Source organism: Pogona vitticeps, chromosome 3 (assembly GCF_051106095.1).
Source record: "Pogona vitticeps strain Pit_001003342236 chromosome 3, PviZW2.1, whole genome shotgun sequence".
Taxonomy (NCBI): domain Eukaryota; kingdom Metazoa; phylum Chordata; class Lepidosauria; order Squamata; family Agamidae; genus Pogona; species Pogona vitticeps.
Window position 1 is genome coordinate 66,607,199 of NC_135785.1, and position 288,358 is coordinate 66,895,556.

General features: G+C 40.0%; 2 protein-coding genes and 1 non-coding gene across 8 annotated transcripts in view; all 3 read right to left on the reverse strand.

The window, feature by feature from the left end:
- The window catches only part of LOC144588115 (uncharacterized), a 23,568-nt gene extending 19,330 nt beyond the window's left edge, over positions 1-4,238 (reverse strand). Inside the window, exons 1-3 of the mRNA XM_078390251.1 lie at positions 4,228-4,238; positions 2,935-3,041; positions 1-2,136 (exon numbers count right to left, since the gene is read on the reverse strand). The exon at positions 1-2,136 is cut by the window's left edge and continues 17,315 nt beyond it. Of these exons, the coding sequence (XP_078246377.1) occupies positions 650-2,136; positions 2,935-3,041; positions 4,228-4,238 (1,605 nt within the window). The 3' untranslated portion in view covers positions 1-649. The remainder of the gene's footprint in view (positions 2,137-2,934; positions 3,042-4,227) is intronic.
- An 11,076-nt stretch (positions 4,239-15,314) lies between these two features.
- Positions 15,315-130,134, reverse strand: RAB11FIP2 (RAB11 family interacting protein 2). 6 transcript variants are annotated; one of them, XR_013543182.1, is made up of 7 exons: positions 128,836-130,123; positions 128,255-128,359; positions 115,609-116,051; positions 112,874-113,327; positions 104,552-104,597; positions 43,585-43,703; positions 15,315-15,345 (listed from the first exon to the last, which is right to left on the reverse strand). XR_013543182.1 is itself a non-coding variant. In XM_078389606.1 (6 exons), exons 1-6 carry the CDS (start codon positions 129,183-129,185, stop codon positions 68,469-68,471), a joined length of 1,440 nt encoding a protein of 479 aa, XP_078245732.1. In that variant the 5' UTR covers positions 129,186-130,124; the 3' UTR covers positions 65,599-68,468. The 6 variants fall into 6 exon arrangements, 5 of the variants coding, with proteins under 5 accessions (XP_078245732.1, XP_020642116.3, XP_020642111.3 ...); XM_078389606.1 differs by lacking the exons at positions 15,315-15,345; positions 43,585-43,703 and adding an exon at positions 65,599-68,510 and having other exon boundaries at positions 128,836-130,124; XM_020786457.3 differs by lacking the exons at positions 15,315-15,345; positions 43,585-43,703 and adding an exon at positions 90,350-94,762 and having other exon boundaries at positions 115,957-116,051; positions 128,836-130,134.
- LOC140706194 (U1 spliceosomal RNA) lies at positions 120,349-120,504 on the reverse strand. The gene has a single exon (XR_013544135.1). It is a non-coding gene; the product is annotated as a U1 spliceosomal RNA (small nuclear RNA).
- Positions 130,135-288,358: the final 158,224 nt, after the last annotated feature.

The window sequence follows — 288,358 nt, forward strand, 5'->3', positions numbered from 1 at the left end:
TCTTCGGCGGTCTGCTTTCTTTATGGTCCAGCTCTCACTTCCATACATCACGACAGGAAAAACCATAGCTTTGACTATTCGGACTTTTGTTGGCAAGGTAATGTCTTTGCTTTTTAAGATGCTGTCAAGATTTGTCATCGCTTTCCTCCCAAGAAGCAGTCGTCTTTTAATTTCGTGGCTGCTGTCTCCATCTGCAGTGATCATGGAGCCCAGGAAAATAAAATCTGTCACTGCCTCCATATCTTCCCCTTCTATTTCCCAGGAGGTGATGGGACCAGTGGCCATGATCTTAGTTTTTTTGATGTTGAGTTTCAGACCGTTTTTTGCACTCTCCTCTTTCACCCTCATTACAAGGTTCTTTAATTCCTCCTCACTTTCTGCCATCAGAGTGGTGTCATCTGCATATCGGAGGTTGTTGATATTTCTTCCAGCAATCTTAATTCCGGCTTGGGATTCCTCCAGTCCAGCCTTCCGCATGATGTATTCTGCATATAAGTTGAATAAGCTGGGGGACAATATACATCCTTGTTGTACTCCTTCCCCAATTTTGAACCAATCAGTTGTTCCATATCCAGTTCTAACTGTTGCTTCCTGTCCTACATATAGGTTCCTCAGCAGATAGATAAGGTGGTCAGGCACTCCCATTTCTTTAAGAACTTGCATAGTTTGTTGTGGTCCACACAGTCAACGAAGCAGAAGTAGATATTTTTCTGGAACTCTCTGGCTTTCTCCATAATCCAGCGCAAGTTAGCAATTTGGTCTCGAGTGCCTCTGCCTCTTCGGAATCCAGCTTGTACTTCTGGGCGTTCTCGGTCCACATACTGCTGAAGCCTACCTTGGAGGATTTTGAGCATAACCTTGCTAGCGTGTGAAATGAGTGCAATTGTGCGGTAGATGGAGCATTCTTTGGCACTGCCTTTCTTTGGGATTGGGATGTAGACTGATCTTTTCCAATCCTCTGGCCACTGTTGGGTTTTCCAAACTTGCTGGCATATTGAATGTAGCACCTTAACAGTATCATCGTGCCATCACCTCCACTGGCCTTGTTGTTAGCCAGGCTTTCTAAGGCCCACTTGACTTCACTCTCCAGGATGTCTGGCTCAAGGTCAGCAACTACATTGTCTGGGTTGTCCGGGATATCCACATCTTTCTGATATAATTCCTCTGTGTATTCTTGCCACCTCTTCTTGATGTCTTCTGCTTCTGATAGGTCCCTCCCATTTTTGTCCTTTATCATGTCCATCTTTGCACAAAATGTTCCTCTGATATCTCCAATTTTCCTGAACAGATCTCTGGTTTTTCCTTTTCTGTTATTTTCCTCTATTTCTTTGCATTGTTCATTTAAGAAGGCCCTCTTGTCTCTCCTTGCTATTCTTTGGAAGTCTGCATTCAACTTTCTGTAACTTTCCCTATCTCCCTTGTATTTTGCTTCCCTTCTCCTCTCTGCTATTTCTAAGGCTTCGTTGGACAGCCATTTTGCTTTCTTGCATTTCCTTTTCTTTGGGATGGTTTTTGTTGCTGCCTCCTGGACAATGTTACGAGCCTCTATCCAAAGTTCTTCAGGCACTCTGTCCACCAAATCTAGTTCCTTAAATCTGTTCTTTACTTCCACTGTGTACTCATAGGGGATTTGGTTTAGATTATACCTGAGTGGCCCAGTGGTTTTTCCTACTCTCTTCAGTCTAAGCTTGAATTTTGCTATGAGAGGCTGATGATCAGAGCCGCATTCAGCTCCAGGTCTTTTTTTTGCTGACTGTATAGAGCTTCTCCATCTTTGGCTGCAGAGAATATAATCAATCTGATTTCGATATTGCCCATCTGGTGATTTCCATGTATAGAGTCGCCTCTTGTGTTGTTGGAAAAGAGTGTTTGTGATGACCAGCTTATTATCTTGACAAAACTCTATTAGCCTTTGTCCTGCTTCGTTCTGAACTCCAAGGCCAAACTTCCCTGTTGTTCCTTTTATCTCTTGGCTCCCTACTTTAGCATTCCAGTCCCCTAGAATTAGAAGAACATCTTTCTTTGGTGTCAGTTCTAGAAGGTGTTGTAAATCTTCATAAAACTGTTCAATTTCAGTCTCCTCAGCAGTGGTGGTTGGTGCATAGACTTGGATTATTGTGATGTTGAAAGGTCTGCCTTGGATTCATATTGACATCATTCTATCATTTTTGAGATTGTATCCCATTACAGCTTTCCCCACTCTTTTATTGACTATGAGGGCCACTCCATTCCTTGCCCACAATAGTAGATATGATAATCATCTGAGCTGAATTCGCCCATTCCTGTCCATTTTAGTTCACTGATGCCCAGGATGTCAATGTTTATTCTTGCCATCTCCTGTTTGACCACCTCCAGCTTCCCAACGTTCATAGATCTTACATTCCAGGTTCCTATGCAGTATTTTTCTTTGCAGCATTGGATTTTCCTTTCACTTCCAGGCACGTCCACAACTGAACGTCCTTTCGTCTTTGGCCCAACCACTTCATTAGCTCTGGAGCTACTTGTACTTGTCTTCCACTCTTCCTCAGTAGCATGTTGGACGTCTTCCAACCTGAGGGTCCCATCTTCCAGCGTCATATCTTTTAACCTTTTGTTTCTGATCATGGGGCATTCTTGGCAAAGATACTGGAGTGGCATTGCCAGTTCCTACTCCAGGTGGATTGCGTTTAGTCGGAACTCTCCACTATGTCCTGTCCGTCTTGGGTGTCCCTGCACGGCATAGCCCATAGCTTTTCTGAGTTACCCAAGCCCCTTCGCCACGACAAGGCAGCAATCCATGAAGGGGAAAAAAACAACTCCTTAAATTATCTTAAAACCCCTAATAGGGTCACTACAAGTTAGCTCTGACTTGATGATACATAACACATAACTTTATAGCAGTGCAATGTTTCATTTTTCAAAATGTTAAATGCAATGTTGGCATATCAAAATTACCAAACCATTTTTCTTTAGAGCTGCCAGAAGGTTCATCTTCAATATCTGATATATTTATCACTAGGCTTTCTGAAAAAGTCTGTATCAGTGAGTAAACCAGTGAATAACTGCAGAGGCAAGAAAGGATAGGCTTTAACACTTTTAAAACCTGCAGTATATTTGATAACTAGCTAATGTTCACATCTACACTTCAGAATATTATAATGGTCATTTTTTGCTGTTTTGTAACCAGCACCTTCACATTTGAAATGTAAAAGTACTAATATATATGACATTTGTAATGCTTTCTCCTTGAAACTGTTTTTTTAAATTATTATTATTCCAAGCATAAGGGGATAAATTAGCATTAACAAGAAGAATGAGAAGGTCTTCTCATTAGCTCGGGTACAATGGAAACTATAGTCCAGTGCATAGACAGCATGCCTACACCAGCTTGGAGAAGGCTGCTTTAGGCTACTGCAAGATTTTCAGAAAGAAATATGAATCCCACGAAATTGAATTACACTTGAACTACAGGTTGAATTACACTTGAACTACAGTGTGGAAAAAATCATCTTCAAAAATCATCATGTTTATTCTGATGCATGGCCAGTGTTGTATGTACACTTTTAGAACAAAAAACACAAATAAACAATAAGTAAATAAAAAACCCTAAACTCCAAAAAACTAACTCCAGTGAAAATGTATAGCTGTGCAAGAGCCATGCCAAGACACTCTGCCCAAGTACAACAGCAAATTATAGCTCTTATTTACCGATCAAGGTAATTGTAAACAAAGCCAGAAAAGCTATTTTGATATATAAGGAAGAATATCCAATAAACAACCTCTTTTCATTCCTGGTAGCAAAAATAAAGTTACCACCAGTTAAGTAATTTCTGCCCTTTCATGACACTGTGCCTGAAGGTGTGACTACATTGGCAAGCGGAATCACTTCAAGTTAGTTAGTTTTAGTTTGTTTTTGTATCTAAGAGTATAAATACGGCCTTGCATCAGCATGATTCACAGTCTGTTTTGCAACTGCATTTGGTTTAGGTGATCAACCAAAGACTCTGGATTGTTTCAGTGCCAGTGTCGACACTGGCCACTCAAACCAATGCAGTTTGATTCACCGCCATGACCACAATCCAATTTCCTTTGATATTGCCCTCCTGCCAATATTCGTCTCTTTGTTTAGAGTCTATTGTCCCTAAATGGAGGCTGTTTAAAGAGTTACATGTCAGCGGGAGGGGGGGGAGGAGGGACGGTTTTCCAAAGTTTTCCATACATGTACAGACATGCACACATCACACATACCATTGATTCATGGTAGTCTGCCGGAGTTCATCAGAGTTATTTCAATTTTATATTGATGTTTGTTTATTAAAAATTAAATACAAGATTGTGGAGAGTGGGTGTTTTGGTTCAGGGTGTCATTTTATAGCACGGAGTACAAAGCTAGTGTGTTTTCTGTGCCTATTCCAAAAACAGCATGGGAGGGGGATTACACTTCTGCCCTACACATCCAAGAATCCGCAGCCCACATAGGCAGTTATCATGGTGATGTTAATATCCTGGGTCTTGTACTGTAGTTCCAAAAGTTCCCTTGATCCAAATATAAAATAAATCAAAGTGGAAAAATGGATCTCGACATAGTTTTAAACTGGGCAGTGCCCTTTAAGTGCACTGTCCAGAACTCGCCATATTTTTTGAATGGCGTTATAGTAGTGTATATTCAAATTGTTTGACAGCATTCTAAGATGAATGTTGTGAAAGGAAAAACACCTCCGACAGGCTGCAAGGGAGCTGAGGTTGCTGCATACTACCTTTTCTTGCATATTGCCCATTATACTCTTTAGTTACAAAGAGGTAATGCTGAGGGAGAGAAAGATCAGATCAGACATTTTGAATTTCACAATTTCTAAGAGTTGACACATTATCTGACGGTTGCTACATAGATGTCTCTATGTGCCAGTTACCACAGCAATCTCCTTTTATTATGGTATAAATTGGATGGAGATTTGGAGAGAAGCCAGTGGGCGTTAGGTGCCTAAACCCTTTAAGGTCCTTTGAAATTCCCATCCACGAATGTTAAGTAGTCCCCATACGTTCCAACTTCAAAACACTATGATAGGTAACTCGAACTGCTCAGGGTGGGTGGGGGGTTCTGATGCTGATAATACACTACTTAGAGGAAATGGCTCATGCTATCCAGCATATGATAATACCTGAATTCACAAGAAAGAGCTGTGAGCCTCTAGCACTTACCAGCTGTAATGCTGAACAGATTACACAGAGGAATCAGGGGGTGAAAAAGTAATATGCTTTCACCTCACAGCAAGAGACGCCGAGGTTCAGGAAGAGGAAATATGTATTAAGAGAGCAGGTTAAAAACTGACATTATCCCCGACTTTCATGAAATCAAAATTATAGGCAGGATGCTAAGTTATTATAATGTATTTATTACTGGGATTGCTTTCATATTTAACTGATTTGGCCCATCTTGAGACCTGTTTTAAAATGCAGCACCTTGTCCACCTTTTCCATTTTCATATGAAAAACAGGAAAGCAAAAACTAATTTACTCAGGGAGACACACCGACTGTTTGCCCGTTTATCTCTTACAGACCACCCCTCAGTCCAATGTTGACAGTACATGATATTCCATTAATCTGCCTAATGAAAATTTAACCAGTGTTATAAACAAATAATTGGCTATTATCCTCTCAAAGATCCCGAATAAATTACTTCTGCTTATTCCCCTCCACCCTGCCTCTATCTCTTTTTCCCTATGCTCAAATGGCAGCCGTCTCCCTATTGATGTCATAGGAAATACTCGTTAAGTGTTGCTGTTGCTGCTGCTGCTGCTAGTGGGGAAATCTGGGAAAGGCAGGGTTTGGTGACTGACTGAAATGCTTCCCCACCTGCCAGTCAGTTGTAGCTTCGAAATTTCTTTTTGAAGGATGGACAAGCTTTGCAGAGGCCCTTATACTTAGGACTCCCTGTTAAGTCACTTCTGACATGGCAATCCTCATAGTGTATTTGAAGTATGTGAAATGTTCAAGGAGGGTTTAACCACTGCCACACCTCTATGATTTTCTGTGGTGAGTGGGGATTCCCTGCCCACTGGGTGAAACCAATAATTTCATAGTGGCTGCACTAGCATTCCTTTCTGTTCCTTCAGCATCTCAGAATAACAACATATCTCATTATCCAATGCAATTAAAGTTAAAACGAACTCTGGAATATGATGTGTACTGTATTTGCACTGACTTAAAAGCTGTCTTCCTCAGTTCTACTCCATACAAAGCACTGTTGCCTGTGCCTGAAGAATTTAAAAGACTCATTACCCACATCTGCCAAAAAAAGGGAAACAAACACTGATGTTACCTCTGAGAAAAGATTATAGCTTAGAGGCAACCCCCCCCCCCCGCGCACACACACACATATAGCGTACAGAAGGTCCCATGCTCAATCCTCAGAATTTCCCATTCGAGCTACCAAGTGTCAGAAAAGGACACAGGTTTCAGGCTTGTTGTGGGGCAGTTAGGTGAGAGAAGTCAGTCACATTTACTTTTACAAGAAGCCGCATGAGAGATGATTTTAGAAGTGGTCTGCACCCAATCCTGAAGAGCTATTGCCAGTACTAGATGGACAAAAAAACTTCACCTAATATGAAGACGTTTCTTAAGTCATTGGCATGGGTTTCGTTCTTAAGCACTGGTTGATTCTCGAGCACTATTTCCAGAATGGGAGAAGGATCTACTACAGATTTTTATTAGTGTTACTGTGGTGGAAATAGGCAGAACTTACAAATGACACCCAAATAGTATTAAATGTATTAAGAATGAGTCATTTATCACATGAATCAACTTGCCACATTTAGAAGGAACTGCCTAGCAATTATTCTGTCTCTCACTTCATATAGAAAATAGCTCATCTATAGAAGTGATGTTCCTGCTCACATGCAGGCTTTAAAGTTGTCTGTCTAAAAAGCAGGCTCTGAACAGTCCAGGACTACAGATCTGGGCTCTGAATGGCCCTATTATATTTAAGAAAGACTTCACTCCAGTACATAGCTACTTGATAGCATAGGTAGAATTGAGCTATAGACAATTGACTAACTAGTGCTTTTTTATCATGTTTCAAAAAAAAATTTGTTGTGCCATTTAAAGATTAAGAGGCTTTTGTTATTATGGGCCAGACCCAATACATGTACAGTGGTACCTCGCAAGACGATTACCCCGCAAAACGGTTTTTTCGCTAGACATTGACTTTTTGCGATCGCTATAGAGATTCGCAAAACGGTTCTTCCTATGGGGGATTTTGCTGGACGATGATTTGGTCTGTGCTTCGCAGACCGTTTTTTCACAAGACAATTTTTACAGCTGATTGGTGGCTTCGCAAAATGGCTTCCCTATGGGTGATCTTCGCAAAACAAGTGTTTTTGGGACCGATGCTTCACAAGACAGCAATTTAAACAGCTGATCGGCGCTTCACAAAATGGCTTCCCTATGGGTGATTTTCACTGGACGACAACTATTTCCCCCATTGGAACGCATTAAACGGGTTTCAATGCATTCCAGTGGGAAAACGCTTTTCGCTATACTGTACGATGTTTTCACAAGACAACCATTTCTATGGAATGGATTATCATCGTCTAGTGAGGCACCGCTGCACGTTTCAGACACAAGTGCAGGCATATGGTGTAAAAATGGTGGGACAGACCATTACTATTATTTGCAAAGTGAGTCATGGCAGTATATGTTGTAAAAGATATTTTGTTGGATTATAACAGCCATACTCTGGGGGTTGCAGTTGAACAAAATAATCTTTTACAAGATCTGAATACTGCAACAAAACTGAATCATTTGGATTACAATGCCACAATAGGCAAGTCCGAAGAAGTGGACTTGTCCACAAAAGCTCACATTAAAATATATCAGTTATTCTTTAAGGTATCACAATGTTTTTATCTTCTTTATTATTTTATTTTAAAGAAACCTGCACATTTTTGACAAAAGGATCACTCTCTGCAAATCCATGGCTGAAATACAGTGGTAACCTCGACTTATGAACCTCCCTACTTACGACCATTTCGAGTTACGACCAGCTCCAGCCGCAAAATTTTGCTTCTACTTGCGACCGGAGCTTCCACTTACGAACAGAAAAAGGCAGGGGGGAAAGGCGGGAAATTCAAATTTCTAACTGTAGGTGGACACAACGCTGCTTCTTTCTAGCTCTTTCACCCCAGCAGTTAGAGAGTGTGCTTGGACTTCCTCGCTTCTGCTTCTGAGTTAGCATGTGTGTGTGTTTGCAGGGAGGCTTCAAGCAGCCTGATAAGGTAAGGTGCTGTTTTCTGCTTTAGAAAAACTATTCTGGGTGTTTTTGCAGCATGGTTTTGAGCTGGGGGGTTATGTTTCTGTACTGTGATGGGTCTTGGGGGGTTTGTTTTTCGGTGTTTTTTCCCCATTTCTGATGGGTCTTGGGGGTTTGGTTGCTTTTTGGGGGTTTTCCCCCATTTCCGATTGGACCTGTATGCTTCCCTTGCTTTTTCCTTTGTTTTCTTTGTATTTCTGACCTGCCTCCTTTGTTCTCTGTGCATTTCCGATCTGCTCCATTTGTTTTCTGTGCATTTCCAATGGGTCTTGCACACTTGATTGTTCCCCCCCCCCCTTTGGCCGGAAGGGATTAATCGCGTTTCCAATGAGTCTTTCAGTGATTGTTTTTGGTAATTTTTTTTTCTTTGGCTGGAATGGATTAATTTCATTTCAATGCATTCCTATGGGAAATGTTGCTTCGACTTACAACCATTTTGAGTTACGTCCATCTCCTGGAATGGATTATGGTCGTAAATTAAGGCACCACTGTACAGTTCAACAGTTCTGTGATTGCAAGGCTGATGACATTATCAGCCACAATAGGCAAGTCTGAAGAAGTGGACTTGTCCACAAAAGCTCACATTAAAATATATCAGTTATTCTTTAAGGTCTCACAATGTTTTTATCTTCTTTATTATTTTATTTTTGTTTTGTTTTTGCCTGACATGTTAGCACAGACTAACATGACTACCTCTTCTATGACCTTAATTTAAAATTTCCTATTCCACACTCACCCCTGTTCTGAGTCCCTCTAGAAATCCATTTTGAACTGGGGAAATTTTTGAGAGCCTTGAGAGGGAGAACATGAATATCTGGAAATTGCCACTGCCAGTCCCACCACTAGATCAGGACTACTAGTTGTGATTTCTGGATATCAAAGACTCTCTCCAATCCCGAGCCTCCCAAAGGTTTCCCTAGGTCAAAAAATATCCTGTACAGCCTCAGAACATGGGGGAGGGGGCCAGGAAGGGATAAGAAACTTTAAATTAAAAGTTAACATACATGGCTAGTGATATCATCACCATTTATGACTGTGCCTCTCTGCCAGGAGGATTTCAGCCAATGACTATGGATTGCTTTATATACTAGCTATCAAATACCTTCTAACTATATATAACCATACTCATTATAGCTAATAACTATAACCAAATTTTCCACTTATGTTGATTCAGATGTCAGCTAAATATGTGGAGTGACTTAGAGAGTGCCCAGGTGTTGGTAGATATGGTTCAGTTCCCTCCTCTAGAGAAATAATGGCTGAAATCCTGTACTAAGTTATGACTAGAGTAGATCTATTAAATGAATTGAACTTATGGAGGAGTTGACTCACCAAATCACTACTAATTAAGTGGGCCTATTCTAGTTATGTCTTACTTACTGGATTTTTTGAAGTATCATGAGTGAATAGTGCTTATTCTGTCCTTTACCAATGTAATGTTTTAAACTCTGATTATTTAAGTACTTTGTGGAGTGCATCGGTATCCATAAACAGCAGAAGAGCATAATTAGCTGTTTAAGCTAACAACAACAGCAGCAGCAGCAGCAGCAACAGCAACAACAACAACAACAACAACAACAACAACAACAACAACAACATGACCTGAAAAGGACTGAGTTTTTTTTAGAAATACAATGGAAGCACCCTCTCTAGGCTCCTACGATGGCTTCCAAAATATTTTGTCATAATTACATAGAAGCTCCATGAATTGCCATTGCATTATGTATTGTATTTTTTCATTTATTTTAAATACATTAGCCATAGAATGTCCTGCAAAAAATATTCACCTGCATTTTCTTTTGGTGGGAGGTACGGGAGATGGAAGAAATCCAGGAATTATGAATTATGGATTTTTCTCCCATTACAGACAAAACTAAGAATGATCTTTAGCGATAAAATCCTAGATGTTTACTTCCACATCGTAGTATATGTTTTCAGCCTCCAGTCGTGATGGCTGCGTTCACATCCAGAGACTGTGTCCAATTTTTCATATAAATCTTTATGTCCACTTACTGAGTGAATAGTATGAGTTTATAGTCAGAGGTATAAAGCTACAAATGCGAGCAGGTAGTACGTATGCGGCACCCTTCTTCTGAACAGGATATAGGAAGAAGAGGCAACTCATAGTTCATGTACAGGCCTGTAACATTAGAATACTGCTCTTGCCCATTGCAAATATATCACAGCTTGATTTAGCATTTATGGATTGATTCATAAATGTTAAAGAACCTGTGCTTTACATATCTGGACAATTTCAAATTAAATTTATAAATAAGATTTCTAGCATAATGACAAATTAATTCATCTCTCTATAATTTTATTAAAATAAGCATGTCCTATCTTTTAACGAGACCTGACATATGCTTACACAGATACTACACACCCTGTAACCTAATCTGCTAGCCATCTTGAAGCAATTAACTCCTTCTAATCTTTAGCTAACAAAGCCCACCATGCAAAATACCCCTGGAGACCACCAGTCTAAAGGCCTGAGTGAGCTCTCTCCCAACTGGTTCACTATTATTGACGACGTAGGAGCTCACCAGAGTGTTTAGAGAGCAGGGATTCATTTGAAACAACAAAGATGAATCATCTCAGATCATAAGATCTTCATTAACTCCTTATTTCTCTACTAATTAACACAAAAGGAATGACTTGTCTGCTTGACAGGCAGTGAATGACCCACAGCTCTGTGGTTAATGGGATGCAAATGACACCTAATGAGAGTCTCTAGCTGCTGTCTGGGCAGCTGGCCGGCAAAGGTTTTCCTTTGAATTCAGTCAAGGTGCATTTTTGAAAATGCTTTCTCCAATAACTTATTCTCCAGAAGAGTAAATTCAGTGGCTCAGTTTTCATATTCTAAAGGACAGGCAAATATATATTAGTAGAGAAATAAGGAGTTCATGATATATTAATTTTTCTGTATTAATATCTGTCCTTTAGAATACATATATCAAACTGCAAGATCCCATACTGTGCACATGGTGTACACCGTGGATATGCTTTAAAAATCCTAATTTGAATAAAACTTGCCAATTCTGTTGATCACGGTAATCAGAACACATTTTTGAAAGGCAGTTCTAAATCTTTGTTTTATTCAAAGGAAGCTGGTTACAAACAATATCTTACTTGCATGCTCGTGCTTTTGAAATGTTTTCCCTATGCTTTAAAACAACGATGCCACAGTACTGCATCGCGATAAGAATCCATTCCTCAGTAATTCTGTAGGAAGCCAACAAAAATGCACAGAGTGGAGCCAAGTACTTGTGGTATGTGAAAGCAAATAGCCATTTCCAATGATAAAAGATGGCATTAACAGTGAACTGGTGGCTATTGTGCAGAAAAAGACTTATGGTGAGACATATGTACATGTTTCTAGCACAGCATTTCTTGCTCAGAAATAACGTATAACTTGGGAACACACCAAGCTGGGCAAGTTGTCCCTTCTGCCATGTTATTGGACAGTAATGTCCATCCCCACTGGTTATGCTGGCTAGGGGCTGATGGGAATTATCATCCAACAGCATCTAGATAGCTGTAAATTGCCCATTCCAGTGCATTATTCTTACAATTGTTATTGACATTCAGTCACTGATGTATTTCAAGGAACACTAAATTCCTAAAATAGCTTCATCACAGTACTGTATTACTAATAAAGTTTGTAAATAAATATGCACTGTACATAGTGCATATTATAAACTGCATGGGGATGGTGTGGGGAACCATGTGCCCACTCACAATCCTAAATGGTCCATAATTTACCTTTTACCCCCAATTGGTAAATTACAATGTTTATAAGAAGCAGTTGGGAAATGTTCAGAGCTGTGATAAAATTGATCTTCTTCCATATGTTATTATTTTATTTAATGTCATCATCCCTTATGCCTTTGCATTAAAAAAACAAAACAGAAAACTTGCATTTTCAGAGTTTGTGGAGCATTTTCTCATCTCAGTGAAAATTTAGATTATTATGGGTCTAAAAAAAAATCTTATGTCCATAACAAGATGTGTTTCAGCAAAGCACCCTGAACCAGAAAACACAAAATGGACTACAAAGAAAATAAGTGCATAAAGAGTAGTGTATTTATATATATGTATTTCCTTCTGCGTTATCTTATAAAATCTAAGACAGCTAATAATGTACAATTAAAGCACAAAACGGGGGGGGGGGGGGGGAACCAATCAGAAATCTACTTTTTACCGCAGCCAATATTTTTCCACCACGCACAGTACTATCCAGCTTGACTGACAGTGGATATCTAAAGAAAATAGCATTTCAAATATCATTTAAGTGACATGCTGGTGTGCCAAATACTCTGGAGCCAGGTGGCATCTCACCTGAACTCTGTGCTTCTTCCTGCAAGTAGAAAGCTGTAATTCTGCACCACTCACCTGGGTACAGAACCCAGAAACAACCACAGCTAAAGCTACTATGTTAATGTCAATTTGAAAATGAATTCACTAACTTTGATTTGTTTGGGTGGTTATTACAAAATTAATTCAGTAGATTAATTGATATAATCAGATATTTTCACCCTGCCTATCCTGGGAGCATCTGGAAGGCTGATTCCATCATCAAGATATATAAGAAAAAATTGATTAATACTGAGTAAAATCTGTGTGTATGCTTTTTTGGGGTGTGTGTGAGGGATATGAGTTATTTTGAAATTACACTCTTAATTTTAAAAGCCCTTTTTTTGTTCTAGTTCCGAAAAAAAATCTGTTGTTGATTTGCCTTAAAAGGTATAAATGAAGATGTTACAAAAAAATGAGCAGAAGTAGTAATGCAATGGTTGCATTTGGATGTAATGCTGACCCTATGGGTTTTCAGTGCTTAATGATAGCAGGAGGAATAAATAGTCATTCAGCTTCTAGCCCAACAACATTGAACGACTGAGTGGTTCTCTCAACTGGGAAAGAGAGAAGCAGAAAAGGAACAATGTAGAGCAGTGGTCCCCAACCTTGGGCCTCCAGATGTTCTTGGACTTCAACTCCCAGAAGCCTTCACCACCAACTCTTCTGGCCAGGATTTCTGGGAATTGAAGTCCAAGAACATCTGGAGGCCCAAGGTTGGAGACCACTGATGTAGAGGACATGAAGCAGCCTTGTGTTAAGCAGGGTTGGAGCTGGCAGCAATACAACCGGACAGCTCCAGATGAGGCCCTTGCTCCAGCAAGGTCTGGAGTGCAACTGAGCCTCATATTTTCAATGAACAAGATTGTCACTCCTAGACTCTACCCTTTCGCACAATGTGGAACTTCTTAAAGTAATTGTAGTTAATCACTAGGGTCCACCTAGACCCACCCCTGGATTTTGTAGGGCCAAACCCAATCCCATTACTCCTAACCCCACAACTTTTACCTTACAGAAATTGTTTTAGGAACTCCAAAAGTGCTGGAGACTCTAAAAACATAACAAAATTGCCCCCATGCTCCCTAGAGGACACAAGAGGTCTACACGAAGGGTGTTCCATAGTCCTGGAGAAGTGACAGAGAAGGCCCAAATTGTCACCACCAAGCATGCCTGTGAGGGTGGTGGAACCAGGAGAAAGGCCTCACCTGATAATCTTAATACTCTGGTAGGCTCATAAAGGGAGATATGGTCATTTAGATAGCTTGGATCCAAGCCATTTAGGGCTTTATAGGTTAAAACCACACTGAGTTTTGCCCAGAAATGGATTGGCAGCCAGTGAAGCTGCTATAACAGGGGAGTTATGTGATCCTTGTAACCAGCCCAGTTAACCTTCCCAAACAACTCCCAAACATAAGCTGCATTAGTGTAATCACAATGTGATGTAAATAAGGCATGTATCACCATGGCCAGGTCAGACACCTCCAGGAATGGGCACAATTGGCACACTAGTTTTGTGCAAATGCCCACTACTGAAACCCAAGGATACAGGCTCAGGGACAAATCCAGGAGCACATCCAAGCTGCACGCTTGTGTTTTCAGAGGGAGTATAAACCCATTCAGCACAGGCTGTATCCCTATTCCCTGATCTGCCTTACAACCACTCTTTTTCTTAGTGCATACTGTCTAAATGTCATTGGCATTTTCTTAAGACTGAGTAGATTTTTTTATAAGATGCATGGCATGAAGTTTTTAATTATCTTAACTGTAGGATTGGAAATCAGCACCCAAACCATCAAGTGCAACCTCTGTATCAGAGGTTGTCAACCCCCGGTCTGCGGCCCAGTGCCGATCTGTGGCCGGAGCCAGACCGGGCCACGGAGACAGACCTCCCCCCCGCACACACTCCCCTTCCCACAGCTGCTTTGAGCACACACACATGTGCCAGCATCAGCATGAGTGCTCCCCCACCCCTACATGCGTGCGTGTGGGCGTACGTGCAGGCACTCCTGCACATGCATGAAGAGGTGGGGAGAGCTCATGCCGGCACTGGTGGGTGGGCACGCTCCCCCACTGCTTCATGCATGCACCTGAGAATACGCAAGAGCACAGGGGGTGCCCCACCTTCCTCAGAGGCTCAGCTGGTCCATGGTCCCAAAAAGATTGGGGACCACTGCTCTATATAACCTACTCACTCACATATAGTCTACCTACTATATAGGCTTCCCTAGAGTATCTTGTTGAATTCAATGGGACTTACTCCTGGGCAGACACAAATTAAATTAGATTACATTGTCAATCATATCTGTCTAAATGTAGATTGCCTCCTGCTATTGAACAAAAACACTTAATGCCATTGGTTGGTCAAAAAGAAGAGGAGGAGAAAGAGAAAGAGGAGAAGGCAAGAAATACCAAGATTCACTGTAGTGGAAATTAAGTGTTTGGTTACTTGGGTGACTTCAATCAGCCGTGAACAGGATCACATTTTTCAGAGGAAAATGAAAATCCCTAAGTCACCAGGCAGCATCATGGGCAGAAGAGTGTTTTCTTTATTGCTAAAAATCAGGATTTTCTCTCTTCCTTTTAAAAACCAGACTCTATGAATTCTAAAGTAATTGACATGTCACTGGTAAGTCTTTGGAGAAGCAGAGTAAAAATAAATGGGATCTTATCTTGTATTTATATATGCATTTGGTGCCATTTTCACCTGGAAAAAAAGCAGTTAGCAATGTTAAAACTCCATATTTCTTTCCCTTGTAGAACATATTTGAAATGTACGTCTTTTCAGTTGCCTAGAGCTAACACTATAAAACACTTTGATTTCCTTATATTGTCAGCTTACATATACAGAGTGTCACTGCACCTTCGTCTAGCCATATATCACTCCTGTTCAATTTCCGGGTTGAGCATCAGGGCTGAAAAGCACGGCAAACAAAGGGTTAGCTTTGCTGCATTAGATGTAGAATATTTTTAAATAAGGGTGACATGTGTGCAAAAGAGTGCACAACTCTACTTTTTCTGGACATGGACAGTTTCTCCTGAGGCACTCAAGGGATTAATGAAATGAAATTGTTTTCTGGACTTGCAGCACTTTCTCTTATCTTTTAAATCCATAATGTCCCACAGAAGCCAATAGTGAAGCCATTTCATTCAGCAATCTCTCATTAATTGCTGGCCTTTGGGAAAATGTACACTGATACAAGGATGGGACTACATTGTGCTCAACGTCTGCACGGAAAAATTAGGGGAATTTACTCACCACTGAGAATATTATGAATCCATTATGAAGAGCAAATTTTATGTTATGAACTTAAGGACGTATGTGGTTCATGTTATGTTATTTATATATATACAGATGAACATACAGAGAACAAACTCAGAGAGTCATCAGTTTTCCAGATAATCTTTTAGGTTAAGTATGTTCCCACATTAAACTGATAATTATCCCTCCCTTAGCTTCTTCTGTCCCTAGATACCAAGCAAGCTGGATTTGGCTTCATGTATTATTTATGGAGCAGAATTAATATGCAGATTCACAAAAACTAAAAAACTCATAATTATTCATAAAGGGCTTTAAGGTTACTTAGTACATATTTATGAAACTTTTCGTTTGGCTAGGAAGTGCATTTAAAAGTGCGACGGCAGAGTATTGGCTGAGGTTAATTACTGGTATGAAGAGTAATCTAGAAATGATCAAACTGTTTGAATGAAAATATTTGTCAGTATTTCTGATCTATATTTAAGTGAAGCAAGGAACATCAATAGCCTTGCAAATGTATTCGGGAAAGGCTTGGTAAGAAAGGAGATTTGCATATCTAATGCAAACAACCAATGAAGGGGGAAAATGTCTAGTTAGTTACCTTTGATCATCAGGCACATATATTTTATAGATTTATCCCATTTGTTGTCCATTTGTGCTTTGGCTTAAATTGAAGCAAAGAAACATAGAGAGGTTTCATGTATGGTGACAGCCCACATTTATGACTTGTATGTCAACTGGAAAGCCCTTGCATGGTCCACATTGGCAGGGTGTCTCAGAATGAATTAATCTCATAGCAGCCTACAGGATACCTAGGCACTGCACCACCAAACTGTACAGCCTTTATGGATGTTTTCCTTCCTCCAAAGACCATACACTTTCTGTTTGCTGACTCCGAAAAGAGCACAGCAGAGTAATAAAACTGAGACAGACCCCAGGGAGCAAGTGAGGAGCTTGACTGGGGAGGGGTATTAAGGAAAGATAATAAGGAAAGAGTCTACTGGAAGAAGAGACAAAAGAAAAAGGGAAACTAAGGAGACAAAGGCAGAAAGGTGAGTGATTTAGACATTTTCTTCTCATCCAGATGTTAACAAATGACACCGCCAAGAGGAACTACCAAGAGATTACATCAGACTTTGAAGCTCTGGAAAAGAACCTCAAGGACTTTGGGGCCCAGCTAGCCTTCTTGTCCAATCTACTTGTACTCAGAAGAGGGACAGAAAGGAAAAGGAAACTATTCTAGGCGAATAACAAACGTAGTACTGTATCAACATAAAGGATTTAGATTTTGGGACCATGGGCTGCACTTCCTAGAAGATTAGCTGCTGGCAAGTGATGGGTTGCACCTCACAAGGCCTAGGAAGAATGTGTTTCGCTACAGCATGAAGGGGGAGGGAGATGAGGAAAAGCTCAGAGGAAAAGACAGATGAAGGCTGGTGCATAATAAGAGGAACAAAATGAGAAGTAATAGTCTTCATAAAAATATATGAAGGAAAGCAAGTTATAAATTGCACGATGTCTGGCGTCTATATACAAATGCCAGGAGTATGGGAAAAAAACAAGAAAAACTGGAAATCTTAATCCAGGGGGGTAAATGTGATTTGGTAGGGATAACTGGAACTTGATGGAAAAACTTATATGACTGAAATACAGCAATTGAAGGGTATAAATTCTTTGTAAATATTAGAAAGGGAGGTGGAATCACATTATATGTCAAAAATATATATTCCTGCAGAGAAATACAAGAGGATGTGTTTAGTTGTCCCATTACGAGTATTTGGATTAATATGAGTAGTAAGCCGCCCAGAGATCTTTGGGTAGTGTGGGGGGGAATTAATTAATTAATTGATTGATTGATTGATTGATTGATTGATTGATTGATTGATTGATTGATTGATTGATTGATTGATCATCAAAAGGAACATGGTAGCTGGAGTCTACTACCAACAGACAAATCAAGGAGGAGATACAAATGAAACCTTTGAAAAATCAACTGCAAGAATTTCAGACAGACATGTAGTATTAATGGGAGATTTCAGTTACTTGATATCTGTTGGGAGGCAAATTCTGCCAATTATGGCCCTTCAAAGAGATTTCCTGGCTTATGTTGCTGATAATTTTCTTCTATAAAAAGCAAAGGAAGAAGTTGAGGACTGTTAGAGCAGTACAACAATGGAACCAATTACCTCAGGAGGTGGTGAGTGTTCCAACACTGCAGGCATTAAAGAGAGAAATAGACAACTATTTATCTGATCTCTTTGATTTGGATTCCTGCATTGAGCAGGGGGTTGAACTCGATGACCTTATAGGCTCCTTCCAACTGCATTATTATATGATTCTGTGAAACAGCACCAGTCTTTTCCAGAACCATGCAAGCTGCTTGTTTAATTGTGTAACAGAAGCTCAAGCTGGGAGAGTGAGAGGCAGTGTTATGCAGGTGAAAATTGTAGACTATATCAGCAGAAACATATAATGGAGGATCAGCACATCTCAAAATATAGGCAAACACTTTCCTTGTGACAACTGTGGGGGAATATTTTCATCGCTCATACTGTCAAGGAAATTGCCCTACAAATCTACCAAGACCACTGTCTTGGTAGATTTGTAACCTTTTCTGATGAGCAAATTAAATACTGTATATTTTTTTAAACTGAAGAAGAGGGCAGAATGGAGCAGGTAGTGATTTCTGGGTGGCAGTTAAGTGAGCTGAAGAGTTCCCCACTGGAAACAGTGGGACTGATGCTTGTGCAAGTGGGTAGTGAATGCCTCCTTGCACAATGATATACTATAGCCACCACTATCACGCATGTGGGAAAGAGTAATAGGATTCCAGATATCATTACCAAAATGAGTGTATGCCTGTACACAGAGGGAATATGCAAGAGGGCAGAATAATTCAAGAGCACAGATGTGAAGAATGCAGGAATGAGTTATATTTTCAGAAGCAAACTTTTTTTTTTTATTAGGAAGATTTTTGGCACAAAGACCAAACTAGAATTAACTCAAAGTTGTGGATGGTTCCATTTCCTTTTTTTCTAACACTCATTAGTAAATTCCTCTCCAGAATCTGGAGAGATGGAAATCGAACACACCCCTCCATCTTCTGAGGACAGAATTTGAAAGCAGTCCTCTAAAAGTAATGTCATTGTCCATAGAATGCTAATTTGGGGGTGGGGGGAGGAGAGGCAATACTTAATTTTTAATGTGAACAATATAAATGTTAGAATTTCTGTACTGATGCTTTGGGCATGTTGATTATACCTGACCAATTTTAGAAGAAGCAATGTTGTTGGTAACACACAGCACAACTGGCAAGTAACAAGGGAACATCTTGGTCATAAAATTTAACAATGCTTTTTTAAAAAAGTATCTGCTCCAGGTAGAGACCAGGTGCCTTTGACTCTTGCTCAACTCTCACCTAGCAGTAGGCTGAGCTGGAGATGAAAAGCATGGGTTATTCCATCAGCATTATTGAGAAACCACATCCATTTGATTTCTCCTCTCCTGAACTGTTTCAATTCCACATAGATATTAACTAAGAATCATTTCATACTGAAGAATTCATGTATAGGCCGTGCCTTGTGGTTAAAATATGACTGTTAAAACAGTTTAGTGCACTGGTTCTTAACCTTGGGTTACTCAGGAGTTTTGGACTGCAACTCCCAGAAGCCTTCACCACCAGCTGTCCTGACTGGGGTTTCTGGGAGTTGCAGTTCAAAAGCATCCAAGTAACAAAGGTTAAGAACCACTGGTTTAGTGTTTGGGTTACTGAGAAGAACTTTTAAAAAAAAAATTCTAAAGAAAAGATAATCTTATCATGTTACAAGTAATAAATACAAAGCTTAACATAGTAAATTGTCATCTTACTTGTTATATAATTTATCTGTTCACCAATTGCTATTCCCCACATTTCTCAAAATCACATTTACACAATTCCCCGTCTCATCTTAAAGAAATGTCGCTCCAAATTGTTTTCCAAACCCCATGTCTCAAGATTTTTTTTATTGGCATATTTTAATAAAAGCTTCCAGTTTTCAGTGAATTGACTGTGCCTTATTTCTCCTCTATATAGTCTAATTTTATTAGTCATTTTTTCCATCAACATTGTATGCCATATCTTATTCGTAAATGCTTGTAATGAGAGATCTTGAGCGTCTTTCCAGTTTCTAGCGATCTCAGATCTTGCAGTGCCTATAAGATTTGCAACTAAATTCTTTATTTTCAAGTTTCTCATTTCCCCCTGTGAATAATGAAAATAACAATAATGTTTCATTCATATCTGGCTTTTGATTGGTCAGCGTCTCTATCCATCTAATTACCTCGTCCCAGAATGCTTCTATTTTGGGGCAAGAAATACACATATGTTCCAAAGTTCCTTTTTGTCCACAGTTCCTCCAGCATTTATCCAATATATCTGTATTAATTCTATGTAACTTTGTAGGATATAAATGCCACCAATGCACTACCTTCAGAACCATTTCTTTCACATTTGCTGATATAGATTTATATGGGTATTTATTCCATATTCCTGTCCAGATTTCCTCAGGTATATTAATATCTAAATTTGTTTCCCACCCTGTTTTAGGTCCTCTGCCTTTTGCATATTCTCTCTCAATAAAACTTTTATATATTAGTGAGGTTAGTCCTCTCTTTTTATTTTTATCTTTTTGGATACAATATTGTTCAAATTCAGTTAATGTTCTTAGACAGCCAGTTTTTTGTTGTAAGTGAATAGCAAAACTTCTTATTTGTTTTATTTGTAGCCAATTGGTTTTTATTTGCTTTGTTTTCTCTTCTATTTGCCTAATAGTGACTGGTTCCCTTGAATTGAATGTGTCAGTAATTCTATATATTCTAATATAAAATAGATAGTAACCCACTCCTTAAATTGTGCATATTTCTCTTGAGACTTAAAATCTGGGTGATCCAAAAAGGGGCATAAAGGGATATTGGCAGGGCCAAAGTTTTACTATGTTTTCGCCATATCCTTAATATTTTGGAAATGAATGGGTTCTGTATTTGTTCTTTTCTAATTATTTTAGTATACTGATTTACTATGTCCATTTTCATTTCACCTTCCATTTCCACCCAATCAGAATTCTTGTGAGTCTCATCGATTTGTATAAATTTAATAATTTGGTTTATTTGTAGAGGTTCATAATATTTTTGGAGCTTTAGTATCCCTAATTCCCCCCTTTTGACCCTGTCTATATTTAACACTATTTATGAATCTTATCTTCTTTCCCTTTCCTGCAATGAATTCTTCTAGCTTTCCTTGCCATAGCTTCACTTTTTTTGTATCTAGCTGTAGTGGAATATTTTGGAATAGAAATTGAAATTTTGATAATATATATGATTTAATTAGAGCTATTCTCCCCAACATTGATAGCTTCAAATTAACCCACTTTGTCATTTTTTTCTTTTGCTAATTTTAATAGATTTTTATAGTTTCTGTAAATTAATTGATTAAGGCTTTTTGTTACCCATATTCCTAAATATTTAAAACTTAAATAGCATAACTCCAAATGAGATGCTTTTTAAATTTCATTTTGTTCGATAATAGGGATATTTAGACATAATAACTTAGATTTTAGAAAATTAATTCTTAAACCTGTATACTGACTACCGGTATATTCCTGTAATATTTCTTTTGTGTTCTGCTCTTCGTAATGGGTCCTCCAAAAAAAGGAGCATATTGTCTGCGTATAAATTTATTTTGTGTACTGAGAAGAACTTGTAAAAATAAAATCCAAAGAGATGAACTGTCTGATCAGCAATAGAGTTCCTTTCACAGGGCCATAGAAGGTGTTCTAATAAACAATTGCAAACAAGCATGTACACTGTGCCTCCAGGAAAAAGAGCCATTCTGTGTGGCCTTAGGCAAGCTGCATAGTCATAGGGCACCATTAGAAGAAAAGAATGGTAAACCACTTCTGAGTACTCTCTGCCTAGAAAACCATGAAAAAAGTTGTCATAAGTCAGCATATGACTTGACAGCATGTAGATATTATTAAAGTGTTGTTGTCCTCTATCAAGTGTTTTTGTGTAAAGGAAATTAAACAAGTCTCGGCTGCAAATTGCAGCTAATTCACAAGGTGCTGGTTGTATTCCTGTAGATGTACCTTATCAGATGAATAGGCACACATCTAGGAAAACAACCAGCACCTCATTAATTAATGACCAGCAATTTCTTGCCAAGATTTACAATTTTTTCCTCTCTGTTGGGGACAGAATAACAAATTAGATAGGTGTTTAACCTGATTTAGCATGAAAGAGCGGTATATTCTAACTAGAGATTACGATAGGAATTTCTGTGAATTTTTGACACTGTTAAAACCCAAAACTGTTTGAATAAAAATGACCTATACATAATTTAAAATAAATGATGTGAGCTAAGTGGCATTATTATACTGTTAAAATATGCATGAATCAGTTGACTTTGAAGGTTTTGCAAAACATTACATTTACTTTCATTACTAGGTCTTACATTTCCTGGGGCATGTGGAAGGGCAGGGAGAATTTGCAAACATGAGGATCGTGGTTGCTTTAGCCTTACTTCACAAAACCATATTTTGTGAAAGGAAAAAAGGGAGGAGTCCCACATCAGCAAAGGAAAATGAAGCATTTTGATGTAACAGTTGGTAAAACACACACTTCACTCTCCCCCTTGAAACTGGTGGGATTTGGAAGTATTCAGCTTTGCCAGTTTCCTGTCCAAGCAAGAGAAGGTCACACCACACATGGTAATAAATGCATGTTTACATTTCTCATTCCAACTTTTAAAAATGCAAACTGCAGCAGCTGAGCAGAGCAGGGCTATTAATAACAGGATAATAATTGCAACAGGATAGGTATGTTAAAGGGAATTATTCTATGTTTTCCTTCCCTGCTACATTTTTGAAGAAAATCACTGTTCTGAAATCCTACACTGGCATTGCGTCTGCTCAGATCCTGGCAATTATCAGCATTTTCCCTGCATGATGCAATTTGTAGTTATATCAAGGGGGGGCAATTACCATATTGGCCAAGTTTTCTAAAGAAAGAAACAAACACAAAATGACAATTCAGGTGACTGGGCCCCCAAAGTGTAGCAGCATGGATTCTCATGACCCTAGGCAGCATAAGAGGACTTAGTGTGCTAACTGAAAAACAAATAAATAAATTTGGGGGGCTAGGAACTGCCATGTGACCCACGGACCACAGTTTCCAATCTCAATTTAAAGCATCTGCAAGTTAAATGGGAATGCCCATGTAATGCCATGCTTAGTTATTCTCTGTATTTGTACAGTGGTACCTCGACTTAAGAACTTGATCCGTATTGGGACTGCGTTCTTAAGTTGAAACGTCGAAGCACCATTTCCCATAGGAATGCATTGAAAACCATTTAATCCATATCTGCTGCTTTTTGTTCTTAAGTTCTTAAGGAACTAATGCAAAGCCACTAGGGGGTGAATTTTTTTTTTAATTTTTTCTTCCTTTGACCTAAGGTGAACTTAGGTCAAAAAAAAGGGCAGGAAAAGGGTTTTTTTCTTTTCTTTTCTTTTTGGTTCTTAAGTCAAGGCTCTGTTCTCAAGTCGAAGCAACTTTTTGCGAGTGGAGCCATTCTTAACTCGAATCGTTCTTATGTAGGGACGTTCTCAAGTTGAAGTACCACTGTAACTGAAGTGGGGGGCAGGACTGACAGATTTCTGTCAGTGGCTGAATCAAACCCTCTGTAGTTTCAACCTATATAATGCATTTATTCCAACTAGACATGAGGGCTTCGTTTTTATTTACAAATACGAAGCCTGCTGGCACAGGTGACTGCCCAAATTACCACCAACCCCCAGAACCCACTAGACCACTTGTTTCATGGTGCGAGGTGGGTGTGGCCGGTGTCATCTCCTGCGTCCCAATCACGGCAGTAGCCCAGCTGCCACAGCCCTGCCTCCCTACTCACTCAGCCACTCTGGCAAGGGGACAGGCAGATGAGTCTCCCTGCTCAGTCATGGAGTGGCTGGGCAAGCAGGGAGGTGGGGCTGCATCAGCCAGGCTACTGCTGCAATTGGGGTGCAGGAGATGATGCTGGTCATGTGCACCTCGTGCCACATAGTAAGTGATCTGGTGGGTTTTGGGGGTAGGTGGGGGTAGCACAGGCCACCTGTGCTGGCCTGAATACCACCTGCCCCAAGAACCCATATTTGTAGGGTCCCATGTCTACTTCCAACTGTTGACAGAGAGATGTGACTGTTAAGAAGGCAATTCTCCTTCCCTCTGTTAGCATATAGTGATAAGCCCTTGCTCATTGTGAAAAAGTGGGATCAATACCTCTGATTAATGATGGGGGTATTCGTATTTGTATACAAACATCCCCGCACAGATGGCGTTAGCGAGGCTCCAGCCCCATGGGGCCAGACGGTCCACTCACTGATCTTCCACTGTTGCGGATGCTACAATTCTTCCAATGGCTCAGGAGCTCGCGATTGGCTAGCCACGACAAGCCTTGCTGCAAGGTTGAAAAGTGGTGAGCAGATTGCATTCTGGTGAGCCATTAATAAAATCGTGCTGTCTGCGTCAGCGGTGGATCAGTGAGTGGACCCTCGTTAACACCACCTGTGTGAGGATATTCATATACGAATACCCCCATCTCTAATCAGAGGTATTGAATTCACATTCTACACCAAGGAAAGCTGGGTTATGCATAACTCATATATTTGCTCATATTTTAACCGCTATGCCATGGTGAGAGACAAAGAATTATTGAGTGAACTCTCCCTGACCTTGATGTTCCTGTTTATCTAGTTTCCTTTCCCTATGGTTTCTACTAGGCATTGCCCATACATTTTCAAGGTGATATCCATCACTAGGGAAGGGCACGAAACAAATCATGAACCAAAAAACCTGACAAACGGGGCTGATTCATGGTTTGTTCTGTGGCCCAGTTTGGGCATCCTGTTCACTGAAACAAAACAAAATGTCAAAGTTTTCTCCCTCTGGTGTCCTGCTTGCTTCAACAAAAGGGGATGCTCACCTGCCCCCTTCCCACTGCCCCCGTTGCCCTACCACAGGTGCCATCCTCAGAGGAGGCAGGCCTGGCTTCCCTGCCAGGAGCCAGCTGCTGCTTCTGCACATGTACCCATAGTGGAGGTAGAGGTGGAAGGAGCAGATAGCCCTCCACCCCAGGCATGAACTGGAAAAACAAACTGCAAATTGTTCCCATTTGGGGGGGGGGGGTTCATGGTGGTTTGTGGTTTGTGCTTAGCCACAAACCACTCTGAACCTCTGGTTTTCTGGTTTGTTCCCATTTCTATCCATAACCTTTAATAGACAGATAATTACTTTTCACAATAATGAAAACAACAACATTCACATAAAAATGGGTTGTGTAGCCAGTAAAACAAGTGCCGTCTGTTTAGCAATGTTTGATTTCAGGTTCATGGGACGTTGCTGGCAGAGAGGCCAAAATCTGATTGCCAGCAAAGTGGTGTAAACAGCAGTGGCAAATTTCTGCTGGTTAGAAAGTCACCTTTTGTTTCCTCCAGAGCATGACAGTTGTGCGAACTGGTGTATAACAAGTGATACAAACGACAACTCTATAAGTAGGAGTGCTTTGCCACTGAATTTACACCACTGCACTTATGCCAATACAACTGACTACATTATAGAATCAAAGCTGTCCACATTTTTAAGAAGAAAGTATATGAACACAGAGTGAATCACTATGTCATTCTGAATAGGCTGGCCTCATTTGGTCTGTGCTGTGCAATTGCATCTGATTTTACACAACTGTAGATGTTTTCAAAGGATCATGGGAACTGTAGGCTGGTAAAATGTAAAGGACCCTCTGTCATGGATCTCCCCTACCTATAGAGCAGCAATACTTGCAGTTTCCCAGGATAACATAATAACAGTTAAACCGGTTTTATTCCTATAGAATCATGAAGTTAGGTATTAGGTCAGACACATCTGTCACATTTCCTTAAGATCCCCCCCCCCGAGATCAGAGTACCAATTCAGTCTATAGGTATCCCCACCTTCAGGCCCAGCTGCTGTTTCTGATGAAAAAATGGAGAAAAAAGAGACAATAAAGTAAAAAATTGATTCATTTTGTTTATCACTTACTTGTTTCTGGTCCTCATGTGAAGTCTAAGATTATATAAAGTTAGCCAGTAAGTGAATTGATGTCACATAACAACAACAAAAGCAGCAACAAAGACATATTCAAGAAAAAGAATGACTGTTCTCTATCTGCCAGTAAGATACCTAGCAGTTTTACAAACTGCTCTTATTATCAACTTTAAAAGTCTAGCGTAATGTAGTCTGAAGATATTCATAAACATTATTTCCAAGTTCACAATCACACCTTTGACTGTTGACTCAAAGCATCTAGTTTGGTTCATGCTAGTGGTTATGTTTACATTTTGGAATCTATTATGCATAGGAAAAAAATTAAGGATTAGCTGTGACCTAGGTGCCACATATTTTCATGCAAAACTAAACAATAGGGTTATTTATTCATTTAATCAATTCCATATATTTGCCTTCATCAGTGGATTGAGCAGGGCCAATTTCCCCCTCTAAGGTCAAAATCAACATCATATTTCTCTCGGAGGATCCTCGCTTTCATTCTTAACATGGCTAGTCTGGTTGGCATTCCAATAGCGTTAAGTTCACATACCATGTTCCATGCAACCAGCATTATCTTTTCAGATGGGTCATCTATTATACAACAGCTGAATCAAGATGAAAGGCACAAACATTAGCCTGAGAAGACATGCACATCAAAGGGTGGGTCTTTCTATGGAGAAGGCTTGGTTGATTTATGAATTGCTAGGGCAGGGGGAGGGGGCTGGACTCACAGGTGTTCACTGTAAACCCTTGGAAATCTTCAGACTCAAATTTGTCTCTAAAGGCTTTCCTAGGTGCAAAGTTGGGCACTCAACTAATGTATCCCCATATTTTCTCTCACAAAACTCAGATACTTTTTTTTAAGTATTGGAAGGCTGTGGGGATTTGTGTGAATCATGCTAAATAAGAGTCCCCACATCTCTGTCCCTCTGTCTTCCCTTCCTACTCAGCATGACTTTACACTAATTACTTCCACACAATTTTTCTCCATGACCTTACTTTCTTCTCTTTGAGAATGTTGTTGACTTTATCACCATTGCTTCTTCATCTCCAATTCGCAGCTGAAAAAGGACAATTTAGCACCATCCTCTCTCCAAATTGTATTACCCAAAGTGTGCAGTAGGTCCCAATAGCCAGGTATTCCATCCTAGAGATGAAATTTATCCCCAGTTTAATATACTGTATGTGACAAAAATTCATCATTCAGACTCTAAGCTCTTAGCCTCTTAATAATTGAAGGAACATGCTTCTATTGGACATGACCAAATCCTTGCTTCAGTGTGTGAAACAGGCCAAAGAAACAAAGGTGGAGTTGACCTTGGGAAAGAGGCTGGGCAGAGTAAGGAGATTTCAAAGGCTCACAGCTGTGTAGTGACTGGTGGATTTAAAGTAGACCTAGATCCCCCTGACCCTCCCAGACCTGTTGTTTATGGTCTACCACACTGGTTCTTAACCTTGGGTTACTCAGGAGTTTTGGACTGCAACTCCCAGAAGCCTTTACCACCGGCTGTGCTGACTGGGGTTTCTGGGAGTTGCAGTTCAAAAGCATCTGAGTAACAAAGGTTAAGAACCACTGGTCTACCACAGCAAAAAAGAACTGAGTGGTCCTCCAGAGCTGGAAGCTTCCATAAAGCCTCATTGTTGACCATGATGTTTCGACTTGCTAGGATCAATGCTAGATTTACACATAAGGTAAACTATAGGAGCTTAGATGATGAAGGACCACAAAAGACAGACACACAGACACGCACGTGCACGTGCCTACACACACAAATAAGATACTTATTTTGAATTGCACTGGAGCTTCTTAAACTTGACACATCTTATGAACTCAGCATGTCTTAATCCAGCCCTGATGGAAACTGTAGAATAATAACATCTGAAAGCCCACATGTTTTGTTGAAGCTCTTGCTGTTACAAGAACCTTCTATGCACGCACATAGCATTTTTTAAAAAAAAATCTTCAAGAGGAATAAGACTAGAGAGTGGTATGGATAAATTAATCAATGAATGTTTATATTAAAACCTAATTTATTAATAAGTTAATAAAGGAAAACCTCCAAACTCAAAATTATTTCAGAAGAACACCATTAAGAACATGTATGTGAAAAACTGTAAGATGACACATGGCTTTGTTGGAAGTGGATTGGGCATTTACTCAGTTCATTCAGAACTTTCCCAAATCCCTGGATTTCTTTCTAAATTTGCAAGGAAAAGACAAGATGAATCTCTGTTTATTCAACCATATTTATGTGGCTGAACTAGGGCTGCCACCTTTTTTTCTCTCCCTCACAGGCTCCTCGCCTTCCATAACTGCCAGATGGTTGAGAATTTTGTTTGGTTCATTTTTTATAAGATCTTGTCAGCATCAATAAATTTCTTCATAAATTTGATGGGGAAAAAAGATCTTGAGATTTAAAACTGTGAATATGGGAAAAAATAAAACTGGGAAAATCACCCATCCCTGATCTTTGCACATTGATAACAATGCTGTAAAATGCATGGCTGAATTGCCTTCTAATTCCTATGCCATTTCTGAGAGGTGATATGGCCAGCCCGAATAAACTCTGTTCCTCAATTCCACTCACCAGGAGTCAAAAGGGACCCCAAACTTCGCCTTATCAAATTTTTCACCTCATAACACCCAGCTCTGATGACACTCGTGAATGCCCTCATGCCTCCTCCAGCCACATGGCTATAAAGAGAAGCTTTTACAACTGGGAGTTGTTAACCACACTTTTATTAAAAGAAATAAAAAAAGAAATATTCTGAATTCAACATATGCTTGCCATATTAAATGAATGACCATGAATGAACAGAATACGCATCTCTTTTCCCATAAGAGATTTCCATAATCTGTAAGTATATTTCTCTAGCCCTAGATGCCTGGATCAAGCTTTTAATTTTCCACAAAGATGGGGAACATGGGACTAAATTCAACCGTTAGTGCCAGCTAGAGTAGATCCAATAAATCAGTGTAACTTAAATAACTATTGACTTAATTCAGTATTTACTTTATTCAGTGGGTCTGCTAAGATTAACTGTTGGATAGCTCAGTGGTTCAGGTATCTAGCTGTGGAGCCAGAGGTTGGGAGTTTGATTCCCAATTGTGCCTTCTTGATGAGGTGCTGAATTTGATGATCCATAGAGTCCCTTCCAGCTCTGCAGTTTTTATTATTATTATTATTATTATTATTATTATTATTATTATTATTATTATTATTATTATTATTATTATTATTATTATTATTATTATTATTATTATTATTATTATTATTATTATTATTATTATTTGCTGAACATTGCTGGGTCTAGACATTATGTGGCTGAACAGACCGAGCTACACAGTGTCTAGAGCCAGTCATGCAATGTTGCATGGCCTGCCAAAATAAATATTTTTTTAAAAAAATCGGGGGGGGGGAACAGGGCAGGCGGCAGCCATGGTTCAAGGATGCTTGCCACTGGTTCCGGCACTGTTTGTAATTATCATATTGGTAGCTTTGTCTGATGGCATGTTGTGATAACCATAAAAAGTCACTTCTGCCTCAGGACATTGCTGCAGCTAACTCTGTGTCCATTCTGAGTGACTGAGAAAAGATCATTTGAGGAAAGACTAAGAACAAACCTTCCAGAATCAAGTTCATAAGTTACTTTATTTTTCCTGGCTTTCACATTATTGGTTCTGTCTCATTTGAGGTTGCTCCACAGTGTTTATTATTAATTCAAATTCCCAATATTAAAGGAGAGAGATTGCCCATATGGCAGGCATGCTGTTCAGTGTGTTCATAAATTTGCCAACGTTTTGATTAATACTGACAGAAACTCTTTTGAAAACATATGGGCTTTATATACATCCTGTCATTTCAAATAATGGGGTACATTCTTCAGCACATTTGCCTATGATGATGGGTTCAGTCGTATTTTAGAAACATGCTTAATACTTTGATAATTAGTCTTTTGAGGTTGGTGAGAGAAGGAGAAAGGGAGGGAAAGGAAAGACGGAACAAAAATAAACTTTTGCTTTAGAACTCTGAATATTGAACACAATTGGTGGGAGAGAAATGAAAAAAAATATTATCTGTGAGCAATAATCTTCATTTACTGCCAGGTCTCTTAGGCTAATTAGCATTTTGGCTTATTATTGAAAAGATTCGTTCTTCAGTTGATATGTCAGGATCTTAGAGGTTTAACACGAAGTCCCTTTTTGGTATGGATGTCATTGATTAAGCCAGTAGTTTGGTTTTGGCTCCTTTTCAATCAATTGTTTTTATCCAATTGTTGATTCCGTCCTTTTATTTCTGGCTCCTCCAACCTATATTTAGGCCTTCAACAAATTGCCCTTGCTTACTGTGAACTATGGATTTACATATGGAAACAGACAGAGTAGCTCTTCTCCAGTTGATTGATTTCTTAATTGGACTTTGTGGCAACCCCAGACCTACTGGAGTATCCCACCCTATAATTATGCTGCCACCAACCATTCCCTATAAGGAGTCACACAGACCAGGAATGGATTTTAATAAATAAAAGAACAAGGTTTATTGAAACAACAAACAGAGTAAACAAAAGGATCAGGTAACTAGAAAACTGGAACGTGGCATAACCCCAATCACACACATACAACAGCTTGGTTCCCACGGAACACTTTAAGGTAACGCACAGACCCTGAACCTATCAGTTCTGGCTACCTAAATAGAAACCTGAACCTATCAGGTATGTTCTAACTGACAAACAGTTGTACCCAGTCTGACACACAGACTCCAACTCTCCTTCTCCACACAAGTTCCAAATATATATACAGTACAGCTCCTCCCCCCTGATGTCCCGCCTTCCACTCCCCATAGGATGGAACTTTCCCTCCAAACCCATGACAGACAGGTACCATCAGTGCTGTATGTGACACCTCCCCTCTTTATAAGTTGTTTTGCGGGGGAAAAGCTAAAGTGCTTTTCTCCAAAAAACAACCAGGATTAAAACACAAAACAGTTATACATTATAACACAATACCATACTTACTCACTCTAGGTCAAACATATCACTTATGCATTTAAACATTAATATTTGCAATACATTAAGTTACCTTTATTAATACAAACCAAGCCTGTTCAATAAACAGGTACATTTAACTTTTGGTCACCAAAATATACACAGTCCATGGTTTTTTCGCCGTCTTCACTCGTCGGGTCTTCTTGACAAGGCATCAGCAACACAGTTCATTGACCCTCTGACCACCTTCACTTCGAAGTCAAAATCTTGCAGGTTTAAAGCCCACCTCATAAGTTTACTATTATGGGTTTTCATTGTCTTTAACCACTGCAGTGGTGAGTGGTCAGTGCACAGAACAAAATGTCTTCCCCAGATGTAAGGTTTGGCCTTCTGAATCGCGTATACTATGGCCAGGCACTCCTTTTCCACGGTTGCCAAATGTCTCTCACCTTTCTGGAGTTTCCTACTCAGGTAGGACACTGGATGCTGGTCACCATTTTCATCCTCCTGGCAAAGAACTGCTCCTACCCCGCTGTTAGACGCATCGGTGTAGATGATGAACTCCCGGTCGAAGTCGGGAGCACGCAGCACTGGATAATGGATGAGCGCCTGCTTCAACCTCTGGAACGCCTCCTCACAGTCGCTGGTCCACGGTATGCGGTCATCAGTCTTCTTCCGCGTCAGATCGGTCAGCGGAGTCGCCATCTCGCTAAACCTCGGGATGAACTTTCTGTAGTAGCCCACCAACCCAAGAAATGATTTGACTTTTTTCTTGGTGTTGGGTCTGGGCCAATCACGAACGGCTTCTATCTTGGCCTCTAGGGGTTTGATCACTCCTCCCCCTACTATGTGACCCAAGTATTTTATTTCTGGGCTACCCAGCTGACACTTGCTTGCCTTTACTGTTAGCCCTGCTGCACTTAACCTCTGCAGCACTATCTCCAGGTGTTTCAGGTGATCTTCCCAGGTTTTCTGAAGATCCCTATATCGTCAATGTAGGCCACAGTAAAGTCACTGAGCCCTGCTAAGGTCTGGTCCATCAGCCTTTGGAATGTGGCTGGTGCATTTCTGAGACCAAAACTAAGGACTCTAAACTCATATAGACCGAAAGGGCTGCAAAATGCGGTCTTTTCCTGATCCCTGGGATCAATCCTTAATTGCCAGTAACCCTTTACTAGGTCCAACGATGAAATGAACCGACAACCCCCTATGGTTTCAATCAGGTTGTCTAGCCTGGGCATTGGGTAGGCATCAGGAGTGGTTACGCAGTTTAATTTCCTGTAATCTACACAAAATCTAATGCTCCCATCAGGCTTGTCCACCAGGACTATCGGAGAGGACCAAGGACTAGAAGAGGGGACGATTATGTTCTCCCTAAGCATCTCGTCCAGCTCCTTCCGCACCTTGTCCCTATAGGGTCCCGTCACTCGGTATGGGGATACTGCTTGCGGGGTTGCATCCCCTGTGTGGATCCGATGCATCACTCCCTTCACTATCCCCGGCTTATTCGAAAAAACCTTATGATATTTCGTGAGCAGCACTTTTAGTTCTTGCTGCTGGTCTTGGGTGAGTGCAGGACTGATCTTCACCTCATCTGGGTTGTATTTCACTTCCCCTCTACCCTCCCAGAAAGGTAATTCAGCTTCCTCACTCTCAGCTGCTTTTATGGCAAATAAAACCCTCTGTTCCCCTCTGTAGTAGGGTTTCAGGGCATTGACATGTACCACCCTCCGTGCTTGGTGTTCCTCCTGTTCTATAAGGTAGTTCAGATCTGACATCTTGGAAATGACCCTGTATGGTCCTGCCCATTTGAGCTGCAGTTTGTTCTCTTTGCAGGGCCTAAGCCAAAGCACTTCCTCCCCTGGGTTAAAGTGCCTCTCCCTGGCTTTCTGGTCATACCAGGTTTTCTGTCTGACCTTCTGAGCTTGCAGGTTTTCTGCTGCTAGCTCTAGGTTTCTCTTCAGGTCATTCATTAAAGTGTCTATATACGTCACAACATCTTGTGGGTCACCCTGGGTAATCTGCTCCCAATTCTGTTTGATTAAATCAAGTGGACCTTTTACTTTTCTCCCAAACAAAAGTTCAAACGGACTGAACCCGGTACTGGCTTGGGGCACTGATCGGTAAGCAAACAAAAGGGATTGCAGCTTCTGGTCCCAATTGTTTGGATTCTCTGCCAAGTAAGCCCTAATCATGCGCATCAGAGTCCCATTGAACTTCTCCGTTAACCCATTACTTTCAGGGTGATAGGCAGTGGTTTCCTTGTGTTTAATTCCACAGATTTGCCATAACCGTTTCATGAGCTTTGATGTAAACGATGTGCCCAAATCTGTGATTATTTCTGAGGCAAATCCCATCCTGGACATATACCCCACCAAGGCATCTGCCACTGTGTTAGTTTCGATGTTAGTCAAGGGAATGGCTTCGGGGTACCTCGTGGCATGGTCCACAATGGTGAGAATGAACCGGTTCCCCCTCTTTGTGGCCTTGGGCAAAGGTCCCACAATATCCACTCCTATACATTTGAACGGGGTGTCAATCACAGGCAAAGGGCACAACTTCGCTTTGGTCCTGTCACGGTTATTCCCCTGCCTCTGACACACATCACATTGTTTACAGAACTCCTTGATCTGCTTCCCTATTTCAGGCCAGTAAAAATTTTGTGTGATTCTCTGCTGTGTTTTGTTCACCCCTAAGTGCGCAGCAAACATGTCAGAGTGCCCCCTTTGTAAGATCATGGGGCGATACTTTTCAGGTACCACTAGCTGACTTCTGATCCCATCTCCCCCTTTTGAGATATTCGTCAGGGTCTCTCTATATAAAATTCCCTTGTCCTCGCGAAATCTCGCTGGGGTTTCAGGTGTTAGCTGGGTGTCTGTCACCTTTTCAAAACACTTTCGGAGAGTGGCGTCTGCCTTTTGCTCTTGGCCAAATTTGCTGTCCGTGGCTAAGGTTTCTGCCACGGCTTCGGGACTACCCTCATCTGCTTCAACCTCGGGCTCTTCAGTACCCCCCTGAACTGTCCCCGTGGTAGCTTGTGAGCGTGTAATCACTAGCACCCGTTTCACATGTCCAGCCAGGTCATTTCCCACGAGCACGGCTGCTGGCAGAGTCGATGAAATCGCTAGCCGCCAAACTCCCCTCCAGCCTTGAAAGCTCACAGGTACCTCAGCTACTGGCAGTGAGATCACCTGCCCCTCAATCCCTGCCACCTTCAGGCTCTCATTTGGGATTATATACTTCCTAGGAATAATGTCTGGATGGCACAGGGTCACCTGGGAACAAGTATCCCTTAGCCCCCTATACTGATGGTCAAGTATTCCTACGTCCACCCCTGCGGTCTCAAACAATTGTGAATCTGTCCTAACTAGTAAGCAGCGCTTGACCTCCACAAGAGGACCATTTTCCCCAGCCTGATCAGCAGATGTAACTGGTCCAGATTGAGTAGCCATGGCAACCGGCTCCCTCAGTGGCAAGGAGCTTTGCTCTGTCTGGACACAGAACACAGCTTTTGGCTTGGTTCCACTCAAATCATGAGGCAAATTTCCCTTTAGCTGCTTTAACTTCTCACACTCTGAGATTAGATGGCCCTTTCCTTGACAGAAATAACATTTTCTGCTGTACTTGGAGTCTTTCTCATCTGGTTTTGGTTTTCCCTCCAAAATCTGAGGTCTGGGTGGTTTCATGTCTGAGGGCTTCCCTTCAACATGGGCCCCTCCCCCTTGCTGGTTTTTCCCTGGTCCCTGAGAGTACCTGCTGTAGGTTTCTTTGGGCTTACCCACAGTTTTCCCCTCAGCACCTAAGGGCTTCCTTATTTGGGAAATAAAATCTGCGATCTCTGCCGCTTCTGTCACCGATTTAGGTTTCCTCTCCCTCACATGGAACTTTAGTTCCCCATGCAGGACTGAATAAAATTGTTCCAGTGCTATCAGGTCTTTGAGCTGCTGGAAGGTCTCTGTCCCCTCCTGAGACAGCCATTTCTCTAGCAACCTCACCAGTTGGGCCCCCACTTGGGTAAAAGTCTGCTCTGGTTTTTTTGTGAGTGACCTGAATCTTTGCCTCAGCTGTTCAGCATTTATCCCATGCCGGGCAAACACCAGTTTTTTAAACTCAGCGAAGTCCTTCAGCAGTTCCACTGGCATCTCTGCATAGACTTCTGCCAGGCTGCCACTGATTAAAGATCGCATAATGGTCATCTTCTCAGTTTCCCTTACTGAGAAGTCCACAAACGCTCTTTCCACGAGGGAAAAGAACACCTCAGGGCAATCTCCCTTGTGGTACACAGGGAATTTCTTCAGGTCAGTTTTAGACAGGCTGCCTTCCCCATTCCCTGGGTTCCCCTCATTGTTATTGTTATTCCTATTTCCACTCATCATCTCCAGCTTCTTCAGCTCAAACGCCATTTTTTCTAACTCCAACTGTCTCTGTTTCTCTTCCTTTTCAAACGCCATTCTTTCTCTCTCCAATCTTTCTTCTCTTTCCATTCTCTCTCTCTCTAATTCGAATTGTCTTTGTTTCTCCCTTTCCCTTTCCTCCATCTCCCTCACCCTCAGTTCATGCTGTTGGGCTAGGAGCATTTTTCTGAGTTCTGAGGTCAGTTCTCCTGTGCTCTCATCCTGCACTGAGCCAAATTCCTCCTCAGAACCTTGGTCTCCCTGTGGTTCTCTCACTTCCCCCATTTCTGCCATTTGGCTTCCAGTCAAGGGCATAATCCCCCCAGAACAGGCCGCCTTCAAAAGTCACGCCTCAAAATAAAACAACGACTTTTTTCCTTTTGCCTCAGAAACAGCCTTCTATAGACTGCTGCTGTTCCTTCAGCACCAACTTGCAACTGTTGCCAGGTAGAATCCACCCCCTCTGCTAGGCCTCTCAGCAGACAGGCTAGATCACTGTCACTTCACGCAGCTTTGCCTCAGCCCTTTCCCGCCAAAACGGGTTGCCTCAGAGCTCCCTAATCTAGTCCCCCAATCTGAGTTTGCACGTTCTTCCACTAGCCTACCTCCCCGTGAGGTAAGCCTAGAAGATTACCTACGCGCCCTCAGATTTTCCCTGACTAGACCCCCCTTGCTCTGGGCACACTTGCCAAGGCTTTGCTGGACCACTGGACAACTGGACTAGTCGTATCCCACACGCTGGACACCAACCAATGTGGCAACCCCAGACCTACTGGAGTATCCCACCCTATAATTATGCTGCCACCAACCATTCCCTATAAGGAGTCACACAGACCAGGAATGGATTTTAATAAATAAAAGAACAAGGTTTATTGAAACAACAAACAGAGTAAACAAAAGGATCAGGTAACTAGAAAACTGGAACGTGGCATAACCCCAATCACACACATACAACAGCTTGGTTCCCACGGAACACTTTAAGGTAACGCACAGACCCTGAACCTATCAGTTCTGGCTACCTAAATAGAAACCTGAACCTATCAGGTATGTTCTAACTGACAAACAGTTGTACCCAGTCTGACACACAGACTCCAACTCTCCTTCTCCACACAAGTTCCAAATATATATACAGTACAGCTCCTCCCCCCTGATGTCCCGCCTTCCACTCCCCATAGGATGGAACTTTCCCTCCAAACCCATGACAGACAGGTACCATCAGTGCTGTATGTGACAGACTTTAACTGGTAGTCTTATACTGTCTCTTTACATCTTTTAATTATTTCACTTCTTCATAACTGGGTCGCTGTAATTTTATTTTGCGGATGACTAGCTCCACACATAGTAAAGGAAACACATGGGGTCTTTTTAAAAAAGTCCTAATAACAATGCAGCATGGCCACAAGTCAACATAGAACATAGTAAACAATTGCCATGGGGAAAGTGGTCTTAATTATTCACATTGAGTTACTATCTACAGGTCTTCCTGTGGAAAGCTCAACAATGCAAGACTATTCTATAGAAGTAAGAGATCAGATGAGTGGATACAGGATTGCAACTGAAATCAGTTCCCAAAATTGGTTGGCTAGTTTTACAAGGATTTTACCTTTAATGTTGTACAATCTGGTTTGTATTGGTTCTCTTTTTTGCTGACAGAAAAGTTGTACCAGACTGACATTTCTTACTAGAAATTAAGTGATGCCCCTAGGAACAATATTCAATATTCACTATCAATTTTTAAGGGTCCTTTGATATATTTTCTAATTTTTGTATGTTGAAATGTTACCTTTTTTTCCATTACAGAGGAAACCATAATGGAAACACATGTGCTCCATGACTATTGCATAGGGTTGGGATGGTGGAACAAGTTTTCTCAGACATGATCTCCATTGGCTTTAGACACAAAGATCAGTGAAAACTAGGCCTTACTGAACCAACACAAACAGTAACAACGGTATCCCTCCAGCCCTCCTCTGGTCCACCATCTGGCTCAGGTTCATACACTAGCTTTGAGTCCTTTTTGTGACCCTAAGATTCCCAAGTTATCCCCACAGTTTAGATAGAGTACAAATGTTCAGCTCAACTGATTCGTGCCCCACAGAGAAGACTTGTACTGTTTGGTGGTCAGCATATAGATGATCTCCCTGACACCTCTTGGAAGTGCTGCTGCCACTCCTTCTGGCACTTGCACCCCCCAGTCCCTTCTTTGATTTGGAGTAGTGGTCAAGTGGTATAATGGTTGCCTCTGTATCTAGTGGTGAGAGATGTTAGACCATGGTGGGCACAGTGCAAGCTCAAACTCCCTACCACAACCTCTTCCTTGGGTTAGATGAATCTGGACAGCATGCCAGTTCAGGGGTCTTCAACATAGGTGTAGTCACAGATCTGATTAACATAGAGGACTGACTATGGCTACTCTATGCCATCACCCTATGCCTCTTCACCTTCTCACTCTGTGTTGTTGGCCTCCATCTCCTTTCCTCTGGCTGCTACCAACTCCTTCTCCATTTCCTTGGTCACTTCTGTCTGCTTTCCCTCCCCCACCTTCTTTTCTGCCTTTGCCTCCACACTCTGGTAGCTCTCATAGGCAGGCTTCTTCTCACCACTATGGACAGGCCGACTGGCTGCCCCAGCACTCACCTGAGGCCTGGCAGAAGCTGTCTGCAATAGGCCCTCTGGGGGGCACAGGGAAAAGCAGATGGCCTTCAAGGGGCTCCAGGGATGACCCTCTCACAAAACACTATTCTTTACCACTCAATTTGTGATGAGCCATTCATTGGGACCATTCAATATTTAAGTGGCAGAGGCTTTTGATAGATCCATCTCTCTCTTTCTCTCTACTATTCATACTGATGATAAGCACAACCACACATCTCCCAAATTCAATGCTTAGTTTCCTTAAACAACTTGCAAGCAAAAGGATGGTTCTCCTAAATTATGTTCCTGTTCTGCTTTTAAATGGACACAAGGAGGATGCTAAATGCTATTATGCAAATAAAACTGCAGTCCTATACACACTTCCCTGAGAGTAAGTTTCACTGGCCTTCTAGTAGATATGCTTGAAATCACTCTGAAAACTACAGTATTAGTACTGGATTCTTCAGCCTCATGGAATCATAAACTGTGTTTCCTATTCTTTGCCCACATTAATAAAATAGAAACAAAAGGCTGGTCAATACATGCTTCTTCAGGGCCCACATTTTTATCCCTGGGTCCTGCATATCAGATGCTAGCCGATTCCACAGAACTGTGTAGTGTTTGAGGTGGCATGAATTAAGCAAATGAAGACTTAATATCCATGTGGCTAGGATCTTTGAATATTCTTTGTGGTGTGCATCAAACAGCAGAAGCATGCCAGCAAATCTCTGACAATTAAGCATTAGAGGTACTAATACTATATGCCCAATGTAGTAGACTTCACAATTTTTCTTCATCTTTATTCTACAGCACACTTTTGCTCCCTATGGGAGCTGACTGATCTTATTACATCTTGTACTTTCATAGGAAGGTACTCCAAGCAGTAAGTAAGTTGAAATCACAACTTCTAGGTCTGGGTGCTGCAAAAGCACACAAGTTATACATCCTCTCAATCACTGACAAGCAAACAGATTTTTCTTTTGCCTGTGGTCCAAATAGATTCAGACAATCTGATTACTGAGTCAGCCAAAATCCAGCTAACCTTTGTTAAATATAAGAGCAATTGACCTTTCCCTTACGAAATACAATGAGAGATACTCCTCTTTTCTACTGTTTCCAATAGTTTCCCCCTCAACTGTCATTTAAACTGAAGAACTTTAGCTGTTTCCTAATTTTAAATAATCAAAATAAAATGTAAAAGGTTTATTATTACTAGAGACATTCTTGTCCTCGGTTGTCTGTCTTGAATTTTGGCACACTTTAAAAAAATCAATTTTCTGTTTTAAAAAGCAGATGTAATTGTCAGATATTTTGCCTCCTGTAAGAAAACATGTGGCCACTGTAGCATGACAGATTTAGAATTTAGTATTGCATGTTCCATCATGACAGCACTATCATAATAAACAATGGAGCTATAGTTTAGAAGGAGTTAGGACGCCAGTATATTTAGGCCAGCTGGGGGAACCTGTAGTGTTACTATGTTCATTTCCCTTTTTCTAAGCCCAATACCTTTTTCTCAAGGAGCAGAGCCTCAAAATACTAGTGAGGTCACTGGAAGCAGTTGAAAGGGGCTGATGTTTGGCTTGGGGCAACAAGGCTGGGATGGGAATGTAGGTGAAAAACTCATTTGGATGCGGTTTGGTCTCCACTTTTTCCATGTAGCGATCTCACCAGCCCATCCTGCACTGACATGTAGGGTGGGATGGTGACTAAAAGCTAACCAGAGTTGGACATGACTGGTTCTTGGATGAGAGGCCACTGGGGAACACAAGGAATTTCCAGGTAGGATGAAGAGAGGATCCTGCTTGAAACCCTGGAGACCCACAGCTTGCCATTCACAGTTGACTATACTGGGATTCTCAGACCAAGGACCTGGCTCAGTAGAAGGCTGCTTCTTAGGTTCCTATGAACAGAGAACTGCTTGAGTTGCAGCCTGAAAGTGGGAGCAAGGAGCAATGTCTGTGAAAACTCACTAGCTATAGCTACCATGTTCTGAGGCAGAAGTTGTTTAAAGATGCAGTAAAGGTTTTGTGGAAAATGAAATGTGTGCCTCTACCCTCTCTGAGGAGTGTTAGGTAGAAGATGTTCTTTTTGTAAGGAAGCGTTGGAGCCAAGCAAAAGCTGTAAAACGTTTCTTTGATACCCAGTTTGAAAAGTCTCTATCCTGACTGGATAGCTCAGTGTGTTAGGTATCTGGCTGAAGAGCCAGAGGTTGGGAGTTCAAGTTGCACTGTGCATCCCAGATGAGCCGTGTGGCCATGCAGCCCCACAGTATACCCAGAAGAAGGGAGAGGTAAACCACTTCTGAGTACTTTCTACCTAAACAATCCTGGAAAAGGTCACCATAAGTTAGAATCGACTTTATAGCACACAATTATTATTTTTAGTTTGAAAAGTAATAATGTTCTGGTGGTCGATGTATGATATTGGCTTCTAGTTTGATTTTAAAATAATTCAAATTGACAGTTTAGGAACTTTTCTAGCATTTGGAAATCCATAAATATATCATGAATACAGTTCATGAAATTTTGTATAGTTTGGATTCTCTTAATAGGAATTCAGTTCTTTCACTATGTACTTTCCTAGTCATTAAGATTAAACAGACTGTACTTACTAAGAACTCCCAAGCTATTTAGAGACTCAATAACATTTACTCTGCTTCCTTCTACCAGGAAGTTCACAGCAGCATTTACGGGAATATCACATTTTTTTGGCTTTCCCATAACTCCGCGAAGTAGCTCATCCTGGCTGTAAACCTTCAGTGAGATTTGTACAAAACCAATGGGGGCCGTGGGCTGGGTGCTCTTATGCTCTATTTTAAAGCCCCTCTATTTCAAACCACACTCTGTTTCAGAATGGAGAAACTAGCCTTTCAGACGTTAATAACTATCCCATCATCCCTTACAATTAACCCAGCTTTTCCGGGCTGTTTACAATTAGATTCCCACAACCTCTGCAGGAGAACAGGTTCCCCAGTCCTGCCTTATCCAATCCACATTTTAAAAAAAAGATGAAGTCTATAAAGATAAAGTATTGCCCATCCATAGTTAGTATATGGAAAGCTGACTGAGCACGCAAGTCTCTGGATCACAGTTTTTCTAGGTAATATGAGATATATTTTATTTCTCCTTGCACTGTAGTAATTCTAAATGCGCAACTAAACTGACAGGCTAGCCGAAGTTAATTTCGTATGAGATGTTCTGTTGACCTCTTCTCTAGCTGTGCTTAAGGGTTTGGTTAAAACAAGCTCTTCTCATCTCCCACAATAGACTAGTGGGAATGCACTTCCGGGTGCCCTGTTTAGTCCCATGCACGAACATACACAAAAATCCTGGTAAAAGGATTGCAGTTCTTCAGGTGGCAAACCTAGACACTGGACTGAACAATTCTTCCGTGAGAAACTAAAAGGATACTTCATTTGGTTTATGTTGATGAATTGATTCGCATAGTTTTAGCTGAGTCGCATTCAAGATTTGCACCTCAATTATGTATGGGTTTTCAGAAAACATATCTTTATACACTTTATGTGCATACCACCCATGCAGGCACATGAGTGTAGCACATGCACTTGGTAAAGGTAAATGTTCCCCATGACATTTAGTCTAGTCGTGTCCAACTCTAGGGCGCGGTGCTCATCCCCGTCTCCAAGCCGTTTCTCTATAGACAGTTTCCATAGTCACGTGACTGACTAGACACGGAATGCCGTTACCTTTCCACCGTGGTGGTACCTATTTATCTACTCGGATTTTTACATGCTTTCGAACTGCTAGTTGGCAGGAGCTGGGACAAGTGACGGGAGCTCACTCCGTTGCGTGGATTCTATTTTATGACTGCTGGTCTTCTGACCTTGCAGCACAGAGGCTTCTGCAGTTTAACCCGCAGCACCACCATGTCCCACATGCACACACACACACACAAATTACAGAAAGATAGTAATGGAAGAGAGAGAAATTCTGAAATTACCCATACAGGTTTAGTAAGTGATACTGTACGTTTCTGCAGACTTTGGATGGATGGTTCTGGGGATACAAAGTGGCCATTTTTGGTGTTTTAAAAATTACCAGTGAGATATTGGCAAAGCAAACCTGTGAATGTTTACTCCAGAGAATGTTCCACTCTATTTAATGAGGTCTACTTCCTGGTCAGTGTATATTGAGATGTCAGTGTATACTTCATATCTAACCAAACATCAAGTTTCTGCACTTTAAACAAGAGCAGTCACAAATGCCTACACACTGTAATATTGCACAAGCTTGTATGATGGAAGAAAGATTTGGTTTGCTTTCTTTGAAGCCCATGATAGTGTTAATCTCACAGAAATAGAAAACAGAATATTCTTTCGTTCAGTTGTATACATTGCTTCTTTTGTCAACTTTTGATTTATTGGAACTTATTATGGAGCTAAACTTTATTGTCTTTGCTTATGATACCATGGTAATCTTTTCCTAGGCTTTCACTTCATTTTGTTACATTTATCTAGCAAGCCAGATTCACACTCCCACAGTAACCATATGGAGAAAAAGCCGCAAAAGCTGTTAAGTACATTTAATTGCTGTTTTGATGAGCTCATATTTTAATTATGTTTATTGATTCTGCATGTGTTGAAATGGTCTTAGCATTTCAAGGAAAAAATGGAATCAATATGTAGTAATTACTGGACAGTTTTATGATTTTTTCCCCGTGTAATTAAAACTTTCATATAATATTTTAAAATACTTTTAAACTAATCCTTTGGTTTGGGTTGCCTACATTACCTACTGTGCTTAGGTGAAATTTAATTTTCATTCAATCAGACCATAAAATTAGGCTTGGAGCTAAGGATGTTTGAAATCACATATTCACCCTCCCTCTCACCATTACACCCCCACCCCCACCCCTTTAGAAGACAGGAGACACCAAACGTACAATATTTACTCACACAATACTAATTGTGGTGTAAAGATAATAGTAGTTTAAAGTGTACTGCACATGCTCAGCTGCCAACACCGGCTAGCAGTCTGAATCAGACATCAATCTGTTGAAGTGTAACACAAATCTTCCTGGAAGATCTGTCACCATCTTATTTCACTCACTCACATGCATCTGGCCTAGTGCAACAAGAGAGCATTCTTAGCCACAAGGAAACACACACACAAAGTGGCAATGCTCCTTTGTCAAGTGTACATGTTTAAAGACATGTCTCAGTCTGCAAAACATTTTAACTGCTTCCAAGGAGTGAAATCTTGATAAATTGTTCTGATACAAGCCCCGTTCAAATGAATGCAGGAGACAGCAAAAGAACCTTACTAAAACTAGCCTGTTCTTTTGAATGAGCTGAAAGAATGAATCCTAAATGGGAACTGACATCACCAAAGCCGCACACCAACAAGGTGCCAAGTAACTGCTGAGGTACCACAAGTTTGCTAAAGTGATATGGTAAGCAGTGTTAAAGCCAATGTTATCAACACAGGGTTCCTAACACCTGAATCAGTTACTGAGTTCCGAACCTCAGGGCTGTTCTTTAGCCAGCTTTAATAAAAAGTGCCAAGTGACCTTTGCACCGTTTATGTGTCTCTCACATACTTACCTCTTCTCCCCGCCAACCAACTTTGGCTGCAGTGGTGAGGAAGATAGGAAAACTCTTTCCTTCATCACTTCATTTAACTTCCAATCCAAACTGTGGTCCTACAAAGCCGGTCCTGTCAACTGCAAATAAGAAAAGAAGGAGAGCAGGATAAAATGGGAGGCACTGCAAAATTTTTGGTTCCAAACATTTTGGGGATGTAAAAGAATTAATTTTCAGTGACTCCAAAAAAATCTGAAAAGGTAGAAATTTTAATGCATTTTTCCTAGAACTTTGAAGCAACTGTTTACAAGTGACATCTTCCTAAGCTTTTGAGATAACAAGGATGAAATAAGTTACATTCAAAAAATAATAATTCTTTTCATTACTTTTTAAATTGGTGCATAATTTCTAGTTGCTTCCTAAAGAGAGCATTTTGACAAGATATTGGTTTTGCTTTATCTTTTATATTTTTGCATGTTAAAGCTACAATATTAGAATTAGAAAACTGAGTGGTATGTGGGTAACCAGTTAGTGCAATTTGCTAATAATATACAATGTAACATGTTACTTTTCTAGATAGCATAAAGCAAAGTGTGCTGCTTATGTACTGCTCCCATAGTGCTTAAAGCACTATCCGGTAGTTTACAATTTAATTATGTAAGCTACACATTGCCCCCACCCCAGCAAGCTGGGTACTGAATTTAATGATCTCGGAAGAATGGAAGGTTGAGTCAACCTTGAGCCAGCTACCTGAGCCCATCAGGATTGAACTCAAGAGTCCTGGATGTGGTTCTGCAGTTTAGCCATAGTACCACAATGATCAAAATATTGGTAGCAGTCTCGCTCTGTAGGGAAAAAAGGTCCAGGTTGTGATTTCCCTCTCCTCTCATACCTGTTTGCAGCCATTTCCTGACTGATTCAATGTTATTTGTTTAAAACATTACAGACCTGTCTTGTGCTCCTTCATACTATAGTTTCACCTGACAGAACTGATGACATCAGCAACAGCAAATGAAGCTGGTTACTGTGCCATCATTATGAAAGGGGATTTGAGAAAGAACAATTCCCCTCGCTAACTAGCTGAAGCATATATGGCAAATCAGAGAAAATGCTATGGATTGTTGGCTCCAGATTCTGTTCAATATATATTGGGGTTAATCAGAAACCTAACACCTGACTCATTTTTTTGAGTGAGACCCACAAATTAGTTAAAGGTAGAACAATTATGTTAAAGTAGAATAGGACAACAATCCTATGCCCAATTGATCAGGAGTAATTTCCACCTGACTCAAATCTCTGCATAAATGTGCATATTGTTAAGCTGCATGCTCCACTCTTTTTAATGGGTCTTAATGTCCTTCCATTCAAATAGAACCATGAGAGATGAACTAGTTAAACCTTTCTGTCTTCAGCTAACTTACTGTCAGTAGACACAACTCTGCTAATATTACCAGGTGGTCACTCTTCTCTTCCCCCTACCTCCCTGCCTCCCTCCTTCGAAACACAGAAAAATGCTTAGACCGGGTCATTTTGGGGAAGGGGAAATAAGAGTGTTCATGATGATAGGAGGAAATCAGAGAGGTTACAGAGTTTCACTTAGCTGTAGATTAGTCTAAATTAAATAGAGTGGCCTGGCGAGGGGTCTCAGTCTTCAGGGCAACCTGATAGCAAGTCTAGAATCGCAGTCTATCTGTGTACTAAATTGATGGCAATGAAAATAATACTCCCCAGACACAAAAGTACACTTGTTTTCAGATTAATGCATCCTGAATGTGAGCTTTTCAGACCCTTCTTTGAATGAGTCAATGTGTGCATGCTCACCTGGACAGGGAGCTGATTTTGAGACTCATTAATTGAATTTTCCCCCCTATGAAACTGGCTCTTTGGAAGGCTTTGAGCTCCCATTTGTTACCTCTCTCTTCCACTTGCCTCCCTACCCCATTTTAGGACCAGTCTGAAATGGACAAACATACATGATAGCTGATCTGACTGTTGTCAGAAGCTTGACTTCACAGCGAGGCCCCATAAACATGATGACAAAGCATCTCCCAAGTACACAAAAATCAAGGGGAACATTTTTGTTTGCCTGGACTGTGTGTCCACTGTACAAAGATGTGAACTGCTACACACACACACACACACACACACACAAACAAACAAACAAACACACACACACACACACACACACACACACACACAAAATTGTCAAAAATTAAATGTGAAGAAAAAATACCATCTTGCCTACTTTTGCTTCAATCATTGGATTCAGCAGACAACATCTTCTTAAAATGGCCTTATGACTTGGGCCTTAATGTTAATATAGACCACTGGGCAGCTTACTAGATTCTTAAGAGGTGTGTGTGTTGGGAGGGAATAATGATCTGCTCTCACATACCTTTTTCATGATTAAATCCAAAATGTGTTTGTTTTGTTGATGAATACAGTGCAACACAAGTGAGAGACAGGCCAGCATAAAGAACTGTAATGCAGATTTACCTCACAGGCACCCAAGTAAAACTATACTCTGCCTGATCCCACAGTAATTTGGAGTGGCTAGGCTGGTTTACAGTTTATCTGCCATAGTTGTCCATCTAGGTTCTGTCCAATTTTTAACTGAAAGAGAGATTCCAGTATTGTTTGTTTACTGCAATTGTAGTTTAACATCCTGTGGGCCTATGCTGAGGTTTGGCATGCTGTCTTCTTACCGATTGCACTGGCAGTCCTTCAATGACCATGATAAAGAAAGCAGATCCAAAATTTAAAACAAACAAACATACAAAAGCAGAGCAACAAAGGTCTGTGGTGTTTCTTGCCTTACTTTAATCTCTTTTTGATGGGTATTCAATCTGTAAATTACCTGCAGTGAGTCTACAAAGATGCTGCTTTGTGATCTGACCTGTCATATTAGTAAAATTACAGAATATTGTTTCAATATTTTAAGAAGGAATGTTATGGTTGGATCTATTGTATTGCCCCCTCTTAATTTCTTCACTCCAAACTTTAGTCTTCAAATTCCAGCTAGTGTATTGTGCTATTTTAGTTATTAAATCTGTTGTCCTGTTTGTTTATAGAGCTTCTCCCAGAGATTTGCATGTGCTAATTACAGATGTGGGTAGAATTCCCTGTGTCAACATTTAGTTCAAAACCCCTGTGGGTGGGAGAATTACGGTGTGCTTTTTACAATGTGAAATTTCCAGACTGTAAATAATGTGGAACTGAACTGGTGGCCAGAAGAGGAGGGAGACTTCAGGCTGAGGGTAGCTTATAACAAGGGCAAGGGGCATGTCTCCCCTGGAATTCTGGTGTGAGGTACCAAACATCCCAGTCCAAGAACTGTCTTTGCTTCGGACTATAATCTTATTTGGATTGATTCATATATATGTGTAAATAATTTGCAGCTGACAGTCTGCATGTATGAATGAACCATCAAAGATATAACAGAAGTTTCATCCCAGCCAGTGTCACTTGAAACACAATTCATCAGTGGAACTAGCTCTTCTGCTCAGTATGAGACACAGATCCTCTTAAAACTGGAATAGTCACAACTCTTCCTAGAACTGTTAGTCTGACAGCCACTTCACGCATGACATGTTACCCACATAGCATAGTTGTCAGAGGAAAATGTTTGTAGACTTGTGCACTTGGATGAAAAAAGAGAGAAAAGAAATCTGATTTTGCACTGACATTGTACATATTGTCTGACTAAGCTCAAGTTCAGCTGGATGGTTCACTTTGTTTCGTATACAGAAACATTATTACCTTTAGTATTATTAAGGTCCTTTGCCTTGGGATCATGAATCTGCATCCTGTGTATTGTGGCTGGTTTGTTGCATGTCTACAACGGGCCGTGCATTCAAAGTTTGCAACCCACTGGCTGTCAGAGCGTAGACATAATCAGTTATAACCAATGAGGCAATTTAAATTTATTTCCCTATTATCAGTACTGCTGATATAACTACACATTATATTATGATGATGCCTTAATGAGAAATAATTTGTGTGTGTGCATGTACCGTCAAATCAATTCTGACTTATGGCAACCATTTCAGGTTTTTCCAGGTACAGAATGCTCAGAAGTGGTTTACCATTCCTTTCTTCTTGGGGCACCCTGGGACAGTGCAAGTTGCCCAAGGCCACACAGGCTGGCTCTTTTCCCTGGAAGCATAGTGGTGTATACGTACCATGATTGTGGCCTCTCTAAATAGTAGATGAGAAGTAGTTTAAAGTCCTGGCTTGTTCTCTTGCTTCATACTTTGCTGTGGGTGTTGAGGTAATGAAAAGAGAGATGGGAGGAGAGTGTGGTTTGTATCACAGGCTGACTCCTCTCCAAGTATGTAGATGGCAGAAGATACACCAACACTTGATTGTGGCTACACTCTCACAGTAGTTTAGGCCCTTCACAATAGCAATGGAATTACCATTGTGGTTAAGAAATGCAAGATGTGTATCTGAAACTCTATTCCTGCCACTGGATCCCCTAAACCGAACCAGATGGCTAACTTGTTACTAAACTTCAGTAAACTGGAATTCTTGTTGGGATCAAATTACACCTTACAACTTATTCAGTGTAACTTATTTTCATAGACCAAAGCATGAGAGTTAAAACTATAACTAGCTACTTTTGGACACTTGAAACTTTAACTGTATCATTACTTGCAAGCTCTACAAATGTGGTGGAGAAGCAATTCTGAGGAGGGAGAACATTCTGGATTTCCTGTAGGTTGTCGTTATGTTACATAATCCCTTATCATTATAGCCATGGCTTCCAAGACGTGAGCAGTCAGATTGAGGTGCTTTTGTGGTTAGGAGTAGGACTTGATGTGTAACACCTGTAAGTGAACTGGATAGACTGGCAGGCATTCAGCTCCAAAAGAAAGAACAGCTATCACAAGAAAGGTACCTATGATGAGTTATCCCTTTTACTCTAATCTGGGAACTATTCACAATGAGTGCAATAGACTCTTTGCTTTAAGGAATATATTTAGCCGTCCAAATAGAAGTAGCCTCCACACCTTCAGCCTGCACATTTGAATAGTTCTCCACATTTGGGAAATTAGAGGTTTGAAGTTTCAGAAATACAATACCATGCATGCTTCCTCCCTCAGTAAATGCATATGTTGTTTTCTCTTTTCTCCACCAAAGCAAAATGCAAAGTAGCTTAAAAGAATAATATATGTACAACAAAAGCAAGCAAGTATAAAAATAAAATGCCAAGATCTTTTTTTTTTCAAACTACTAGAGAAAATTGCTTGCAATTTAAACTTGGGATTCCTATTCCTCATTGCCACCCATTCACACAATAAAGGTTCACTATTATACATAACAGAGAGATTTGATTTATTATTACTTATTTCACATATTTACAGTTGGAAGAATCTTTTGCATCTCTCCCCATGGATGACCAACAGGCCCATTCTAGACATAAGAGTAGGCTGTAAGTGTTCCTTTCATTGGCTTCCTCTTACTGTCCTGTTGCCCCCACCATGAGAATTAAAGATTCACAACTTCTCTGTCCTTTCTAACTCTCAAACTTTTAACATCTCTTTCTTGAGTGGGCTAAACCCCTCCTCTCTGAGCCATGAGCTCAGGCCTTGAGACATGATCTTCTACCTAGTTTAGGACAGGTGGTTCTATCAAATGTTTTCTAATTAAACTTAGTAACCTTTGCTGAAGCTTAACCCCCCCCCCCGCCTGATTTATTGCTCCAGAGAACAGAACAATTAGGTGAGTTTAAAAGTTCACAGGAATAATGCTGCTGATTACTCTGCTAAGAGATCTCACAACAGAATTCCCACAGATTTAACAGTTTGAATCAAAATGTACAACATTTATATACCATCTGCACAGTGGTTTAAGTATCTGGCAGTGGAGCCAGAGGTTGGGAGTTCGATTCCTCACTGTACCTCCCTGAGAAGTACTTGACTCAATGATCCATAGGGTTTCCTCTAGCTCTACAGTTATAAGATTATTATCATATTTCCTCCAAACATTTCCTAGTGGTGTGCACAGTACGTCCCTGTATGACAACAACATTGTGAGGTAGGCTAGGGTGAGAGCTAATAAGTGGCCAAAGGTCACCTTGTAAGCCTCAGGAACAACAGAGGATGTTGTCACGCAATTTCCCCTGTCACAGTTCAATGCTAATGTGAGGTGGGCAAGTGGTGCCCCTCTAGGTGTTGTCAGACTTCACTTCTGTTCAGCCATAGGCAATGCCAGGAATTGCAGTCTACCAACATCTGGAAGATCACACACACAGCATGAAGAACTACCACATCATGCTGGCTCTTTTGTATCTATGAGAGCCATAGCATTTATGCATTGCGGCAGGGGCGCCAGCTAAAAGTTACGTTAAGGAATTGGGAATGACACACCATGTACAGGCCAATCAAGAAAGAAATATTATTTGTAGCTTTCTTTGTTTGTCTCCTAAGAACTAAAAAGTTTTCCCCAAAGCCAGGATTTGTACTCAACTACAGCATCTGTCCTATGCAAAGAGGTTGTTGCAAAAGCATGTGTGTGTCCACATTGATGATCTTCCATGATGTCTCTGGAATTCTGTGGAGTACTAACGCAACAGCTTTCAAATGGCATTGTGAACAGATGTGGTCTGATTATATATGGTTGTTGATACATAGTATAAACATGTCAGACAAACGAAAGTTTATCTGTCAGCCTGTAGACCAGGGCCCTGAACTGATCCCACTTGGGAGACAGACTCTGAATAATGGCCCATTCTGTTTTCACAAGATACACAATTGCATTGAACTTGCCAGGAGTTCAGGTGTGGGTATCTCTGTACTTTGAGCGGCTGCAGGAATGTCAGACTCTGCACCCTGGAGTTCTGGCATATGCTTCACATAGCTCATGTAGGGGCCAGCTCCATTTCACTTGAATAACTTAGCTATTCATGAACGAACGAGGTTCAAATTGTACTTTTCTTCAACACAACATTAACTCTCAAAGAGCTGGAAATTTGGTATTCTCTTCCTTGAGCTTAGATTCCAAATCAGTCACAGAGAACATTATATGAGCCGTAATCCCATTAAATATATCATCTTGCAAATATCTAAATCCAGTTAATTAACTTGTATTGCAAAAGAGGTTCAAGTTGGGGGGGGCGGTTTAGAGGTGAATGGCCATACTTTTTAGCTCTCAAGTTAAACTCAAGGTAAATGTCAAGTTGTCATCGTGCTTTTTAGTTTCATAACAACTGGCTCAGGACAACATTACCAAGCAATGATACCTTGCATATGTTATTTTATACAATGAAGCACAACCACTCTGCTTTTTTTTAAAAAAAAATCTTTTCAGATTATAAAGTCTAAAACAATAATTCTCAAGCTTTCTGGCATCATGGCCCTCCTGTCTGATTTTTTGAGAGATCTTGTGCCTCTTCACCTCTCTTTTATCATCATCCAACCCCCCTCAAAAAATCAATTTGTAATTTAATGTAAAAAATTAACACTAAAACCTAACAAAATTATTTATTTAAAAAAAAAAATATGAAAATCTCACAGACATGTAGCCCGCCCGCCCATTCCTCATTTGGAAACTAGTGGTCCAAATCAGGGGTGTGTTAAAGCTACCTGACTTGTGCTATATCCAAATAAAGAGCATACAGATCAGGGTTAATCTACCTTCTGCCTCTTAGGAGGCACTCCAAACTGTTCTGTCCTCAGATCAATGGCATTATCTGTGTGTTTCTGAATCTCTGTTAAAGGGGGAAAATCCCATGAATGGAGAAAAACATCACTCAGAGTGTTAACAGCGCTTAAATTGTGTGACTTGTCCACTCAAAGCCTGTGCAATTATCCTGTACAACTATCAAAGTCACCCTCAGTAGAGATGAGTACGAACTGAAAAAATGATGAGTCAGGGTGGTTCGTGGTTCTTGGCTACCCAGGAAAGAAGAACCACCTACCAACCTTGGAAAAACAAACTGGTTCATGATTCATTTTCTTCCAGTTCATGCCTGTAGGATGGGAACCCAATGCCTCCATTCCCCCCTCCTGCTGCCCGCCTGCCCCCATCCCACTGCCCCAATCACCTCCGTACCTGGTCCTGACACCTGCCAGTTCATGAGCTTCTTCAGTTTGTAGTTTGGTTTGTGCCCATCTCTAACCCTCAACCCTAACAGTGCAATAACATTTTAGAAAAGTTTACCAAATTAAGCTAAATGAGAGAACAAGAAAAAAATAATATTCTAGAGCGTTAAAAAGCTAACTAAATAATGATGCCAGTTTTTCTATTTGTTCTACAATACCATAAAATAAAATGGCCAATGGAACAACTGTTAAGAAATATATCTATACCTATATCTATATCTATATCTATATCTATATCTATATCTATATCTATATGTGTGTGTGTGTGTGTGTATCTATATCTATATCTATCTATCTATCTATCTATCTATCTATCTATCTATCTATCTATCTATCTATCTATCTATCTATCTATCTATCTATCTATCTATCTATCTATCTATCTAGATAATGCAATCTGAGCCCTCTCTAGCATCTCAGTGGCTGAAATGTCCAGGGGAGAACATGGACTTTATTGTGAGAGTCAGCTGTCACTCATTTTCTTTTTTTTGCACCTGCTCAGTCTACTGTGTGACTTTCAGTTTTCCCCTTCCTCAGTTCACTGATCATATAATCCTATGAATACTGTCTGGTCTGTGAAGGATCTGTTGCGGTGTTGCCCCACCTTTGGAATGAAAATCATCTGCTCCCTTCTATGCCTCTGTAAGCACATAAGCACTGCCACCCAGAGTAGACTTTTGGTCTAGATGGGCAGGATATAAATCTAAATAAATAAATAAATAAGTACTATAATTTGCATCATTAGTCTGAAAATAATGCATGTGCCTAGTCTAAATGAACAAAACTGGAAAACGTGAAAGTGTTAAAAAACTGTCCTAGGCATGTCTCTTCCAAAGTAAGACCTACTTACCTACTGAGTTTGAGCAGCCTTACTTCCAAAGAAGTGCATATTGAGTTTTGTCCTTAGCTTAAAAAGCATATTTGTTGTAATTGAACAGCACATTATTCCTGATTTATGGCAAGTCTATGGTATCCAAAAGACCCTGTCCTTAATGCCCTTGTTCAAGTCTTGGCTGTGGCTCGCTTTATTAGGTCAATCTCTCTTATGGGCTGTCTTCTCTTTTCCTTTTCCTTTCAATTTTTCCTAGCACTATTGTGTTTTATAAAGAGCCTTTTCTGATATGACCAAGGGAAATTACCTTCAGATTAGTCATTTTAACTTCTAGTGAAAGTTCAGTTTTGATTAAATCAAGAACCAAATTGTCTGTTTTTCTGGTGATTTATCACGTCCGTAAAATTCTTCTCTAGAACATTTCAACTGAATTGTTCTCCCCCCCCCTCCAACTTTCTCCACTGTTTGGTGGTTTAGGCTTCTGGCTGTGGAGCCAGAGGTTGGGAGTTTGATTCCCCACTGTGCCTCCTGGACAAGAGCTGGACTTGATGATAAGGTCCCTTCCAGCTTTCCAGTTCTAAGATTATTAGATTATTATATAGTATTCAAGACTATAATAGTTCAGATAGTCTTGGCCTTGGCTTCCAGCAACTCCGTCTTACATTAGAGGATCTTTTCAAGTTCCTTCATAGCCCATCATTCTGAGTTTCAGTCTTCTGCTGATTTCTTGCCTCAGATCTCCATTTGGATAATGATAGAATTAAAGTATTGTAAAATATTTAACAATTTTATTTGTTTATTTTCAACATTAAAGTTATCTAATTCTTCTTTAGTTGTGATTTCCGTTCTCTTAATGATTAACTGCAATCCTGCTTTTGCACCTTTTTCTTTACTCTTCCTCAGTAGTCATATCACATTGTTACTATTTTCTCTCAGTAATAGGATAGCATCTACTTACCTCAAGTTACTGTTTCTTCTACTTTTTTTTTACTACTTCATCTGTATCTAATTCAGTTTTCCATATGAGCTTATTAGCATACCAGAAAGCTTCAGCCAAGGCAGAATTTATATCAACCTCATAGGAGTTGAAGCCATAATTATTCAACTGAAAAAGGTAAAGGTAAAGGTTCCCCTTGAAAAATGTCCAGTCATGTCTGACTATAGGGGGCGGTGCTCATCCCTGTTTCCAAGCCATAGAGCCAGTGTTGTCCGTAGACAGTTTCTGTGGTCACATGGCCAACGTGACTAGACACAACGCCGTTACCTTCCCACTGAGGTGGTACCTATTTATCTACTTGCAGTTTTACATGCTTTCTAGCTGCTAGGTTGACAGGAGCTGGGACAAGCAACGGGAGCTCACTCCATCATGTGGATACAATCTTATGACTGATGGTCTTCCAGCCTTGTAGCACAGAAGCTTCTGCAGTTTAACCCGCAGTGCCACCACATTTCTCCGTACCAGATTTCAAAATGTCTGTATATTTGTTTTGTGATGTTCCTTCCTCTGCCAGACAGAGATCAATTTTATGTTTAGCTTTAATTTATGCAGGCATAGATATTTTGGGAAACTGCCTTCATAGTAGTAAACATTATTACATTCTTAGTATTTATTTATTTAAGGTAAAATGACAGTACGTAGTAATAATAGATGATTACCATTGCTTCTTTCACAATCATATGCATATCCAACCTTTCAAGGTTTCCTGGCCTGTGAGAGGAGAATGTCAGTTTTCTAACATTAATTAACAGAAAACAGTTTTCTACTAATAACATTAAATATTATTTACATTTTTGCATTTAGGTAAAGATAAAGGTTCCCCTTGACATTTAGTCCAGTCATGTCTGACTCTAGGGGGCAGTGCTCATCCCCGTTTACAAGCCATAGAGCCAGTGTTTGTCCGTAGACAGTTTCCGTGGTCACATGGCCAGCGTGAGTAGACACAGAACGCTGTTACCTTCCCACCGTGGTGGTACCTATTTATCTACTCGCATTTACATGCTTTTGAACTGCTATGTTGGCAGAAACTGGGACAAGCAATGGGATCTCACTTTGTTGCGTGGATTCGATCTTACGACTGCTGTGGTCTTCTGACCTTGCAGCACAGAGGCTTCTGTGGTTTAACCCACAATGCCACCACGTCCCACTTTTTGCATTTAGCTGTTCAAAATGTAGGTAAACTATTGTGGCATAGAATCTCATTTTTTTCAATCTACTGTTTGTATGCGTTTATTGAATATTAGCAAGGAGATGTTCTGTGCATTATAATGGATACAGTGATGGACTAAGTCTCAGGAGACCTGGATTCAAATCCCTACTCAGTGGTGGAAACTTACTGTGGGTGGCACTAGTAAAACCATTCCTTTAAATATTTCAGGTAGCTTGAAAAACCTATTAGGGTTGTTATAAGTCAGATCTGACTTGACAGCACAGAACATAAGAACATAACATAGCAAGGTAGGTCAGATCTAACACATACAGTGTTCCGCACAGCAGATTACTCATATACCACCCAGAGTGGTAGAATCTACTAGATGGGCGGGATATAAATCAAATAAATAAATAAATAAATAAATAAATAAATAAATAAATACACACACACACACACACACACACACACACACACACACACACACACATACATACATACATACATACATACATACATACATACATACATACATACATACATACATACATACTTTTTGTATCTGGATATACAGATAGTAAAGGAGTGGAATGTGGGACATTTGTTCATGTATTCTTACAAATGCCATGCTTGGCCAAACACTGCTTAGAAAAAAATGATAGAATATTCTGCAAAATAATTTAAAAATATGCTACATCAAATGAGATTAAAATGACAAGCAAGTTTTATTTGGCATAAGCTTTTGCTTCTTCAGAAGAAACTGAAAAAGTGTACTCCAGTTCATTTCGACATTCAAAAAGATTAAGTCACACAAGGCTTTGAGGTTGTGTTACAACTGATGAGCACAACTATACCCTTGGAAATTAAGCTCACTTAGATTTCTTCGCTATCAAAGAGTTAAACACCACATATTCTGGTGAGTTTCAGCCTATCATGTTGTCTAAAAGAGCCAGGCGCATGCACAACAGTGATCTTCTAATATCAGCATAATTAAGAGTATCACTGTGGTAATGACATTTTTCATCTGGAGAAACCCTGCTGCAAGAAAGGAATCCCTTCTTTGGCCAGTTTTCCCCTGCCTGTCTATGATCCCTCACTTTCATTCCCTCAGCTGATTATGATAAAGCAAATGTTGGGTGTTTGACAAGGCCTCTGACTTTGTGCTCATCTAATTAAAGAGAAATGCCTCCCAAATTCTAGTGAATTATTTTACTTCTTAAAAATACTGCCCATTCATCATGCTTCATGATTTACCTGCCTCAGTGAGTTTGGTTAATGAAAGGGACAATGAGTCTCTTGTTAGCACACTCTAGAGTCACTTGGTTCAGGGTCAGCGATCCCAGGAAGAAGCAAAGATGGTTAAATTTAGTCTCTTTTGCGCATCTCACTCTACCTTAAAAACCCTAAAGACTGACAAGTTTCTGATTTTTATCAGCTAGGTTAAAGCCAGAAAGAAAAGATGAAACCTCTGTCGATGTGCAAACTTTATGTAGCAATTATTGATTTGTTTAAGGCAAATGTCTTCCGGTTCCGGTTGGGTGAGACAAGATCATTTGTTTGTGTTGCGTCCTCCAGCCCAATGTCTTAAAGTTTTCTTTAAACATTTATCCTGTCCAAGACAGCCTAGTAATTATTAGTATTCTTGCTGTCCTTAATGCCGAACAAAGAAACAGAAATAGATCCGAAAACAAACAACTTGCAAGCTAGACTTTGTGGTTTGTTGTCCATACCTTTGGTGATAGGACAAGTATAATCAAGCAAAATATAACTGCTGCTTTGGAGAGGTGACATCAACAACATCTGGGGACCCCAAACTGGAGTCACTGGGTTAAAATGATCTCATCAAATATGGTGACATTATCTAAGTTCTCTGTTTAAAGAGTTTGTGTATACTCCTGTTACTCTAAGGACGGATCATCACTGAGGCCAAGAGGCTTGGAAGAGAAGGTTCACCTGAGGCAGGAAATAAAAGCTTTGTTTGTTTGATGGCAGTCCCTATGTTTCCACTTCCTCTACACTGCTTGACTGTTGATTAATCAGCGAGAACCTCCAAACCCATGGGAAGCCAGCTGAAGCACCCCGCTTTCTATAACTTTGATTGAAAAGCTTTGTAACTTCTGTATCAAGCAGTTACTCATTATCAAGTACTCACTATCAAGTAGAGATTCATGGAGTAAGAACAGCAGGTATGGTAAAGCATTTGAGATTACTTCTCCGCCTTGAGAATGAAACTCCCTCCAAATTTTGATATTTGTTGCCGTAAAGTTTAAAGACAGCTAAAGTATAAAGACAGCTTTACTTTGTCTTTGGAAGGTTGGGAGCTGAGATGGACATCCAGTTGTGGGCTTCTGAAGAACTCTAAAGAAAATTTGGGAGTGCCTGCTCTGTGTTTGTTCGTATTTCTATTATTGCATTCAAGTTTGCGGGAGGTCCCCACCGTTTTTAATTTTCAATTCTGGTTGATGGACTTATTACAGTATAACAATACATATATTTGAGTATTTTCTGAACTTAGTATTGATTAGTCAAACCGAATTTGGAAATTTTTTGCATTTGTAGTTTTATAGTTTTATATATGTATAGAATTTATTACAGTTTATTATTATTTTACTTTTTTAATTTTTTCCTATTATAATTATTATTATTTTCTGAATTGAGTCTATTACAGCAATAATCTGATTTTACTGAATAATGGTTTTTACTAGACAGGAGTATAAAAAACATGGGATTTCCCCAGCACATGACAGCTTTTTAGAAGAGAGGAAAGGGAGGAAAGGGAGACGAAAGAAAATCACTAATTTCTTTTCTCCCAAAAATGAGGGCATTAAACACACAAATGAAACTTTAGACTGGTCAATTGAGAGTACGTGTACAATGATAGAATCAAACAAAGAAGATCCTGGTCCTAACTTGGCAATGGAACTAGCAGCTGCAGAAAATGCTTTGGACACCAGTGGGGTGGAGAAGAAAGGGAGCTCACTCCATCGTGTGGTTTCGATCTTACTGATGGTCTTCTGACCCTGCAGCACAGGCTTCTGCGGTTTAGCCCGCAGCGCCACCACGTCCCAGTCTTCATAGAATTGGACTACTTATTCTACAATTATACCCTAGCACGTGCTATACTAACATTCAAAGATAGCATAAAAACAATAGAATTTATAGCAGAAGAAAGGAATTAGCTGCAAGGGGTATAACTGCTGTACGATATTTTAAAAAACAAAGCACATCCCCTACCACTCTTGTGTGGGTACACTAGAGAAATCGAAAGAGAGACCCTAACTTATGTCCAGGAGAAACATACAGAGGAAGATCTTATTCAAATTTTAGAAGATCACCCAACTGATTGGCAAAATGATTACAAAAATTTTATAAAAACTGTAAGGATGACAGACATGCAACAGAAAAAATCAACCCAGGCGTTGCTTGGCCAGAAGAGGAGGCAGAGACTCATCTCATTCTTTAGTAAATTGCCAACTGATGTGCAGTCGTCCTTTGTGAATCGCCTGGACTCCTTGGTTGCAACTTTGAGGGATCTAGAACAGCCCCTAAATTCCAATGATGACCTAGAAACCCATCAACTGCCCACACTAGGATGCCCAGTGGAGACACAGGTTAAGGACAGAATTAAAATTCCTCTGGAGCCCATGGTAATAATAAATAAAAGGGTTCCCAGTTCTAACTTGACAGTGCTCGCAGACCAACCCGATCTCTGTTTGATAACCGAGGCACCCCTAGATAACACCCAGAGTAACCCTCCTGATATTATTGAAATAAATTGAGTGGCGAGTTCAATGCCTGACTTAGAATCATCCATGGATTATCCTGCTTCAAATTGCCAATTTGCAGTTCAAAGTGAGCACCACCTAAAATGCATTTCATGGAATGTGTCTGGCTGGTTGAACAAAACTCAAAATCCGTTGTATTTGTCATTTATGAAAAGTTTTGATATTATCTGTAATCAGGAGACATGGTTATTATCTGAGTTGTTATTAAATGGATTTACTTCATACACCCTTGCTGCAACTCCTGCAGTAGCTAGAGGTTGCCCAAATGGAGGGTCAGCTTGTCTGATATCCACCTCAGTGATCTGTCCTGTTTTACTACTACCATCTTTAAGATCTATTGCAATCGCTGTTCTCCTGATCTTCAAAGATTGGAAAATTTTGGTTGTGAATATTTATATTCCGTCTTATTCATCTCCTTTCTATTATGAGCATTGCTGGTCTGATTTATAAATGTATCTATATGATCTTGAGACAAAATTTCATGGAGCGCGAATGATACTGCTTGGAGATTTTAATGCTCATCTGGGCAATGGCCATTTTAGATCTGCCTATGCCGAGCATATTGGTGACTTTTATAATCAGTCAAGAAATACAAAAGATCCCCTTCTGAATAAGACTAGAAAAAGGTTTTGACAGCTGATTGATAAGCTGAATTTGGTAATATTAAATGGTAATTTCCAAGGTGATGAATTGGGGAGTTCACATATTTCAGTAAAAATGGAGCTAGTTTGATTGACTATTTAGTTATTATCCCCTCTTACTAGATAAAATTTTATACTTTACAGTGGGTACACAGCCAGAAAGTGACCATCAGCCTCTTATATTCTACATGCACACCTCTAGAGCTTCATTAAATAATGAGGAGAATAGTTCTTTCCCAATAGATCAAGTGTTGGTGACAGCAGATACTACTAGACTGAAGTGGTCTCCCACACTCCAGCAAAAAATACAACAAATTTTGTATAGTGCTCCTATGCTCAAACTGAAATGGGAAATTGAGGCAGCTCCAAACATCAACACTGCCCTTGCAGGATATGGTAAACTAACAGATACTTTGAGACCCTTTTTGACCAAGAGGGTAAGACTATCACCTGGAAGCAGACTATCTAATATCAGTTGGTTTGATAGAGTGTGAAACTATGAAGCACCAATTAAGAAGTGTTCTTAAACTGCATAAACAAAATCAGTCTAAAAGTTTACTCAGATCTTTTTTTTGATCTCCATGATCAAGAGCAATAAAGCTCCCAGGGAAAATTGCATCCCCCTGGGAATATATTTAAATCTTTTCAGGACTGGTGCGCCCCGACCCTAGCTACCTTATTTACTTATATAGATATGGTGGGTGGCAAACCTAGAGAATGGTCATCTTCACTTGTCATGCCCATCTACTATAAGAAAGGCGAACAAAAGGACCCAGCCAATTACAGACCTATAAGTTCACTTGATGTAATCGGCAAACTTTAAGCAAGACATCTTTTAAAATTGGAAGATTGGGTGGTAGAATATAATTTTTTAGCTCCTGAACAGACTGATTTTAGGGAGGGGCATTCAACATTGGACCATATTTTTCTGCTTAACCATCTAATTAACAAATATGCTATTGCATCTTCAGGACAATTATATGTGGCATTTATTGACTTCAAAGCTGCTTTCGATTCCATCCCAAGAGGTCATTTGTGGGAAAAACTTAAAAATCTTAAAACAGATCCTAGATTACTACAAAGAATCAAAGACCTCCATACTGATACTTCCCTAAAGCTGGCATTTCTGGTCAACTGTCTAATATAGTTAAAACATCTAAAGGTGTCCATCAGGGCTATATACTAACTCCATTGCTTTTGGTAGCCAGGTTAAATGGACTGCAATTTTTCCCTGTAAGAGTAGGTGGAAAGTTTATTTCAATATTACTCTATGCAGATGATACCTTGCTAATACCCCCCACACAAATGGGTTTTAGAAGATTATTAAAACAATTTCGTAATTATTGCAAGGCGAACTCTCTTAATGTTAATTATGAGAAAACCAAAATTATGGTTTTCAATAGAAGACCTCAGGCACATAAATGAACAATGGATGGGAGAATATTGGAACAGGTAATTCACTTTAAATATTTATGTGTGATGTTTTATCAGTCAGGTTCCTGGGCATTTCAGATTGATTTTACAAAGTAGAAATTCGAAAAAGCCATGTTTAGTATTCTTAGATTCTGCAGAACTACAGGAGCACATTTGATCCCTCCCACTCGTGAAATTTATAAAACCAAGTTACTCCCCCAGATTCTGTATGGTGCTGAAATATGGGGAACTGGAAACTTCTACCCATTAGAAGTAACCCAAAATAGATTTGCCTGGCTATTGTTGGCAGTACCTCCCTCAGCTCCCTCAGCGCTAGTTGGCAGTACCTCCCTCAGCAATAATGTCAATAATGACCCTAGTCAATAAATCAATAATTAACTATTGGCTGAAAATTTTGTTTACCACTCAGTCAGAATATTTAACATCATCATATGGGGAAATGAATTCTGGAATGTGGAAATCCTCCGTACTGCAACTAGTAGCCAAACTTGGATTTTCAGAAGAGTATGTAAGGCACCTTGGTCTGTCTGCAGCAAAAAGCTCATTAAAGCAGAGATTATTTGATCTCTGTTACAAACAGATATAGGTTTGCTAGACACTAAAAACGGCCCCATTTTATAAGATTATTTCATCTTCGCCTTTAAATCTTCCTTCTTATTTTGCCAATTTAGTGAGCTTCGACCATAGAAGAGCCTTCACTCAGGCTTCACATCTTGATATGTTGCTGCTTGCTAGCTTAAAAGGGCGTTACACACAAATTCCATACTATGAGAGAGTTTGTTCTTGCCACCAAAAATCAGTTGAGGACTTTGTACATGTTGTGTTTTACTGTCCCCTATTTGTGACCCACCATGAAAGGCTCCCGAAGCCTATCTTGGAAAAATATCCTGGAAGAACTGTCCAGGAAAAGCTCAGGATCCTAATCTCAGACAGAGATAAAGTTATTACATTTCGAATGGCAAGGTTTATATCTATACTTGTGAAAATGAAACTTGCAGCCCCCACTACTACTAATCAAGCAGTTATTTAGGTTCACGTACCCTTGGGGTTCCCCCTTCCATGACAGATGCTTGTCATTGGCATCAGATACTGTCTATCAGCTGCCTTCACTTAATTTTCCTTAGGGTTAATTTTTTTTTTTTTTGACGTTAGAGGTTTTTAGCTGTGATAGAAATCTAACTTGATTTGGGCTTTCCCCCTCATACTATAGTGTATTATATTGTACTGTATTGTACTGTTTTTAATTTATGTACTTTACAACAGCCTGTGTGCCACGCAATAAACTTATATGTATGTGTGACTAAAGTTACAGTGGTGCCTCGCATAGCGAGGTTAATCCTTTCTGGATTAACCTTCGCTATGTGAATACTTTGTTAAATGGAACAAAAAAAGCCATAGGAACGCATTAAACATCGTTTAATGCGTTCCAAATCGGCAGAAAACTCACCGTTTAACGAAGTCTTCCCATAGCCGGCAGCCATTTTCGCGCCCTCGGTAAGCGAGGGGAGAGCGTGAAAACGCTGCGCGCGGCCATTTCGGCTGTTCCGGCGGCCATTTTGGACCCACCGAACAGCTGATCCGCGGGTCGCAAAGCGAAGGTCAGTAAGCAAAACGCTTACTGATCTTCGCTTTGCGAGTTTCGGCCATAGAGGCTGACGCGATGCATCCACATTAGCGATCCCGGAAAAGGGATCGCTATGCGGATTCGTCGCTATACGAGGCGCTCGTTAAGCGAGGTACCACTGTATATTGCAAGAAAATGTCACACAAAGTCATAGAAAGGAAACTGACAGGTGCCCCCCTCTCTCATGCACACACAAGGGCTTTCCCCAATTTAAATGTATTTTTATGCTTTGAAAATTGATTTATTATAATTTCTTGCAGAGGAAATAACATATTGGTGAAAACTGCATTCCTAGACAAGATAAGTTACAATCATCACTGCCAAGTATTGAAACAAGAGTCAGACTTTTATTTTCCTTATAATAAAATGACTCATCTTTTGGCTCAGATTTCTTTATTATACAAGTCATGACTGAGAGATAGTATAGCAATGCATACCAGGGTATATCTTTTACTAGTTGCATTCATTCAGGCAATAATTTTAAATCTGTGCTGAGAGCAAAGAAACTAAGTCGTTTCCAACTGCTGTGTTTTAAAACTAAAACCATATATTTAAGCCCTTAATAAAATATGATGTCTGTTTGCAAAATGTTAGATTTCAACTATCAATTCACTCACCATTTATTTATTAAATTTATAATAACAATATGTGCCCTCAAGTCTAATTTACAGCGATCCTTCTCAGGGTTTTCTAGGCAGAGAGCACTCAGAATCAGTTTACCGTTCCCTTCTTCTGGAATTAAGCTTATACTCTGCTTTTGTACTAAAAATAGGGTTTTAGTACATGAAAACAAAAGCACAGCTAAACCCTAAAAACATGTCAAATTAAACTGTGTAGGCATCCTTCAGTCTCGAGAGACTATGGTAAACATAACATGTTCAAATTAAACACATTATTATTAAAAGCATACCTTTTGGGAAAATCCATATAGTTATTTGAGTTTCAAACGGGCAGAAGTCTTGCAAAGGGTTTGGTCTGAATCCTTCAATTTGGATCCTTCTATTAGATAATATTTCAGTTTGGTCTTGTAAAGTAGTTTGCTTTGATCAAACCGGTGCAGCTCCTTACGTTATCAGTTAGTAACAGTCACGAAATTTCATTGGAGCTGAAAATGATAAAACAAAAGCAAAATAGATCAATTATATTTTAGAACAAGATATGAAGAGATGGGCCTTAAAATAAAATGTCTTGCCCAAAGTGGAGAGTTTAGTAAGTTGTGGTAGTATTTCTTCATGGCATTAATCAGAAACTCTCCCTGCATATGAGAGAGTTTCTGATTATGCCCAACCTATACCTCTGTACTGCCATGATGACCTGCTCCCACACCATCTTTTATCTTTTTCATCCATATCACTGGAGAACAGATATTCCAGCTGATTCTGTTTAAATGACAGGATACCAAGCAATGGAATGGCCAATGGCTAGATATGGTTGTGAGTCCCAACTAGAGAAAACCTACTAAATTAATGGAGCTTTGTCAACACTTAGTCCTTTGAGCTCAATGCGAAATGTAGACATCCAGGGCTAAGGGAACCTGTGGATTTTTGGTCATGTCATCCTTTTATTTATGATCCCTGTTCCGTCACACCAGTTAGTTTAATCTGGCAGTGATTTCACAGTACCTTGGCACTCCCATGTTGCTAATGATCCATGCAGTAAGCTTCTGTTATATCTACATGGATGGAAGACTCATGAGAGTGAATCTGTTGGATTCAGCCTATCAAGTGTATATGTTTGTTTAATACTAGCTAGTGCTCACATGCTCTGTATCATTTTCCACATCTAGTGACACGAATCAGTTGACAGAATTCAAGTTACACCCAATGTTGGATGTTTGTTTATTTTTTACTATAGCAAACTTAGCTAGTTTACTAAGAGTGAGGAACTTATTATGGAAATTTGTTCTTCAAATTATAGCTCCACTCTGCCCCCCTTTCTGTACCATCTCAATATGTGGAGTACCAGTTAAAGTTTTATCAGGCCTGGGATGAAAATTTTCAGTGCTTTCGTCTGCAATGTAGTCAAGTTAATTCTGACTTATTGTGACCTTTTTCAGGGTTTTCTAGGTAGAGAATATGTAGGAGTGGTTTATCATCTCCTTGTTCTGAGGGCATGCTGGGACTGTGCAGACAGGCTGGCTAGGAGACACAGTGGGGAATTGAACTTCTGGGTCCAGAGCCAGATACCCAAACCCTGAGCTATCCAGCCAGCTCCTGCCTGCTTAGAGTTATTGTAATAATAGTTAAGGAGCAGATTATCTTCTCATTGTTTGGGGATTGTAGAGTTACTTATGGATTATAAATTGTGATCTTTAACATTAAATGGCCAATGAAACTGATTTGATCATTATACATGGATAAATCAACTGAAATAGTAATAGTATGGGAAGTAAACCTTGATTCAGCTCCAAAGATTTCAAGAAATTTTACCAATGGGGGAGGGATAGTTCTGATTACAAGAAAGAAAGTAAGGAGGTTGCTTTTCTCACCATCCCATAAACAGTCATCTGCTTAACTCTAAGGTCTCAAGGGGAGGAGTGTAAAAACTTCCAAACACACTAGAGGTGTGACTTGAAGAAGACCTGGATTGTCTCTCACAGACATGTATCTAATCTTTGGACTTTTAGTCTGCACACCTGAGGAAGTGGATTTCACCCATGAAAACCTGCTACTAATTTACTTTTTTAGTGGTCCAATAAAAGGTACCACCCATTCTTGCATTTGTGTGATCCAACATGTTGTTACCATTCTATAAATCATTATTTTGAAATAAATGCATTCCTTAAGGCCACAGCTTTGACATTGTGAAATATATTTACCCCCATGCTGTTGCAGGGGCCAAACAGAACATTTGAATCACATCATTTGGGACACATAGACTCTCTAAACACTATTTTCCAAAAGCCAGGAGGTGGGCTGAGGCTATTGTGTCCAAAGAAACAGTTCATTTAAGCTTGGATGACAGAGGGTACACCCAGCCTTCCTAGTAAAAATATTTTATATCTACAGCTGCCACTCCAACCTCCCCACTCTAGAGCACCAGAACTAGAAAGCTTTCATATAACCATCCACTGTGATTAGAAACATCAGTCACCAACTAGAGTCAGTATGGGAAGCTTTGGGAGCACTAGGTCCAATTTTGCAGCCTGGTGTCATTTCTGAATTCCTTCAAACCTAAATCATTCACAAAGCTTCTGAAAAGTTCAGATTTTGAATTGGCCCATTTTGGAAGAGTCCTGCTTGACTTCAAGTACCTTTTGAATCTTTCCAGGTTAGTCGAATTTGGTGTGGGATTTGGCCATGCACAAAGCAAATTCCACCTGTGGACTTATCTAAGAGGACTAGCAACCCACTTTATTTGAACTGTTATATCCATATGGGTTTTATAGAAAAGAAAGTCAAATTCATTGCTGAAATCTAGGTATACTGTGTACTTTGGTTTTTTGTTCTTTAATCTCTAAGGTTTCCTTTCCTTTCAGTGGAAAAAAGGGGGAAGTAATAGAAAGCAATGGCAAAAAGTCATGAAGATAAAATAGAAACACAGAAGGTGGAAGGTGAAATTCAGTAGATTTGAAGTACAGCTCTCCAAGATGCTTCAGTGCCAAGATGTTTTCCCATGGGAATTTCTCTTAGATAGAAGAGAAGTTCAGTGTCTTTCAAAAGAGCTGAAATTTCCAAAATTTCCTAAGGGTTAAGTTCAGGGGTACTTGTGCTTAACCTCACTTATACGATGAGTAACAACATATGTAAATGCCCTGTCTTTCATTGTATAATCATCTCTGTTAGAGGCTGGCTGCCTTCCCAGTTTCTAACACTTCTTTTGAAGGCCAAGAAAAGACACTGTAATGTGTTTCCTTTCTCAGAGTAGAAAGTGTGGGCAGTCAGACAAGCTGTAGAATGATGTAGATGGCATAGTAAGAAGGAAATGCAACACCCTTGATCACTTTGCCATATTATGGTAAGCTCAGAAGGTCTCTGAAGAAATTCTAAAGAGCCTTGAGAGCAAGGCAATAAATGGGAGCTTCTTTCACAGGGAAGTAGCTGCCTGTATAGCTCAGTGAGTTGGGTGTCTGGCTGCAGAACTGGAGTTTGGGAGTTTTATTCCCCATTGTGCCTTTTGGGGAGAAAACCCAGCCTACATAGTCTATGGCAAGCTGCACAGTCCCAGAACAGCTCCAGAAGAATAAAGGCATGGTATATCATATCTGACTACTTTATACGTAGAGTACCCCCATATCTGGAAGGATCACTTTAAGTTGGAACTGACTTGACAGCGTGCAGTTATTATTATTAATGCTCTGTGTTAATTTTACCTTTTTCCTGGAATTGGACACAACATTGTTCTCCTTCATACCTGCTACTAGTTTACAAGGAAGTAGCTTCACTATGCATAAAGTTACAAAGCCCTAAACAACTAAGGTCCAAGCTACTTGAAAGATCTTGTTTCTGTTTATGAGCCTGCCCATGTTTTAAAATCATTAAGAGAAGCCTTTCTCTCTGTCCTGCCCCCCTCACTGGTGCATTTAATGAAGACACAAGAGAGAACCTTCTCTGTCACAGCTGAGGAACTTCCTCCCATTGGAGGCCAGGCTGGTCCCCATCTTTGCTGCCCTTTCTTAGGCAAAGACTTATCTTTTAAGGCAGGGTTTTTCTCGGTGAATGGCAATCTTTTACTTAATCCCTTAGAAATGGAAGGCCACTTTGCAGAGATATTTCCCCAGTCTCCCACTACTACTTCCAGAATGCCCAAGAATTATGCTAGATAGCTTCATCTGTGGAAGAAGTGAAGTGGTGACAGCATAGTTACTCTCCCTGTCCTGGGCAAGGGCAGTGCAAAAACAAAAATCTTTTTGGGAAAGACCATAAAGGTGGACTGCAACTGCTGTTCATGATGAGCCCCACTTCTGAGAAATTGTTGGAGAAATTCTCCTTCTTCTGAAGAAACCCAGTGAAATTGCCCTCAAAATTTTCCAGCCCACTAATAAATATAAATAGTTGTGCAATGGACACTTCTTCAATTTTGAGGACATCACAAAAACATGTGTGAGCTGAAGGCCTGAAACTAATTTGCACATTTTAAATTTTATTTAGTACTACTAGGTCATGTTTTTCCTTATTTCAAAATATTTTTATTTAGCAATACTTGCTTTTAGATTAGAAGAAAAAGCACTTATGGGGGGGGGTGGAACTTGATATAAGCTTTAAAAATAAAATCACATATCAGGAAAAAAGTATTTCAGTGTAGATTTCTTTACACTTGGCTCCTTATTCCTGCTCTGTATGTAAGCATACAGAGGATTCTCAGGGCTTCTCAGAGATTAAGAGAGGGCCAGAACACTTCCATTTTTTGAGGCTCCTGATAGTGTAGTAGTAGTAGTAGTAGTAGTAGTAGTAGTAGTAGTAGTAGTAGTAGTAGTAGTAGTAGTAGTAGTGTAGAAGAAGAAGAAGAAGAAGAAGAAGAAGAAGAAATACCAAAACTGAGTTACAAATACAGTCATATATTTTAAATTTCAATGTGAATGTGAGCCCCAAGCCAAATGGTCCTCTTACCCTCCTCACTTCATCCTGACAGGCCCTGTTTTTCAGACAAATTCATGATGTCACAAGGGCTAGATATTTACATTAGATGGTGACATTTGAGAACATTAAAATTCTAATAAACCTATGGGTTTCATGCAGCTAGCAGAAAGGTTTTCTCTTGAACATTTTAGCTTTGTACACACATGGAGCAATGTGTTGGAAGGGGTACTCTCCCCTACGTAAGGCTATCTGGAATGTTCTGATACTGTACCCATGTACAAAGTCACTGGAACGCAAGTGCTGTTGAACTCAGTGGAGATTACTTCTGCATATACATGTACAGGAGTATTTTTTTAGAAAATAAAATGAAAGTATCATTGTGAGGCATTCATTGTTATGTATTTGTTTGTTTGCTTACAGTATTTATACGCCACCCTTCTCCCCATGGGGGACCTAAGGCAACTGACAACAGATAAAATTATGAAACAAGCAGAGTTTAAAATACTGTACTATATATAGTTCATATTAAAAACAATTAAACCTATATTAAGATTGAACATAAAGATTAAGCACAATCTGTAAAATTAAAAACCAGTATTATTGAGACAATTTACAACTTAAAAGCCTACCTGGAGAGGAAGGTCTTGGTGTGATGATGGAAGAACAACAGGGAGGACCTGGTTTCTTGGGGCAGCACATTCCAAAGCCTGGGAGCAGCCACTGAGAAGATTCTTTCTTGTGTCCTCACCAACCGAGCTTGGCAACGTGGTAGAACCAAGAGAAAGACTTGCCGGGAAGATCTTAAAAGCCAAGAAGGCTCATATGGGGTGATGCAAGCTTTCTAGCTGATCGTGATGATGCTGATGAAGATGAGATATGGTGGTGGAGGAGAAATATTATAGCAACTATGTTCTTTTCAGTATTTTCAATCATCCAGGTGAGGTTATCTGGAAGCTGAGTCATGGAAACTGGACTTCTTTCTTATTAGGTTGGTTCATCTCATTACATTTTATCATTTTTACGTTCTTCCTCAGTTTTCTACATTTGATTTTGCATTTTGCTTTTTCTAAACTGAATAACTTGTAGGGGAAAAAGAAAGCAAATTCCTAGCAATGGTGAAATTACTCTATCATAGAAGTTAACAGGGAAAATCAGCAGTGCAGCTAAAGGAACTTTCAGCTGAATCCATTCAAAATCACTATCTAAGCTTCAAATTTATTCTTCCATCAAAGGCTCTAGTTATTCTTTGTGCAAATACACAAAAACGTATTTCACTAAATGACATATTTGCTCTTCAAAAACTCTTCTAATTATTAATTCAAAAATAACAGATTTGAGCAGTTTTAATTTTCAACTATGATGTCACTTTCAGAGAATTGGTGAGTAAACCACAACCCTTTCCAGAAACCTGCAATTACCTCTTGGAATAAAGACATCAATGTCGTGATTCAAGAAATAATGGCTAATGATACGTCTACCAGAAGGAAATGGTGTTATTAATTACCTCACTGTGAACACACCATTTATTGACAGCTTTGAGCGCCATTTGCCCAATTAAGTAGACTGACTAAAGCTTCAATTAGTCCATCTGTACAGCTCTATCGAGCAAAAACATGAGAGCATTGTCTCTCAACAGGTGCAAGCATGAATTTGAAGGAATACTGGTAATGCTAATGGTTTTAGCCCATGTTATATGAGTGTAACTAACTGAGCATTAGGTTAAGATCAGAGTTTTGATAGATCTCTTTTTATGGTGTATGCAAATATAGGACAAATTAATATCCTACAACAACCTGAGCAATTTTCTTTTACCGTATCTGTCATGTTTCCTGATTACTCCTAAATACTCTGTAGTGCTACAGAAATATGCTGCCTATGTTGCAACAAACTTTAGAAATTAAAATAAAGAAGTCCATCCTGATCCTTCTGCCTACTGCATAATAATTACTGTGGCCACATAGCTTGTTGAGAGCATCATGCTGGATAATCTGGCTTTCTGGATAGTATCTGATGAGTCATTGTCAGACAGGTTAGAGTGTGCCATCAAATGTGGTTCTTCAGGGATGTACAACTATTACCTCCCTTTTAGAAAAAAGGATGTGAATGTTATATCTTTATATTGCATTAAGAGGCTGCATTAATGGACATATTTTCTGTTCATCAATGAAAAATCCCTATCACTGCCTCTATATAGCTGTGCTATTAGATTTTTATGTCTGGAGCAGTTCTACAAAATGAGCTGGAATATACTCCCTGACTTTCATATTTCTTAGGAACAAGGCTTGTTAGTAGAAGGGGACACACAAGGTCTGATTGCCATTAGTATCAGACCCAAATGGTAGGTAGATACAGAGCAGAGCAAGGGGGAAGGACTCCCCCCCCCCCAAAAAAAAGACTGGTTCATTCTCATTTTTATTCCGCAGATATGGCGTTCACCGGCAGGTAGAGATTTTTAATATAGCATATTTAATAGTAAATTGGCTGGATCGCTCAGTGAGATGGAGTACCAGAGTGTGACTCTCCATTGTGTCTTGTTGGGGAAAAAGCCAGCTTGTGTGGTCTGTGGCAAGCTACATGGTCCCAGAACACCCCAAGAAGAAGAGAATCATAAACAATTTCTCCATGGTCTTAAAAAAAAAAAAAAACAGGAAGCGTTTGCCATAAGTTGCAATTGATTGAACAGCACACATTTATATGACTTCATCTATAATATTAAGTAGTAGTCAAGAGACAGCAGTGGAATGGCTAAGAGGATGGTGTGATACAGGAAGCCCCTGGTTTAAAATCTTACCACCACCATGAACCTAATAGATAGCATACATTAATAAGAAATTAAGGAAAAACAAGATTCCATAATTTCTTGGATACATTTTTATACAGAAGAAGTCACTAACCAGTTTGCAGTATGTAAAAATACAACATAAACCGAAAATGCAATATAAACTAAAACACAGAAAAACTGAATATGAATGACTTGGTGAAATAAAAACAAATTTACAGTTCACTGAAAGTCTATCAAAGTGGGAGCCACTCAGGCCGATTTCAGGGGGGAAAAAACCCTTCCACTGCCTGGATACTATAACTCAAAAGATGTTGCACTACTTCCCAAGGCTGGGGAAATCTCAAATGGGAACACAGACACAGAGCAAAGAATCCGATTTAACAACCTCCTGTTTATATCACAAGAAAAACACTGCTTCCCATAACTTGCACAGAAAATAATGCAATTTTAGATTGATTACGTCCCTCCCCCCCCCACCCCGTGGGACAATTGTTGTATCAATGGTTGCCAACCTTGGGTTCCCAGGTTTTCTTTGACTAAACCTCCCATAAACTGTGCTGGTCAGGTTCACTGGGATTTGTAGTCCAAGAACACCCAGGGATTCAAGGTTGGGAACCACTGCTTAATATGAAGGCCCCTTGTATTTGAAGATCTGTTCAACTTATATCTGGTTTGAAAATAAATCATCAATAAGAGGGAAGGCAGAAAGAGAGAGGGAAAAATTTCTCTGTTTCAATGTCCCCCCCCCCCAAAAAAAATTCTATCACTTTCTGCATCAGCTTTGTGGGACTCAATTTTTCTTCTTGCAAAGGAAACTGTATTTTGGATGGGTTTTTCGCCATTGTCATAAAAATGATTTGTGCTTTTTGAATACATTCTTACTGTATGCACATTTGTGCACCTTCTTTCTATTGATTAAACCGTGCTTACACATGTACACATTTTAACCCTTTGTTGTTTTACAAGAACACATGGTTTTATGTAAAACAACAAAAACAACAACCACAGAGGTAGTCTCTTGGCCATTTGAGAAAAACATTCCAAAATTCCAAGACCACCACCCCCCCCCAGATCTTCCCATCAGGCAAGATGTTACAAAAAGGAGTGGGGAAGAGGAGGATAGTCACATTATATGCATGGCATTTGAGAGGTAATGATTTCTTTTATGCAGATGGTTCACAGGCCCCATATGTTGAAATGCCTGGTTTTAGGTGGATTTTACTTCTACAAAACACATCTCCAACTGAGTAAGTGTGCTAATTTTGAAGGCACATTCTGCTTTGTCTCACCATAAGTGTCAGGAGATGCAAAAATAGTTTCACTGAACATTTCAACCAAAAGGTGGTGGAGGGGACTTCTTTCCCACCTCTGTTTCAAGCTGTACTTCAGCACTTTGCACATGGGCAGTGGGCTGAGCAGACGTACAGGTCGTTACGATGAGGTGTGTTTTATCTCTGTTTATATTTTAGAAATCATTTTAGAGGTCTGCACCTCTACACTATAAAACTAGCAGATGTACATTTTTTGGGGGATAGAGAGCACCGTTTTTAATTTTTTTCTTGTTTTGTTTCCAGAAGAGCACTGGCTGCCCTATTGAACAGAACAGAAACAGCTGGTAAAACTGGCATGCCCGGGGAACAGCAATCTGAAAATATAACTTTTGACAAGATATGGTGGGGCTGATGGTGTGAGGGTCTGCAGCCAAATCGAGAATCATCATGAGGTTGATACGAAGGGAAAGCAGTAGGTCTAAAGATATACCCCAGCGGAGTGTTTGTGTGTGTATGCGTGTTACAGATATTGTTCCATAGTAGAAGCTGAATGAGCTCCATAATCATAGGAAGTCACTGATAATCAGTACCACTGTTGACACCACCCCACCCAATCCTGGAGTCTTTGAGGCAACCATGAGGGGGGCAGGGGGGAAGGCTTTTGTTGCTTTTGTTTTCCAGGGCCTTTTGTTTTGTTTGCAGAGCAGCAGATCATTATGATTGTGTCCTGAACTTTGAAAATCCTGCCTTATATCAAACCCCACTGGGACAGAGGAGGAGGGACAACATTGGCAAACACAATGAATGGCTTCAAAAGAGTTCCACACATGCCACTGGGAGCAAACTTTCTGCGTTCATCTGCAATGGAGGGCTTGATCACACTCTGAAATTCAATATTTATTGCCACTTGAAAAATGAGAAATGCTTTACTCCGGCAGAAAGGAACGTGGCTGCCAAATGGCAGGTGATCACAGGGGCTCCCTTTCAACACAGCATCACAACCCAACAGACGCTCAGGCTGCTAACACCCAAGACATCGTCATTCCGTCTAATTTTACAGAAATAGAGTCAGGAAGACAGTCTCAGCAAAGATAATGTGACGGCAACAAGTATCAAAGATTCCTCATGTTGTTAATACAGAGGTTAGCCAGGGTGTATCTAATTGACTCCTGAAAAATTAGTCTTGGCAAAGAACAATCATTTAAAGCATTTCCTGTCGATAACTGTAATGAAGCTGAGGGTTAAATTGCATGGATTGCTGTAAAAAGCCATCAGCAGCTGTGATCTGAGTCCAGAACCTGCTGGATGAAAGAAGGGGCTCTAAACCAGTGGTTCCAAACCCTGGATCCCCAGATGTTCTTGGACTAAAACTCCCAGAAGCCATCACCACTGACTCTGCTGGCCAGGATTTCTGGGAGTTGTATTCCAAGAATATCTGGGGACTCAAGGTTAGGGACCATTGCTTTGTGCCTCACTGAAGTCCCCATTAGGGTCAGGTGCTGTCAGTCACCCAGAAAGAGATAATCTTCCAATGCAGGGCACCAATCTGCACATCAGGACCATCAAGACCATGGGGACCATGGGGAGGAAAGTACTGAAAAGCCCTGCAAGGGTTCAGGTTGGATTTGCTTGCATTCCTCTTTGCATTAGATGGAAGTGTCTCTTGGTACAAATAGGAATTTTTCTTATAGTACAACCCCCACAGACCAATCTCAAACTACAATGGGCAAGCAAAGGCTTAAATCCCTCCTAATAGAATCCACATCCCATTTTATCTAACCTTTCAATACACTACATCATGGGAGATTTGGCCCTAGGCACCTAAATCAGAATTCATTTTAAACATCACAAGTAGTTTTTCAGACACTACTGGACTCTGACACTGCAACAATATAATTGCATCCCACACAATTCTAGTGCTGGCATTTTATCCTCTTGATCCACGTGCTTCCTCGTCATAGACGTTCGGAGTTGTAATAGATAAGCGGAGCGAGAAAATACCACCATATTTCTCCTATTCTGGCGTTGGCTGCCCATTCGGTTCCACGTCGACTTTAAAGTTTTGATGCTTACGTATAAAGCCCTAAACCGTTTAGGGCCTCAATACTTGGCAGAATGCTTACTCCCACCTAGTTCTACCCGTGTCACACGTGCAAGTCAAGAGGTGAGGCTGAGGAGCCCAACACTGAGGAAAGCCCGGAAGGAAAAAAACAAGAAACTGGGCCTTCTGGCGGTGACTCCTCGCCTCTGGAACAATCTGCCTCCGGAGATTCGCACAGCTCCCTCGCTGGGTACTTTTAAAAATCAATTTAAAACGTGAATGTTTAGGCAGGCCTTCCCCCCAGTTAATTCCTGGCTCTTTCCCCTCCTCTCTATATTTGATTCATTTCGTATGGTTTCCATCTTGTAGAATTGTTTAATTGTGTTATATTTTTTTCTTATATTGTGTTGTATTCTATGTTGTAATCCGCCTAGAGTGGTAGCAATGACCAGATAGGTGGGGTATGTATGTATGTATGTATGTATGTATGTATGTATGTATGTATGTATGTATGTATGTATGTATGTATGTATGTATGTATGTATAAACAAACAAACAAACAAACAAACAAACAAACAAACAAACAAACAAATAAATAAATAAATAAATAAATAAATAAATAAATAAATAAATAAATAAATAAATATGCAGGAGCTACTTTCTGATTGTAGCAGTAGCGTAAGATGATAGACGGCAGCTATTTTGTAAATGAAAATGAATGTCTTGTGACACTTTGACAGGCATAAAAACCTGGTGGAGGTGGGAAAAGGAGGATATCTGGATGTGGCCCTTCTTCACACTTTCCAAGTGAGGAACAGCATGGGCAATGTGATCTCCTGTTTATAGAAATGAAACTCCTAAGCAGTAAAATAAGGTCCACATCTAGCAGGCTTTGGATTTGGTTTTCATGGGACAAAAATATTTCTTCCTTTGCTCCCCACCCCATATGTGCATGCTTTAAATTTCAAGCAGTGCTCAAACATTATCTCCATTGACTGATGTGTGTTCAAGCAATGCTCAGCATGCATTTGAAATATGTATGGCTTTCTTTGTGCTCTTTTCAGATATGCACATTTCCTTCCCAGATGTGTCTGCAGCTGTCCATCAGCATGAGCATTCTGGGGTGCTAATGGTGCTTGCCTTGTGGATAATCTGGGAACTGCAGATTGAGCTAAACCCATTGAATTTTAGGACAAAATGGATTCCTCGCTCGCCCATAGTTACATTCATCTATAGCTGAGTAACACATATCATTGCGACATGTTACAGATATGATCTATAGAGGGTAATAAAGACAAGGCATTTATGATGGATGCAACAACTAAAGCATTTTGAGAGGAGACACCAATTTAAGGCTCTTCAGTATGCCAACTGAAATAGCTAACTTCAGTATACTAACATGTGTGGCTTGGAGTGGGGGACCCCAAGGAGAATTTGGCAAAACAGAACTGATTATGCTCTGTGACATGTTTTTAGAACTTCTTCTCAATATGATTATGAAGCTGGTTTGTCAGATGGTACCACTTTCATCATATCACATGCTGAGCTGCTAATGAAATTATGGGGCCTGTAAAAAATTTCAATCATTTTCCTTATCCTGCCAACCTGCACAAAGCTGGGTAATGGATCTCCTGCATGGAAACATTTGCATTGTACCTGCTTGAAAGAGAAAGCTGAGAGCTGGGTTCAAAATGGAAAACCTGTAACATACTAGTGGGAAAGATGAACCATACACTTCCACAGCAATCAACACTTTTCATTCCTATGTAAACCCCCCCCCCCCAAAAAAAATTATTCCTTATTGCAGAAGACATGGGACCTTCATGCAAGTCTGTATCAAATACATATGAAGGAGACGTGTTTTTGACCAAGAAGTAAGGACAAAAAAGAACCTCATTCTCATTATTTTCCCCACAAAAATTCCCACCACATTCTTTTCTCCTTTAAGCTATGAGTCAAAAGAAGATTTCACATTTCCAAATTATGCTCCCCCTCCCAGCAATGCTATTAAAATCAACCCCCCCACACACACTTCTTATGATGGTTGCTTATGTGTTGACCCATGCAGATGCAGCAAGAGGGAGAAAAAAAGAGGACACGAGGGGGTTTCTTTAACAATACCCACCTATACTATTTTTATATGTACTTGCTAATTAGAAATTAATTACTGTAATTTGAACAGAAATTTAATTCTCAGCACAATGGGGAAGACTGACCAGAGCAACTGGCTGTCCAGATGCCATGGGCAGAATCCTGTTCAAAAGATGAGCGAGCAGTATAACATTTACAGCGCTTGTAGGAGGAGGTACCTGGTACTTCTTTGCACCAACAGAAGCCCTGCTGACTTTAACAAGTGACCTGCATAACCTCTGCCTATGTAACATACACTGGATGGGTCTAAATCAGCAGAATATTATGCTCCACCAAGTTTAAAGTGGATTCTATCACAAATGTAGCTGGGCAGTTTCGAGGCCCCTGTTCTCCTTGCTTATAATTCTCTCTGTTTAAATAAGACTTGCACAAAGAGCACTTCAAAGAGAGAACATTTTCAGACAGAAGATTGTGCTCTTTAAATTAGGTCACACTACTACACCTTTTTTCTTGTTTAGTCGTTATGTCATGTCTGACTCTTTGTGACCCCATGGACCAGAGCATGCCAGGCCCTCCTGTCTTCCACTGCTTCCCAGAGTTTGGTCAAATTCATGTTGGTTGCTTCACAGACATTGTCCAACCATCTCGTCCTCTGTCATCCTCTTGCCTTCACACTTTCCTAACATCAAGGTTTTTTCCAAGGAGTCTTCTCTTCTCATGAGATGACCAAAGTCTTGGAGCCTCAGCTTCAGGACCTGTCCTTCCAGTGAGCACTCAGGGTTGATTTCCTTCAAAATGGATAGGTTTGTTCTCCTTGCAGTCCAGGGGACTCTCAAGAGTCTCCTCTAGCACCACAATTATAAAAGCATCAATTCTTTGGCGGTCAGCCTTCTTTGTGGTCCAGCTCTCACTTCCATACATCGCTACTGGAAAAAACATAGCTTTGACTATGCAGAACCTTTTTGGCAAAATGATGTCTCTGCTTTTAAAGATGCTGTCTAGGTTTGTCATCGCTTTCCTCCCAAGAAGCAGGTGATTTTTAATTTCATGGCTGCTGTCACCATCTGTGGTGATCATGGAGCCCAAGAAGGTAAAATCTGTCACTGCCTCCATATCTTCCTCTTCTATATGCCATGAGGTGATGGGACCAGTGGCCATGATCTTAGTTTTTTTGATGTTGAGCTTCAGATCATTTTTGGCGCTCTCCTCTTTCACCCTCATTATGAGGTTCTTTAAGTCCTCCTCACTTTCTGGTATCATCTGCATATCTGAGGTTGCTGATATTTCTTCCAGCAATCTTAATTCTTGCTTGGGATTCCTCCAGTCCAGCCTTTTGCATGATGTATTCTGCATATATATAAGCAGAGAGATAATATACAGCCTTGTTGTACTCCTTTCCCAATTTTGAACCAATGAGTTGCTCCATATTTAGTTTTAACTGTTGCTTCCTGTCCCACATTTCTCAGAAGGTAGATAAGGTGGTCAGGCACTCCCATTATCTTTAAGAAATTGCCATAGTTTGCTGTGGTCCACATAGTCAAAGGCTTCTGTGTAGTTAATGAAGCAGAAGTAGATGTTTTTCTGGAACTCTCTGGCTTTCTCCATAATCCAGCACATGTTAGCAATTTGGTCTCTAGTTCCTCTGCCCCTTCACAATCAAGCTTGTACTTCTGGGAGTTCTTGGTCCACATACTGCTGAAGCCTACCTTCTAGGAATTTGTGCATAACCTTGCTAGCGTGTGAAATGAGTGCAATTCTACTACACCTATATATGTATATTTGGGCTTTGGCTTTGAAATCTATATTATTTAGATCTCAGCAAAGATCATCTTGCATGAAGACTCATGATGGCTCTCAGGATGAGAGAAACACAAAGAGCTTTGGGACCACAAATCTCATTGCATGCTTGCTCACTATGAGGCTGTACATTTGAACCAGTAGTATATATCGTAGGATGACAAATATAAGCAGATTGGAACACAACTTTCCATGAAACTGAAATTTGTCACACATACAGTTTTCTTATTCCAATTCAATACCAAATCATCATGTGTCATGTTTACCCCACATATTTTTATACTCGTAGCTGGGAGTTATGTTATGCAAATATGCATTCTCCAATAGCTTGTGAAGTTCAAGTAAAGTCATGCTTGCTCTCATTTAGAAAAAAAACTTCCTAGTCTTTCCTAGAGAGGACTTTTAAAACACACACACAAATATACACACACAGTTTTTGATTGGACCAGAAGAATCTAGCAGAACTTAACATTCAAGATGCCAATCCTATACCCATATACGAAAGGTGGCATGAGCATTGTATATTAACAAACAGCTTTCAATCATTACTACCATCACAAAAAGAACAGGTGGAAGATTTAAATTCTCTCTCTCTCTCTCTCTCTCTCTCTCTCTCTCTGAATGCATGGCTGTGAACAGAATGCCTCTAAGACAAGTATCTACTACATGGCAGATCAAGCATATTATCACTGCAAGAGCGGGACTTCAAAAATTACATCTTCACCCTGTTGGCAAGTACACAAACACCTTGATGTGGAATCTTCAACACTGGCATTCACTATCTTCATTCCTGGCTAACACAGACATTCGGGCAGCCACAAGCAGCCACATCAATGAATAAGATCACACAAGTAGAATTAGGAACTTTTGTTAAACCAGAGGTTCGCTGCATTGACATTGGAAGAGCTACAGCGATAAACATTGATCCTTGGAAAGCTATGAGCAATGTACAACACGTGACAGCCATTTGTTGTTTTAATGTTCAGAGCCACCCTCTGCACTCACATTTAAGGTAAACCTAGCATGTTGTTGCTGCTGCCACTGCTGCTGCTGTTATGTGCTATTCAAGTTGGAACCGACTTATAGTGATCTTAATATGGCTGTCAAGGTAAGTGGGATTCCTAAAGAAGTGGTTTTACCAGCTCCACTCGCCCAGTGAATTTTCATGGTCAAGTGGGGATTTGAACCCACATCATCCTATTTCAACACTCTGTCCACACTACAATGAATATCCTGGCATAACATCATATAAATCAGAACAAACCTTTAAGCATGGCATTTCAAAGCAAAACCTTTGCACTGGCAAGTTTACCACATAAATATAAGGTACTTGTGCCCACTTCTAAAGATCATTTCACATCCAGGCAGCAGGGCAAAAGAAGACCAGAGGAATGATTCCCAAGGTGGCTTATGACGTTGGTTTGTCTGGGGAGAGATAAGCCTGAATGTTGATTCCATTGTCAAACCTGCTTTAGCTAAATAAACAAGTCACAGTCAAGAAGAAGGCCTCTGATTTGTCTAACTCCATCCTGCATATAGCAGGAATAATTGAGCAGTGTGCATCAGCACACATCTTCTTTCTGGTTTGTGGGGGAATATGATTAGTTTGTTAGAGCAAAAATAATAATAATAATAAAGAATTTTACTTGGCATTGCTATGTGTGGAACACAGTTTATACTGTGCATTTGGTGAAGTGGGCTGAAAACGTGTGCCAAACATAACTTGTTAGCCTTCAAGCTGACTCTTGGTTTTATGTACCATCCAGTCTCAGCCTTATTATCTTCTCTACAATAACTACAACTGTGATCTACTTCTTAGGCTTGTTAGGAAAGACAGGGGGGGAAAAAGAGAAACATTTGAAATTGTTAATGTACTATTGAAATTAATGCTTCATTAATTCATGAAGGGGTTTTCATGCTGTCTTCATTTCAAACATGGCTTGGTTTCTCTAGTAATAATTGGAGTGTTTGTTTAAAATGGACATCATCAAATCAAACCCTAAGAAAGTCAATCATAGAAACAATCATGCAAGAAAACATTTCCCTTCTCTGCTGTGTTCAGAGATCTTCCAACTCACTAATTTTGAACTTAGCTTTCATGAAGCACTTCTGGATTTCAGCCACCTTATTATTTAATTGATGTCTAGATAAAAAGCCTGCTTCAGCAAAACAGAACAACGATTTCCTGCCAGCAGCCAATGGCAAAACTACCTCAGGGAAGGCCCTCTCATCTCAGGGTATCATAGACAATGATAAAGTTATTTAATTTTAGACTCTTTCTCCAAACTCCTGTTGCTTAGTGTAATAAATTACACTATGGTAGGCCTATTGAATCAATGGTTCTTATGGAGAAGTTGACTCCAAATCCTTACTGATATGATGGGCCTATTCTAGGATGATTTACTACGCTAAACAAAAGGATTTTGGCTTATATCTAATGGTCTTACCAATAATGTAGTTTCTTAATGTGATAATATACCCTCCTAATTCCACTTTGAGTAAGGTGACACTAGGAGAACTTACTAATTAGCAGTATTGAACTGGGACACCTTTAACCACTTTAGGCTGCAAATTTACACAACCTTATCTAGGAGTCAGATCCAGTTAAGTGAACGGAATTGTTTTCTGAGGAAAACACATATGACAGCAACTGTAAGTAAATTTTTATGGTATTTGTGCCACTCCTTTACTTTTGAATTGTTCAAAGAAGGCTATAACCTTTCAAAAATCAGTTATATACTGTCACATATATATTTTAATCCACTTTAAATGGTTGCTATAAATATACTGTTTTGAGAGCAGACACCTAATATTTCAGTTTAAGAAAACCTCTTCACCATTTTAAAGTAACATATATCTGTGTTGGCCTGGGAGTGGAAATACCGGTAACTCCTTAAAAGGGAGTGAGGAAGAAAACATTCACACTCTTGCTGTTTTAGGTCTGGGTCTCACAAAAAACGAAGGGATGGACCAAAAGTTTGATGTGGTCATCTTAGGTCTCTTTGGCAAAGAGCTCATTGATCATGAGTGTCATGTAGCACAGTGGGGCTGCTTTTATTCACCTCAAAGACTTTTGAGGCACATTAGGTATCAATCAAACACTCATCATCCCCAGCACCCCACTGTCAGATCCTGTGTGTAATTCTCTTCCTTGCTTTTCTTCTGAAGTTTGAAAGAACTAAAAGTGCTCTTCTTTGCAAAACCATGCCATCATCAGGTTTGAACTCAAATCTGAGTTCAAATTTCAATATTGTTCCCTAGCTCTGAACAAGGATGCAATCTTCATGTTTTAACAAAGGGGGGGCAGTATGAAAGAGGATCTGTTTGCTTTATTTTCATATTCTACAGATGATTCCCAAAACAGAGCCTTTTAAACAGAAACGGCATTCATTAAAAAAGGGACATGAACGTTTTGTAAGTTGTTTACCAATCTTCTACTCATTGTCTCATCAAATTACCCAAGAGATTTTCATCCAATATTGTTGTGAAGGCTGTTGTTAGTAGCCTATCAGAATGTCTGGAGCGTGGGGTGGGGGCAGATATCTGGAAGATATAAAAAGGGCCTGGATTGGCTGGAAACCAGTGGATGTGTTCTTTCATTGTTTCACTCATTCCTTGTGATGTGGGAGTTCCTGGCACAACCCATTTTATACTGTCTGACTGGCTGCATCTGTTATTCACATGATCTTCAATCCTTTCCTCTCTTTTTTTCCCCTTGCCTCCTTTGGATTATTTTTTGTATTTCTTTTTCCTATGATTTCATTTAGAATGGGGGGGGGCCTCTTTTCCTTTCTTAGATAATTTATATTGTTTGCCTTCTGCTGTTTTCATTTGTTTGGTTGGTTTACTTGGTTTTAGGGGGAGGGACTGTGTTTTTTTCTTTTACTATTTTTTTCTTTGTTGTTTGATTTTTTGTAATTGTAATTTGGTTAATTTTTGTATTTATTCAGTTAAAGGTGTATATTTTGGTGGAATTTTTGAGACTGTGCTGTTTGGTGGTGGTGGTTTGTTGCCTCTTTTGGACCAGAGTGATTCTCAGCTGCTTGCTTCTGCTTTTTGGGGATAGTTTTTACAGGTTCTTTAAGGTTTGTCATGAATTAAATTGAAGCCAAATGAACTGAAAAACACGATCCCTTTTGTGTTTGATGAAAGGACTGGTACAAGAAAAACACAAACGTGAAAGAGGCACCTCTGGAAAAAAATCTTGCTTGTTTTCTTGATGTAAGCATTTATTTCCACATTTTGTCTAAGTCACATTGCTTCCTCCATTGATGTGTATTTTTGTACTTCTGCAAATTTTAGCCATTCCTCTCTCGAAATATGTTATATTTTTGAGCAGTTTAATTATCTAAAATGTCCTTCAGCCCTCACAGATGTGTTAATTTTCACAATGAGTTTTGAGAGGTGCAGAAAAGGCCAAGATTTAGAATCCTGCAACATCCTATTCCATTCTGTCCTTGCTCACCAACTGGCAAGGTAACCGATTTGTGCCCAGGAGAGGAGGAAAGGTGAAAGCACGTTAGGTTGGTAGAATATTGCTAAAGAAAAGGCAACAGCATGCAAAGGCTGCTAGGATATAGGCCTGATTTTTGCCCAGTCACCTGGTTCCTGATCAGTTATACACTGTCCTCTTCCTAATTTATGCTGCCACCTAAATTTCCTGGAAAGGGACCTCACATTTTTTCAGTAATGAGAAAGGAGAGCCCCAAAATCCCAGAGCTGCTTTTCCAAATAATCTCTGCAAGGAATTGGTAAACTGAATTTGCAGTGAGTCAATCATGGCCCTGCTTTTTTGCAACAGCAAAAGTGTAGGCCCACCTCCAGGGACCGAGTGCATTCTTGCTCATTTACTGTCACAAAAGAGGAAGTCACAGTGATTTCTTTCTTTCAAGTCACTCCTTCAGAAGGAAAGATCATTGTGGTGGGGGGACATGGGCACCAAAGGTCAACTCCTTCATCCGTTATAATTCATCCCACTATTTACTTAACATGCTCTGAAAGGCAAGGAGAAGGTTGTTGTCTACCAAATATGAAGAGAACGGCCAAAATCCTATTGGTGTCCATGTAAGATTTAGGTAGCTTTCTATAGCAAATCATGAGAACTTGACAAAGTGCTAGAGTGCATCTCAGTCACATGCCTGGTCACATATCCAGCTGTGCAACCAAGATGCATCATGGCACTTCATCAACTAGTTGCAGTTAGCATGGCAATTAATGCAAACTTTACTACAAAAAAACCCATATGATTCCAGCCAATGAAAAATGTCAATGTTTTTTTTCAGGCACAAATTTCTTTAAATTGTCTGGAAAACAGCAGTTACATTATTTTTCTAGTTTTAATGGAGGTTACATCTCAAGCCTGGCTGGGCATGGTCCATATCCTTAAAGAAATAAAAATGTAAATAAAAAAGACTAGCTGGTTTTGGGAAATAATTTTAATTTGCAAGTGCATGTGGTTTGCTACTTTGCCGGACTACCTCCTTAATGGTTTCAACTGCTCAGTTGGCATAATCAAAATCCTTCTACAAAACATCACTCTAAAATCCTATACCAATATGATGCATGAAAGCTCAGCAGAAGGAGATCCCATTGCCAAAATGTTTGCAAACCGCACATTTCTAACTGACATCAGTGTCGGATAGCTTATGTAATTGTTGCAAAACTGAATATTGCCACAGCAAGAGAAAATATCTTGTTCCATTGACTCTCATTAAATGGTATATTCTCTCTCCCCCAGCACAATTTTTGAAAAACAGATGTATTGATTCCATACAAAATGTTAGATCAAATAGAAATCCCCAGTCAGTTCTATTACCTTTCAAGCTGTTACCAGTGATTGTAACTCCCAGTGAACATCTGAGAGCCTCGGCTTCTCCCAACTTCATTTTTGATTGTTTGGCAGACCAGCATCTTTGGTGTTTGGTTCCCAAACATTCAGCAGCATGTTATATTGATAAAAGACTTCTATGATCATAATTACTTTCTTCAAACATTCAGAGTGTAAGATCGTGTTTCTCAGCCTGATATCCCCAAGAGTAAGGCATAATTTCAAAAGTTTTAAGGGAACCTACTCAATGTACTTCTTGGAACCATCCACCTGTAGACATTTATGCACACACCTTTCCCAAAATATGCATATTATGTGGCCCTTATTAATTAACTTAATCACTGTGTGTAGATGTATGGATTTTAGATTGCAACTGAACCCTGCACCACAATTCCTGATCTTCTTGTGTAAATTCAGGAACTCTGAAGTTTGTAAACTTGCCCCAAAATGTGAACCACAGCTATTTCTCACATGCGTATACAGAGGTATCATTAAACTATACTACTGTGAGGATCAAGTAGAAGCAACTCTGATGTTTAAATTGTGATTTAAATTGTGCATTCCCATCTTATTCAGGCCCTACTCTGTCCAGTGATGTGGGAGTAGTAGTTTGGAGTCAAGGTTTTCAAAGCAGTAGCCATGGCTGTGCAATCATGTCCAAACAAAAATGAATCCAACCCAAAAAAACCTTCCAGAAAGTGACACTGTTGAGGCATGTTAAAGACTAGCTTTTATATTCCAATGTGAGCTTTCAATAATCCACAAGAGTCTGAAAAAGTAGATGTATCCATGAAAGCTCACATTGCAATATAACAGTTAGTCTTTAAGGTGCCACAACATTTTTGTTTTCATTTCTGTTCACAGTTGAAGGTTCCCCAGCCTTCATTTAGATTGTTTTGTTAAACTTTTTAAATTGCAAGAAATCGTGTGTTATAATCCAGTAGCTCTTTAAATGACACAAATCCCCTTTAATTGAATACATTTGCCGAAAAGATTCATTAATAGTTTTATAAATCATTTAACTAGAAAAGATTTTACTCTTTAAGCCAGCTGTAACTTGTCCTGTATTGCAGGAATTCTCCAGCATAATGTATGCTTCTTTAAGTGGCTGAAAGCACTTAAATGAAGACAAACATGTTACAACATAGCCAGAACTTTACTTCTGTCTTCAGGAAAATCATCCAAAGACACAGAAAATTGCCAAACTATAGTCTTTAAAACCAATTTAACTGAAACTTCAATAACATTTGACATTTCCTAAACCTGAAGGTTTCCAGGTTGTGTTTGTGGCTTTTATGAAATACAGAATATAAAACTCTCGAGTGAGGTAAAATTTATATTTAGGCTTTGTGGCAGCCTAATTATTCAGATATAATAGTCCTAGATTGCTTTTAGCCTAGCTATATGCTTTTAGAGTGAAATAGAAGCTCAGAAATATTACAAGCTACTGTCAAAATAGAGAATTCTGTAATAATTCTTGCCACACTGGCCTGACCAAAGTCACAGCCCCTCTTGACCTGTTGAACACAATGTGAGGAGGGGGTTGTACATTCCAGTCATGCTGCTTTGGCACACATGAGAATTTGACACGTGAGAACTACAAACTTTTAAAGTATCAAAAGTAAAGACGATTTTAATATTGTGAAAGCATTATACTGTATTCACAATCCAGTGGAATATTTTGTTGAAATAATAAGCCATAGGTCAAGCTACATGTGACATGGGAGATACGTAACTACATTCCCAGTGTCTTGTTTCTTGACTTTGGGGCAGTCATTCCCCATGTGCATTTAAAGTCCCACTGCTATTTCCCTTAAACTGCCAAACATCAAATAGGGTGTGACACTGGGATCATACGATCAGGGATGAGTGAAAATTTCATCCAGTTCATTTTCTAAATAAGAAATCTTATTTAGAAAATTAACTGGATGAAATTTTCACTATATATATGTATATGGAAAGCAAAAGTAGCAGGCAGGGGATTTTAGTGGCTATACTCTTAAGAGTTTGGCATTCAGCTTTCGCCCCACCTACTTCACTTCCTCACCTCACCCTCACAGTATGTTCTCTAGGTACATCTTATAAATTATGTTTGTTGTTCTACTATGCTGTTCTAATGGCAAAGGCTTACAATGACAGGATGGCCAAACTGGTGACAATCCATCAAATCCACATCAGGATAAAGCAGAGTTCTGTCATGTATTTCCTACCTTGCTAGAGAGCTAATACCTTGACTTCACCACTGAGAAATGAGAACACAGGTTTTTCTAATGCTATTGTTAGAAGGTCTTGTATAAATGAGGAGATATTCATTAATGAAACCCTTTGAAGTTACCTCTAAAGGTGTCCTGGGGAGTCAATTTTCAAGGAATTCCTAATGGAAACCACAGATATCTGAGAATGAGGCTCACATCACCTTAACAAGGCCTGCATGAATCATTTAGAGGAGGAGGTGACATGACACATTGCAGTGTTTTTCCTTGTTAAAGCTATTGGCACCATGCGACAGGCACCTACGTCGGGCAACAATAGAAGCAATCTGGTCTGGCACAGTCAGCCTGTGACACCAGATTTCTTAAGATATTCCCTGCTGATGTTGGCTAGTTTAATCCCTAAAGATTTAGAAAAGTGTCCTGGAGACCCAGAAAATAAGAGGTAGCAGCAGGCTAAGGCAATACGTTTGCACCTGGCACTTATCTTACAAGCAGCCCCTTTGTTATGAACCCATCTGCTGAAGTTCCTGCCATGTGTTAGTGTCTTGCAGTAGAAATCAGAGGTCAATACAGGTTCCTCCTCTCTTTATTTAGCAAAAGTATATTTAAGCACATACAGGTGAGCAAATGTGCTATGGAAAGTGTTTGAAAACTATCTTCTATGGCACAAAGCAATTCCTGCCATTCATTGCTACAGATGAAATGGCGCTAAATATAACATAGCCTCTTCTCAAACAATATTACTAAAACTATCCAAGTACAGCTCATAAATCTCTCGTGCCTGCTAAGCAGTTTCAGAGTTGAAGACTCTGTATTTTTTGCAGAGTTTGCTCCTCCTGTTCCTTCAGGCACATAAGAGTGACCATGATTATGTTCCAAATGTTATAGGACAAAGATAAAGAAAAAAGGAGACCACATAGATTAAATTAGAGCAAAAGGAGGAAAGAATTTAGTGTGAGAGAAGGAATCTAAATAAGAGAGCATCAGCAACACCTCATCTCAGCTTTACAAAAATGTTGGCATGTTATGCTTATGCATTTTGGATATCCTGGCTATATATTAAGGTGTAGAACCACAACCCATCCATCCAACTAGTTTCTCTTATTACTTCTACTCTATATCTATGCTCCACAGCCCAGGAAACTACTATATTGGGGATTTCTCCCAGATATGAGTAGAACTAGGCTGTGCTTTGTATGCCTGAAATGGTAGGTAGCTTATGGAGTGGAATTGGATTGGACACCTTACTACAAAATTTTCTGGCTGCAGTCATGAGCTGTCACTATCTGAAAGGTGATGCACTGAAACATATATGGACACATAGGTCTAGAGCTGTGCTTTGTGTGCTTGGATAGAAAATGTCTGATTCTTGTTACACATTTGGCCTGTGGCTATATCCATTGCTAGAATATGGCCTCCATACCTTTCCAAAATTGGCAGTCCAGACCTTACACACAAAAAAGACACACACACATCCAAATTATTGTAGGCAAGATCTGTAAAACAACAACCACCCTTTTATATTTACATGATGAAAATGGCAGTAATATTTTACATATGCTACCTTAATACTGCTTACAGCATCTGTGCATTCGCAATGAGATGGGCACAAAATGAGTTACAAAAGAAAAAAAAACCAAAACACCACTGTTCCATAGTTCTTTGGTGGTGGTTCGGGGAAACAGTCCAGAATGAAATGAAATGCTGAATTATCATTGGCGATTCATACATACATATACAAGCATCCCAAATTCAATCTTCACCAAACTTGGAGGGTTGGTCCAAGTGTCAGTCCAAGTTTGGAAAAAATTGAATTTTGGATGCCTGAGTTATAGCCCCCCAAACAAAGCCCCCCCCCCAGGAAAGTGCTGTTTTGGCCAGCTGGCTAAACAGCACTTTCCTGGGACCTGGAACCTGCTGGGGGGGGGGCTATAAAGCAGATATCCCAATTTCAAATTTCACTTTAAAGAGCATTTAAAGTAAGATGAAATGAATATGGCAAAGATTAATTCCATCCAGCCCAAACTATCAAACTTTGGATCCTAAACATGTGAACCACAATGCTACATGGACCATGGCCTAACTATTCTCTAGTATTGTCACATCATATTTAAAGCATATAACAAATGCATATAGATTAAATCCACATTAACAAACTAACTCACATAGCCCAATGTGATCTACAAGTTCTTCCCAGGATTCTCCTCCTAGCAGAAACTGATGATATCTCAGACAAGTTATTTCAATGACAGCCCTCCAGTTGTGTAATGGTATATATTAGGCAGCAATTCCGAGAAATTTCATGTAGCAAATGAAGACCTTACAATGTTTTTACCCAGGACTTTTAGCACCACTGTTTTATTATTTTTTAATACAGTTCTCATCTATACATGTGTGTATTGTTTTCAATTCTCCAAAAACTAATTTGAAACTAAGGCTGTGGTCCCCCTCTGATAATGAGAGTTTTCATCCGTTTCTTGCTGTGTTTCACAGTTACTTGATATATATACCTGGATGAGTGTCCCAATATGTTTTAACACTACCAATTTGTTTCCTTCCATTTGAACCATTATGGCCAGCTACACCATGGTACCAATTTATTTTCTCTCTTGTTTTATGGAGTACTGAATCCCCTCAATTTTAATTTGCAAAATTTTTAAAATGCAATACATTGATAGATCTAGCAGTGTTTCCTGATGAGTAGAAGTCCCTCTGTTGCACAGTTACCACTGGAAGCAATGCACTGCACTCAATGGATCCAGCACCCGCCCACAAGGGCTGTACTGCTTGCCAGTGGAGTGCTTGTGATTTAAACCTGTTAACAGAAGTTTACCAACAAATCGATATTCCAGCCATATCTAGAAAGGCAGCCGTGAGGCAGTAATGGCAGCTGGCTCCCCTGGTGAATCTGCTTCAAAAAAGTATAGACAGGATTGTACACACGTGCCATACCACTAAGGAATACATCAAAATGCCACCGGAACAAAACAAAAAACCCCAAACAAACCAGAAGACATTTGACGAGGTGGAAATGTTCTGGAGTTACACCACTGGCTGGTAAAAGGGTTCACTAATGGCCATGCATCGTGTTACCAGAAATTTATGCCTCAATGTTACTGGGGAATAACTGGGGGACATTTGGCTGATGTGACTGTGGCCTAAGAGAGAAAATGAAGTCTTAATGGAGAGTTAACTGTTAAGCATGTTATATTGGTGGACAAGGAAAAAGACAATCCAGAGATAGTGTAGGCTACAGCTGAAATCATCACATTCAACACATTCTTGCTGCAACTAAAATACACTGCAAAGCACCACAGAGAAGCTCCCGATTAAATGGTCATAAGTTGAAGCACCATTTCCTATATGACTGCATTGAAATCCCATTAATCCGTTTCGGTCGGGGGGAAAAAATCACACACACACACACATCCCCAAAAAACAAACAAACAAAAAACACTGCACGCCCCATCAGAACGTGTTGGAGCCGGGCGGAAAAATCATGTAAAAAAAAAAAAAGCAACACCAAGTCCCACCGGAACGCACTGGGGACGAAAACAAATCACAAAAAAACGTCCAACACAGCAAGTCCCATCGGAACGCATTGGGACCAGGGGGGGAAATCACAAAAACACAACAACACAGCAAGCCACATCGGAACATGCTGGGGCCGGGGAAAAAATCATAAAAACAACAACAACACAGCAAGCCCCATCGGAACACACAAGTATTTCGAAACAAACACACCAAAACACACACAAAAATCACAGCACAGAAACATAACCCCCCCAGCCTAAACCCACCCTACAAAACCCTGTATGTACTCACTTAGAAGCAGAAAGCAGAACCAGGCAGTCCAAAGCCTCCTCTGACACACACTCTAACCGTTGGACGAAAAAGCTACAAAAAATCCTCTTTGCCAACCAACGGTTAGTACATTTGAATTCACTGCCGTTTCCCCCACCTTTTTTCCAGTTGTAACTCAAAGCTCCGGTCGCAAGTCGAAGCAAAGTTTTGCGAACGGAGCTGGTCGTAACTCAAAATGGTCGTAAGTCAGAACATTCGTAAGTCGAGGCACCACTGTAAAGTTAAAATGTCTCAGCTTTAAAAGCATTATTCAGCAACAGCCATAACCTCTATTCAAGCACCACTACAGAGGCATTGGGCAACAATACTCAGAATTACCAGATGCACAAAGATTTCGTTTTCACTTCAAGAGCAATTTGTTATTCACATTTTTCTATGAGAGTGGTCTGTTTCCAACACAGAAGTAAATGCTGAAGCCTGATTGCATGGAAGAAACACTTTATGTGTAAGATAAAATCCTGAACTTTGGGGCAGGTATTAGAACAGAGATATATGAAAACACATTCTGCACTAGTCTTGTAAAGCAGAAGTCTTCAACTTCAAGTTGAGAGGGACATATGTTACTTCTACAGATGCCGGAGAAGTTACACCACCCAATTATAACATCACAGCTATCTCAAATGATCTTACATTAATTCTTCTTACATAAATTTAATTGTAAGCTGCCCAGAGGGTAGTGTGGGTAGGCATATAAGTTAAATAAATAAATAAAATAAATAGTTTTTCACAGCACAGCCATCATATCTGGTAAACCTTGATTTGTATTTTAAAACTTTGCTGCATTGATTATACTGGAATTACAAGACAAATGTCTGGAGTGCACAGTAGTATTTTATTGGGTTTTTATATGCAATAATTGTTGGGAAGAAGACAAATTAAGATTACAATTTTGATCAAATAGAAAGTGTGCAGGCCTAAAAATGCAACAAAATGTTAGTTCATGCATTTCATCATTTTACAAATACATGTGCCACATAAATTGTGACCTTCCATTTGGGGGGGATATATACAAATTGTTCATCATTGCACAAAACAAATGAAAATCCTTTTTCACATCTCATATCTTTCATAGACTTGCTATCTGATGCCATAATGTATAGCATTTTTATCATATTAAATAAAATCTGGAACCTTCTATGTTTAATTAAGTGGATGCAACATTTTGCACAAACTGAATTTTATATACGACACATTCCCTGAACACAGAATCTGAAGGATCAAATATGGGCCAAGAATGCTCCAAGTAGACATTTTCAAACATCAGTATCTCACTCACAATAGATGTCAATCTGAAAACATTCCAGAAACGTCAGTCAACTAAAGTGCTATAGTTGTTGCATACTAAATATTTAACCATACTTTAATTTAGAGCTGAATTGGGGATATATGTATGGGAATTCAGGAAAGCAACTCATAGTAATGCACATCTCACTTATGCCTAGCCCTTGGAATATCCAGGAAAAAATATTTTAGCAGAGACTACAACAGACATTTTCATGTGCTATGAACCTTCTTTAGTTGCTTTGACCGCAGGGACTATAGCATACATATATACATTCTGAAATACATACATTTTCATTTACAGCACTTCTACAACTGGTTGAGATACATGGAACTTAGCTTGTGGGGAGACCATTAGTTTACATTCCAATTTTAAAAGATACAGTTGAAAATAACAGTCCAGTGCAGCAATAAAATGTATTTAAAGCCATATGCTTATTTTCTTCTTAAAAAACTAAGAAAAGAACTGGAAAGAGGAACAACTTGTCATTAAAATTCTTAATTGAGAATATGGCCCAATTTATAATGCCTTCAAATACAAGGCATGATTTTCAAAGCTGAAATGTTACAACTAGTTTTGGTTTACAGCCAACCACAATATACACAGCTAAGTATAATCTGTGGATAATTCTACATTTATTGGTAAGAGGCAATCATGCTCAATACAAGAATGTAAAATGAAGCAGAAGAAAGTACTATACTATCAAGCATTCTTTCTGATGGCAGTAACTTTTCACTAGAAATGACCTTCATATATTTTATATGTTCAGCAATTAGGGAGTGCTATTTCAAAACAAGTAAATTTAAGTATGATTTTCAATAGGTCCTTTGTGCTAACTATTCACAAGAAATATATAAAGGTATGTGTGAAATACATTCATTCCTCATACTGTCCATCTGTGTGATGGAGAATATAGGATATGGGAGGATGTATTTTGAAGCTCCTTAATTTTAGAACCTAGAACAATGTGGCAGAAACTATTTTATCCTGCCAGTAGAGTAGTATTGTATTCTACAATCAAGACTATAAAATTTTAAAAGAATTGCTGGCTCTGAAAACATACTAATACTGGAGTATGATCTCAAAATGTACTCAGGACAAAATGCATTGCATACTGAAAAAGAGAGTATATAGGCACAACAATTTTGCTGCTATGGCCAGAGTTTCCTCATTACTACAGCTGGTACTTGATTTTTCTTGTTAAGTATAAATTTGCACAAGCAGGTTTTTTGACTATTCCGTAGTCTTAACAATTATGTACCCAAGACCAAGTCAACTAGCATTTTATAAAGTTGCTCAGAGAATACAGATCAGCATTTACAATTATACTGAGTCAATACACTTTGAACAGTCACACAAATTAAGAAACCTTTTTGTTGCTTGTAAACAATGCACTGTCTATTTACTTATGATGGCACCTTCCCTGATGTAATACCGTTTTCTGATTTTTGTTTTGTTTTGTTTTCTCGCAGTTAAACACTGACTGCAAAAAGTGCTTGAATCCACTTCAGATGGAAAAACAGGACTAGACAACATATGAAAATGCACAATAAAATATAACTCTAAAGTTCTTATTAACTCTGCTACTTATGTCAGAAGCTTTACAGTCAAGCATTTTGATCTTTCACATTGAGATTCTAATAGAAGTAATTTGAAAGGTGGTAGGAATTAAAAGTTCATAACAAAATGAACTTAGAATTCTGTGGTTTATGCTCTTCTACTTGCAGAAAACTCATTGAAGATGCAGGATGTATTTGTATATAATAGAAATTCCAACAGTTTCCAGTATTGTGTGTGGAAGCCATTAACTATGGTATTGTGAAACATCTGCAAACTATGAAACAAACAGTGAATTTTAAAAACACATTGTGGCATAAATATTAAAGGTAAACATCTTTAAATGCAAAATTAACCTTAAGACATTGAGTATACCTTAGAATATATTCTCTGTACTCAAACATAACAGAATAAAAAGACAGCATATAGACATGAAATATTGGGGGGGGGGGAACCCTTTATGTTCTTCTGAGACATAATTCCAGGACTTGCCTACTCACATATATTCATAGATTAGCCAGAATCATCCTACTAATTTAAACTTGTGCAAGAGAAACTGCGTAATTCTTAGTGGCAAACTGGCATTCATTAACCAAGTGCTAGTTGCATTTGGCTGTGTGTTCAACTGCACAACTTGATGTACACCCAGCTATGCAACCATTACCTCATCAATGAGCAACAATTTGTCACAAAACTTCAAGTAATTTCCCTTACATAAACATAAACTTACAACAGGATTCTGGCATATGGATTCACCAAACCACTACAAGCAATTTCCATGGCAAATTGCTTTTCTTAACATTGTTGAGGATGTTTAAGAACATCCATCTCCACCATCTTTTGAAAACAGTTCTATCCTATTCTATTTTAGTCACAACAGTGTTCTGATTAATGCAGAGAAATTCTTATGTTAATGATTTTTTTTAAAAAAAGTGAATTAACATTCTTCATAATTCTAAAGAGTAGTTTCTCCTCCTCAGAAAAATTCTCCTGTCTAATGTCTGAAAATACGCCTGTGTTTCACATTATAAAGCAAAAAAAAATAATAAACTGAAAAGAAACAGCCCTATTCAGAGCATCCTGTCTATCTTATGTCTAAGCCCATTTTGCATTTTGCAGCAGCAATCCTCCTTGTAGTTTTATATAGAGTCACTAGTAAAGTAAACAATGTTTTCCTTCATGATAGTGTTTTCCATGGTATTTTGCAACTTTAAACAGACACACAATGTTATACACAGATGACACATAAGTCATGCTTAATCAAATATATCTGCCACTCTTAGATAAAATGTGATATTTCACATAGAAATATTTAGGGGGTGAAAACAATGATCCCACCTATTTTAAGAAACAATCACCATTTCCTGAATCAAATTTGGCAAAAGCCAATGAAATATGCATATGCCGACATGCTAATTCTTTACAATATTATGCTACTCTCTCTTTATCTCCCTAATGTAGTATTTAAACAAATGAGGTATTAATTAATTAATCACCTTCTTCTGATTCACCTACTTAATACTTCTATGCTTAAGCAAGTCTTATGCTGTCTCATATATCCAGCTCCATGAAGATGTTAAAAACTTGGCCAAAAACTCAGATTTGTTGAAGAGCACAAAGGTAACTGTTTCAACAATCTATTACTCCAAAACCAATACTGTTAACATCATTATCAAAAAACATTACATACTTCTTCATTAAGTTATCCATTGATGATTCCTAGTTATAAAATGCAAACAATGAAATCGTACATAATCACATTTTTTCTTCACATTTAGAGCTGCAAAACACATCCTGCTTGTGCGCATCCACTTTGACAGCATGCTGTAACATCAAAGAGATTGATTGAAGTGCAAAATAAATACTCAAGTAAGGGTACAGGGTCATAACTGTATAGTGTACACATTAGATATAATAGTTAAAAACAAAACACAGCTGCAGTAATTGTCTAGCGTAAAAGGAGTGTTGTATAGCAAATGGAATTTACATTTTACATTTATAAAATGATGTACATCTCATGTAGAGATTGCCATTTCTGGCAATATTAGTAGACATTTGGGGCAGAATTTAGAATGAAATGGGTGGATAATAGAAATCAAAATATCAAAACATACGCAGTCCACCCAGTTAAAGAAATGCCATGGAGTGTTGGCTTTAGTTTAGCTTTTTGCAAATTTGCCAGCTCGTCGAGAAGGTTCATATGGCACTCTGAGAATACTGGGAGTTTCTTCCATTACACGTACAAGAAGATTGTCAATATAGTCCTCAAGTTCACGAATATGAGTATCTTTCTTCTTAAGTTGTTCTTTGTGTTTCACTAACTCTTGTAATACCTCTTCATATGTAAGATTACGGTATCCTGCAGCAGCATCAAAGGGATTCCCCTCCTAAAATAATTTTTAAAAAATTAAAGACTATTAATATTAACAGAGAACTAAAAAGGTGTGAATCAGAAAATTCATATGGCAATTGCTTTCTAATTCCATAGTAGGATGCATTGTAAAAGCATCTTTAAATAAATTGGAACCAAAATAAAACATTTTCGGTACTGACCTTCAACAAGATGTTTATCTGTTTCAGATAAATTCACTGGCTGAAGTCCAGTAAATATACGCCACATAAAGCCGATGATGTCACCAACCAAAGCCATGTTTAAGGAACTAATATTTTCCATCACCCCCCCCCCCCCGCAAGGTTCTGAAGCTCCTTTGGGATCCCATTCATCTCAGGTAAGCAGCTGGGGCTACAAGATAGGGGGAAGTCTTTAATTTCTGCTGGGATGATTTTACCAGCAGCATCAATTATTTGGAAATTAAACACTTCCTCCCCTGTCATCTTGTGACCCCCAACAGCTTCCCCAACATGAAAATGATTCCAAGAGAGCCTATGAACTTTGGGGCGAGGGATGGGAAACATTCAACTCTCAGAAAACAATTGCACTTGATGACATGATCAGCCTTGCATAACACAACTTTATGTTTCTTAATTTCAGCTATTCATTTAAAAGATCTTAGTATATATACTAAATTCATTTTAATACCGTTTAGGATTAATTGTTGATCAAAACTGCCAAATACCTTAAAAGTACTGGGAATATAGCCAAAAGCTTGTCTAACCTAACTCCCCATCCCATCCTGTTCATAGAATACCAGATATATCAAGCACTGCTCCTGTTCAACTCTCATCCTTACAGGGTAATGTTTAGAGATAGGTGCTTTGTGCAACAGTTGCTGCACACTTTCTCCCCACCTCACCCCAGATTGGCTGGACCACTTAACCTGATGTCATGCATCACAAAGTTCCTTCTGCCAGTCCAGGCAGGAGCTTGGGCTGCCTATCCTGCCTCTTCCAGCACCCAACCACTCCATCAAGGAGGCAGGACAGGGATTCTCCCTGTGCAGCTGATGAGGAAGCAGGACAGGCAGCCCAAGCTCCTACCAGGCTGGTGCACCACTGGAGCAGAAGGACCCCACTGACGCACAATGACAAGTGGCCCAGCTGGCCTGTGGGATGGGGAGAAGGACCACACAGCAGCTGTGGTGCCACACTGACAGCTTTGTATGACGTTGTCAGGTGCACAAAGCACCCATCTTAAATAATGTTCAGGGGATAACTAACACCATGAGTTAATGATGAGACCGCTCAACAGAATTTTCATTTTATAAGACCTCTTGATAAAAAGATATGTTAAAAGAACATCAGGATATATGAACACTATCCCTCCCTAGTTTATAATTGAAATAAAGGGGTCTCATGTGGTCAATTCAAAATAAAATACAAATGCAAGAACAGGTATCACCTATTCTTGTATTTGTATATCCTTCATAATGTACACCATATGTATATATGGTGAATTTAGGATTGATTCTGACATTACACTTATCATAGGAACACCAATGGGAATTTTTCTTCATAGCAGAGGGCCACAATATTTAAGAACTGGGTGTAGATCTTTTATGCAAACTAAGCATGATCTTCAAAAACAACATTAGAATGGAAAACTATATAAAATTATTACAAGTGTTTACTCCATACTAATTCGTGTGGCATAAATAGAATAAATTTTATTCTCGAATAAATTGTATTAAGCAGCACAACCACTCATTAAGTCCCCGTCCTCCCAAGTCATTCAGTCATACGAAAACTTAGTTTGAACCACTGGTTGATATTTTTTCCTTTTTCACTATTATGCTATTCAACAAATTCAACCAAATGGTCCATATTTTAGAGGAGAAGCATTGGGGAACAGAAGTGAAGCACACTATGACCTCTGTGTGCCCAGGCAACCTTGGGGTATTGAGAAGTTGAACCTTCTGTTTTCAGTGAGTAATATCATATTAATGGGAACCAACTGACTGTGGCTCTGGGACAACAGAAGGAAAACAGCAGTCTGGCAACATTCAATGACCCATATAACAAGACTCATCAACTGCTGCCCAAGAAAAATCAACAGCAAAGAAAGTCAGTTTTAGCTGAATTGGATAGGAATGCCCACTTAGAGCTTGCCACTTAGAGCTTGCCACTTGAACAACATGTCCCCCCTCTCCCTTCTTCCCACCAAACGCTGCTGGTATGTCTCCTCTTAAATTTTTACACTGTAAGTCTTGTGGCAGGTGATTATGTTGATTATAGTTGATGATGCAAGCCACTTTGAAAGACAACAATTATTTGAATGGTGGGATACAAACACAGAAAGAAAATAAATTCATACAGCAGCCACAATAATTTGAATGATTTTGCTGATTAATTCTGGAAGTACTTCAAGAAGAAAGGAAAGAGAAGTTGCAGAATAGAAATACTTGAGGAATTTACAGCACAGCAACTTTTCAACTGCTCACTGTTGGTCTGTAGCAAAGCAGGAGCAGACTGTAATTGAGATCTAAGGGAAACAGGCCTCCATCTGGGACACACAGTTCAGTGTTATTAAGTGAACATTTCTTTGGAATACTTCCCACTTTCCTGGCAGAAGATGTTGCAAGTGAACCAGTCTATAGTTGAAAAGAATCCAAAACGATTAAAATGGATAATAGATGTGGTTCAAAAACATTTCTTGGTTGCTTCCCAACAGTGAGATAATTCTTCTGCACTCATTTATTTCTTTTTTAATGAATACAGACCTTATTTTAAGGTTCGTGTGCATCTATCACTTTATTTAAACAGCAAGTTAGGGCTAATTCACATATACACACACACACGTACCACTGAACCCTCAAATAACACGGAGCTTCTTAAGTGAACTGACTCTTCTGTGAAGCATTACACTTGAGTTGACGTCTAATGATATGAAAGTTCTGTTTCATGGAGTGATCTGTGACAACCATTTCACATATGTGAGCTATTTGATTGCGCAAGTCACTGGATAATGAATATGCACGAAATAAGTCATAGAAATAAAAGGTACACAAACATGTAACACAGCATTAAAAAATATGAAAACAACCAGGCTTATTAAGCAGTGTCTGGCAAACCAATGTGGACAGCAGTTTTATATGCATTTGCTAGATTCCACAGTTAAATCCAAGCATTCTGGCTGCAGAATGAACAAGGAAGAACAGAGAGATGAAAAATCCTTGTGCTGTTTGAAAGGTTACAGACCCTTCAGAGCCATACCCTTCTCCCAACCTAATCTGACCTTCTGTCCTATGACAGAAGGGGAAGGGAGAAAGCAGACCAGGGCAGTCCTCTTTGCTTCATTTTTTGGTAGCTCATTTCTACCATTTTACATGCCAAGCTTTGTCTACCATGGGAATGTGAAGAATAGAATTGTATAACCAAGACATATCCAAAAACTACTGTTTGAACTGCCTCTCTTTCACAATTCAACCTTTAGGAATGCAGCCAAGGATTTATGTAGCTTCTTAAGCCTTGTTTGTCTAATTACCCATTCTAGTCTTCCCATGGCTGTGATACAAAAATCAGAGCACTTGGATTTAAGCAGATTTCAATGGGACTAAGTAGTCTATGGATCAGGAATGTTTATGTTCTCTTTCCAGATTGTTTAATGTGTATTGCAATGTCTATATTTTAAGCACAGTAAGAAATAAACCACAATTGTAACATGCCACTTAAATGGATATTTGTTGTTATTAACATCACTTCTGATTTATGGCTGGAAACAAAAACCCATTTGTGATTTTACTTTATTTTATTTTAATTTTATTTTATTTCTATCCCACTTTTCTCCCTCAAGACAGGATGATTAGTTTTAAAACGAACAGAACGGCTGCTGTTACATATCGGAATTTTAGGCTAGTTTACAAAAAAGTAGACCTTTATTGATGAAACCAGTGCCAGATTAATGGTCAATTTTTGTTTATTTGCTATGCAATATGTCTATTCAGAACTATGCCTCACTGAGCTCAAAACAACTTATTCTTAGGTAAAAACATACAAGATTTTATCATTCGTATTGAATCAGTTTATGAAACTGCACAACTCTAGAGTGGAAACCAATATTTGATTTTGTTTTAAAGCTGTATGAAACTGTAGTTGTTGTGTGTGAATAACAACTAGTTTGGCCTTGTGTAGTATCACCACCCCCACAACTTTCAAACTGATGTCCCCGCAGAATAGGGAACAGCATATTTTCCAGGAGGACCACAGTAGAAACACTCAGATCCTTGAGCACCTAGTCATGAATTATGAAAAATCTAACTACTTATTTTTGAGACTTTAAGTCAAACTTTAAACGTGGTGTAAGGTAGCTAATTGATGCTTTCTGTTTATATCTGAAGCTTTTAACTAAGAAAGATAAGCACTGATGAGTTAGGAAGTGTATCATGCCAAACATACAAGAACTCAGCTTCACTCCCATTCACTTCAGATATCTTCATCTATACTTTGGCACCTATCACATCATTAAAATATGCAGGTGGCAAAGCTGGGATAAGGCTAATTAGAAAGGGTGAGCTAGCAAGCCAGAATGAATGGTGCAAGTTAAATAGTCAGTCAACTTTTATTTTTTGAGCTCCTGACGCTAATTGAAAGCTGAAATATTTTTGCTCGGTTTACAATTCAGTTGACCTGTTTTTTATCAATTAACTCAACTTTTTAAATGCCAGCCTCTTTAAATAGGTATTTGATTAGGGCAAGTTTACAGAGTAGTAGATGTCTGTCTTCAGGAATAGAATTCAAAGCCAAGTCAATGTTATGGTAATTAAAATATTTTCTCCCCATATTACAAGAGAAGCAATTTGAGTAATTGAAAAATCTGAACATAATTTTACAAATATACAAACAAAAAGAAATCTGTAAATTTCTTTTAGTTTGTATATCAAAACAAAAAACCCTGTCATATTTTCAACATATATAGAACATCTAGTAGACATCACAGCATTTTCAATTGTATATTACACACCATTTATGATCAGACCATATGCATGATCTTAGATAAAATGTCCACTGTGTATACTAATGTTGCAACTACTAAAAATTGTATGATTATCGTATTTAAATTAAGGACAAATATAAATTTAAAACAAATATTTTGCTGCTGCTTTCTAAAAATATAGTTACAAGAACTCAAATTCATTAAACAGCAAAGACACTTTCAAATACGTAAACATGTTGAGAAAGTCTTTATAATCAACTGTTATTTGGGTACAAGCTACCAGTCACAACTACTGGAAGAAGGAAAGATAAGACAACCTGGCATTCTTTGATCCCCCATTTATTGTTCTAATGAGGAATTTTGCTTTGGGAATATCATCTAAGCCACTTTCACATCTCTTGTCATACTTGCTTCAACTCCCTTTCAGTTCTTAATTAGGCTTTAAAGAGCTCTCACTGCCCTTTCAACTGGCTTCTTCTCCTGTTTAAGTACTGTTCATTCAGAGATAGGTGTTGGCACCACTAGAGCACAAGCATATAAACTTAATTACCAAACACTACTTTTAAGAAAGAAAAGTAATAATTCATTGGAGGAATTTCATTTAAATTACTTCAAAATATAGAGAAGGTAATCATGCGATATTCAAATGTTGTGTGTCAAATGTACAATACACAATTAATACCTTCCATATTATAACTGTATTCTACATAAAATAAACTTCAAACCTCCAAGGAATATATTGAACAGTTTATTCAAAAAGGAGAACAAAGCCAAACATAGATCATCTTACCATCTTCAATTTCAGAACACAAAAGAATTTGATCTTTAAAAATTTAACACCATTGTTATTAATAACACACCAGATGATTCTGGGTATTAATTTAAAAATGCATAGAAACCAGCTGAATATTTCAGATAAACTGTACCCTGTTTCCCCAAAAATAAGACCTAATTTGAAAATAAGCCCTGGTATGATTTTTTCAGGATGCTTGTAATATAAGCTCTACCCCCAAAACAAGCCCTAGTTAAGTTAAACCCCGCCCTCCACAATTGTGCAGAAACCAGGAGATGACATGATTATATTTGAATAAATGTAGATTGTTGTACATGAAAAAAAAATCCCCTGAAAATAAGCCCTAATGCATTTTCTGGAGCAAAAATTAATATAAGACCCTGTCTTATTTCCGGGGAAACATGGTACAAACTGGAAGAAACCATGACCAAGGCTAGCTCCACCTTTGGTGTCCTTCTGCAAGGAGACAAAGACCTTTTTCTTTAGGCAGGCTTTCCTTTAAATCTGTGGTCCCCAATCTTGGGCCTCCAGATGTTCTTGGACTTCAACTCCCAGAAATCCTAGCCAGCAGAGGTGGTGGTGAAGGCTTCTGGGAGTTGCAGTCCAAGAACATCTGGAGGCCCAAGGTTAAGGACCACTGCTTTAAATGACTGGTTTGAACCAAGGGGATTTATTTTTAAAAAGGAGCATTTTATTCTGTGTTTTACTTGTGTTTTTATTTTGTTCTTATTGTGAGTTTTAATATACTTGTTTAATTTTTTTTAATATTGTACTGATTTATTATTTCACTTTTAATTTTTTTAATACTGTAAGTTACCTTGAATCCTTTGGGAGAAAGGTGGCTTGCTTATTTATTTATTTATTTATTTATTTATTTATTTATTTATTTATTTATTTATTTATTTATTTATTTATTTATTTATTTATTTATTTATTTATTTATTTATTTATTTATTTATTTTCCAGTTCCTCTGGCCAAAGGCCAATCTGCGTGGTTTACAACAAGCACAAACAACATAATTAAATTACAATTTAACAGAACAGAAAATAAAAGTAATAAAATACAAACAATACAATCAAAAGCATTAAAATATATTTACATAAAAATATTTGAAACATGAATATTAAAATTTTAAATAAATAAATAAGGCAGCAATCCCACCCACACTTTGTAAAACCTGTGGGACATTTCCAAGTACACATAGACAGGACTGGTTTTAAAGTCCTTTTCAAATAAATGGGACTACGTATGCAGCTAAAGCTCACATCTTATACCTAAATTTTATCAGAAGATATCTGAAAACATATTTTTTAAAAAAGAGTAACAACTTAATTCAATTCCTACCCAACTGAAAATACTCTACATATTTATTACATTATACATTTCTATACATTTATTATGACACATCAAGATGACAGTCTGTAACATTTAGTGAGATACAAATAAAAATCCTATATTTTTCAAATTTTTTTGATTAAAATCCTGCTGTAACACTGATTAATCTTTATGTGAACGGAATGACAATACAAATGTGTGTTTATACATAAGAAGCTCAATACTCCCAAGTAACTGTCAACAAGAGTATATCCTATATACAGGTCTGATACAACAATATTGCTTACAAATGAGCCAAAAATAGTATATTTTAACTATTTATTACTACTGAACAGGTTCTTACTACACCCTGTTTCCATCTGAGCAGGCTTATATTTATATACAGCACATTAACATTAAATTTCTCACCACACTGGCCTTTCTTCTTACCCTTTAGAGTATGACAAATATTCCAAAAGAAAATGAATTGAGCATTTGAGAGTCTTTTTAGTCTTCATGAGAAATATTTTGTTATTTATATCAACCTGGTTTTATACACTAATCACTCTCACTGAGGTAAACCCTCCTAAACTATCTTATAAAAGTTCACATGACCTGAATTTATGAAAGGCTGGTTGCCTTTATTCTTTGCCAACAAATCTGATACTTAAAATGCACATTCCGCTGAACAAATTAAATAAAAGAGTACCAAAATATTTAATGCTGTGATGCTGCTCTGTCTGCCAACTCAATAAGGATATCACAAAACTGATAGAGGAAAAAACACTATAATGTGGTTGGAGCAATTCTCTATACAGAAAGGCTCATTAAGTTCAGCTCATGAAGTTGTGAATAGAAAAGAAAATATAGAATTTTATTTCCTGAGAGGGTGCATCTAACAGGCAAGCCACACTCAACACTAAGTCATGCTGAAGATCTTTACCATAAGGATTTTTTCTCATGATAAGATGACAGCTCTGTATCTTCTCATGCATGCTTTGAACATATGAGAGAAGTGTACTATAACAAAATTACAGACCAACTGATTGATAGCAAGTCTGAGGCAAATAAAATATATTTCATATAGCTTATAAAACCCACTACTACACTAGACTAAATGGTTTTTAAAGCTTAGACAATTACGAATTACTAGCCAAAGCATCTACACAGAGCTTATATACTTGAAAGATGATAACCTCTCCATCTATCAAGATGTTGGAAATAAGCAACAGGGGCTCTATCTTGGTCATGAGCTCCTCAGATGGATGGATAACTAATAGACACAAAAAGATTGATTAAATTAGTGGTTTCCAAACTTTAAGCCCTGGATGTTCTTCCAGCATAGCAACTACCAGAATGGTTGTTGTAGGCTTTTCAGGCTATTTGGCCGGGTTCTGGAGGTTTTTCTTCCTAACGTTTTGCCAGTCTCTGTGGCCAGCATCTTCAAATGACAGGAGTTAGAACGCTGTCTTTGTTCCAGCGTAGTGTGTGAGATAGTTGAGTATTTGTAGCTGTGGGATCAGCTTTTTGTCCTTTTCAGGAGATTGGGTGATTATGGTGATCAGGGTGTTTTTTGTTATTATGATAAAGGGGAGATGATCTGTCACTGTGAATGATGGGTGTTGTTAGCTAGTCTATTGTGTGCAGTGATCACAATAGAGTTTGTTGTATTTTTAAGTACTGGGAGCCAGGCTTTGTTGAAGCCTCAACAAAAAAGAAGAAATTCTAAAACTCAACAAAGCCTGGCTCCCAGCATTGAAAAATACAACCTGCAAAAAGGTCAACAAACTCTATCCAGCCACAAGGACCAGTGATCACTGCACACAATAGACTTGCTAATGACACCCATCAATCATAGTGACAGATCATCTCTCCCTTATCACAACAATACACCCAGAACAAAAAAAAAAAAAAACTGATCACCATTACCCAATCTCCTGAAAAGGACAAAAAGTTGATCCCACAGATACACTCAACTATCCCACACTACACCAGAACACAGAGTTCTAACCCCTGTCCTCTGAAGATGCCAGCCACAGAGACCGGTGAAACATTAGGAAGATAAACCTCCAGAACACAGCCAAGCAGTCTGAAAAACCTAAAACAACCATCGGATCCCGGCCATGAAACCTTCGAGAACTACCAGAATCCTTAGCCAGCAAGGCCAATGGCAGGACTCTTTTGAGTGTAGTAGACCAAAAACTGAAATGAGACCCCAAGTTCAGGAAATACTAGACTAGACTAGATGGTCCTTTGACAAATGGCCAGCAAAGAAATTCTTCTGTTTAATGTACATAGAATCATAGAGTAAGAAATTGGAAGGAGCCTGTAAGGCCATCGTGTCCAACACCCTGCTCAAAGGATATTTTCCAGTTAGTTGTCTAAATTTATCTTGAATGCCTAGAGCACTGGAGCATTCACCACCTCTTGAGGAAATTGGTCCTATTGGTGTGCTGTTCTAACAAGCAGTTTTCCTGATATTCAACTGAAATCTGGTTTCCTGTAATTTGAGCCCATTCTTGCATGTACTCTGTGATGATCGAGAACAGATCCTGCCTCTCCTCCTTTCAAGTATTTGAAAAGTGCTATCACATCTCCCTCAGACTTCTTTTCTCAATGCTAAATATGACAGGACCAAATACTTCTAATGCTTTCTGACAAACTAAGTCATCTAAAAACAGCAACAGTTTTTAAAAGGAATAAATTATTTGATATTAAATGGAATAGCAATTTCTTACCATTGCTTTCCGGAGGTCTTCCATATTTGCAGGAGTCACATTGAAACTGTGGAAGCAATAAAAAAATTATATATCAACAAGAGTGCCATCAAGTTAAATTCCACTTATCATAAGGATTTACTCAGATGTGTTTTACCATTTTTCTGGCCAAAACAAAAAGAAAAAGAAAAAAGAAGACAAAAGTGTAGCACCTTGAAGACTAACTGTATATTTTAATGTGAGCTTTCATGGACTAGTCTACTTCATCAGACATTCTTCTTGTGGTGTTCTACAACTGTGCAGCTTGCCTAAGGCTACACCAGCTAGATCTTCTCCCCAGAAGACACAATTAGGAACCAAACTCAGGTACCAACTTACTGAGCTATCCAGTCAATAAATATGTTTGTGTGTTCTATGCCATCAAGTTGGAATTAACATATAGCGACCCTAATCAGACTTTCAAGGTAAGTGAGATACTGAAGGAGTGGCTTTACAGTTCCGCTCCCTCAGTGAGTTTCCAAGGCTAAGCGGGGATTCAAACCCTGTTCTCTAGAGTCCTAGTCCATCATTCTATCCACTACAGCACACTGGGAAACTCAATACATACAATATATAGCAGCTAATATTATTTCAAGATACTACATACATCCCATGTACAAGTGGAACAGCAAAAAAGATAACAATAAAATCACAAATACTAAACATTCTTGCCTCAAATGGAGAAACACCTTTAAATATTAACATATAAAGTCAATGCCTTTAGAGGTGCATTCTGGATTTTTATCCTCCCCAAGACCTCTTCTTTGGGAAGAACTGGTGAGCAGGTTAACCCTGTCTTCTAGTGTCCAGAAGAAGCGATCCCAAAGAATAGGAGGAAAAGCTTCCCTGATTCTACCACAGACAAAATTATATCATAATCATCATCTTCATAAAGTCGACAAAGGGTTAACACTTATTTCCTTGAATTCAAGGTATCATCAGTTCTAAATTACAAGATACTGCTTCTTAAGAGCTAGCAAAACAAAAACTGTAGATCACTCTTTCTACCTCTATAAGAAAATTCACAGGAACAACTCTAAATATAAAAGCCTTAAGATATGTTTTGGCACTTCAGATATACTCCTTAGTATAATTACCACTATCTCTATATGGCAATTAATTCTGCAATTCCAATAATTACAAGATGATTTAAATATCTTTTTGAGCTCCCCAAAATATAAATGCCCTTGTAGAACTAATTTTATATAACAATTTATAAATGAAACAAAAAAGTTGCCTTTACTGAAGAGAAAATTCTGGCTGTACATTCAACAAGAAGTACTAGATCAAAATGGAAGCAAATAACAGATAAAGAGTCGGTGTGCCAGTCTGTGTGTAGCAGGCTGTTTCTAGCACTCAAAAAACGAAGATAGGAGGGAAGTATCTCCTTTCTGGGATTAATCTTTAGTAGAACCAAGGGTGTTCCTTACTTTTGAGTATGGGCTTGATAACACTGTTCTTGAGGACTAAGGCAACTTTTTTCTGTAGTGCTGCTTACACTGGAGTGCAACAGAAGACACGAGGGGAAGAAAAGGCATCATATTCTATTAAACACCTCTGGAAGATGATAGCTCAGTAAGGAGTCCATGGAGATACTGCTCCAAACAAGAAAATGTCAGAGATTATCTTTGAAAACTGGATATGTCAGTACTGAGAGAACAGTGGTGTCAAATATTTCTTTTGAGTCACTCTCAGCACATAAGCAATAATATAGTCGATTTTAGGCCTTCTGTGTCAAAACACAGATCTCCGGCCCAAGAGCATTCCTCCTTGGTCAGGTCAGAGAAGCAGAGCCAAGGGGATCTACAGACAGCTACATCCTTGGCCACACACCACATAACAGTTCATTTTTGGCAGGAAAAGGGGCAACCTTAGAATTTGTTCTACATCTGCTGTAGGTGATGCCATGTTCTAACCACCAAAAAAAAAAAAAAAAAGCCTGCAGACTATACAGACAACCCTGTAGTTGTGGAGATTGATCAGCAATCAGAGAACTCTGACTGAACTGCTAAGACAGATGGAAGCAACTGGCTGGATGACTGCCAGGGAGGCTTGCTACTAGCTTCAGTATCACTATAGAAGCCTTAGAAACTGCAGGGCAAAAAGCAGACACTATGATCAAAGGGATCATGGTGAAGAACAAAGAGATTACTAGACAGCAACAGCATTAATGACACCACAGGGATGCTCACTGGCTGGAGCACCAGCTGGGCTGAGACAAGTATTTCAATGGTTTAATTGTGGTCACCATAGTTTTATCAGATGTATTTGTGACCATCATAGTCACAGTGCCCTCACAGAAGGAACATCCATAAGTACAAGTGATGAGGGCTGTCACCGTCTTTCTGCCAGCCCCTATATGCAACAAAAATCTGATTTGGAAGCCATAAGAGTGGAGAGGCAAAAATGGGGAGAACCCTACTATGTAAGCGGGGAAAAACAGGTAACTCCAAAGCTAGAAAACAGTCCAGATATTAGTACTGTTTGAAACTCTACAAATACTGACATTGTTGTCAACAGGTATTTCAAGTTAATGGCTGACACCCTAAAGCAGCAAAGTCTGAACATTAAATCTCATCAGCGTGCAGAAGCATGGAAATCCACAGATGAGGCAAATAACGTTGCAGCTGAGACTGTCAGACAACAAGAAAGCAAAAAGATAAACAAAACAGATGGAGATTACTTAAGACGTTTAATTTTTCCTTAAGCTGTGATTTTTAAAATGTTTGAAGTAGAAAAAGAACATTTCAAAACATAAGCTGTCAATATAGATTACAAGATACTAGTCAAACCTACTTTGCTTGTATTTGTCATGATACAACACATGGAAAAATATTTCAATATACTAAAAATCACTGACTTTTATATTCTCATTACTGGAAAAACTTCTGATGCCTTCAGGGTTAATGTTAGTTCTGCCTCCATCTAGCTCTTTCTTTAAGAGTTAGGATCTTTACATTAATTATAGTCTTTCCTTAGAATAATAAAACAACTTACTATGAAAAAAAATTAACAAAAATTACAGTTCTGACAGTATCTACTTGTTTAGTTCATTTTAAATTGGCAGATTTATCATACACTAGCACGTCAATCCAAGAATTGTTTACAACATAAGTTCTAGCAAAAGAGTAGCAAGGAAAAAAATGCATGTGTGGACTTTATGGAATCATTAATTTTTCATCCATCTAAAAAGGATGTTTTTACTCTGAAAACTTTTGGATAAAACAGATCTGGGAAACCTATGGTTCTCCAGATGTTGTTGGGACTAACTTGCATCAGCACCAGACTACCTGTCCAAAGGTGAGAGACGATGGGCATAGTGATTCGTGAGGACTTTGAGAGCCACAGGACCCTATATTTTGAAATAACGTACATGAGATATATGTATTTGTTATGTTACCTCAGAATTATCTGTTTTCGGCTTCACTGCTACCTATTTGCAACATTCTCCAGATGAGCTTCATTTTTAACGAAGACTCCATAGCAATGGTATCAATAATATCCAAGGCTGTGGTAGGCTCTCACAACTAGACTACTGCACATGTGACAAAATCAAAGAAGCCTAAGTGACAACCTGCGAAAGCCCCCAAAATTCTGTCTGAATGAATTCTTGCCATTTTCTGCAGACTGTAGTCAAAAAAATATGGAAATCCAACGACTAATTGAGGTCAAGGAGAGTAAAAATGGTGTTTTGTGTGGATATTTAGCAAGGGAATTTCAGGGGGGGGGCAGCAGTGTTATGTCATGGTTTGCTTAGAAGAAACAGACATTGAAGGAGCAGCTGCAGTGACCTGAAGCAACTGTGGCAGGTTATCTACCTGTCTGAAGAAGTAGGAGGGTACACTTGTATCAAATGCAAGCTAGTAGCCCTACTGGAAGAAAGGTACCAGCTCAATGCTCACCTAGTCACACTATAGCTCACTGGGGAAAATGAAGTATTTTCTGGATGGAGCTGAAATAACACTCCTGGAGCAACAGAGCAGGCATTGTTCTGAGGAGGAAGATGAATGAGAAATGCAAGAGGCAAGGAAGTAGAGACAGAGGTTTATGAGGAAGTAAACAGTGTCTTTGGAGCTACACAGTCACTATCAGACCCTCTCCATGGACAGTCATTCCGAGCAGTTGGAAGAGAGGCAGCAATCCTTGTCTGAGCAAGAACAATAGTCCAAGAATATTTTCATGGACAATGATACAGAGCTGCCAGAACATACGTAGGCAGCAGAGAGCCCAGAAACAGCCACAGAGGAGATTGTAAATGGAAGAATTCCTATCATTTCCCAGAAGAGGAGGCAATGTGTGGTGGTGGTAGGAACTTTCCCACTGAAGGTACAGTGGTGCCTCGCTTAACGCCAATAATCCGATCCAGGAAAATCGCTGTTAAGCGAAAACATCGTAAAGAAAAAAACACCAATTGAAACGCATTGAAACCCGTTCAATGAGTTCCAACGAGGTAAAAACTCACCGTCCAGCGAAGATCCTCCATACGGCGGCCATTTTCGCTGCCTGTATAGCGAGGAATCCGTCCCTAAACACAGCGGGGAGCCATTTTAATCACCCGGTGGCCATTTTGAAACTGCCGATCAACTGTTCAAAAAAATGTCATTTTGCGAAGAATTGGTTCCCGAAGCAGGGAACCGATCATCGCAAAGCGAAATTCCCCCATTCAGATCATTGTTTCGCAATCGCAATTGAGATTGCAAAAAGATCATCGTTAAGCAGATTTATTGTAATGCAGGGCAATCGTAAAGCGAGGCACCACTGTAACTGAAATGGCAATTTGCAGACCTGTCAGAATGTCTTGGGAGATCTGCTGTCCCCCTGGTGAAAAGATTCTGGACATGACAGAATGTTTGCCAAAGTTTATCATGCCTACTGACAATTATCCCTTCATTTTGATCCATATAGGAATAAATGATGATGTGAGACATTCCCTTCTGGACATTTTAGTATTACAAGGCTCTTGGGAGGAAGACACAGGACCCTGAGGAACATGGTTTTTTCCATCACTTCATGAATTACAGCAGAGGTCCCCAACCTTGGTTCCCCAGATGTTCTTGGCAAAAACTCCAAGAAGTCTTCACCACTAGCTATGTTGGTCTGGATTTCTGTGTGTTCTAGTCCAAAAATATCTAGGGAACTAAGGCTGGAAATCATTGAATTAGAGCATGAAATGCTAGTGGAAAGCATTTCAGTAAGAATCAAAGGAGAGAGAAACAACAGGGACATAATTGTGGGGGTCTGCTAGAGACCTCCTAACTGTTGAAATTATAGCAACCTGCATATTATACCTTTAAGAGTTTGGGATAAGAGCGACTTTGGATGAATTTCAATCACACAGTAGCAGCCAATTGTTCCCCCTCTCTCTGAGATTACTTTTTCTGCCTTTTTACTCAGTCTAGATTTTGTGTCAGTTAGCAATGTCACTGTTCCATGTGTGTTATAGTCTGAAGGCTATGGAGTCAACAGTTAGAGTCTGAGCGAAGTGTTTACATAACCAGTCAGTTAGTCAAATATTGACGTTGACCAGTTAAGATCTCAAACTATGTAACAAGTAAAAATGCTTTATTTGAAGATTTGCAAGTAAAAGGGAAACATTTTTATCCTTTCTCAACAACAGTCTCAGACTGAGTCTTTTGAGACTATATTGCCAGTTGAGTTAAAGCTAACTTTAAGGGGTGGTATACTTGAAGGATACTTGCAATTATATAATAATCTACTCTGTATGTCCCTGTCTAGATTTTTTTCTCCACTATGTAGCTGAAGGTTTCAAGCTAGCGATTTCTACACTCTGCCAATACTAATTTACCTGATAGTAATGCCCTCCTAGATTAGATTATGAAAATTTCAAATAGTGCCAAAAATTCAAAGACACTGTAATAATGGGAGATTTCAATTATACTGATACCATTTGGAACTCCAAATCTGTTAAAATATTGAGGTCCAAATTCCTCACTTGCCTTGCTGACAGTTTCATCTTTCTGTAAGGTGGAAAAAACAAGAGGATTAGCTGTCCTGGGTCTGGTTATAACTAACAAAGAACAATTTGTCAATGACGTGAAAATAGTGGGAACTTTGAGTGGAAATGACCATATCCTCTTGGAAGGTGTTATACCAAGAAAAGGGAAAGCTGAAAATAGTATAACATGGACTCTGAACTTTAGAAGAGCTAATTTCAAAAAGCTTGAGGAAACACTGTTTCATATCCTATGGTAAGAAATGCTCAAAGAGAAAGAAGTCCATGGTGGATGGGAGTTTCTAAGGGTGACATACTAAAGATACAATTACTGTACAAACAATTCCTAGGAGTCTTGATTTGGCAGGATAAACAGATGCTGCTTTTAAAGTGTGGTAGGAGTGATGTAGTGAACAACTTTCAATTCTTTCCTGTGTTAGAGCCAAGGAGCATAGCTTTCCCGCATAAATATATTCTCCTTTACATAGACCACCATTACCAATTCTCAAATGGAACTGCAATTCTAAAAAGGAATCTTAGAAGAAGGGATGTGGCTTTTGTGTCACAAAAAAAGAAATTGCATGCACATACACACATTAATTAGATACCTCACTGAGACACCTATCTGGTCATATTCTCAAATCTGGCATTTCATCATGCTGGTAACAACCTGTCGCCTTTAACTACTGGACTATTTGTTACCCTGTGTCCAGTGCCTAAGAGCTTGTTAATTACCCAAACTCTCTTTCTGTAGGTCTTGTTAATTACTCGTCTCCTGTCTCAGAGGACCTTGTTAATAACTTGCAGAATTCCTCTAAAGAGGGCCTAACAACACATTAAAATTAAAGATGCATTTCTTTTAGCACCTGTCAAGTCCTGTAAATTGAGAAATTTTCACATCAGTGTATTAGCCTACCATTGTGTTTCTTTTAAAAAAACAAACATTTCTTGTAGAAATATTGAGCACAGAACTAGTTGATTTAGGGGTGACTTCTATACTTAATCTGACATTTGTCCTTGAGTATGTCCAGTGTACATTACTGCCGCAATAGACTGGTATGGCTTAACTTCTTGAGAGCAACTGGAATGAATGAGTGAAGTTATAAAAGAGATCAAAAAGATTACCAGGGGGGGAAAATCAAAGGTTTGATTAGGATTAAGAGACATAGCATACCTTATTACCTATAAAAAAAACAACTGGAGCTACCAGGACCTAACACTGGGCTGTCATTTCCCAAGAGCAATATATGAAAACACAGACTAAATATACAGCACTTCATTATAACTTTTAGCAACTAAGGTGACAAAGTTCTTCATTACCTGCAGTTATCCTTTAGTGGTAACTAAGTGATGTTGTGTCTTTTAGTCAAACCATATCTTTGAAAGATCTTTCAACAGAAAATTGTTTTAGAACTATGCAAGAAACTTTCTGTTATCCTTTCTTCAAAGAACTCCACCTTCTGAGTCCACTGAATGCCTAATGAAGACCCATAAATTTAAGGCAGCTCACTGTATATGCAACAGCCCACACCTTAAATCTTTTTATGAGCCCCATAGTCTAGATGGCCCTCACTAGGAAAAGTAGGGAGATGGCTACTGAGCTTGATATCATTTTATTGGTCAATGTTTTATTAATTTCTATCAAATATTTTCATTTTTAAATTTTTGTTACAAGCTGTCCTAGATCAATGTAAAAATCATGCTTTAGTACTACGAGATGCAGAATTGTGGCACTCACATAATTCTTACCTCTTCTGTTTGAAAGCCCAGTTCCCACTCACTTTCTGCTTTCAGTGAACCACAGTTTACACAATTAGAATATAACATCAAGTTACAATGTATTAGTCAATTGATGTGTGAAAGAAAATTACAGAACATGAATAGAAGGTGCACAGAAGCACAAGGTTTATCTATGTAACACCACAGCATAAATTGTCATTACATTTATCAAAAACTTCATGATCTCCTAAGCTTAAAAAGAAAAATACTCCCCCCCAAAAAAAGTATGCAGGCTAACGGCAATAACCTTGTTTACTTTTCTTAGGTTTATGTACTGCATCTATACCTTTAAGTGAATAATAACATGTATTAAAAAAACAAATTAAATGTAACAGTAAAAATTGAAAAGTAAACATACACAACTCGTTTTTACAATAAAACAAGTTTCGACTATAGTGGTCAAAACACATACCCAAATAGGGAGGTTTATGTCAATATTTATTTTTTAAAATAAATTAATCATAAATGACCATGTGGGTTTTTTCTGGGCCTTACTAAAAAGGTCCAAGCTCTTTCAATAATAGGATCAGACAGACCAGATCCATAATGTCATATTTAAATATGAAACTTACCTAGAAGACGGCAGCATACTTGTAGGTTTGAACGTTGTTGCAAAAGGATTTGCTGAATCAAACTCAAAAGTGTCTTGATAATTTTCTCCAAAAGCACTAGGTGACTTCAAATCATCTGACCCTCCATTGCTAAGTCTATCTGACCGCTTACTATCTTTTTTCCCGGTCACTCTTTCAAAAAGACTAACCTTCTCCTTTTTTTCTTTTTTAATGTCTTTTTTAATTTCAGCAGGTCTTGAAAACAGATTCTGATCCCATGATACAGAACTTTCTTCAAAAGGATTCTTCTGCCTTGGCAATGTGGCAAACTTTTGAGGCAATGAAGCACTCACATTTGTGAAAGGGTCATTTTGTGTGCCAAAAGTTGAGTCACTATCATCCACTGTGTTGTCCAGCTGATTCACTTTACTTGCATCTGCACTTAACGTCCGTCTGTGTGGAGATTTTAGATTTCCTGAAAATAATTTTATTATCAGTACACAACAAGATACATGGCATCAAATTCAGCACTACAACAGCTCCTGCAACTAACTTTTAGAAGGTCTGCAATTATTACAATATATAGTGGCTTATTCAACTTGTGTTAAATTGTGTTCTAAACAAAAGGTATAAATAGCCAAAGCATTTTAAAATTTCACTGACTCAATGGGAGGGATCAGAGAAATATGATTAAATTTTACAGTGAAACATTGTATCTATATGAAGGAGGATGGTTGCTTGAGTCTATATACCAAAGGAGATAACATGGACCCCCAAGGGCCACATACTGCTTTCAGAGCCATTTCTCCACACATCAGAATACCTGCGTGGTGCTTGCCCCCTCTAATTACTGTATTTTATTTTATTTATTTAATGTTCAGAACATTCCCCTGAGCCCTTTAGGGAATGCGAGGGGGCACATCTGCCATGTTTTTATGGGTCCGCAGCACCCCTGGACTTGCCCATACCGTCAACTTAGTTTAGTCACTAGAGGATGCAAGAACGGGGTTTTTTTGGTTGTTTAAAAAACTTTTTTTTAAAAAAAAAAATTAAACTCATTTCTTCAGTTAGCAAAAACCAATTATAGTTACATTTATAGTACATGAAGACAGCATCAAAATTGAAGAAAAAACCAACAAAATATGAAAATTAGTTTCTCATTAAGATTTTTCCCTTTAGATCCACACCCTTCGTAGCATAGCCCTCAAGCAGCTGGCTAATCTGAAAAACAAGCCTCAGTCCAGCTAACCTTTCCCAACCCAGACTTTGGAATACTGTCACAAACTTTTTTTCATAGAGAAGTGAACATAACTGACCTGACTTAGGAAAATAGTAAAAATATATATACAGTAGTTATTGTGTGGACAATGTTTTGTTTTTAAAATTTTCATCTATCTTCCCTTCATAGGGCAGTACACATGGCTCTATCTTCATAATAACAGTGAGGGAAAAGTTAGGATATGAGAAGGTGACTGGCATGAGTCACATAATCAGCTTCACGGCCAAGGGAAACTTGGATTTAAATTTGGAACTTTCAAGTCACAACCTAATACTGTAATCACCATGCTACATCTAATATTTTAGCCAGCTTTGGCATCTACCTCAGAAATATGCTCTTTTAAATTACAGACAGATAGCATACTAGCAAGATTGTCAGCATCAACAATACATTACTCTAAAAATGTACCAAGAACCTATATATTTTTTTCTTGTTTTGCTTTATTTTAAGAACAAGGGATACAATTCAGATTTCCTTTGGCCAGAATGTGATCCTAATCTGATTCTGTGTCCACAATCTACACTAACAAAAAGTGATTTACTCCACCAAATTGATTACTTTTTAGCCAAAAAAAAAAAAATTAAGGTTTGGAAGGCTCAATCAAAATTACAGAAAGTATAAAGTGCTTAAGTCACCATATGTCAACTGAGAGTCCCAAACTGGATCAGGTCTCCAGCATTTACTTTAGAATACAAAGTTTGGCCACAAAACTCAGTGAGCTACCAAATAAGGGTTCAGGATCATGCAAAATGGACCACATCCCAAATTATCTTTACTGTATCAGTAGAATTAAATCAGCTATCAATCGTTCAATGGAAATCATCAGTACTGAGTAGATTAACATGTCCAAGACACAGTTGTAACTATTCTAAGGAACCTCCACCAAGTGGACAGTTCCACCAGTGTAGTAAATTGTATCATTTGTTAATGTTTTGCTGTTGTATAAGCAGAGGGCAGGTTTTCCTCATGGACATCACATACTCCTCTACAACAGCAACACTTGTGCAAGTGACATGAAGTTGTATGACCACACTGGAGAGACTCTCCAATCAGCTGAAACTCAACAGAACACATGCCACTCATTTTTCACAAGCCTTTTACAATGAAATAATTTAAAATGTTTTGATGCTGTTGATCAGTAGTGTTGTGGGGTTTTTGTTATTTTATTTTAATGACAGTTCATGAAATAGCTTACCATTTATAATCGAAAGACAATAGATAAATCACTTTAAAAATAAACATGAAACAAATATGAGTTACATTCTGCTATTTCAAACAGGACTGTAGCTGACTTATATTGATTTGTACTACAATGGATCTGTTGGTGCATAGTTGCTGGCAAGCTTTTGTAACCATACTTTTCTTTAGAACAAATGTGCGAAGTTATCAGATTGTCGTAGCAATGAGAAGGGATCTGCAAAAGTTTCTTAAGTCAAACACCAGCAATTTCCCTGCTTAAAAATACATCTATGCTTACCACTATCATCCACAAAACCAACAGATTCCAGCTGACGTCTGAAGAGGTACGTGTTGCCAACTGCGCCTGATTTAATTTTTTCCGAAGTAACCTGAGGCCCAGTTAAATCAGACATTGAATGGGCTGAAGATAGTCGCTGGGGTCCCAAAAGGAAAGGCTTTTTTGGTTTTGATTTTAACTGCATTTCACTGAGGGAAGTTACAGCATTTGTTTCTGGCATATGAGTACTTGGAATGATTGCTGAAGATGTATCCAATAATGTCCCATCTGTCTTGCGACCCTTCATTTTGTCCTTGAGTTTAGCAAAAGGAGACTTAGTCTTGTCTTTCATTGAGAGATCAAACATACTTGCTGTCATGTTGTTCCTCATAAACTGTATATTGACCTTTATCTCTCCCCGGTCCTTAGTTCTTTTCCCTTGTTTGGACTCTAGACTAAACCACCTTAAAAAAAAAGTGCAGTATAAGTAAATGTGAAACAACAGCAGCATATAATTCAGCATAATGTAAAACAGCAGCAGCATAAAACCGATTACTAGCTCTGACTCAACACTGAATGTATGGAACCTATTCAATACATTCAATGCATCTCTTCTAGTTTTTGGATAAAAATCAAATTAATAATAATAACAACAAAAATAATTTTATTATTGAAACAGGAATTTGTAAAATTTTTAAATGATTTTTTTTCATTGTTGAAGTGCTTCTAACTTTAAAGAAGGTCTACAGAGACCTTTGGGTAGAGTGGGTGGCATATAAATTAAATAAATAAATAAATAAATAAATAAATGACAAGTTTAACAACATTATGGCAGGCCTAATTTAAAATGCATTAGGCTTCAAATATCTCACTATAAAACAGAGATCATGCATATGAGAAAAAGTAGTCATAAACCCACTTTTTAAACATTCTATAAATACAGTTCAGTTCCTGGATTGGGATCTTAATTTTATCTTTTTAGCTCTCCAGCACTCAGTCTAGTGACTGCCAATATAAATGTTGGTGATTTTTAAACTAGGTTTGCATCTCCAGAGATGAATAACTCTTAACAACAGTTTTTAAAATTTAAATCATGATTTAAATCAATTTGATTTTTAAAAATCATTTATTTTTATCCACCCTGGTCTGTACACTTTAAGACAAGACACTGTTATGATTCAATAAATAGAGGATTGTGGGCAACGGAGACAATCTGGGCAACAGATTTGTGAAAATACATATGAAGGTTAAAGCAAGTACATGGGGCTCTTTGTGAGTAGCAATTTAAATTGTGATTTAAATAATGATTTCAACCACTTCATTAAATAAAATCCACCCTGCAATTGCATTTATCCCATAATATACAAATCAGTGATTTTGGATACTGTTTTAAATATTTTTTCAATAAAAGATTTTCACATTAAATGACCAAAAATGGACTTCCACTCTCTGTAGTTCACAGATACAAATTAAAGTTGATGAAAAGCTAAGATATTCCAGCAAGCATTTATACATAGCAGTTCTGAGTGTTCAAAGCACTTCTCATGAATAATAAATAATAACAAAAAGTATCTACAACTACTCAACAGTGTAGCTAGCAATCATAAAAGCAATCCTGAATTATTCTCATCTTACAACAAATGGGAAGGAACTGGAGCTAAGAGACAATGGCATGCTCGGATTTCATCTACAGAGTTTGCAGACGATGTGACATTTCAATCAGGATCGCAACTTCACTGCACCGTCTTAAACACTGCCGTAGCTATCGAGAATCTGTGAAAAAGTACCACTGCTGAACATGGTTACTGACTTGTTCCGTCTGTGTATGTATGGGATACCCACATTACAAATAATATGATTTTAAAATAAATTTAAGATTCATTTCTGCTTAGTGTTAAAGGACACAGAGAAAGAGGTTAACATCTCTGAGAAAGTGGATTTAATCCACAAAAGCTCATATTAAAATAAAGCAGTTAGTCTTTAAGGTGCTAAAATGTTTTTGTCTCTTTTTTTTTAAATTTTTTGTTTTTTGTCTGATACCTCCCTTAAATTACTCGAGTAATCTATTTCCAATGTCCCATTTCTTGTTTCCAATTAACTACTTAATTTTTCCAGCTAGATTCCCTCTGAAGAAGGTGCGCAGCCTGGAGCACTTCTTCAGCCATCTTTGTCACTCCAGACTCAGGTGACTGGTGGTTTGGAACAACTTGGACAATTTCTAGCTATAAATCATTCCCGGACAGGAACAACTTGGCTACAGTAGTTCATGCAATAGTAACCTCCCAGTTAAACTAGTGTAATGCATTTTATGTAGAGTTGTCTCTTGAAGAAGATATGGATTCTGCAGAGAATGCAATATGCAATAGCTTGATTGCTAGCAGACACACCTCTCAGAGCCCATTTGACATCAGTTCTGAAAGAATTGCATTGGCTACCAATATGCTTCTAGTCCAAGTTAGGTGTTAATTAAGACTTATAAAGTCCTAAATGGGTTGAGAGCTGAATATTGAGGGAGCACCTTTCCCTATATACAACTGCCCTATCACTAAGCTTGGGGGGGGGGGAGGCAGTCCTTGATATCAAGCCATGTAGAATGATCCATTATGTGGAGACAAAGGAAAAGGCCTTCTCAGTTATGAAATGTTCTTCCCTTAGCGACTCCACTGAGGCCAACACAAATCTAATTCCAGCACCAAGTTAAAACATAGTTATTTATACCAAAGCCTTCAGGGATTTAGAATCATGTCTTTAATAGACTATGGAGGATCCTCTATTGTTGTTGCTTTTAATACATTCAATGCTTACAACAACCACTTAAATTAAATGTTTAAAATGGATTAAAATTACTGAATAGTTTTATATTGTTTTATACTGTTGTACTCCACCAGAATATGTGTAACAACAAAACCAGAATATAAGGTGTAATAATGTTCTCACCATTCTTCGGGATTTGATTCTAATTTCTTTTTTCGTTTTCATTATTGTAATGTTTTTTCTCAGTTTAATTTTACTAGGGGGACCTTCCCATTCCAAAAAACTCTGTAACAATGCTTCTTTGGTCTGCATATAATTGTTACACTCTTCATTTCCAAGGCTTACCTTTCAGTTCTCATTTTTCCTTGCTATATTCTTACTAATAATTCCAATGGCTGGTTCTGTTTAGGTATCATATCTTTATCTCAGATTCAATATGCATAATACAGCACCTACTGTATTTTCTCTATACTTCCATTTCTATTTTCTCAGTCTCTCATAAAGCAGTGTCACTCATGGAGCACAAAGCTATTAATGCTGATTAGCCGTGATAGCTAAACAGAGATTCCAGATTCAGAAACAGCAGTTTGGAAGTCAACCCTGAGGGAAGATATTATCTTGATACAAGTCTTCCCAGAATTTAAGAGACCCCGATTACACTAGGAAAAAGAATAGGATTTGAATCACGTTTAACATGGTTTAAATTGATTTTTAAAAAGACAACTACACAACGTACATGGAATTGCAGAGGTTTTTTTGCCCAGGAATCATGGGGTTTTGATCAGAAGCGAGGTATTATTGGGCTGACAGAAGGCTGTTTATGTTAACATGGATACAAAATCAGTTTATTTTAAATTATTTTGGCATATGTGAATACCTCTTGTTGGTGTAAATTGTAACTGTTGACTTCTGCATGCTGCCTCCCACAGCCACTCTCACTTCTGCTGTAGGTTATTTTAATTTTTTAAAAAATTTCTTTCCAAGTAGGACAGCAATAATCTGACATCACAGGGGCAGGGGGAACAGATTGGAATGCAAGCTTTCACTTCAGTCCAACACACTTGCAAAGAGACAGATAGACAGTGTGTGGTGCTGAGGAGACACTGCTGGGCTTACAAAATGGGAAATAATTGGAAATTTACAAGCCAACAGTGAGAGAAAGATTTGGTGAGGAAAATTGTTTTCTTTTTTGCAAAGTGAAACTGAAAAAGATTGGGATCATCTAGGCTTGTAATGTAAATTTGACAGCATTTTCATTCATGTTGTATGTTTTTTATATCGGGCTATCTTGAACACATGATGTACATAAGCTGTCTTTAAGGTTGTGACAGTATCACATGATAGGATGTAAATATTTAAAAATGGGGCACAGGTAATTGCATCAACTTCTGTTCCTCACAACAACTAGTAAACAGAAAGAACATACAGAAAGAACAAAAATGTTTTCTAAGAAAAACATCTAATTCTTCCTGGGTATATCCATGTAATATCTACATAAACATGAATCTTCATTGTGAACCTGCAGGCCTTAAAGTACAAACAGGGTATTAATTTGACTAAATCTGATTTTTTAGAATGATATGGATTACAGTGATTTTTTTTATCAAACAGGGCAAAAGCAGTGCAAAAAATACACATGCAGCCAAACCCATTATAGCCATTACCTGTTCCTTGCTGCTCTATGATTATATACCGTATTTTTCGCTCCATAAGACTCACTTTTTCTCTCCAAAAAGGTGGGAGGGAAAGTACATGCGTCTTATGGAGTGAATGCAATAACCCAGGGTTCAGCCACCACCACCCAAAAGCCTCCCACTGCCATGCCAGGAGGCCTCTGAACTGGCAGCAGAGACTGCTTGCTGTTCAGACCTCAGCATTCTGCACTGCTGGGTTTCAAAGATCTGCTCCCTGCAGCTCAACTGGAAAACCAGCAACGCAAACAGGCCTGTGGCAGCAAGCAATGCAAACAGCCAAGGACCAAAGGGGAAGGAGTGATTCTAAAACAACCAGGGGAAACCAGAAACACAGTCCCTCATTTAGGCAGTTGATTTTTCCCACATTTGGGGAAATCACAGGGGTCAGCTCATCTGAAGTGCAATAGATGAGCCTTACCCTGGGAAAACCACTCTTACAAGAATGGTATCTTCCCTGCGAGGTCTGAGTTTGAATGGCCCCTAAGCCTCCTGGCCCTTTGTGTGCCCTGCCCTCAAAAGGCATGGTGACCGCCTGGCTGCACCTCCTGATCAGAACAGAGTTGCACAGCCCCAGTGCTGAAAGAGGCCAGGAGAGCTCCTCAGTGTTTAGGGGTGCCCCACAGGACCCCCATCAGGGGCTAGATGTTCCTCCCACAATCCTCCAGTGCACATATATTAGCATACCTAATATGTGGGGAAGGCGGGGAAAGCAGGGGAAATCGAAACTTTCAGTTAGTAAAGAGGCTGCTTGTCTGCTTCCTTGCTAGTCCAAGCAGTTAGAGCTGCTTGTTTTTCTTTAAAAGCTTCTTGTTTTGAGTGAAACCCTGTTTAAAAGGTGCTCCGTTTTAGTTGAAACCTGCTTGCCTGGGAAGCAGCTGATCAGCTGTTAGGTGGGGAAAGGGCAGGAACGGAGAAGAGCACAAAATGGCTGCCGTCTGCAGGCATTTAGCTGTTTGGGGCTCTTTTTTGGCTGTTCTGGGGTCTACCAAGGCACTGTGAAGAGCCAGGCTCAGTCTACAGTACTTGGTAAGTGAATTTCTTTTAGGTTTTTTAAAGTTTCTGACCTTTTTCAATGTATTTCTATGGGAAATTTGGATTCAACTGGCAAACTTTTTAACTAGTTCTGGGCATCTAATAGAGAATGTATTTCCAAAGGGTGTTGCAGCAAGGAAACTAACTGTGCCTCGTGACTTCTAACTGGATTACAGTACCTGCTTCCTGATTTCAGTTACTATAGTTTGTATTCAGTTTTTTTGGCTGGTCAAGAACATTGTTCCTGGCTTTGTGTGTTGTGCCTTGCATGCTATAAAAGTTGAATTATGTCAGAAAATGGAGATTTGTTCTTATGCTGAGCATGTACTACTGCTGGTGAATGGGATCAGGTTAAGCTTTGTGTTGCTGTTCTTTTGCATAACCTAAAGTAAATAAGGAAAACCAGCTGTTAAATAGTTTAATTCCACTATTTATCCTCCACACAACTAAAAGGGACCTCTCAATGCAGTGCCCAATCAGACAAACCATTTCTAATTTAATATAGGATTGAGCTGTAGATGGGCAGAGTTGCACAACAATCTCATCTGTCATTTCTATAAGCATGGGGAGGAGGTGGATGAAAGGAAATGTAAAATATAGGTAGCGTGGTATAGGTCTTATCACTGGCTGATAATGGTCTATATGTACTTGAATTAAATTTATGGTACATGAGTACACAAAGCTTTAAGTCTCTCCATTTGTTAATGACAGTGGTAATGGTTCTTAATGCCACTGTTGACTGCTGTTCACTTTACATGGTTCAAATGTTATTCTGTTATAGTGTATTAAATATTTTATTACACTATTTGGTTCAGAATATATTTTCCCTGTTTAACCCCTCTAAAAATTATGTGCGTCTTAAGATCCGGAGCGTCTTATGGAGCAAAAAATACGGTACCTGTTTCATTTTATATTTCTGCCACTTGATGTGTTGATTGTTACTTTGTTGTTTTTATTTACATGTATTGTTTTAGTTGATTGTAAAATGCCCAGAATAGTGTTTTTGCACTAATGGGGTGGTATAATTAATTAATTAATTAATTAATTAATTAATTAATTAATTAATTAATTAATTAATTAATAACCAACCCTATTTATTCCAACAGAGATCATTTATAGCACTGCAGAACTGGTTAACCCAATTTCTCTGAACATAAATGTTGAATGTTGTGGTTCAGAGAAAGACTGGGGATCCATTGTTATCTAGGTAGAATAAATAAAATTTGATAAAAATGGCAAGTAATGGTACCAAAAAACAAATTTAAAAACTAATGGATGTTTTACAATCTGAATTGCCTAAAAGCTCTGCATCAGTAAGACGAAGAATATATTTTAGAAATTTCAAAATATGTTCTCAATTTACACGTTTTCAATCCGATATTGGAAAATAAATTAATATTATTGAAGTGATCCCCACTCCTTGCTCTACTGAATTTACAAATGTGACTAATATGGACTGTTACATCATTTGCTTAACTGAATTTCTAATGTGCTTGATTTATTACTCTTTTACTAGAGTTGCCAACTAGTAAATCCTTCTACACCGCCAATGAAAGAAATAAAGCATAAAGCAAGTTAGGATCTCTGTACAGGAAATAACTGGTAGTTACTAGGCCTCATGCTACCATACATTGCCATAAGCTCAACAATAATATGTGATGAAGAAAAAGGTAGCATGAATAAATTGGGTGTTCCTGGTGCAGCAACACAAGGGCAGCAAATGAAGCCTTGAAGACCACCACCTGCTCCAAACGTCAATAACCCGTCCTCCTTTTTTTCAACAGCTAATGACTTTTCACACTCATGAAAGGGTGAAAGATTCTTCAATAAAAATATTTATGTGCCCAGCTTATATTAGCCATTGTTTTCATTTCTTAAATCTTGTGCCAGAAGGAAAATATTAAAATATATGGTTGAGGAGGCCCTCTCATAATGCCACTGCTTCAAGAAACTTCAACTCTCAGGTTATTTTTAAAGGCATATGCTTTTTTCAGCAACAATCAACAGTGACTTTAAAAGTGTTAACATTCAAGAGGCTATTAGTCTGTGGCCTAATACATCATTAAATCCACAATGTGCTGGCAAACACATTTCCCTGATAAAAAGAAAAGTCTGCATGTTTATGCTCTGAAGTCTTCCTAGGAATTCTTGATCAGCTGGTATCCTTCGTTTTTCTTACAAGAAAAAACACACACAGGGGAATTGCTGACAAGGTTCAGTATTGTGCAGAATATTAAATATCTTTTTTGTAATACTCTAGTGACTATGAAGTCTGTCTCTTAGAGAACCATATGTACAGCTGTGTTGGACGGAGGAAGCTATTAAATATATTAAAAACCAGAAATATTACCAATAAAGACACTTCATCAAATACTTGGATCTCATTTATCCCAAAGCTAAGCAATGTTAAGGTTACATCAACGTTAGAAAGTCACTTTGGATATAATACTCCAGGTCTGTTAAATGCATCTGAAAGCAAGAAAACACTACTTAATAGTATTCACATTTATTAGGAGCTTTGAAAGAAATCAAGACTATATTGTTAAGTATCAACTTTTATTTTAAACAAAAGTTTTATACCTCAGAATGGCTATATGTCCCCAATTTTCATATGATTAACTGAGAAATTAGACCATATGTTTCCAAAAATTATGTTTGTTCACAGGCCCATATACACGACACAGACATCTATCAGAACTATTTGAAAAAAGCAATAAGTTACCTGCCTCTTAGTTGTCAAATCAAATTTCTAAACTGAACAATGATGACGTTTCCCTGATTCTTGCAAAACAGGATATTTTCTTCAAGGACACAGTATCTTTATAAGACATTTTGGTAATAATGGCACATGACTACATAAATGTTTTTCTATGTCAAAATTATAAAATTACTAAGTACTGTACTGAGTACAGTATTACCTATAGTACGATCCTAGTACATAACAATATGAAGACATGAATATACAGGTTTGTATCTATGTACAGTCCACATTTTCTCTACATTGCAACAGTCTGACATGGAGCTTTCCAGAAAGAATGCCTAAAATGTTTCGGCCCTGTGGAGTCTCAATTATGGGGTTCCGCAGGGGTCGATCACCTCCCCAATGCTGTTTAATATCTATATGAGGCTGCTGGGTGGGGTCATCAGGGGGTGTGGAGCTTCGTGCCATCAGTACGCTGATGACACCCAGCTTTACATCTCGTTTTCACCTACTTCAGTGGATGCCGTTCTGTCCTTTCAGCAACGTTTGGAGGCCGTACTGCAATGGATGCAGTTGAATGGGTTGAGGCTGAACCTGGACAAGAGGGAGGTCTTGAGGATGGATGGTCCCTCCACTGGCAATTTGGGAAACTCCCTCTCTTTTGGGGGGGGGTGACTCTCACTACACGGAGTGGGGTCCGCAGCTTGAGGATACATCTGGACCCGGCACTTACCATGGAAACCCAGGTGGTGTCCGTGGCCCGCTCTGCCTATTTCCATCTGTGGCGGATCGCCCAGCTGCGCCCCTACATTGATGAAGGGGCCCTCACCACTCTCGTCCACGCGCTCGTAATCTCGAGATTAGACCACTGTAATGCACTCTACATGGGGCTATCTTTGAGATTGATGCGGAAGCTCCAAATGGTGCAGAATGCGGCAGCCAGACTCCTTAGTGGGGTGAGAAAATACCAGCATATCTCTCCCACTCTGGCTGCCTTGCATTGGCTGCCCATTCGTTTCCGCATTGACTTCAAAGTGTTAATGATGATGTATAAAGCCCTAAATGGTTTCGGACCTCGATATTTGACAGATCGCCTTCTCCCACCTAGATATACCCAAATTACTCAGCACAACCAGGAGGGAAGGCTGAAGGGCGTAATGTCGAGAGAAGTCCAGAGAGAAAGAACAAGAAAACGGGCCTTCTCGACAGTGGCCCCTCGACCATGGAACAACCTTTCAACAGAGATCCGCCTGGCACAGTCACTGGGCATTTTTAAGAGCCATTTAAATACTTGGCTCTTTAGGAAGGCCTTCCCTTCTGTCAATTCTTGAAGTCTATCTTCTTGTTTTCTATCATTCCCCATCTTGAATACACTATATTATTGATTCAGTTGTTTTATGTTCATGATGTTTTTATGATATTTTATATTTGTAAGCCACCCCAAGTAGACGCTGTCTAGGAGGACAGGGTAGAAATCTAATAAATAAATAAATAAAATAAAAAGCTAGAAAGAAGTCATCTCATGCACCTTCTCAGAGTTACAGCACCAACAGCTTCTGCTAGTAATTGTAAAGCCCTATGTTCATATTTCTCAAGCACATATACTACGAGATCAGGATCATATACAGTAGTCCTAGTCTGTATTTCATATATAGAAGAATTGTAATGGTTCTGATGAAGCACATATAGGAGACAATTAATACACACCAAAAGGTTTGAACCAACCAAGAATGGGTTCCATACATAAAGACCCTTAAAAAACCTCAAATCCAGTAACAAAGCATAAACAATGCTTAACTTGAAATCCCAATCTTCATTATTTCTATGTTTCAGCACTTGCACAGGGTTAACACCTTGTCCCAATACATGCAGCTCTGGTAAAAAAAAGAACAGGTTGTTTGCTCCTTTTTTTCATTGTTCTCTTTTATTTTACATTATGAGCCCTGCAGAACAAAAGACAGGAAGTGAGAGCTAACAATTAAGCCTTTTTATTTTCAAAGATGGCAAATGTTACAAATAGTTGGGCATGAGAAGGATTTAGATAACTCTGTTGATCATTTGGATTTTCACAGAAGATAACTAGCAAACAAAATATTTAGAACTATTTGAGCATTAAATGAAGAGTGCTCAAACTGGAACACTCAAAGAGTAATTTTTAAAAGACTTCTTAAAGGATTCCAACACTGCACACCCATTACACAGGGGAACTAGTTCTCATTGGTCTCAGCAGTACATTCACTTGCTGAGAGATATTATCCAAAGTCATACAATCACAGCAGGGGAGGCCTGAAATCCACTTTATATTTTTAATATTTCTCATAAATATTTGTATGTTGTGCCATTAAAATTTTAATTAGTATATTTTCAATTATTAGTTCCTATCTTTAAAAAATGGCAAAAACGAGGGAATGGGGAACTGCAGACTTTTCAGCCTGACATCAATCCCAATGAAAATTCTAGAGCACATTATAAAGTGGTCAATTTGCAAGCACTTAGAAAACAATGCAGTAATAACTAAAAGACAACAAGGATTTGTCAACAACAAATCCTGACAGACTAACCTTATATTTTGATCAGGTAACTTCCCTGGCAGATAGTGGGAATGCTGTAGACACAATATGCCATATTTTTCAGTTTATAAGGCAACCTGATGTATAAGATGACCCCCCCTTTTCTAACCCCAAATTTGAAAAATTGATCCATACTTTTCCCTTCCTTTTGCTAAGCTATGCATTCAAGAAAAGGCAGTAATATAACATTTCTGAATATTTTTTACCTTGAAAAACCCTATGATGTACTCCAAAATGAAACAAGAGATGGTGCTGGGAGATGAGACACCCTGGTTAGAAGATACTGAATCAGCTACTGGGGAAGAGCAAAGGTCAAGTACAAATAGTGGTACCACTAATGAAATAACTAATTAAGTAAACTGAAAGAATGTCTAGTGGCTTATGTGCACAAGATTAAAGGAAAGTCCAGTGCAGCACAACACATACAATTGTAATATTGCACATAAGAATAGGAGCCAAGGTAAACTGGAAACTGTAAAGAACTGAATAAACATTTTCTGCAAAACTTGGTGTGATGAACTAGGGTGAGCAGGAATACAAGGTCTGACCCAAATCAGATTTCCTGAAAAACCTGTCAACATAACCATCATTCCAATACAGATGCTAAAGAAGAAACTGAAAACTTTTATGTAACCTCAAGGAGAAAAGTGCTTATACACCAAAATAAGATATGCTGATATTTATAGATGACTGGAATGCAAAGGAAAACCAAATGTTGTTGGAGAATTTGGCTGAGGAGTCTGAAATGAAGGAGAAGTATAACATAATTCTGTGAAGCCAGCAATTTGTTTACTGCAAATACATACTTGAGACGATTGTATAGACAACTGTACTTGTGGACACCACCAGATGACCAATACAGAAATCAAGTAACAGTACACAGCTGCAAATAACAGGTAGAGAAGCTATATTGCTTCTGCCAAAACAAGACCAAGAGTAGATTGTGGTACTGATTACAAATGGCTAATATCAGAAACAAGAGAAAATCTGAAAAAGAATAAGAGGCAGAAAAAGAGAAAAACCAAATACAAGATGGATTGACTCTATAACGTATGCTACGGTCTTGAGTTTGCAAGAGCAAACCATTGTTGTCAATGATAGGACATTTTGGAGGTCACTCATTCATATGTTTGTCAAAAGCTGGAATTGACCTGATGGCACATAACAACAAAGGATTACAAGTGAAGGATCTTAATTTAGACATATTCTAAATTAGACAATCTGAATCATTCATGTCTGGAAAATTTTAAAGCATTAATGAGGATAATGGAAATATTACAAGAATAGGGCTATCTAACTGTAATAGGCAAATACAAAATATTGAAATATGGCCCCACAGTTTGCAAAAACGATTTGCAAAAACTCAAACCCTTCCAAGACATTGTAACACAATAAATAAAATAGTGGCTGCATGAGATGCACAAGTAGACATCAGAGACATGAAAGAATCCTACACTTGGTGAGATTTTGCCAAGACCGAAGCCATCTTGACAAGGTGAGACAACCTGCTGAGGAACCTCCAACTGCCAGAAGTCACAGCTCCAGCACAAGTCCAGACACAAACCATTTCTTGGTATATGCTATGGATTTCATAGTTTGTGGAACATCTCTGCACAAAAGAATAGTATTTTCCTTTTATGAAACGAAGCATCCACAACAGATACAAAGGGACAAGCAGATTGGTCAGAAAGACACAAACAACATCTCTAATACTCCTACTTTTACTGGCTCGTGCAATGAGGCAACCGTTACTGCATTTTCCATCACTATAGATTTTTACAGATATACACAAAAATAATTCTTAATGAGCAAAATCTCTCTAAAACCAATCCAAGACAAATCCTACCATTTTGCTCCAATAAGAAAAATATCTAGTAATTCTATTTACTGTGCAAAAACAAAGTCAGGACTCATACCCGTACCACACATCCATACCATGTCTGCTGTTATGATTTACAATACCAAACACTTCATGTGTCCATATTTTAACTGACTTCTTGGATGTCATCTGTCTTCCAAAACTGCAAGTCAAGTTGATTAATATAAATAACAAGAAGAATGTGTTTCCTAAAGTATCACATAAAAGTAAACAGAACCAATTCATGAAATTTGTACAAATTGTTACTTGATATAAAAAGCTCCAACAACTTATGATTGGGAGGGGGAGACAGAAGGCCCACACAGCCTACACACCACAGATTCATAATTCATTGTTGTTTCTTATACTATTTATAAATAATTCTTATACTGTACATGACTATACATCACTGAACTGTATCTGCACATGGAAATTTTAAGATTTTGAAGTTTACACATACATAGTTGATGGGTAGCCATAGCCAGAAGTCCACAGAAAAGCCCACAATGATGTAAAGTCATATACCTGTTAATTTTGCTCAGTTTATCTGATAGTCTTTGTAACACATTCTCACAATTCAATGAGGGGTAAGGATAAACCTTAAAGGCAACGAAGTTCCACAGGGAAATTAACACTTACTCTGTTTTCCTTCTGAGTTTGTCCTCAAAGATTTCATTCAGATTTATTGCCACTTGTCCCAGAAACTTATCAAGCCCGACAAGAGACCTGTGCATGACTACCAGGTGGAGGATATACTTCTCAGAATTCCCTTCCATCAGCAATCCAGGCAACTCAAATGAGGCCTCTTCTTTCCACACAGGATCCAAGGTCTTCTCTGCCACCGAGGTGGAGTATTTTTCCTTTCCCAGCTGGATGATTGTGTATGTATCATTGGTGCCACTTTTACCCTTTGGCTTCAGGTCTTTGGCCTGAAGGACTGTGACCTGCACGTGCGTTGGGAACCACTTCTGGGCTTGTTCTGCTAACATGGTGTCAGACAGGAGGATTCAAGCAGCAACAAAAGCTAAGAGGTACAATGAGTAGTGGGAATGCTCACCAAAGCTTTACTGAGTACATATTCCTGACACATGGAGGTCCAAGGATCTCAAAGAGTCTCCCCCCTAGCTGCTGACCCACAAATGGATGGGGTTTCTTAATCTAATTTTGGTTCTCCCAACAGAAACCCTTTGCCCTGATCTTCTATTCTTTGCCCTGTAATCTTAGGTAACCTCCCACACTTCTGTTAAAGTTTTTTTTTTTACTTTAACCCAGTTCAAGTGTTTACTTTAACCGTATTTACATCTCCCATACCACCCACTCCACTCAGCCTTTCTTAAAGCTTGAGTAAGAAGGCAAGGGAAGGACAGTAACCTAAGGAGCGCCCTCAAAGACACCTTTTTTTACTCGCCCTTAGTAGTAACCACCCCTTGGGCCCAACATGCACAAAACACCCCCTTGAGCCCACCATGCACAAAATGCCGCATACTCCATTGTGGGGAGAATGGAGGGGGTTTAATAGTGAGCCAATGGATGGTCTGTTACTGGTGGGGAATGCGAGCGACCCTCCAGAGGTAACCTCGCCCCACTAAAACGGGACTCGGCCTGGCCTCCCTCCCCTATCTTGGTTCTCGGTTGGCCCCACTAAACTGGCGGCGGCAGCGGCGGCGAGGTGTGCCGGGAGGGAAGGGGAGGCGGCGCTGGAAAGTGGGGAACGCGAAGCCACCGTTGCCCGCCCACGGGCGCGTTAAGAGGAAGGGAGAGAAACCGCGGCCTCCTACCGCAGGGCCCGCCGAACGCGGCGCAGCAGGGGTCGGCGGGCGGGCGAGCGGGGGACTCAGCGCTGCCCGGCCGCCGCCGTCCCCCCAAACCAGAGCCCCGAGGCCGCAGCCATCACTTCCGCCTTCCCCATGTTGCCTGAGCACTCGGCGCGGCTGAGTGGGAGAGCGAAGGAGCAGCGCCGCCTCTTTCCTTGGGCGGTCAGAGGGCGGAGGGCAGGGTTCAGGCAGGCGGGTCTTCTTGCTTCCCTCTGTCGGCCGGGACGGAGTCCTTCGCCTCGCCTCGGCCCTGCCCTGCCCGCCGGCAGCCGCATTGGGTTGCTGGCTGGCCTTGGTGGGTGACGCCCAGAGAAAGGGCGACGGGAGGAAGACCGAGCATGCCTTGAAAAGCACTCTAGCCGCGGCGGAGGCAAAGCAGCAGGGATTGAGGAGCGTAGCGATGCCGGGAGCCTCTACCTTCGTAGGAAAACAACGAAGCATCCTTAAAGACCATGGGCGATTTGTGTCCGAAGCAGGCGCAGCCCAACCACAAAAAACTGGGGCCACAATCCTACCTTTCTTTTAATAGCAAATTTAATTTGGAATGTGCTGGGGGCGGGGTTGCAGCCTATGTCCGCCTGGCCTGATGCCCCGTGAGGGCTTATTCGAAATTAAATTCTCTGGCCCTTCAGGATGCCTCAAGACCTTTCCTTGTTTTTACTGCAACAGAGTAACGCTGCTTTTTCCACAGAAGTGCAGTGTTTTTTTGGTGAGCCGTTCAAAGCAGTGCTCTAGGGCTGAACGTACTGTATAAAGTTCTCTCTCAGAGGTTTCTGTGGTTTGACTTGAGTCGTCACCTGGAAAAGCGGTTTGGGCGTTGTATCCTGTTGAGCAATGAATAAATTAAATAAGACCTACCCTGTTTCTCCGAAAATGAGACTTAACCTGAAAATGCGCCCTAGTATGATTTTTCCAGATGTTCATAATATAAGCCCTACCCCTAAAATAAGCCCTAGTTAAGTGAAACCCTGCCCTCCACCATTGTGCAGCAACCAGAAGAAGATGACATGATGGCATTTGAATAAATGTAGATGAAAAAAAAAAATAAAACATCCCCTGAAAATTAGCCCTAATGTGCTTTTTGGAGCAAAAATTAATATAAAACCCTGTTCTTATTTTGGGGAAAACACAGTATTAGTTGGGCCAGGCACATAAAGGTGGGTGTGTGGTTGACTGATCAGTCGAATATAGGTATGACTTGCCTTTCTACTTCACAGAGAACCTAAGTGCCCAAGAAACTGGTAGGAGCTCAGGGGATAAAAGATAAATAACTTAGATAGTGCAACCTGAGAAATGAACAAGGAGACAGAAACCTGGGAAATCCATGGCATAACATTCAGCGATTCAGAGGAAAGTCAAAAGCTGTGAAATAAAAGACTACAGAAATAGAGGAACTGTGTCAAAGAGACTGATGGTAGAACAATCATCCCACAACTTAAATAACAATTCGCACTGAAGTGTGATGTGTGTGTAGCCAAAAAACCCAATTCCATAAACAGAAATCTGAGTAAATACAGAAATCTATGAAGTTCATTGATGGCATTGCTTTATACAGTATATTCCTTTCCTTCCTAAGTAAATCAGTGACTTAGAAATGCAGCTGAGCTGCTAAGACATGCTACATTGTTACTGTGTATTAGGGATTTTTGTTACGTTGTGTTATAGGCTTTTAATAGAAATGAATGTGCTGCTATGAAAGTGCACCTGCTCCCAGAAGAAGGGAATGCTAAACCATTTCTAAATACAGGATTATGTATAACTAGAAAAACTTTGAAAGGGTCGCTGTAACTCCAAATTGATTTATCAACACTTAAATATTTAATTGAGAGATAGTGGATAGTATAATCTAAATTTCTTAAAATTGGGATTTTGTTCCAGCCTATTTGAAGGAGTACAGCCCTTATGTGTTTAATCTAATTGTGTTTTAATATTTACTTATGGTTTAGTATTATGTCTTACTGGCCAAAATCCTTTTGCACAACTTTACATCATGCAAGTCAGATGATGTCATCATCTGGTGATGAGAATATTTAATTTAAATTAACTGAAAACTTCCTATCCCCATTTTCAGTTTCTGAGGATTCCTAGGGCTCTCTTTTACCCTGGGAAAACCTTTGGAAGCCTTAAGACACAATTTTTCATAACCAAAATTGCAACATGCTCTACATGGGGCTGCCATTGGAAAATATTTGAAAACTCCAGAGGGTCCAAAACGCAGCAGCCAGATTGCTGACTGGTTACAGATATCATGTGAACCTCACCCACCCTCCATCACAGCAGCTCTACTGGCTGCCAATTCATTTTCAGGCACAATTCCATTGCTGAGCTTAACCTATAAAGCCCTAAACTGCTTGGGTCCACACTACCTAAAAGACCACATCTTCCATGATGAGCCTGCCCAGGCTTTAAGATTATCAGGTGAGCTATTTCTTTTCATCCCACCATCCTCGCAGGGGCATTTGGTGGGGGACACAGGAGAGAGCCTTCTCTATTGCTGTTTCCTACGCTCTAGAATTCCTACAGGAAGCTAGGCTGGCACTATCTTTGTTGTCTTTCTGCAAGAAAACAAGGACCTTCTCTTCAGGCAGGCTTTTCCTTAATGACTAGTTGTCCAAGAGGATTTTTTTTAATGAATTGTTGTGCTCTTGTTTGAAATGTGTTTTAGTATTCAGTTTACTGCCATTTTAATGTAATATTTGTTTAATTCTTTTTAAATATTTGTATACCTACTGTTTCTAGCTTTTAAATATTGTCTTTTTAATGCGGTAAGCAGTCTTGGGTTCTTTTTAAGGAGAAAGGCAGAATAAAATATTTTAAACAAACAAACAAACAAATAAAAATGCTGTTGGATCACCATCCATTAGGAAGAATGGTGGCGATTTCACAGTGATTTTTGATTCCCAATAGTAAGTTACGTGAGAAGGATTCCAGTCTATGTATTTATTTTATTTTATTTTAATTAGTATTGTGCATTTGGCATAAAAGACCACTCTGGGTAGTTTACAACAGTTATAATGTTATATGTATGTTTTTTAAAAAATCTTGTTGTACCTTGTTTCCCAGTTTTGAGAGAAAGGTGATTATAAATCAGGTAAGTACATCAGCAGTGGAAGCTGGTGAGAATTTTCTGAAGCTGGATGAGAATTCTGTGGCAGCTGATAATGCAGAATGTAACATTAAAGGATGTTCGTTTATGTCAGAGTGTAGAGGGACTGGGATATTGTACAGAGAATAGGAATATCACCTGAGCAAAATAGGTTTGTAAGAAGTATCATTTAGCTGAAAGATCATAATTTTCCACATTTGTTCCAGAAGCCTGGAGCTCATTATGATTTTCAAAGGCACTCTGGTTTTATACAAGAGGGCAGTCCTTGGCACATAAGAGGTGCTCCAGCTGACACTGAAACCTTGCAATTGGAGATATCCAATAACCTCAATGTGAATTGGTGTCTCCTCCCTCAGTATGGGCATAATCAAAAGACATAGGGCTATATTCAAGCCATCTGTTAATCTGTTTAAGCCAGCAAGGGATTTACAGTACATAAAAATAAGTGCATTTCCAACTGTGTGTATGTATATGTGTGCAGATGTTTGTATCTAAATATAGATTTTATTTATGCCTTTTAGTAAGAGTAACTTCTTATTAACAAGATCATTATTTTTCCATTCAAACAATTTAATTTTGGTGGTGGTGGTGGAGAAATACTGTTTTTTTATCCAACTAGAGCAGGCTTGCCCAACCTGCAGCCCGTGGGCCGCATGTGGCCCAGGTCGGCTTGTAATGCGGCCCAGTGCAATTTTTTATTTTTTAAGAAATTCCAAAGTCTCAAGTTACACTGCAAGCACTTGTGGCCGGAATGCGGCCGGGGCATGTCACAACAGTAGAGGGGGAGAGAGGGAAGGAAGGAAGGAAGGAGAAGGAGGGGAGGGGAGAGGGGGCTGGGTGACTGCATTGCGCCATCCCTGTCAATAGGTGGACCCCTCCCGGGCTCATAAAGCCACCAGAGTTGAAGCTGGCAGCCTCTGCTGTCTGAGACCGCAGCTGCCGGTAAGCGCGCTTGGAGCGGGGCTGCGGAGAACGGCTAGGGCTGCCCCCCATGCGGCCCAAACCAAATTTATGTGCGGCCCAAACCAAATTTTCATCTTCTAATGTGGCCCAGGGAAAGTGAAAGGTTGGACACCCCTGAACTAGAGTTTATGATTTGAAGATTGCTTGTTTGTCATCTTAAAGAGGAAACTATATGTGAGGACAACTGTAATTGCATCTGTTGAATAATTATCCTGTGCAGATATAGGTGATATACTAGGACTTAACTGTCCTAGTTCTGTGTAAAACCATAATCTGACTCTGCAGGATGCCAGGCATGCATATAACTTTAAAAAGCCAATGGGGATAAATCCAACAAAATAAAATGAAGGATTCTTCTTCACAACTTACCAGCCTTTAAAAATCATACAAGTAATAAAAATAAAATAAAATCCTGTTACTTTCAATGGGGAGAAGGGATATGTTACTGTATTTCAGTGCAAAATTTGTTGTAGTCAAGATATTTATGTCCAGTAAAAGAAAATAGTGATCAATTATATATTCTATCAAAATGTTTTTGCATTTGGAAAAGTCCATCTCATAAAGGTACATAACACTTTACCACAGAAATGTGCTCCTACTGGATAAAGCCAGTTTTGCTGTTCATAAATAAATGATATTAAACTGCAAATAGTCGGCCTTATCTAAAGGTTACAGTCTTTCAGAGATAGATAGCAAAGAATCTTGTGGTACCTTAAAGACCAACAGCTTTCGTTTGGCATAAGCTTTCATAGACTTCAGCTGATTATTTCATATGCAGCAAACTCTTTCTCCTGGAGCAAGTGAACCTTTGTGTCCGACCCAACTGAACTTCATTAATAGTGGGTTGTTGGTTCTGTATAATTGGAAAAGACCAAGGTGATGAAAAGCAGTGCCCCATTACAGTGCACTGATGCAATCCCTGTTTAGCACTAGCTTAGGCTATTTGCCTAGCAAACCATCTTCATACTGATACAGTACACAGTACTGATTCTCTCTTTCACAACTAGAGATAGGCCCAGAAGTACATAGTTTCTCACCCAGGGTTGATCATGCTTTCAACAAATTCAAGAAAGGAACTGTGCAAGGGAAACTGTGGCAGTTGTTCTATGATCCCAAAGTGGAAATGATGACTTCCTTATTGTGCAGAATACTGAGATATTAGTGGCAGCATGAGTAACATTCAGAGGAGTAGACTGTTTCATACAGTAGAATAATAGCTGGACAAGGATAAGGTTGCCCATCTCTTACCTTCTTTAGATCTATCTTCAAAGTTCAATAATAATAATTCTAGAACTGCAGAGCTGGAAGACACCTTATGGATCATCAAGACCAGCCCCTGTCAATGAGACATAGTGGGGAATCAAACTCCAATCTTCTGGCTCCTGGACCTGAGCCACTAAGCTATCCAGCAGCCTTGTGCATCAGAATGAGAAGTGAGGAAGCAGAGTGACTAGAAACAGAGAGTGCGGTGTAAAAAGTTGTAGTTGGAAGAGCAGGAAATTTTTCCAATAGAATGTTACATGCATAAAACATTAAATATTTTGTTTGACCCAGTATTATTTGCTTCCCCCTTTTAAAAAATGAAAGAAAGCTTTAGCATAGGATGCGGAAAATCTTTGACCCTCCAGATGTTTTATGCTACAGCTGATTCTATGCTGCAGGCTTGGGCTTCCAGATTGAGAAAACTGGAGAGTCAACAGTTTTCCATCCTTGTTTTGCCATCTTAACAAGTAATTTACTTGTATTTTATTAATTGATTACACAGAATTTTTACTCTGTATTTTTGTAATATTCTGTAACTGAGTAATGTATTTGCTTGAAAATAGTTTTATTTCTGTCTCCCAACATCACATGTGGCTTTCCAGACAGTAAAATGTACTGAATGTGTTTTGAGTTGATAGTAAAAGGAAGGGGGGAAAAAGAAATTAGGTCCACCCTGGAATAGCCTCTCCCTTACTGTCCTCCCATTCTGGCATTTTACTCAACCGCTAGTAAAACACTGGTAGCTAAAGGAGAAGATATAGCACAGCCTATTGAACAGAAGTCCATGTGACATAAAACGGGTGAAGATTCTTCAATAATGTATATTAGTGTTCCTGAGGACAAGTGTATCGATGCAGCAATCTTGGCTTTGAGAATAATGTAAAGTACTGGACTGGTTGCAGCTGTGAAATGTTGTAGGATAATGGAAATATAATAAAACAATTATCAGTGTTACTGATTCTATTAAATTGTGGCAGGGAAGATGAGATGTAGAGAAGACATTGTTGCCTCGGAGTTGCCAAAGAATTCTTGCAATTCTGCTTATGGCTGGAATAGACCAATTCCCATTCAATATGTTTCCCCCCCCCCCCGGCAAAATGCTACACAGATTTGTATATAAAATGGACACTGGGTCTGGCTATAGATGTTGTCCTATTCTTTGCCAGAAGAAGAATGATTCAGTGCTTCAGTCATTCCAAGTACATTGTTGAGCATCTTCTTTTTGAACCTCATAACGAAAATGATTGCTAAGGCCATGGGAATTGTCTGGATTTACTCTGGCAATCACGAGCATTACAGGAATATTGGAAACCATTCTTGGATATATTCTCATTATATGGATATAAATTAGCTCCAGGCAGATTAACTGGAGATTGAACTGGGACACTCTTGTGGAGGCCTTAGGCCAATAAACTGCTGCAGTAAGGCCAAATCTTCTTGTCATTCACATTATCATAAATCTTGAGGACTTTCATTGAAAGCCAGTGATGGAGTTACTATGGATTTGGGCCAAGAAGACGAAGAGGAAAATCTGGCCTTTGATTACTATATGTAGTTTTTAAATACCATAATTTAATATGAAACATCTATTAATCCTGAGTAGCTTAGTTTGGGACATGGTAACAGGGTTAAGTCCAACTAATGGTTTATAACATACTGGCATGATTCCCCAGCATGACTAAAATCAGCATTAATGAAATTGGTGTTGCTTCGTGCAAGTAGCTAACCATATGGAAAGGTTTAGGTTGCTGGTGGTAACCACTCCTGATATGATTTAAGGTGGACTTCAGAGCTGCGTCTGGTCTGGATTTTTAGACTGGATATTCCTTTGTTTACAATAAAACAGCTATCAAACTTCACCCCTTTATCCAAAAAGTATTTCAGATTTTATACTGAATAACAGCATCATTCTCTTCATATTAAGCAGCAGACAATGTTATGCCACAACCCCAAGCATGATCTGCCTGAAATAAATCTCATTGAATTCAGTGCAAACTATTCCTTATTAAGTCTGTCTATCCCTATTAAGTGATTGTAGGACTGCAAGATATGAAATGGAGACTGGAAACCTATACATCATTGCTTGTATGAATTTTCTTTCTGTCTGAAAGGGCCCCAAGATTATGTGCAACTTTTAAAAATCATCTTAGAGAAAACCATTCAAATTAAGAACAGCATAAGCCATCTTTAAGACATTTTGAAAGCAGAATACAGTGGACCCTTGACTTACAGACGGCTTGACTTACAGACTTTTTGAGTTACAGACTTTTCTGGCCGCAAAATTTAGGTTTGACTTGCAGACTGAGATTTGACTTACAGGCCAGAAAAAAACCAAAATGGAACAAAAACGGCCTGTTATGGGATTAATCGGTTTTCAATGCACTGTAGGTCAATGGAGACTTGACCTACAGACTTTTTGACCTGCAGCCACCGTTCCAGTACGGATTAATTCTGTAAGTCAAGGGTCCACTGTATGCTTCATAATCCAATGAAAAAGAAAATAAAACATGTGGTCTTTGCATAAAATCCAAATGTAATTTCTCATCCTTGCTTTTGGAGAAGGCAGAGTAAAATCCATAAAAAGCCATCTTAATCAAAAAGTTTCACCAAAATTCTACTTAGCATACTAAATTACACTTGGAGAGGGACCATTGAATCAATAGGAATATTGTGAGTCAACTCTGTAAGTTTTATTCATCCAAATGAACCTATTTTAATTGCAATTTACTGTGCTCAAGTAAGATGTTATTAGAATAGGCCTGTTTGAATCAGGGAAACATGGAAGAGCTGACTCAGATTTTGGCTGTTGTTATGGCCTGAATTGAGCATGAAAACAAACTGGGAACAAGTGTAATTTGAAAAAGAGCAGTTTTATATAATCTACAAAGGACCCTTCATGCGCAGCAGGAGAGGAAGCTGAACACATTCCATATGTGTTGTCTCCAATGCATTTTTGGTATCACCTGGCAGGACTAAGTTCCAAATAGAGTAGTCCTAGAATCAGCTGGAATTTGTAGCATGTATACATTACTGAAACGTGTCTGTCTATTACTGAGTGACGTCTATGTTGGCTGGGGCATGTCGGGAGAATGGCTGATGGTCGGATTCCAAAAGATCCCCTGTATGGAGAATTAGTGTAGGGAAATCACCCCAGAGGGAGACCACAGCCGTGATATAAGGATATCTGCAAGTGGGATCCAAAAGCCTTAGGAATGGACCTCAAGAGATGGGAAACCTGAACATCTGAGCATTCAGCCTGGAGGCAGGCAGTGCATCATGGCCTCTCCCATTTTGAAGAGGCCCTTGTCCAGGCAGTCCCACAAACCAGAAAAATCAGGGAGCTGGACAGGGGACAGATTGTATTTGTCTTCTGTGTGGAAGGGATTGTCACTCTCGAATTGGCCTTCCAAGCCACACTATACACTGTTCCAAGTCCTCCATACAGAGCATGTTACCATTGTCTCTCGAGACTGAAGGATGCCTAATCTATGGCCTGCTAAAGACAAAGTTGTGGCCAGAGGTATGTATGGGAGGAGAGAAGACCACGAGTCGGAATGCTGCCACAGAAAACAACCTGTTACATGTTCATGCCAGCTTAATTTTTCTTGTGTTGGAGCATATAACGGGCACTGAAGGTTATAAACTACAAGCATAAATGCAGAGGTGGCCTTTCATATATCCCAGCTCTAAAATGCTAGGGCTTTATAATGAAGAAACTACATTATATCTTTGAATTGAGCATGGAAACAAACTGGGAACAAGTGTAATTTGAAAAAGACCAGTTTTATATAATCTACAAAGGCATACACAAAGGAACACAACATAATCACATGCCACATACTTTATCATCTCAATTAGGGTTTTTCCCATATGGAGTTCATGTTCTGATGGTGGTGTGCTGTGGCTGGGTGCTGAATTACACTATCCCCTGTGCTCTGTCTTAGCAATGTGGGTTTGACAGCCACAGGTCTTTTAAACTGCCCCTCTCCCCTTGTACTCAATGGAAGGGAAAGTCTTAATGAACAGAACACTTCTATTTAGTTTGCTATGTAGTGCTTGGTGTAAAGTCCCAGTGTTGGCTAGCATGTGCCTATGTTCTGAGCTACTACAGGCATAAGAGCGCCCCTTCCTTGTGCCATTCCTGCCCCACCCACAACTCCACTCCGCCTTAGGTGAGCTACAAGCACAACCTGAGCTGTCCTGCTCATGTGTCATGTCAGGAGGACCTACCTCTTGGGCTTTACTGGTGTAATAGAACTTGACCCTATCATTAGGCGAAGGGACACACTTGCCACAGGCAGCAAATTGTGACTGCTGTGAAAGGACATTAAATTCATCATTAGAGACTTTATGGTGTTTATACTGCCATCTTGAACATGTTTTTGTGGGATATTTTGCCTGAGGTGTCAAAATATCTTTCTTGACTCCTACCACTAGCAGTCTTGAAATGGGTGAGTTGGAGCCAGGATCACCATTTGCTGATCTGCCTCAGGTAACAGAAGGCCTTGAGTTATCCTACAAGGCTACAACCTTAAATCCTATAGCAATTAGCTGGTCTAACTTGTATAAAATTGCGGTGGTAGATAAGAAAGCAGATATAAAAGTGATGGGAAGCTTGCTGTCCCTGCAAAAGCCCAACATAAAGGCAGGTGTTGGATATGGATGCATTGGTAGTTTGCATTTATTTTGTTGGGGGGGGGGAGACAGAGAAGAGGGGAAAAGAAAGCTGATTAAAAAGCAATTGTCTCAAGAGTTTGCTATTCTAAATATTTCTTACAAGCCCTGGTTATGCTCCACTGGCAACTGCCTTGTCACAGAAACAGACACCTATGTATCTGGTCTGCTTCTATAACACATTTGGTCAGATTCTTCTGGCCAGTTTCATATTTTATTTTAATGAATATGTGAGGTGTCAGCTGCAAAACAGAAAGCAATAATATGATCATAGCCACCAGAATTAGGAAATGCATCCTAATTCCATTCAGTTCCAAACTTTATTTTAATGAATATCTGAAGTGCCGGCTGCAAAAGAGACATATTAATTTAGGTTATAGCCATTAGAATTAAGAAATGCAAAGCACAGCATGAGTGAGAGATACGGTCTAAAATGAAACAAGCAGAAATGGTAGACACCAGAGTTCTGAGAGGAAGCCCAGCTTTTGCAAAACAGCAGAATTGACTCTTTGCAGTGGGATCTCAGGACAGTATGGCCATTTCAAAAGTATTTTGCCACCTAAAGATAAATGGCATCACCTCTCTATACACTGATATGGACATTAGTTAAACCGAACCAGTTATTTTTTGGCACCTGAGGCTCAAAGTCTCAGAAGCTGCTCTCATCTTCCTCAGCAGTAAATAAACATTTTTTTCCTGCCTTTTGGTTTCACTTCCATTTGCTTCCCTCTTCCAAGGCATGATGGGCTTTGGCCAGCCAAGACAACTCTATGGCAGAAGCCGTTGTAATCCATGGCAACAAGAAGAAATTGAAAGGGATAAAAATATATCACCTATAATTAATAAAATGCAATGCTGCTTTACAGCCTCCTTTCTGAACCACACATGACTTGCTCACAACCAGTTGCTAATGATGTGACATTCTTATTTGTGGTTAGGGATAAAGCCCTGAAGGTGAAGTCTAGGTGCCTCAGAGCTCATTCGCTTTAGCTGGGACCACCAATGAATGCGCTATTCAATGTGGCTAGAACGGCAAAGAGAAAGATTCTAGCTGACAATGCCCCACCCAAAAAACCTCACAACCCATGAATATGCCCTCAATGTAGCAGAAATAAATCCTCAGCACAATTCCAATTCATACTTATTTTAACTTTCTCTCACTTAGACTAGTTTTTTTTCCACCAACAAAACTCAACTCTCTGAAAATATTCTTTTAATACTTAACAATCCACCTTCTTAACTTAATACCTATTAGCACAAGCACACATGCACTCCCCCACGGATGATATGATTTGGAATTTACTGGGTCCTTGTGTTTGTCATGCAAATTCTCAGTTCTGTTCTTTTTATGATAATGTAAAATAAAGTAGTGTCTTAAGTAACATTGTAAATCATTTGCTTTCTATTACAAACAGCTGGTTTTGTTACAGTAATGATTTTGTGTGGGTGCCCGCTTGCCATGCATTTTAAAGGCATTCTTTTCACATGGCACGCATGCAATTGATGTTTGCTCAAATATAAGGAGATAAAGATGGAAGAGTAATTTATTCTAATATATTAGCATGTTTTCCCCAAATGTACCTACCATATGAAACACGTACTTGTGTTTACAAAAACGACTTCTCTCTTCCCTACCAACCTTTGTCGACACCGTCTAAAGTTTTCAGCTTACTAAAGATCCAGAATGAAAATTAAAACCAGCTGGTGCTGTTATATGGGTTCAACTTACTCAAAAGAGCACAAGATGAACAGTAAGAATTAAAAAAAAAAACCCTGCAAATTATTTTGGACTGTCTGGTTTATATTAGAAGTAAACTTTTCACTGCTGGTTGTTGTTTCAAAACTATCGCCTCGATTTTTGATACTCTTCCTTGTGATCTAATACAAACGATGTCCCACTAGTTTAATCCATTGTTAGTCCAAGATTAAATATTTTTATTATTATAATCATATGCCCTGAAAAAAAAAATTCTCACTTTGTTTTTTTGGCTCTGAGCCAAAGAGCAATACTGTTTCAAGTGGAATGAAAATGCAATATTAAAAGAAATATTTCTCTTTGTTGTCGGCACATACCAATTTCACACCTTGAAAGGAATCTAACCACATCAGAATGGGCTTTGCCTGCTTCCAATATTCCAGCGAGGCAGAATGGTGATGAGAGACATGGAGACTTAAAGAAAAACTGCAGCACAACATCACCAATTGTACCAATGAGGTACTTTGCATGATTAGCAATTTAAATAAATGTAAACCATTTCAGTAATTACTAGGACCTGTCTGAATTACTATTTTGGTCCCCATGGTTTGGGGGGAAGCAGAGGAAGTGCCCATACTGACTTTTCCTAGCTCTGGATCACAATCCTATATGGTTCATGGCAACATGTAGGGTTTAACCACTGCTAACTAATGTTTTGTGCAGTTTTCAACTCATGGAAAAAGCTGCAATAGTGTTCATGGGAGGGGAAAGGACGCTTTCCGACAACAGGTGAGAAAATGGATGAGAAAAGTAAAAATCCCACCCATGAGGATGGAAGGATTCAGGAGATAGTGGTTCCTCCACCACTGATTCTTTTTCACCCCAACCTTTACAAGATTAGTCCAACACTGAAAAAAAATCAATGGCAGCTACTTTAATATTCATTGATTCCACATTTAAATATGGGTGAGACTAACCTTATTTAAATTTATGCCAGGAGGTGCTATGTGTTGGGCTACAACTTTTTAAGATATTGTTGGGCTACAACTTTTTAAATCTTCCACCATTGGCTACACTGGCTGACTCTGGAATTGCAGTCCAACATCTGGTATGTATGTACTGTGTTTCATCAAGCTGATTCCAACTTATGGTGACCCTTCCCAGGTTTTTCAAGGTAGAGAATACACAGAAGTGGTTTACCATTCCATTCTTCTGGAGGGTTATCTTTTCTTTCATACCTGATTTAGGCCAATATCATTGAAATATGTCTTCAGGCAAAAGAGATTCTTGTTCTTTCCTTAAGAAAGTGACTAAATGTATGATAATTGGATCACATTCTGCATTCTTCTCTTCCTTACTTTCATCTCTTCCATCCCAGAAACTGGCTTCACTTTCAAGCTCAGGCACATCTGAAACCCATGAAACAATTTCTGCAGAAAGTTTTAGATACTGCTAGGGCAATGTCTTTACAATAGACATCTATATAAGGGAAGCCCTTCCACACATGCTTTTAGCATTTCGGGACATTAATAACCATTGGCATCCAGAACTGTAAAACAGCAAAGTGTTTTCAGAAATCTGCAGAATTTGACTTTGTCACTGTAATGAAGCTTTAGTCCTTTAGTGCTGATAAAACACGACACCAATTAAAAATAGAAAGTGAGTAATATTTCCAGGTGCATAAAAACTTCCATTTGTATTTTTGCCATTTTCACACTAAGGTTTGAATTTTAATTGCAACTTCCATTACACTGGCATTGTTTGACCCTGTCATTAGATGTGTGAGCATTACATATTGTATATATGCCCATAAACCCCATGCATGAACCAGGCTCCAGAGCAGGAGTCACACACATCCAATAAAGTCCCTCAAAGTCTTTCTAATTAACAGCTCTTATTTTTTAATTCTTCCTCTTGCACAAAGAAGAGAACAAAATGCGATAGGTACAGTTAGACACTACCATTGCAAAATGTTGCTTTCCATTGTCCCTCTGGTACTTCTGTACGCAAATTCTAATACCTAAATTAGGGTGATAAGGGCCCAGTTCCTGCTCCAAGGGAATAGAAGCCCTTTTCTTGTCCAGTTCTCTCACCTCCTGAATTGAAACTATATAATTACGGTTCCCCTTTCTAAGGATTTTCCCATCCATTTGGCTAAACCCAAAAGTCCACATGGGTTGCTAATTTAACAAATGTCTGGGTTATGGATAGCACCAACTGCAAGAGACTGGATTCCATCCTGGTGTTCCCACTTCTTGGCAGCCATGTAATACCCATGGGGGAACGCAATACTAATAACTGCTGATACTTTTGGCTTCCTTTTGCAATATATGGTGGTTTGTTTCACCCAGCTTACATGATTACATGAAAAAGTTTATTTACACTTCCATTCATATTGATATTTTTTGATATGAGTTTGTCTATCCCTGTATCATAAAGATCCAGATCTGCACAGATCAAAGAAAGGAGACAACCGGAGACAGGTTTCCTCACCAAGATACTTTTCTGAACAGTATCCAGCATGTTCCTTCAATAAACTCATGCCAATTTGGGAGTTAGCCAATTGCTCTGCTTCTCACATATTCTTTCTCTTTCCTTTGTACAAATTTACTTCTTAGGCTATAGTGGTGCACAGTCTGTCTTAATCAGTGGCTTAAAATAGAGGAAATTTTGTTCAAAATGCAGTAGATCTTGACATATTGGTAGCCATCTGTTGAATTTAGGCAAGAGATACTAGGGAAATAGGAACTGCAGAAACACTAAGAGTAAATTGGAAGTGGCAACTTAGAGTTCAATATGGGTTCACTCAATGAGCATGGAAAGAAGACAGGAAATACTATGGCAGACTCTACTCATGACATTCTCTTGGTCATGAGAAGAGAACCTATGGCTAAAATCCAGTACTAAGTCACAACTAAGCCCATTGAATCAATGGAATTTTAGAGGGTTTGATGCATCCACTCCCCACCAATTCAGTGGCCTCAGCCTAGCTGCAATTTACTACTGGATTTCAGCCTGTATGTATGAAAATCAGGGATAACCCTGAAATTACATCTCTTTGATGTGGGATGGTGCTGTGACTCCTTCCTGTGCTATAGAGAGCTATTGAAGGTGCTGCTGGATTTGGGCAGCAGCTGTGCTAGCAGCAGGAACTGCTGCAACTGCAGCAGAAACTGGTGCAACTGCAGCAGAAACTGGTGCCTGGTGGGGTTAAATGCTAACATTAAGAAGTTGTCTGTCCCTACTTTAGAACTATAGAAGCATGGCAGTTATCAAATAATGACATCTTGTGGACTATACAAAAAGGTGAATAAAACATAACTTGTAATTGAGCACAATAGACTAAACTACTTACCTGGAAGATAAAGTGGGCTTCTGAAGTTATCATTTCCATGCTTCTTGATACACAAATGAATGTGCCAGAACTCACCTCTTAAATTTTATTAGAAACAGTTTTATTGGAAATTAATGTGTGAATGGTTGGTTCAGATACTGCTATTTTTTTAGTTTTGAAATCTTCCAGTAGCAAAGCTAAAATAAGCAAAGAAGCAAGCAAGCAAGCAAGCAAGCAAGCAAGCAAGCAAGCAAGCAAGCAAGCAAGCAAGCAAGCAAGCAAGCAAGCAAGCAAGAAAGAAAGAAAGAAAGAAAGAAAGAAAGAAAGAGGGAGGGAGGGAGGGAGGGAGGGAGGGAGAAGCTTTGCTTTCAGAAAACAACAGAGTGAATGAATTCTCTGACTGTATGCCAATAGTCTACAGTGAGTTAAGCTAAATTAAGCTAAAATAAGTGCAGGCATTTGTACACCCACAAGATTTATTTCCTGTCTGTACTGAGCTGATGGAGTATCATTATCATTATCATTATTATTTGCAGAGCAGAAACAATGTTTGGAGCTACACAAACAGAAGAAGGCACGGTCTTTGACCCTTGGTGCAGATCAGTCTAGTAGATCAAATAGATTAACACTGTGAGTTATTAGCTTTAAAAGCCAGGCCTCCAAAAGAATAGATGCTTTTAAAAATAAATGTCTCTTCTGATTAGGCAGAGGGTTCTAATGGCATGTGGTTCTTTTTAGCTGTTCACTGCCATCCTGGTATCATCAGAGGCCTTTTAAAACACCCCTCTTTTGTACTGATGTGTTAATGTGCAGAGGCAGTGATAATGGAATGGATATATGTAGCCTTAAAGTAATTTTTGGTTTGCTTGTTCTTCTAGCCCCAGATGTGTCTGGCTTTTTGTCCATTGGTGTACTAAGAGAGGGCCTGTTCCCAATGGTCTTTATTTTTCAACTCCTTTTTCTGACATCTTTGCCCTTGCCCTACAATAACCTATCTGCCATCCTCCATTACAGATAGAGTATCACATGAAAGATGCAAACATTGTCATGTTGTATGAGAACAAAGGAGACAAGGGCGACTGCAATAACTGCTGTGGCGTCTCTCTTCTCAGCTGCTTGTCCGTGTTGTGCTGACGAGACTCCAGGTGCTTGCAGAAAGAGTCTATCCAGAATCACAGTGTGGATTTCAAGCAAATAGATCCACCACTGACATGGTATTTTCCCTCAGACAGTTGCAGGAGAAATGTAGGGAACAATGACAGCCACTTTTTGTGGCCTTCATAGATTTCTTCTTCTTTTCTTTCTTTCTTTACTAGAGTTGTATCCTGCCCATCTAGATTACCTCTACTCTGGGCGGCTTATAGTAAAAACATGAAAAACAACATATAAACAATTAGATCTTACAAAGGTCTTTGATTTGGTTAACAGGGATGGCCTTTTTAAAATACTTCCCAAGACTGGATGTCCATCTTGACTCCTTAACATGATCAGGTCCTTTCATGAGGAAATGAAGGGCACTGTAGTTTTTGATGGCTCAACATGAGATCCCTTTGACATCCAAAGCAGAGTGAAATAGGGCTGTGTCCTCATGCCGACCCTGTTTGGGATCTTTTTTGTTGTCATGCTGAAGCATGCCTTTGGAACTGCAACAGAAGGTGTCTATCTCTGGACTAGATCAGATGGAAAGCTCTTTAATCTCTCTAGATTGAGAGCAAAGACCAAAGTCCAGCTGAAATACACGCAGGACTTCCTCTTCGCTGATGCTGCAGCCGTTGTTGCTCGCTCTGCTGACCTCCAACAACTCATGAATCGCTTTAGCAAGGCCTGCCAAGGCCTGATTGGACTAACAATCAGCCTGAAGAAAACACAAGTCATGGGCCAGGGCATGCACTCACCTCCCTCTATTACCATCTCTACACAAGAATTGGAGGTTGTTCATGACTTTGTGTACCTTGACTCAACAATCCCTGACACACTCTCTCTCTAGATGTCAAGCTGGATAAACGCATTGGCAAAGCAGCTACCATGTTCTCTAGACTCACAAAGAGAGTATGGCTTAATAAGAAGCTGACCACATATACCAAGATCCATTTCTGTAGAGCGTGTGTCCTGAGCACACTTCTGTACTGCAATGAGTCCTGGACTCTTTGTGCACGGCAGGAGAGGAAGCTGAACACCTTCCATATGCGTTGTCTCCGACACATTTTTGGTATCACCTGTCAGGACAAAGTTCCAAATAGAGTAGTCCTAGAATGAGCTGGAATTTTTAGCATATATATATTACTGAAACAGCAACTTTACATAGGCTCAGGCATGTTGTGAGAATGGCTGATGGTCAGATTCCAAAAGATCTCCTGTATGGAGAATTAGTGCAGGGAAAGCACTCCAGAGGGAGACCCCAGCTGCGATACAAGGATATCTGGAAGTGGGATCTGAAGTCCTTAGGAATGGACCTCAACAGATGGGAAACCTTGACATCTGAGCATTCAGCCTGGAGGAAGGCGGGAAGGGGGAAGACTTCATCACCCAGGAAGACATTTTGGCACTGTACTGTCCCTGGACTTTAAAACAGTAGTGGTAGCAAAGAGTGATTTTGCATGGCTCTTCCAGTTAATGTGTGCCATTTCTGCGTTCCTGTGTTGAAAGATCCCAGTTTGGCTCTCTTAAATCCCTTCATGTGATTAGTGCTGGGCTGAACTACTTGTTAGTTTGGGCATCCAGCACCTCTTAGAGTTTTGTCATAGTACTGTATTCAGGAAGTTGTCTGAAATCTATAAATACAGGGTTTACCATTTTGTCAAATGAAAATTTTCTGTCCTGTTTGTGTTTTGTTTTTTAATCAATGGGCAGTCTTTTTTCATTCCTCACAAAAGCAGTAGATCTGTACAGAATGACTGAATGTGAATGTTCTGGTGTCATTCCTGGGGGAAAAGATGGCTCCTCGACTGGTGCAATCCCATTACTATTGACCCATTCTACAGAGCCAGAAACACCACTGGACAGTTTCAGCTGCACTTCCATTGAGCAACAACAATGGATTTTGTGTGTGTGTGTGTGTGTGTGTGTGTGTGTGTGTGTTATTTTATCAAATAAAAGAAGAAACAGAGCAAAACTCTCTGCTGCATCAACTGAATTAATTAATTAATTAATTAATTAATTAATTAATTAATTTGTTTATTTATTTATTTATTTATTTATTTATTTATTTATTTATTTATTTATTTATTTATATCCTGCCCATCTAGTCATTCGACTACTCTGGGCGGCGTACATCAGACAAAGTAAACAAAATAAAATAACATCAGTATCCAAGAATAAATAATCATTCAAGATGGAAAAAGATAAAGAAGAGAGACCAAAAAGTGCTCGGAGGGAAGGCCTGCCTAAACAGCCATATTTTTAATTGGCTTTTAAAAATACCCAGCAAAGGGACTATATGGATCTCTGAAGTTAGATTATTCCACAACCGAGCAGCCACTGCCAAGAAGGCCCGGGTTTTTTTGTTTTTGTTTTTTTCCTTCCAGGCCTCTCTTGGCGTTAGACTCCTCAGTCACACCTCCTGACTAGATCGAGTGATATGGGTAGATTTTGGTTGGAGAAGGTGTTCCGTCAGATAGTGAGGTCCTAAACCGTTTAGAGCTTTGTATGTAATCATTAAAACTTTGAAATCGATGCGGAAGTGCACGGGCAGCCAATGCAATGCAGCCAGAGTGGGGGAGATATGATGGTGTTTTCTCATCCCACTAAGTAGTCTGGCCGCCGCATACTGCACCATTTGAAGCTTCCGCATCAGTCTCAAAGGTAGCCTCACGTAGAGCGCATCTAATCTCGAGATTACGAGCGCATGGACCAAGGTGGTGAGTGCCCCAGCATCAAGACAGGGACGTAGCTGGGCAATCCGCCAAAGGTGAAAATAGGCGGAGCAGACCGCTGAAACCACCTGGGTTTCCATGGTGAGTGCCAGGTCCAGATGTATCCCCAAGCTACGGGCCTCACTCTTTGCAGTGAGAGTCACCTCCCCAAATGAGAGGGAGTTTCCCAAACCACTGACGGTGGGGCCACCCACTCTCAGGACCTCCATCTTGTCCGGGTTCAGCCTCAACCCATTTTCCTGCATCCATTTCAGAACAGCCTCCAGGCAGCGCTGAAGTGACAGAACGGCATCCACTGTAGTTGGAGAGAAGGAGATGTAGAGCTCATCAGCATACTGATGGCACTATGCCCCCCATCCCCTGAGGACCCCTCCCAGCGGCCTCATATAGATATTAAACAGCATTGGGGAAATGATCAAGCCTTGTGGGACCCCACAATTGAGGCTCCACGGGGCTGAAACCCTCTCCCCAAGCTGTACTCTCTGAGGATGGTCCTTCAAGAATGATTGGAGCCCAGCAAACACCAGGCCACCAATTCCCAACTCGGAGAGCCTCCTCAGGAGGATACTGTGGTTGACAGTATCAAAGGCAGCTGAGATATTGAGGAGGACCAACAATAGGTCATCCAGTGACCAATGGCGTTTCTGTATCATGACGCAGCCTGAAGCCCAACTGGAATGGTTCCAGGGCATTTGTTTCATCCAAGTGAACCTGAAGCTGGTCGGCTACCACCCTCTCCACCACTTTGCTAATGAAAGAAACATTGACGACGGGCCTGTAATTGCCAATATTGTCCACCACCAAATTTAGTTTCTTTCTTGTGGGCCTAATGAGTGTCTCCTTGAGGGCAAGGATGAATTAATTATTGCCATTGCCCATTCTGTTGTTTTAAACCTGGCTGCTTTAACTAGCTAGGCCGGGCAAGGGTCAAGGGATGAGGTGGTGGCACGAGAGCGATCAAGTGCCTTGTCCACAATCTCTGGTGTCACCAACTTGCTTAAGGCAAGTCACTGTGTTAGAAATCTACTGACTACTGATTTCTACTCCATCCCTCCACATTGCCAGAAATGCCTCACACTATCAGAGCCTTGCGAACATGTCTGTGTTTGTGTTCTCTAAATTTATTTAGAGAAAAATAGATTTGAATTAGAGCAGAGTACAAAATGTATCCACATCCATTTTGTCTTCTAGTTTAAACCTTTTTCTCGAAAGGAGATTGCTGGCATATACATTATTGATATCACTGGTATCTTATTTACTATTAGCGGCTACTTTTTGAACAGCATTTCCCCTTGTTGTCTGGGGGAAATTCAAGAAATTGTAGTCTGAAAATTAAATTTTCCAAGCATTGTAAGGTACAAAGTTGGTACTTTCTGGGGTTGGTCTTTGGTTCTTCAGTCTATGCTCTTTTAGGTCGTGCACCAAAGCTGATATGTTTGGTATTTCAGTTTGCAGAGGCATCTGCAGACAAAGGCAAAGGCTATTCTCAAGCCTTCTTGAAAGAGCCATAAACCTCTAAAACCAGATTTAATTATTTAGGGTTAAACAGGCTTTGGCTGGGAATAGGAAGAAAGAAGAGCCATGTTTTTGGGCTGTAAGCCCCAGAGGTGATTGGTCAACCAGCAATGCCTAGCCCCCCCCCCCCCGGGTACCTAGGAAGCTGGGAATCGTAGTCCCACTGTCCCTAAGGCTCTATAGAGGACACCTCTCAAAGAATGGTATCTCCCAGGAACCACCTTGTCAGCTTTCTTTTTCAAAAAAATTAAAAACAGATGGCAGAAGTCAGAGGAGATGGTGTGATGGTGGCAGCATTAGAGGTTAAGAACTTCAAAGCCCTTTCCTTGCAGGCTGAAATCTAGAGGACTAGAAACTTCTATTTGAGAGCTGTAACTCCTAGAGTTCTGCCAGTGGAATTTTTGGGGAGTTCTGGGCTTTGCCGTCCAAAAACATGACAAATCACACTGTTTTTTTACTCTCTCCACACTTTTCGATAACAGTTACTTTGTGGAATCAGAGGAAGTCTGAAATAAAAATGGTGAGGATTATTCAAGTGTTCAGAGTACTCTTGACACTGTTAGGGTTTAAGAAGGCCGGGGGAGGGGGGCAATGTGTAGCCTGCAGAATTAAATTGCAAACTGCCCAGAAAGTGCTTTAAGTGCTATAAAGCTGTCTATTAGAAATAGCAGGATCACACTTTAAAAATAAACACATATCCATATTCTTTACTAGTGAGTGAATATCGCACATTTATCATTTATTACATTTAGGAACATATAGGAACAATTATGTAAAACAAAGGTGGACAAAGTGCAGCCTATTGGTCACATGTGGCTGCCGAGGGGCATTTTAATGGCCCCAAGGAATACAGTATTTTTTTTAAAAAAAGAATAAAAATTATAAAAATCATGATTTCCTACTCTGAGAGGAGCAGCAGTTTTCATTGGGTTGGCCTTGGGAGAGTTCCCTAAGGCTCTCCACCTCCCAAACTGGAAGTGCCCATTGAGGCTCTTGCTATTTATTTTTTTAAAAAATGCTTGAAAGGAGCCATTTTTAGGCTCCTTGTGCCCTGCAGAGTTTGGAGGCACAAATTTGGCCCCCAAATCACCGAAGTTTGGTACCTCTTATGTAAAATGGCAGAAGAAATGTGAGCTGTAAATAAAGTGGAAGTGATTTTTAACAGTATATTGAATGCTCACTTTATTTAATGCATTAACTGCATTGGTTGAATGTGTCTCAGATGTCATGTCTAAAATACACATTATTTATTATTATTATTATTATTATTATTATTATTATTATTATTATTATTATTATTATTATTATTATTATTATTATTATTATTATTATTATTATTATTATTATTATTATTATTATTATTATTATTATTATTATTATTATTATTATTATTATTATTATTATTATCTCCCTCTTTTTATCAAAACAACTGTTATGAAATATTGGGAGGGGCACAATTTTAGATTCTGGCCTTGGACATAAAAAGAGCTTGCTGCGACTGTGGCTAAGAATATAATTAAATGTTTAGGCCAGCATCCTACCGAGCTTCTGCTCAGCAGAAAGTTCCACTGGTACAGTAAGATGGTATCACATCACTGAGGGAATCATTGCCATTGGCAAGCAGAGAGTAGAGAATGTGACTTGTTTGCCCACATGGCTCAATCACCCAATACCCTGCCGGCAGAACTTTCTGCTCAGTGTCAGAGCAATAAGATATTGGCCTTAGTCTCACTGACTTCAGAGATTTTATACATGGTTGTATTGTTCCCATTAGATCTGCCCAATGGGACTGGGTAAGCCTTAAAGTATGTCTTATCTAAGATGCCCTGTATTATTCATCTGTATCTACATCTATTCCTATTTCTGTATTTATCTACTTTTATGGAGTGGTTGTTCTTGGCATTTGAAGGTCATGCAAAACCTGAGGCCCTCTGATGTAGTTTACTTAGCTTTCCTGCACATCCAGCATTGGTTCTCATTTAGACATCTAGGAGGGAGGGAGAAGATATTCCTGTACTGTAACCACACCAGGCGATAGGACTGGGGTGCATGTTTGAATTTCTCCTTCTATATCCTGGCTAGCAGATGAAAATTCCCTACTACCCTTTCTCTCCCATGCTGTTTATTTTACAGGAGATCACACAAATATGTAAATGTACTTCCATTATTCAAAATGGTAGAGTTTAGTGAAACCCTTTCCCACTCCATAAACTATTTTTCCAACTCAGTTTCTCCTTCAGCTGACTCCATCTAGAGCTGGAATCCTCTCGTTGGTGAACTGCTGGATAGCTCCATGGTTTAGGTATCTGGCTGTGGAACCAAAGACTGGGAGTTCCCCACCGTGCCTCCTTGACAGGGGCTGGACTTGATGATCCATAGGATTCATTCCACTCTACAGTTCTGAGGAGATGATTGATGATGATGATGATGATGATGATGATGATGATGATGATGATGATGATGATGATGATGATGATGATGATGAAGATTCGACATCATGGGCTGTCATGTTCTGAAGTTACCATGCTGAGAGAACAAAACTATATGTTTTGTTTTGGTCTTTACTAGAGGGACATATCCTTTCCGTATGTTATTTTGCCCCCTTTCCCCTGCTACCAGTCAGATTTAAATTGTCTACAGCTCAGCTACCTAACAAGAATTTAATTTGACAATTTGTAGATGGTATTCTTATATTACCCTCTTAGACCTTAATAATAGGCTTTTTTTCCCCTTTAGTGGAGCATTAAAACATTAAAGGCCATAAATTCCACAGTCACCTGTATCCATTTATTGCTAATTTATTATGGAACATATCATAAAACTTTGCTTGACATAAAGGCCTCTTCATAACTATAAATCTTTTTTCAACTGTTTAGATAACTTATGCTTAAGTTCAAGAAAAATAACTCTAGGAGCAAACATTTAAAACACCTATTTATTATGCAGCAATAATGACACATATAGGTAAGTCATGCCGAGAGCAGTATGAAATACAAACCTGCATTTGGCATATCTATCACAGGAGATGCACATTAATATACATTTTTGGAAAAGAAAAATAACATTTTAAAATATATATATATATTGAATTGTATGCCAAATTTTGTTTCATTGAACGCTTCTGGAATTTTCACCCAATTGACCTGTTATTTTAATCAATACAAACATAAGTGAATCAGGCACTGTACTTTCTTTGAACCCTGATACAACTAAAAGCTGACTAATGGTGAATCCATTGAACAGGCTGTCTACTGTCTACTGAATCACCCAATCCAGCAATTTGATGGAGCACCACTTTCTACCTGCTTGTAAAGGTCCTGGAGCAGCAAAGAAAACTCCATGTTTTAGCACTAGAGACTTCCATGGGTGTGGCTGCTCCTCTGGGCAGGGAAGAGTGGGACATTATGTCCTCCAGAGTTTTGAGAGTGCAAAACAAGTCCTTAGAGGAGAGACAGCCATCCTTAGCCAGGTGATCCCAATGGACCAGGGCTTGATTGGCACGATGGAGGGCCTGATGAGGAGTCAATCTAAGTGAATAGCCATGTTTTTTTTTCTGGCTTGAAGTGGTGGCCCTGGCTAGCAAGCTAAAATACCTGCTCCACTACAGCTTTGTCTCCTGAAGGAAGAAGAAGCACGTTCTACCAACTCTCTTGGACCCCTGAATTAAACAGTGCACAATGGATATCAAGCAGCAGCAAGGGAGAGGGCAACACCAGCCAACAATCCATCAAATGCAGCAGCAGCAGCTGGTGAAGAAGGTCTGGCTAGCACTGGAGGGTCACACAGAGCAGGAAGAAACTATCAATGTTCATAGTAGCCTAAACAGCAGCAGCAGCACTTCGATTATAAAGATCAATTCCCTCAGCCCAGCAATAACAGAGCAAACTTTTTGGGATATTGTCTTGGCAAGTATGGCAAGGAGCCTGTCCTCCAGAGACACCACAGTTGTGGACGGACATGGCAAAAGCAGAGATAGAGGTGTACATGCACAAGCCCTGCCAGCCAAAAGAAACTGATTCCTTGTCTTACTGGGCTGAGGAAGAATATGTTTGGAAAGGTCCATCCAAGGTGGCTTTGGGACTGCTGTCTTACCTACCTAATGTGCCCAGTGAAAGAGTGTTCCCTCAGGCGGGAGACGTTGTCAGTCCACATCACTCATGCCTAGAACCTGGACCTGTAGAAAAATGTATTTACCTTAAGGTCAACCTACCATTGCTGGGATTCCCTCAGGTACCTTGTAAGTAAGAGAGAATGGCACACAGCTCACAGCACAAGTTGTGCCGTGATTCAGTCTGCTGCCCCCTCCTTCTGCCGCTTCTATTCTTCCAACTGCTACACCAAGGTTGTGCTCACTGTGCTGTATCTCATGCTGTTAGCACAATTCCCACCCATCCTAGGCTATCTGCTGCTCCAGTCTGTCTGCCAGTGCCACCCAGGGAATTTGCTCACTCCCCGGTGTGACCTATCCTGTCCTTCATCAATGCTGCTGCCACTGCCTGCTAGCATTCCCACTGTTCAGGGTTCAGCCAGTATGCCCATGACAGACATTTCCCTGATATCTAGGCACTTGTGGCTGTTGATGTGCATTCTTTTTGTTTGGCACAATCACTTGGAAGGCATCGGAGGACATAGGGGGAAAAAATCCTTTTAAAATGTTTTGCCTGCATGTGTTTTTTTAAAGGGGGGAATCGTGACTGTATGGTAGTCATATTGACAGTAATGGAGTTCCAGATATCTTGAAATTCTGAATGTTTAAAATTCTGAATCTGAAGGGCTGTAATTCCAAATTTGAACTCCTTATTCTAGTCATGGTGTTAGTGCACATCCCTAGTTTTAATTCAGATTTGGAGAATGTACATCCCTTCAGATGATGGCTGCCCATGAGCCCCAGCCAGCCTGACTCAGAAGATAGGAAGCTATAGTTTAGCAATATCTAGAGGGCCAGAGACTTTCCACAGCTGTTTTAACTGCTAATACTTGCATTCTATTTTGAGGATTTTAAATTTATTTTCTGTTTTCAACATCATACATCAAGGAGAATTTTTTGTTGCTGGTTATGTCAGAAACTTTCAAACCAAATAAAGACTGCCACCATAATATCTTAAGTCATTCTCATTGGTCACTCTGACTTCCAAGATCCCCAAATTCTTCTCGGGATGGTAGGGCCAACTTCTTAAGAAATATGCTGCTCCCCCTAGTGGTTTTGTCTAGTGCAATGGATTTCTCCAACAATCTTAGGAACAAGTACTTTCCCTGAAGTTTATTTGGTGTGGATTTTCATTCTGTTCTTTCATTCATCTTTTGGAGATGGACACATCTTCCAGACATCATTATAAGTAAAGTAACATCAATTGTCTGAAAGATACACAAAATATATTTAGAAAGCCATACAAGAAGCAGTTGATGTGCCAAAGATCCCAATACATACTTTTACATTCTGGTGGAAAAGAACTTGTTGCAAGAACAGTGATCCAAACGTTTTAGAAATGAGGTTGTACTTTCACAAGGATTCGTTCATTCGTTTAGGATACCTCCCATAAAAAATTCCTTCTACTGCTGAGGCACAATTTATGAATACTATAGCTTGACACCCTTTCCCTTTCCTCTCCAAACAAGTTGGACTCCCTGTATGGGAAACCATTATATCAACATAGGATGAATACAGGTGGGAGTAACTTCCAAGAGAAACTGTCCTTCTGCTGTCTTTCTATTGGCAGGCAAAGTATTGTATTTTCCCTACTGACAATATTTCCAAATTTACTGTAATCCAACTGTGCTTTAATATTATAACTGTTTGTGGTTTTAATCTGTAACCTTTAAAGTCAAACTTGTTGGAAGCCACCTTCAGCTCTAGTTTTGGGAGAAAAGTGGGCTATAAATTAAACAGATAACAATAAAACCACAAAAAAGCAAAGGCATGAAGAAACCCTTCCAAAGCATTCCAACATCGTTCCTAATGGCACCATTTCAACTGACTTCCAGTAAATAAATGAAGTGAGTTATATAGTGGTGCCTCGCTTGTCGTCGTTTAATCGTTCAGTTGTGTCCGACTCTTTGTGACCTCATGGACCAGAGCACGCCAGGCCCTCCTATCTTCCACTGCCTCCTGGAGTTGTGTCAAATTGGTTGCTTTGATGACACTGTCCAACCATCTCATCCTCTGTCATCCCCTTCTCCTCTTGCCTTCCCACTTTCCCAACATCAAGGTCTTTTCCAGGGAGTCTTCTCTTCTCATGAGATGGCCAAAGTATTGGAGCCTCAGCTTCAGCATCTGTCCTTCCAGTGAGCACTCAGGGTTGATTTCCTTTAGAATTGATAGGTTTGTTCTCCTTGCAGTCCAGGGGACTCTCAAGATCCTCCTCCAGCACCACAGTTCAAAAGCATCAATTCTTCGGCGGTCAACTTTCTTTATGGTCCAGCTCTCACTTCCATACGTCACTACAGGAAAAACCATAGCTTTGACTATGTGGACTTTTGTTGGCAAGGTGATGTCTCTGCTTTTTAAGATGCTGTCAAGGTTTGTCATCGCTTTCCTCCCAAGAAGCAGACATCTTTTAATTTCGTGGCTGCTGTCTCCATCTGCAGTGATCATGGAGCCCAAGAAAGTAAAATCTGTCACTGCCTCCATATCTTCCCCTTCAATTTGCCAGGAGGTGATGGGACCAGTGACCATGATCTTAGGGTTTTTTAAATGTTGAGCTTCAGACCGTTTTTTGCACTCTCCTCTTTCACCTTCATTACAAGGTTCCTTAATTCCTCCTCACTTTCTGCCATCAGAGTGGTATCATCTGCATATTGGAGGTTGTTGATATTATTTCTGGCAGTCTTAATTCTGGCTTGGGATTCCTCCAGTCCAGCCTTTCGCATGATGTATTCTGCATATAAGTTAAATAAGCAGGGAGACAATATACAGCCTTGTCGTACTCCTTTCCCAATTTTGAACCAATCAGTTGTTCCATATCCAGTTCTAACTGTTGCTTCCTGTCCCACGTATAGGTTTCTCAGTAAATAGATAAGGTGGTCAGGCACTCCCATTTCTTTAAAGATTTGCCATAGTTTGCTATGGTCCACACAGTCAAAGGCTTTTGCATAGTCAATGAAGCAGAAGTAGATGTTTTTCTGGAACTCTCTGGCTTTCTCTATAATCCAGAGCATGTTAGCTATTTGGTTTCTAGTTCCTCTGCCCCTTCGGAATCCAGCTTGTACTTCTGGGAGTTCTTGGTCCACATACTGCTGAAGCCTACCTTGGAGGATTTTGAGCATAACCTTGCTAGTGTGGGAAATGAGTGCAATTGTACAGTAGTTGGAGCATTCTTTGGCACTGCCCTTCTTAGGGATTGGGATATAAACTGATCTTTTCCACTTCACAGAGACTGGTGAAACGTTAGGAAGAAAAACCTCAACAACATGGCCAGCCAGCCCAAAAAACCTACAACAACCATCAGATCCCAGCCATGAAAGCTTTTGAGAATACAGTTCCAAGGTACTTCTCATTTGTAGAATTACGGAGTCAAGTACATCTTGTAACTGTACATTTGTGTTTTTCCCCCTATATGTAGAATTTGCACTTATCCCTGTTAAATTTCATTCTGTTGTATTTAGCCCAGCATTCAAGTCTATCAAGATATTTCTGCATTTTGTTCCTGTCTTCCAAGGTGTTAGCTATTCTACCCAATTTTGTGTGATCTGCAAATTTGATAATGAACATACATAAAACAGATTAGAGAGAAAGTAGCCTGATCCCACTCAACCATTCTTGGAGAATGGTTGAGAAGTTCTTTGTGCCATTATCCAGAACATGATTTCTGTTGCATAATGTCCCACAACACATCATATTACCCTTCCTTTCCATTGAGCAGGAAACACATGGTTCAGCAAAAATCTTTCAAATACATCTTCTCCTTTGATCTCTATATGATCAGAATGGCATTCTACCAACATTTCCATTAGTACTGTACATCTTTCAATGTTTCTGATTTTAAAGCTTTTCCTCCTGACATTAGCACTATATTTTTCTGCTCCAATTTGAGCCCATAATAATGGAAAGAAGAAAGCAGACTTTTTATGTCCTGAATTGACCTCCATAATTACAGCTTTTTCATAATTTTAAAATACTACAGTGGGGTCTCTACTTAAGAACGTCTCTACTTAAGAACAATCCAACTTAAGAACAGCTCCATTTGCTAAATTTTGCTTCTACTTGAGAACAGAAATCCAAGATAAGAACAGGAAAAAAAAAACTTTCCTGCTCTTTTTTTAACCTTAGGTCATCTTAGGTTAAAAAAAAAAATTCTCCCCCTAGTGGTAGAGTACGTATTAACCAGCTTTGCATTAGTTCCTATGGGAACTAATGCTTCAATGTACGAACACACCTCTACATAACAAAAAAACAGCCAGAACAGATTAATTGGTTTTCAGTCCATTCCTATGGGAAATTTTCCTTCAACTTAAGAACGTTTCAACTTAAGAACACCATTCCAAAACGGATTAAGTTCTTAAGTAGAGGTTCCACTGTAGTTTCTATGGACGGAAAAGAGCAGATACGGATTAAATGGTTTTCAATGCATTCCTATGGGAAATGCAGATTCAACATAAGAACTTTTCAACTTGAGAACCACCTTCCAATACAGATTAAGTTCTTAAGTAGAGACCCCATTGTATATGCCTACCATAATTATGAAACGAACTCCCTAGCAATGCCTACTTTTCCGTAGTCCTTTGGGTATATGGTTAAGGGATCATAGGATTATGTTGCTGCTTCACTGAAAAAAATATTAGGATTCCTTTGCTGTATTTACATTTATTTTAGCTACAATCCTGTGCACAGTCCCACAGACCATAAATGTCCATGTGACCCCAACATCTATGTACACGTGTATTACTTTCACTAGATAGGGGCTTTCTTTCCCTGCCTTTCCCCTTGATTGTTTTCTTTTTACTTCATTTCAAGTTTAATCTTCAATAATAACACATGTAGATTAATAACTGACTGAGCTCTTATGAGGAGAGGGGCATAACTAAAATAATTTTCCATCATTTTCACTGCTACTACTACTACTACTACTACTACTACTACTACTACTACTACCACCACCACCACCACCACCACCACCACCACTATCACCACCACCACCACTACCACCACCATTATACACAGCCCACTAGATGTTGGCTGGATTATCAGTTCTTTCACAAAGAACTATTATAATTATAATTAAATTATAATTAAATTATAATTATTATTGTTGTTGTTGTTGTCATGTCGTTGTCATTGTTGTTGTTGTTGTTGTACACCAGGCACAGTCAAAATTATAAAAACATTGACTAGTATTATATAACAGATAACAAGTTTTAACCAAAAACCTTAGTATCTGTTAAATAATGCCATAGTGTGTATGCTGTTTCTAATATTGAGTTTTTTATAGCTCTGACAGTGGTGTGATTTCTGAGATCTGCAACTGCTTGTAGTATTGTGTGAAATTTCTCGATATTGTTCCCAAGGCCCCAATGACTATGAGGACCACTGAAGTGTGTTTCTTCCCGAGGTAAAATGTTTTGATTGCCAGATCTCTATACTTTGTTAGTTTTTCCAATTATTTATTTTCAACTCTGGCATCCCCTGGAATTGCATTGTCAATGAACTGGGTATTTCTTCACACTATTATGCCTGGTATGTTATATTCAAGGTGTCTATCCGTTTGGATCCGGAAATCTCACATGATCTTGACTTCCTCATTTTCTGACACCTTCTCTACCTGATCTTCCCACAGATTTTTTGAGGCTGGCAAGTTATATTTTTTGTATAATGACCAGTCACTAACTTTGCCACTCTATCATGTCTAACTTTGTAATTTGTTTGTGCAGTCTTTGGACATTCACAGATGAGGTGTGACACAGTTTCATCTTTTTCTTGGCAGAGTTGACATTTGCTTTTAGCACTGATTCCTTAGATCTTAGCTTTCATCATGTTGGTTTGGAGTGCTTGTTCTTGTGCAGCAAAAATCAAGGCTTCATTTTCATATTTAAGGGTCTCCGGTTTTAGCCCATGTTGAATTATGATCATGCTTTCCATCCACATTTCTCAGGTGTTTTCTATGTAGTAGTTTATTTTTCAAATTGTTTAATTTCTTTTCAAATTGTTGTTTCTTATATTGAGCCTTTGTTTCTGTTGTGTTCAAAATAGTCTCCATTTTCACTGCTTTCATTAATTTTTCTCTGCTTGTATTGTTATAATCATTTAGGCTTCTTTTTTCCTCCTACCTGCTGTATTTACAGTAATCCATGGCCTCCGATTTTTCATGGTAAATATAATCTGTCTACATCGCTTTTTGGATGTAGTGTGTGATGCATGTTCATTAGTTTCTGTTTTTTTTTCTGATCCAATTCTTCTAATTCTTTTTGAGTCCAATCTATAATTCCAGCTTAGTATTAACTACTGGAACAGCCCATGTGTTTATGGCTTTGATTGCATTTCCCCCGTTTAATTTTGATCTTAAGATTTTCCGCAGTGTTTTGATATATTCACTTTCTGTCAGTTCTTTAACTTTTGTGTGCACGATGTTATTCGCTTCTAGTATTCCAAGGTATATAATTTTCATCACTTGAGAGTGATTTTATAATATTGCCATTTTTAAAATTTTATTCCATCTAGTTTTTGGATCTTGGCACAGTGTATAGACAGAGCTGCACATTTGTCAATTCCAAATCTCATTTGGATATGTTCACTAAATATTTGCACTATCTCTGTGGAACTTTTTGTATATAGTTTTAGGTTTAGGAGATTATTGATTTTTCCAGATTGTTGTGGATTAGTGAGATGTTAAACAGCAGTGGTGATAAAGAATCCCCCTGAAATATTCCTCTTTTGATGTTAACTTCCCTAATTTATTCACCATGGGCCATTATGATGGTTTTCTACTTTTCATGTTTTTCTTGAGGAACTTCTGAAAGTATTCTTGAAGGCTTTCATGGCTGGGATCCTATGGTTGTTGTAGGATTTTCAGGCTGTTTAGCCGTGTTCTTAAGAACATGGCCAAACAGCCCGAAAAACGTACAACAACCATCAAACTTCTGAATATTTTTATTAATCCCAAACATTTTTAGGCAGGTGTTAATCCAGCTTTGTGGCAATGAGTCGAATGCCTTTTTATAGTCTATCCAGGCCATGTTAAGGTTTGTTTTTTGGTCTTTTTGCATTCTTTAGGATCATTTTATCAATAAGCAGCTGATCTTTTATGCCTTTTGGCTTTTTAAAGTTTCCCTTCTGTTCAGTTGGGTATAGGGAGTGTTCAGTTAAGTATTTATATATTGATCTTGCAGATAATCCTATAAGAAGCTTGAACATAGTTGGAAGACATGCAATTGGTTGATAATTGCTAGGTTCATTGCCTTTTGATGATCTTTTATTATCAGAAATGTGCGGCCTTTGTTGTCCAGTCTTCAGTTGTAGAATTTTGAAGTAAGTGGTTAAATTGCACTGCTATACGCTGATGGAAACTTGTTAGATGCTTTAACTGAAATCCATGTACTTTTGTCTATACAATCTTATCTGTTGTTGTTGTTGTTGTTGGTGGTGGTGGTGGTGGTGGTGGTGGTGGCGGCGGTGGTGGTAGTAGTAGTAGTAGTAGTAGTAGTAGTAGTAGTAGTAGTAGTAGTAGTAGTAGTAGTAGTAGTAGTAGTATTTCACATGATTGCTGATGCTTAGAGGCAGACCAAAGGGTTAAGCTTAAAAATTAGGGATCAAGTCCTAAAAATGTGTGGGTGAAAGGACATGTTTGCAAAATCACTACTTTTTAGATAGTAGTGGATGAGGAAGTAAACTAGCAAGTATTGGCAATTGTTTAACATTGGTAAACAACAATTTTAGAATGACTTCAGTTGCTGAAATTAGCATGGCGAGGAGGAGGAATTGATCTCTCTTCTGTATTGTATTATATTACATCAAAAATGTGAAACAATAAAAAACAAACAAATTCATAAAAACATTGACAGGTGTTATATAAGAGATCAGTTAAATATTGTTGTAATGTGTATACTGTTCCTAATATTGTCATTCTTTGCAGCTCTGACACTGTTAATTCATAGATTTACAGCTGGTTGTAATATTTTATAAATTTCCACAGCATTGTTCCTAAAACCCCAGTAACTATGGGAACAAGGAAGTGTGCTTCATCCATTCATAAGCCCACTGTTTCGATTGCCAGGTCTCTATAGTTCGTTAATTTTCCCAATTTTGTGTCTTCAACTCTGACATCTCTGGGAATTGCAGGCATCCAAACATTTCTTTGTTTTTTATTTATTTATTGGACTTATATACCGCCCCATAGCGCTACAAGCACTCTCCGGGCGGTTTACAATTTTAATTATACAGGCTACACATTGCCCCCCCAGCAAGCTGGGTACTCATTTTACTGACCTCGGAAGGATGGAAGGCTGAGTCAACCTTGAGCCGGCTACCTGGGATTTGAACCCCAGGTCGTGAGCACAGTTTAAGCTGCAGTACAGCGTTTTAACCACTGCGCCACGAGGCTAAATTTTGCTAAATTTTTAAGGGCAAGTGTTTTGAATGATAAGAAATAGTCAAATATTTTAAATACTGTCTTGTTCTTAAAATATGTGATGGAGTTGAAGCAGTGTGGGATATGTAGTCAGAGAAATGTAAGATGGAGTCTGGACACGTTCTGTGTGAAGATGATTTGCGAGACATTGGAATGTGTTTTTCTAATTGCTATGGGAGTGTTTTTCTGAAGACCAGTACAGCGTGGTTCGAGATAAAGCTGAAGGCCGGACCAAGGAGCCTGTGAAAGACTCAACATTCCGAGCTAATTGGAGAAGAGATAAAACACCTGGATCTTCATGGGAATCGAGGGCGGAGGAAGGTGTCACAGCCCCTTGAGGCTAATTGGCTAACAGCCATGATATGTCAAGAAGAAGGGAGGAGTTAGAGAATGTAGAAAATGAACGATGGGTTATGTGAGAGAAGTTCAATTCCATGATGATAGGAGAGAAAAAGAACTTGATGGTTTGAGTACGTGGCTTGAAGGAGAAAGAATATAAGTGAAGAGAAAGAAGGAGGTAGGGCTAGCCCACCTTAGCCCTGCTTAGTAGTTTATTATTTTAATGGGGATTACTTATTTTATTTAACAGTTAATAATCTTTGAGTATGTTCTTTATGCTAAAGCTTGAGCAATATAAACTGATTTAAAGAAACTCTATTTTTCTAATAAAAAATAATTATAAAAATTCTTACAAAGAGACTGGTCTCTTGAACAGCAGGGTCTGGCTAAATCCAGGAAGGTGGAGAGGGCCACAAACTACCTATCATTAAGAGTCCTACCTAACTGAGCTGTTGTGAGTTCTAAGGAATCACAAAGCCCATGTGTCTGTACTTGCTAAATACTGGACAAAAGTGCAAAAAGCATGCTGCTTATATACCGCCCCATAGCGCTTCAAGCACTCTCTGGGCGGTTTACAAGTTAATTATGCAGGCTACACATTGCCCCCCCAGCAAGCTGGGTACTCATTTTACCGACCTCGGAAGGATAGAAGGCTGAGTCAACCTTGAGCCGGCTACCTGGGATTTGAACCCCAGGTCATGAGCACAGTTTTAGCTGCAATACAGCGGTTTAACCACTGTGCCACGAGGCTTTACAAAAGTAAAGTGTTCTTTGAAGGTCAGACTTGTTTAAGGGGCTTACGCTATGCATTGCTGAGGTCTTGGGACTTGCCTCAGCACAAAGGTGGTAGGTAAGTGGCCCGTCAAACTCTCTGACCAATTGCTAAGCGCTCCTTAGGGAGGCTTGGGCACCACAGATATGTCCTTAAAGTGGAAGCACTAATGATTAATTTAATTATGTTGCCAATAAATGATGGAACTAACAGATGTCTGTGTTATTTACAATGCTAGGGTTAACTAAATGTTCCAGCTTTTATGAGTGTAATGTTTCCACAGCAAAGAAACACACGAAGCAGACTGACAGTAGACAATCAACTTGAGCAATATTGTATAGGGTTTCTCAAAATATATCTTATAAATATGACAAGAGAATCTGTCACAATATTTATAAAAGGAACTAGGAAGAGCGGGGGAAACACAAAGTTCCTTTTGCCTGTGGTAGACTTGCAGTAAAGATGGATTTGACTGCCGGTGTTTCTTCCAAATAAATTAAGGGTCATTTGGAAAGCTGTAAATAAACCTTTCAAATTCTTTACAGAAAAACTAACAAATCTTCAAGAGGAAAAGGAGAAAAAATGATTTATTCTATTTGCCCAGCATTGCTAGTTTCCAGGTGTTCACCTTTTGATCTGGCTACAGGCAATGATTTTCTGAAGTGGTTACTGATGGTGTTTGACATCATTTATAGCACTCTTGAACAATCTTGTAATGTGCTAAACTACACAAAATTAAGTGAGTTACTGGCTAACAAAGAGCACCACAAGGGCTATAGTATCGCAGGGAGCTCTCTACCTGTAACAGCCTACAGCGCTTTTTAAAGGCCAAAGACTTTCTATTTCTATTATTTATTCAAGATACATTGTCAAGAACAATTAATATTACAATGATTGTTGTTTAAAGATTGAACAGCAGCTTCTGATTTGGAGCTGTTTTCCATTAAGCAGTTTTCATTGCCGTACACCTCCACTGCTAAATCAGAGATGGACAACATGTGGCATAATTTTATTTATTTTTATTTGTATTAATTACAGACCACCTTTCAATAAAGAGCCTTAAAATGGCCCACAGTGTTACAAAAGTAGAATTAAAAGCACAATAAATTTTAAATTTAAAAAACCAATTAAATTACAATAGCAATTAAAATACACAGAATGATTAAAAACATTTAAAATGTTAAACACTCTGAAGTTTCCAACATTTATTCAAAGGTAGCCACACATAGAGCATGCTATTCAGAATGTAACTAAGGCATGTATCACTGTAGCCAAATCAGACATTTCAAGGAGTTGGTGCAGCTAGCACTCTAGTTTCAACTATGGAAACGGCCACAACCTAGGCATCCAGGCTGCAGGATGAATCCAGGAGTACATGCAATCTGCAAACCCGAGTTTTCAGGGTGAGCGTAACCCCATCCAGCATAGATTGCATCCCTATCCCCTCATCTCCCTTCTAATTGACCAGTAGCACCTATGTGTAGTCTGGTTTAAAACCAAGACAGCTTCCTTGGAATTAGATGGGAAGGAGAGATAGAATTGGGTATCATCAGCATACTGGTGACACTGAATCCCAAAACTCTAGACCAGGGGTCATCAACCCCCGGTCCGTGGCCCGGTTCCAGTCCGTGGGCTTCCTTTAACTGGGCCATGGACATGGATCTCCACCCCGATACACACCCATAAGGAGGCGTGTCATGCTTGCGGAGGGGCGTGTCACACTCACGGGTGGGCATGTCGTGCTTGCGGAGATGTGTGTTGTGCTAGTACACATGTGCATGGCCACCCGCAAATGTGACACACCCACCCACTCTCAAAATCTGCCTGGCTTCTAATTTCAGCCCAACATGAAGTGGGAGCAGCAGTGGCGGCACCCACTTGGGGAGCGCGGGGCTTCCTCCCCACCTCTTAGCAGCTGGGTCCCGCCTGCCTCCTGAAGCACCCACGCGTCCAGAAGGGGAGCCCTCTCCCCGCCCGGCAGTCTTCACCCTCAGGGGTTTGGCACCACCAGGGCTTCTATTTTTAGCTCTCTCTCTCTCCCCTTGCTCTTCGCAGATCACCTGGTGAGGCTGCTGCTGCTGTTGCCTCATCCTCTCTGCAGCTGAGGTGAAAGAGGGGTCCCACTTGCAGCCTGGCCACACGCTTCTGCTTCCTCCCGCCTACTGGTCCTCCACTCCCTGCCCAGACATGCTACAGGAGGAGGTGATGCTGAGAGAACAGCCTTCTTTCTCACACTCTCTCCCCCCATCTCCTTTTGCAGTCTGCCGCAGAGAGCTCGCATTCGTCCATCCGTCCGTCTTGACGGTCTGTCACTCATTCCCTCCCTCTCTTTTCCTTTCCTTTTCCTTTCCTGCTGCTGCTTGTTTGTCGTCACCACCGGGGCCAAAGAGCCGCAGCCAACAAGGAACAAGGAACAGACAAAAAGGTATCCAGAGCAATAATTGATTATTCTTCCTGCACTGCTTCTTCCATTCATTTTACCTTTTACCTTTTACCTATATGATCAGCAGTAACAATCTGTCACAGATTGCTACAAATACCATCTCCATCTGCAGCTCTTGGAAACTTCTGTTTAAAATTTATAAGGGTCCAATCCTTGGATCTCTATCCTTCAGGATCAAGAGAAAGAGGAGAGGTTTTCTTTCTTATGTTCAAATGGGAATGGCACTAGTTTGATCTTTTCTTGATAAATCAGCAATGCTGATCATGTGAGCCCTGTCTTGGTAATTCACCTCTTGTGTGATAAGAGGCAGAATCAGTAGGAAATCAGTATAGTGTCAGGCTTGTGATTATTCTTGTGGATATCCTACATTTGGAGTGGTGGGAGATGGAACTTTGCTAGTGGCAGTCAGGACTACTTTTGGGATGAACGGTGGAGCTGTTGAAAAAGAATGCAAAAGAGAAAATGTAGAGGAGATATGTAAACTGTCTGCAAAGCATTTGAGAATTTTTGTAGTTGAAATATTCCGCTGTGGTCCCTTGTTGACTATTGATACTTTGGAATATATAGTAATACAGTGGTGCCTCGCATAGCGAGGTTAATCCATTCCGGATTAACCTTCGCTATGTGAATACTTCGTTAAACGGAACAAAAAAAGCTGAAAACTCACCGTTTAATGAAACCTTCCCATAGCCGGCAGCCATTTTTGCGCCCTCCCCTCGCTTAACGAGGGCGCGAAAATGCTGCGCGTGGCCATTTTGGCTGTTCCGGTGGCCATTTTGGACCCACCGAACAGCTGGCCAAATTCTTCTTGGCTACCTGCTTGTTCCTCGTGTTCAGTAAGGCTCACTCTTTTTACCATTCACTGTTTTATTCTCACTGCTGTTTCATTAAGTGTTAGTCTCACAACTTATCTTGTTGGCAGCCAAAAACACCTGTTAACTATTCTCCTCATTTTCAGGAATTGTGTGACTGGCACAGAATGCAAAGGGCTGACAAACACAATCCCTTGGGAGAAAAAATGTGGAGCACAAAAATACGCCAAAGCTGGCCCAGAAGCTAAACTTGGTACAGTCAAAAGCAGAGAACCTGGAATCAGACCCCCCCCCCCAAGAGCCCAGAAACATATCCGTAAATATGTTATAAGAGATGTGCCAGCTTTCCCCAACCTGGTGTTCTCCAGATGCATTGGATCGTGACTTTCACCCTCACAAGAAGCTGAAGAAGATTTTGACAGGTCCCATTAGTTGACAGTGGGCAGCAGAGACTGACTTGTAGTGGATCATCATCTTCCAAATGTGTGAGATTCGCCAAAAGGCAGCACTTTTTGCTAAGTGCCAGCAAGCCATCTCTTTCTCCTTCATATGGGGGGATATAGAGGAGCAAAAAGAAGAGACATCCTTACTGTCTCTTATCAGATGGCAGGGACTTCCCTCAGGGAAACTGACATGGGGGCAGAACCTGCTCACAGACTTCTGCAAGCATGATTAGGAACCTCGAAGAGCTGGATTAATAGGTGGATTTGAGGCTCTCCTCGCTTGATGTCAAAAGTCAGTAAGCATTCAAATATCGTAATCTGTATTTCATCCACCATATTCATCTGAAGAGTTATATGCAGCCATAGCATAAGAATTAGGGTTAGGAGATGTTCATTAAATGTGTAGATGATACCAAACTAGGAGGGATAACTAATACTCCAGACAACAGTATTGTCATTTAAGATGAAATAAACAGATTGGAGAACAGAGCTGAAATTAACAAAATGAATTAAAAGATCCTTCTGGCATAGTGGTTAAACTGCAGTACTGCAATTAAGACTCTGCTCATGGCCTGTATTTGTTCCCAACTGATTCTGATAGCTGGCGCAGAGCTGACTCAGACTTACATCTTTCCAAGGTCAGTAAATTGAATATTCAGCTTGAAGGGAAGGGGGCTATGCTTAGCCTGCATAATTGAATTGAATTGTAAATCACCCAGAGAATGCACTAAGCATTTTGGGGTGGTGTATAAGCAGCACACTTTGCTTTTTTCAACAAGGAAAAATGTAGAAGTCTATATTTAGGTGGAAAAAAACAGATGTACAGATACAAAGATGGGTAATAGCTGACTCGGCAGTAGTACATGTGAAAACAACCTAGCAGGTCTTAGTAATTGTTGTTTAGTCCTTAAGTTATGTCTGACTCTTTGTGACCCCATGGACCAGAGTGCGCCAGGCCCTTCTGTCTTCCACTGCCTCCCAGAGTTGGGTCAAATTCATGTTGGTTGTTTCGATGACACTGTCCAACCATCTCATTCTCTGTCATACCCTTCTCCTCTTGCCTTTGCACTTTCCTAACATCAGCATCTTTTCCAGGGAGTCTTCTCTTCTCATGAGATGGCCAAAGTATTGGAGCCTCAGCTTCAGGATCTGACCTTCCAGTGAGCACTCAGGGTTGAGCTCCTTAAGAATGGATAGGTTTGATCTCCTTGCAGTCCAGGGGACTCTCAAGAGTCTCCTCCAGCAGCACAATTCACCACAATCTTAGTAGACTACAAGCTAAACATGAGTCAACATTGTAAGGAGATAGAAAAAATTGAACACAAAGATGCATTAGCAGAAATATATGACCAGATAAAGGGAATAGGGCCGTCCTATGCTACATTGGTTAAACCTCACCTGGAGTACTGTATCCAATTTTCAACACCACAGTTTCAGAAGAGTACTGACAAGTTGGAACATATCCAGTAGAAGGTGAATAGGATGGAAAAGGTCTGGAAACCAAGCTCTCTAAGGAAAGGCTGAGGGGGCTGAGTATGTTTAGCCTGAAAAGGAGATGACTGAGAGGCAGTATGGGAATTATCTTGAAATATTTTAGGATGTGATGGATCAAGCAGGCTTGTGTTTTGTAGCTCCAGAAAGTCGCACCCAAAGTAATGGATTCAAATGATGAGAAAGGATATAACGCCTAAGCCTTAGGAAGAGTTTCCAGATAATAACAGCTGCCTTTGAGGATAGTGAAATTTCATGTTATATATTTCCTGCTCTGGCAGGGGTTGAACTCAATGACTCAGGGGGACCCTTTCAGCTATACAGTTCTATGATAACTTGATAAGGAAATTCACTGATATCTGAAAAGGCATTATCTTTAACTGAAAGCAAACATAAGAAAATCATTTTCAAGAGATGATTAAGGTAAAATCCCAGTATGGTCCACATAGTGTACATAGTCTACTGTTCATGGTCAAAGATTGTGTGGCATTCTCTTAAAAAAACTCTCCTAAACCATCTTAACAGCATCCTTTACAGCAAATAGAAGAGGATCAACAAGAAAACTTACCTTTACCTTACACCCTACACCCCAGCTAATACAGTAGGTCAACAATATAATCAACCAGGGGATCTTTGTTGGGCAGAACATGATGCCTCACACAGCTTCACAAACAATGCTGGCATCATAAGTAAAGAGGCTTCCAAAAAGAAGAAGTAAAATGGGCTATGCTCAGGAGGGTTAAACTTTACAATATTATATTCATAGAATCATAGAATCATTGCAGGGTTGGAAGGGACCTTGGAGGTTTTTGTCCAACCCCCTGCCCAAGGCAGGAGACCTCATACCATCCTGGACCTCATACCATCCCGGACAAATGGCTGCCCAATATTTTCTTGAAAACCTCCAGAAAAGGTGCATCCACAAGATCAGGAGGCGAGCTATTCCACTACTTAATGGTTTTTACCATCAGGAAATTCCTCCTTATTTCCAGGTTGGATCTCCAATGAGTTTCCACCCATTGGTTCTTGTCCTACCCTCAGGCGCAATGGAGAATAAATCGATGCCCTCTTACCCTACAGATATTGGAAGACTGCTATCATGTCTCCCCTCAGTCTTCTCTTTGTTACGCTAAATATACCTAGCTCTTTTAGTCATTCTTCATAGGGTTTCACCTCTAGTCCCCTTATCATCTTTGTTGCTCTTCTCTGCACCCCTTCCAGGGCCTCAGCATCTTTTTTGTATTGTGGTGACTAGAACTGGACACAGCACTCCAAATGTAGCCTCACCAGCATGGAATAGAGTGGTACTATCACTTCCCATTATCTTGATGCTATTCCCCCTGTTGATGCAGCCTAGGATTGTGTTGGCTTTCTTGGCAGCTGCAGCAGACTGCTGTCTCATTCTTAGGTGGTGGTCCACCCAGACACCTAAATCCCTCTCACAGGTACTACTGTCGAGCAAGATACCACCTATCCTGTACTTGTGCATCTGGTTTCTCCTGTCTAAGTACAGGACATTACCTTTCCCACCACTGAACTGCATCTTATTGAATAAGTCCCAATGTTCAAGTCTAGATCCTTCTGAATATTGAGTCCATCATTCAAGGTATTAGCAATTCCCTCCAGCTTTGTGTCATCAACAAATTTGATGAGTGCTCCTTCAATCCCCCCATCCAGGTAATTTATGAAGATGTTGAAGAGCGCTGGGCCCAAGACAGAACCTTAAGGGACACCACTGCACACTTCCCTCCATGTAGATGTGCTTCCATTGAGGACCACACACTGAGAGCAGTTGGTCAGCCAGCTGCAAATCCATCTGGTAGTTGCGCTGCCTATCCCACTTTGTTCTATCATACACAGAAGTAGGTTGTGGTCTTCCTTATCAAATGCCGTACTGAAGTCTAAGTATAATATATCCACAGGAGCTGACTCACCAAATCCCCACTGATTTAATGAGCCTACTCTAGTTGCAACTTCTCATGCTAATCAACAGAATTTCAGTCATTATGTTCTATAAAGAAAGAAAATAGATTGCCATTTCATATTGCACAGCAAGCTACAGAGTACTTCCAGAGGGCAGGGTCCATATTCACTAACATGGATTTTGATCCAGAATTAATTGTTCTTAAATTCCATTGATATAAATTAGTCTGCTGGACATAATAAGTTCCCAGTGTGCTGTAGTGGATAGAGTGATGAACTAAGACTCCAAAGAACAGAGTTTGAATCCCACTTGGCCATAGAAACTGACTGGGGGGAGCAGAACTTGTAAAACCACCCCTTAAATATCTCACTTACCTTGAAAGCCCTATTAGGGTTGCTATAAGTTGGTTCCAACTTGACAGCACATCAAAACAACAACTTGACATATCACTAAATCTGAAGCCAAACCACAGCACTAATGTGTGCATGCATGCGCGCATGTGCCCTAATGTAGAGAAAATACATAGCATCTTGTTCTATAGGTACACCCACATGGCAGAGATAATGTCATTGATTGATTGATTGATTGATTGATTGATTGATTGATTGATTTCAGGGTATGCACAACTCACACATGCTGAGGTGGAAGTACATGGACTCCACTAGTGAAATAGGAACTCCTTAATCAACAGCAGCCTCCCATTGATGATGATGCCATTACTGTAGCACAGGCAGAGCTACATAACAGGTACTGAACAGTATAAACTGGAAAATTTCTGTCAAATAGCAGACACAATCACTGTTTTCAACTTTGATTTTGATTTTGCTCATTGAGCAATATATTAATATAGTATAGGATAAGATACATGGAGCTACAAATAGCTATGCTTCTTGCCTGGCAGTGGATCCAGAACAATGGTCATTGTGATACAGGAGTTAAATTGAATGGTGCTTGTTTTTGTCTCTGAGTTAAGATTTATTTGGATTTTGGACTTTAATAACATTACATTAGAATTGTAAACACAGTTGAAGAAAGTATGGGGAAGGTGGAGGCACTGTCGTGACATCTTATTAACTGATAATCATTCTGCTCCTTCCAAGAAATTTGGGACAGATGTAGGCACTTTTCTATTCCGGCAGAGGCAGAGAGAAAATGTATTTTATTTCAGATGAAATAAATTTGCCTGTTCATCTCAGTATGTGGGACTGTCAAAGTTTATAAATTTGGCAGCATTTTAATGTGACCTTTCTGGTTTTCTTTAGAGGCAGTTATTAAACTGATATATTTTTATGAGAACCAGAACTCAATGGGGAATATGTTTCCATCTTCTGTTGTTCTGGTGAAGAATTCAAAGTCTCACTCTATTTTAAACCCACAGTTTGCTGAAATGTTTGATGTGAAGGATTAAAGGCTCCCCAAATAATCAACTTAATGTGACATATCCATACAATTATTGTAGACCCCCCCCTTTTATTCATGTCTTGCTACTTTTTGTCATTAATGTCTCTCTGTGTCTTTCCCTACATTTGTGACTTCCTTATTATAAATACAGTACAACGCTTTTATCTAAGCAGTTCGGGATGAGTAGTCTGGAATACAGTCTATACAGTATTAGATCCAGATTTAGGTATACTAATAATAATCTTAGAACTGCAGAGCTGGAAGGCATCCTACGGATCGTTGAGTACAGCCCCTATTAAGGAAGCACAGTGGGGAATCAGACTCCCAGCCTCAGATACCTAAACCATTGAGCTATCCAGTTCACTTTCTTGAGGGACAAGACTCTATCTCCTCTTCCCTATGGCTCCTTAGTGAACTCTAGCTGAATGGCGCAAACTGTATTGTGGGGGCAAGGGAGTCTGTAGCTCTGGATGGAAATAACCTCAGTGAGTGGAGCTTTGCTGAGAAGACCTGAGGTAGATTAATTTGCAGTATAGTATTCTGGAGTAGAAATGTGCACGAACCTCAATTTGGAGGGCCATACTGGTTTGTATACATGGCACCACGAGTGCTGCACATTCCCTTCCTCCACCTCCCTGGCTAGATTGCCCACTCACCAGCCAGAGCACACTCCTCTCCTCCGCTTTGGTTGTTCTACCAGTCTCCCAGAAGAAGCATAGGTTTCCCTGCCTTGCCTTCATGGCTGATCACCCACTTCGGACAAGATGGCAGGACAGGCAAACCCTGTACTCCTGCCAGGAACTGGTCAAAGAGCCAAAGAAGAGGAGGAGAGGGGCACATTCTGACTGGTGAGTGGGTCATTGATTGGCAAGGCAGGAGGAGGTAACATGTGGCACCTGTGGTGCCATGTGTATGAACTGGCATGAACCTCCAAACTGAGGTTCATGCCCATCTCTATTCTGGAGTCCTGGTTAAGACAAAAGAATCAGCAAATGTTACAAAGAGTTGGCTATTTCTGATCATGTTTGGTTTAGTGCACAATAATAAAATGCAGGTTCAAAGGGCACATGTTGCACAATTATTTTGTGATTATAGTTGTTCCTTGGAATTGTTATGCCCTCCTCTATTCTCCTTTATAGAAGAATACTAAGATGCCAAATTATTGCCCCTTGTATTGCCTGTCTTTAAAGCTCTTCTCATCAGGTGTCAGCTTCTGTCTTGTAAAGAGCCACAGTTAGCATGGCAGTCATCTCTTATGATGCAAACTTTACATCCAGGAGTCATGTACAGCCTACTGTTCTGTGAATGAGTACACTGACTTTTAGAAGTTTACAGGGAGTGGGCATGGCCATAAACCATAGTCTTAAGTGGCCTAGATGTCCAAAAGGCCAGCTGGGCCAACACTAAGGCCAGTCAAAGTTGTGTTGAATCCTAACTCTCTGTCTAAGACTGCTGAAGATCACCTGCTACTACCCTTGTCCTCCACTGCTGCCAGCACTGTGGCTGTTTTCCTGGGATGCAAAAAGTTTGCCTCTGGTGGTATGATGTGGCCTCTCATTTGCCCTACCCTTTCTCCAACCCTTTCTTGGTTTTGCTGCCAGCAGAGCAGTTTTGCTGACAAGATTCTCTGTTGGCAAATCTCTGAGATCAGGTCACAGAAGAGGGTTCTTCTGGAAGAAAGGCATCGCTGCCAGCAGGTTTGCAGCTAATAAGACCATACTACAGATGAGCTGGAGTCATCTAAATGAGGATTCCGGTACCTGTCACCTGTCAAATGGATGCTGCATTCTGTACACACCAACAGCCTGCAGGAAACAACTCAGCATCCATCATTACTGGTAAATGGAAGCCTGAGGAAGCCTTCGTTCCGACTCTGCTCTTAATCCTCCTCACAATGCACTTTTCCAGCAAATCATTAGCACATGCCTGAAATGAACATGGATAGAACCTGAACAAACAAAAGAGCATTGATGTTTGTTATTTGTGTTCATGTCATCAATTTTTCATACCAGTTTTTCCATTTCATCTTCTGGTGCATGTTTTTTCTCCTCCCAATGGCACAACACGGCCACAAGCTAAGTTAAGTGTAAAACAAGCATTGAACTGAAAAATCCACCTAAGTGCATGAACAATAATGAACACTACATTAAAAAAAAAAAGAGAAAAAACACCACCACAAGCCGGAGAATTTTTTATCATGTCAGCTGACATTAACGAGACCCAGGGGGAATGAATTACTGCAACATGATTATGTCCATAGAAAAGTATTTCCACTCCATTGGGCAATGCAAAGCGACCTTGATTGAGGTTCTCTGTTTAGAAAGAAGACATAATAAAAATTGATGACTCAATAAACTAATGGTTGTATTCCTTTTATTTTTAATTGCTGCTGCAGCTGCTGCAGTAAGAAAAGCCACATGACTTTCTGAGGTTTAACAGACAGGTTTTTGGTATGCATCGGAGTTCCTCTTTTTTCTCTTTTTTCTTCTTTCTTTTCTTTTTCTTTTTTCTTTGCTTATAGAAGATAATGTTCAGGGAAAGCTAATTTGACTAGACCTTTCTGCTGGGAGCAGAGGAATAGTGCTGGCAATCTGGAAATATATAGCTTTTCAACCTGCAATATGTTATTCATTGCTATGGGTGCTGCAATGCCAAGCAGATCCAGAAGAAGCTGGCATTATTAAATGTTAGTGTTAGGAATCTTCTACTCCAATCCTCTGGTTCATACAAGATTTTTGCCCCTTGACAGCCTGGTCTTCATAGAAAATATACCACAAAGGCTCATCCATTACAAGTCAGCATGTTGGGTTGCCTTTGCGTTCACATTGGATTACATGTAGAACTGCTGGATAGCTCAGTGGTTTAGGTACGTATCTGGCTGCAGAGCCAAAGATTGGCAGTTCCATTCCCCACTGTGCCTCCTTGACAGGGGCTGGACTTAATGAGCCATAAGGCCCCTTCCAGCTCTGCAGATGATAGTGATGATAATACCACTTGATTACATAAATTCTTTAAACAGGTTTATTTTTTTAAAAAAAGAATCAAGAAATACATATCTCTAGATGTGGAATTGGTTTTGATTAAGTATAGTGTGAAAATGTTTCAGAGCTTTTACTCTTCAGAGCTTTTAGTCTATTCACACTGCCCTTCATCTAAATTGATTGCCCATATAGAGACATGGGTCCAGGAGTATATATATAGATTCAGCTGAAGGAGGCAACAACTTTAATGTGGAAGATCAAACTGCCTCTATGCAGGGAGCTAGAATGGGCATTTTATTCAGCACAGTTATGTAATTATTGCTCAAGGTCTCATGTTCAGCCCCTGGCTGACATGTCCATGTCATGCTGGGAAAGAACCTTGCTGGAAATCCCAAGATCCGTGCTTGCAGTAGATGATAGGAGTTGTGGTCTAACTCACCAGGGGAACAGGTTGGGGAGGCTGGCCCAGGCAAACCGATACTGGAAGAAATCTTCTGTGAAATGCCTAACCTTTAAGATATTTCAGGCTTTAAAAATCATTGCTAAGACCACTGAATTCTTTGAAAATATCTGAAACCACTTCGAGACCAAGGAATCAAAACCGAATGACATCTCCCCACCAGTGATGATCAAAACTATAAAGTGGTGATGAATAATAGACAAACCTGGCTGCTTCCTTTTAACAACATCACACCACTCCTTTTGCCCAATGATGGTGCAAGCCTTGGAATTCAGTGTGCTTGTCAAAGTGCTATTCTGAGTGGGGTGATTCAAAAGAACAAAACACCATGGCTATTTCTATCCTTTCATAAACCATCTGTCTTCCTTATACATTTTATTCTTCCATCTGATGCCTAACCCCAGTAATAACAACATGAGGTGATTCAATGCTGAACAGTATAATCCATCTCTTGAAGGTCAAGACTTTTACATCACTGCTTCTCCCAGGCATTGTCAAGTTTGGCATATGCCCATATACAGCACACAGGCCGATGTGCCACACAAATAGCAAAACATGTTGCCAGACAATATAACCCTTTCTTTGGAAAAGATGACATGACAATGTACAGTGGTGCTCCGCAAGACAATATTAATCCATTCCATTGAAATCGCTGTCTTGTGAAAACATTGTCTTGCGAAATGCGATTCCCCATTGGAATGCACTGAAATCTGTTTAATGCGTTCCAGTGGGGACAAATCGTCGTCATTTAAAGAAAATCGCCCACAGGGAAGCCATTTTGCGAAGCGCCGATCAGCTGTTAAAATCACTGTCTTGCAAAGCATCGGTCCCTAAAACACCCATTTTGCGAAGCGTCGACCAGCTGTTGAAATCGTCATCTTGTAAAAATCGGTCCTGGAAAAAAAAAGTCTTGCGAAGCACGGACTGAAACATTATATAGCGGAAATCACCCATAGGAAACACTGTTTTTCGAAGCACTATAGTGATCGCAAAAACTCATCATCATGCGGATTTGTCATTTTGCGAGGTAATCATCTAGTGAGGCACCACTGTAAGACCATATAGATAGCCCCTATGAGAGAGGAGCCCAGCAGGGCCATTTGACCTGGGTCTTACCACACAAAGGGGCATCACCTTAACCAAGGCTGTGTGATCTTCCACTTTAAGGTTCTTTACATGCCATCCTTTACATTAAAATCTTGTTTATCCCTCCTCCCAAACAATGAGTAGGCCTCACAATCTGAAATGGCCCAGCCCTCATCTGAGCTCCCAGAGTGCCTGAGTGAGATCTCCCTCACCATCACTTCTCCCTTTAGTCCAAATCCGCATTCTGTTTTGATCCTCAATATATGCCTTCTGCTAGTTAGTTCTTCTCAGTCTTTCTCATGCCCAAAGAGGGACTGTGAGGGTAAGACATGGTTTAAAATGTATATGCCTCCCTGGATCCCTCAGAAGAAACACAGAGCAAAAATTTGCCAGGCAGTGCTCCAAACATGGGCATAAGTACCCTGTCCTTCAAACATAGGCATATTGCACGGAAATGAAATGCAAGAGACTTCCAGTGGATAAATTGTATTTGGTAACTGACAGGCCGGAGGTTCTGGAAGGGAAGAGGCAATTAGAGGCAGGCAACAGATAAAAAGAGCTAAGAGGCTCTGGTAACAGCAGGAAAACAAGAGAGGTTAAGTGAAAGATTGACTAGGGCTCTTCCAGGCAGAGGCTTTTGTAAATGACAGGTGTACTAAAGCAGCATGCCCGACACTTGTCAGCCACATGGGGCCCGATGGTGATACCCATGCTGATTGCTGCTAAGGCCCAGCAGTGAACTTGTCTGTTCATACTTCGCAACATGCCATAAAGAACATTTCCCCCTCCCTAGTATACATCCCCAGTCTTAGGCCCTTGGATTTGTTTTCAGTTTTCGCTTGAAGTGTCAGCAGCACAAAATTCATTTAGCAATGTTTAAGCTCTGTTACTTACGTACTTCTTTCCATAACAAACAGCAGCTACTTTTCTCTGATTGGAATGAAAAAAAGCACCATTGTGTGGGCCCCTGTAATGGAACACGACGATTCACCTCATCTACCCCCACCCCTACAAAAAATGATACTAAGAATGCCATAGTTGATCAAGCTTCCTGTAAAGAGTGTGGAGTCTGCTTTTGCATCTTGTAGTACTTAATCTTCCCCTCACTTCTTTTGGTCAGTGTTCAGAAGAAAGAAAATGACTTTTTGTTGAACGAAAGTTTTTATGGTCACAAATGCATTTCTTTTGGAATTTCTTTTGGAGTGTGTGGGGAGCAGAACAGGATAGTCACCATTGGAAAAAACACATGGGGATGCTATAATAAATCTTTCTGCAGAGGCAATAACGTCCTCTCAGTCCTCTAAATGGACCAGATTGAAGACTTCTGGAAATGCTGTAATGGTGCAAGCTACCAATGTTCGTATAAATCAGCCAGAGTGACAAAGGCTTCATATCAAATCCTTAGCGTGAAGCATGAGAGCTAATTGAGGCAGAAGGTGATGGGAAAAATCACCTGCTAGCTATTTAACATGGGGAAGTATGCTACCATACTTCTTCTAAGCTTGTAGCAAGAAAAAGTTTAAAGTTATGTAGAAGTCTTCACGCATTAATATTAAATATTTAGCAAATTATAGCTGGTATTATATAATCTAATCTATAGCCACAAAGATTTTTTTTTATGACAATGCATGTTGTCACTGACCAATGGCCTTACTAGCTAGAATCCAACAACATCTGGAGAAACAGAGGTTTCTTGGCCCTCTCATTTCTTTCTTCCGCTTTTTTCAGTGTTTGGAGGTGGAAGGATTGTGGAAATCTTTTTGGACAAAGCTGAGTAGAGCTTTGAAGGTAGAAAAGCTGTTGCATAGACATGAACAAAGGCTCACACCCAGGTACCTAAATTTACCGTCTATTGGTTTATTTACCATTTGTTTTGTCCTGTTCCCAGAAACCAAAGATAAATAAGGACACAAGTTAAAAAGACTAAGTTTGTGTGACGGTAACAGAATGGATTACCCTTAATAAAAAGTAGTATCATAATTTGGAGAACGGTATTGCAAAGATACTCCCCTTCATTACCAACAATGTGACAGAAGTGCTGGGTTGATAAAGCAGTGTTGGATGATAAAAATACAGGTTCTCTACAATGTTCTCATGGGTTCCCACCTTGTCTTTGATGCTGTTTAACACTTATGAAACGGCTGAGACAGGCCATTTGGAATTTGTGAGTGCTATGCCCCTGATATGTTAATAAAACCTAGCTCTGTCTCTCCTTTCAACTCAAAACAGCTGTTCTAGATCTAAATTAGTGTCTGAGGTCAGTAATTGAGTGGTTGAAGATAAAGAAATTGAAGCAGTAAGACAGTGGTGTTCCTATTTAAACGAGATGGGTACAAGCCTGAAAAATGGTGATTTGTGATGGCTTGTGGTTTATGGTTAGCCAAGAACCAAGGATCACCACAAACCAATTGGAAAACTGAACCAGTTTGTGTTTCTGTTTTCAGTTTGTGCCATGGAGGAGGCTACCTGCTCATGTTGCACCAGCACCATTGCCATCATTCTGCTGCTGTTGCCTTCTCACCACCATCACCGCCTTCCCGGGTACCTGAATGCCATGCAAGGGCAGCAGGGTGATCAGCTGGGGGTTGGATGCATGCACAGAGGCAGCAATCATCTTCCCTGCAAGAAGCCCTCATTCTGCCTCTGCACATGCACCCAATCCCCAGCTGATTGCCCTGATCATCTGAGAGGTGGGCGCACAACTCTGCACAGAGGCAGAGATCAGCTTCCCTACAAGGAGCCTGAGCGCTGCCTCTGCACATGTGCCCGACCCCAGCTGATCGCCCTGCACATGCACAGAGGCAATGACCAGCTTCCCTGCATTTTTAAAAGGCTTTTTCCACATTTGGTTATTTAATTCTACCAGGACTAACTGTCTCAAGTGCCAACTGTTGGCAGAAAGGGGAATTGTCAATTTAATGTGCAAACACACACTCACATTCTCTTCTTTGCTCCCTGTTATCAGTCTTCTCTTTAGAGTGCCCCTTCAATGGCTTTTAAGTAGATTGTCTTCAGTTGTTCCATGTTAATGTCTAGAAAAGCCTTCTTTGGGATATTTTGCCCGTGGCCTTGGCTGCCTGATGGGCGGTATAAATAAATAAATAAATAAATAAATAAATAAATAAATAAATAAATAAATAAATAAATAAATAAATAAATAAAATCTCCCTGGAACGCCACTGTGCTCAAGAACTTTGCAAACGTATTGATTAGTTTTGACCACTCCCACTAATTTCCCACCCTCTAATTTCCAGGCCCTTTCCTTGTTACTCCTCACCCTGACAGTAGGGCAGTTACTGTCCATTTTAAAGCTTAGGTAAAATTCATTCAGACGGCTAATCAAATGAATGGCTTACTTGGGTCAACCTGTGGTCAACTGCTCATCTTCACTGTTGTTCTAAGCACCCTTACCGAGACACCGTGGGAAGAATGAGATGATTTCTTTAAGGAATAGTGCTATTTATAATATAAATATACCATCTAATATCTCTCTCTCTCTCTTGCACAAATGACAGGTTAAGAGAGCTCTAGCAGCTGTATATTTGTTGAATGCTGGCCCCCTGTGAGTATAAATTGCACCTTACAGGGCAGAAATACAATACGTTCCACCAGAGATTTCGTTGCAAGGTGTGGTCGCTTGGCTACGGGCAAGTAATGACTTGCGTTTTCAGCTGCTTCTTAGTAAGAGCCTTAGTAATTGGAATCAGTTATTCAAAACATCTCTAAATGTGATTTAAATGGCAAGGATTTAATAACATAGAAAGAAGTCATTACACAAGTTCAAGCAGGGGGAGAAGGGAATTCCGTTTTTGAGAGCAGAGGGAGAAAAATAAAGCAATTACTTGATGTAAAGGCCAGCAACAGAACTCCCGCTGTCACAGAGAAATCAAATCTGTCAGCAATTAGTGGGATCTTAGGAGGCAAAGAACCCTTCAGTGTGGAACAGTGAATAAGGGGGTTAGCAATTATATGAACTGATAAAAGTGTTCTGGTTTTCAAGCAGCAGGTTAACAAGCCCCGCTTTTTTTTTCATAACTTGATGCAGATGTGATGATTCACACTTGGTGACTTTTTCAATGGCTTTCTATGAAAAGTTGTGGGTTCGGTTTGGTCTCCCCCCCCCACACCCCTCCACGCTAAAAGCCCAGTGATGTATCAGGCCGATGCTTCTATCACAGAAATTCCAAGAAATAACAGAGTTTGAAATACAGCACAGCCTCCTTTTATCTATTGTGGACTAGTGGAAAATGTAAAGCTGGAAGAGCACATTAATCAAGCATAATAGGCCCTCTGTCTCTCTCCATGTCAATTCCAGCTTCTTTCAGATAGGAATTATAAAGGCACCTTGCACCAGATTGTTGGGGCAAGGAATGATGTGCAGATATTCATTTATTTTGCACACCAATAGCCCAGTCTCCTGTAAAGATTTTACTTCCATGAAATCATAGTGATTGTCGTAGTAATGTGACTCTTTGTATGTGAAGAGGTAGTCCACAGTATGTGTACCAGTAGCTGGCTCAAACTACACAAAATGCTCAATCATATTTAGAAGCAGATAACTTCAACAATGGAATCCTCTCTGATTGTCTGAGCAATCAGATTGGGAAATGAATGTTAAAATGCAAAAAGCAAAGCATGCTGCTTATATATCGCCCCATAGAGTTTAAAGCACTCAGCCAAGAAAGCCGATGCAATTCTTGGTTGCATCACTAAGAGTATAGTGTCTAGATCAAGGGAAGTGATAGTATCACTCTATTCTACTTTGGTCAGACCTCACCTGGAATACTGTGTCCAGTTCTGCACACCTCAATTTAAGAAGGATGTTGATAACCTGGAACGTGTCCAGAGGAGGGTGACCAAAATGGTCAAAGCTGTGGCAGCCATGTCCTTTGAGGAGTGGCATAGGGAGCTGGGAATGTTTAGCCTTACAAAAAGAAGGCCATGATAGCCATGTTCAAAAATTTGAAGGGAGGTCATGTTGAGGAAGGGACAGGTTTGTTTTTCATGGCTTCAGACACTAGGAGAAAAAGCAATGGTTTCGAACTACAGGAAAAGAGATTCCACCTGACTCTTAGGAAGACTGTAAGAGCTGGTTGGCAGTGGAATATGTTGCCTCAGAGTGTGGTGGAGTCTCCGTATTTGGAGGTTTTTAAGCAGAGGCTAGGAGGGATGTGGTGGCGCTGCGGGTTAAACCACTGAAGCCTCTGTGCTGCAAGGTCAGAAGACCTGCAGTCGCAAGATCGAATCCACGTGACGGAGGGAGCCCCTGTCGCTTGTCCCAGTTCCCGCCAACCTAGCGGTTCGAAAGCATGCAAAATGCAAAAATGCGAGTAGAGAAATGGGTACCACCTTGGTGGGAAGGTAAATGGCATTCCGTGTCTAGTCACGCTGGCCAAGTAACCACAGAGGATCATCTGCGGACAAACGCTAGCTCTATGGGTTGGAAACGGAGATGAGCACCGTCACCTAGAGTTGGACACAACTGGACAAATTGTCAAGGGGAACCTTTATCTTTACCTTTTAAGCAGAGGCTGGATGGCCATCTGTCAGGAGTACTTTGATGGAGTTCCTGCATGGCAGGGGGTTGGGCTCGATGGCCCCTGTGTTCTCTTCCAACTCTGTGATTCTATGATTCTACGATTTTCTATGCAGTTTACAGTGTTAGTTATGCAGGGTACACATTGCCTGCCTCACTAAACTGGGTATGCTGAATCAGCCTCAAGCCAGCTACCTGGGATTGCACCTGAATCATGAGCAGAGTTTTGGCTGCAGTACTGCAGTTTAACTTGAGATGACCAATCAAAACAGAGCAAATTGATTTCCAAGGTACAGGAGGTAAGAAAAGCTCTTGCTAGAACAAATGAATATCTTTTACAAATTATGAGAGCTTAACCTTCAGTCTTTCAATTTCAACAGACTTATGTGATCATAACACATGTCCACAGATCTGAAGCTCTTCAGAAAGATTTCAGTAGCGTTGCATTAACTGTTGCTGCATGCCTTAACCAAAGATCCTCAAATTTAAATCCTACAAAAAGAATTATTTCCAGGCTATATATACTCAAGGAATAACATGAATAGCAATTATTGATAACTATTTATGCCACTAAGTACTTTAATTAGTTTGCTTATAATAAGTATCTAAATTTTAAGAGCATATCCATTCACTTTGTTACAACACAATTTAATAGTTGTATAACTCAAACAATGAATATATATTCTATGCATGTCCAGCCTGCATAAATATTATCTATTTGAGCATGTTGAAAGCTGTCAGCCAAGGGAGGTTTTTCAGTTTATGGGCACAATTCTCAGGGTCTATGTAACAGGTGAGTGCTGGTAAAGGGGCTGGGGTGGGTAAAGAACACGGCTCATGCCTATGCATGTTGGTTAAGGAGGAAGCCTCAGTGCAATAGCTTTTCTGCCACCTCAATTTCAGTTTTCCTGCATGCAAAGCACAGCTCAGGACCTTGGAGCAACTTTGCTGCCTACAAAGCACAGCTCTTTTCTAATGACCATACCTCCAAGATGGTTAACACACTGGTAAATATGAATGTCTTCTCTCTAGGGGGCTGTCATGCCTCATACCTTTCCACAACTTTTTATGAAAATTGTAGGCACTTTTCAGGTTATGTGATATGCTTCATAAGAATTCCCCCACCCCCCTTTTAAAGGGATGCTTTATCTGCTTACAAAGCTTCACAGGGTAGCTGAAAATCAAGACACCTTCCCAAATAAATTCACTTCGATGAGCTGAAGTTGGTATTAGAAGGCTCGTAGCATCTGCAAGAGTAATGCCCAACTACATCCATTAACTTTTCTTGTGGAATTTCTCTCCCAGGCTCCCCTCCCTCAACCAATCAGTATGTCTGAGACTTAGCTGAGCTTTGTTCCAATAGCCTAGGGGAGATGGGACTTGTCCAATACATCAAACACACACACACACAGCAAGTGCTTGAAAAATTGCAATGATATGGTTGTGTTGGCAGCTTGTGATGTGCTGAAATGAAATGTACCTAGACAATATAGGTTGAGCCTGGGTGCTTACATTTGGCGAACACCCTTTTGAGTCAACAAAGAGGCTAAACCAGGCAAATACCTTGCTGCTACAGTAATTTTTAAAAGATATAACATAGCTGAGCCAGCGTGTGATGAAAGAGGCTTAGATTATATTAGCTGCTTCTGCGGCAGGCTGTATGATCCATTGACATATTTGTAAGCCTTAAGGCTGATTCATGTGACTATTTTTTTCTTCTCCAAGATTGGTTACATATCTCATGGATAGGCCTTTGGGTGTGATTTCAGTGAGGTGAACAAGTCTTTCAAAAGGTGTCATGTTATCACCATGTGTAGAGATCTCGGCTGCATTCGTCGGTACTGAACTCACAGGACTCATCTTTTCTACACTATCCCCCCTTGGACACTAAACACCAAAGAGAAAAAGAAATGGCTGAGAAAGATCATATTTCCACCTTTCTTTGTGCTTCTTCTTTCCCCAGAAAAAGAAAAGGAATCAAAGATGTACTAGGTGACCACATTATTTGGTATCTGAAGCAGGAAAGCATCTGTCTCTGGAAATGAAAGTAGAAAAGAAATACATTAAAATGCACAATTTGCTGGCAATATTCAAAACCAGTTGTCAGAAGCAGTTGCTTCCTCTACTCCTAGTGGAACAGGTTTTCTGTCTTCCATTCACACCTTTCCTGCCTGGAAAACAGCTGGTTTCTATGCACCAACTTCCATGCCTTCAGAGCAATGTTTCAGCGCTACAGTTTTCCTGCCTGCAAAGCATAGATCAACTCAAGCTTGCTGGCTTCCCAGCCTCTAAATCCTCTCTTACCTTATCACCAGAAAGAGAAACAGACAGGGCTGAGAAGGGATGGCACAATGCATCAAGTTTGCCAAGATGGGATAGGAACTGCTACTGGGGGTCAGAGTAGCAACTGTGCTTCCACCTCATTGCATATCACTCTGTACAGCTCTGAGGACACTAGCTAGTGTGCTCGATAAGAAAGATGGTATTCTTGCTACAGTGGAGGAGGCGGTAGGACTTCTCCCATCCAGGTCTTCCTGCAGAAGTCATGGGGCACTGTGCAATGAGGAAGCAAGACTAAGGCTTCTTTTGGTGACTTGCAGGGAAGCAGGGCAGAGACTGTGGAGGTGGCATCATGGCTCCTTTCACCACCCGGTGTTATTGCCTCAATTTAGCTAATGGTAGACTTAAAAACTGAGGAACCTGTGGCCTTACAGGTGTTGCTATATTCCAACACCCATCAGCCTCAGTCATCATGGCCAGTATTTGGAGATTATATGACTTGTCATGAAAGAACAGCAATAAACATCCTTCGGTAGCCTAGGATGTATCAAGACAAAATTTGTTTGGGTCTGAGTTTACAGTGAAATGTCCAAACCTAGTAAGTATATTATGTTAGGAAATAAAGTCTAATTTCTACAATAAATTCTGTATATATGCATAAGAAGACCTTCCTGTTTTCGTCATCTTTGTGCATAACACAAATTATATACTTGGTATATTTCAGTCAATATTTTCATTTGTCCTGAAGTAATACAGTAGAAATATTTTCTTCTTGATAATGGTTTTTTTGGAGGGATTGGCTAAGAATGCATGTGACTTAAAGCAATATCAATTAGGCTACTTACATTAATTTTTGGCAGCAGTTAATTGCAACCAGTGTCTTTTGTCTTTTAACTGCTAATCCTAAACAAGGAAATGCAATGATTAAATGTTTCTTAAACAACATTATTCACATATTTTACATATACCATTTAATTATGATTTAGGCTCATATTCCCTCCCCCCAAAAAAGATTAATACAATTTGAAATGAAAAAAAAAATGCCTTGATCAATTAATGTTTGCTGTGACAGAACTGCTGGCTGTGGCTACCCCATGACATTTTCAGAACAAAGCCATATAGTTGAAATTAATGGTGATTTCGCTTAGTGGAAAATAATTATTGGAAAATACTTCTGCTTAAACAAATCATGGTACATTTTTTTCACCTGTCCCTCCATAACCACTTAAGCTTCCCATCCTATTTGTTGAGAAGCCATTCCGACCGTCTGGAATAAAATTAAGTGAAATATGGCACAGTGAGCTGAAGCAGGTAGGAGAGACTGGCAAAATAACTGGGTACCCTTGTTTGATGTGAGAGGAAATGCTCTCCAGTAAAGCCAACCCATCACTGGATGCAACACAGTGGTTAGCAGTTCAGTACTCTTTACATCGAGTGGTCTCAGGTCAGACATAGCACAGCTCTGCTCCTTGAGGTCCTTTCTTATCAGCAGATGAAAGGGACTAAAAAGGATACTTCTGATGGGGATAATCAGAAATAAATAATTTTCTGTTTAGGACAAGATGTACATTTTTCACACTGCAAAGCTAAATATTGGAGCTTATTGCCTCGATAGCTTTAAAAGGGGGCTGGATAAATTCATGGACATTGGGCTTGCAAGTGAACTGAAAATACATCCATTTCAGCTGAATATTGCATATTAAAACTGCTTTTAAGGTTTTTTTTTTAGCTTTCAGATTAAAAGTTCAAAATAGGGTGGCATTGGGACCCCATGAGCCCTGTCAGGTTTTGGATCCACTAAAGTGAAACAGTAAAGAGATTATTGCCTTGAAACACTTTTCATTCTAAGACAGCATTTACCAGCCTATGACAAAGAGAAAGAGTCAACAACCGTAATATAAAATACTATTTATTAAGAACAAATGCTTAAATGTGTGTGGTAGTTGAAGAAAAGATTTAATGATTTTTATTGGAAACAGGCCCTTTAAATTAAAACTCATAAATTATTTGGGCTGATATTCCCATAAATTTGGGTGATGAAAATGCATCACTCAGGACTTAAAGGGACATTTTAAAAGTAGCAGATCTGAGCCTTTTGTGTTATTAAATAAAGTGTCATCTGAAGACATTACTAAGAGAAAACAGGAGAAGTTCACTGCAGTACTGTATTATTACAGTTCAACAGTGATGTATTTTCCTGTCCCCTCCCTTGCCTTCAGAGTAACCGTTGCTTATTTTATTGTTTTATGCATGCTGTATTTCCAGGGATGTGATAAGATCTTATTTAACTAAACCAATCCAAGAGCATGCTTGTCTTTCTAAAAATTAGAAAATTAGGTATGTTGCATGCAGCTAAAGTAAACTGCAATTAAAGTAAGCCCATTTGAATCAGCAGAAATTATGGAAGAGTTGATTCATCAAAGTCCCACACATTCAATTGGTATACTCTAGTACTACACTGAGCAACAGAATTGCAGCCATTAACAACAACCATCTTGGCATTCTTACAAAAATAATCCTATCTCAAGGTCTACTTGAACTCAAGTTACATATTCAATATGACAATTTTATGGGCAGTATGACCCAGATATGCCTGCAGAACAGTCCACCACCAGCATCGCTGAAACAGTAGAGTAGCAGAGAAAAGGTGGTAAAGAAGAGGGGCAGACTGTATCATATCCTATAATCCCACTACCACCACTCAACCAAGAATGTAATTACAGTGAAAACTACCAGCCTATTGGCTCACATATCCCTGCTATTGACTTAAATGAAGGGGCCATCATCCCTAGGGATGGGATTTTTGTATATCTTGGACTACAAATTCCATAATTCATCATTATTCTGGGAGCCCTACCTGGCAACTACCTTACAGACATGTAAATGTGAATCACCTGGGAGAAAGGCCAAACCTGAATATTCTTGAGGCTTAAGGCCTCAAGAAACTTCCTTTTCTGGTCTCAGTGCTAGCTAGGTGCTTTTTTTCTGAACGGGAAGCTAGGCACAGTTAGGCCTCAACTGAGTGAGGCCTTTCTCCCAGGTGCACCTAGGCTTTGGAACTCCCTCCCACAGGAGGCCAGTCTGACCCCATCTTTGCTGTCCTTCTGCAAACAAACAAAGACCTTTCTCTTCAGAGGTGCTTTCCCTTAATGAATGGGAAACGGGTTTGGAAAGGATTTTTAAATAGAGTGTTGTGCCTTTGAATATGGTTTTGGTGTTGATTTTGTTTACCATTTTAATGTGGTATTTGTAAATTATGGAACTTGTTGTCCAAGAAACCCAAAAATCCCACAACCATGAATAGGATGTGGGAGACATGAACAGCTATAAACTGGAGGCAGCAGCTATGAAGTGTCCTTAACTGTGTGACCTATCCACTCAAAGGCCATATAACAATCATCCTTCCACAAGCGCGCATGCACACGCACACACACACACACACTCCTAATATTGTAACAATATTTCAGTAAAGTTTAGTAAAGAAAACTGAATGAGACAGCAAAGAAAAACAAAAATATTCCAGAATGCAAAATAATAATAATAAAATTAAAAATTATCTAAGCAGTGACACAAGACTTTCTTTTCACCATACCGCTCTCCCAAATGAGTGACAGAGTTTTGGCAAAGTGGCATATATTCTGTGCAGTGACTTCAGTTTGAGTCGTCCTCAGTGCCTCAGTGATGGGAATGCCAAGGGGAGATTGTGGACTTTAGATGTCCATTGGATTCCACCTTTCCCCAATAACTGACTCTGTTTTTAACCCAATTAATGCCAAATGGAACAGGAAGGATCCACTGAGGTGCTGCTTCGTCCTGAGGATGAGGAGCAGCACTTTGCTGTGCTCAGTAGTCACCCTGGAAATATGCAAATGCCCCTCATTCAGTTTGTTTTTGCACATTTGGCTAGAGACAGTCAATGTACCATGTTTCAGCCATCATACACATCTCTGTTCAGATGGCTGTTTTTCTAATCTGGAGGCGATTGTTTAAACCCCCTTTCACCTCTGATTAGCAAGTCACTGAGTCTGAATTTGCACTAACCTTCCCATGACCAAGGGGAGTGTAAGACCAACTACTCCCCATAAGAGTCCACTTCAGTTTCTCCTTCCTTGGGAAAACTGGAAACCATGAGAGCATTTTTATTAACATTCACTCTGTTTTTCTCTCTCTTGGCAGCACAAATGAACCTGGTGTGACCTCTTTGGACCAAGCGCCTTTGTCCAAGAAGCTGCTCATAGCATCTTGCAGCCAGATGTGGCTGCCTATATCCTGAATCTCAACCACTTGTTTTGTTTCGTTGCCTCCACATTTGTTTTTTTGTTTTTATGTGACAGTATATCTCCCTACAAGGCTATGGATAGCATTAGTCTGTCTTACAAACGTGGAATCTGGTGTAAAAGTCTATGTAGAGAAGGCACCGTGCCTGGTCAGGTGAACTAGCTGACAGCTGTGTCCAGGTGTGCTGCCTCCTGCTGTCTCTCACTTTTCCATCACAGTGGTCTTCAGAAGATGACCTACAACCTCTTTTTAATCCTTGTCAGCAATTTGAGTTTATTAATGTTTTCACCTAAATATTTTTTTCTCTTCTGTCCGTCTCTTTGGCTTTCCAATCCTCTGATCTTCAGTCTCTGTTACACTCCCTGCTCTCTTCGTCCCATTTCAGCCCTCTCTTCCTAGCTTGCCTTGTCATTACTTCGGGGGGGGCTGATCCACCATGGCTGTTCTTACATTCACATTCATAACGAGAAGGCAGCAGGCTTAGTAGTACCTCAAGGTCTGCCAACATGTATACTAGTGACCATTTCAATTAATCAAATGCAGACTGTTAGACATCCAGTTCCAACATCTGACTGAGGCAGCTCGGAAAACTTGTTCCCCTAGTCATTTGGGTCTACCCCTGAAGCCAGGGCTTCTAGCTCCATGTGTGTGTGTGTTTAGTCGTTTAGTCGTGTCCGACTCTTCGTGACCCCATGGACCAGAGCACGCCAGGCCCTCCTGTCTTCTACTGCCTCCCGGAGTTGTGTCAGGTTCATGTTGGTTGCTTCGCAGACACTGTCCAGCCATCTCATCCTCGGTCGTCCCCTTCTCCTCTTGCCATCACACTTTCCCAACATCAGGGTCTTTTCCAGGGAGTCTTTTCTTCTCATTAGATGGCCAAAGTACTGGAGCCTCAGCTTCAGGATCTGTCCTTCCAGTGAGCACTCAGGGTTGATTTCCTTTAGAACTGATAGGTTTGTTCTCCTTGCAGTCCAGGGGATTCTCAAGAGCCTCCTCCAGCACCACAATTCAAAGGCATCAATTCTTCGGCGGTCTGCTTTCTTTATGGTCCAGCTCTCACTTCCATACATCACGACAGGAAAAACCATAGCTTTGACTATTCGGACTTTTGTTGGCAAGGTGATGTCTCTGCTTTTCAAGATGCTGTCCAGATTTGTCATCGCTTTCCTCCCAAGAAGAAGGCGCCTTTTAATTTCAGGGCTGCTGTCTCCATCTGCAGTGATCATGGAGCCCAGGAAGATAAAATTTGACACTGCCTCCATATCTTCCCCTTCTATTTCCCAGGAGGTGATGGGACCAGTGGCCATGGTCTTAGTTTTTTTGATGTTGAGTTTCAGACCGTTTTTTGCACTCTCCTCTTTCACTCTCATTACAAGGTTCTTTAATTCCTCCTCACTTTCTGCCATCAGAGTGGTATCATCTGCATATCGGAGGTTGTTGATATTTCTTCCGGCAATCTTAATTCCGGCTTGGGTTTCTTCCAGTCCAGCCTTCCGCATGATGTATTCTGCATATAAGTTAAATAAGCTGGGGGACAATATACAGCCTTGCCGTACTCCTTTCCCAATTTTGAACCACTCAGTTGTTCCATGACCAGTTCTAACTGTTGCTTCCTGTCCCACATATAGGTTTCTCAGGAGACAGATAAAGTGATCAGGCACTCCCATTTCTTTAAGAACTTGCCATAGTTTGCTGTGGTCCACACAGTCAAAGGCTTTCGCATAGTCAATGAAGCAGAAGTAGATATTTTTCTGGAACTCTCTGGCTTTCTCCATAATCCAGCGCAAGTTAGCAATTTGGTCTCGAGTTCCTCTGCCTCTTCGGAATCCAGCTTGTACTTCTGGGAGTTCTCGGTCCACATACTGCTGAAGCCTACCTTGCAGGATTTTGAGCATAACCTTGCTAGCGTGCGAAATGAGTGCAATTGTACGGTAGTTGGAGCATTCTTTGGCACTGCCTTTCTTTGGGATTGGGATGTAGACTGATCTTTTCCAATCCTCTGGCCACTGTTGAGTTTTCCAAACTTGCTGGCATATTGAATGTAGCACCTTAACAGCATCATCTTTCAAGATTTTAAATAGTTCAACTGGAATGCCATCACCTCCACTGGCCTTGTTGTTAGCCAGGCTTTCTAAGGCCCACTTGACTTCGCTCTCCAGGATGTCTGGCTCAAGGTCAGCAACTACATTGTCTGGGTTGTCCGGGATATCCACATCTTTCTGATATAATTCCTCTGTGTATTCTTGCCACCTCTTCTTGACGTCTTCTGCTTCTGTTAGGTCCTTCCCATTTTTGTCTTTTATCATGTTCATCTTTGCGCAAAATGTTCCTCTAATATGTCCAATTTTCCTGAACAGATCTCTGGTCTTGCCTTTTCTGTTATCTTCCTCTATTTCTTTGCATTGTTCATTTAAGAAGGCCCTCTTGTCTCTCCTTGCTATTCTTTGGAAGTCTGAATTCAAGTTTCTGTAACTTTCCCTATCTCCCTTGCATTTTGCTTCCCTTCTCCTCTCTGCTATTTCTAAGGCCTCGTTGGACAGCCACTTTGCTTTCTTGCATTTCCTTTTCTTTGGGATGGTTTTCGTTGCTGCCTCCTGGACAATGTTACGAGCCTCTATCCAAAGTTCTTCAGGCACTCTGTCCACCAAATCTAGTTCCTTAAATCTGTTCTTTACTTCCACTGTGTATTCATAAGGGATTTGGTTTAGATTATACCTGAGTGGCCCAGTGGTTTTTCCTAATCTCTTCAGTCTAAGCTTGAATTTTGCTATGAGAAGCTGATGATCAGAACCGCAGTCAGCTCCAGGTCTTGTTTTTGCTGACTGTATAGAGCTTCTCCATCTTTGGCTGCAGAGAATATAATCAATCTGATTTCGATATTGCCCATCTGGTGATTTCCATGTATAGAGTCGCCTCTTGTGTTGTTGGAAAAGAGTGTTTGTGATGACCAGCTTATTCTCTTGACAAAACTCTATTAGCCTTTGTCCTGCTTCGTTCTGAACTCCAAGGCCAAACTTCCCTGTTGTTCCTTTTATCTCTTGGCTCCCTACTTTAGCATTCCAGTCCCCTAGAATGAGAAGAACATCTTTCCTTGGTGTCAGTTCTAGAAGGTGTTGTAAATCTTCATAGAATTGTTCAATTTCAGTCTCCTCAGCAATGCTGGTTGGTGCATAAACTTGGATTATTGTGATGTTGAATGGTCTGCCTTAGCTCCATAGTTCTCCTTTTTAACTGATCCCCACCAAAGAAGAGCATTCATGCTGGCAAGATTCAATGTACTACCGTCGGCTATTTTACTTGGTAGATACTGCAGAGTCCCACATAATCTCAGACGGTGCCCCTGCAGTCAAGATGCTATTGAAATAGTTTCTCATGTTCTTTTGGACTGCCCCTTTTATAATAGCCCGCTTGCAACATTTTTAGATCCACTGCTCTAGGGTTTTCAAGGTTGCTCTCATAAGGCCAAGGTTTGTTTTTTAGTCCAGGGGAAAATTAACCATGTCACTATCTATGTTGCTTGCTTTTTACATACTGCGATTCAAATCAGAGAGGCTATCTCCCAGGCATAGTTCTTAGTTGCACCACTTTTCCCAACTTAATTTGGTCATGGTTTTATTGCTCTCCACAGCTTTTCTATTGATCTAAGCACTCTGTACTTTTCAATGGCAATAAAGGTTTGTATGTCACTGCTATGTGCAGCTTATGCTTCTGGGAGGTAATAATGGAGGCAATGCCATTCCAAATTATACATTCCAGAAGGCTTATTTTCCACTATAGTATTCCTATTAATCCCTGTAGCTGTTTACCAGGTCTTGATACAGAGAATCAAGCTGTATGTTATCTCTTATTCCTCCCAACCTTGTTCCATCTATAGCTGAAGTACATGAGTCATTAATTTTTGGCATTACTTATATCTTTTGTAGGTAGCAATTGGATAGTCAGGATCCCAACGCAGAGAGAAATATTAAAGAAAATGTCCTTCCCACAGAACACAAGTGAACTCCTTCTCCCCCCAGTTACTATTATTCTTGAAAAGGAAAATGTATATGATGCTCATGAAATAGTAATAGCAGCTTTAGGAAAAGGAGTTTTCATTGGATTAACACTTTTGAAGGAGAGCATGCTATTGTTCAAATCCTTATCGCCAGTACCTGCTCTACTATTAGGCAGAGTGAAATGGTTCTTTCACATGTCAGATGCTGAAAGTAGAGGCCAGGTTGGACAAGGGTTCTTCTCCTATTGTCCCTAAGCTAGCCTGCTCCCTTCAGTTGCATGGAAAGACACTGTCTTGTTATCAAATGAGTCAGTCCCATCAGCTTTTCTAAGTGGAATAGGAATAGGTATACTAAAAATGGAGCAGAGGGCTTGTCCTCTGAAGCTCTTCCCACAACAAACATTGAATACTCACTGAAGATGTAGCTTCAGGGTATGTTCTGGCTAAGTGTAAAACAGGGGAATGAAAATGCAATAGAGGAGCTAGTGTTCTTAATTTGAGATGTTTATGCTGCAAAACTTTGCTATAGATCCGATTGTACATATGCAAGTCACCCTGGTAATGGCTGCATTTTATTTAGCAGTGGTTTTCTACCTTTTCTTCTTTTTCCCTGAACAGCTTTTGTTTTCATGGTATTGCCAACTCTACATTCCAATAAGCATCTGGAAAAAGGACCTATATATGAGGTCAGACAGACTTGGACCATCTTTAAATAGCCCAGTTTGTTATGGTAAGAATTTCACGGCTCCATTGATACTCTTTGGTTCTAAAGGCCAGAGAAATATCCCCAGCAGGAGAAATGCTTGCAAAGGTTTGCTAACTAAACCTGAGTTCCAGTAGTTAAAAAACTAATGAGTATACTTCTTTCAAATGTGGTATTCTACAAACAAGTACTTGTCATAAGCTGTGACTACTTATTCACAGCCTGTATTATCGCTTCACAATCAGTGATCACACAGAGGTGAGGATTGATTCAGGAATTAAATGTTCAGACTCAATGTGATGGAATTCGTATTGCAGGCCACAAGTTTCTTACCCTTTTGCTGTAAAGTGCTTTGCAACAAGGCATTCGTACAGAGGAGTGCAGAAAAAAAATGTACCGTATTTTTCACACCATAAGACGCACTTTTTCCCACAAAACAGGGGGTGGTGGAAAGTCTGTGCGTCTTATGGAGCGAAGAAAACAGATTATATTTTCCTGTTTTCTTCTCCTAAAAAATTGGTGCGTCTTATGGAAAGGTGCGTCTTATGGAGCGAAAAATACGGTAACTATTATGTCTATACAGGCTTATTAAAATGCACAGTATGCAACACAATAAATGCTGTAGGAGAAGGAGAGAGAAAAATAATGGCCAAAGTTCTGTTGCAAAATATAGTGTGTGTGTATATATATATATATTGTTAGTTAGACTGGGACATGCACTTTTCATAATTCTTCTTGCAATCTGCTGTGTGCCCAGACAAGCATCCAAGTGTGCAAATGAGTGCACAACTTGAGCACATGACAAGTCTTGTCTGATCCAGCCTGAAGCACAGTGAACAGGCGTTAAAGATTTAGACATGTGTTGAGGCTTCAGAGCAATGCTTAGAAGATTGCTTTTAGGAAGAAGGAACTTAATGACTTTCTGAAACCATCCATAACTGAGCAGTAGTTACAGAGATGGGACCTGCAGCACCACACTAGCACTGCTCAGTTACGGAAGGTTTAGTATGTCATTCTATTCATTCTGCTTAAAAGTGACTTCCCACCCTCTGCTTCAGAGGTGGGTTTTACTTTTTACTTTGTAAAAAGTACTTTTTACTTTGTACTTAGTTTGATATCACTTGAATTTCCCAAGGCAAGCTCTTCATGAAAGTAATGTGCCAGCAAAGGAAAGAAGGGAGAAGGGCATAGAATATTAATTTAGAGATTCACAACCTGAATTTCCAGTGAGAAAGGGAAATACTGTGCCAGGATTCCCCACTCATAATGAGATAAATGCTGAGACAACATATCTCAGTTCCAGAAGTTTCAATGGTTTTTGGAAAGATGACTGCCCAGGAAACACTGGTTTATGGAGCTGATAACTGCTGTGTTTGCAGCTTCTCTTACATTCAGTCCAGACAAAGCTTGTCCTGAAATCCAATCTTTGCAATCTTTTGTTAATTGTTATTTTAAATCAAATGTAAAAGTTACAGCTTATACCCTCTGCCCCATTATAGTCAATTGGGAAACAACTGAAAAATTCAGGAGGCGATGTTATGCCCACAAGTGTCCCCTAATTCTACTAAGATGTTATTAAAAACAGTTTTGGTTATACCTTAAATGAACAGCAACAAAACAGAAAACCCAGAAGTATAACAGCTCCTTCTGTGCAAACACACACAAACACACATAAAGTATATACATATATCTGAAACTGGGCAGGCTTCATTCACTCAGAAGGTATGAATTCTTTCAGGACTTTGAGAAACGCATAATCAATTGTGGATTTCTCCATCACAGTGAATATGGACAAGTCAACAAGTTAAAACCAAAGAAAACTAAACTGAACTGCTGCCTCCGATCTGAAGTCACAATGCATCCCCTGCCAACACTCACCAATGTCAAAGTACTGAGGCAGTTTCTAAAATTATTTGTTTACTTATTATAGCGGTCTCTGTCCACCTCTAGATCTGGGACCTATAGAGGTCTTTAATGGTTAAAGGAAAAAAAGAAGCACCTCAGATTTAAGCTGGAAGCATACTGGCAGTCAGTGGAGCTCTTTTGTCATTGTTCCTGGCTGCTGGCAACAGTGAACAGTCTGGCTGCTAGATTCTGGGTCAAGTAAAATGTCCTAAATATAAAAAGATGTTACAATATATTTACAAGCTTTTACTGTAAGCAGACCCCTACTTGCAGAAAAGATCCAGAGCACTGACTGTGCATAGGTTTCAGGAATGAACCACTTTTAAACGTATAAAAACTCCAGACAATCCCATGCCAATTTACATTTCTCACGAAGAGCAGAAAGTTAATCCTTATTTGTGTTGATGCATCAGGAATCATGTCCAATAGCTGCAAGAGGTGTGTGGGTTCCCCCCCCCCCATTTCAACCTGTTAGAAACTGATCCACCATGATGGTTTGTATGAGATGCTGACTTTAAAATAGAGAGAGGCCTATAATATCCTAAGAGGTGCTTCTCTTCATGCAGTGAGACAGTTTATTTTTTAAGCAAAATGTTTCCTGAACAAAATTCTTAATATTCCAGTTTTAAATAGTGATATTTGATTCTTGTTATTTTGTATCTATTAAAATAAAACTTTCCATGTTTGTTGCCCCTGTTGACAGAATATATTTGTTTCATATAAAATGCAACGATGCGCTGGAATAAATTAGAGTAAATTATCACACACATACATTTAAATTATCTACCTAGCCTATCTTTTTTCAATAGAACTATGTACGTATAATACTTATTTAACTTTTTAATGTTAATAATATATTCTGTTTTATAATTTCAATACTCTTTTGCAGAACATTCCAAGTCCAATAGCAGCAGTGGTATGCTATGCTTTTTTGTTGTTGTTGTTGTTGTTGTTGTTGTTGATCGCTTTGGTATCTTCACTCAAAAAAAAAAAAGAGGAGGGCTCCAAGAACAGTTAACAATGATCAGAAAGAAGGCAATTCCTGTTTACACCTCTACAATTTGAAAGTCATGATCCAAAAGGAAATGGGACAGGGAAGAGAGAGAAAAAGCAAACATTAAGCACAAAGTTCTTGCTTCCAAAGTTCAGGGCAGTGGGCAGTAGGTCTATCAGTGCCCTGTGGTTGCTAGAACAGCTTCTGCATTCAAAGATTGTGATCTCCCATTGAGCTATGCCCCATAGCCAGCAACTGAACTTCATTCAGATGGAGGGACGTCTGGAGAAGATCACCAGATGATGAGCAAGGTAGCAGGTGGTTCTCTAGCATGCATTCTTGTCCCATTATTGCGGTATTCCATGTACATGCTAGGGATGCTTGACTTGAATGACTGGAAGTACTATGAGGACACAATCATGCTCATAGCTTTTCTTCCACAAAGAATTTGCACCTAGATCATCAATCATTGCCTAGGTGTTGCATAGGGCTACCCATTTGTTGCAATTTGAGAAACAAAACCCTGTGGTGGTAAAGCAGCTGGATCCTTGTGGTGTCACAGGAAGTGTATAACATATATAGTGTGTGCGCGCATATGCACGTGTGAGAGGAGGAGACAGGTTAGAATGTAATTTCCTTGAAACACCTCTGAAACAAATATAATGAATGCAACACACACATGAATACATATAAAAACCAGATTTCCTATACTTCCAAAAATGCTTGTCCTGAGATATACCTTCCTCCTTAGAAAGCAGGGGAAGCAGGGCAACCTTCTGAGATTTCAGCTGGTAACCCAAACAATAGGACTTAGAATTGTCCTATTGCTCAAAAAGGTTCCTGCTGTTTTCAGACAAATATTAGGAGCAACCACCACCAAACTGGAAGCCTATGGCTGTATTAACCTTGTGAACCTGGATTAGAAGTGAGTGATTGTTTCATATTCCAAAGCAAATGACTGCTTTGGCCAGAACTCTTTGGTATCCAAACCACTAAAGGAGATGTGAGTAGCCACAAAAGTTCAACTCTGATCCAGGTTAATCCCTCTGGGGAATAATGGAAAACTGGAAACATAAGTGTAGTGTAAGCATGTGTATACCCGTGAGATTAATAGCCATTTCACCACAGATAAAATGGATTGCAAGATAGGAACCATTGCCAAAATCTGAAACCTCAGCTTTCTATCCAACACTTCAATATTTGCTTGCATCAGATATTGGGCTTTGTGTGTGTGTGTGTGTGTGTGTGTTTGTGTGTGTGTGTACGTGCATGTGTGTTTGAGGTTTGCACATGGCACTCTCATTTGCATTTAATGTATTTCAGATTACTTCCTTTTGTTGTGCTAAACATTTCTCTACATTGAGCCTAATTTGATCAGGTCATGCTGTGACCCTTGACCCTCTGGTTCCTAAGTGAAACCATCTGACAGCAAAGTTAAGTGGAAGGAGTTCTTTGCTTTTTCAGGGACACTTGATATTAGCAAATATGCAGCTGGATTTCAGCATGACTCATTTGCCAGGTTAACACTTGACTAGAAAAAAATGGAACTAGCAAATTCTCACCCGAAAGAGTAAAATATCCAGAACAGAAACAAGAAAAATTAATTCAGTGTCAGACACCTCTGTAGTTTAAATATTTTTAAGGGTAAACATGTTTATTAACACTACTCCATGTGTCCTGGCATTGCAGATGGATTATGGATTAAAGTGAGGGTTGTCAAATTAGTATGATTCAATTTTGGACCTGATATGTCAGGTCCGAAACATGAGACAAAAGAATGTGCTGTTGTGAAGTTGCCCATGTGACGGTAGGCATACTTTTTTGGGGGGGGCAGGGGTGGAACTGCATCTGGGCCAGTCAATTGTGGAAATTAGGATGGGTAACATTGCTATAAATGAACTTAGAATCTAGCTGAAAGCCAGAAAACCATGTACTATAGAAACCCAGAAGAGAGAGGAACATCTTTATAGTGGATTGACAAGTGGCTAAATGGCTCCAGCAGTTGGCATCCTTCCTGCTAGGGATTGCAACCTGGATTACAGCCACACAGAACACATGAGGAGTTTTTCTAATGTCTGGAATTTGTGAAAGGCTTGTAGTCAGTTCACTGGGATTTTCACCCCCACTCCCTGGTCCTGCGCTGCTGCTGCTAAGATCTATGCAACAAGAAGGCTCATGAGTCACAGTGCTGCTGCCAAATGGCATAATGGGCACAAGTACAAGAACTCCCTGGTTCTCTTTCCCAATCCCCTCCCACTGCTCCTCTCTTTTGTGTATGCCAGTGTTGTACTCATACAACACACATACGAACACATTTGCAGTGAGGCAGTGAGATCTGCCACCAGTTGGGAGTCAGGAAGAGATGGGGGCTAAGAATGTAAAGCTACTTTATGCACCAAAATTAAACTTTCTCTGGGTCCAACACTACTTATTCCGAGATTTACTCCCCACCCAAAGACCTGGAAAAATAAAGAAATTCCTTGACACTTCAGCCAGTATTCCGAGATGTGCAAACCTAATTAAAATACATTTAGTCCAATCATATTTTATTGTAAGTGCAGTATATTCCTCTTTGTTTGTAAAGAGTGAGCTGCTGCTGAAGAAGGACATTGAGGACACTGTTGTGGACATGCTTTACTGAATCAGAGCTCCAAAAAATAAGAATGTGACTTGGAGCACAGGCCTCATGGTGCTCAATAAATTCTTTCTGACCAAACCAATTCAGTGTCTGGCAGCTTCCTAGATGGAGAACTGTAAGAGTTTTGGCAAGCCTGAGAATATAGAATTAAGTTCTATTTTTTTATCACTGTGCATTCATGCACCTTTCTACTAGGGTCAGCCACCAAAAAAATCGTATAAACAATTTCCCTCATAATAATGAAGCAGAAATGAATGAAAGAAGTGGTGTGGGTGAGTTCAAGGATATGAGCAGTGAGAGCATGAGGAAAACCAAGTATTCTTCATCACTTTTTTAAAGCATTGTTCCAGGTATAGAATAATGATTTACATGTCCTTGTTAGTTTATTAAAGTCACCAGAAACATCAGGTAAATTGTCTCCTGTTCTGGGTATTAATCTGACATTCATATGAATTTGATTGTATCTGAATTCCATTTGGCATTTTTAACAATATACAAGACAGTTTGAGTGAACTATTTAAAAGGTTTGTATAAAATAGCCTTCCTTAATTTGAGCCTCGTCATATTTTTTGAAGGGCATTTACAGCTGCCACAATCCAGCTGAAAGCATTTTCTCCCGAACATTTCCAGGAGCTTGATAGTTAGGTCAGTGCCCCAGAGGTGAGGGAAGGTTACTTCATGACAACATTTGGCGTGAGATACCCACCACTACTACCACATGGAAAGTGTGACACCTTCACCCATGTTAGAAGTATGGGGATATCCTAAAGTGGTTCGTTCAAGGCATAGATGGACAGATTTGGATCTCCTGATAAATTTCATTGTGATCTGTAGTAGAACAGCAGAGTGTACAGCTCCCATATTTATTTATTTATTTATTTATTTATTTATTTATTTATTTATTTATTTATTTATTTATTTATTTATTTATTTATTTATTTATTTATTTATTTGATTTATATCCCGCCCATCTGGTCTATTCGACCACTCTAGGTGGCTTTCGAACAGCAATGAAAACGTGACACCACCTTGCCATAAATTATACCACTAAAGCAAAGAGAGCTTGGAGTTATCAGGTGTGGATTTATGTGTGTCTAAAAAGGCTGTGAACGCCAGTCCATTCTGATATGCTACTGAAAATGTATTTTATTTTATTTTTATTTATATACCACCTGATTAGTGACTCATCTAAACACATTCCTGAGCTCAGAATTTTTAAATTCTCAGTGTATAGTTTTTGCACCAGACTCCACATGATGGGTTTGGAAGTACACAAAAAAAAAAAGGCACTACCACTGAGGAGACCAGAGATTTCACAAAGCTGAACTCTGTTTTCTTTGGTCTAATGCCAGATTGGATAGCTATGATGTAATGTGGAATCCAAGAGATTTTGGCTGAGAAGTAACTCTTGTCTATGGGCATCAGTTTACTAGTTCTGATATCTCTTGCTTTGTTATGATCTGTTTGTCTAACCTTTACTTTTAATTCGCTCTCGCTCTGCAATAATTAAATGTGTAACTAATTTACATTGCAGTTATAACATAATAATGGATAACTTCAATTGTTTTGGAATGTGATTGTTATTGTGGTTGGGGGTGTTTTGTATGTGAGGTGTGCTTTATAGCCAGGTCAATGTCTGGTCACATTCTGTTTGCTAATAAAGGATGTTTTAGTTCATTCATGTCAGAAGCAATTCAGCTGTGCTTCCAGAATGGAAGGATCCACTAACAGAGTGTTATTGTCACTCAGGGCATGCCCAAATGTGTTCTGGGTCTTCACATTACTCAGGGAGGGTCCTTCCATACCCCCACAAAGGTTCTAATTGTACCTATTTAGTTATTTATTAATAGCAAAAAAAAAAGTAAAGAGTTGCTATCATTGCAAATTTTTGAAAAACAGCATTCCTTTTTTGAATAGGAGCATTCCAAGTTCTACTCATGTCTTATTCCCATTTTAATCTTTGGGCCAGTCATTGACAAAATATTATGAATATATCACAGTCACAAATAGAAAGAGGAAATATGTAAAATAAACACACCAGGGCAAACATTCCTGCATCATTAATTCTGAGTGCTGGGCTCTGGATTCCCTACTGCAAAATCTGATTTCTGTTTGTGATTTGTGTCAAGATTTTCTGCCTGTCTCCTTCCTCAGTTCAGATGATGTTGGCATAGTTGCACCAGACAGCTGGGAGAGTCAAAAGGGAGTCATAACATGCATCCTCTGAAGAAACACAGCTCTGTGTTTTCTATCTGTTCTTGATCAATTCAAGATATATTATGTATTCCTAGTGAATTGCAATATATCTGACAGATTATCTTTCAAATACATAAAATGCAATAAATTATCAAAAATGGTGGAATCTTGGCATTATGCATTAGGCAAAATAGTCTAGTTTATATGAAAATTACTCTTTCTCTTGTATCCCAAGGGTAAAGAGCCTGTCAAATGAAGAAATAAAAGACACTGTTAGTTTGAAAAAGCCAGACCATGCCAAATCACTAATTAAAATTTAGACTGTATAGTAGCAGGCAGGTGCATAATGTCTTTAGGGAACAGGTTAAAATGTCTACTCCTGACTTTTAATTTTAAAATAGGATGTGGACAAATCAGTGATTATAAATACAGAACTGAAAGCAAACCCTGAGAGACAGACAAATACAGCCTTGCATTTAAAAATGGTTTCGTTTATGAGTTGATATGTGTTTGATGGGTTGGAACCCACACCATATGAAACGAAGCTCCTGGGGCTATCCAACCTGTATAACTGGGCGTGGGGAGTGGAACTGACTGGTCACCATGTCAAAAAAACTCCTGCCAGTAGACATCTAGCATTTAGACATGGGCTGTATACCACTTGCAGACTTATTACATGTCCAGCTGCAGGAGGCATGGAAAATATTTAAAGTGATCTCTCTCTCTCTCATATCTAAATTCTGAAGTAGCAACAGCAAAGCAACACAACTTCTTAGGCAGTCAGAAGGCTGCCCGTTCAGAATTAAGTGCCAAAATTTATAATTTCCACAATAAACCTTTTGATTTCACACACACCCCTAATACCATCAGACCTTTCTCATTTTACAGCAAAAGCAATTTCAAAGTATGTGGGATCTGTCACTTTTTAAAAACAGCAGCAGCATCAACAACAACAACAATGCATAATTCATTACATTAATAGCTCTTAAATATATATAAATATCTTATATAAATATATTAGTCTTTAGTGTAGCCTCCAGGTAACCTACTAATGCTGCTGCTACTGCTTCTAATAATTGATCTACTATTAGCTCAGAATGCAAAAGGAACAATTTATAAAGTGATACGCTAAAAGAGTGAAACACAAATATCATGGAGAGATTATTCAACATGTAATGGGGCTAGATATAAGCCAGATGTTGCACAAGCAACAGAGGTTAGAACAGAAGTGCAAGTGTATTTTGGTAGCAAATGAAAGCTTCTTTGCTATCTAATTCATTGGAAGCTAAAAGGCTTCTTCCTTACAGTACTTGAAGATTACTCGTGTAATCCTGTTTGTACAGCTGAGTGAAACTGCAGCACATTTCCCTCATATTATGCTTTTGAATCTCCAAATGAAATTTGCTTTGACTAAAACATATCTTTGGGGCTTGATTTGCTAAGAACACCACACATGTGCATCTGTGTATGCATGCTCTCTCTCTCTCTTTCTCCCTCTCTCTCAAAATGACTCAAAGCTGAGTTATCCACAGTTGTGACTGTACAAATCTGTTGTTCACCCCTAACAAGTAGTACAGACTTGTACCAGCATCCAAACAGTCAGTGGCTTGGCTTTTCCTCAGGCTGTTTAAGTAAGTGAGACTGTAAGTTTATTCCAGGCCAAGAGGTTTCGGAGAAGAAAATTAGCAGCCACCCCCTCCTCCACATAAGTGTTTGCAGAGCTGGCCTTTTATGCTTCCTGAGGCAGAACAGCAAATGGTGTCTCCATCACTATCTGTCAATGTCAAATCTGACTTGCACATAGTTAGCAAAGCCTGGATACCTCAGTGGTTTAGGTCTCTGGCCAGAGGTTGGGAGTTCAATTCCCCACTGTGCCTCCTTGATAAGGGGTGGGGTCAGTGATTCATAGAATTCCTTCCAGCTCTGCAGTTTGATGATGATGATTTTGCCACCTGAAGCAGAAATCACACAAGCACCTCTTGCCTTACCTGACAATGAAGATATGAGAAAAGAAGTATCAATTTGCTAGCCTTTCATACTCCCCCCCCCAATAATATGCTGCCTGAAGTAAATGTCTCACGCTGCCTGATTATAGGGCTGGTCCTTGGGTATACATTAGATCTTAGTTAGAGACCTCCTGGCACACTATTCCATTTCCGGGAGCCAATGCTTGTTACCAATTGACTTCCTTCACTTGCTTCAAATTGTTCTTAACTATAATTGTCTATAGCCAGCCAGTGAGCAGAACACCACAGAGGGTTTGCAGAAAGAAGTGACAAATTTCTAAGTGTTAAAATATATCAGATCGTAATCCAACATGCTTTTATAATCTCCCTGTAATCTAAAAATTAGCCTACTTTTACTTTTGCTGGTCAATGACCGTAATAAAACATTTATTATTATTATACTGTAGCCTACTTTGTTTTATGACTGACCATCAGGAGTTGGATGTCAGTCTTGTTTGCATTTTGATTGCTCAGACATGATGATGGAAGAGGATGACATGGCTAAAATGCTAAAGCATTTTCTACATCTAATATCATGATTCTGATTTGACCCTGAAGATCCATTAAAGTAATAGCATCTGATTTGCCTCTCAGTTTGTGCATGAGACCAATCCAGTGGTTTTTCCCAAGGCCATTTCTTGCCCTGTGGCAGCCACTGCAGCACCATGGCAAGTGAGGAAGGATAACCCTGGGGTTGGGGCTGCGATGAGGGTAGTGTTTCCAGCCACAACTCTGCTGCTGCCATTATTATGTCTCTCTTGCTTCCAAGCCTTTCAACCAAAATATGAAAAAGGAAGCAAATTAGTACAAATCTATCGAAGACCAGGGTATATATGACAAAATCGCAAGGAGTCCTCATGGTGCAAAAAAAAATCCTGCCTTAAAGCTATCATGAAGAGCGTAAATCTCAAACTATGCCATTTTGCTCTGCAAGTATGCCCTCTGTTAGTACCCTGTGTTTCAAATTATGGAAAGATTTTCATCTTAGAAGTCTGATCACATGATTTTGCCAGTGAAGTACATAGTGTAATAAACAAAGCTCTTCCTAAAGTGTGTGAAAAATTAAAAGCATTAATGATGGTCAGAAGAATTTCAGAAAGACCCACTGTTTCTTTTAATATTAGCACCTATTAAATCTCTTAAAGAAGAAAGAGTTACATTTCCTACACCGGGTGGTAGAATCCTTCAGGTCCTGCCAAGAATGGTTCCTCCAAGCAAAGACAATGAAGACATAGTTATATGAACAGAAACAACAACAAAAAGAAACAAAATCTTTATATCCATCTGTAGAAGTTCAGCAGAACAATTAAAAAAAATCTCAAGAAAGGTGCAAGCTTGATATGATTTTCAAGCTGTTGAAGGTCATTTCTCCAGACCATTTGTTCCTGGAAAGCTTTCTAACCTTGTGGAGAAAATAGCTGACTGTATACGGTGAGCTCTAGCATCTGAGAACAACTGGTTACATGGAAGCAAGTACCATGAGAAGCAACCAAGTGGTTTCTATGCAATGCCATGAAATACAGAAGAAAAAATAAATTTGTCTCTGTGTCCATTTATGACAGCTATGTTATGTGCTGCTTTTTATCTTCTCTCACATAAAAAGAAGTTTTAGAAAGAAAAAACAGCTATCAAATTTCAGGCCTATACTAATAAAAGAAGATCCTCCATGATATTACATGTGGATGGTTCTAATTTTTAAAAACACACACCAGGTGAGCTATTTTAGCTCCTCTCATCTCTGTAATTCAGTTGTTTGGAGTCTTTCCATCTTCACTGCCCCTCCCCTTAACAGTAAACAAAGCTCTCAGAATTATCTCAAGCACTGGACAGGAGATATTCACAAGATACCTTACAGTAACAGACCTATTCAGTCACATCTCAGTTATTACTATCCTTCCCCGGGTCTCCTGTAGACAAACTTAGGCACTGAACAATCTTTCCTGTCTCCAAAGATTCTGCAAGATGTAGATGAAACTATGCTTGCGTTCACAAGATGAGGGGCAGGATGAAGAAAAGAAGGAAGAAGAAGCAATACCGTAGATTGTGCAGAACGGTCAGGTGGCTAATTCATGTAAATTGGAGGAAGTCATAGATACAGTCCGTGAAAGATAGCAAGATTGATTTCCTTCAGCTCCTAGGAAGCATTTGTTTCTTGTGAGTGCTGATCAAAGGAGACAACGGTTTGGATGGCAGTGCAGCAATGCACAGAACATCAGATGCACCAAGGAATTAAATCTTGGTGAAAATATCTTCCTTTTGATCAGTCTTATGGAAAGAATTTGGTCAGATAAAAACAGTTATCTAAGCTTGATCCCTAGCTTTTTCTGTGGGATTTAAACCTCAAGATTACCGGGAACATGACTCTCCTCTAGGATTTTGCTCCATAAAATCATTTTGGCAGTTGCAGCATACATAATTCTTCTTCCATATGTTTCATTTTTCTTTAGGAGAACCCCACCCATGAGAATTTTATAGGCTCAAAACCAATCTGCAGCATAAACAAACAAAAAACAGTATATATGAACATAATATTGTAGAAAATCCTTTGAAGATTCCTACTTTTGAGAGATACAGCATGTGTTTTTTTTTTTTTCAAATATTCTACACTAGACATTAGTGGAGAAGCAGTGAGGTACAAACAAAAATGTGGGTCTTTTATTTTTATTTATAGGCTACCTTTTTCCTGATAAGGGAACAGTTTTGTTTTCTCTGATATTTAGTCAGATTGACTCCCCTACAGTGCCTGCTCATCAATTCTATGCTCTGGGGAAACAAGTCTACTCCATCTTCTGCATCACAGACTCTGAGACATTAGAAATCTACTGTGGTGTTTCCCCTTCTCCAGGCTCTTTGAACCTTTTCATGAAACTTGGTTTTAAGGTAATTCCTGATCATCCCAGTCACTGTTCTGTCTGCATACTTATAGGGTACCAAGAACTAGGCACAGTACTTTACATGTTGCCTAACCAGGTGGTGTTTGTCTCGTATTATTTTTTAAAAAATAACAACATAATAATTATGCCTTGTCAAGACAATTTTGAGTGATGGTGACCCCTTTTAGGATTTTCTAAATATGGAGTGTTCAGAAATTGTTTACTGTTCTTTCCTTCTTGGGGAATCCATCTCCCAACCCTGGGACAGGAACCTGGTGGTCCAGATAGGCAGGGTATAAATAAATAAATAAATAAATAAATAAATAAATAAATAAATAAAGTATCCAGCTATTTTTAGGGGTAGAGAAAATGGCAGTACTGGGAAGCAGGATGTTGGGAGGCACGTCATCTGCAACAGCATATATGGGAAATGGCTGTAAGTCTTCAAAATAAGGTATAGTAATGGGGCCTTTAAAAAAAATCAATGATTAAAATGGCAAAGCAAAATAAAATAGAAATAGATCATACTCAATGATCACATTGGTCATATAAAGATGTTAGTATAAAACACACTTCATATATTTAAGCAAAATATTTCTAGGAGGAAGACAGTAAGACTGTAAGATTCCAGAACATCAGCTAATCTACAGAAAAGAAAGTGTATTTATTCACTTAAAAGATATTTATTCATTAAATATCATTTACATATTAAATGGGGGCCAGGTATTTACAAAGAAATCTGCACTTATAATACTTTTGACATTTCAAGTCATTCAGTTTTTCTACTGAGGCAAATTTCCAGGCCTATATTTTCAATCCAGGAATGAGCTGAATAATGTTTTCAGGCTTTTTTATATGCAACATACCCCACAAAACCAAAAGAGGGAATCTGGAAAATGAATGCTAAGCAGATCATACATTTCCTTCTATATATTTTTCATGCTCTCAAATGTTATGTAATTCATTTTTTTCAGATGCATAGTAAGAAATAAACATGGGCCATGTATATATAATTCCAAAATATAGCCTTTTTATTAGGTTTTTTTTTTAAGTAAATCCACACATTTTGTGACATACTGATTACAGTACTACATAGTTGTGTTTTACTCCAGAATTTATTCAGAACAGAACCTCCTTTATTCCACTGAATGCTGTCTGTGCTGACTTAGTAAAGTGTCTCCGGAGAAGCAGTCCAATATCAATAGAACCTACAATATGAACCATTGCAAATACAAATTATATTGATTTATCCTCCAGAGCCTAAAACTCAGCCATAACTAATTACAATAGGCTTGCTTTTAAAAGAGATTTCTGAGGCATGTTTTTTTACAGGATTATGCAGCCACAGGTTTCTTTCATATATCTCAGGGTGGGGGTGGGGATCACATATATGACATGATGTGGTAAATAAATATATAATAAACCAGTTAAAAAGTCACTCTACACATATGCTCGAATTCATTCAAAAACAATAAAGCCAAAATCATAAGGAGGTGCCAGGAATTTTTGTGTTATGTTCAGGCTATATTTTATTATGCACATGCAGACTAGTCGCCATAGGAACATGCTTTGTTGGGCAGCCTATGCAGATATAATTGACAGATCAACAGTGAATCAGTAGTGCACCAAAGACCTTTCACCTTTCAAGCACAGGCACAGCCATCTCCCCACATGCATGTGTACCTTTATAGGAAATTAGCTTCTCTAATTTCATCAGCTACCATTAGTACTAAGAGTGCATACCTGTTAATATTTGGTCTGTTAAACATTTGCATGGCACCTAATATCTTTGTTGACTATCCAGAGTTGGACCAGCTCACCTGCAACTTCAGCTTCTGAGAAAGGACAGAAGTTGTGCCACTAAACATACCTCCTGCATCAAGTGCTAAGAAATTATGTCCACCTTCCCTTCGTCTGGACGAAATAACACTGTTAAGGAATACAAATAGGATTCTCTACCTTGATGTGTTTTCTCTTTGAGTAAAAAGGATCACTCATCCTTCATCACACAATTGTGTGAGAAATATATTAGATTCATGCAGGCAAGTAGCAGCATGTGATTAGCGGTTGAGTACTGATGCAGAAAAGAATTGGGTATGCATCTTTTTCCCTTGTTTTCTTACCTGAAGGGTGTTGGGGGGAGGGGATGTGTGTGTGTTTCCCCCCCCCCTTTCTCTGTGATGGTGCTGTCCTTAACATGGTTGTTTTCCACTATAGAAAACAACTGAGAGATCATTAGATCATAGCAAGGGTGCCCAAGGAGCTTGCATCAGCTCAATGAATAGACACTTATGTCTCTTGCCACATCCTAACCCAGTCAGTTCTCTACTTACTTCAGATTCTGATTCATTATATCAAGAGGGAACGCTCTTCCATCAACAAGATGGTACAACTTCCCCTACCAGCTGTCCCTTCACTACAGGAATCCCACTGCTGTTTGTGTAAGGTTTGAGGAACTTTCCAGGGCACATCTCAACTGAATAACTGGGTGTGTGTCCAGATACATGATTGAAACATACCCTGGCTCGTTACCAACGAGCCACAATGAGTTACATGAACATCAGCAGGATTCTGGCCTATATATCCTTTTGGCAGAGAAAAACATTTAGACTTGTTTCAGGTTATTCAAAGTAGCAATTCACAACATGAGAGCTGCGGCCAAATCATATGAGCCAGATTTGTCCATGGTGGACTGAAAATCCAATAACTGAAGGAAGAAATTGTCCAACAGTTAGAGTGTAGCTGAAAGACTGGGGAACGTGACAGCCTTCCCAATACCGTTGGACTCCAATTTCTATGAGCCCCAGCAAATATAGCTAATTGTCAGAGATGGTTTGAGCAGAAGTCTAGCAATAGCAGAAAGACCTGTTTCCACATCCTTGTTCTAGCTTCTTGGCTGATGTTATTAACTGTTAATATATTTATATCCTGCCTTTTCCTCAGAACTGGGACCCAATACAGTTCACAATATAATTTAAATAAGAATTTCAAATAAAAACATAGTACCACACAGGACAAAGAGAGTCATGTGGTCCTTACACAGTACAAATGCAGGAGAGGCGATACCTGCAGTGTGTGTGTGTGTGTGTGGCCAAGCTGATTCTGACTTATGATTATCTTTTCCCAGGGGTTTCTAGGTAGAGAATACTCAGTGTTTTCCCATTCCCTTCTGGAGACATCCTGGGACTGTGCTGCTCACCCAAGGCCACAGAGGCTGGTTTTTCTCCTGGGAGACACAGTGGAAATCAAACTCATAACCTCTGCTCTGTAGCCAGATACCTATCTTACTGAGTTATCCAATCCTACATTTATTAGACCACTTTTTAAAAAATCAAACAATTTGCAAGCTTTTGTGGTTCAGATCAACTTCTTCAGGCCATGCATGGATACTACAGAAAAATTATTTTAAATTATTTTAAATGATTATAAAAAACCACACAAAGTTATTGTGAGGAAAGAAAAGGAATGTTATGCCAGCTTGAGTTTAGTGGAAGAAAGATAGATTACAAATAGCAGACTGAGGCTGAACCTGGACAAGATGGAGAGTCTGCAAGTGGTCACTCTTAGTTTCTGTGGATTGGGGGCCTCCTTTCATTTGGTGGGGCTACTCTCTAGTGAGCGATGAGGTTCACAGTCTGGACAAACTCAGCCAGGTGCCTGGCTGGCCTGTTGCCACATTTGAAGATAGGGACAGGCTTTGCGTGTGTCAAGAGAGGGTTGGCTGGCACTCTAGTCACATCCGGTGGTCCCGGGACAGGCTCTGGGTAAGCCAAGAGAGGGTTTAAGCTTGGATACCAAGAGGCCCCAGCCTGGGCTGCCCCAACCAAAGGCTGGGGGTCACCCCATCACCATATCACCTGATTGCAGAGCTGAGGTGGTTTAACCCGTTCCAGGCAGGAGTTCTCTCCTCCCAGTCAGGGAGGCAGAAGGTGGAACAAACAGCCAGCCGGGACTATGTCACCCAGCAGGCAAGCAGTGAGGCAGGAGTTCAACAGTTCTTGGCCTGCTGGTCTGGCTTGATCCAGCAGGCAGGAAGGAAGGAGTTCAACAGTTCTCAGCCTGCTGGTCTGACTTGATCCAGCAGGCAGGTAGGCAGGATTTCAACGGTTCTTCGCCTGCTGGTCTGACTTGATCCAGCAGACAGGCAGGCAGGCAGGTACAACTTGGTTGGAACTTGGCCCGAGGAGGCGACTGGAATTGGCAGCTGGAGTTCTTTACAGGCCAGCAGGCAAGTAGGTAGGTCTTTTTTTTCAGGACTGAAGGATGGGCAGGTGGGAAGGCAGGCGGGTGCAAGCAGGCAGGCAGTGGAGAGACTGTCATTGGAACCCTACCTCTTTGGGTTCAGTGAGGGGAAGAACAACAACAAGGGAAGGCTCACCTTGATGAATGACAGTCTCTCCACAGTAACGGGATCCAAACGTGAGCAGCATGGTCAGAGTATGTCTCTGAGATGGGAAAATATGTGCTCACTCTGGACGCTGGGAGGGGATGGAAATGAGGTCCATGGCCACATTGGACAACTCCAGCCATATGACTAGTTTCCTAGCCCGGTAATGGGGGGGGATCTGACTGGTGGGGCTGAGGGGACTCAGCCAGATATTCCAACACCATTATCTCTGCTGAATCCTCCTCAGCCAGCTGTCTTTCCTCTGAGGCAAGTGCCAAGGTCACCACAGAGCTCCAGTAATGTTGGTGCTGAATGGAGCCTTCAGCAGGTGAAGTCCTTCCCTGTGGTTTGGGCAAACCACCCTGCCCCTCATGGTCTAACGTTCCCATCGCCCCACACAAGCGTTGTGCCCCCAACGCCCTGTGAACCTGAGTGGAGAGCTCCATTCTCCACTCCTCGAGGTCTGAGATGAGTGCTGCCAAGCCCCTGTTGATTCAAAGATCATACAGGCAGGTCATGCAATAAGTTCTGTTGCTGTAGACATGATGGAGTTGCTTCTGCACAACTGCCTGCAACCTCTTCACCAAATCCCTGGTCTGTGGAAGGAGGGAGGATCCTGGTGCCATAGCAGTCTCCAGGGACCAATCGAGGGCATGAATCAGGGGGATGACCTTCCCCAGGCTTGCCGTATAACCACACAAGATGTACTTGGTTTCTAGGAAGGGCTTGAGCACCTCCACCATCTGGGAGAGGGCCAGCAAATTCATGGCACTGGTGCCCACCTCTCTCTCCCTGGGCAGAATGGGCATGGAGGACACAATGTCCTCCAAAACAGCCTTCTGCTCCACCAGGTGGAACACCATGGTGTAGGTAGAGTTCCACCTGGTCGGCAGGTCTGTCAGGAGAATGTGGGTCTCCTGACCCAAGTCCTCCTGCCTCTCACACAGCCAGTGGGCAGCTTTCAGGCTGCAGGAGAAGTGGCCCACCAGTTGGCGGCATTATTCCAGGAGTGCCCATGTCTCCCAGGTGCCTGTGTCCAACTCAGGCTTGACATGGCTGCCCAGGCCGAGGACATCACGCACCACAAAGTGTAATTTGTGTACCATGCATACAACGCCCTCAAAGCCCGCCATATTCAATGCTGCCAACATGTTCCTCCTTGCATCTCTGACCATGTGGCCACGGGTCACCTCCCCCTCTGGTGCCCAGTCCTGCAGCATGGACAGGAACTCATCAATCCTCCCTGTCACCTGAGCTTCCATGTGCCTGCAGCAGAACGGACCTATAGCCTTGGGGCAGGGCAAGGGCCTCCCCCTGTGGCCCTTTTGCCGATGCTCTGCCAGTACTCAAGTCCTCTGGCTGCCACCAGTGGGCTGTGAGTGAGAAGTAGCCGTGCTGACCTCCACTCCACAGGTCCACTGTGAAGTGCACCTTGCACCCCTGTAGTCATGAAAAAATGTTCCCGGACCACCTCCCTCACAGAGTCATAGAGCTAGGTCAGCACTCTAGAACTGAAAGTTCTCTGTGAGGGGAGGTCGTACCTGGGGGCAAAAAATGCAGAAACCAGCAGAAGGCTTGGGATTCCATGATGGACAGTGGAAGTCCAAGCAGGGCAATCATCTCGGTGACTAGACAAGTGGCCGCCTGATGGGCCTTGCCCTTCGACCGCTGGCTGAGGGTCATGGAGGATGCCACTTCATGGACCATGGCCTGCCTCATGCTCCTGGCCCCAGAAACCCCTGTGGCTGTCGTTTTGAAAGGAGGTGCCTCCTCCTGCCTCCCTCCTGCCTCCCCTGGAGCTGCTCTTTTCCCTCTCCCAGACGGCGCAGACAAAGTGCCTTCCCTGGACAGGAGCCTTGGGTGGTGCCTCTCCAGATGTTGGCAGAGGGCAATGGAGGAAAGATGCCTGGGGTCTGACCCCCCCTCCGGACCACCCCAAGGCAGGTATTGCAGTGTGCCAGCCATGGGTCATCTCTGAGTGCCATGAAAATGATCCCACATGGCCCCTCTGCCATGTTTGCCCAAACGAGGACCCACTACCTGCCCCTGACTGCTGGCCTGGGAAGAACTCTGTGTCCCAGGGGTGCTGCTGGCCTGGGAGGAGGGAATGGATGACTCTGGGGACGGGGGGGGGCTGTGAAACCTGCCCTACCATTACTGGTTCCAGACTGGGGATCTTCGGAAACCAGTAACTCCTCAGATTCCTCTAGGAAGAGGAGCGGCAGGTCTTTTGGCACCTCTGGAAGCTTTGGTTCCCTGCCTGCCTGCAAGGCCACCGGAGGAGGGACAGTGACACTGGTTGTCGTAGACGTGGTTGTGCACGTGGTGGTCGTGATGACAGTGCTGCTACCTAGCCTGCATAGCTTCACAGCCTTCTTCCCCTTGGATTGCCTCTGAGGAAATCCCTTCATTTTCTACTGCCTGCCTAACAAAACCAACTAAACAAATAAAGCAATGGAGACTGACGAAGGAAACTAATAGAGGCTCAGAGAGTGTATAAATTTTATTTTTAGAATGATGGTGGTGTAATTCTTTTACTAAAATGTGACCTGCCTGCCTAAACAAAGCCCCCCCCAGTATAATGTAATAAGAAAAATCCCCCCGACCCACTGTGGCAGAGAAGCCAAAAAAAGTCCAAAAAGAAAAGCCCAGCCAGCTAAGTCTCAGTCAGAGAGACAAACACACACATACACCCAAATAAGTTTTGGAAGAAAAAGGAATGATGGATCCATCCACCCACCAAATTCCCTGAGAGACACAAGCCTCTCTAAAATGAACTTTTGAAAACAGAATATTAAAGAAAAGAGATTCCACAATCACACGATGACAGTTCCCTGTCCCCCCCCAACTGGACCACACACACACACACACACACACACACACACACACACACACACACACAAAGCCTCAGGTAGCCTAAGCTACCTGAAATCCCCCCCAAATTCCCAGTAAAGTTGATGATGATTGATGATGAAAAAGAAAAATATAAGTCTTTGCTTTGCTGCTGCAAAACCGAAACCGCAAGAGCACCAGCAAGCCAGCGAGCAGCAACTGTTCTCATTCCGGGGAGCACGAACAGAAGTGGGGAACGTCCGGATGGGAAAAGCTTATATGAAGCGTCTGTAAAAGTAGATACACCTTTTCCAGAATCGACATCTGAATAATGCACTGCACCCTCCATGTTCATTTTTGTTTTGCTATCTTTCGTCTTAACTGTTAAGTTCATGTTGATTTTATTTTATGGTATATGTTCTATTTTTCTTTTCTTTTTCCTTTTTGATTTTTGATTTGTGTTTGATTTTGCCTAATTTTGAGTATAAACCCACCACTGATGGTTGTAATTTGATGAACTCTTTATTTTGTGTCTTATTTTTTAAATTGTGAACCACCCAGAGTGGCCTTATGGGCAAACAGCCAGTATAGAAGTCAAACAAACAAACAAACAAACAAACAAACAAACAAACAAACAAACAAACAAACAAACAAACAAACAAACAAACAAACATGCAAATATAAATAAATAAATAAATAAGTAAGTAAGTAAATAAGTAAATAAGTAAATAAGTAAATACATACATACATACATACATACATACATACATACATACATACATACATACATACATACATACATACATACATACATACATACATACATACATACATACATACATACATAAGAAGAGGACAGAATTATACAATTCTTATGATTAATTGTACAATAAAGCCAAAACAGTTTAAAGTGACCACTGTTACAGACAGCACTGATGTTACCTGTCTGTCATGGGTTTGGAGGGAAAGTTCCATCCTATGGGGAGTGGAAGGCGGGACATCAGGAGGAGGGGCTGTACTGTATAAATATGTGATGCCTGTGTGGTGAGAGGGAGACACTGTGAGACACTGGGATGTGACGAAGCAGCAGCTGGGAAGAAGAAGCTGTTGTGGGAGTCTGTGTGTCAGACAGGGTACTACTGTGTGTCAGAGTACCAACCTGATAGGTTCAGGTGTCTGTTGGTTAGCCAGAACTGATAGGTTCAGGGTCTGTGCTTTAAGTTAAGGGTTCTGTGTGAACCAAACTGTATGCTTGTATGAGTGAGAATAAGCCACGTTACTTTATTTTATTCACCTGATTGTTTATTTTTCCCTGTGTGTATTTAAATAAACCTTATTCTTTTTATTGTTTAAAAATCCATCCCTGGTCTGTGTGACTTCTTAAAGGGAATGGTTGGTGGCAGCTTAGTGAAAGTGTGTGACATATCCCAGTAGGTCTGGGTTTGTCACATTGATTGGTGTCCAGCGTGTGGGATACGACTGGTCCAGTTGTCCAGCGGTCCAGCAAAGCCTTGGCAAGTGTGCCCAGAGCAAGGGGGGTCTAGTCAGGGACAGTCTGAGGCGCGTAGGTAATCTTCTAGGTGTACCTCACGGGGAGGTGCGCTAGTAGAAGAACGTGCCAACTGGGGAGACTTAGATTAAGGTGCTCTGAGGCAGCCTAGTTTTGGCGGGAAAAAGCTGAGGCAAAACTGCGTAGTAACAGTGAGCTAGCTTGCCAGCTGAGAGGCCCAGCAGAGGGGGGTAGGCTCTGACTCGATACTGTTGCAAGTTTAGTGCTGAAGAACAGCAGCAATCTCTAGGGAGAGCTGGTTCTGAGGCAAGAAGGAAAAAAGTGGTCGTTTTATTTTGAGGCTTGACTTTTTAAAGCAGCCTGTTCTGAGGGGGGGTTATGCCCTTGACTCGAAGCCAAGTAACAGAAATGAGTGAAGTGAAAGACCCCCAGATTGACCAAGGTTCTGAGGATGAATTTGGCTCAGTGCAAGGTGACAGCACAGGAGAGCAGGACCCAGAACTCAGAAAAATACTCCTAGCCCAACAGCATGAACTGAGGGTGAGGGAAATGGAGGAAAGATTAGAGAGAGAAAGAAGGGAGGAAAGGGAAAGGCAATTTGAAATGGAGCAAAGGGAAAGAGAGAAACAAAGGCAATTTGAATTAGAGAGAGAGAGAGAGAGAATGGAGAGGGAGGAAAGATTGGAGAGAGAGAGAATGGCGTTTGAATTAAGAAAACTGGAACTGATGAACCAGAACAATAATAACAATAGGGATTCTGAGGGAGGCCAACTGTCTAAAGCTGACCTGAAGAAATTCCCTGTGTACCACAAGGGAGATTGTCCTGAGGTGTTCTTTTCCTTAGTGGAAAGAGCGTTTGTGGACTTCTCAGTGAGGGAAACTGAGAAGATGACCATCATGCGATCTTTAATCAGTGGTAGCCTGGCTGAGGTTTATGCCGAGATGCCTGAGGAACTGATGAAAGATTTTGCAGAGTTTAAAAAACTGGTGTTTGCCAGACATGGGATAAATGCGGAGCAGCTGAGACAAAGGTTCAGGTCCCTCACCAAGAAGCCAGAGCAGACTTTTACCCAAGTGGGGGCCCAATTGGTGAGGCTACTTGAGAAATGGCTATCGCAGGAGGGGACAGAGACCTATGGGCAGCTTAAAGACTTGATAGCCCTGGAACAGTTCTATTCAGTCCTGCATGGGGAATTGAACTTCCAGGTGAGGGAAAGGAAACCGAAATCTGTGGCAGCAGCCGCAGAGATCGCAGATTTTATTTCCCAAATAAGAAAGCCCTTGGGTGAGGGGAAATCTGTAGGTAAACCCAAAGAAACCTACAGCAAGTACTCTCAGGGACCAGGAAAAAACCAGCAAGGGGGAGGGGCCCATGGTGAAGGGAAGCCCTCAGACATGAAACTAAGACCTCAGATTTTGGAGGAAAAACCAAAACAAAATGAGAGAGAATCAAAATACACCAGAAAATGTTATTTCTGTCAGGGAAAGGGTCATCTAATCTCAGAGTGTGAGAAATTGAAGCAGCTAAAAGGAATGGTGCCTCAGAATTCTAGTGGGACCAAGCCAAAAGCTGTGTTCTGTGTCCAGAAAGAGCAAGGCTCATTGTCACAGAGGGAGCCTGTTGCTATGGCTACTCAGTCTGGAACAGCTACTTCTGCTGATCAGGCTGAGGAAAATGGTCCTCTTATGGAGGTAAAGCGCTGCTTGCTGATAAAAACAGATTCTCAGTTGTTTGAGACAGCAGGGGTGGACGTAGGAATACTTGACCGTCAGTATAGGGGGCTGCGGGACACTTGTTCCCAGGTAACCCTGTGCCATCCAGATATTATTCCTAGGGAGTTTATACTCCCAAATGAGAGCATAAAGGTGGCAGGGATTGAGGGGCAGGTAATCTCTCTGCCAGTAGCAGAGGTACCTGTCAACTTTCAAGGCTGGAGGGGAGTTTGGCGGCTAGCGATTTCATCGACTCTGCCAGCAGCCGTGCTCGTGGGAAATGACCTGGCTGAACATGTGAAACGGGTGCTAGTGATTACACGCTCACAAGCCACCACAGGGACAGTTCAGGGGGGTAATGATGAGCCAGAGACGGAAGCAGAGGGGAGTTCAGAAGCTGTGGTGGAAACCTTAACCACAGACAGCAGATTTGGACAGGAGCAAAAGGCAGACGCCACTCTCCAAAAGTGTTTTGAACAGGTGACTGACGCCCAGCTAACACCTGAAACCCCAGTGAGATTTCTGGAGGAAAAGGGGATTTTATATAGAGAAACCCTGAGGAATATCTCAAAAGGGGGAGATGGGATCAGAAGTCAGCTGGTGGTACCTGAAAAGTATCGCCCCATGATCTTAAAAAGGGGTCACTCTGACATGTTTGCTGCACACTTAGGGGTGAAAGGGCCCCTTGATTTGATCAAACAAAATTGGGAGCAGATCACCCAGGATGACCCACAAGACGTTGTGACATACATAGACACCTTGATGAATGACCTAAGGAGAAATCTAGAGCTGGCAGCAGAAAACCTGCAAGCTCAGAAGGTCAGACAGAAAACATGGTATGACCACAAAGCTAGAGAGAGGCACTTTGACCCAGGGGAGGAAGTGCTTTGGCTTAGGCCCTGCAGAGAGAATAAACTGCAGCTCAAATGGGCAGGACCATATAGGGTCATTTCCAAGATGTCAGACCTGAACTACCTAATAGAGCAGGAGGAGAACCAAGCAAGGAGGGTGGTTCATGTGAATGCCCTAAAACCCTACTACAGAGGGGAACAGAGGGTTTTATTCGCGATAAAAGCAGCTGAGAGTGAGGAAGCGGAATTACCCTTCTGGGAGGGTAGAGGGGAAGTAAAATGCAACCCAGAGGAGGTAAAGATCAGTCCTGCACTCACCCAAGACCAGCAGCAAGAACTAAAAATGCTGCTTAGTAAATATCAACAGGTGTTTTCCAACAAGCCGGGGATAGTGAAGGGAGTGATGCATCGGATCCACACAGGGGATGCACCCCCGCAGGCAGTATCCCCATACCGAGTAACGGGACCCTATAGGGACAAGGTGCGGAAGGAGCTGGACGAGATGCTGAGGGAGAACATAATCGTCCCCTCTTCTAGTCCTTGGTCCTCTCCGATAGTCCTTGTGGACAAGCCTGATGGGAGCATTAGGTTTTGTGTTGATTACAGGAAATTAAACCGTGTAACCACTCCTGATGCCTACCCAATGCCCAGGCTAGACAACCTGATTGAAACCATAGGGGGTTGTCGGTTCATCTCATCATTGGACCTGGTAAAGGGATATTGGCAATTAAGAATTGATCCCAGGGATCAAGAAAAGACTGCCTTTTGTAGCCCTTTTGGTCTCTATGAGTTTCGAGTCCTGAGCTTTGGTCTCAGAAATGCACCAGCCACATTCCAAAGGCTGATGGACCAGACCTTGGCAGGGCTCAGTGACTTTACAGTGGCCTACATTGACGACATAGGGATCTTCAGTAATACCTGGGAAGATCACCTGATACACCTGGAGTTAGTGCTGCAGAGGTTAAGTGCAGCAGGGCTAACAGTAAAGGCCAGCAAGTGTCAGCTGGGTAGCCCAGAAATAAAATACTTGGGTCACATGGTAGGGGGAGGAGTGATAAAACCCCTGGAGGCCAAAATAGAAGCTGTTCGTGATTGGCCTAGACCCAACACCAAGAAAAAGGTCAAATCATTTCTTGGGTTGGTGGGCTACTACAGAAAGTTCATCCCGAGGTTTAGCGAGATTGCGGCTCCGCTGACCGATCTGAAGAAGGCTGATGACCGCATCCCGTGGACCAGCGACTGTGAGGCGGCGTTCCAGAGGTTGAAGGAGGCGTTAATCAACTATCCTGTCCTGCGTGCTCCAGACTTCGACCAGGAGTTCATAATCTACACCGATGCGTCTAACAGCGGGGTAGGAGCAGTTCTGTGCCAGGAGGATGAGAATGGTGACCAGCATCCAGTGTCCTACCTGAGTAGGAAACTTCAAAAAGGTGAGAGACATTTGGCAACCGTGGAGAAGGAGTGTTTGGCCATAGTCTACGCGATCCAGAAGGCCAAGCCTTACATCTGGGGAAGACATTTTATTCTGTGTACTGACCATTCACCATTGCAATGGTTAAAGACAATGAAAACCCACAATAGCAAACTTATGAGGTGGGCTTTAAACCTACAGGACTATGACTTTGAAGTGAAGGTGGTCAGAGGGTCAGTGAACTGTGTTGCTGACGCCTTATCAAGAAGACCTGAAGAATGAAGACGGCGAAAGAAACATGGACTATGTGTATATAATGATGACAAAAAGTAAAATGTACCTGTTTTGAATTGGTTTGTATGAATAAAGGTAAATTGATGTAATGTTAATGGTAAAGGTTTATATGCCTAATTGCTATGGTTAACTTAGAGTGTAAGGATAAGTAAGTATTATATGGTATGTATAACTGTTGGTGTGTGTTTTATCAAGGTTGTTTTTTGGTGAAAAGCACCTTAGCTTTCCCCCTACAAAACAACTTATAAAGAGGGGAGGTGTTACACTATTAAATAGCCACCAGAATTCTACTGGCATTTGCATGAGGTCTGTGTAAGCTGCCATGGCTAATTGTGGCTAGTTAATGAAGTACCGGGATGCATCTTGATTGCATGCATGTTAATGCATCCATTTACACAACCAAGATACACTCCAGAACCTTATTGATTAGACAAAATTAGCTATTGCAAGTTATACAAACCTTGTACAAACACCAGTAGGATTCTGGCCAATAATTAAAAAGTGCATCAAATACTTCAAAAGCCCTTTGCTTAGTAGTCTGTTGATTGTCAAAGGCCTGCCTGAATAGAAAGCTCTTGGGCTGCCAGCAGAAGCAGAGGAGAGGGTTAACTTAAGCTCCCTTCTAAGCATGATACTTCCTCTTCTCCTTGTGACTCTTCAGTAGTACATACAAAGGTTTGGCCCAGACAAAGCCCTGTGAGGCTTTTCTGCTTAAGAATCAACCTTGGATAAACCTCCTACCTTACGCCATGTGAAAATGTGAGGGAAGGTGTTTGGGAAAAGCCTAGAAACAGCTGGTTTTTTGGCTTGCAATAAATACAAGGTTTCCTCTGCCAAGATGCCTGGGCTGTTGAGACTGAATCCAGCAATGTGTGATTGCCCAAGGGTATTGAAAACAGGATGCCAAGGAGTTCAAGTCCCACTGGAATGATATTTATGATACAGCAGAGAGGATGGAATAACATCAGAGAACTGGTTGCTCAATCCCATCATTGCTCCAAGAATCCTGCCATTTTTCAATACCTTTTGGTGCTCTAATCACTCATGTTATTGCTTAGGCTATAAATACTTTCGGTGGCAGATCAGTGCCCCGAGATGCTGGGCAAACAGGTATTTTAAGAGCAGATGAATGGCGCAGTAGACATTTCCATTGGTATTGTGCTGTAACTCAACAGTCACACAGAGCCTCATTCCATGCTAGGCACCCTAGCAGAGAAAACAAATCAAGCCAAACCCCAATATATATGTAAGTGCAAAGAGAAATAATTCTGCTTCCTCTACAGAATTTACCTGTATATTTCAGGAACTGGCTTTCACTGAACACTTTCCTCCTTGGTGGAGGACTGCGTTGTATCTCCCTGCTCCGCAGCTATTAAAGATGAAGGGCCTATCAGAAAAAAAAAAGAGGTGGTGACTCTAATTCTCATAGACATAGAATAGCAAGCACTCAAAATCCTCAGGTTGAATGACCAAATATGCCAGTTTCTCAATTACTGTGTTCTAATCAAAAGCATTATTTCAAGTTGTAAAAAATAATAAACCAAATCCTTCTCAAGTTCCTGCTTTTGGAGTGGGGGACTGACTCAAATGCTGCACCCTGCTTTATGCTAGGGTTGGACCGGACTAGGAATATTGCTGGCCCTGATCATGTGGTGCATTAGATAATTGATAACAGTAGTTCTACAAGAAAAGCAACCAAATTGTAAAAGTTAAGACAAAACTGTCCCTCTGATGCTTTTTAAAATTCCTGAATATATCACATTGATTCTGTTGTCAAGCAATTTCTCCCACAGACTTTTGAAAAGCTTCCGTTCAGCTTCTCTCATGTATATATTCCCACATGTTTTCTGAATTTTCCAGGGAATTTTATCTACATGAAACACCTTCTTTTTTGTTAACATCCTCCTTGTCTCCAGTTTTATGAGATTACGTGGGTAATAATAGATAATACTATTGGTACTTATTTATCTGTAATAAATGCTGTTGTATGCTCATGAGTTACGGCAGTTTGCCAAACTCACAGCAGATTATTTGCCTTTTTAAAAAATGGATAAAGTGATACTTGACTGAAAGAACTTTTCCTGATGAAAGAGCGTAAAAATTTTCAAGGGTGCATAAAATAATGTATGATTCAGAATATAGGTATAACTCCAAAATTGTCATTTCTTTATTGGGAGTTTTCTTTTTGCCTGTTGTATAGTAATATTTACCAATATACAGTGTATATTCCTCTTCATTGGCTGGTGCTGGCAGAAGTAAAGAGCAACATCACATGTTGACATGGGGATAAAATCAGTGCCCAGATTATGGATTAGATTACACTTTAAAGCAAATGCATATTTCTTCCATTTACAATCTCATTCTACCAGGTACATAAATTGTTCAAAGCAACAGGCCTGAGAAATTGGATACAAAAACAGTCAGGCTTATCTCCCACTGAACTAATATAAAATGAATGAAGTCAAATGATTGTTGTTAGCTGTATCATCTAGTTCAGCCCCAAATTTAACTGCATGCTATGTAGTAGGGCAGAGGTGGGCAATTAATTTCTATAGGGGGGGGCACATGAAAAATCTGAACTGTGTTCTGGGGCCGAACCAACTTTACTTAAAAGTAAAATGAAACATTAATGTTATGATTGTTTTTATTTTAAAATGAAACAGTGATGTTATGATTGTTTTTATTTTAAACTTGTTAATCTTCACAAATACTAAAGAGGTTTTTTGTGGTATCAGGCCAGACTGGAGCGACGACCGGTGGGCCGGACAGGAGCAGCCCGCGGGCCACACTTTGCCCAGGTCTGTAGAGATGTCAACAGAAGACTGCCATTTTTTTATTTGGTGGTAACATGAACAAAAACATAAAGAGCAATATCTTAAAATTGGCTTAAGAATATGCATTATAATGTGCTATATATTGTCAGTTCTACTGTATGGCATAGAATTGTGAACTTTAAGACAGACAAATGTGAAAAAGACAGAAGCATTTGAAGTGGGGACTTATCACAAGTCTGTTGGGGGGAAACTGGACTGAGAGGTGGACCAACAAAATACGGAAGCAAATTAATTAAAACCAGGATATCACAGAAGACATAAAATGCTGAAATGTATAATATTTGGGTTGTGTAATGAAAAACAGACTGCTACAGCTCATCATTAGAAGTCAAATATAAAAAGGGGGAAAACAGAAAAGACAAAAATATAATTGGCTAAAGAACCTTGCAGACTATGTAGGATGCAACACAACATTACTGTTTAGAGATGTCATATCCTAAGTTAGTATACCCATGATGACGTCCAAGTTCTGGTAGACAAGGAATGAAAATGAAAAATAAGGTAAAATGTACTCTTTTGGAATATCATGTTTCTGTTACATCATGGGCAAAACTTAGAAAACTCATAATGTGACAATGGCCAGAGTCCTATTGTTGATTTTCAGTTACCATATTTTTTCATTTATAAGACACCACAATGTATAAGACACTTTTCTAACCCCAAATTAGAAAATTTGATCACTGCTTTTCCTGTCACTTCCTAAGCCTGAAGCTTAGCAAAGGAAAGGGGAAAGCAGGGATCAAAAGGCTGCAGGATCACTTTGACCACTGCTTTCCCTGCCATTTCTTAAGCCCCACGGGACTTTAGCAAAAGGAGGGGGAAAGCAGTGGTCAAAGTGGTTCTGCAGCTCTTTGATGTTGCTTTCCCCCTCCTTTTGCTAAGCTCCATGGGGCTTAGCAAGCAGAGGGGGAAAGCAGCGATCAAAGCATGGCAAGATCTCTTTGATCCCTTCCCTCCTCCACTTGTTTTTGTTCTTGCCTCAGCTTACTTCCATGTATAAGACGACCCTCAATTTTTAGTCTAAAGATTTTAGACAAAAGTATCATCTTATATATGGAAAAATACGGTATATCCTTGGATTTCTATCCTCACATATTCTTAAAATTCTATTTCTTTTCTCCTTAAAAAAATCAGCATCTCTATGAGCAATTCTTCTAAAATGTTTTAAAAATCATGAAGAATCATGTTAAAAACATTCTTCGCTACTGGATTCTTGTTGCTGCTGTTTTAATAGATTGGTACTAAACTAAAAGCTTCCGACGAGAGCTCTTGGCAGTGTGAATTCATCCACCACTAATACGTTTCAGAAATCTGTGTTTAAAGACAACTATTTTTAAATAATGAGAAACTCTTTAGAGATTACCTTACTGGCTGGATTTTTTCGATGGAAGGTGGTTACATTTTAGTAGATTGATGTTTATTTGCAATCTTCTAATCCAAGAAGCCCTTGCCACCTGAACTCTATCCCCAGTATAAAGTACTGTAGAGTAAACAAACAAAAACCACAAAGGAGGTAGTTTTAAAATTCCAGAAAACCAGTTTTTTTTTACTCTTAGTCACAGTTGGTACCAATGTGTGCCTCATAGACAACAGGAAGAAACTGGTACTGTCAACACACAACGGGGTACATAGAGAAGAACAAAAGCCATCTGAACCAGTTTTTTTATTATTTTATGGCAAAAGAATCAATCAAGCAGTCAAACTGGTTTTACAAACAATCACATAAACTAGCATGATTCACCTCCACAGCATGCTAGAAATCTACTGATTCTCTACTATAAACTGATGCAAGGTAGTTAGCCCAGTGCCAGTCACTAAGTGGATTACCCTTACTTCAGAAATTCCACATGCTTGAACAAGCATGTAGTTTTAACCATGTCAAAAATGTACCTGGTTTCCAAACCTTCCATGTGTAGTCTAACTTATCATCTATTTCATGGGTTGTGAATACTGTATTTTGTGGTTCTTGAAAAATAAGCCTTGTAGACTGCTATGAAATCCTGGATTTTCCTAAACAGTCTATAAATATTCATACACATATAAATAATAAGTGATATATGAGAGTCCACTTATTATTTATATATAACATGTTAGTGACTTGATCCTGCACCAGTTTATTCAATTCTATCTCTGTTCTATGGAGTTAGCCCCCAAAGACTGTCATCCAAATCATAAAAGATGCAATCCAGTTACATTGCAAGAAACAGGAGTTTAATCACAGATTTCTATCAACACAGATTGCCTACAAAGCTGCCAGCAGATGTTTACCTGTGAATTAATAAAAATACAGTACAGAATCCAAAATCCATTCCAACACCAACAGAAAATCTGCCACCACTCCAATAATTCACTTGTGATATGATCATATACAGTCCATGATCGGGACAGATGCCTCAAACCAAAATATTCTGGTGTGGTTTCCCGTTAGATCACAAGCTGCCTTTGGATCTTATTTAATATTTCTAAGGTGATGATAGGCTACAGCTCTTTATGTTGGTATTTGCAATGGTCATTTTTAACTGTGATGCTTTCTTTAGCATCAGTGCAATTTGAATTTTTTTAAAAACAGCCAACAGTAGTTTTCATCCTTCTCCAAACTGACTGTAACCATTTTCTGCCCAATTTTTCCTAAATTGTTTTCTGTTCTTTTGATTAGACCTATTAAAAGGTCTCTTGAAATAGATTGTTAAAGAAACTTTTAAAAACTTATCTAAATGAATTCCATTTTGGTGGTTAAATTAATTTTAAGGAAATGCCTATGTAGCATATATTACAAGAATTTCTATAAGATATATTTTATCCCAACAGTGAGGATTATCTGACTTTTAGAAGCTAATCCTCTTGAGTGGTATGTCTCAGTCCTGTGAGAAGACATGTAAGATTTTTAACATTACAAGTGCTTTAATATTATCTTTATTAATTCACACACTGGCACTTTAAAATGCATTTCCCCTTCTCCGCACTAGTATGGGCAGTGTTTCTAATACCACATTTAGAAATTTTGAAATCTGTTCTATTATCATAAGCAGGATCTTTGCTGCTTTTTAAGTTCACTTTACTGTTATTTTCTCTGTTCACATTCTACCCTACTGAGTTTTCCATGTCAAGCATCAGTTCCAAAGGTAGATTGCCATCTTAATCTTTGTACTGCAGAACTTTAAAAAGGTAAAAGAATGAGAGTATGGATGCATTTGGATCCATAGGGCAGACAAAGGGAATCAGGGTTGCCCTTTGCAAAGGTGGTGGCTGTGGTTTCCCTTAGGGCAGGGAAGCCGCAGCCGCCATCTTTGCAAAGGGAGGCCTAGTTTCCCTAAACCGGGCTGCACTTTGCTCAGATAGCAGCAGAGGGCACAGCAGAGGACAGATGTCAATGGTGGATGAGCAGCGGGGGCACACGTGGTGGCAGCATGGATGGCAATGGTTATGTCAGTGCAAATGGCAGCCGCGGTGCAGGCAGCGATGCAGGAAGCAGCAGCAGCATGGATGGTGGGCACAGACTGTGGTGGCCAAGGTACGAGTGGGAGGTAGTGCCCCTCTGATGGGGCAGTGGGAGGGATGTGGGGGCAGGCTGTGGGAGCAGTGTGGTCAGCTTTTTTTTTTTAGACAGCCTTGGGCTGCCCTCAATGAACCAACGAACTGATTCATGGTTTGTCAGTTCACAGGCAGAATATTTGTGGTTCATGGACAAACCATGAATGGACAAACCACGAACCAGGATGAATCATCATTTTTGACAGTTCACCCCCATCTCTGATATTGGCCAAAGCACTGTTTTAGTTTACAGTACCTGACTAAGATCTTAACTGAAACATGTTGGAAAGTGTAAATTTTATTTTAGTACACCTGAATGTTCTCTTTCTTTGATCTTGCATTAGTAGCTGAAATCCTGTTGCTTAGTGCACTTAGAATAGACCCGTTGAATCACTGGCAAGTCAGCTCTTTCTGATTCAAATGGGTCTAGTCTGGTTGTGGCTTAATAAACTAAAGTAAATTACAACTAGAGTCAGCTTATTTGAATCAATGGAACTTATGACAGAGTTGACTCACCAATTCCCTATTAAGTCAATGGGCCTACTCTAGTACCATTTACAACACTAAGCACCTGAATTTCAGCCCATGTCGTCACTCCCCTCTGTCTCTACATGTGCCATCACAAACAAAAAAAAAACTTCATACCACACTTGCTGCCACACCATAACCTTTGACTCTTCTGGTGGAGCCAAGTACATTGACAAAAAATTGGGTTGAATAGCAAAAGCCATGGAAAAAATAAACAATTTTCAAAATGATCTGTATAGACTTGAGCACAGGTCTGAAAACAACAGACTTAAATTCAACAGGGATAAGTGCAAATTACTGCTCCTATGAAAAAGATCCCAAACACATGGTTACAAGATGGGGGATGCCTGGCTCAGCAATATTACAAGCAAGAAGGATCTTGGAATTGTCATAGATCACAGGTTGAATATGATCCAATAGTGTGATGTGGCTACAAAAAGGTCAAATGTTATTTTAGGCTGCAGTAACTGAAGTATAGTCTCCAATTCCCATGAGGTACTAGTTCTCCTCTATTCAGCACCATTTAGGCCTCATCTTGAGTTCTGTGTCCAGTTTTGGATACAGCACTTCAAGAAGGATGCTGACAAACTGCAACAAGTTCAGAGGAGGTCAACAAGAGTGATTGGGGGCAGGAAACCAAGCCCTATGAGGAAAGGCTGAAAGAACTGGGAATGTTGAGCCTTGAGAAAAGAAGACTGAGGGGAGATATGATAGCACTTTTTCAAGACATGAAAGGCTATCATATAGAGAGGAGGGTCAGGATCTGTTCTCGATCATCCCAGAGCACAGGCACACAATAATGGGCTCAAGTAACAGGAAACCAGATTTAAGCTGAATATCAGGAAACCATCAGAGCAGTACAGCAATGGAACCAATTACCAAGTGGTAAGTGCTCCAACACTGGAGGTATATAAGAGAAATTTAGACAACCACCTGACATCCTTTGATTTGTATTCCTGCACTGAGCAGGGGGTTAGACTCAATGGCCTTATAGGCCCCTTCCAACTTAATTATTCTATGATTCTATGATTTGCTAATTTTTTATCCTGCCTTTTTTCCTGGGAGGCCAATTAAGCTGAGACAGTGAGTGGTACAGAATCACAGGGGTTCACAGTGTGCACCCAAGAAATTTAAGTGTACACTTGCTAATTTAACGCCAAGATTTTGATTCTTACACCAGAATGGCTCTCTAGCATTTAGATGTCAGCCTGCACACTTACTGAATCATGAGGAATTAAGTGATGTGCATGTATGGTTGGATAAATTACCTTTTCTTGCACTTTTTTTATTTTGTTGTAACTCACCTTGAGCACTGCAGGAATCCCTGCTCCGCCTCCTCCCCATCTGAGTGGCCAGCTGCTGGAGGAGGCAGAGAATGGAGGTTTGGGCTCCTGCCCAGACTGGAAGATCATGAAACAGGGAGGGAAGGAGCAATGTGCACCAGCAAGTCAATGGGTGAGCCAGCAGGGGGGAGGAAACATGCGCCGGCTGTGCTGCTGTGCAGATGACTTATGATGAAGTGATTTTTCTCCCCAATTACTGAAGTAACACTGAGTGATATGTAAATTGTGTTTGTGGTGTTTGATCAGTGAAGGTACATTCTTATATAAAAGCAGATGTTCCTTGATCTTCTGCTGATAAGACTGCAATTCTTGACGTAATCACCAACTTTCAATATGAAAAAAAATCCATCACACAGAAGATAGGGCAGACGTCTTTTCTTTTCCTCTACACAGTCCAAAGAGCAGGACTCATATCACTCTGTGGAAATTGGAGGAACAACCATTTTGGCTAGACATTAGAAGAAACACTCCAAATGCAAGAGCTGTTTGATACTGGAACAGAATGCCTTGGGAGGTGGTGTAGTCTCAGCTGCTGGAGAGATTTAAGCAGTAGCTGGACAGCCACCTGTTGGGGATGTTGTAATTGCCTCCTGCACTGAGTAGAAATTGATATCCAGAGGCAGTTTCAACCTACAATTCTGTGAGCATGCATTTGTTCAAGGAATAAATATGTTAATCTGATTCAGTCCATGCTTTTTCCTTTAGGATTGGGCATTTTTTCATCCCCAGGTATTTTTCTAAGACAACTTCTACAATCTCTTATCATTGGCTTTGTTGAGTGTTGCTAATAAGAGCCATAGGCCAAAATATCTGCAGGGTCACATTTTTGAACCCCACTCTACTTGATTGCCTGTCTATCAATGCATGGATGTCTGTATTCAACCACTAGCCATAATATCTATTGTTTCCTCTGGAATCTAAAGATATTGGTAGTGGTTTTAAAAACATATCAAGGGTTGCATTCCCAAAACTAGCCATAGGCACCACCCGTCTACTGTATTTATCACACCCATGCTCTACATCTACCACACCCATCTAACTCATCAAAATATCATACTAGTTTTGCCATAGAATCTCAGAGTTCTAACTAACAACAGAAATGCCTTTAAGAACATCTTCAGCTCTATGTAATTGCACAGTGCAGACATCAAGGCTCTTGAGAGCTTTTGCTTTAGAAATATAGAAACAAAGACTTGGGGGAGCTTTGACTGAGTCTTGCTGACTCAGGACTTCTTTTTAAACATGCACACATACACACTCCATCAAAACAGTCTGTGCACACTACATTGAAAAAATGTGTTGCATTTTATCTGGCTGTGCAAAATGACATTGTGTCATGGCACCACATGATATGTAACCCTACATAATGCAACACACATTGGAGATAAATTCCCCTTTCCATTGTGGCTAAGAGTAAATTACAGATAGGAGCTTACTCTAATGAACCACAAACTGGCAAGCGAACTGCATTTCTGTCTGACCAAATTACGATCAAATGAGCTCAACTGCTCTCAGGTTGAACGGTTGAAAGGAAGAAGACATTAAAAAGATGACTGTGGTGATTTATGGTCTCTTAACTTTCAGATTGGGTGCAGGCATTGTGTCTTCTAGTTACATGTGATGGAGCAGAATATTCCAAATCCTCCAGCACTGCCAGAGTTCAGGAAGGTTACTGCTTTGGACTATAACTCCAAGAATTCCCTAGCCAAGATAGCCAGCAGGCTTCTGGGAGGCGTAGCCCCCAAGAATTATATTTCTAACTCTGATAGTGACTTGACGTCAGGATAGTGAGTGTGTGCTTTGACAGAGGTTGCATTCATGGACGTCTTACACTGACAGGGCAACAGTAGTGCTAGAGATCAGGGAAGGGTGAGAGGGAGGAAGAATCCTATGCTCCACTCAGTGCTCATTTTTGACCCCTGCATTAGTACACCATTGCATCAACAAGTAGTAGAATCATAAATCAGAGTTGGGGAGTGTTCCTTTTGAAATACCACAATACCTAGTATACCCCATCCAGCATAACGACTGCCTCCTGCTGATAGAGAAGAAGGCAGGAAGAAATGCTGTCTACTTCCCACCTTCCACCTTCCACCTTAAACCATTTCCCTCCCATTGTTGTTAATGGGAAGTAAATCATTCAAGCCAGATCCACAGTTGGTCTAAAAATACCCTTGCTTGGGGCATGTGGTGGAGAGCTCGGAAAACAATGAAGGCCCTGATTCTGATGCTGTGCTTGCCTGTCCACCTCAGGCCCCCACCACTCCACCTTTTCTCCCTCTCCAAAAATTCAGGTTTTGCAACTACAAGGGTGAGTGAGGAAAATATTTCTACAGGGCTATTGTGGGAGGCACTCAAGGCTGAACCTTCCCCTTCAAGGTTGTAGAGGGAATATCTGACCTTTCCCCGCATTTGCTATACTACAGACCATGGAACTGTACCTTTGCTGTAGTTGCTAGATAATCCTACATCAGCGGTTCCCGGTCTTGGGTCCCCAGATATTCTTGGATTGCTGCCACTTGCACAGCTGCCACTTGCACTACCATCACCACTGCCGTCCAACTCCCAGAAGCCTTCACCACTAGTTGTGCCGGCCAGGATTTCTAGGCATTGTAGTCCAAGAACACTTCAGGACCCAAAGTTGGGAACCACTGTGATGTACTGTGCTTGCTTCACTCTCCTCCCCTCAGCTATGGCAGATGATAGAATTCAGATGGATGCTACAATTCAAAATATACTAGGGAGCAGGGCAGGACATTGATCCCCTGATCTAATCCACGTGCCAGTTCAGTGTTTTGGGACCTGATTCAGTTGGCATGAACAGGTACAAGCAAAACTTTGGGGGATTGTTATCACCATGACACTGGCAAGATAATAGACCACAAAAAGGTTGCTGACAACGCCAAATTGGCAATAAGCAGCTTTTCAGATTGGGGGGGGGGGGTGAGCCATCTTCAAATGTTGCACATCTTTGAAAATTTTTGGCTGCTCAATCCTGACAGCTCAGGAATGAGCATTCTTTGTGCTACAGATCAGGACAGGAGGAGTGGGGACTCCATTAATATAGCAGCAGCAAAATTTAATTTTAAAAAAGGGTGAGGGAGCGGAAAGAAAGGCCAACCTTACTTTGTTAAAACTAAGTGAAGCCTAATTGCTCAAAGCCCAGATAAGAAAATAAGCTTCCACATACTCATCTCTAAAGGAATATGAAACTAAAGCCAATGCAGCATCTAAGCTTGTTAGCACCTAAGCAAGCTGAGCAGAAATTAGAGATATAAGACAACATGCTAGTTTCACCACACTTCCAGCGATTGGAGAATGCAGGATTATTTATTTATTTATTTGTTGGACTTATATACCGCCCCATAGCGCTACAAACACTCTCCGGGCGGTTTACAATTTAATTATACAGGCTACACATTGCCCCCCCCAGCAAGCTGGGTACTCATTTTACCGACCTCGGAAGGATGGAAGGCTGAGTCAACCTTGAGCCGGCTACCTGGGATTTGAACCCCAGGTCGTGAGCACAGTTTCAGCTACAGTACAGCGTTTTAACCACTGCGCCACGAGGCTCTTTTTTTTTTTTTTTGATTCTTTGTTTTCATTGAAGAGTGAACCTATCAATCAATAAAGCCCAGCTCCTATCCCTCTTTTTGATACCTCATTCCACTTCTATCTTATACGGTACTTGACATTTACTATGTTTCATTTCCCTGTGTTCGTGCACATATTTTTAAAACTAATTTTTCCAGTGAACTGGAACTGCAAGGGAAGTGGGTTAGAACTGCTTGCTTTGATAAGGGCTGCACCCAAGCCCTACTAAGGACTAAGTCTAACTGAAGTCCTATTCCTCAGACTGGTACTTTATTTTTTTTAAATTAACTATAACATAAACATAAAATACATAAACCAAAATACTAATTAACTGTGTTCCCCACCACCATAGTCGGGACTTCTTGCAATAATCCTCTTCTTCCTCCACCTATATTCTTCTTCTTTTATTGCCCTCTTCTCCAGAACTGCATTGATTCTTGATTTGGAGCTTTCCCTTTTCCTCTTGTTAACACATATTCCAAAAATCTGCTCCCTATATCATAAAAATTATTCTTTTTCAACTCTCCTTTCTTAACCTTTAAATTATAAGTTAGTTTATCATTTATAGCTATATTCCATATTTCATTATACCATTCATCCATTCAAAATTCAGATTTTGATTTCCATTGCCTAGCTGTTATTAGTCTAGCTGCTGTTAATAAACTGGTAATCAATTCTTTAGTCATCTTATCATATTCCACATTCTCAAATATTGATAACAAAGCAATCTCAGGATCAAATTCTATATCTTTTTCACATATGTCATTTAGTTCTTTTAAGATTAGTTTCCAAAATCTTTGTACTTTTTCACATTCCCACCACAGATGAAAGTATGTACCAATTTCCTTCTCACATTTCTAACAAACATTCAGATAACTAGTGTCAGTTTTATTCAATTTTGTTGGTATTAAATACCATCTTAAACCCAATTTAATTTTTTTTCTCTTATTCTCACTGACATAAATCTTCATTTTCCACAACTTCCTTCATTCTTCACCATTTATTCTTTTTCCAAAGTGTTTTTCCCACACTGGTCCTTTAAACTGTTCTGATGTTCACTGGTTGTTAATTTTAATGGCTTCATTGTTTAATTTTTAGAGTTCTGCTTTTAATGGTTTTATTTGATTTATTTGGAATGATGTTGTTAGCTGCATTTAATGGCTATTTTAATGGATAGGATAGAAATGCAATAAAATTTATTTTTTAAAATAATAATTTTATTTCTGGCTATACATGCATAGGACTGCACTGTACGTTTTCAGCTAATCATGTGTATTCTGTGCCATCAAGCTGGTTCCAACTTATGACAGCCCTAGTAGGATTTCGGAGGTATATGAGATATTTAAGGAGTGGTTTTACTGGGGTGTTTCCACAGCCAAGCAAAAATTGAATCCAGGTTTTGTGAGTCCCAATCTCAGTCTCTATCCACTACACCACACTGGCTACCATCAGGAATATATAAAGCCCAGCAAAGGAAAAAGACATGTGGGATATGACTACACCACACCAACCTAAGTTCAGATAGTGGTGTTTCTGTATGAAGTTCTCTTACTATTATATTTGTTTTCTGTGTTTCATTTCCTTGTCTGTTGAGCAATATGCATTTTTCATCCAAAGAGCTAAGCAAAGACAACACATGTAAACTGTACAGAAATAGGTGAACCTCTTGTTTGTAATCTCAAGGTCCAAACAAAGCCTTAGCATGTAAAATATGCTGGCTCCAAATGCATGCAGTTTTTCATATGAAGGTTTCATTCAGATCTTCAGATGATCATATGAAGATTTTATGTAAGTCCAGGAGGTCTCATCTTCTAAACATGTATTGAAATGCAGTGCAAGGTGATTACTGGTCTAAACAAGTCTTCCATGTATGATTCCCTTTACCCCCAATGTTCTCCATGTAATCATTCCCTTTATTCCCATTGAGAAGAGGTGAACATGGAGCTTATATAGCCCAAATGGCACCATTATATACAAGAGAGAGATATCAGCAGGTCTTAACACAAACACCAAGGTTGGTAGAAGCATGTCTACACAAAAGGATAGCTTAGCACAATGAACAATCATACTCTACCATGAAATATTTTTTCAGGGTCCATTTATAAACAATAGGTATTAACATTTCTTAGAAATTTGCTTTGCCAGTCTTAATCTATCTACTTTTTACTGTATGATCTCTAGACTTCAACCCTTTTTTATTCTTCCTCAGGCTTTAATGATCTATACTTCTCCTCACTTGCCTTCTACATAGACCCAGATTCAATGGCATATTTTCTCTGCATTCCTCTGCCTCAACTCTCAACCCTTTTTCCTATGACCTTTCCTTGCACCCTGAAACCTTGCCTAAGAGGGCTGTGATGCCCTCTGGAGTGTGAGAGTTTGCACCACAGAAGCTTGCAGGAAGAGAAGGAGTGCAAAAGATCCCAATGGCAGTGGGTGCCAAAGTATGCCCTTGGATAATGGCTATTCTTCTGCACCGAGTTTAACTTCTTCTAACCTCCGAGTCTCCTCATGGCTTTGCCCTTTCTTATCTATCAATTTTGCTTTCTCTCGTTCCCCCCTTCAGTCCCTCTGTTCATCAAATACTAATCTTCTTACTAAACCTCCACTCCCTTGTGCTTATTCTCGTCAGCCTGCCTTCTGTCTCATGGCCCCTTATGAGTAGAGCTCTCTTTTCCTCTCTTTAGATATTTGGCCGCCTTCCTCTTTGTCCTCCTTTAAGGAATTATTAAAACTTGTCTTACTGTCTCTTGTGTTTCCCTCTTGGTGATATGCTAGTTTTCATTCCTTTGATTTGTTGCTTAGTGATTGGTTATTACTGTATAAGATTCTTTTGCCTAGGAAGTGCAAGGCTCCCTCCCGAGTGTTCTCCATCAGCTTATTTCTCAGTCCAGACTGTAAACTTGCTGGTTGGGGCCTGGATGTTAACTTCATGTACAATGCTTACTACAAAAAGCAAATAAATACATTAAAAATTCTGTGTGTGATCCACCGTAGAATCCAAACTCTAAGTTGGGTAATACCTACACTGGATGTGTTAAAAAAAATCACAGACATTCTTATTGAACTCCCTATATATGCCTCCATGTTTTCCACATCGCCCTTGGAGAACATCCATGGGGGAGGAATATGCACCCAGCAGTCAACTGTGGGAGATGTGTGGCCCACTCAAGCAGAGATCTGCCACTGGTGGCTTGAAACTAGAAATGGGCACAAACCCAACTTCCTTCACAAATTAAAAGTCACCTCAAGCAAGGTGAAATAAAAATGTTGGTGCTGCCCCATGGAAGAAGGCTTAAGGTATCTAAAAGACTGTGCATTCATTTCTTGACAAGAACTGGCCCAAGATATCTCGCTACCTTAGTAAAAAGGAAAAAAAGAAAAAAGGGATAGTTGCTACAGGAACAAACTAGACTGAGAATCTGAATTTTACCTCATGTCATGTCTTTCAATGCATCCTGAGGGCATCGGGCTAATTTGGGGTGTGCAGAACCTGCCATGTAGCTCCTAAAGCTCTGTTCTCCAACAAACAGGAATGGCCCAGGACGCATTTTTAAATGGCAGCTTGCTGTCATCTGTCAGCATCTCTCACCTGAAGCAGGATCCTCATTCTAATGATATGCCTGACTTTATCATTGATTGACATTATGTGGTGGTGATGTCAGATTACTAGAGATGGAACTTTCTGATGTCCCAGTAATAACTCAAGTACAATGTCTTTCAATGGGGAGAATTAGCATATCCAGACAATGTGATGTACTCTTACTTGGTGCTCATGCTCCCCTAAAAAGAAAAATCCAATGACAAAAGCCAAAGCATCTTGGCCTAGAAAAACAGACTCAACATAATTTCTTTTGCTATGGCCAGTTCCCAGATTTATTTTTTACTGTTATGACCTGCATCAAGATCCAACATTGTTGCCTTGTACACTCACAGAAAAAATGGTGACCAGGCTTAAAACATGTGGTTAATATGCTCAGTCAAGAGCAACATGGATAATGGACTTAGAGTGGCATATTGGAATCAGTGGTGGAAAGACAACAGTGCTGTTATGATTGAGTAGCCTAAGTGCTACATTGAACACAACTTGACTGGGTTTGCACAACAGGAACTCTTGATCCTTTCATTTCTGAGAGCAGAACTGAAATGGGGGGAACCTGGGGGCCCTGAGACTGTTCTGGCAGTGATGTCCTTTGGATTATTCACAGCTATGAAGGATCTTCATAGCTGTCAAGCTTTGGCCATTGCAAGTTCCTGTGCTGAGCAGGATTAAGTACTGCTCTCAATGCACAGAGATGTATAATTCCTATAGTTCATGGAGGTTACAAAATGGCCTTAATTCCTTTTATTCAAGTTATAGCTATGGCATGGAGACTTAGGAATGTGTTTTCTTCTTCCTTATTCTCATGGGAGAGTTGCTTTGGAGAATTCTTTAAATAAAGATTAATGTGCATGGTCCCCACTGTTCATTTGTTCTGTTGTGAGAGGTAATTTAATTATTGTGTAAATAATTAAATAGCATAATTAATTATATAGCTTGAGGAAGCTTTTAAGCATGCCTGTTCTGGTGATGGCTTGTCAGCTTGGCATTAGTTTAGTTGACAGAGGAAACTGACTAATATACTACTCTCACAATGCAAATAAATTGGTTTGCAATAAATCGTAAGGAAGCTCACCTCTCACTTATTAGCCATTGTCATAATATGTTATGGTGTCTGATTGCCACCATGTAGGGGGCTCCACTCAAACCGGTGATTCTAATGAGCAGCCTATTGAAACAGCTCTTACAAATACAGTGTTGTTCATGTTGGAATCCTATGCATGCCCAGCTGAGAGTATGCATCACTGGGAACTCAAGGGGGTTCCAAGGAGATCTGTGCAGGATGGTGCTGTGAGACTGTTTCAGTATAGCAGGGTGGATGAGAAGTGATCCTTCTTATATTATGTTTCTGGGCAGGCCTTTTCAAACATATATTTGTAAATGCTTAACAGCGATTTTTTTTTCTTAAGACATGTTCAACAATGCTTTGAAGAAAGTTTAACATTGGCTTCTGGAAGTGAAAAAGTAGTGTGTGGAAAAGTTACTTTTTTTGGATCACAACTTTCAGATTTCCAAGATTTGCCTAAGATTATGCTTTGAATGAGGGATGTGGTGGCGCTGCGGGCTAAACCGCAGAAGCCTGTACTGCAGGGTCAGAAGACCAAGCAGTCATAAGATCGAATCCACGCGACGGAGTGAGCTCCCGTCGCTTGTCCCAGCTCCTGCCAACCTAGCGATTTGAAAGCATGCAAATGCGAGTAGATCAATAGGGACCACCTCGGTGGGAAGGTAACAGCGTTCCATGTCTAAGTGACACTGGCCATGTGACAACGGAAGATTGTCTCCGGACAAAACGCTGGCTCTATGGCTTGGAAACGTGGATGAGCACCGCCCCCTAGAGTCGAACACGACTGGACAAAAATTGTCAAGGGGAACCTTTACCTTAACCTATGCTTTGAAAGTTATTTGCTTTAATTAATCTGTTTTATGTTTAATCTGTTTTATGTTTTAAACATGCATCTGTTTCTTGATTTTATTGTTTAGATGTCTTGAGGCCCATTTTGAAGAGATAGTCAGGCACAACTCAAAAGTATAATATGCCAGAATGTAAGAAGTAATGCTGATTGACAGAGTTGTAAAAGAGATCCTAAACCAGATATACCTTCTTTTGCATAGATCTAACCAGAAAAAGGTGAAGAATCTGCAGTCACTCTTTCATATTAATTCTGTAGATTTAACTTTCATAATAGAAAGAGCATTATTATAGTGTAGACGTTTGAGCCAGGTTTATGCACTCTACATACCTGCTATGTACAATTGTAAATAAAATTAAATGAGCTTGATTTTAAAAAGTGTTTTAAGGTAGTGTTCTCATTCAGTGCTTTTGCTTACTGCTAGAGTTAAAATAGACTGCTGCTGTTTATCAACCCTTCAGATACACACCCAAAATAAGTGTATATAACACTGGAACTTATTGTATTAAGAAATCACGTGAATTGGTTGTTTAGTTTTGGTAATATAATTTGACATCTAAACATAAGCGGGGAGGAATCTCATACAAACACTTTGATAATATGATTCATTGTCAAATGTTTGTTTTGTCTATCTGGTGCTCATTAATTAATTCTTTTTAATATAGCTTGGATTTACTGATTTGGAAAAAGAGAATTATTCTTATTGATGTTGCTAAAATAGCCAGGTGGTTTGAATTCCACCAACGAGATGCTCTAATCTAGCACATTTGTGTAGCACTAATCAAATCTCTGCTAACAGATGTGAAGCGCCAGTAGTGGAGCAAATGTTTGTGTCTATATGATAATTAAATTACATCAATAAAGAGGAGAAATGAACAATGATGGCTATAGTTTTTTTAAACTCAGGTTATCATTGTTAAACAGTCCTTTTATGAAAACCCCCCTTAAAAAAGAAATAGGAAGTAGATTCTTTTCAAATATCATAACTTATTTCCAGATACTTATTGTAAAACCTGCATAGTCAGTACTGAAGCTTGTTACAGCCATCCATCTGCCTTCAAATATCACCATTTCTTGCTATCATCATTTTAAGTCAGGAAGGAAAACCATGCTTGATTCAGTTATTCCATTCCTAATTTCATCTCTCCTTTTCCCAGGTCAAATATTTATGAATATTCAGCTATCTCATCTCATCTGGGCCTGATACATATTAGTTGCCAGTGACTACAGCCAAATCAAGCCAATCATTGGCTTTCAATAATTCATCTTTTCATTTTTTTTATTAAAAAATCTCCTCTATCCATTCACGTGACACAATTTTGTCAATTGCCATTCTTTTTATGAAATGAACTTGCCTCTGTGCAGTGTTTTTTATATATACAAGGAGAGGATACAGGAACCTTAGAAGTAGACATTTCACAAGTCATTTTCCCTCTCCCATACATAGAGATGTATTTACGAAGAGAGCTACACCAGTTAAATTTCTGCCTGCCATCCCACTCTCCTTCACTTATTGTTTTTACATATTTAGTTCTGTACTGTACCACCATAAGGAGGCCTGCTGTTAAAAAAAAAGGCCGACGGCTTTAACTAAGCCACTATTACTACTTAGTATGGATCTAAATTCTCAGGCTGGCAGAAAACATATTTGAAGATAAGGAAAACTAGAGGCCAAGGGGACCTCACCTCCAGCAAATGACAAGTAGCAAGGCAAAATGGTTATACCTCTCAGTTGACCATAACCCTAAACAATTGTTGCTTCCTCAGTTGCAATCAACATGCTTAGAAAATAGCAACTAGTCCCTCTCCGTCATGTCTTGCCTTCTCCATGTGGAGAGTGATGAGCGGGCTGAGAGTTATCCCGAAGGAGGCTGCAGCTGCAGCCCAGCCCCAATTTAGCCATGTTTTTGCTCCAAACACTGAAACAATTCTCCTTCTGTGCACTTTACTCTGTGCTGCTGACCTTGCTGGAGGCTAAGTAATGTCACCAGCTGCACGTGTAATGTGGTCAGTGGTGATGAAAAGTGAACCGGCATCATCTCGCCTACGGATGCAACCCCTTTTAACATATCTAACATTCCTGCAGGTGTGGTGGCTTTATTTGTGTGTTTTACTTTGTTTGTTTATTTGTCTGACTAATCAAGCCAAGTTGTTATATACTCATCTTCCGATTTACTGAAAATATTGGGTATTCAGAGTCTAGATTGTTTCCAGTCTTCAGATGTAACTGATACCAATGAAAAGAGAGCAGGACATTTCTGCTGTTTAAAAAAAATTAACAGCTGGATTAGTTTCTTTCAGGCGATGGGAATATGACTGTCTCCGTACTTTCTTAAAAGGCGAGGGAGGGGGGCAGAGAAGGAAAATACATTGTTGAACAGGCATTGATTGAATCTTCTAATACCTGTTGTTGAAACAACAGCACAAGCATGCATGGAAAGTTAACAAACAGGTTTTCCATTAAATAACGATAAATCGACAGACAGACAGACAGACAGACAGACAGACAGACAGACAGACAGACAGACAGACAGACAGATAGATAGATAGATAGATAGATAGATAGATAGATAGATAGATAGATAGATAGATAGATAGATAGATAGATAGATAGATAGATAGATAGATAGATAGATAGATAGATAGATAGATAGATAGATAGATAGATAGATAGAAATATATAATATTGATCCTAACAGGACTTTCAAGGTAAGTGAGATATTTATGGAGTGGTTGTAGCAGTTCCACTCTCCCAGTGATTTTCCATGGAGAAGTGGAGATTTGAAACCTGTTCTCCATAGCCCAAGTCCATCACTCTATCCACTATAGCAGTGGTCCCCAACCTAGGGCCTCCAGATGTTCTTGGACTTCAACTCCCAGAAATCCTGGCCAGCAGAGGTGATGGTGAAGGTTTCTGGGAGTTGTAGTCCAAGAACATCTGCAGGCCCAAGGTTGGGGACCACTGCACTATAGCATACTGTGAATCCAAATCTATATAGCATATGTATCAGAGGCATACAGCTGTGGACCTTCATATATGTATGGACTTCCACTTCCATAGCCCTAATCTCTGGTTATGCTAGCAGCTAGCTAAGTCTGATAGGAGTGAACCAAAACATGTGGAGGAGCACAGTTGACCCCTCTCCTGTGTGCAGAACTATGGACAACCTATGGCTTTGCTCTTATCGTGCCTTACCAGTGCCCAGTAGGATGTCTATTTGAGTCAGTGGGGACTACTGTCCACTGTGGCTGGTGGGGCAAAAGCAAAGGATGATGGGCAGAGCTAGAGCAAAAGTGGGTTTTCATACACACAAGCTTGTGAGTGTAGCATGCGAGGCAGGGCAGTGCCATGCTTCCCCTAATGGGGTAGCCTCTATTAGTCAGAGTAAACAGGCCTAGGATGTACTGTAAGGTTTACTCCCTTCCTGGAACAAGGAAAAAAATGCAACAAATTGAAGTCTTTTCTCCGGTTGCATTTCATAAGAAACTTATACAATTTTGTGTGTGACTGGTTAATGTTCTTATTTTGAGAGCAAAGTCAGCTCCTGACCAGAGCAGGGGGGATGCCTCTTTTTAACTCAACTTCCTACCCCTATTGAAACCTTCTCCTTGTTTCTTTCTAAACGATGTCCTGAGTTAAATCTTGAACAAGAGGACGTTTGGTCTCTAGAACTAGGCCTGCCATGCAACAATCCTTTGCTTGGGCTGCTGCATTTGTAGCTGCCTCCAGCAACACCTCTCACCCGGCACCATGCAAGAGGCAACACCCCAGTGCCTCCTTTCTTGTAAAATCTATCTCCTAAAGTTACCAAAGGGTGGTTTTCTTTAAAGTGGAAACAGTCCCCAAGTTTGCAAATACACTGCATTTGGGAAAGGAAAAAAGAGAGAGAGGGAGAGAGGGAGAGAGAGAGTTAAAAATACAGTCAAAAGGATTTACTTTCCTCACTTCTTCCTGTGAATTGTGACCTTTGCTTTTTTCAACTTCCTCAATTTCGTTTCAGTAAATTGTCCTAGAATGGCATAACACCTGCTTTGGGTACTTGAGAAATTGACTTTTCCTGCAAATTACCCTGATCAGTGACCTCGTCTGGCTACTAAAGGGGTTTGGAAGAGCCGAATAGCTTTATGTGTGGCCATATTCCACCCTCCCCCTGCTATTCAGCCCTTTGAAGTTTACTTATCTCTCTAATGTATAGTTCCAAGGGTGGAAAAAAAATGCCACAAGGCAGTTGTCATCCAGAAAAAAAATGCCAACAGCATGACAGATATTGAAGGCATCTCTCAAAAAGTACAACCAGAAGACAAAATCTTATTGTGGTTATTTCATTAGAAGGAAGAATTCTTAAATTTAATATTTATGAATTACTGTTATGTTTGATTAAAATATCTACTTACAGAATAGTGGTATTTACCAGACATACATTAAAAAGAAATGGTAGTTCTTGAAGAGTTTCTGTTTAAAAATAAGCCCTTACACATCCTGCATATGTTTGGGGATCTGCAGTTATTTCTAAAAGATGTGTAAGAAGCACTATATATTTAGACTGGAATGTTGGTTTGGTTTGGTTTTTTAAGAAATGCCTTTAATTCAAGAGCCAGTCTTATATATTATGAATTGTTCAGTCCATCTAACAGGTGCTAATCTTCAGATGTTGTCCCAAGGGCCAGCTGTCTGAATACAGAGCAATGCCCATTATCCTGGAGATCCCACAAATTGGTCCATGGAAAAGTTCTGAAGTGCCTTTAAGGCCAGATGAAATGAGAACCTCATCAAATATCAAAGGGAAATCGGTTGTAAATGTAAACATATATGGAGCATTGCACTCATTCTGACAAGCTTTTAAGATCCAATGGCAGTTTTTTAGTCATGAAAGTATAATTAGTTCAGAAGTTACAATAGGGAGGAAAACGTTTGAAGTTGGACATGAATTTTTGCATTATTTTTCCCATCTGTTCTGCCTGCTTTAGCATGTAGTAGCTTTGGAATTTAGTTGTATTCAAGATTCAAAGTGATATTCTACAACTGTAGGGTGTGGGAAATAGCCAAAGTTTGACAGCTTATGTTTTTGGCGCTAATGGGTCTCTCCCCAGCCACCCACCCCCAGTTTTCCTTTGCTTTTGTTTCCTTATTTCTTTTTACTATTATAGTAAAATTCAAGAAGACATTTCACTGACTTTGGATAACCATCTCAGACTAAGTATGGATGATGGGCACTTGAAAAGATGATGTACTGTATATAATTTTTTTAAAAACCAACATACTCCTAATAACTCCGTATTCCATGCTCCTAAACATAGAAGAAGGTACGCCTCCCACAAATGAGAATCTGTCTGTTCTGCCAATTGATTTACTATTTGCTGTCATGGTGATCCATGCCCATTTCCAACATGTAATATATAAAAAGTGTAGTATAATTTCCCCTTGTGCATGGAAGCCTGTAGGCACTGCATGATCGAGGAAACCGTTAGATCTGTGTGATCCAAGGAGCCAGTGGTTTAGCAATAGGGCTGACTTTTGTTTTAATTTATATCAGGATCTTTTAAGGCAAGTGGAGCACTGCTGGAGAAATCTAATCCACTAAGGAAGTACGTTCTCTCATGGATCAAGCACACTCAGGCTGAGGCCTCCAAGTCAAATCCTGGTCACATTCAAGTAGGGCTCAAGAAAGCCCCTGTCTTAAATCATAAAGGTCTTGAGGCAAACAAACAGAAATTTGGTTTTTTTGTTTGTTTGTTTGTTTTGCTCTTCTGCTTCAGTATTTTAAACAGCAGTCCAATAAAATGTATGCTTACCACTGAGTTTATTAGGATGTGAGGAATCAAACTCCCAACCTCTGGCTTCACAACCAGAAACCTAAACCACTGAGCTATCTCAATTACAGATGAAACGTATCACAGAAAGAAATGACTCACAGTATTTTTGTGGTATCTTTACTGTACAGAAGGACTTTGGGTCAGAACTAATCCTAACACATCAGCCAGAGCAGAATTATCATAAGGTTTTTTGAAATAGGAAAAATAATGCACATTGCCCTCTTAAGAGACAGGCACCCCCTAAGAACATTAAATTCAGAGTCTAAAACGACTTACTTGTAGTTTTAACAAGAGATGCTATTAAAAACAGATGCTATTAAAAATTTGGTGAGACTGGAAGATATCTTTTATCCAAACCTGAGATTTGTCACAGGTATAGCACAAAATATTGGTGTGTTGCTTCTTCTGTTTCTTTCAGTGGCATTCATACAAGGTTCATAATGTTTCCATAATGCCGAAATACACTGTAGAGGGAGTTGGCCTAATGCAGGCTCATATTGTTTTAAACCATGTATAATTTGATTGAAGCTCTAATGTGCTTGCTGTAAAAATTAGCACCCAACGCCACATTTTATTGTACATTCAATCAATTAAAACGCACATCACATCTTGAATCTGTTAACTTTCAGATAAGTGCCATTAGACCAAAAATATGCTTTAAGTAGTGTTTACACATTTATTTACAAAAGACAATTATTTAAACAAAGGCACATTCCCAGCTAATTGATATGAAGATATGAGAAAAATGCAATTAATCATCATTAGTGTGTGCAGCTTTTTTATTCATTTATGGGATGCAGCTGTGGGAATAACAGACTGTGACACCACTTCGGGCTGTTGCTAACAGAAGCTTCTGCTCCTTCTAAAATTGAAAATATCAGCCAACACACCAGCTCTGTGTGGTTTTAACTGTTTGCTGTTGGTTGTGATTCCTAGTTCAGTGACGGACAAAACATCTGTATGATCTGGAGACAAGGCAGTTTTCTGGGGGTTCTGTTTGAATACATACGGAGTTGGGGTCAACTCCTAGCCTATGCTAGAGGTCAGAAGAGACTGGGTGTGCATGGAGCCCTTTCCATTTGACCAGGAATTCTGCTCTTTGTGTAGACAGGCTCTTGGGCCCCTTGCAGCCTTTTCAGACCTTCCAACAGATAACACATAGATCAGTATTGTGGCCTTACTCCCAAAATGAATGAAACCTGAAAGGCAGAGCCATAATCCTTCTCATATACTCTCCTACATGTGTAGAGGACTAGAATCATAGTTGCTGGCCCCATCCTAGCTGGTGTGCATTTGCTGGAATGGCTTTCCCCTACCTGTGCTGCATGTTGGGCAGCACAGAAATCTATATATGCACATAGGGCCCATACATGACTGCAATTTCTGACTTGGAGTACCTTTCCTGGCTGCTGTCATAGCCTTTTCTCATGCTCTGCCCAACATATAGAATAAAGAGGTTGGCACTCAGAGCAAAAGAGGAAGTTTATACTTTCAAAAGGCCTGGGTAATATTTCTTATTTTTATTTTCCTAGCATTCACCACTACATTTACCTTTTAATTTTGGTCCCCTCTAAATTAGGTGTCCTGACCAAAACTGCAGTTGCCTTGCCCCAGTTATAGCCCTGAATACAGTTGCAGCAAGAGAGAAAGGGCACAAATACAGGAGATATTTGGACAGTGATGGGGTGGGTGTGGAGCACTGGGATACACAGTTATGGATAAGATTGTTTTGGGGTATAAAGTACTGAATAAAATGCAAGAGGAGGCATGGATGGTTTTCTGTTGAACATGTGAACACTAACAGTAGCCCAGCAGGAAGCAATAAGAGAGGAATGGTGAAGCTGGTTGGGACTGTATTAGTGTAAATTGCAAAGAGGGAGACTCTCATAATTGCTTGGTCCTCTAACTAACCATAAAAAACTAATACACATGGGTTGTAATATGAAATATTCTAATATTTAGGGCAATATTAATAATCTTTCTTTATTCATTTCAGAACATTTCACAATTTAAAATTATAGACATGCAGTGGTGCCTCGCAAGACTAATGTAATTTGTTCCACGAGTAGCGCTGTCTTGAGAAATTTTCATCTTGCAAAAAGCAGTTTCCCATAGGTATGCATTGCTATGCATTCCTATGGGAATCTCACAAGATGAATGAATTTTTTTCATCTTGTGAGGCATCAGTCTTGGGGAAAAAAATCGTCTTGTGAAGCACAGCCATAGAAGAAGCTGTCTTGCAAGACACCACAGCGATCACAAAAACAATTAGTTTTGCAGGTTTTTTTTGTCCCGTGAGGCATTTGTCTTGCGAGGCACCACTGTATATGAATTTAGGTACAATTAAAAACAAATTAAAATGTTAAGATAACTAGACTGGTTTTGACCAGATGCGGGCTACTTCAATATTTTTTATCTTGGCCATTTTCAAAATCTTATTTTGTACATGTGGTGGGGCATAAATTGCATGCACATAAGTGCTGCATTGATTTAATTTCTCCACAGTCACAGAAAATTGGTCCTGTATCCAAGTAGCCCCATTTTATTTGATTATTCTTTGATCTTTGTTGCTTGTTTCAGAGTCTATTAATTGATTTTTAGATGGTCTTCTAGATAAAGTGTTGTCCTAATGGGAAACCCTCTTTGGCATTCATCTGTTCAGTAAGGTATGTTGTTTTTGTTCTGCATAGGTTTGGGCTAGCATCTTCTGGTTTAATATTTAGAGGCTGAGATGTGTGCGGGAAACTTTTTCCTCAATTTTAGCCATTGTCTAGGGGTTTGGTGGCCCTGAAGTAGATGGGTTTGGTGCTGTATTGCCTTATTTCATTCATTATTTGCTAGGACCTCTCAATGTACTTCTAGGTCAGTAGTTTTCTATGTACCTATGTTGTCCATAATGAGAGGGGGGGGGAAGTACATTGACAAGAAATCCAAAGGCAATCACTGGAGTCAATTCAAATAAGCTTCTGACACCTATGCCATGTTGCTGCATTCATCTCTTTCCCTTCAGAATTAAGAATCTTCTTAATACATCATCCTTCTTATTATCATGTCCTTCTGATCTCCAGAAGCATGATAAAGTCATCATAATGTACAGTACAAGTACATTTGCAGTGCATTTCAGAAGGTCCATTGACCACACTAATGATGCACAGTATTGCAGTTTTAAGAATATAATCTATCATTTACAGCATTCTGTTGCCGAAAGTAGCAGGCAGTGATGCAGTGGTACATTTTAAGTATAGGAGTCAGGGATATGAAAATCCCTCATTCTTTTGCACATTTATTGGCTCATTTCATAAAATCATAGAAAAGTGAAGTTGGAAGGTGCCTACAAGACCATCAAGTCCAAACCCCTGCTCAATGCAGGAATACAATCAAAGCGTATCTGCCAGGTGATCATCTAGGTTTTTCTTGAATGCCTCCAGTGCTGGAACACTCACCAACTCCCAAGGTAACTGGTTCCACTGTCGTATTGCTCTAACAGTTAGGAAGTTTTTCCTGATATTCAACCAAAATCTGGCTTCCTTTAACTTGAGCCCATTGTTGCATGTCCTGCACTCTGGGACGAACAAAAACAGATCTCATCCCTCCTCTGCATGACATCCTTTCAAATATTTGAAAAGTGCTGTCACCCCTCAGACTTCTTTTCACAAGTCTAAACATGGCCAATTCTTTCAGCCTTTCCTCATAGGGCTTGGTTTCCAGCCCCCTGATCATCCTTGTTGCCCTCCTCTGAACTTGTCCCAATTTGTTAGCCTCCTTCTTGAAGTGTATTGAAGGGATTTGGAAAATATATTTCTATTAATGTAGCCTAAAATAGCATTTGCCTTTTTTTTTTTTTTGTAGCCACATCACACTGTTGGCTCATATGTAGCTTGTGACCTACGACAATGCCAAGACTGTTCTCACTTGTAGTTTTGCTGAACCAGGTATCCTCCGTCTTGTAACTGTGCAATTGGTTTCTTTTTCCGAGGTGCAGTACTTTGCAATTATCCCTGTTGAATTTCATTCTGTTGCTTTCAGCCCAGTGTTCCCACCTATCAAGGTCATTTTGAATTTTGTTTTTGTCTTCTAGGGTATTGGCTATTCCATCTGCAAATTTGACATGCATTCCCTGCACTCCCTCATCCAAGTCATTAATAAAAATATTGAAGAGCACTGGGCCCATGATTGAGCCTTGGGGTACCCCACTAGTTACCTCCTCCCAGTTAGAGAAAGACCCATCAATCATCACCCTCTGAGTAAGATTCTGTAGCCAATTGTGTATCCACCTGACATTTGATCTATCCAGTCCACACCTAGTTAGCTTGCTAATCAGGACATCATAGGGCACTTTGCCAAAAGCTTTTTTGAAGTCAAGATATACTACATCTACAGCATTCCCTCTGTCTATCAGGGAGATGACCTGATCAAAAAATGAGATCAAATTAGTTTGGCAGGTTTTGTTCTTGACAAATCCATGTTGGCCTCTAGTTATTGCTGCATTATTTTCTAGGTGCTTGCACAATGACCGCTTTATGATCTGTTCCAGAATTTTGCCTGGGATTTTGCCTGGGATTGATGTCAGGCTGACTGTTCTGTAGTTCCCAGGTTCCTCTTTTTTGCCCTTTTTGAAGATAGGGACAACACTGGCCCTCCTCCAATCCTCTCGCACCTCACCCGTTTCCCATGATTTCAAGAAAAGAATGGATAGAAGTTCTGAGAGTTCTTTAGCCAGTTCCTTCAGTACTCTTGGATGCAGTTCATCCGGCATCCGAGAGTACTGAATACATACTTTAATATATGCTTTAATTTGCACGTTTCATCTAATTTTAAAAGCCTTGTCATCACCACATTCTTTTGCCAGAGCAAATATGAAAAATTACTCAGCCATCGTAACAGACGGCACTACTGTACCTTTCTTTCTCTGAAGCAAAGTCCTCTGCTTTCCAGATTAGTCTTTCTGCAGTTTATGGGACACAAAAATGAGGACAGCAGCCCTGCCCACTGCTGCTCCCCTACCCAGGACATACTATTTTGAATACTATCCATTAATTAGACTTTGTGAATATGGAAATTCTATACTGCCATTGAAAAATATGCACAGGAAAACAATGCACCTGTGAAAGGAACACACAGCTCTATATGGATCCATTTTAGAATTGTCGTAGTGGTGGAAATTAAGAACTTCAGCAAACTTGAATGTTCTCATTTGGCATACTGAATACTTGTTGGAAGGAGGAGGAGTAAGGTATGGATCTTTGTGCCCCAGTGGTGAACTTACAAATGGTCTTTCTGGACACTGTTGGAAACACATCTGATACAGCCCGCAGGGATGTTCCTACAGCCTTATACAACCTTTTTCTTGTTAAAGGAGCAGGAGAAAGTCTGGTCTCCTGATAGATCCAAATGAACTGCTAAAGATTAAGAGGGTAAAACAAAAACCTCTAGCTTGATTTGTGCAAGTCATCCAAGAATCTGTCATTAATCTTTTAGCCACTATATTTTTCAATATAATTATGCTTTCTGGCATGATTGGGCTACCATAGAGTATAAATACAGTACATTCCTAGTTCATGGAAAATCAGTTTGCTTATAGTTGAGATATAAGAATATGCATCATAGTATATTACTATTTCAACACCCTTCTTTTTAACATGTTACTTTCTTCTCTTCCCATTTCCCTCCCCAGACATTCTGATCTGGCCTTTAGTGTCTTATTTCACAGCACACTGGATTGTCTTACAATACATCTCATTTCCTTTGCACGCCTTAGCATGCATTATTGCATACATGGCAAAGCTTAGAGTGTGTTGTAATTCACACTTTGTACACCTGAGGTAGAGAAATTTCTCCCTTAGGAAACAAATTCCCAGCCTGTGCAAGGGATCTCCTTACATGAGGTATCTGGTTGATTTTTTTAAAAAATAATGCCCATTATCAAATTATACTAAGATTTCAGTCTTCTTGTAATATAGGTGTAATGCTGCAGTGTGTCTTCTATGTGCTTCTCTGCACATTCTGTGAAAGTGAATTATAATGATACAGTAGTAGTTCTTGGTATTGAGTTCAATGGCCATGGCTGAGGATGGGAATACCAGTTTATTTCTTATCTATGCCAGTTTTGCATGTTTTCCAACATAGGGTCATTCCATTCTGCCTCTCTCTCTCTCTCTTTTCTTTTCTTTTCTCTTTTTTTTTACTGTTTACAAATCTCCTCCTAAAATTGTATATATTTCAAGCTCTCATTACAGTAATTGTATATATTTGTATATATTTGTATATATTTCAAGCTCTCATTGTAATTTGGATTTGTCCATTATGTGAAGCGTTCTGTTTTACTAATTCTCTCGATTGGGGAGTGGTTGAAAGGGAACTGGAAGCAGAATCAATTTTGTGTCATCTATATTGACATCACAACATGCAGCAACACACTTGCAGCCTTACATCCATGAACTCCCAACATCTGACTGTATGTTCTTGTAGAATAGCACTGCACAGTATAACCAAATTGTACAGGCAGAAGGTGTCACAAAAGATCATCTAATCCAACCACAACCAATACAGGAATTAGTGTACTATAAAACAATGCAATTCAGCGGTAGATTTCCTGGAATATTCTATTGTAGACTGGAAAGAAGCACAGTTCTGAATCCTCCCTCATGGAAAATCTCATTGTATCCAACCTCAAATAAATAAATAAATAAATAAATAAATAAATAAATAAATAAATAAATAAATAAATAAATAAATAAATAAATAAATAAATAAATAAATAAATAAATAAATTTATTTATTTATTTATTTATTTATTTATTTATTTATTTATTTATTTATTTATTTATTTATTTATTTATTTATTTATTTATTTATTTGAGGTTGGATACAATGAGATTTAACACCCCTCTAAAAAAATCAGGAAAGTAGTGACCCTAAAGCATGTCTCCCGATTTATCTTTTTCCTTCAAGCCCAGTCTTTCTATGTCTAAACAGAAGCATCCAGTAGAAAACCTAATTGGGTTCTGCTGTCCTATATGTGCCTGACCTTAATGTGGTCCACAGATGTCACTGCATGTTTTGCAAGAACATACGTTTGTTTTTCTTGTACCTGTTTATATTCGAAGGCAAGGGGCAAATGCCCTTCTGACCAGCAGCCCAATGCTTTAAGTTATACTATATCATAAAAGAAGAAGCCCGTGGAAGAAGCTTGGATTTCCACATGCATCTGAGGAATATCATGTGTTGGTAAATCTCACTGTGGCCCATCCATTTCACTGCATCCCTGATGAGATGTTTGTTTCCTCCACAAAATATTCTCAAGTAACTTTTCGGTTATAGCTTTGGATATTACCAAAAACCACCATTTCCACCCAAAATATTTTCACAGCCACAATCTTATCATCTAGATAAATGCCCCCAACATGTTCTGCATGTACAATTCTGTTTTTAAAGATCTCCAAAATATGGCCACTGCAGCTGTATCTTGTTTTGTTGGGGATACACATAGAAGAGTTGGTGTTTATTAGAAATGTAATTGGTTGGACTGTGCCTGCAGTTTAGGTTGCCCTTTTAAAACAAAATTAAAAATAGAGGACAACTCGTATGACAATAAAATCTCACTATTATCACTGATCATGCCTGCATACCTTCTATGCTCAGCAAGCTATGAAGTACTGTACAGATGACATGGCTGAAGCTGAAAGGAGTTTGAAGGACTCAGAGACAGAGTCTATGATAGTCATGCCAGGTCAGCAGCATTCAATTCCCAGAGATACGGGAGCCAAAATCATGATGCTACAAGACAGGCTTTCGTGTCATCTGAAAAATGGAGCTTTCTGATATCACACTGGTGGGGCAGCTGGAACTGCTTCTAGATCAGCTGGATCTAGAAAAGGGAAGAAGGGCAAATGACCAGATACTATGGCACACATCCGAGGGGGGGGCAGTCACAGACACAAGTGCATGTCACTGCCAGCTCTTTCCCCTGGTGCTTGGTGTAGCAACATTGCCTAAGCACAGTGCACAGAACAAACATCTTAATCGCTGAGCCAGTAAACCCAGTCACTAGCTAGAAATGGATGGAGATTGGTTCCCTGACTTTAAAGCCTTCTTACACCAAAAAAGCAAACATTCCATGACTGCTCACCCAAAGATTTGCCTCCCTATCCAGAGACCTAAAGAAGCACAACTATTCCCTGGGACTCTCGTTGAGACCTGGCAATATTAGCTATGGGTGCTATAAGTATTGTCTCCCCATATTTTAAGTACAGTATTAATATCAGCATCTTCATTATGTCCATTGGATATTTTCCCTTCAGTGATCAGAACTAGAAATCATAAAGAGCATTGTCCTAGAGCAATGGTTCCCAACCTTGGGTCCACAGATGTTCTTGGGCTAAAAATTCCACAAGCTTTCACCACTAACTGTGCTACCCAGGATACCTGGGAGCTGTACTCCAAGAAGATCTGAGAACCCAAGGCTGGGCGCCACTGTCCTAGAGCATTTGTCCATTTGAGGGGATGTCAGCAGACAGTCCTCTGTCTGAAAGGTTTTCCAGTCTACATCTAGTTTAAAGATAAATAACCAAAAAAAGAGGTCGCGGCGGGCAACAGATGCCTTGAAGTTGGTCATTTTCAGTTAGCACCCACAAACAAGGTGGAACTTTCAGGCACATGAACTAGTTTTCCATGAGGTTAGATATATTGTATTTTCACTACAATTCTATGGTTCCACTTAAATTTGAATCTATTCCCTCTCTTTCTCCTCCGCCTTCCACGTGTGTGTATGTGTGTGTGTGTATGTGTGTGTGTGTGTGTGTGTGTGTGTGTGTGTGTGTGTGTGTGTGTGTGTGTGTGTGTGTGTGTGTGTGAGAGAGAGAGAGAGAGAGAGAGAGAGAGAGAGAGAGAGAGATCCAACAAGGGAAGTGCCCAAGCTATACTTCATAAGGAGCCAAAGCTTCCTATGTGTTTATTTCTGGGCTTTGTTTCCTGCCAATGCTTAATATTTGATCATTTCTGGGCTTTGTTTCCTATGTAGGAAACAAAACATCACCCTTTTGCCTGGAGTCTATTTTTGTGTGTGTTGTGGATCATAAAAATGTGTTTTTCCCAAATGTGTTCACATTATGACATAGCCTTGCCTCAGTACATATTTCGCTCCCACCCCCACCCCCTGCTCTCCAATAATGTGCATTTCGGAGAGTTAAAACTTGGTTGCCGCCAACATGCAAATATTTGTAAAGACAAGAACCATGGTGTCCCAGGGCAATTGAAGACCCAACACCTGTTTTGCAGTGTCTAAGGTTTATGCTGAAATGAAGGTATTCCCCAGGCAAGACAGCCATGGTAACCAACTTCAGCACTTGTCATACAGTTTGCTTCTATTAAGCCACAAGGCAGATAGAGATTGAGAAGTCTGCATGACACATTTCCTTCCTCTTTCTTCCTTTCTAAATATTGCCTTGTGAAATATTCTCATTATCATTTTTAATGTGACACAGAAGACAGCTCTCCGTTTAAGTTGCCCGTTAGACTGATTAATAACTTATTTTTATTTTGCATTTTCTGTGGGGGTTTTTTATGCTGCCTGTGAGGCAAATTTTAATCAGTGCTTTTCGACAAGAAGGAACACAATTCACCGAACACAGTTTATGCCCCAAGATCAGAGGAACAAGTTGAGATTTATTATATCCTACTACAGCAGCTTTTTAACAAAGTGCACAAAGAGGAGCATGTTCAATTAGGTTTTATTTAGATCAGTGCTTTGTCTGCAAATCTATCCTGCTCTCCTAAACACTTCACTGGGGTTGTCCATTTTGTCTTAAGAGGCCGGTTTTATTTTAAATCCACAAAAGGTTTTTTTTTTGGGGGGGGGACAAACATATTTCTGCAAATCTAAAGGAGGATTTCTGTCAGCCAACTTAAAAGAATCTTACTGAATTAATAATGTAAATGATAATCAAGTAATTGATTAGACAATCAGTTATAACTGAATATTAAGCACTTTGTTTATAGGTGATGGATGCACATATTAAACAATCACTATTTGTAATGAGGTACTTTCTCCTCTCTGTAAGGGGAAGGGGAGATCCTTCTTTTCTTCTTTCATTATAGCTTAAATACTAGAAATGTGTTGTCCTGCAGATGTTCTGAGATGCCAACCTTTATTCCACCCAGCTAGCATGGCCAGTAGACCGGAATGATGGGAAATGTAGCCCACCAGCATCTCAAAGGCAACAATCATTAAAATTATTTACAATGTGGTTAACTAGCAGAACCATTTTACTTTATTAAAAGGATTTTTTTAAAAAAAAAATAAATTAATCTAACCAATATTTTGACTAATAAACAGCACACTCCTAAAATCTGGAAAAGAAATAGGTCCATTACAGATAGAGATTATACAGGCCCCCTTGCTGTTATAATATGGATAAATACACATATACTGACAAAACTCAAAAGTAACTATTTGCTGTGGGAAACAAAAATGCTTCCCTCTCCCTGCCATGGGCTTTTTTTTTCAGACCTTCGGCTTCTCATCCCATTTTTACGTGGCTGGCATTTGTTATCACTTCCTGTTATAAAGTCCAATTGCTAGCTATAATACAATTTATCTGAAAGCCACTCCAGACCTTGCAGCAGTTTTGGTATGACAATAGGATCGTTTTCCCATCTGGGGCTTAACTCTGATTCTTCCTTCTTCATCTCTTTCGATATTGCAAACAAGCAGGATGTTGGTTACTTTCTCAGAGTTAAACCAAATAACTTTTCTCCGTTCTCTGTCTCTCTTTTTCCAAGATTTATTTTTTTTTAAAGACAACCTAATTTTCCATTCCAAAGCTTCTGTTGAATCTTTGAGTTCATTTTTGGTGTCTCTGAGAAAGCTTCTTGAGTTTCAGTTAGTACAAGCCTATGGTTGGCTAATCTTTTTCTCTAAATTGTCCAAAGTTATTCTACAATCTGGAGCCCAGTATACTCATGGCAGATTTCATGTATTGCAAGCCATGATGGTTAGATGTTTGAATTCATTAGAATTAGATCCACCTTCATACCCCCTTTCAACTATCATGAAGGCTGGTTAATGTTAGGCCAGTCACTTTCTCATAGTTTAACGTTCACACAGATTGGTAATAAGAAACAGGAGTTCACTGCTGTGAGGTCCTGTGATATATAAATTACATGAGCTTCCAAAAGGATGAAAGAGTGGAGCCACAGTGTATTTCAAATCACTTGGAGGGGTGATAGACAGATGGGTAACTTCACGGGCTTAGGTTGTCTTGGTCACTTTTGACTTTTGCAGGTAACAATTCCTTGATCACTCCCTCTTTATGTCACTTGTCCCTTCTTCACGGAGATTGTTCTTCTTTGTCTGCAGTGTAGACCCTGAAGTTGTCTCCATGATGGGCGTCAGCATTCTTGCAACTGTAAAAGCCAACTGTGAGAAAATTATGTGTACTCTGATCTAGGCTTCATCCTGTTTTATTCTGAATTTATTTCTTGGAACAATATATTTACCATTTTTCTTGAACATTATATTAACATTCTGACTGATTACTCCCAATCCATAGCTGCTAGCTCACTGGGTGCAGCCTGCTAATCCCATTATCACAAATTCCTCTGCAACCATGAATACATAACATAAGTCTTCAGAGTTTTCTAAATTGTAGAAGAATCCTTTATGATAATCAATGTGGATAGAACCTGGAAGAAGTTATTTTGTGGGACTCTTTACTCTTGGAATCCGCCAGCCAACTTGTGACCCACAAGCCAGTTCTTAGGGTCAAATCAGTTCAGTCCACCAAATTTAATCATTCTTGTTGAAATGTAAACAGGGTGTAAGCAAAGCTTTTTGAATGGACATAAGATCTAAGTCTAGAATCATTCCCTGGCTGCCAACATTCTGCTCAAAGCTTACAAAAGTCACTTCTGGGCGTACAATTCTCAGAATCCTCCCAGATAGCATGGGAAGTGGCCACTGGCAAAACTGGCTGGGGGAAAAAAAATCTATGCTGTACTCAAAACAACCAACTTTTCAAAGCTTAGGTTCTGCTGACTTGATACCACAACAGGTAAGAACTGCAACATGTTCTCCCCCTTAGAGTTGCACCATACAGCCTGACTTAAGTAGACTTCAAGTATGGTGGAGAAACAAGCAAGCCAAAACACACACAACAGTTTTCTCAGAATATTCCAAATGATCCTTCTGTAATGCTACTATCCATATGGGATTATAGGGCAATAAAAATCAGTAGAATAACAGGGAAAGAGGTAGAATGCTATCATCTGTTAAAATGGAGGAGACTAGTGTTCTCTTAACCTAAGACCTAAAAGCTCACAGAGTGCCAGTTAAGCAGCCCCTAGGAGAACATTCAGCAGCCAAAGTGCCGCCACAGAAAAGGCTCTGTGCCTGGTTGGATAACTGCTAAAAGTCTCTTTGAAAGACCTGAGAATGAGTCGGTTTGTGTGAGATTAGATAGCCTTTCTCTTCTTATGGGGAATGTGGTGGTGCTGTGGGCTAAACCGCAGAAGCCTGTGCTGCAGGGTCAGAAGACCAAGCAGTTGTAAGATCGAATCCACGCGACGTAGTGAGCGCCCGTCACTTGTCCCAGCTCCCGCCAACCTAGCGGTTCGAAAGCATGCAAATGCGAGTAGATAAATAGGGACCACCTCGGTGGGAAGGTAACGGCGTTCCGTGTCTAAGTCGCACTGGCCATGTGACCACGGAAGATTGTCTTCGGACAAAACGCTGTCTCTATGGCTTGGAAACGGGGATGAGCACCGCCCCCTAGAGTCAAACACGACTGGACAAAAATTGTCAAGGGGAACCTTTACCTTTACCTAGATAGCCTTTCAGAATATGGACATCAAAGAAATTTAATATATTGATTGTCGTTACTGTGAAATCTTTTTCGTCTGACCAATGGAGTTTTTTTCCCAGTTGGGAGATGAAAAACCAACAAACAACCAGCTCAAAGACTACCTGAAAGCCATCAGCCAGCCAGAATGGCACTTCTACTGTTTCACATAAGCCTTATATCTGCTGCCTAACACAGTGAAGTACATCTAGCTGTTGAATGTTTCCTATGGGAAGAGGAGAAGATAAAAGCCATGTGGCATTGGATATCAGCAACTCGTCGGCTTTTTGGATATCAGCCTCTGAGTAGGAACAAGGGGAACAACGACAATATAAAATTTGCCAGTAGTTATTTTCACAGGACATAATTATTCTTAACACATATGGAAGCTGGGTGTGGGTATGTGCATACATACACATGTGTGCATAAATGTGTACATAGAAATCAGAGCCCAGCCCACTCTGTGGATAGAGGGAAACTCTTTTCCCTCTCACACAATACTAGAAACAGGGGACGTAAAATTGAGTGTTGGGAGAGTGAAAACAGACAAAAGAAAATATTTCTTTACCTAGTGTGTTGTTAATCTGTGGAACTCCTTGCCATAGGATATGGTGATGGCATCAGGTCTAGATGCCTTTAAAATGGGATTGGATAGATGTCTGGAGGAAAAGTCCATCGCAGGTTACAAGCCATGATGGGGATGTATAATCTCCAGGCTTCAAAGGAAGGTACCTCCAAATACCAGATGCAGGGGAGGGGTATCAGGAGACAGGTATCTAGTTAGCTGGTGTGCTCCCAGAGGCATCTGATGGGGCCACTGTGAGATACAGGGAGCTGGACTAGATGGGCCCTCGGCCTGATCCAGCAGGGCTCTTCTTATGTTCTTATGAGTGCCAAAACTTTCTTCAGATTCAGGATTTAATGTTTGCAAAATGAATCAGAAGTGAAAATATGAGTTAGGAATAAGGGTCAGGAATTTGCAAAGACATCTAAGAAAGCAGCATAGATTTAGACAGGGGTAGTAAACCTCTTGCTTCAGTCATCTGCCACTCTCTCAAATCATTTGGCTGTCAAGCACAGATGTAATGAATACCTGCTACCACTTTGCTACCTTTCTCAGGTAGACATCCTGTCTTGATATGATGAAACCATTTGGGCCCACAAGAGTTCTTGTGAATGCCCTGATCCTGTGGAAATCTTGTGTCCTGAATTTGTGGGAATGAGACAAAACATTGTTCTTGTAATTTTGTACAATCGCGCAAAAAGAGTGGACACATACACAAACCCAGACTGATTGCTCATTGACACACACCCATCCAATGTTTCTGTTTGTAGTAGTCTGTTCAATAAGGCAGTAGTTGTCATAGGTTTAATCTTTCCATATTTCCAGAAGTGTGCAAAAATTGATCACACAAATGCACAAATCCATCTCAGACAGATGGGGGATCTTTGTCACCTTACAACGAAAAGAAACATGATCATGCTCTTTTATTTTACACACAATGATGAACCAGGTCACAATTTACATCCCTAGTGCCAAGAGAATTCCTTTCCCTTGTGGTGTGTTGATTAAACACATGTTTTGTTCATGTGTCTAATCTAAACAGACTGATATTTTGATACAATTTAAGAAAGGGTATCTTTCCTGTAATAGAAAAGTGGAAAGCATCTTCTGGCTTACTTTGACATGGGAAGCTTTTGAAAAGGGAGAAATGGTTGTTAATCACCATCTAGTGGTCTCCAGAGAAACTGCACTTAGAAGGAAACGCATCTGTTTAAATCAGATTAGTGCTTAAAATGTTGCCGAGATGTGTGTGTGTGCTTGTGTGTGCACACGCATGTGCACAGGCACACACGCATGTGCATGCAGGCAGATCTTCAGCAGACAACAGAGGACATGATTGCCAATGGAAAAGAGAGTTGTTATGGGCACACATTGGTAGTAGGCATGAAGCTATAGGCCTTCCGTTGGTTAGGCTGAATTTGTACTATAAAGTGATTCTGTTGTTCCACATCTACAGAGAGAGAGGTCACACCCTGAGTTCCAGGAGAGAAAGCTACAGGAATCAAAGTCTTTCACATTGCCTGCACAATCAATAGTGTATCATTGGTCCTTTTATTTCTCTACACCATACAATTGGCAACATTTGAGCCCTTTGTTCCCTGACATTCTGACAATTTGTGGAATTCTCAAAGCTCATGTCCACATCACCTTAAAATATAATCTGACTGCTGAACCTAAGCATCCCTCTCCGTACGGGCATGTCCAATTTGTCTAAGGCCACATTCCCTTCCAGAGTAAGTGGCATTTAATAGGTTGGCAGCCATTATGATTCATTCATTGGTTAATGGGGGGAAAACATATAACAAGGGGGCCTAAGTGTCTGTGACTGTAGTGGGAAGCAGAAAGGGGAGGGGAAAACGAGTTTGTTTTCCAAACAGAAACTGCTCTTGGAGGAAGCTAATTAAACTGTATGGCAAATACAGAAAGGCCCCATTCATTAAAGTTATATAAAGACCCCAACCCCAGACTCTTTCTACTGGGACCAAACATCCCTTTAAAACAAAGCAACCCTCAGAGGACCCAGTCAAGTGAACTGATGAACAATCTTGTTGACTTTGACAAAGCTGGTTTGTTTTGGACCTCCTAGAGAGTTTGCAGAGTTTCAGAATAACGTAAAGTGTAGAAGAGACTGACACCGGGTGCTCTCTCCCCTCCCCCCCGTGTATGTGTGTGCAGCTGGGGTCAGTTTCCTTGCCCTCTAGGAAGAGCTGTTGGGTTTGATAGAAGTCGCATTTTGCCTTGTTTATTTATTCATTCTATGATACAGATGTCTATGGCTGCCTGAAGGCTTATGGGGAGGAGGGGCTACAATTCCCAGAATCCACCAGGTCACATGGTAACATCAGCTGAGAGATTCTGGATGTTGTACTTCAAAAACTGAATGTTCTCAAGCTCTAAAGACAATAAAACGTCACCCCTGATACATGCACACAGTAACGTTAAAAGGAAAGCATAACGCTTGGAGAATCTAGTTACATGTCATACTAACTCTGTTATTCTTTAGGATATTATAAAATGTGTGTGTGTGTGTGTGTGTGTGTGTGTGTGTGTGTGTGTGTGTGTGTGTGTGTGTGTGTGTGTGTGTGTGTGTGTGTGTGTGTGTTTAACAGATGTGACCTGACCGTTAGGCAGCTTCATCCAATGGCTTGTGTTGTTTTGGTGTCATGAAAAGACAGTAAATGCCTAGTGATTTAATTTGCTGCTGTTGCATTTTCCTAACAAAGAGAATACGAGGCACAAGTACAATTTGACCGACTTCAGGTATGACCCACCTTGACTTGGACATTTGAACCATTTGTTCTTCTGCCTCAGGCATCAAAATACCTTCTACTGGCCCAGATGTTTGTTCAAAAAACCAAAATTTCTCCTGGGGGGGAAATACATCACAAAGACTACAATTTAAACCACTTCACACCACTCCATTTTATGAGAACTCTCACTGTCACAATGACAGCTCGGTTGAATGAACATGTCCTCGTCAGTAACACAGCATTCTTTTGATCCAAAATACAGTATCCATCTATGAAAGCATTCTTCTCAAGTAATCAGCTTATCGTCTGATAACTCACTGGCTTTTGGGACTTGGCTCTTTGTTTATGATCAACCTGTTTGGTTTAATTGCTGATCTGCAAGTAAAATGCTTTCAGCATTCAGTTGTACAGACAGCCATTACTGGCAATCTGGTGGCCTACCTTCAAGGTGCCTTTGACCACATCAATGTGGGCATCACTATGCTAAGGCTCACCAAAAATTTCCATGGGCTGCAGCTGTGCCCAAATATATTAGACCAGGGGTCCCCAAACTTTTTCACCCCCCGGACTGGCTGGGGAAGGCAGGACACCCCCGCGCTTGTGTGCATGTGTGGAGCATGCACGCATGTGCAAATGGCAGTGCTGCACTTGTGCGGGCACACACGCGTTTGTGAACATGCACAAATGGTGGTGCAGTGCTTCCATGGGCATGCTGGAGTACACACACAAATCATCTGTGCGGGGGTGAGTGAGTGCAAGGGGTGGGGCAGGTCTGTCTCCGCTGCCGGGTCTGGCTCAGGCCACGGACCAGCACCAGGCCATGGACCGGGGATTGGGGACCTCTGCATTAGACAACAAGTGCAGGGTTATTATTTAAATTGTTTTTATCTTGTATGTTGTGAGCCACCCAGAGTATGCAATAAATAAATAAATAAATAAATAAATAAATAAATAAATAAATAAATAAATAAATAAATAAATAAATAAATAAATAAATAATGGACTTCATATATTCAAAGGATGAATCTCAATCAGTAGCTTTATTTTTTATTTTAAACATCTTAATTGCGAGCAGCTCTGTGTTAAGTTTTCCTTGAAAAAAATCAGTAGTCGCATATTTCATGAATACATTCAGGGTTAGAAACAAGAGCTTTTCAGGATGATAATCAGAACAAGGGTCATTTCATATCATTACATGCAATAGCTTCTAGTTCCTGAAAGTGTGTAGTTCTGATCCCACTAACAAGGGAAGGTTGTTCATAAAGAAGGTATTCCTTCATTACTTGAACACTTAAAAAAAATTTAATGCCACTCCTTTTCCAAGGAACTCAGGGAAGCTTAGAGGAGTTGTCCCAATTTGCTATCACAAAAAGTTCACATAGAGGCTATACTAACTGGGCCAGCCCTGGCATTAGGTCCAGAGATGTACCTATGTTAGAAATCTGATGTTGACTCTCATGAATGGGAAGCAAACTGCCATCAATGTCAATATTTTTGCTGCAGTAATTGTGATGGTCATGAGGGAGGAGAAGAAGACGAAGAGAAACTTGCGGATTTTCTGCCCAGCTTCAGAAAGAACTCACTCAGCCTAACTTAATGCACATCTCAATTTGTGTACGGGGAGGAGTATGTGTTGACACCAAACGTCGTGGCTAGTGGGGCTTTGAACACTGGTCTCTCCAAAATTCACCAGGCTGTCCAAAACACCACAGGAACTCTCAAGTGGATATCTCATGGGATCATGCCCTGACCTCATGTAGAGAAGTCAGTGCCAGTTTGGAAGGTTTGTTGCCATGATCTTGTAGAACTAAACTTAGGACATCTATAACTGTGGCTAAACCCAGACATTCTTGTTCTCCAGGTGTGTTGGACTACATCCACTGCCATTTCCAACCAACACAGTTGGGAGCAATGGCATACAGACTGAAGGACAATGATTAAGAAGAGGCTGACACTGGCACTCTAAGGCTAGAATCCTCAACACACTTACCTGGGAATGAATGTCCCTGAACTCAGTGGGTTTTCCTTCTTCAAGGGGACACCTAAGAGGACGCTGTTCGGGTAACAGGCTCATGGGTGAACATTTGGAGATGTGAATGTATGGGCAACAGGAGAAAGAAAATGAGTATCTTGTAATTATAACTGGCTCTAAATCATCACAATGGGCAGAATGACTACTGAGAGTTTTATATTCAACACATCTGCCGCAGTGGACTAGTTAGACCTTCTTCCTGCCCTCATTTGTGCAGTTTGTCTGTTACAGCAAAGCTTGTAAGAAGAGATAAGAAACACAGGCACTGCAGCTGATTCGGGAGCTGCCAAATCAGGTCACTGGGCTCCTTGCCATCCATTCGGGGAGGGAAAGCAAACCAGATCTGGACCTCTGGTAGCTGCACCTGCTTTTAGAGTGAACCCCTAGAGAAACATCAAGTGTTTTCAACAACATTTTATGGAAGATATATCTCCCTAATAAAACAATTGCCTCTTTTCTTTTCCTGATTTCCTTCTCCTGCATCTTAAATATGGCAAGGCAGGCATGGGGAAGGGGGAAGAGGTCTCAAGGGAAAGGGAGAAAAAGAAAAAAAATCCTCAACAGTTCATATATTTTGCTGAGGTGGGGGATTGTGGCAAAAGCTTTAATTTTCTCCCTTTCATTCCATGCAGTACTATGTATTTAAAAAAAAAAACTCTAAAAAGAAACATGAAATGCTATCTCTTCTCAGCTGCAAATCAGCTGCTAATTAAAACTGCATTAGCTCTAATGGATTGGAACACCAATCTAATTTAGAAAACCTCTGTTTATAGAAGGGAGACCGGAATAACAAACTCTCAACTGGATACCACTCCTTCACTTTCTCACTCTGGCATCCCTGATTTGTGAGCGTAGCTTTGTTGACAGAAATGGGTGTCTCTCTCTCTCTCTCTCTCTCTCTCTCTCTCTCTCTCTCTCTGTGTGTGTGTGTGTGTGTGTGTGTGTGTGTGAGAGAGAGAGAGAGAGAGAGAGAGAGAGAGAGAGAGAGAGAGAGAGAGAGAGAGAGGGAGGGAGGGAGGGAGGGAGGGAGGGAGAAGGTTCCTCTTTCACACCTGACAGTGACTGCTGAAATCAGGTCTGCACTCCACAGAGCTTCAAAACACTTTTATTGTTATATCCGGCAAAACCTACCATTTGTGTCTGTGTTGCAGGGGAGTGGGGGGACTTCCTGAGAGGTGCTTGTGCTAATCAGTGTCACAGGTGCCGATAACAGTTCACCTAATTGCTTCATTATTTTTCGCCACTCCACAGACCAGTTTGTATTTACTGTACGATATATAGTTAAACTTATTACAGGCACTTATGAAGATGATTTCCAGCCATTCTGTGAATTCTCTCTTGGTTAAGGCAAGTATTGTCTTGTTTTCTTTTATTTCCCAGGTGGCCCGGTTAGAAGCATCAGTGAGAAGTCTAATTAATGGCAAGCACTCCTCAAGCCAGAGCGATAACTGTTGTTTTGGAAAAGTTGGTTTAAAACAGGACCATTTGAGTAGGGGTTGGCGGTCTTGCAGCCAGAGAGCCCCCTCTGTACAAAATGAACCATTACCACACCTTTCCTAAACATGGTCGTCTTGCATGAAGAAGAATGGTAGGGCCTTCATTTCTCTTGGGGGGGGGGCGGGATGCTCAGCTACCTCTGCTCCTCCTCCCCACACATACCTGGCATGGCTTGTTGCTCTAACAAATGCCAGGCCACATGTTAATGAAGTAGCTTTGGGGGGAAATTGTGATTTTTTTTTTAGCCACTCAAGTATCAGCAAATCTGCTAGAAGCCAGAGGCAGGTGTTGAGAACTAGTTAGGATGACATTGATTTACAAATTAGAGATTCTCTTTTAGAAAAGAGAGTGTCTGTATCCATCTGACAGTGTTAGGTCTTTATAGAGAGGAGGAGGAGGAGGAGGAGTGGCAGTCTGGACAGCAGGAAAGTAAAAAGGGTGTTATGAACTCCTGTAGCATTGAGCTGGGGCAAGCCATTGGAATTATGTTCAGAGTTGGATTTTTATACTACATTGAGATCTGCCGGCGGGGAGTTTTAGCAGACTGTAGTTGAAAAAGCAACTTTTCAAATGGCTTGAAAGTGGAACCAATTAGCATCCCTCTTGGCTGGCTCCAAAGAATTGGCTAAGTTGGCATTTGCCAGGGCTACAAGTGGAGCAGAGGACCCACTGCCCTAGCACTGATTCCATTTGTGTTTTACACAGAGGATCCAAGAAGATCTGACACAACATAAAAGGAATCTCATTTTGCAAGACCCCATCTCTTCTACTTTATTTTGCTGTTGGATATGGAGGACAGATATTCTCCTGGAGGAAGTGCATAGCACTCATTGATGCTTCCCAGGACCTTGCTCTGCTTCTCTGCCTCCCAGCATCTGCCACTGGAGTGGCTCTCTCATCCTAGGGCCATCTTTGTTAGAACCATCCTTGAAGGACCATCATAAGCATTGTGCCCGAAGACACTGCAAATCCTTGAAACAGCATTGTCTTCACTGTTGTTATTTTAAAGATCTGAACTTTGCCCAGTTCTATAGAACACACTGTTGTTCATTATACAGACCTACAACATACACAATCTAGAAATAAACCTCTGTTTAACCAAGATTGCTTTGTCATGTTTAATGTTGGAGAGCACTCCACCAGTATTGTGTGGTTGCATGTGCAGAGAATTACAGGCGTTGGGACATCTTTGAAGTCTTCATTTTGCCTCTTTTGGATTTGTGTGTAAAAAAGAAGCTATTTTTAATTTCAGACTAATCCTAGATAGCTCCTATATTGTTTATTTCAGATGTCACTGCTGCTCTGGCGTGTTGGTTTTCTGTATAATATTGAGCCTAGTGCTCTGTTTTGAGCAGAGAGTCTGGACTGAAAGGGGTACCATTTTCACAAACACTTCTAGAAGCAGCATCTGAGGATAAAGAGGAAAGATTGCTGAGAAATAGAGGTGTGTGCCTATTCAGCAAACCTAGTCATGTACAGACTTTAACTCTCACCATCCTGGATGCTAAAGATGTGAAGTGGGAGGGAACGCTTTGTTCACCCCCAACTGGCAGTAGTTCCTAGTGACTTTTATGGGTGTGATGGCATTGGCATGCATCAGACTGGGGGCAGGATACATAGAAGGGAGACCATGCCCCCTGCACACATTATGGGTTTTTGATTTTTATTAATGTGTGGCTAGGCCTAGCAAGATCCCTGACTATCTGGGATCCTATAGTGAAGGAGAATAGAGAGAGTCCTAAGGAATGGAGAAAATGATCCATCTGGCACATGTTAGTAGAGCTGATGCTAAAATCTCTTCAATCTGCTAAGCCCTGACAATAAATCCATCAACTCAGTCAAATGAAAAGGTCCTAATTCTCCCTTTTCACAGTTTTGTCTTAGAAAATAATATTGTCTCACTAAATTTTGTATTACTGAATGATCATATTTTAATCATATTTTTTTAAAAAATCTGCAACTAAACATAAAGATCAACAGAATAATATGAGATTTTCACATACTAATTAAAGGCATTTGGGCTGTCAATTCCTTCTCTTCAAAATTCTGTTTCAAATCATATCTGGACATTGTCTGAAGTGTTTAAAAAAAATTAAACTCACCCATCTCCCACTTTCTGTTTGGAGGAAGATGGAGACTAGCTGGCCTCTAAATCACTAGCCAGCTTCCTGAATCTTAATCGTCCCACTCTGGGAGATGAACTCTAATTTGTTTGCATTGACCCATAACTTCGCTTGCAGAATCTAAGGTTACAGTAATGGACCTTAACCAAGAGAGGAGCACATACATTTCTTTTCAACTCTTCTGCAGTAACCCATCTCAGACTTTTCCTAGTTTCAGTGCTTGTGTTAATAAACACACACACTCTCACACACATATGCCTGCAGCCATGATGTTATCATCACAATGTTTTATTCCAGTAAAAGCTGTGTATATCTTTCTTTTCCACCTCTCTCTCTCTCTCTCTCTCTCTCTCTGTGTGTGTGTGTGTGTGTGTGTGTGTGTGTGTGTCCTTGCAAAGAACCACTCCCTTTCCTTGCAAGTCATGATTTAGTGCTTGTTTCAATAACAAGATTTCTTTTTTCACTGGATAGGCACCATAAATCAAGCTGTGATCCATCAGCAATAGAGCACTAATTTCCTGGCTGCAAGTGAATGCCTTGCATAATATCCCTTTGCCATTCTGACCTAAGGCTATCAGTCCCTTTGCTTTGCCAGCTGGATACTCCTCTGTACAAGAGATAAGATGCTGCAAGATTTTGCTTGGTTCATGAAACACATTCTCACTCTCTCTCCACACCACATCAGAGAAGGCTGTACAGTTCCCCCTCTGCTTCTTCTTCCACCATTATTGGCCAAGTTGCCTCTTGCTCCAGTGAGCTCATTAACGCAAGTCTTAAGGGAGAGAAAGTTGGAGTTAGAGGGACAAGCAGGTGATTTCTCAATTCACATATGATTAAAAACATAGATAAGAGACTGCTGCCTAATATTAAGCTGTGTTTTCTCTGAAGGTGGGAAACCTGTGGCCCTCCCGTTGTTGCTGGGGTACTGCAATGTCATTGCTTACCATTGGGTATCCTGGTATTGACTGCTGGGATTTCATGAACAACATCTGGAGGGAGGGCCACAGGCTCCCCACATCTCAATTAGACCTGAAACTTGCTTCCAAATATGGCAGCCAAAGGGAAAGCTCACAGCAAGGGCACAAATGGGTCCGTCTTCCATGGAATTGGTTGTTTCTGCCAAACGGCATTTGGACATAAGTGTCAGAATTCCATAGCCAAGGCAGACCATAAGGGCTTCCCAGATACAGAACTCCACATCTGCCCGGGTAATCTCCGTCTTGCACTACTGCCTTGGTTTTTTTTTAATTTTTATTTTTAACGAGGGGTGACAAAAAGGAAAAAGGGAATTGAGGTTCAGAGGGAAGAGGAGAAACAATATCATACTAACATCCATTCTATACATATTGCCATATCAAAATTCCAAATTGCTCTTTTTACTATTTTCTGCCTTCCAGATTTAAGTTCTCATTTCAATGTATGCTCTTCATACGTTGTCTATTGATTCTATCCATTTATAGAATAAGTCCCATCTTTCAGTTGCCTTTTGTAAAGGACAGTCCTTCATTACTTCTGATAAAATGTCCATTTCCGCTGTTTCCCATATCTTCTCTATAAGATCTTCTTGTTTCGGTACCGTCTGACTTTTCCAGTTTTTGGCATAAAGAATTCTGGCTGCAGTGACTATTTATATAATTATATACTCCTTTGTCTTATCTATGTTATCAGGTATCATACTCAATAAAAAACAGTTCTGGGGTTAATGGCACCTTACAAAGCAATATTTGTTGCAACACAGCATGTACTCTTTTCCTATACTGTTTCGCTACTCTACATCAGTGCCCCCCAACCTTGGGCCTCCAGATGTTCTTGGACTACAACTCCCAGAAGCCTTCACAACCACGTCTGCTGACCAGGATTTCTGGGAGTTGAAGTCCAAGAACATCTGGAGGCCCAAGGTTGGGGACCACTGCTCTACATGACCACCACACATGATAATAGCTTCCCACATGTGCTTCACATTTCCAACACACATTTGATACATCTGTATACATCTTCGACAATTTTTCTGGAGTCGTATGCCACCTATAAAACATCTTATATATATTCTCCTTAAAATTAACCGATCTTGTAAGCTTTATATTATTTTTCCCATATTTTCAACCATTGATCAATATCAATATTATGCCCTGTGTTTTGTGCCCACTTAATCATACATTCTTTAACCATTTCATCTTGCATTTTAATTTCCAACAGATAGTTATGCATTTTCGTAACTGTTTTATCTTTTGAACCTAGTAAAAGCTTATCAAACATTGTTTGTTCTGAGTAGAAACCTTCTGTTTTGTCTTTTATATATCTAGATTCCAGCTGTGCTCTAGACCACCAGTCTATATGAATAGTCTGTGTCTCTAGCTCTTCTTTAGACCTTAATTCACCATCCTTTTTTAATCTTGATATCTTAAAAGTTTTGCTTTTGTCATGAGATTAGGTTGTGTAAAGGCCTCTATAGGTGATACCCATACAGGTTTTTTTTGATAAATTTTGAACTACTGCCTTGTTGAAAACCACAGGGCTTTCCAGTTTTGGAAGGGTTAGTGAACACACTCCCCTGCCCAATCAGAATAAAAAACACAACCATAGATGCAATCGGCCATTGCATGCACATAAAAACAAACAGGATACTTGCTATGGCCTTCTTATCATAAAGGTTGGAAAAGTGATAGTCATTAATAAACCTCCCATTCAGAAATTTGTCTAGGATTCTCCTTTTAAATTCAGTGATATTGTGGCATACACCATGCTCATTATGCAATGTGTGGATTAATACTTTATTCTTTCTGATTCTGCTGAACCTACTGCCACTCAGTTTCTTCAAGAGAGGGTGGTTTCTGGCACCTAAAAGGTAGGAATGGAGAAAAAGTCTTCCTATTCCCACTTTCCATGATTTCCATAGGCTATGCCCTCCTTTGTCATCTCTTCTCTTCCAATTAATAAGTGCCAAATAGCTCCAGTTTCTCTCTTCCTTATAGGAAATTGAGAATTATCGATCTGCATTCAAAAACTCCTACAATGAGATGTCCATAGTAACCTATTTAGTTTAAGATTTTTCTTGATCACCTCTAGAGACAGCTTACAAACAGTTGCATGTAAATTATACATGTCACTCTTGCTGCACTTTAGATGCATAATGCTTCAAAAATTAATTTTTAGTTTCCTGGTTATGTTATATGTTAACTTTCAAGCTATGTAGCCTATTTGTATGGTAACTCTTATTGATGTATTCTATATATTCCTCATGTTGGACATGACAGGTGGTACAGAATATGCTGGACATGTTGTCCATGGTAGGTGGTGGAGAAAGATTTGAAATAAATAATATATAGTTTTAAAAGGGCACTTTTTCTTGCAACAACAAAAACAGCAAATATGTCAAACATTATGCACTTTGAAAGACTTATTTTATAATATAACACAGAATATGATTAGCAGTGGAGAACAGGTGGCCCATCACCCTCAGCTAGCATTGTTAAGTCATGGTAGATGTAGTCCAACAACATCTGGAGGACAACACATTGCCCAGTGGTTAAACTACTGTACTGCAGCCAAAACTGTGCTCACAACATGGATGTTTTTGAATTTTACTATTTCTATAGCAAGGTTATGCTTAAAATCTTACAAGGAAGGCTTCAGCAGTATGTGGACCTAGAACTCCCAGAAGTACAAGCTGGATTTCAAAGGGGCAGAGGAACTCGAGACCAAATTGCTAACATGCACTGGATTATAGAGAAAGCCAGAGAGTTCCAGAAAAACATACTTATACTTCATTGGCTACGCAAAATCCTTTGACTGTGTGGACCACAGAAAACTATGGCAAGTTCTTTAAGAAATGGGGGCACCTGACCCCTTTATCTCCTGAGAAATCTATATGTGGGATAGGAAGCAACAATTAGAACTGGATATGGAAAAACTGGGAAAGGAGTACGACAAGGCTGTATATTGTCCCCCTGCTTATTTAACTTATATGCAGAATACATCATGCGAAAGGCCAGACTGGAGGAATCCCAAGCTGGAATTAAGATTGCCGGAAGAAATATCAACAACCTCAGATATGCAGATGATACCACTCTGATGGCAGAAAGTGAGGAGGAATTAAAGAACCTCTTAATGAGGGTGAAAGAGGAGAGCACAAAAAAATTAGTCTGAAGCTCAACATCAAAAAAACTGAGATCATGGCCACTGGTCCCATCACCTCCTGGCAAATAGAAAGGGAAAATATGGAGGCAGTGACATGATTTTACTTTCTTGGGCTCCATGATCACTGCAGATGGTGACAGCAGCCACGAAAATAAAAGACACCTGCTTCTTGGGAGGAAAGCAATGACAAACCTAGACACCATCTTAAAAAGCAGACACCTCACCTTGCCGACAAAGGTCCGCATAGTCAAAGCTATGGTTTTTTCCAGTAGCAATGTATGGAAGCGAGACCATAAAGAAGGCTGGCCACCGAAGAATTGATGCTTTTGAACTGTTGTGCTGGAAGAGACTCTTGAGAGTCCCCTGGACTGCAAAGAGAATAAACCTATCCATTTTGAAGGAAATCAACCCTGAGTGCTCACTGGAAGGACAGATCCTGAAGTTGAGGCTCCAATACTTTGGCCATGTAATGAGAAGAGAAGACTCCCTGGAAAAGACCCCGATGTTGGGAAAGTGTGAGGGCAAGAGGAGGAGGGGATGACAGAGGACGAGATTGTTGGACAATGTCATCAAAGCTACCAACATGAATTTGACCAAACTCTGGGAGGCAGTGGAAGACAGGAGGGCCTGGTGTGCTCTGGTCCATGGAATCACAAAGAGTTGGATATAACTTACCAACTAAACAACAACAATTTCTATAGGGAAAAACTGGAAGAGCCAATGTAGAAGAAAAGCTGGTGTGTGTTGAACTGTCTCACTGAATTATGGCCATCATGTGACACAGGGGTGCCTTCCAGAATTTGGGGAGGAGGCATCACCTGTTCTGGCCATTCTTATGTGTTACCACCCCCTCCATCAACTGCCCATTCTGCTCTGGTTTAGAAACAATCCATTGCTTGCATCATTTTGCAGAGGAAATGTGAAACCTGCATGGGCTACACATTTAATTTCTTGAACATGCTTTGTTCCATATCAGCAACATTTGCGAATGGCAAAATATAATGGAAAGGGTTGTAAGATGCATTGAAGTCTCACTTGCGAAAACTTCCCAGCTTTTAACTAATAAAAAAAAATCTACAACCACTGTGAACTTGTTCAATAAAAGCAAGGAGGCAATTAACAAAACTAGTTAAGAAATGTGTTTGAAAATCAAATGTAAATGTAAGAAGTTTCATCACATACACAGGATTTGTGGCTCCTTAGTAATACAGTACTTGCTTAGCCCTTACATAGTGCTTTGCATTTTCAAAGGACTGAGCAAAAATTAGCTAACTAATTAGGCCAAAGATGATAAGCTTTCTTTTCAGAATGTACCATGCTGTTCAAAACACACTGCATTGATGCTCAACATTTTTTAACAAAATGAAACTGTGTCTCTTTGTTCTAAAATTTCACAAGGTAAGATAGCTACTTCTGGCTACAAAGAGCCATGGAATCTTTGCCACCCACTTTTCCTCTGGGATGTTCTTTAAATGAAATTGTGTGTTCCAGAGCATGATAAATAGGTTATCTTGCACTCAGAAGGACTTTTGTGATATTTAAGTTCTAAAGATAACAATTACAGGGTGGAGATGCATATTATTACGCTTACCTCTAATGTGCTTTCCATCCCACCCCAATTTTGGTCACTAATAAATATGTTAATAGATCATCTCTCTGTGTGTGTGTGTGTGTGTGTGTGTGTGTGCGCGCGCACGCGCATGTGTGTGCGTGTGTGCGTGAGTGCGTGCGTGCGCACACGCGCATGTGATGTTCTGTGTTGTCACATCAGAATTGACTTATAGTGACCCTAATAGGGTCTTCAAGGTAAGTAAGATATATAAGGAGTAGTTTCACCACCAGACGTGGTGGCGCTGTGGGCTAAACCGCAGAAGCCTGTGCTGCAGGGTCAGAAGACCAAGCAGTCGTAAGATCAAATCCACACGACGGAGTGAGCTCCCGTCACTTGTCCCAGCTCCCGCCAACCTAGCGGTTCGAAAGCATGCAAATGCGAGTAGATTAATAGGGACCACCTTGGTGGGAAGGTAACAGCGTTCCATGTCTAAGTCGCACTGGCCATGTGACCACGGAAGATTGTCTTCAGACAAAACACTGGCTATATGGCTTGGAAACGGGGATGAGCACCACCCCCTAGAGTCGAATACGACTGGACAAAAATTGTCAAGGGGAACCTTTACCTTTTACCTTTTACCAGTTCCATTCCCCCAGTGAGTATCCATGGCCAAGTGAGGATATGAATCCTGTTGTCATGAGCTTGAAGTATCTCAGAAGAGTCTGTCAGTTGAGAAAATGAAATATGTTCCTGAATTAAACACTTTTCATGGTCAAAGTTGAGATGGACTCTTACCTGATCCAGTGCACTGCTGCCTGGGAATGATGGGAGATGTTATTCAACACATGAGGGGAGGTATCAAATTGAAGCTGGTCTAGTCTTGCCTGCCTCAGTGACCCACTTTTTTCCCCTGAAAAATTCTGGGGGGGGATTGTGGGCTTTTTCTGAGGCCCTCTGAGAACTCAGAAATGCCCAGCCATTAAGAATAAAGAACAGGAAAAGAGTCAGTAAATCACAGTAGGTGGCATGGCTTAGTGGTAAAGCAGGTGTTTTGTGTATAGCAGCCATACATTCAGTTGATAGAATTTCAAGTTTTTTTTCATTGGAATTCTATCAATGTTCGTTCAGTTTTTCATTCATTCATTCATTCATTCATTTTTATTTATTTATTTATTTATTTATTTATTTATTTATTTATTTATTTATTTTTCTGTCCCATTTCTGATCATCCTGCTATTCTGATGACTTCCTGGTCATGTGGGACCATTGAGATCAGGACTTAAAAATATGATTTATCATTTTGCTCTCTGATTATGAACTTAAATGACAGGCATTTAAATAAATATGCATGCATTTATCAACACATGGGAGGATGTTACAACTAATATTATCACAGTGCTACTCCTGTCCTCTGAAGATGCCGGCCACAGAGACTGGCAAAATATTAGGAAGAACAACCTTCAGAACACAACCAAAGAGCCCGAAAAACCCACAACAACCAATATTGCCACACTTTATTTAAACGGAGAGGGGGGGGGGAGAGAAAGAAAATACTCTGACTTCTACAACACTGCATGATGTTACAAAGTGAAATATTCCTTGTGTTTACTAGTTGGCCTCTGGGCATCCAAACCGCTTGAGTATGCCTTCAGGGAAAGGAGGAGTTAATTAAATTATCTTATATTTAGCATTAATCTTCTTCCAGGCTTGTCAAGTAGTAGACAACAAGCCTAGGCTTGACTCTGAGCATGGGCTCTCCACCAGCATTATCCAATGGGTAGCTCTAATGCATTATTAAATGAGATGACATCTCTATTGAGATCAGTTACAAATGTAGTGTCTATGTTATTTCAATAGTTAGTAGTTGGTGCAATAAAATAAAGAGGGAGACAGTTCACTCATTCTGATGTATGGAAATCAAAATGTATTGGAACTGGTGTTTATAATTATGTTGTGTGTCTCATTAAGGAAGGTCTGCTGATGCTCTTGGTGGGAAAAAACGGAAATCAAATCCCTTCCAATCAATTAAAAATGTTTTATTGCATCATAGATCTTGATGACCTGTCCCCAAATACTGGGAAGGAAAGGGGAATGGACTTTTGGTTGTTGTGAGTTTTTCGGGCTCTTTGGCCATGTTCTGAAGGTTGTTCTTCCTAACGTTTCGCCAGTCTCTGTGGCCGGCAACTTCAGAGGACAGCACTCTGTTAAATGAAACTGTACCAATTCCAGAACTGTTTTTATTGAATGTGATGCCAGGTAACATAGATGGGATTAAGAGTTACTCAGTGAGCTATTTAACTACAACAGTCAGAAGATGTAATGTTAAAAATCGGATTACTGTCCTGGATCTATCCTTCTCTTCCAAAGACTAGAAGAAAACAGAGTTATGGAAAAAAGAGAAGCATACTGAGAAAATATGGGAAGTGATAGAAATGGATACTTTTTCAGGCGTGCTGAATGTAAGTCCAAGACAGAAGGAAATTGAAAGAGGGGATGTATTTTACAAGTGGTCTCGGTTTCCTGATAGTGTTGGAGTAACTTCGATTTAAACTAAAACATAAATGTAAGTTGATAGCTAAAGGGCAATCAAATAGGTAAAAAGTAGCCGCCTAGAGCGGTCCTGAGCTGATTAGATAGGCGGGATATTAAATAAATAAATAAATAAATAAATAAATAAATAAATAAATAAATAAATAAATAAATAAATAAATAAATAAATAAATAAATAAATAAATAAAAAGTTGATTTTTTTATTGAAAAATGAATAGATTGGATGCTTGTATACTTAATATGAATAAACTGGATGATTTTGTATTCTGTGTTCTCCTATCCTTAAAACCCTTTTCCCCATCCCTTCCACTTCCTTTTAACTTTTGTATTCCCTACCCTATTCCTAGTAGTTTAAATTTTTTTTTTTTAAAAAAAAGCCATGTTTATATTATTTAGCAGAAATCCAGTCCGGGGTGCTCCATTGGGGGGGCACTCACGGGGGGGCAGGAGATCTGTGTCTGTGGCCCGGTCCTGCCTAGGCCACGGACTGGAGGTTGGGGAACCCTGCTTTAAAAGACCTTCAGGCCTGTTCAGATCAAGCTAAACACCATCTTCCTTGAACAGTGAACTATCCTGTAATGTGAGGAATGCTTTTCACTCCTTATATAGTCTGCAGCTGACTCCTAGTACCAGTGTAACACTTCCAACGCCTCACTTGAATCAGAGGTCAAGGAGAGAGAGAACTGGATATTGTCAGCATATTTGTCTCTTCTCCCATCCCATCTGTCTGTCTGTCTATCCTGTCCTGTTCCTAGGGAGGTTATAGCAGTTAAGAATAATTTAAAAACACAATAATTCACATGCTTTTCTCCTCAACTTTAAAAGAAGAAACATGAGATCCAAGGAACAATGATGAAGTCTGTTTGATTTCTGCCCTGCCATTTGAGCCAGGAGAATCCCAAGGTTATGTAAAATTATGGCCAGAATCCAAGTGGCTATTTACTCCTGCTTTGCTGCAATGGTGCAACTCGGAGTGACAAACAGGTGCTAAGTAATGGGTCTCTGATCAAATTCCTAGTTGTGTGCCAAGTTACCTTGCATTTCTCTGCGGACATTCCCCTCTCAGTCTCCGGATTTGTTATTAAATATCTGTTAAACACATATAAAATTGATCCTTCTTGATAGATTTAAGGAGAGGGAAAGAAAGGAGAGAAGAGGAGTTAAAAACCTTCACTCTGAATCAGTTCCTTCAGTATTGGCATGGCCAATATATATTCAGAATGTTCTTAAAGAGGTTTTGATTAAATAGTGTAACGATTTCCATAAGAACAGATATATTATTGGCTGTCAGTGCTCATGAGGTTTGATAATGGTAAGATTGCTCCAACAGCAGCATTGCAGAGCTATCCTAAGCCCTCTAGGGCTCATAGTAGCAGAACAGAAGTAAGGAAGGATCAGCATTTTTTCTACTCTTCCTTTCCCTCCATGGCTCCCCCACTCTGCTTCCTTTTTAGCCAGTTTCCTCTAATTGAAATAAATGGGTTACCATTTGGTTTGGGGGCATGCCTGAGGGCCGTGGATTCTTTGTAGCCACACTGTTTCCTTGACCTCCTCAAAGCTTCCCCAACATAACCTCCCCCCCCCCCCAGTATAGGAGAAAGGTTGTTTTAGTGGTACTGGGAGGAAATCCTGTATCAAATGTCTAGCATGGAATCACCTTCCTCTCAGCTAAACTGGGGGGGGGGGGCTAATTATGTGTTAATTAAGTTATAACAATTGTTCTGGGCTATTTTTAAGAGTGGGATCCTATTAATGTTGTAGCCTCAGGGATACTACAATAGGGCCCATAGGATGGCTCACATTAATAATCAATTATAGAAATGTCCATAATTGTAGACAGATAAATCTGATGGTTAGCTCCAAGTAGAATCGACACATAGAATCAACAGAACTTACATAGATGTTTACTTCACGAGGTACATTCATTAAATAAGTCTAGTTTAGGTATGTCAGAGAAGATCCCAGGATCACTTTGGGTGGAGCTTGGACTTCTGGTACAAAACAAAAGTAGTACTTCCAAACACAACATGGGGTTTTGTTGTTGTTGTTCTTGTTGTTGTTGTTTTGTCTATCTTTTTTGTAAGAAAAACCTATAGAGAGGATTGAGCATGCTCACTGGTGAACAAATACAGTGGACCCTCTACTTAAGGAATTAATCCGTATTGGAACGGTGGCTGTAAGTCAAAAAGTCTGTAGGTCGAATCTCCATTGACCTACAATGCATTGAAAACTGATTAATCCCACAACTGGCAGTTTTTATTCTATTTTTGTTCCATTTTGGTTTTTTTCTGGTCTGTAGGTCGATTCTCCGGCTGCAAGTTGAATCTAAATTTTGCAGCCAGAGAAGTCTGTAACTCGAAAAGTCTGTAAGTCGAGCCGTCTGTAAGTCGAGGGTCCACTGTACAGTACTGACAGTTTGTTGCTTTTTTGTTTTTGTTCTGTTTTGTGGGGTCTGACAAAAGCCGGGAGATGGGATGAAAGGGAGTGTCTAGGATCCAAGATGACAGCATTCTAAGCAGCTACATTATGTTTCAGGTCCCAATTACATAAACAACTGTTTTGAATGCCCATTAAACAATTATATTCTGCAGTCCCAGAGCACATTTTGAGCAAACATAGCCTTTCACTTTATATATACAGTACCTGAATAATCCTTACAACAATCCTAATTGTTTTATATCCCTATAGAACAGACTGGGAATTCTAGCCAACAGAAGAGTTGCTTCTCTGAAGCCACAAACTATATTTGAGGCAAGTGTTAAATCACAGTCCAGCACTTCCCAGTTCATGGCTGAGTCTCACAGCTGCAACATTAGCTCTCTCTCTCCAAATAAAGCCCTTGCGTTCCCCTCATCTTTGGGTTTGTTCCAGATCCTTGCCTTTCAGATCAAATCCATTGTAACAACTTCAGTGGCATCCCATGCCATGTATGTCAGCAGGATCACACAAAATGTCACCAGGAATTACTTCAACAAAGGTGTCAGCAGGGAAAACCAGTGACTTGTTTGGATTTAATACGCCCGGCCGTTTATCCTGCGATGTCATTGTAACTCTTTGCTCTGAGCTGAATGACTGCAAAGAAGCTCCTGACACGCTTTTGAAGTCATACCTTCCTTAAAACTCGATGAAGGAGGAGAAAACAAAACAAATAATAATCCTCAGTGGAAGCACCACAGGCTAAGTCACCAAAATAGGTTTAGACGTGGCATTCTCTGTGTCATCCCAACACAGAGAGAACTCAAAGTTGTGACTTAACAAATCAGTTCCTCGCCCCAGGAGTCTGAAGAGCCCTCTGCAAGTTGAGAGCAGCTGGCAGGAAGGGGAGGGGAAAATGCCCTTGTGAGTAAATCAAATTGTCAGATTGCACTAGTGGATGCTTCCGCAATCAAGCCTGCCTGTAAGTAAATGATTGTGGAGCAACACCTGGTTTCTGTACTGCCTAGCATACCTTCCATGGATACTTTAAACACAAAGGCTCGTGTTCTAAAGTGGAGCAAATATTTATTAGAACAATATCGACCTCCTGAGAAAAAAGAGTGAAGAAAAAAAGAACTTCTCTCCCCCCCCCCCACCTCTCTGGTTCTCTTCTCAAGGGGCTGAGAAGTGTATTTATTTTACCAGTTGCATATACTTTGCCATAAAAGAGACTCAAATGCAGGTAAATGAGCCTATATAAGGCAACCGGAGAGGGAAAGCGCAAACTTATCCTACAGCCCACTAACTGAATCTGATTTCTGGTGTACCTGTGAAAGCTACATGCCTGCATCCCTGGACCATCTTAGAAAAAATCTTGCCATTTCAATGGAATGAAGGGGGACCATGCACATTCTGATTTTTCCTTTTAAGCAAATCATGCTAAAACAACCCTATTGCATACAAAAAAGCAGTGGCAAATAAACTTCTTTAACTTTAGGTAAAGGGAGATAAGCAAATAACAAATGTGTATAAAAATTATATTGGGGATTCACCCCACTAAAGCCCTTACAAAATAGTATCTGTTTTGCTTTCCACCACAAACAAAGGGTTAAGTTATGTCTTACAGATAACACATCATTCAAAGGGGAATTCCTTAAAAATGTAAGGCTTGCATTTGAAAACACCTTACTGTATCAGGAAGAGAGTTTTCTATTTCCCATAGCTGGCAAATTATTTTGCTTTGTTTTCTGATTGGTCATCAGGAGATAAACATAGGGCTTGTTTGCAAGTGTGCTCACTCAGTCATGAAGATCTCCCTGAACGAAGCCTCTGGAATGTGAAAAGATTTGAACTTCTAATGACACACTATTTGTAATTAATAGTTTTAGCACCCATCAAGTACATAGATTTAGATCTACTCGGATCACCCGCATGAGCCAGAAGGTGAGGCTGAGGAGCCTAACGCAGAGGGAGGCTCAGAAGGAAATGACACAAAATCAGGCCTTCTCGGCGGTGGCTCCTCACCTCTGGAATAACCTTCCTCCGGCGATTCGTGCTGCCCCTACGCTGGGCACTTTTAAGAGTCAATTAAAAAATTGGTTATATGTTCAGGCCTTCCCTTTTGTCAATATTTAACTCTTTTTTCCTTCCTTATTTGTTCTATTATTGTATGTGCTTCGATTGATTGTAATACTTATGTTTCACTATAAATACTTTTATTGGAAGCCGCCCAGAGTGGTCGACCAGACCAGATGGGCGGGATATAAATAAATAAATAAATAAATAAATAAATAAATAAATAAATAAATAAATAAATAAATAAATAAATAAATAAATAAATAAGCAAGCAAAACTTCAAGTTGCTGTGTAAAGACTCATTCCTGAGTCACACTACAAAATGCCTTGAAATCATTTTTAGCTTTCCCCACTCCAGGGCCCTCCAGATGTGTTGGACTGATAGATTCAAGATTGATGATGTAAACATTATGCAGGCCATCACTTCCTTGTGTGCAGGATTAAAGTGAGGACAGGAACCCGGTTGCACATATAAATGCCGCCCCCAAGACATGTTAGCATTCTAGGCCTTGTGTCGAACAGTAAAAACTGCAGTAGGCTCTGTAACTTTGATTATATGTGCCATTATAAAGGTTCCTGATCATAGGTTTCTGATCATACATATAAAGGTTTCTGATCATATATATGAAGGAATCTTTAATTGTATTGGACTAAATAAGTTTACAGAGTCCCAGGAAGACTTTGCATTGCACCTGCAAAGATATGTTGCTGGAACGTCCCTGGGCACATAGGCATGTCTTGGAAAAGAACTCACCTGGGCAGTCCTGTTATCATCCTCACTTTGGCCTCAGATGCAAACAGGTAAACTCTTACAGAGGGTTTTAGTGGCAGCGAGAGCCTTGCTAGAGAAAGTTCAGGGTCTGGCTCCATGGGGAGAGTGGTTTTGAAATGCCCTGGCATCGATGAAGTTAACATTTGGTTATGAAGTGAACCATTCCACAGAAGTACAGTCTTGCTGCAAGTAGAATTTGAATTCATATTGACTGTGTACAGTTTACTGTAACCCTGTTTCTATATCTGAGAGCCTGTAAGCACCAAAGAAGACCCACAGACTGTAAATGCAGTGAATTGCTTTGATTTTTATTTCTTTATGCCTTTTTTTTACTGCTCACCGCATTTTATTTAACACTTGTGTGAATCAGTTAGGCATAGTTCCAGATTAGAGTGGCCAAAACCCTTTTAGATATTTATGCACACCAGCACAACACAATTGGCATAAATGTTGGCATCAAATTGGTTCAGGTTAAAAAGTTGGCACAAGGTATTGCTGCTGCATGCCACATTTTGCAACCTTGAGCACAGCAGCAAAGGCCTGCACTAACTTCTTGACTTATGGCAATTTGCTGCAAAGATTTACATAAGACTACATGCCGCCTGCATAAAAGTACAATAGGATTTTGAACCAATCAGTTTATATGGATGATATTGTGTTTGTTGTTTTGACGTAACTCTAGACTCAACTGTTGTGCTTTGCTTTGGGTAATCAAAATTTTCTCATTTTGAGTATTTGGGGACTTGTTTTGTTCAACATATTGGGGAGGAGTGCAGACATTGCTACTATGTAGCATCTGTCTAATATTGAAGGAAACAGATCTTCAAAATAATCATCTGATTATACCACAGTGATTACTTTTAAGAGTCATAAAAGAGCAGACTAAATTATTGTACCAAGCTCCCTTGGAATGCATTTCCCTGATGGTTCTCTTTCTTTCTTTCTTTTTGTAAAAGGAACAGGTATAGGGGGGGAAACTCCTCAAGCTTCCCCCCCCCCGAGCTACCGTGTACCTTCCTCAAATAGGTTCTGCCTGAGACTTAGAAACAGCGTTGTTCCAGTTGTGTAAATTTTATCTGCAACTCTATTTTGAATGACTGGCATAATTAGACAGGGAAGATGTACAGCTAATCCATTTAAAGGTGTAAAGAAGTCATTTAATGAACATTATAGTCCTATTAGACTTAGAAACATCGAACTCTTTCATTGAATAAAAAGTTCAATGAGATTAACTTCTCTTAGTTGGTTTTAAAGAATAATCAAACATGTCCTACTCTGATAGTGTACTACTATTTCTTAGTGCATGAATTCTGCATACCAATGTCTTCAATGCAGGAGTGTTAAGAATGAAACCGGGTGACATTATATTTCAGTTAAATAATTACAAACTAAAGAGGATCACTTTTACATTTTATACTTACCATAGTATGATAAGACGCTGAACTCCTTGAACTTGTAATTATATAACAGAAATGTTAATCTCCTAGTTTGGTATTCCATTTGACTGTGTTAACTATATTCTTACAATTATCAAGTTTACTTCATGACACAGAGGCACTTCTACTGGGAGACCTATTATTTGATCGTATCAGATTTTGACCATAAATACTGTAATGGAATTCTGTTGTCCAATCTCACATTGCCACAAAGCAGTTAATAGTGTATGCCTAACATTCTGCATTTGTTATATGAAGAACATAGGATGGAGAGCAGGCAAATGAGCACAAATTACTGATTTTTTCAATTTGCAATGCTAAATAAGCCTCTCATTATTTCTACAGCTTTGCCAAATTTAAAAAAGAGGCAGAAAAACTTATAACTGTCAATGTTTAAGTTGAGCATTGTGTAAGTCACTGGGAATTTAATTTTAAATAGATGTGTTTTAAATACTTTTTCCTCTGAGTAGAAAGTCATTAGCTCTGGCCACAAATTCTTAAGCCTATCTTCATTTCCCAGAATATTATAATGAATACTCTTGGCTTCTGTAGGTTGGGAATACAATGTACATATTCTCTTTTTAAATATAAAGCTGTTTAAATGTGTTATTGCACTATTTCTCCACTTGCTCAGGCTAGTTAAAAAGATACTCCAGGGGAAGGATGTAAATGTTCATTTGTTCTATCCTCACCTGTAAGAATGAAGATTTTTCATACATTTTCTCCATGTTGAGTGAGATTATAAAAGTTTTTGAACATTTTTCCCAATTTTGCAAAAAAAATATTGAGACATGATTTTGGTGGAAAATTAGATTCTGTAAGAAATATATTTTGACAGAAGCCCTTTTGCTTTGCACCAAAATACTTTCTTAACACAAAAATAAAAGGTATCTTCCCAAACCTTTTTTTCTTTCCTTCTTTTGGCTAATGTTTCTCCTACAACTGAAAATACCTACAGTATTTCCCTTTTCTTTAAGCAGAAACGAAAATCTCAGTGTGACAAATAATTATTTCAAGATACTTTTTTTTTGGTGGAAGACAGAAATGTTGACAAGTATTCATTGCACTCTTACTCTGAAGCATGTTTGACTTGCAGATAGTCTAATCCTACACAATAGCAGTAAGTTCCACAGAGTTTAATGGGACCTGCCTTTCCAAGTGAATGGAGATTAGTTCCTCTGCTTACATGAGGACTAGAAATCCAGTTGGGCAAACCAAAGGTAGATGGGTGGAAATGGCCACCAAAACATTACCTGCTTTCCTTAGGAATATGATGTACCTCATACCTATCTATTACAGAGGCGATTCTGGGCATTGTTATCCAAAAACACATGACCTGGTATGCAACAGATAACGTCTACAGAGATTTCTTAACTTACAGCAATTCAATTCTAAAAGTTCTGCCATTTGCATAACTGTACAGCATGATTTCAGTGTCTACTCAAGTTAGGACTGTAAGGAATTAGAAGGACCAACAGTTGAATTTAGACCATAGAAATCTTCTCTAATGTTATAAGAGTAAGACCATACAGAGATAGCATGCCAGCTATCACCACTTCTCTATAAACCCATAGTTTTTCATCTTGTGAATTTAGCATCTTTGCAGTCTGAATATACTGAGACTGTGATCGGCTTTGAGTTTGATATTTCCATTGGCTTGAAAACAGTAAGTAAAACTGTAGTCCGGCACACCCTTTTGAATAGATTGTACTGTCTCATTGATTTTGTCTTGAGGACTGAAGCTCATTGCTTTTGTCTGAAGCTTCTGCTTTGGTTGCCTCATTTTCTTAGGGCTACTATGCTTGCCGGCAACAACTCTTTGGTCTGGCCTTTGAATCTCTGAATGCCTGACACTTCTTGGATCAGATTGTTTAATTCTGACTTTTAAATTCTGAATATTCATTTTAATGTTTTCCCTGCCCTATGTTTCAGTACAGGTTTACTACTTGGGGATATTAATGTTTATTTCAGTTGTTCACTGCCTCAGTGACCTTTGCAGAACAACTGCATATAAACACTGTAAATAATTATATCAACAGATATTGCAGTAACCGCATATGCCTCTAACCTGTTTAAACTATAGAGGAGTCTTTAAAGCACATATTTTTCTTTGCACTTTCTAGTAGGAACTGGATCATTAGTTAACTTGGCAAACTAACATCCTGAATGATAGAAAATGAAGCATTAATTTCTTAGGTCTCTAGTCCTCATTAGAATATAACCACACACACACACACACACACACACACACACACACACACACACACACACACACACACACACACACACACACACACACACACACACACACACACACAGAGACAAAGAAATAACCGTATATACCTAAATAATAGTCTGGAAAGGGACAAAGGCTCAGCTGATAATTCCAAGCTTTCCTAAATGAATGCATCAAGTGGATCTATTTTAAAACATTAATCTAATCTCAGCAGTCTTGTAAAACACACATACACACACAGTCTGCCATCCTCCTCAAATTTGTAGTAGCGCTTGAAGATCAATATATCTTGATTCAGTTTATGGAGCCTGCTTAGATGTAGTATCGTAGGAGAGCAGATTGGGGAAAGGCTGCTTCTTAACCGGTAGAGATAAAGCTATAGGGGAACAGGCTTAAACTCCTGCCAGTAGAATATACAGCTGTAAGATTAGAAGAAGATAAATTCTTATTGCTGCAGAGCATACCCTACTCTAGTGCTTCTGGAGGAAGAGGAAAAGTTATTAGATACGAAATTAATTCCATAGCACCTGGAATTCCACTGTCATAGATTGGGCTAAACTAATCACTTTATCCTCACCCTCTCACCCATTTATCCGCCTACTAATTCTTTACCTAATTAGAGAGAAATTTGGAGCAATGCCGGTCAGGAAGGTAAGGATTAGGGTTAAGAAAACACTTGTATTTGAAACCCACTGCCTCCCCTGGTCAGTGTGAAAGATCCTTTAAGAAACTCCCACCCTAGCTAATCCATGACCCACAGCAGGGAGGGGTGTTAACAATTTAGTTTAAAACTCACACTCTCAGACAAATGCATCCCTCCCCCCCCAAAAAAAATAAAGAAAAGAAAAGAAAAACCCACCAGCTTTTCCTCTTTGATTTATAGGTATTAGTTGTTTTTCCAAGACCCATTAAGGACTCTTCATCATGTACTTGCAAGGGGCATTAAGCATGAAAAGTTGTTCCCAGCTCTGTATTATTCAAAGGCAATTTACACTAATTATTGGAGTTCATGGTGTTACCCATATGAGTAGAATGATGCATCCCAGCAGGCTAAAAGTACTTTTAAAATGCTAATTTAATGTGGAGGTACAAAAATGGGTTTTCCCTAAAGGGCAGATTATTCTTTCCCCTCCAGACTTTAAATCTGCAGTGTTTGTGATGTAGAAATCAGACATGCTGGTTTGATGCCATCTTGATGTTATACTGTGCCATCTATAAAATGACTTGACAGACATGTTGAAATGTGTTCTTGTCTCAGCAGAACTCTTCTAAAATGTGTGTTCAATAAAAAATATGATTAAACCCATAGATTTGCAAGCAAAAAAAAAAAAACTTTCGTGGGCCTTTTGCTTTTAATTTGCCAAATATTATTGGGGGGGGGGGATAAATTAAATGAATCAGGATCATCTGTGATAGAAAGCAGAAGATGTCAAAACAGGACCCCTCTAAAAACAATTGCACAGTTAAAAAGCAATTGAAGGTGGTGGTGGTGGTGGTAGGGAGTCCCTACATCAAATGGTAATGACCTACCAATAAGGCAGGATGATAGGATCCCAAATCAATGGGCAGTCGCTCTGGAAGAACATAATCCTCAGTACTGGGGGAAAGGGAAGTTGCAGGCCCTCAGATATATTCTGTTCATCTCCTACAAAAATGGGTTCACAGTGAAACTTGTAATCTTAGCCATGTGTGCTGCTAACCCATGAGAGTATGGTCCACTGATCACAGCTGGACTTTGTTCTCAGTACTTACTTCTAAGTAAACATAAATTGGTTTGAACTACAAGTCCTGTAAACCTTGTGCAGAATTCAGAGAATTCTTATGGAGAAAGAAATGGAAGAGAAATTCCATTCCCTTCCTAAGACCTGAACAACTGCACGGCCTGTTAGCATCATTATTTCCCCTGGTTTTTGTTTAATATGCCCAGTACGATGTAGTGGATAGAGTGCCAAAATAGGATTCAGGAGGCTTGGGTTTAAATCTCTACTCCACTCATGGCAACTCACTGGTGGTGTGGAATTGGTAAAGCTACTTCTCAAATATCTCACTTGTCTTGAAAGCCCTATTAAGAGCTTGCTATAAGTCAGTTCTAACCTGAAGGCACATAGCAATAACAGAGTATGGAAACTTTTCTTTTCTACTGCACCTGTTGCAGATACTTCAGTGAAAGAAGAGGAGAAAAATCAGAATTCACATTTTATTAAAGAGATATCATGAAAACATCTGCCTTTATCTGCTGGCCATGCATTTTTAGAAAGTGGCGATGAAGAAGGAAAATGGAATGGTGCTGAATAAAATCATATAGAATGCTGCATGCTACAGGAGCAGAAAGCCAATCTTTGTATGTCTGGAGATAGCGATCAATATTGTTTTGCTTCCATTGGAATCACACAGCAGCTGTGTATTATGCATGCTATGCTATGGTACTGTGTTACTCTTGCTCTAATTAGGTTCAATAGTGGGGGGGGGGGAGGGGAGAGAACTCACCCACCAGAAAAATCCTGAGAGAAAGAAAGAAAGAAAAAGCTAGATCTCCTCACAAACACCTATTGCAATACATGCTGCTAGCCCATCTGCATAATATTAGAGGTACCAAATATGCAAACAGATGTTTCTCTCATTAAATGGTATATGCAAATAATACGGGTAGGAGTGGTAAAGTTGTCTTAGGTTGAGAGGTCACTGGGGGTAATTAAAGGTTAATCCAGTTTTCAGTTCACAGAGTGTAAGACATGAGTGGCTGTGAAGAGAAATTGTCACTTAACCTTCAATTCATTACGAACAGGCACATGGATTTTCCACGGAAATAACATAAACATATATGCGTTTATCCATTATCCACTGTCTAGGCAGGGTGCATCTCAGTGGCGATAGCGCAAAATGATTGGTTGTTATGAATCTAGTTAAGTGGGTGCTGGAATGCATTAATTAGGCAAACTGGAATTTGATCAGAAATTCTCAGACCCCAATCTAATGCTGTAATCTCATTAAACATATTTCAATTGCTTTGAGATCTTGTCAAACGTTAATAGAAAACCGTCTGAAGTGCTTGCAGAACCATCGCCTTTCCTGAAGATAATTAAAATTCTACCATTTCAGGTGCCGGGCTGTGGCAACCGTCAGAAAGTTGGAGGCAAACGGGCGCCAGCGGGCTGCCAATCAGCACTTTTGCTCCCAGTGCCCTGCCAGGCAGATTGAAAGCCGTAAACATTTTAGCACTTAGAGAACTCAGTTCAGCTCACCAGATGAAGTTTTTCCCACTTTTGGCTCCGAGGAGAAAATAAAGTGATAAGTGTTTTGCACGGCAGTCTACCCAAACTTCTGCCTCGGTGAGGGTGGCAAGTGGAGAGGTGACAGCAAAGACACTGTAAATATCATCATCCACAGGTGGGAGAGGAACACTCTCAGCGAAACACAGGGGAAAGGTTGATTACTTCCCTGGACATGTGTGAAACATACATGAACAGAGAGACAGACAGAGAGACAGAGATATGCTTCTGCATATTAATATTTGTCTAGATTTATATTTCTGTGTGTGTGATGCATGTGTGATGCCGATTAATGTTTATATATATATACATGTGACTATATGTGTATTTGTATGACTTGGGGATATAAAATTTTCTCTCCAACGTAAGATAGTGAAGATTTGTTTTTCTGTTGACACTTGGGAGATTTTGTGAATCTTGAAACTGTAATTCATTTTCTGTAAAATATGCTCGATCAGAAAATAGAACAAGAGTTGCTTTCTTGTGTGAAGTAGCTGTTTGAATGGGCTGTTTGTATTTTTTTGGTCAATGGGTTAGATTTCACCCACATACTCCTTAGCACTATGCAGACTTTCTCAGTGTCATTTTCCTTGACTCTCATGTCTAAAACCACTAACGGATCATCCATGCACTGACATTCCATTCATTCTTCTGTGATGTTCTGTGATATGCAAAACAGTTGAGCTCTAGCAAATCCAGGTGATTAAAAAAATTGAATTGTAACATGCCATGCCTGAGGAATGCAGATGGGAGAGACTACAAACAAGAGATTTCTCAATCATTTCAGCAAAGCCAAACTATAGCATTAAGTTCCAAGCAAACTATGATCTCTATAGCATGATACCATCAGTCTAGTTTACTCTGTTGTATGGTAAGAATATTGCCCTACTCATAGGGAACTTTGACAAAGTCAACCCAGCATCTTGGAGAATAAGTATATTTCCTATGTGTTAAGTCTCCTATAATTTACTTTTCTTCCCCCATATTTAATTTTTCTCCTCTCCTGATTTTTCCTTTAGCAACTCAACATGGGATACCATTCCCAATGAACAGAAATTGCACCAGTGATACCTGGAATGTTTTGGGACATTTTAAGAGAGAGAGAAAAAAATCTCAGTGGCTGACTACTTTTAATTTCTGTCCCTTGTTTACAAACGGTCTTCTTTAGGTACTGTGAAAGATCTAGTTCCTCAGAGAAGAATGGTAAACATAATACATGTATTTCAAATACCATCATCATAATCATTGTCGTCACTGCCATTGCCACTGTTATTAATATTATTTTCCTAAAAAAATAACCTTGGAGTAAACACTAGCTTTCAGATTGAAACTCTTCATTGTAGCATGGGAGAGTAGAGCTGGTATTAAAATAATAAGACCTGTACTTTACACATCTAATTGCTGCAATTTATTAAGGAAACAAAACACAGAAGCTCTTTCCTGGCTTCAGCCATATCCGAGGGGATTAATTTGTCACTCTTCAAAAACAACTCATTGGAGGAAAAAAAAACCTTTGATTCTTTATTCTCACATTAATTAGGAGTAATAAGAACACTAGATACACTTGGTACTTAAAATTAGGAGCAATAAATCTGCCATACATCTCAAGGGGGGGCACACCCAATAACATAGATATGAATAAAAAGAGAGGGAGGGGGAGGGAGAGAGGATGCATCATGCAGCTGAACTTGACAGTCTCACATGAACATTACAACCTTTACAAGTTTTAGTGTTTATATAGCGAGAGGATGTTTCAGAAACAAATCTGGGAACCAAAAGTGAACAGCATTGTCTTCAAAATGTGCCAGTGCTTAGGGACAAAGGCAAGTTCCAGACAGAGAAGCTCAGGTTTTTATTACAATGGCAGCAGAACCCTGAGATTGTAAAGTGAACAATTTGAAATTGTAGCACTTGAAGAAGTATCTTAATGCGATACATGCAGAAAAAAAAATCTGTAAACTTTATGTCACCCTCACAGAAAAAGAGATTTCAGTTTCTATGCAGGGGCTATAATATATGAAACCAGACACATAAAATCATTGTGTTTGGAGTCCAAAGAACAAAAATAAATATGTTAGAGCATATCTGACCTTGTTGATGGCTCAACATCAGATCCCTTTGACATCCAAAGCGGAGTGAAACAGGGCTATGTCCTCATGCCGACCCTTTTTGGGATCTGTTTTGCTGTCATGCTGAAGCACGCCTTGGAAACTGCAACAGTAGGTGTCTATCTCCAGACTACATCAGATGGAAAGCTTTTTAATCTCTCTAGATTGAGAGTGAAGACCAAAATCCAGCTGAAATGCATGCGGGATTTGCTCTTCGCCGATGATGCAGCTGTTGTTGCCCATTCTGCTGAAGACCTCCAACAACACATGAATTGTTTTAGCAAGGCCTGCCAAGACTTTGGACTAACCATCAGCCTGAAGAAAACACAAGTCATGGACCAGGGTGTGGACTCGCCTCCCTCTATTACCATTTCCACACAAGAATTGGAGGTTGTTCATGAATTTGTTTACCTTGGCTCAATGATCTCTGACATCTCCCTAGATGTCGAGATGTATAAACGCATTGGCAAAGCAGCTACCATGTTCTCTAGACTCACAAAGAGAGTATGGCTTAATAGGAAGCTGACGGCATATACAGTGGTGCCTCGCATAGCGAGGTTAATCCGTTATGGATTAACCTTCGCTATAGCGAAACATCGCTAAACGGAATTTAAAAAGCCATAGAAACGCATTGAACTTCATTCAATGCGTTCCTATGGCTTGAAAACTCACCGTTAAGCGATGTTCCTCCATAGCGCCGCCATTTTCACGCCCTCGGTAAGCAAGGGCAGGGCGCGAAAATGCGGCGCGGACCTTCCGGCGGCCATTTTGGAACCGCCGGTCAGCTGTTCTCCCCCCGCTTCGTTATGCGATATTCGCTAAGCGAATCGCTTAGCGAATATCGCAAAGCGAAAAATCGCCATAGGGGCCATCGCTGAGCGAATGCTCCAGCGATGGCCCAGAGCGCCTCGTTAAGCAATTTCGTCGCTCAGCGAGGCGCTCGTTAAGCGAGGCACCACTGTACCAAGATTCAGGTCTATAGAGCCTGTGTCCTGAGTACACTCCTGTACTGCAGTGAGTCCTGGACCCTTTGTGCATGGCAGGAGAGGAAGTTGAACAGATTCAGTATGTGTTGTCTCTGACGCATTTTTGGCATCATCTGGCAGGACAAATTTCCAAATAGCATAGTCCTGGAATGAGCTGGAATTGTTAGCATGTATACGTTACTGAAACAGTGATGTCTATGCTGGCTTGGGCATGTTGTGAGGATGGCTGATGGTCGGATTCCAAAAGATCTCCTGTATGGAGAATTAGTGCAGGGAAAGTGCCCCAGAGGGAGATCACAGCTGCGATACAAGGATAT

Coding starts and splice junctions, on each gene's coding strand:
- RAB11FIP2 (XM_020786452.3), bottom strand. CDS start 129,185: ATGTTAGCAGAACAAGCCCAGAAGTGGTTCCCAACGCACGTGCAGGTC. Junction 128,360..128,835: donor AAACTCAGAAGGAAAACAGA/GTAAGTGTTAAT, acceptor CTTGACTTGCAG/TTTTGGAAGACAGATGACAT. Junction 116,052..128,254: donor GGTATGGATGTGTGGTACGG/GTATGAGTCCTG, acceptor TTTTTTTTTAAG/GTGGTTTAGTCTAGAGTCCA.